Raw genomic sequence first — 288358 nt, 5'->3', positions numbered from 1 at the left:
TTTATGGCATAACAAACAACCTCAAAACTTGGTGGTTAAACAACCACTGTTTTATTATGCTCAAGGATTCTGTGCACCAGGAATTCAGAACGAGCACAGTGAAGATGGCCTTTCTCGGTCCACAGTGACTGGACCTTCAAGTCTGAGTGTGACATGACAGCTGGGAGTTGAAGGCTCACCCACTCACATGTCTGGCAGTTAATGTTGCCCGTCAGCTAGTACCTCATTCAGAACACCTGTGAATGGTATATCTGTGTGGCTCACTGGGCTTCCTTATAGTTTGCTGACTGAGTTCCAAGAGTGGGTATTCCAAAGAGATGCCGTATCACCTTTTATGATCTAGTCTCAGAAGTAACACAGTATCCCTTTCAAAATAGTCACAGACACACCTAGGTTCAAGAGGAGGAACACAGACTCCCACTTTTCTGATGGAAGGACTAACAAAGTTACATTGGAAGGAAAGCATATGGGATGGGAGATACTGTGTTACCCATCTTTAGAAAATGCAAGCTGGCACACTCGCCCTGTTCACTCTGTTTTAAATTGCAACCATTCTCTGCCCCCTGGCTCCTCCGCCTGGAAATTTTCTATCCCCCTCCCTTTTTTTTCCCCATTCCATTGGTATTAGTTTCCTATTGTTGCTGTAATAAATTACCCCGGATTTAGTGGCTTAAAACAACACAAGTTTATTCTCTTACAGTTCTGGAGGTCAGAAGTCTGAAGTCAGTTTCACAGAGCTGCAAATTAAGGTAGGCGGAGCTGCATTCCTTCTGGAAGCTCTAGGGAAGAATTTCTGCCCTAACCTTTCCCAGCTTCTACTGGCTGCCTGCATTCCTTGGCTTGTTGCCCCACATCACCTTGACCTCTGCTTCCATCACCACATCTCCTTCTCTCTGATTCTCCTGCTTCTTTCCTTTTTTTTTTTACATCTTTATTGGAGTATAATTGCTTTACAATGGTGTGTTAGTTTCTGCTTTATAACAAAGTGAATCAGTTATACATATACATATGTCCCCATATCTCTTCCCTCTTGCGTCTCCCTCCCTCCCACCCTCCCTATCCCACCCCTCCAGGCGGTCACAAAGCACCGAGCTGATCTCCCTGTGCTATGAGGCTGCTTCCCACTAGCTATCTATTTTACATTTGGTAGTATATATATGTCCATGCCTCTCTCTCACTTTGTCACAGCTCACCCTTCCCCCTCCCCACATCCTCAAGTCCATTCTCTAGTAGGTCTGTGTCTTTATTCCTGTCCTGCCCCTACTGCTTCTTTCTTATGAGGAAACCTGTGGTTACACTGGGCCCACTTGGATAATCCAGGATACTTTCCCACTTCAAGATCTTTAATTTAGTTATATCTGCAAAGTTTCTTTTGCCATATAAGGTAACTGTCCACAGGTTCCAGAGATAAGGATGTGGACATCTTTGGGGTCTATTGTTCGGCCTACCAGAACACTTATCACCATTTAACTCACTATATAGTCTATGTATTTATTTATGTACTGTTTACTAGAATATAGTCTTCATTGCATCAGAGAAAAGATTTTTCCATTTTGTTTTCTGCTGTATCCCATGAGACTAGAACAGTCCCTGGCACGTGTTAGGAACTCAGTATACATTTGTGAAATGAGTTATTTGCTTGTCAAATGGATGGTTCCCCAAATTTTATTGAGTGCTTACATTATGCCAGATAAAAAGCCTAAAGTGAAGCCTGTTGACACTTTTGTTTTCTGAGAGTTCTCAATACCTTGTGTCCATAAAGAAAGCCTCATGTATGGTTGATCAAGGTAAAAAGTCAGGGGTCTAGCACAAAACCACAATAAAATGATAATTTTTTCATTTCTTTCTGAACGTTATGCAAAAAAGTTATTGTCTCCACAACAAGCATGCAGCCTGAGTCTCTGTGATCGCCCCACTTCAGTCACTTGTCCTATATAAAAAGGGAAGACCTGGGGGGTAGAGGGAGATTCAGACCCTTGGTCTTAATTACCATTCACAGGGTTTGGGCCCTGCTATTCATTTAGCTTTTAATTGGACTATCTGTCCCACGGCCATGCTTAGAGTTTTGTTTCCATAACATTCCATGATATTTCTTCAGACAGTACACAAATAAAAAGGGTTTGTATTTTAACTTTGAATTTCCTGATTCTTTCTGGATCAAGCCAGATGTGTGGAAATGTCTGTGTTTGTGTGTGTATGTGTGTGTGTGTGTGTGTATTTAAACACTGATCCATATGCTTGCACGGATGTGAATTCTATGACCTTCTGTTCTTTCTTTTGCTTGATGACTTGTACACACAACCTCATAAGGCAAATCTCATAATTAAGTTGAATCTGGTTCAATCATGAATTTTTCAAAAGATTATAATCATCATGGTTTCCATGTCCGTTTAAGAAACAATGTAGTCACATATGTCCACAAAGGAACCTCATAGAATACTGCCCTTATCAATTTGGTTTCGGAACATGTGCCAAATTGGACTTATTTGTATTCATTTCAGATGTAATAACTTAGCCTGTTACTAAACATCACATAGAACACAGAATCTCAAAACAAAATAAAATAAAAAGAAACAGATACTCTTTTCTGTGGTAATTAGAGTTGGAGAACCTGGGAGCAAGGGAGTAAAGAGTAATTAAGAGCCTCAGTTTTCTCAGTTGTGAAACGGGAACACCTAAAGCTTCCTGAACAGCTTACCTCACCTCTATAAACTTGAATTCCTTATCTATAAAATCGAGATGATAATACTATCTACCTCACAGGGAGTGGGGAGGATGAAATTAATTTCAGCTGTAAAGTGCTTCTTTAAATGCCTGGTGGTTAGTAAACATTCAATAAATTTTAACCCGTTATTATTATCTACTCACAGCATTAGTAAAGTCTAGACATTTGATTTACGTTAACTAATTGGTAGCTATGACTTTTGCGAGCAGAAAGGACTCCTCTGGCTGAAAGCCTAAAGAACCACCTATATCGTGAGATTTCAGAAGCACTAAGAATGTTCTGCTCTTAGAAGGTTCTCTTCCTCCTTGAAATAAAGCCTGTTGTTTCTCCAATAAAGCATAATTTATCTGACTTAAATGTTAAAATGAAAATATTCCTAGGAGAAATATTACTTTAAGCATCATTAGCTATTTACACTTTAGAATGAGTGAGTTTTGTGTCTTATTCTGAGAAACTTCCCCAGAGGTAGAGAGAAACAACATGAGACAATTGGCAGCTGGGAAAACAACTTCACCTGCTCCACAATTACAAATAACTTATATGGACATCAAATTTAATGACGTACATAAGGTTTTAGTCTCAGCACATATCCCACGACTGCCTTGGAACACCCTAATTTGGTCATTAGACCTCAGAGATATTACAAATATAGACAAAAATCCTTTTTATTGAACTTGATTATGTAAGGAACGGCACCAAAAACGGAGGAGAGCTTAAACAAGCTTTATTTGGAAACGCTCCCGGGCGAGGTTCACTGGTCCGAGAGAAAGGGGCCAGAGAAGTCGCGCCCGGGTGTGGGCACGAACAAAATGTATAGGGGTGGACGCAGGGGAGGCGCTTGCTGTGTGAGGCAGCCCTTTTTTTGGTAAATCTCTCGGGTGTTGTGGCAACGTCAGGTGTCGGTTGCATCAGCCTCAGAGCCGTTGGTTCCGCCCCTCGGGGAGCGGGAAGACCGGGGCCGAGTGGGAAGTCCCGGGCCTGCAATGTCAGGTGTCGGTTGCATCAGCCACTTTGGCGGGGGTTCCGTCTGGCTCCCTGGGCCCTTCCCCGGACTGCTGGCCTTACAGATTAGACATCAAAATTATTTTGGAAATGTTAAACGCTTTTCGAAGGAGAGTTACCACTGTTTCTGGAGGGCATTTATTTGTTGTAAACTTCATGGTCAGGACTAAAACTTAGGAAAAACTATAGCTGCTGTCCCTCGTTCCTGTCTTCCCCCCTCTCCTGACCTTGTCAGGCGCTCCAGATCCACCATGTCCCCCACAAGGCACCCGAGCCAGGCCTCGGTCTGCCAATGGCTTTACTGGCAGAAGCAGAAACATGGCCTAGAAGCTGCATGGTACAGTTAGGTAGATTATCTATTGAGGAGGCAGTGAATATTTTCACTCAGCTGGTAAGGACTGAGGCTCTCATCACGGCTCTTTCACAAATGATCTAATCCTAGCAAATCGTTTCCATTCTTTTGGCCTTGGTTTCCCTATCAGTGAAGTGAGGATTGGATAAGATAATTTGTAACACAAATCCGCTAGTTCTAAGATTCTATGATTAGTCCTTGACAGTTTTGTGCTTAACTAAATGCCAGATGTCATTAGCTCCTAGGATTTCATGCCCAACTGAAATGCAAGCTCCTTTAAATCAGGCCACCAGTGCCCCCAAGCCCTTGGGACAACCTGTCTCGTTGCCTACACAGCAAAGAAGTTGGTCCCCAATGAGTCCATACTCTCCTTTTCTCCCCCAGGATCATCCAGGTAGACAACTCTGGAATCTCAAGCTTCATTTAAATAAGTTAGATAAATTTTCTGAGCATTAATTTCTTCTTTCACAAAATGAGAACTGTAATACCCATCTTATTGGGCTTGTGGTGAGAATTAGTTTATGTAATGTATATAAGCTACCTAACACAGTGCATGGCATCTATTGGGAACTGTCTCTTCCTTTCAACCTCACTGCCCTGTGCTTTTAAAATTCTGATTCTTCCTCCACATTACATGAAAGGAAATAATTTGGTGAGACTGAAACTCATTTATAGTGGATAATGGTTCCCCCAGGCTCCTGTGGGGGTCAGTCTTTTATCTCTGACTGTGGAAGGCTTTGACTATTCTAAAAAGGGTCCCAAGCATCTGGGGTGCAGGTGGGAATTAGGATTCACTTGCTAGTCTGAGACCTCTCTCTGATTCTGAGCTCAGACTTCCTCAAAATCAGCTACTGAGAGATCAGCCAGGATGGCGGAGTAGAAAGACCCTGAGCTCACCTCCCCTCAAGGGTACACCAAAATCACAACTATCTGCAGAAGAAGACCAGAACCTACCAGAAAAGATCTTCTACAACTAAAGACATAAAGAAAATCAGTTCCTAAGTCCACTTGAGTTTTTTCCTAGGAAGCCAGAGAGCTGAGTAAGCCAGAGTCGGAAGGAATAGCAAATCTCCACCAGTTCCACGTGCCAAAAACGACAACTGTCTGGGCTCCCTGGGGAAGCAGTGGCAACTGCTGGAGATTCTGGCCTGGGAACCGGTGGTGTGAAGGATGACGCGCTGGCACGGACGGTTGTTTGCATGGATTCCTCCACCCCCTCCAGCTGGCCACACAAGTTCGAGTGAGGAACAGGTGGAAAGAAGAGGATGAAGAGCCAGGAGCAGCTGGACTCTTGCACGGATCCCACAGAAGAGGCTGCTCCAAGATCTGGCCACATGGGCCCAATTCGGGGAACCTAGCCCCAGACCATTAGCATGGGACTCACGCCCCATTGCCTGTTGCCTTCAAAGCGCGGTCCAAACCCTTTTCAAGGTGTCCAGGGCCCTTCCCAGCATAGTAGCTGTCCAGCTTCATCTCCCACATCTTCCCCCACACCAGCTCCTCACTGCCTCCTGGGTGGCCTTCGTGTCTCCGTGCCCCCTCAGTCAGGGTGGGAGGCCCTTCTTTCCTTTTCTTTTTTTTTTTTAAATAAATTTATTTTATTCATTGATTTTTGGCTGCATGGGCTCTTCATTGCTGCACGTGGGCTTCAGTAGTTGTGGCATGTGGGCTCAGTAGCTTTGGCTCACAGGCTCTAGAGCGCAGGCTCAGTGGTTGTGGCGCATGGGCTTAGTTGCCCCGCAGCATGTGGGATCTTCCTGGACCAGGGCTCAAACCCCTGTCCCCTGCATTGGCAGGAAGATTCTTAACCACTGCACCACCAGGGAAATCCCCCTTCTTTCCTTTTCTATATTGAAAACCCTGACACCAAGTTCCCTCCTGGTCTTACCTTCTTTGCATAGGTCTTCCAACCTCTGCCCTGTGTCCCCACAGCATTCACACCTCCACTGTGACTCTTCACAGGTAGGTCGCAGCTGTCTCCTTACGTGGCTTGTTCTTCCATTAGGATGCGGCCTACTTGAGAACAATGACCTTGCTTGACTCACCCTTATCTCCAGCCCCAACCCTGTGCTGGCACAGGGCAGATGCTCAACAAATGTGTCTTAAATGGCTTTGGAGCCCCAGTTGCAAGAGAACTACAAAAAAAGAGACCACGGTTTTCCCACTGTGTGGTCCTGAATATGGCTACAGGGACCAAGTGACTCACAGCATCAAGAATTCAATCAGCACCAACACAGAGCAGAGTTTATGAGAAGATGAACCAAACAAAGATAAAAACTAGAAATTTGACTCATCTGTTTAAAAATTATACTCATTTTAATCACTTTCTCCCATACTGCAAGTAGTTTTTCTTTGCCTCTTCTGAAAATCCTCCTATTGTGATAGCAGAACCGTGTGCTCAGCTTCCAAGGAGCCTTATGGTGCCTTTCACCCCCTTCCTCCTTACCTCTCTAATCCTAGAGAAGCAGCTGAGAGAAAAAAAATTACTGATCATGCGCTGATGGATCTAGAACTCTGTCACAAAATGGACATCAGAGCAGCTAGCTGAGGGTAATTTTTCTTTAAGAAAAAAGCTCTGTAATATATGAAACATGCAATAGCATTTTCTAGATTCTCTATCCATTTCCTCCACCCAAGGAGGAATTCCAAATCTAATTATAGGCATTTATGGGAACTGCTTTCATTTATGCGTAATTACCATGTAGGACAATAACTATTATGTATACCACTATATGTGTCAGACTAACTTTGCTATAAGTTTTATTGGATTATCACATTAAGCTCTACAGAAGCACACTCAGAGCGGTTAAGCCAGTTTGTCCACTCTGCATGGCTGACCATATGTAGAAGATACTTATCTACCCACATCTTAGAAAAACTGGTCAGAGATTTGGTGAGAGTTGTTTCTGAGACCTCTTTTGCACTCTTCACAACTCCTAGCCATGTGCCGCATGACTGCCTTAGAAGATTTCATAAATATCTGTGAGAACAGTCTACTGACTGAGAGAATGTGGAACTTAGTAGAAAACACTGGGAGTGTGCAGAACACGCAGGGGCCAAGAAGTCTTTGGAAGACTCCCCAGGACTTCTAATCTGGCAGGAAGATCCAATGTATTTTTAAAGGGGTCTTTGGAATAATTATTTAAAGAGAAGTGTGACTTTTAATTTTTTGTTACCATTGGACCTTTCAGACACTGCTAAAATAACAACTCCGCCACTAGCACCTTAGGTCTTAAGTGGGAGTGAATTTCCTAATATGAGGAGAGGAGGGGCAGAGCAGGGCAATGGAAAAGGGCTGGAATGAGAGTCGGTCCCAGTTCTGTCACTAGCTGGGGATTTGGGGCACATTCCCTCTGGGCTCCCTGCTCTGTAAGATGCACTTGATTAGCCTTAAGCTGATTGTCTCCGGGGAGCACAAGAGCAGGGAAGGGGACCACGGCTGTGCATGTCATGGGATCGGCACTATGAAGGACTGGGTGATTAGCTGGTGCTGGCATTACCGTTCATGCATCGCCCACTCCACAGCTATGTGTGGAGCAGAGGTTTGCTGAGGGATGGAGAGATGGGACAGAGTCCTAAAAGCCACAAGGAAGATTCACTGATCTGAAAGGTACCCCACGTTTGCCAAGTTCTGTGTCACCTGTCCTGCCCCCACCCCGCCCCACCCCAAAACACACGCACACACACACACACACACACACACACACACACACACACACACAGCCCTTCCAGGCCTTTGGGGGCTTCTGTCTCAGAGATATCCCTTCTTGATTTGTGCTGTAAATTATTGTCCAGTCTGACATCAAAGAAAACCAAGGAAGGAGAACTTGTAAAATCACTCTGTTTGGATAGACTTGGAAGAGGGCATAGAAGCAATACAGTGTGGCTGATGGACTAACTGGATAGTCCTGAAATGGGAACTGACCCCACCCTCACCCCCCCACCCGCCAGTTACATGGAGGACGCATTCCTGAAGAGCATTGTGTTAACTGGAAACTAAGAACCAGAGGAACTAAATCTGTGGAAGCTGAGGAAGGATGGTGGCAACCACAGAGCACAAGCTCAGATCTCCCTTCCCAGGAGAACCTGCCCAAGGCCAGGAGCTGACTGATGGCCTCCAAGGATGTGCAGTGCCGGCTGCTCACTTCCTAGGCATCTCCCAGCCAGTGACCAATCAGGGCAGGGAGACCAGGTCTGGCTGTTACCGCCAATGCCAACACGAGAGGCAACCTTTGCTCTGGATGGAGCTCCCCACTGGATAAGCCCAAATTTCTCAGTGTTGCCCTGCTGCTAAGAATATTCCTGCCCAACCTCCCTCCACCCCCTGCCCCTGCATGGACATCAGACGTGCCTCGTGGTCTGAAGGCCCTCCCTGCCTGCTCTAGTTCCCTCTCCCCTGCACCTTCAACGCTTCTAATTCTGTTTTGATGTCTGCTTCCCAGAGGACCCAAACTGACAGCAGGTATATGCCCAAGAGAGGAGAAATTTATTGTGTCTTTAAAAGCTTATTTTGACTCAAAATACAGGTTCATAATATTTTACTCACAATTTAAAATCCAAAAATCTCTGAAAACGCCAAAACTTGATCTGACCTTCTCTGAGGCTATCTGTAGCCTGTAGTTACTCCACTTGAGTCATACATTTTATTACAGAACTATTAAGGTGCTTGGTTATGGGGTGCTGCCTCAGACTCTCCTGGGCATGTGATAAAATACACAGCATATGCTTCATAGTTCTTCTCTAAAATCTAAAAAAATCTGAATTATGAAAAATATCTGACTCCAAGAATCTTGAAAAAGAGGCTATAGACCTGTGCTCTACAAAAAGTAAAGTCTTCTTGAAGTAGCTGGTCTCTCAAAGAGGCTTTCATTAACCTTGCTTCCCAGTCTTGGAATTTTGTGTGAACATTCCAAGTCCTCTCGTCTTGAATCTGGGTGCTTTACCAATAGCATGGGGCTGTTCTGAGTCTAAGCCTGACAAAATCCTAGCAGCTTCCACTTTTGTATTTAAAAAAAACCTGATCCACCAAGAAATTTGGCGCCCTGATGAACAGACCGCATGGAGAAGCTAAGTGAAGGGGAGGAGTCCTGAGATCACTTGAGGAGGAGAGATCTGGCCATCGCAGTGTCCCATCTGCGTCCATCCTTCTGGCTCTCACCCCGGAGCCTCGAATGTTCCAGCTCCTGTCCGCTGATAGTGGCAGGAGAGACCCTAAGTGGGACCAGCAGGAGAACCATCTAGCTGAGCTCCAGTCAGCTCACAGACTTGTGAGAAACAGTAAGTCATTGTTGGTTCGAGTCCCTGATTTTTGTGGCAATTGTCACAAGGCAGAAGATGACATACGCTGTACTAAAAGCTTTGCTCACATATGAGTGAGAGGTCACAGAATGAGAAGGGACTGAGAAAAGCTAGAATGGCACCAAAGTTATGTTAACAAAAATTATTATTAACCAAAGCTAATGTCAACAGTTTCTACTAACTAAATGCCTAGCATCTGCCTGCTACTGTAATTATGTTACCCCAGAACAGTAGGCTTCATTACCTCCATTTTACAGAGAAGGAAACTGATGTGAAGAGGGGCTCTGCAATGCGTCAAAGGTTTTTCAGCTAGTATGTGGTAGAGCTAAGCTTCACACCCAGAAATTTCCTGCAAGACTGACCCTGGCCACCTCCTAGCTATTTTGGCCCCAGTGGAAATTAATCTCCTTAATGGTGGACACAGGTCATCTCTGCCATCCTGCGTCCAATCATCCTGGAACTGCACCCCCAAATTCCCTCTGCATGTGCTTTGGGTGGAGCTCTGCCCCATGATCTTGGCCTCAGCCCATTAGCACATCCCATTCCCCAGAGCGCTGTTCAGGCTGGAGCAGGGACAATGAAATTTACTGGGGAAAATACTCTCCCCTCTCCACACTGGACTTGATGGAATGCAACATGTCCACTATACCTGCTCTTCAGCCTCATCAAGGTCTCCACAGGCTTTTTACTCCCAAACCTATTGCACCCTTGCTATTTCCCTGAGCACAGCCTTAGCCCCTTGCCTTACACCCTCCCCCGACCTTCTCTTTTTTTTTTTGCGGTACGCGGGCCTCTCACTGTTGTGGCCTCTCCCGTTGCGGAGCACAGGCTCCGGACGCGCAGGCACAGCGGCCATGGCTCACGGGCCTAGCCGCTCCGCGGCATGTGGGATCTTCCCGGACCAGGGCACGAACCCGTGTCCCCTGCATCGGCAGGCGGACTCTCAACCACTGCGCCACCAAGGAAGCCCCCGACCTTCTCTGTTTGTCCAATTATTTTTCATCTTCAGGATTCAGTTCATGTCTCCTCCTGATCTGGCCTGACCTTGTCCCACCCCAACCCCTCACCCCAGGGCCTGAGTTTGTGCTTCTGTGGTCCCTGTACATACTCATGTTACATCACTGATCTTATCACAGTATCACCTCTGCTACCTGCCTGTCTTCCCCACTATTCTACAAATTCCTCAGGGCAGGCAGCACGCCCTAACCATCTTCATATCCTAATCACCTGGCATGATCCTCAGTTTGTAGATGGTAACATAAATTAGATGAATGGGTGAATGACTGCATGGCTATCACGACCTTCTTAGTGTAATTGTCCTGTGGCATTTAATCGCAGCAAATAACTGATGAAAACCTCAAGTTCTGCTTTTGGCTTTCCAGGGGCTCCAGGTTGTTGGGAGTTGGCATTGGTACATGTGAGAGTTGAAATATTGGTTATTTTGAGGGACTGGGAGATAATAAATAACACCTTCCAGTCAACTGAGAGCTAAGATTTAAGAACATTAAGAGTCAAATGTTAGTTTTATTACAATTAAAACCAATTGGAGAACATGCCTTTAATCTGGTGGCCAAGCTGGGCTTTCAAACACTCCCTCCCAAAGAGAGAGTTTGGGTCTGCAGAGCAAACCATTCAATGAGGATTGCTGCGTCCCTTCATGACAGAGAGAGAAGGACCCTTCAGTGTTTGCAGTGTTTTAGTAACTTCTATCCACACATTCGGGGAGCATGACCAATAGGTGTTAATTCCTTGCAAACTCACTCAATCACATAACTACCCCTCCTCTCATGTGGAAGAGTGAAAAGGGGCCCAGGGGAGAGACCAGGAGTATTACTTAGAGGAAGTAATACTTCCTCTGGAAACACAGAGACAGGGACAGGTGGAAGGACTTTATGTGGAAGGACATGCAGAGATCCAGAACTTTGGAGCCCAGGAAGCTGGTGGGATAGCCCTGGAGAAATATTGGGTTGGCCAAAAAGTGCGTTCGGGTTTTTGAAAAACCCGAACGAACTTTTTGGCCAACCCAATACAAAGGTGCAGGTTTCTTTGATAGTTGGAAGGAACAACCAGAATAGCCAGTGAAACTGCGATCATGAAGTGCCAATAGGAGCGCTTGAAAACACTGCTTAGGAATTTTAAAACCCTGCATTTTACTCACTCAAACAATAATATTTGTGACATGTAGAATAACAAGCCTCTTTGCTAACGTATCCAATGACATTTCTGAAACATGAACAATTACAGCGTTCTCTAGTTTACTTGGATATGTGGTAATTTCTCGGTTTTAATGGAAAATGCTGAAATGTTATATTACAATGTTCAGGCTAAAATAGATGAGGTTTTTTTTTACGTTGTTTAGAAAACTTGAGGGAAAAGTGCACCCCTGGCTCCCTTCCTATTATGGATTCAAAGGCACGTAGTTGACTGATTTTTCATATTTCAGGCTCAATTTTGTTCTTAGGTTATAAACGGGAGACAAAGTTGAGCTATATTTAAGTGGCTCTGGAGATCTGGATTTAAGTGTCCATGTGGCCAAGTCATCCAATCTCCTTCGAACTCAGTACCCTCACCCCCATCCGTAAAATGGGGATATTATCATGTCTACATGCCTGGGTTGAAATAAGAATTAAATGGGACAAAGTGCACAGAAATCTGCAGTTCCATGCCAGGCGTTGAACTAGGTGCTGATAAATGTTTTTAAAAGTAGTCAGCAGGTCATCCCATGATGAGTGTAATGTTACCACACCCCCGGCTGCCAGAGGACACTGGGGAAATTGGATTTTCATGCTGCTGAAATTTGCGCCCTTGTGCAGCTTGTCCCATAAACACAGAACAGCTGCTAGGGTTGGATTACAGAAACACCAAGGTTGACTCTTGGAAAGAATAGGGAAAAAAATAAAATATTTCAAAGGACTTTCTCTAGGTCCCATGCTAAGGGCATGGAGATGGGCATTGTAGGGGGACTCAGGCCATAGGAATGGGGGGAAGGGAAGGGAAGTCTCTTCCTGTAGTGTATATGTATTGATAGTTAGCAAGTAGCTTCACGATGTAAGAAGTCATTCATTCCAGCCCGAACACTCAGCATTTTCCATTCAATATTCAAGTATGCCTATTCAAGTATGGCAAGAGCTACAAGTATGATTTAGGCTGCCGGATCTGTGCTGCACAGACCAAGTGACAAGAACACCAGCTCAGAATAAAAGATGTGAAGGAATGGTCACTGCCCTTCTGAAAGTTTTCTGTAACCGTTTGTTTACAATTCAGTCTTTCCCCAGTTGGAATTTTGGACAACGAACAGAGAGAAAACTAGATCACGTGACAGAGGCACGTTTCCCTAGCAAGCTATTGTAATTCTTGTATCAAAGTGCAATCAACATGATGCAGGCAAGGTTTTATTTAAAGAAAGGATGCTGATATATACCTATCTTCAAATTGACACTCGAATTTTTAATTTCCTAATATGACTATGCAAAATGGGACTTGCAGAATTAACCTGGTCACGAATATTATTAAAACTATGTACAAGATTTTAAGCTCCTTGAGAGCAAGACATATTTTTTAACCATTACACCCTCCTTAACAACTATCTACAATGACCTAATAGAATCTCAATACATATTGAATTAATATAAGCAAATTAAATAGGGTTTTAAATATAATACTTCAGGATTTAAATATTAAATATATTTAACTTGCAAATATAATATTTTCCATATTTTTCTGCATCCAGTGAGAGAAAATGAGATGTGATAACACACGTGGCATTAGGAGCAGCTTAGTTCCCTTTTGAAGAAGTATAATTTTTAAACAGTAAATGCTGTCTTCCTATATGGCTGCTTCCTGAGAATGAGTCTGACACAACCAGTGTGGGTGGTTAACTGATTCAGGTCTCTGGAGTATTGTTCCGTGGGTTGTAGGAGTGCTCTGAATTTCACAATACTGCATCCAGCATCTCAGCCCTGCTCTTTATTGCCCATTCCCCTTGCCTTTCCCTAGCTTTCCTAAATATGGCAAGGATTTTACTATTGTGTAGATAAATGGTTTCTGATTAGAAAGGACAATGCAGCTCATAAAAGGTGATCAAAATATTACTTCAAATAAAACAGTTTTAGATGAAAAAAGAAAGCACCAATAACTTCTCCTCTTCACTTGCCTTCAAAAGTGTCAGAAAGAAAGACAGTTACTCTAACAGGAAAAATGCTCCATTCCGCCAATAGTACAGGGTTTACTGTCTAACGTCACAAAAGAGAATAATTATACTCTACCACCTTGTTTTTCTTCCAGATAGACTGGGACCAGAGCTACACAGCTCAGCTCAGGAAAACTCTGAAATGAAGGGTATGGGACGTGGGTCACCTGGGATCAGAACCGGGCTGAGATGTTTTACTAAAAAGTTATGTCTCCTTCTGTTTAATTTCCTCCCAGGATTTATGACGGCAGAGCCACTATAAAGTTTTATCTCCCGGGGCATTCTCTGAAACAGTCCAGGCACCAGTGTACAGAGAATTGCCTCTAGGTTTTGTTTGCCACAGCTTCAACTTGAACTCTCTGCTTTTGCTGTGGTTCACTGCTAGTGCCTCGCCCTTTTGTCACAATGACCCAAAGTCGGAGATTGATAGCCTGAACTTCACTGAGCCAACACAGTTTCCCAAGGAAATTTAACTAAAGAAAAATGAATACCTTCTTCTAAGCATGTGTCTCGGAAAGCCTCTGAATGATTTCTGTAAGACACAGACAATAGGAGAAAATCCAAGAAGCCAGTAGGAGACAAGTAGATGGGATCAACGCAGAACAGCTAAAATGAGACTGAGAACAATACGGTGCTTTGATTGATAAGGTGATTTAAAAATTAAAAGGGGGGAGTCTATCTGTGAGCTGAATGCCAGTTACCAGAGATTGATGGATGGCATGAGTTTTCCTTTCTTTGTGGCATTTTTCAGATAGAGATGTGTTTTCTTTTAAAGCAGATCTTTATAAGACAATCGCTTGACTAGAAGGAGGATGTGTGTGTGTGTGTGTGCACATGTGTGCATGCGTGCATGCAGCATTTTAGAGCAGGGCTCTATGCCTAGAATGCAAGACTGCTCCATAGCTCTGCAAACTGTCTGTACTTTCCATAGCTGTGCATAGAAACGTACTTTAAAAACATCCCTCCTGGATGAGCCTTCATTTCCAATTATGTCTATGCACCGTGTGGTAGCCGGCGTGATTAAGGAAAAAGTGATTGTGTGAACCTCCAAATCCATCTGTCAAGTCATTGGCATTGAAGAGCCTCGCTGAAAAATTAGCCTTCTCCTTCCCCCAGCTTGTGTTTTCCCATCCTCAAGACAATACAGGAAGCTCTTAGCTGGGAGAGAAGGGAACAAAGGGGCAAGGAATTCAATAAAATAGAGATTCTAGGCGAAATGAAATATTGTTTCCCCGTCTGTATTGCTTTCTTTCTCTCCAATCCGCCAGAGCATTAACCACTTGTCTGCTGTGTTATAAGGCAGGATTATTTCTAGGATTTGCCTGCAGAAAACTAAAGTCTCTGAAGCATCAGGGATGTCCAGAGTAACTAGTAGTCTGAACACAGGAGGCTAAACTGGACATAAAAATGACAACCAACTGTGAAAAAATACTCTTATTTCCTACTCCTTTGGAATTTTTCTAGTACATTTGCTTCTTTAACTGTAGGCTCAAAGACTTATTGGACTTTTATAGTCTCTGCACACATTTGAAGACTTACTAAAATTGCATACAAACTTTTATTTACTTGCACATGTGTGCGTTTTTCTGGGGAGAAGACCCATAGCAATCTTCGGTTTTTTTAAAGGACTCTGAATCTCAAGGTGAAATTCACCACAATAAGGTATTCGTTGTCCTGTTTATTTTCTCAATCATAGAGGGTACATTTCCCATCATTGGGGATTAAGAGTCAGGAGACAGATTCTATCTATGAAATACTTAAACCAAGAACAGACCACAAAGAAGCACAGGTAAACTAGACAACAGATGCTAAATTAGAAGATGAAAGACGATGAGGTGAAGGATATTAGATTTATAAGGACATTTTTCTCATTTCATTATTGCAATTCAGACTCAGCCCAAGCATTTAAAATGCACAGTGTGTGGATTTTTATTGTTTTTTAAGACTAATTTTTAAAGGAACTTTCTTTTTAACTTCTTATTTCAGTTGTTGAGAGGAAAAGATGTTGAGTATTTGGATTAATGAACTCATTTAAAATTTCCTCAGTTGATATTAGATTTAAAGAGAGTTAATTAAAATGGGGAAATTGCAGAGTAGCAAACTTGTTTCAGGTTAGGGGCTTTTGATGGAAAGAATTGTTAAGATAGCCTGCCGTGAGCAGGCTGGCTTACAATCAATGAAATTTTTAGTCTGTGTACATTCACCTTAACCTGAATATTTCCTAAAAGTTAAAAAAGTGTCAGGGTTCAGAGATGTATTTTAGAATGGAGTACTTTAGCTACAACAAATTGAAAAGCTATTTTAGGCAAGAGAGATACTCCCAATATTGGGGAAAAAAGGGGCGAATATCTCTCATCAAGAACTGAACGCTGACACTGATTACTCATTTATCAGAGTATGTAAAGTAACCTTAAAGAGACCAAAACATCCCTTCATGGTCAAAACAATCAACAAACTAAACAGACCGCAACTTCCTCAAACTGGTAATGGGTATCTGTGAAAACCAAAGCTAACCTCATACTTAATGTGAAAGACTAAAAGCTTCAATGTTGAAGGTCAGTAAGTTAACCAGAGAAGTCTATTGACTAGCCATCTGTGGTAGATTGGATCATTGTTCCAATTCTCCATTCCCTTGGATAATAATAATGTAAGATCAAACTATGTATAACTGACATTTTTGGTTTAGTGAAAAATGATCAAATATCAGCGTGATTTAACCTAATGCACCCTTACCTTCTGCCACGTCACTTTGCAGTGCTCAACCAATGAGGTGGTGTATTCTCCCTCAGCCTGTTGATGCTGGGCTTAGCCACATGACTCGCTTTGGATGGTGAATGTTTGTGAGCAGAAACTTGAAATGTGCATGTGTGGTTTGGCTTGTACACCAACTGTTCATCATGAGAAGAACAATCCCTGTGTTGTCACTAGTCCAAGGAGGATGAAATACATGTGGAGTCCACCACAGCCTAGAGCTGAGACCAACAGACTTGGTCTGCAGGCTGAAGCAGAGCCTCCCAGCCTAGAGCAACTGAACCCCAAGCCACCTGCAGACTCATGTGAGTGTAAGAATAATGATTTTTTTGAAGACCTCGAGGTTTTGAAGTTGTTTGTTACACAGCTGTAGCTGTAGCTACAGCTAACTAATATATCGCATAAACAATGAACAAATGAGAGCAACTCAAACAAAAGAGACATTGTATGTGCAGGCAATGTTCAAAGGAAATGGAGTCTTGTTAAACAGACTTCAACTGATGAGTTTCCTGGACCCTGAAAAGAGGAGCGACAGATGGGCAGAGTGCAGCGGGGGCAGCCGGCACCCGAAGCAGCCAACCACAGCTTGGAGACAGGCCTTGGATAGTTGATTGAGTATCACACTAGAGGGAAAAAAATGACAAATACCGATTTTTTTTTTTTTTTTTTACAAATACCGATTTTTAACACCTCTCAATTTTGACCAAGGTCTGCATTGCAGCATGACTTTAATCTGAATTCTCATAAATAGGGGAGAAAAAATCAAGAAAAGAAAGGTTGATTCCAAGCAAGGACATTATATTGTTTATGATTGTAACGTGCTGAGGAGCTAACACTTGGATTCTATATTGCTTTCCTTTACTCTGCGTTTTATGCTAATTATTTTTCACTTGTGGAGGTCCTAGAGTTGAGAACAGTTTGAGAAATGAAACCACAATTAACTGAAGTTGTTGGAAAATGTATAATCAAGGGCTCATGCATTTATTTATGTCAATTCCAAAGAAAATTGCTATTAAGTCTTACCAACTGTCATCCACTTGTCCTCTTTCATATCCTGGGTTAAGCTATTACAATAATATCCTCCAGTTTGCCTCATCATAACAGGGGCTGCTGTTTATTAAATGCTTATTACCATGTACCAGACTTCTAGGCACTTTTCAGATGTGGTGTCTAATTCTCACCAAACATTGAAAGACAAGGATTATTATCCCATTATAGAGGTGAGGTAGTAACTGTGGCTTATGAAGTTACTCACTTCACCAACAGTATCACACAGCTTATAAGAGGGAGAGCTGGAATTTGAATGCTGGTCTAACTCTAATTCTATTTATTGTTGAGTAAACATCAGTTTAAGCTGGAGGTTTAGTTGTTGAAATAAAAATGTTCTATCCATGGAGATTAAGCTACTGGTACAGAAGAAGAACCTTCTAATAAGCTGGTCTCAGTTATCTTATTTATCCGTCTGTTGAAATCTATCAAAAGTTAACGGAAGCGCCAGTTGGATCTAGATTTTATGTATCTTCCCTTGTCTGAACATTTCATTAATTTTTACTTCGCTTGTTTCCTGTGTCCTTATAACGTGTTCATCATGGACTTTTGGCTCAGGCCAGAATGGAGTTGTTTTTGAGGAAACAATAGTCCAAATCAGAATTCCAATCTTCACCAATATTTCTGAAAAATATAGTATGGGATATGAGCACAAAATCCTTAACAGTTTTTAAAAATCCTATATCTCCTGGCAGTCTCTTCCTCTCAACCCCAAAATTCCACTTGCATCTCTCTCTCTCTCTCTCTCTCTCTCTCTCTCTCTCTCTCTCTCTCTCTCTCTCTCTCCTCTCTCTCTCTCTTCTCCCTTCTTCCCTCCTGCCCCTCTCCTTCCAGCTTATCAGGCCTGGGCCCTGCCACTCCCTAGACAAGCTCTACCCCCTCCACATTCCTACAGTGCCCCCAGGCACTTGCTGGCGCGTTGCCTACCCAGCCCCATAGAGAACTTCGTGCCTCTTTTCTTTATAAGAGTGTTTTGGTCAAGAACCTCCTCTGAGGCTTTGGTGTATTCTAACCCTCCCTCTTTCCTCTCCTTTCACTCACTTCCTCCTCACAAAGGGCCAAAACCCGAACCGACCCAGAATGCTCTTCAGCAGGCAGGGGGTAGCTAAGTGAGCAATCCCAGAATATTCCATCTCTGGGAAATAGTCTGGGGAAGAAAAAATAAAAAGGCTGAGACCTTCCTAATCCCTCATCACATGGTGTGTTAGTTTCTAATTGCTGCTGTAACAAATACCACACACTTAGTGGTTTAAACCAGCAGTCCCCAACTTTTTGGCACCAGGGACCGGTTTCATGGAAGACAATTTTTCCACCGGGCGTGGGGGGCAGTGGTGGGGGATGGGTCAGGCAGTAATATGAGCGATGGGGAGCGATGGGGAGTGGCGGATTAAGCTTCGCTCTCTCAGGCCACCGCTCACCTCCTGCTGTGCGGCCCAGTTCCTAACAGGGAACACGGGGTGGGGACTCCTGGTTTAAACAACACAAATGTATTCTCTTACAGCTCTGTAGGTCAGAAGTCCAACAAGGGTTTTACTGAGTTAAAATCTAGGTGTCAGCAGGCTGACACCTCTTTCTGGAGGTTCTAGAGGAGAAACTATTTCCTTGTTTATTGGTGTAGGCAGAACTCAGCAACAGGGACTAAGAAATGGGGATTGAGATCCCTGTTTTCTTGCTGGCTGTCAGCTAATGGCCATTCCCTGCTTCAAGGGGCCTCCCACGTTACTTGGATCCTGGCAGCCATCTTCCATCTTCAAAGTCAGTAACTGGTAGTTCGAGTCCTTGTCATGCTCTGAATCCTTCCTTCTTCTTCCAACTCACCTCTCTATCTAACCCATCTGGGAAAGATTTTCTGTTTTTCTTTTTCATGTGATTAGATTGGATCTGCCCAGATAACCCAGGGTATTCTCTCCATCTCCAGGTCCATATCCTTAATCACATCTGTAAATTCCCCTTTGTCCTATAAGGTAAGATATACACAGGTTCCTGGGATTAGAGCATGGACATCTTTGGGAGGGCCATTATTCTACCTAATACACATGATAAGTGTTATTGTTATTTTATAGATGGAAAAGCTGAGGTCACAAGGTCATTGCACTGAACTGGATGTCCCACTATAATATGAGCTAAACCAAGGGTCGGGCTAACCTACGTCATTCACCTCTCAACCTAGACTGTACCCTCAGCCCATATATGATCCCTGTAGAAAAATCACAGGGCCACCTTTGAAGTCACATGATAACTACATTTTTTGACCTGTCTCCCAAATGTTTTTATTAAGCTGCATATTTTCATAATGTTTTCACCTGTAGCATAAGAAAAGATACAAGTTAGAAAATATATGTTTTTAGAAAAAAACAACTAAAATATAAGTGTATGTGGTCAAAAAAGAGAAAGCCCAGTTAATATTTTTATTAGGCCACCTTTCTATAAGATTTGGTAATTTTTTGCTGAAACTTCTCACAATGATTTTCCAAGAAAATCACATCCTTTCTAAACGTCCTGAGTTGGCTAGTTGAGGTAATTCAAAAGTCCCCAGTCCCCATCACAGCAGAACATTACATTTTGCTTTCTTTCCTGTACTGAAGATGAGACATTTTAATATATGCAGGCAAATGGAAGGCTTGTCAAGAGGAGGTGGGGTAGGGAATATTCGTGTTTGTTTTATTACTTTTCAGAGTAGCTACTGCTGATGCTTTATGCTCTCTAGGAAAATTAGAATCCCAGATCACATCAGGTAATTGCACCATGCAGAAACGAAGAAGGATACGGCACACGGAGGCTGCCAGAAGCAACTATGATGCAATTATCCATGATGAACAAGTCAAAAGGAAAAGCATAAAGCAAACTGGAACACCAGCGCTGAGCAAGATCTCGTCACACTTCAAAAGCTAATAAGGGGCTTCCCTGGTGGCGTAGTGGTTGAGAGTCCGCCTGCCGATGCAGGGGACACGGGTTCGTGCCCCGGTCCGGGAAGATCCCACATGCCGCAGTGTCTAGGCCCGTGAGCCATGGCCGCTGAGCCTGCGCGTCCGGAGCCTGTGCTCCGCAACGGGAGAGGCCACAGCAGTGAGAGGCCCGCGTACCGCAAAAAAAAAAAGCTAATAAGAAGGAAAGCGTGTGGGAGTGGGAGGTGTTGCTTGCAAATGAGACAAGAAGCTTTACCTGCTGTGGGAGGGTCTGCTGGGGTTCTCAAAGACCTTTATCAAAATAATGTGTTCGGCAGTAGAAACAAGTGTATCCCTTGTTGTGGGTTCACACGAGAGCGCTTTGGGCTGTGTTCTTTGTTGTGCATTTTTATGCCACCTGCCAGAACTTTCTATTTATGCTTTCTCCTTTTCTTCAGCAGAGAGCAAAGGAGTCATGATGGGCAGTTGATAAAAATGTGGGGCTGAATTTACATAGTCATTCAATGACTGTCATGCACCCTGATGCGTCTCTAATTTGAATAAAAGTCTGTTCTTTTAGTTTCATGTCATATACAATATCACTATGAGCTCATCTACATAGCCTATTATAATGCACACTTTTATACTACTATAGCCTTCACCTAATCAGTCCTCCACGAGCTAATCAGCTCAAATACTGTCACAAGTGGCATAATGCATGCAATTATCCTTAATTCAACTTATAAACATGGAGGTAAAAGATCAGATTTAACCAAACAGGCTTATCAGGAATTCATGAATTGATAATCATGATTAATGGGAAATCACAGTGCAAAACTTGTTTTAATTTACCTGTTCATGTAACTTGTGTTACAGAGAAATGTGAACTTTCATCTGGAGCAAACAAAGAATGGCTAGACTTTCAAATGAATTTTAACCCCAGGGTAAGAAACGTGCATTCACTATTTCAAGGATAATCTTAAATGACAGAAATCAGTGTGGCTAAGTCAGGATTATAGCTTTGAAAATATCCCGACCTTGACTCCCTGAAAGAGAAATAATTACTCAGAAATGGAATCTCTAGTTATCACCAATGAATGTTTGAAGGGGGGATTTACTTTGAATGGGATAAATTGAACTGTTTGTCTCCGTAGATCCTCAGATTTCTACAGAGCCAGGCTATTTTTTGTTTGTTTGTTTGTTTGTTTGTTTGTTTGTGGTACGCGGGCCTCTCACTGTTGTGGTCTCTCCCGTTGCGGAGCACAGGCTCCGGACACGCAGAGCCAGGCTATTTTTGACAAGTGGTCTTTGAAGATAACTGCTTTAGGGTTTGTATTCCCTTAAATATTGACCACTTACTTACTAGACTCAGAGGCTCAGTATACTGACCTATAATTCATTCATTTATTGAAATAATATTTATTGAGCAAATATTATATGGCAGAACCTATGCTAAGTATTAGGGATGAAAATGATGAATAAAAGAAGTCTCATCCTTGAGCAACTGTCAGTCCAGTGGGGAAGATAATACAAGGAACCTGAAATAACTGATATAAGAGGGTGAGATGTTGAGAAAAATGCTGTAGGTGTCTTATTTTGTTACTGTTTTGCTATGATGAGTTCACCAGGGAAGAGTAAAACATATGCTAGCACAGTGCCATTATTGTGTCTCTGAAAGGCTTGGATTTCCCTTCCAGAACTTCCACAGGGGCAGAAAACATCCTTTGTGTTCTTGGCAGGAACGAAAGGGGTGAAAACAGATGATGTCAGCGGTGGAAGAGTTGGGGCTGGTGTTCTGGGTTAGAGTGGGGGCCTGGCCCAAACCCAGGAGGGAGCTTCCTCAAAACTGAAAGAGGATAGTACTTGAGAGCTTCTCAAGAGAGGCAGAGATGCACCCTACTTATATGTAGGACCCAGGAGAGAGTGATGGACTGGATGGTGGGAGGCTATGGGATGTTTATGGAAACTGGAAATCTAAGTGCTATGACTAGGGCCTCTATCACTGAGTCTTCAGTCCCATGGAAAGGACCCCTGTGAGACAACATCTCTGAGCCTACCCCTCCCCCCCCGGCATGGCAGCAGCACACCCAGACAGCAGGGGACCCACACTGGGCAAGAAATGATGACAATGTTGACCCCATTCTCTGGGAACCACTCCAGCACAGAAATCCTATGCATTCCTGTGCACTTTGGGGAACTCTACAAACATGACTGAGATTGAGTTTCTTGCCTGGGGAATCTACTGTTAGGGAGCAAATTCATACCAGGTGTTGCAAACTAGATGCCTACAGGTACTGCAGGCATCACAAAGGAATCTAGTGATGAAGTGGGCTTGGTATGATTAAGGTAAACTGGAAACTCCCCACTTTTTAGAGTGACTGTTACCCAACTCGAACTAGTTATGACCATGTGGGAATGCTGGTATAGTGTGAGATCTTGATTTTTCCAATTTGTTTTCAAGAGAAGCTGAATTGTTATGTAAACCTCCTGAATTTTAAAGGTTGGCAACTAATTCAAGTTTTAAAATATTGTGTAGACCAAACAAAACGTATGATCTGCCATATTTGATCCATAAACTGGTAATTTGCAAACTCTGGGCTACAAGGAGGATTAAAAAAAATTAATTAAATTTAAAAGTGTAGAAAATTGTGGAGAGTTGGTAGAGAAGTTGGATTTTGAGATGGGAATAGGGGAATAGATGGGACTTCTGATAAGCTCTGAGATATCAGAGACAATTGAAAAGATGCAATACCAGAATTCTTACGTTTGTATATTCATTTCTCAGGCAATCAATGGTTTTTGAGTACCTCCTATATATCAGGCACTGGTTTAAAAATTGGTACAGATGTGAGGGGGAGAAATGGTCTAGTGGTTAGACTCTCGAAGGATTATAAAAGTACATGCCAGAAAAAATTCATAGGGTAAAGGAGTGTGTTCAAGGCGGAAGGAACAGCACCCAGGGAAACCCAGAAGTAAGCGTGAACAAGGCGTCTCTGCAGAGCCCAAGAAAGTCTATACACCTGGATGGCAGAGGCCAAGGGGAAATTGGAGAGAGGAGGCTAGAGGAACTGTAAGGGGCCAGAGCCTGGAGGGCCCCAAGCAGAGGCCCTTTAGAGGAATTTGAACTCATCCTAAAGTCAATGAAAAATTAATGAAGGATTTTAAGCAACTCCCATGATCAAGTTTGAATATTCAAAGATCTCAAGGTTAGAGTATAGGACACAGAAGGGAAGACCAAGTATGAGGCAGTGTTGTAATTCAGGTGAGTAGAAAGGCCAGGTAAGGCAGAAAGAAGTGAATTGAGAGAAGTGAACGGATTCAAGAGACATCTAGGAGATGGAAGGAAGATAAAAGGTAATCGATAAGTAAAGAATGAGGGAGATGGAGGATTTAAAGTTAACTTCCTCAAATTTCTGATATGGGCACTGGGTGAATGATGGTGCCATTCCCTGAGATAATAAATTCTGATCTGGAAAAAAAGAAAGAGATAAAGTGGATTTAGGAGAAAAGTTGATCTGTTCTGTTTTGGTGTGTTAAATTTATGGCATTAGAGACATCCAAGCATCCAAACAGAGACATCTGACAGGCAATTGGGTGTATGGGCTATGAACTTAAGAGGAGAGTTTGCACTAGTGTTGTAGCTTTGGGGGCCATCAGCATGCAGCTGGTACCTAAAACTAAAGGGGGAGGACATTATCCATTGAGTTTGAAGGAAGAGGATCAGACAGTCCAGAGAAGATCCCTTGGGACGAGAGATATTGAAGGAATGAGTAGAAAGGGAAACATTGTAAAGACATGTAAGAAGAAGCAGTCAGTGAAGTAGAAGAAGAATCAGATGATTGTAGCTAGAAGGCAAGAGGAGGGAATTTTTGAAAGAAGAGAGCAAAACAACTACTGAAAAATTTCCTGAAGATCTCACGACATGTAGGGCTTCGGGAATTTAGGCAAGAGAAGTTTCAGTGACGTGGAAGCCCAGAGATAAGGTACATCTTTATGGATAGTGGAACAGCAAAAGTTTGGTTATGAACAAGAAGGGTGTGGTTGCTTGGGTCTTGACTGAAGGGTAGTCAGAATTAAGAAAAGGGGTGTGTCTGTGTATGTGTAGTAAGAGACTTGAGCTTATCTAGATGTGGGTAGAAGAAACTCGTTGAGAAAGACATACTGAAAATATGGGGGAAAGAAGGGTGAGAGAGGGAGCGAGCCCTAGAAAGTGGTAGAGAGGGGCTGCAAAGCACACCGGAAGGAGAAGGGCATCTCTTCCAGTGTGAGTGAGGCCAGGGGGTCTGTAGATTTGGAGACAGAGGGGAATTTCATGCTCACATCTCTTTTCCTATGAAATGGGAACCAAGGTTATCAGTTGAGAGTGAATGAAGGAGACGGGGAGCTGGAGACTGGAAGGGACCGGTCAAGGTTTGATATAGTTCTTGTGGAAAATGAGGATGAGAGATAGAATTTCTGGGTGGTGTCAGGAGCCCCGTCGAGATTGGTGCCCATAACTGTGGTGACAGCAGTCTGCTGCACTGTGACGCTTTCTTTGGCAGAGGTTGGCAGCCCAGACTCCTGGCTATAGCGTCAGGAGTGGGGCAGCTAGGTTCCCCCAGTGTTGCCAGAGGTTTTGCCAGGGAAATACAGCAGAAGGAGACTGGGGCTGGGGGGTTGGGAATCTAAGAGAAAGAGTGATTGAAATGTTGGGGTCTGGAATCTAAGAGGTCACCATTAATAATATTATTATACTAACTTAAAAACTATTATTATTATTATTACCACTTATACAAGGCTTCCTATGTGCCAGGCAATGTTCTAAATACTTCACATAAATAACTCACAACAGCGGTATGAGGCCAGTGCTAGTATTTTCCCCATTTTACAGGTGAAGAAACTAAAGCACAGAAAAGTTAATTAACTTGCCTAAGGTCACACAGCTAATAACTGAAGAGTTAAGATTTGAACCCAGACAGTCTGGCTGTAGAATCCGTGATTGTAACTATATGCCATCTGTTTTCATCTGTCTCTCAGCATCTTTTTCTCTGACATCCGTGGACAGACATTCTTTTCTACTTAAAAGGAGAAACAAATGAGCCAGACTTGCTACGTTATGGTATATATACATTCAGACACAGCCTGGAAATAGGAAGCGGAGTTGGGAAGTTCTCAACTCCATTTTTCTTTATTCTAAAATACCTAGGTCAGACATAAGACTTGGTGTTCCATCCCAGAAGGACTGGGAAGCACACTTTTTTAAAAAAAACTACCACATATGACAATTGCAGCTTCACTCCACTCTTCCCACCATCGCCATTATCCCCACCCACATATGTGGGCCATGCTAGTTGGGTGTAGCATCTCTCAATCCCGTGAGTCTGCCAGATGGTGAGAAAGAATCAATGTCCCCTCATTTCCCTCCTCCTGCTTTCCTGACATCCTACATCCTGGGTGGAGATTTACTCCTTTGCATCCAGCTAAAGTGCACATACTCTGTGGAAGTCTAACTACCCAGTCATTTACATCTCATTGTGCAAGTTTTTTCTGAACTCAATTTTTAATAGAAAGACTTACAGTTGGAACTCAGCTGGTGGCGCAGTGGTTATGAATCCGCCTGCCTGGCTTCCCTGGTGGCACAGTGGTTAAGAATCCGCCTGCCAATGCAGGGGACACGGGTTCGCGCCCTGGTCCGGGAAGATCCCACATGCTGCGGAGCAACTAAGCCCGTATGCCACAACTATTGAAGCCCGCACACTCTAGGGCCCGTGCTCCACAACAAGAGAAGCCACTGCGATGAGAAGCCCGCGTACCACAATGAAGAGTAGTCCCTGCTTGCCACAACTAGAGAAAGCCCGCGCACAGCAATGAAGACCCAACACAGCCCAATAAATAAATATCCACCTGCCAATGCAGGGGACATGGGTTCCCTGGTCCAGGGAGATCCCATATGCTACAGAGCAGCATAAGTCTGTTTGCCACAACTACTGAGCAGCATAAGTCTGTGTGCCACACCTACTGAGCCTGAGTGCCACAATTATTGAAGCCCACGCGCCTAGAGTCCATGCTCCACAACAAGAGAAGCCATTGCAATGAGAAGCCTGCGTGCCTTAATGAAGAGTAGCCCCCGCTCACTGCAACTAGAGAAAGCCCCGTGCAGCAACGAAGACCCAATGCAACCAAAAAAAAAAAAAAAAAAATAGACTTACAGAAAACAAGGTCATAAAGGGGAAAGAAAAGAGGAGTGTGGAGTGGACAAAACACTGTGCATACATAAAATTTTATCTTCCAGCTGATGGTGACCATAAGGTTTGGTTATATTTACAAAACAGTTAGATTGAACTATTCAGAACAATACTAGGACTTCATCCAGACTGTGATTCACTCCTAAATTTGAAGATGTATTTTCAGTGTCTTTAAGATAATGGGATCTTGCTAGTTTTTATTTTTGTTTTAAGTACAGATATTGCATGTATAGCATTTTCATAAAGTGTGGTTTCTTTGAGATCTTTTAAAAGACTCCAGCTGTACAGAAATATCTCATTAGTGACAAAAAGAAAGCAAGTTTTTTCTGCTTTGTTTGATCTAACAATGAGGACTCATCACACACTGGTGCCTCCTGTGCTTACAATAGACTGTGTAAGTTAAGCATTTTGTTATCATTCTTTAAACTTTTCCCTCCTCCTAGCATTTGTCCAGGTGCTCAGATTTCCTTCCAAAGTCACAAAATACAATATGGGTTGAACATCTGGCTTATAAAAGTCCTTTGAAGGCAAAGCAGAATGCCTCTCTGGTCAAAGAAAAGCTATACTGGAGGACTCCTACAAGATATGGCTTGTGGGCTCATCTTGTTCATTGAAAACTGGAAAGTTATTGTCCTTCCTGGCTACTTAGCTACCTAGTATTGTAGTCAAAGGGATTCACAGACCAAATATTCACCTAGAGAAGAGAAGGCTCCAACATCCTCATGCCCCAAGCATGAAGTCCAGAGAGGAGTAGAAAGTATTTGATGCTGACTGTACAGCTGGGTTTCCCTGAAGTTGCTATTGATGCAGAAACCATTTAAAAGTTGAAAGTGCTTCATGGCAAAAGTATAAAGCTCAGGAAGCAAGAAGGGACATGTTGAAGCCTCTCATATGGAAGAATATTGAAAAAACTGTATTTGATCAACCCTCTATGACCTGTTGAACTTGAGGGTAAGATATAGTAAAAGACTTTGTTATTCACTTCACATGACACGTAGGGGCAATGAATTTTGCTCAGCGATGCATGTGCAGCCGGCATACAATCCCTTTGAGGGCAGGAATCTTGTCTATCTTGGCCAACACTGGGTCTCTTTTGCCTGGTATGATGCCTTGCACCAAATGGGCCCTAGATAATGTGTTGAATGCTTTAAAGACCGAATTACCTAGGCTAAACCATTCTATAAATTGCCTATGAAACGGTTGTCAAAAACACATATTTGAAGTATGTTATTACTAAGATTTGACCTCCAAACAGACGGCTTATTAAATGGATTTTGTTTTCTTCAGCTTTGTCCATGTTTTAATGGACACACCCAATTTATCTGACAGATCTTCTGTTCCAACAGGAAAGAAACAAAAAGATCTCTTCTCTTAGGTAAGGCCTTCCAGAAGGATGCATCGCCTCCAGGATTATTTAGTAAATCTCTACTCTGTTGGGTTCAAATCCTGGACATCCAATTTAGCCAGAAAAGAAAAACTATTGTCTCAATAATTAAAAGGGCAAAAAACTAAACCCAGGACCCTACTGACCAATAAACCTCTAAGTTGTGTGACAAACAGGTATCAAACAAGCACAGAGCCTGAGAGAAATCCAATAGCATCCACCTCCAGAACAAGCTGATGTGGGGGAGGACAATTATCAAGCGACCAGCACTTACCACTCCATTGTTTACTGCAATCAAGTCTACAAGCACCTCTAAGACACCCTGACACTTCCGCAGGGGCTCTTCCATAGCTTTTACTCTGCCCTTTGAAATTGTCCAAGGCACTGACATTCCCAGTTGTCTCTTACTTTAGCAACTTCACAAAGACACCACAAATCACAGATTTCTCCCTCCTTCCTTCCCTCCTTCCTTCCTTCCTTCCTCCTTTCCTTTCTGTTTATTTTGATGGTTCAAGGGTTAAAACTGTGCAAGAAGCAGAGGACAGAAGCAAAAAGAAATAGATAATTTGAGGAGAGTTTAAGAAAGGGGCTACTAACGGGAGTAGCAAAAGCACAAGGGATGGTGCCTCATTAGTACCCAGGCTAGCATCTTTGGGAGTCACCACGCCTAGGCCTGAAGAGGCAGGGGAGCAAAGGATGAGTGAGACAGGGTGGGCTGTGTGGAGAGGGCCTCCTGACAGGAGCTTAGACCTCCCATCAGTTTGTGGGACCCCACAAAGAGAGAACTAGGGAATCAATATCTCCTTCCGGTGCTTCCCATTGACCTCACCTGAATGGAAGCCAGAGGCAAAGGAAGCTGTTAATCTGTTCAAAGCAGGTCAGACTCCTGGGGCACAGAGCAGGGCAGAAAGGGATAGAGTGGATCTGGAGGGGTAAACAGAAGATAGCAGCATAGCACCACATCCCCAGCTCCCACATTTAATTTCTAGCTTAATGACATACTTATGATGTCTTTGAGCCCAATTTTTCCCTCCCTCAATTAGATTTCAAGGAAACTTTATGCTTCTATCTGCTGACTATATGGCCTATTTTGTTTTAATTTCATAGACTTTGATTGCCTACTTTCCAAATTCCATGATTATTTCAAAAGTCACAAACCAAAGTGATTATTTAGAAAACCGGTCTGGTACTTATTATCAGCAGAGAGTGATGGGTATTCAAATATTCAATATTAGGATTTTAAATATCTAGGGTTACATTAACACACAATACACACACACACACACACACACACACACACACTTTTCCTGGCACCTACACTAAAAGAGTAAAAACTAAAATCCCTCAGTCAGAAGCTAGACTAAAATGCTAGGTCTCTTAAAGTTAACCACATAATCAATTTTGTGCTAAAATTCATCTAGAGTAGCTTATATTCTTTATGGAACAGGGACTTGAATCTGGCTTGATACATGGAATTCAAACTTGGAAACCATAAAGAACATTTTACTTGCAAAGTTATTACGTTGGCCACCACTCTTTCTGCTCCAACACCATAACACGGGCAGAAATTCTTCTCCCCTCCACCCCATCTCCCCCTCATACGACCATAACAAAATTACCCCCACTTTGGGTCTCCTAGGAGAGCCATCAGTTGATGATATCCAGCCAGAGAATCATAAGAACTGGTTTTAAGCACAGAATAACTTCAGGTCACACACGGGTCGTTTTTCAAGCACGCATCGGTTTCGATGAGTGGATTTTCAATCAAAACACCACGTCCCTCAGGCTGACTCTTTTGGATACCGTATTTTCCAAGTGGAAAACCAATTGTGGTAGATCAAACCACCTGGCCAGGCGCACCTCTCCAGCACTCCACATCCAAAGCGGCCCACTGCCATGATTGAAGGCAGATGCCTGCGGATGCCTCCAGACGCCTCCGGACGCCTCCAGACGAGTGAACATAAATACACGGAGACACTTGAAGAGCAGACGTTTGACATTATCTCTTAATTTGTTCCACATATCTGTACTCAAACCAGAGTTTCTTGAAAGTAATTTAAGAACTATCTAGTCCACAATAATACCAGGAACGAGGAGTTGCTGGTTCTTTAACACAGATATACCTGCATCTGTGTCACTGCAAACTCCAGTTATGTTGTACTTAGAGTTAAATCTACTTTAGATATCTCCATGTTGGGTCAAGAATACTTTTACAATAATGATTCTAAATGTCTCTTATGATTATACTTTGTTGTTGTTAAATCCTATATGTTGTGTTAAATATTCCTTGACATCTACTCTTGCCCTATAAGTCATGCAGCAAACTTTGATCAAAAGCAATACAATTTTGACCTGCTAGTACACTGGCTTAATTCTCAAGGCATCTTTTTCTTTGTCTATTCATTTGATCCTTTCATTAGGTAATCAGATAATAAGCATTTCTAGGTCCCGCCATGTGCTGCACAATGTGATAAACAGAAAATGAACCTTGGGGAAGGTGCCTGACAGGAACCCTTTGGCCCAGAGAAGCAGCGAGGCTTGGAGACACCCCACACAGAGGGAACTGGAGAGATAAATACCTGACCTCACTCCCCTCCATCCCTCTACTTGACTTGAATCCCATTTTCTCCACTGATCAGTTATGTGGTCATGGGTAAATTTATTAGCCTCACTTAACCTTGAAGTTTTTTTTTCAAATTTGGGATGATGATAAAAACCTAATCCACTAGGCTGCTGTAATGACTAAACAAAAATGTAAATCCCTTAGGAAGTTACTTATAATACTTATTCGGTAAACAATAGCTCCCATCCCTCTTCCCATCCTTCTCCACTTCATTGAGCCAGTTAAAAGCAGTACTTACAGGGGCTTCCCTGGTGGCGCAGTGGTTGAGAGTCCGCCTGCTGATGCAGGGGACGCGGGTTCATGCCCCGGTCCGGGAAGATCCCACATGCCGCGGAGCGGCTGGGCCCGTGAGCCACGGCCACTGAGGCTTCGCGTCCGGAGCCTGTGCTCCGCAACAGGAGAGGCCACAACAGTGAGAGGCCTGCGTACCACAAAAGAACAGCAACAACAGCAGCACTTACAAACAAGCTGGGAATGACAGAATTTCATCCTTCAAAGGGATGCTAGAGGTCTCATCTCCTCTCTTCCAAACAGGACCACCCTCCATCATCCTATCTTTGCTTCTAATGTGCAGAACTCATTTTTAAAATGAAGCCACTCATTTGCCTTTATATAACTTTTATTGTTAAAGTTATTTCTCATTTGAGCAGAGGTCTATCTTTTGGAAACTTCTATCCATTGGCTATACACACAATGTCTAATTCTGCTATGGTATAGAAATCTTTCTGGGTTCATAGTGAGAAGATGTGGGCTTTAAGCCTCATTTGGACACTGGACAGCTTTGTGACCTTGACAAAATCAGTTTCCCTGAACCTCAATTGCTCTAGGAATTGGCGACAGTAACAAAAAGAGCTCCTTCCAAGGGTTCTGTTGGACACTCCCTGACAGCTCCATCATGCTCCACCTCGCTGGCCACCCTTCAACATTTCCCCACATGACAGCACCCTCACTTACTTCCTTTAGAAGTTTTTCATTTGAAAAATTTAAAGGACCAGGAATATGTTATAATATGAACTGATTGAAGCAAAATGTCCAAGAAGTAATAATAGTGAGCAAGGGCCTCCCGGACAATGGGCAGCATTGGAAAAAGTTGTGAATGTGAGAATAAGTACTCAGGACAAAGAGGAGATGGTCCAATATTACTAAGGAAATGCCCTACTGAGAGTGTGGCTGATGTAAGGAAGGTATTGGGGTCCAGCCAAGGAGTTTAAATGAGGTACAATAGAAAATAGGGAAGTCTTGAAGGGTTGGAAGCCAGAGAAGGAACATAATAAAAGTGTCATTTAAGAAGACAAATCTAGCCCAAGAGTGAAGTATGGATGGGAAATGTGAACGCTTAGCCTTAGAGATGTTAAATATAAATTGTGCAGTAATACACGTGCAAGCTGTTAAGAGCCTGCACTGGGATGGTCCTAAGTAGATAAACACACACCAGAGACAGTCTGAGAGAACGTTTGATAGGATGCGAGAACTTCCTAGATGGAGGAGAAAGCAAGAGGAAAGGTGAAAGTCAAATCCGAGAGTTCACATCCACACACCCGAGAGAATGTTGGGAGTTCGCCCACAGGCAGCGAAGTTGCAAGAGAAAGATTTGTGTGGAGTCCAGACCAGAGATACCAATTTAAGGGTCATCTATGCGCTGGTAATAGAGTGGAAGAGAATGCATGGTTGGTGGTGCTCTCAAGGAAACACAGACACGTGGGAGCAGATGGCTGAGTCTGGCTCCTCTGCTACCACCAACTTGGTTTATTTGTCATCTTTCAGTCATAGGACTTTTCCTGTAACTCCATCATTTTACTCATACAGTTTAGGAGTCTACATGCTATCATAGTTATTTATGTACATCTTGTCCTCCCTACCAGACTATAAGCTCTTTGAGAGCAGGGATCATGTCTAACTTTTCCTGGTATCCTCTAGTGTGTCTAGAAAAGTGCTTACACACAGTAGGTGCTAACTAACCTTTGGAATAAATGAATGAGCTAAGTATGACTGTGATCCAGGATCTTGAATTGGATACACGTTTGATGAGATCTTTTACTAAAAGTGCAAACCAGGCAAGACAGCATTGTAAGTTTGGATTGAAACCTGGCACCGCTACTCCAGGCATACAGCAAAGAGAGAAAAGAATATATTTAAAAGACATGGCTCAAACCAAAACCAAAAATTTTCTTGGATGAGAAATGAAACATCAATTCAAAACAGTGAGCCAGGAGCCACGATCCCCGTACACATGCAGCCAGAGGCAGCGGGGGCCTGGGGGGCGGGGAGGGGGGGGTGGTCAACCCCTCCCCTGTCATGGGACTAAAAGGGTCCCACACCAGGAAAGATGAGCCAGTGTTCCTTATATGTACTACAGCGTAACAAGCCACCCCAAAACTTAACGGTGTGAAGCAGCAACCATTTTATTCTGCTCATGGGTTCTATGCGTTGGGAATTCAGAAAGGGCAAAAGAGAGACAGCTCTTCCCTGCTCCACAGTATCTGGGGCCTCAGCTGGGCCAGCTCGTTCGACAGGGAGTGACTAGAACGGCTGGTGGCTGGAGCAGCTCGGAATCCATTTCCAAGGTGGCTTCCTGACTCACCTGTCTGGAGCCTGAGCTGGGATGACAGAAGAACAGGCTCAGCTGGGACTGTAAACCTCCCTAGAAAGTAGGGAAATGCAGAAAGAAATGAAAAAGATACACAAAATAACCAGTGCTAGTAAGAAGGTAGGAAAATAGGATATACCACTGGTTCACCAGTGTAAATTAGTCTAATCCCTTGGAATTTAAGAACATCTAGTGCAATTGAAAATTCACTATAAAGCAGAAACTAGCACACCATTGTAAAGCAATTATACTCCAATAAAGATGTTAAAAAGAAAATTCACATCCCTTGTAACTGAGCAATTCCATGTCTAAGTAAAATCTTGGAACTTTTCTTTCAGTTACAAGGATATTTATCATATTCGTTAGATATTGTAGCATAAGAAACAACCACAGCATTTCAGTGGCGTTCAGGAAGAAACATTTCTTGAGCTCGTGGATCTATAGGTTGGCCGGATGTTAGCTGAGCTAGGTGGCTCTATCTGTGTTAGCTGGGGTGGTACCCACCCATCCGGGGGTCAGCTGCTATAGGCTGGCCTCAGCCAGGAAGCCCAGCTCTGACCCACGTGGATCCGCCTCCTGGGCCTCGTGAGTAATTGAGGCATGTTATTCTCACGGTTACGGCAGAGACCCAAGAGCACCAACCCAGTCACATAGGTACCTCCCAAGCCTCTGGTCACTTGTGCCTGCTAACATTCCACTGGCCAGTGCAAGTCACATGACCAAACAGAAAAACACATCCTGGGGGAGTAACTGCAAAGTCACCTGACAAAGGATTCGGTTGCAGGGATCAGTGAAGAATTGGTCTATTAATGGGATCTATCACGTTCACTGCAAAAGTGTTTGTTACCAGACAAAAAGAACCTAAGTGTTCATCTAAAAGGGAATGGGTAAATAGATTGTGGTGTTTCCATCCATCAGAGGACTGTATAGTAATGAAAATGAATAAACCAGGGCTACCGGTATCAATGTGTAATAAACATCACAAATGAAATGTTGACTTACAAAAAGAAAATTGCACAACGAAATGTAGAGCATAAAACTATTTATGACACGTTTTCATATGCTCCAGACAATAGTACATGTTTTTTATAGATATGTACATATATAGTAAACATGTAAAACATGGATGAGAAAGATATACTTAAGCCTCAGGACAGTGATTTACCTCTGGAGAAAAAACAGACCAAATGGGACCACGCAGGGAGACAAAGTGGGCTTCAGCTGTATCTCTGATATTCTATTTTTAATATAAAAGATATGAAGCAAATGTGGGAAGATATTAACACCTGCTAAATCTGAATGCTGAATGAGATAGATGTTTCTCATATTAGTCTGGAGGTTTGGTGAGGAAAGGGTTACAAAGAGCCAAGCAAATAGTTTTGGGGCCCCTGGAATAGAAAGGATTGTCCGTTACAAAACACCAGGAGATTCCAGCCATCCACTCTCTCTGCCTGCCCCACTCCCTGTCAACATTTGGAAACTGCTCCAGATATGAATGCAAAGTAAATTAAACCAAAAATGATTACCAGGCATGAGCAAACTCCATTCATCTTATTCTGATCACTTGTGGGCTTTGATTTTAAATCCCAGACACACAAACTACTGCTTGTTTTTCTAACGTGTTTGGCTGCTTTATGAGTCAGCAAATCAAGTTACTAGGATGCAGAATCAAGGACAGAGAGGACGGAGCTTGGAGGGAGTTATTTCACTCACTTTTTTTTTTCTTTTTAAACTGTTATCAGAACATCTCAGAGTCTCTTTCCATTCCTAGGGAAATGAAAAGGACTGTTACGGAAAGAAAATGACACCCAAATTTTGTTAGCAAATATTAGGAAAATTTTCAACCCTGGCAAGGAAAAACTGCCGGATGGCCTGAAAGTACATGGTAGTGTCTATGTAGGGGATGGGAGCTAGGATCACTGCAAATGTCTTCACTTGAAACATGAATAAAGCAAGAGACAGAAAAAGAACATTGATTTTTAAGTAATCTAAGGTTTGATACCTTTTTCCCCCAGCAGAGTTAAATTTACTGTCATTTTATTTTCACTGTGATATGTCACTCAGAAGATGTTGCTTTGGAATTGAAACATACCTGCATCTGAAAAGCATATACAAATTGTACAAGTATAATGTAGCTTTTCTAGATGGGCTTGGCTATTGATCCATGGATGGCTGTATTCGTGTGTATTAACAGTAAGCAGATGACATGTCTTTGAAATAGCCACTTAGTTGAAGAAAATGGGATCGTTGGATGCAAGGCCACGATGGGGCTTGCCGGCATAGTTTCCAGAGGCACTCAGGCTGAAATGAATGTCCTTGCCAATCTGCAACATTACGTTCAACGTTAATCTGAATGGATTTTCTGTGGAATAATTTTAGAGTTATTACCTGTGATTTTGAAGTTGCTTGCTTACAGTTATGCCCCCATTTGAGGAGATGTCACAGAGCACCCCGTCACCCCAGCTTCCACTTCCCCAAGGCAAATGCTTGCAATAATTTCAGTTGATTCTCTGGGATTTTGTCCCCATATCTCTAAATACCATGCTTTTTTGGCCGCGTTGGGTCTTCATTGCTGTAGCTGGGCTTTCTCTAGTTCTGCTGAGCGGGGGGCTTCTCTTTGTTGCGGTGCACGGGCTTCTCATCGCGGTGGCTTCTCTTGTTGTGGAGCACGGGCTCTAGGCGCACGAGCTTCAGTAGTTGTGGCATGCAAGCTTCAGTAGTTGTGGCACGCAAGCTCAGTAGTTGTGGCACGCAGGCTCAGTAGTTGTGGTGCATGGGCTTAGTTGCTCCGCGGCACGTGGGATCTTCCCAGGCCAGGGCTCAAATCCACGTCCCCTTCATTGGCAGGCGGATTCTTAACCACTGCTCCACCAGGGAAGCCCTAAATACCATGCTTTTAAGGCTACTTTTTATTTTTGTTTTTAACATATCCTGTTGAGTTCTTACTATGGAAGATGAGAATTCGTTCTCTTACCCTCCCCTCCAGACCCTCCCTCGACACCACCCTCCCCATTGCTTGTCTTTCCAACGTAGTTACTTGATCACTGTGGCTAGATCAGTACCCTGTGTTTACATTATTTGGGCTATGTAAACATTTTTGCTAAGCCATATAGTATCAAAGATTACTCTTCCTTTCCTGAATAACTTTTACTTTTCCTAGATAACTGTCTTTTTTTTCTCCATTGACTTGACTTTCTTATCACTACATCAACCCTAAACTCCCCCTGAGGTGTGTGAACATCTCCATACTTCCAAACAATGAAATGCATGTCAATTTTTATCTTCTTAAAGACATTTCCCTTCACTTGCCCAGACTTCTACATCTGGTGAGCAGCTGTCATGCTGGGATGTCCCTTTATTATCATTTAGTGGAATCTCAGGAGCAAGCAAAGTAAGTGCGTGTGTCACATTTGCGATATTTACCCACATTTCCTGGCTTTGTTTCAGATCCTTTATCACGTGCCACAGGGCCTTCACACATGCTGTTTTCTCTTCCTCAAATCTCTTTTCTGTTTTCTCTTCTTATCCCTTAGATTTGAGTTTAAAAGTCACTTCTTCAGAGGCATTCCTTGATTCCCCACTGCATCATCCTCATTATACTTCTTCATAATAGTCACTACTTTTCCTGCACAGCACTTATCATAAGTGTCAGTGCAGTACAGTAATAACTTGAAATGTGTTTTCTTCCCTCCACAACTTATATATGACCTTTTCCCTAATCAGACACATCCACTTACTCAAGGGCAAGTAGAATATTTATAAAGGGAGTGACAAGAGCAAGAAACATTTAATGTTCAGTTTTTCGACTTCCAATAGAGGCTTGTGTGAATTAAAAGGGCAGGTTGTGAGGATGGGGGTGGAGAGCAGAGGTGATGCTGTCACCTGAGGAGAGATGCTGGGGACCAAGTAAAGAAAAAATATGGAGTCAGCATCAGGAGGTGACTAAGTACCATACTTGGCTAGCACCAGGGAGTCCTGGGAGGGAGCAGTAACATACAGACAGGGGTGGTACAACAAATATTTGACAATCGATGCTAATATTCACTAGTATATAAACTGATATATAAGTCAAAAATTAAGAACAAAAGATTCTCTTTTATTGCCTACATTATCTAAACTGGAGTATAAAACTATTTACCATGAAACCTAAGTTGTAGCAAAACCCGTTTGTTAAAACATTCTAACAATTCCCAAAGCATTTGTTGGGTTACAGCAAGTGATGGCCTGCATTTGTGTTTGCTGCAGCTGTCGCTATCTAAGGAAGATTCTCTGTGCTCCCCATGCCACCTCCCCTGGGCCCCTCTCTGATTTCAGCTGCAGCTGAGGTGTTTGCTTCCCATGCACACTGCCAGCATCCCAACACAAGAGCCTGCTCATCTCTTCCTTTGGTCTGCCTCAGAGCACTCCTTGAAGCCACAAGGGTTCACCCAGCCCTTGCCCTGGAAGTGCCCAGGAGTGAGCACCCCAGAGACAAACTCAGACAATGGTTAAACAGGTGTCAGTGGTAATCAGTGCTCCAGATGCCCATCCTTAGGGAAGACAACTCTGAGGTGTGTTCTATGTGGTTTCTCAAAGGGTCCCCCAGCAGGATCAGGTCTCAGTTGTCCAAAGTGAAAACCAGCACAATAACATCCCATTTGCTGGCTTCTCTTCCTTCCCCATCTCATTCTTCCCGCTCCTTCCTTCCTGCTTTCTGGGATCACCTTCCAAACAGCCTACCTGTACCCAAGTCCTTGTCATAGGCTCTGCTTTGGAGAGAAACCCAAACTAAGATGCTCTCTGAATTATATCCTGGAATGAGTCATGGTTTGACATTGGTAATTGCATCAAACTCTTTGAGTGACTTCCCCATTGCAGTGGTAAGCATTAGGTGACTAGAGAGCCTGTGAGGACCTGAGTGATAGTTTGTGCAGCTGCCCCCATCTCAGCTTAGCTGTGTCCATTGCTCTCCAGGCCTCTTTCCAGCCACTCTCATGCTACCAGAGGTAGACAAGCCAGATGGAGGGATAGGTAGGAGGAGGAGAGGAAGAGGGGAGCGGTTAGAAGATGCAACACACAGAGAAAGGAGAACAAATTGAATAGAAGAGATAAACGAAAAGAACACACAAATGGCAGTTAATTGACAAGTAGGCAAAAGCTTGCCACTCACACTACCCAGAGATGGGTAGGGCTTATGCTGGGGCTGGCTCTGCATGTCTGCCCTGGTGCATGAGAGAGTGGCATCCATAGAGGGAATAAGGGAATGGGCTGGTTCCTCTGCTCAGAGACCAGGTGCAGGGAAGAGGAGGTGACAGAGATGACTCACACTGTCACTTATTGGGGCACACAGTTTCCTGGCCATTAAATAGGGTTCTACGCAGACCTGTTCAGGGGTAGCTGCCCCCAACCAAAGGATATGATGCCAAAGAAAACAAAGGTTATGAAAACCACCAGAGGGCTTGCCCACACAAATTCCAGTCTGTGCAACCACCCCCAGAAGCCTCTTCAACCTCTACCTGAACCTGGACCCTGCTTTTCCCCTTGGGCAGAGTTAGGCATTCCTTTGGGGGCTTGCAGAATAGGTCCTCCTCAGCTCAGCTCTGCGGTGCTGCCTCCCCCATCGAGACTTTAGGAACTGGGCTTCCCTGGTGGCACAGTTGTTGAGAGTCCGCCTGCCGATGCAGGGGATATGGGTTCGTGCCCCGGTCTGGGAAGATCCCACATGCCGCGGAGCGGTTAGGCCCGTGAGCCATGGCCACTGAGCCTGCACGTCCGGAACCTGTGCTCCGCAACGGGAGGGACCACAACAGTTAGAGGCCCACATACCGCAAAAAAAAAAAGACTTTAGGAACTGGAATGAGGGATGTGTTCATTAACTAGATGGGGGGAATCCTTTCACAATATATGTGTATATCAAATCATCACAATGTACATTGTAAGTATCTTACAGTTTTGTATTTCAATTACACATCAATAAAGCTAACATAAAATCAGCAACAACAACTTTAGAAACCGGAGGCAACCTTTCAACACCTGAAATAAATAACCTAAAGTGCGTAGCAAGTTCCACTGATCTGCATTCTGAGTGCCAAACCCAGAAAAACAAGTCTCATTTCTACAGTGCATGGGATTTCAATGATTAAACCACACGTGCTGAGACGCATAGCATTTACTTAGTTTTACTGTATATTGCAATTACTCATATTATTTCCCAACTGGTATGAAAATATTTCCATATTTTAATAACTAGTGCAGTCAAACCAGTGAACCTACTGATGATCAGTCTCACCTGCAGACTTTTATCTCCATTCCAGGATAGGCCTGTGTAGCCCAGAGGATAAGCCAGAAGATCACCTGTCCATCCCTAAGGCTTTGTCAAGTCCCATCTAAATATCAACACGTGGAATTCACCCACCTCGCCCCTTCCAATGTCCCGTCAGAAATAAAGGTCAGTGCCTTGTTTCCGCTGCTGTGTAACAAGTCATCCCCAAACTTATGACTTAAAACAAATTTATTATTACCTCCAATGGTTCTCAGGGTTGATGGGTCTCAGCAGGATAGTTCTCATTTGGGGCCCTTCATGGGGTTGCAGTAGAATGTCAGCTGGGGCTGATCATCGAAGACTTGACTGGGTGGGACATCCAAAAGGGCTGCTTCACCCACATGTCTATTTCCTGGCTGGAGATGCCTGGATCACTGGAGGTTGTCCAGGCATTTCTCTCCCCACATGGCCTCTACACATGGCTAGCTCAGGCTTCCTACAGAATGATGGACTCAGGTCAATGGCTGGTTTATCTCAGAATGAGCCTTCCAAGAGACAAGGCGTAAGGCTTCTTTGGACCTAGTTTAGAAGCCACATGGTGTAACTTCTGCCATATCCTCCCGGTTACAGGCAAGTTACAGGTTAGCCAGGTTTAAGGTGAGAGGATGATACAAGACTCTGAATCCTGGGAAGCACAGTTCATTGAGGGACAACTTTTGGAGACTATGTACCATGGGCCTTGATATTCAAAGAGTGAATGGTAGTGAGAAAAAGTACCTGGGTAAGACCAGACATTAGCAAAACCTACCCACTTTGCTTAAATATATATTTACTTGTGTGATCAGGTGTTTGGTTAATTCTCTCCAGACCAGGGGTTGGCAAACTTTTTGTGTAATAGTAAATATTTTGCGCCAGATAGTAAATATTTTAGGCTTTGCAATCCAAGCAGTCTCTATTGAGTTCTGCCCTTCTAGAGTGAAAGCAACCTGAAACAATATTTAAATGAATGGGTATGACTGTCAAAATAAGACTTTATTTATGAACACTAAAATTAGAATTTCTTGTAATTTCCGTGTATCACAAATTACTGCACTTCTTTTGATTTTTTTTTTTTAACCCTTGAGAAATGCAAAAACCATTCTTAGCTTGCAAGCAGAACAGAAACGGGCAGCAGGCCAGATTTGGCCCATGGGCTATATTTCGCCAACCTTTGATCTAGACTAAGGCAGGGACCGTGTCTGCCTTAACCACCGTTATAAACCCTGCATTTAGTATGTCATAGCAGTGCTCAGTAAATATGTATTGAATGAATGGTTGATTTATAAACAAATTCAAAACCCCTGAAATAAGAATTTCTCCGAAAAGCCTTTAGTGTTCACCTCGACATCAATCTCCTCCGCTTAAAACCTAGGTCAAAAATTACATTTGAGGCTTTACTGACATTTTTCTGGAAATATAGCAGTATCAGTACACCCAAGTCTCATTTACCCATGCGAAATGTGTCCAGAGTCCCTGGAATAATTGGAGATTTCAATACTAAAGAGTGATGGAGGTTTATTGCCTTCTTAGCCTCCCAGAGCGACGCAAGAACAGGCTATGAATCAGTGGCATCATAACTCCTTGGCCACACTTTGCTATTTAAGTGCCGGCGATGTGACACTGTAGATCCTAGAATCACCAAGAGTTGTCCTGGAGGCTCTCGGTCACATCTTTTCATTTTCCAGCTATCCCACTGGACAACCCTGAATGGATGCCCTAACCACAGGACATGGTGCCAAACCAATGGTCTTCCCCTTTTGCATTCCAACCAGCTCTTCCTCCTGACTTCCTTGTTTCTATTAAGGACACCATCAGTCCTCAATCCCTGAGGCTCAAAACTTTGGAATTGCCTTTTTCCTCTCCCTCTCCCTCTGTTATCCCCTCTTCTCATTGCTGCAGGCCCAACTCTGATGCTATTAATTTTTTTAAATAAATTTATTTATTTTATTTTTATTTATTTTTGGCTGTGTTGGGTCTTCGTTGCTGTTCGCGGGCTTTCTCTAGTTGTGGCTCGCAGGCTCTAGGCACGTGGGCTTCAGTAGTTGTGGCACATGGGCTTAGTTGCTCTGCGGTATGTGGGATCTTCCCAGACCAGGGTTCGAACCCGTGTCCCCTGCGTTGCCAGAGTCATCCAAACAACCCTGAACTCTCAACCTCTGGACTCCTTTATATGAGAGAAAAATAAACTTCTATCTTGCTTAAGCCACAGTTATTTTGTTGTCTGTTCTTTTGCTTTGTTTTATCATTTGCAGGCACACCTAACCATGAGGATTACCAGGGGTTACCTCTTGTTCTCTCAGAACATGGCACTCCTGCCTCCAGGCCTCTCTGTTCCCAGTGTTCCCTCTGCTCATTGTACCCACCTGTTTTTGTTCCCATCGCCCTCTGCTACGCATATCTCTGCCTTTGCAGTCTACCCATGTCCAGGCCCATCTCCATCTCTAGGAGCACTTTTCTAAACCTCCAGTCATTAGATTCTCCCACTCCTTAGATTCCTCCAGCACTTTTTTTTTTTTTTTAAGAAGGATATTTATTTATTTTTGCTGTGTTGGGTCTTCCTTTCTGTGCGAGGGCTTTCTCTAGTTGTGGCAAGCGGGGGCCACTTTTCATCGTGGTGCGCGGGCGTCTCACTATCGCGGCCTCTCTTGTTGTGGAGCACAGGCTCCAGACGCTCAGGCTCAGTAGTTGTGGCTCATGGGCCTAGTTGTTCCGCGGCATATGGGATCCTCCCAGACCAGGGCTTGAACCCGTGTCCCCTGCATTAGCAGGCAGATTCTCAACCACTGCGCCACCAGGGAAGACCTCCTCCAGCACTTTTAATTCCCGTCTGCAGTGCCTTCCCTCACAGTGGTCATCTCTAAACTAATCTTACCCCAGCACCCTCCTCTTCTACGTGAGGGCAGATAGCCACATACGCAGACTAGGTGTTTGTCGAGACATATTTTGGGTGTTGCTCCAGCTCACAGAGACTCTCCCTCCTTTGAGAACTGCCACTGCCCCACACCCACTCCCATGGCCACCACCATCTTGTCTTACTCTGTGACTGCCCATGGCTCCTGCTGATGGACACCTTTCTCCTAGCTGACCTAGTCAGAGTCTCTCTTCTGAGAAATGAAAGTAGAATTCCAAGGCAGCATGTAACCTTGGGAGCTGTGGGCAGCCATATTTTACCACAAATCCTGGAGAAGTGGTAAATGTCAGTCTGCAGTATGATAAAAAGATGGATGAGAGACGGAGAGAGGTTGTGATGACCTTCCAGCTGCTTGGCCCAACACTTCCAGAGGTCAGGATGCTTTCTGGCACTTGAATTCTATGAGACACCTTTGATTTTTATAACTTGACCACTTTTAATTTAAGCTAATTCTAGCTAGATTGTGTTCCTTAAAATAAAAAGGTCAATATATATCTGTGGAATTTTATTTCACTGACCTGATAGATGGTCACAGATTGTTTAGTGACAAAGTGAGGGAGCTCTTCAGCTATAGCAATTTGATGGAACAATGACATGGGTTAAGAATTTCACACACTCATTTTCTTTCGCCCTTGTCCCAAATTGTGTCCTCTTTTGGCTTTCTGTGATATTTGTTGTCTGGGGCACTCACTTGACATTTAGCATTTTCTGCCATATTTGGTCAGTCTTCACGTATAAATCTAGCTCATAAACCGCAGTGGGGCATGGCTCTACCTTACTTATCCTCCTTCCCAAAAAGTTGAATGAATCCATTGGTACGTTAGCTTTTCTATATTTGCATTGGGAATAGCCTGAACTATCACAGACCAGGTTTTGTTGTACTAATTAGGTTAATACCATGATTGAGTTTATTTATAATTCAATGTAGTAGAAAACTGAAGTCCACAGATGGCAAATAAAGAGAGAAAATGTTATACTTTCTTTACCACCTAAAAATCCTGACCTGAGAAAGAAGGAAACACTAGAAGTGAGAATGTTGAAGAAAAATAAATTTCAATAACTGATTAACTTTAGGCCTTAATGTGAAATTCTCTCTCAAGTGTGCTGTGCAATGGAACACGTATTCTTCTGTTTTCTGTGTTCAGCAGACAGCTGGAAACCCACACAGGATGCCAAAACTATGTGACCTACATTTGCAGCTAGACGGCCTTTGCTAAAATGAAATCTAAGATTTAGAATCTTTTAGTTTCTATTTCTTTGGGAGTATTATGTGTCCTGGATAATGGGGTAACGGATGCATTCCTTTTTTTTTTTTTTTTTTTGCTTCCAGATTTTTAAAACCATGTTAATCTGTCTCTGCATTATTTAAAAACAAAACACAAAAACTCTCACAGCGGCTTTTTCAGGTACCAAATATTAATCTACTAAAACTTTAACCATATTTCTGCCTTTTGGGAATTAAGGTAAAATCTGAAATAAACCAAACTTTTGGCATTCTGATTCACATTGGCTTCTTGTTAGTGTGGACGAAATAAATAAAGCTAAATCATTAACATCACAGTCAGATTCATTTTCTGCTCATGCAAAAGGTTTGTGAGTACACTTTCAGAAGTTAAAAGCAAATGTTTTAAGGAATACACTACATTCCCATGGGATTCCCTAAATGAACCAACACAGATCTGGCAACTAACTCCTCAAAGTGGGCATAGAGTTCGTTTTGATAATTGTGGTCATGTTGGAGGTTGACAGAAGGTATTTTTCTCTGAGGCTTGGTCCTTGAGAGATTTCTCTTAAAAGTCAAGATCTGTTCTGAACCAAAGTGTTTACATCCTCTGACTCTCAATCCACAAATTGAACAAATTTAGCCTAAACCTGAAGTGACCACATAACCTTGCAGCCTTTGGTGTCAGCTCACTGTAAAATTTTTATTTTCTCAAAGTTTTAGATGAAATTAACAAGCCATTTCCACATTTCCATGGCTGTCACTTCTGTCTGGAATGTCTTTTCCACTCCTCTTTATTATTCCTTCCCTGCTCCCCCCATTCAACTGATCTGCTGAAATCTGTCTCAAAGGTCATTTATTTGGGAAGTCTTCACCAACCCACCCAAATTAATTATTCTCCCCTTAGCGACACCCACAGCTCTGCTTTCATGTCTGCAGCTCTTACAAATCATACTGGTAAATGATTCTGTTCCCTTTCCCAGTGGGCTGCCCCTCCCTAACCCCCTCTTCCAATATATGACCTCCTTTTGGGATGTGGTCCTATTTTACTCATCTTTGCATCCTTAGTACCCAGCCTAGTCTAACAGAGTTGCAGAATAAAAGTGAATTAGTTACTTTGCTACATCAATCATGCACTCTCTCTCCTATATCTCCCCTGGCTCTTTTTCCTATGCCTATAAACAGCATGTGTCTTTAAAAACAAACCGTAGTAAATTATTTTAACTCTTTGAATGAATAAGAATCCACGGGTCCACAGTGACATGAATGAATAAGAAATTTAAAAAATGGAGAAGGGAAAGTTCTTACTTAGACCATGAAGCCAGTTAATGAATGTAGAAGGAATGATGAATTTAGAAAATTAGCATCTTGCAACCAATATAACAATAATTGAGTCAGGAAATCACCAACGGATGCTATAGCTGGGGTAAAAAAATTGAAGAAAAATGAGACATTTACATAGTCTCAAAATGTCGCCCAGAAGATTCTTATTAATTACAAGAATTACAGGAGAAAAACAGTATGTTTACAGTGAAGAAATCTGGCAAATACCATCACATTGACCAAATGATTGAATTGGCCAAATGATTGAAAAGTACTAGGACCAATCAACAACATACACCTCCAGATACGACGCACTGAGAAAGACACGGCATCATTTCTACAGAATTCCTGCCATAAACGCATTACCAGGATATATGCAGGAGGAAACATAGACTGAGCCAGATCAAGAGACATCCTACAAAATAACTGGCCTATTCTCTCCCAAAATGCAAATTCTTCATGAAGTATGAAGAAAGACTGATGAACTATTCCAGATTAAAGGAGACTAAGAGACGTGACAACTCAATGCAACACATGAGCTGTGATTTTCTTTTGCAGTAGAGGACATTATTAGAACAATTGTCGAAATCTAAATAAGGTCTATAGGTTAGGCAATAATACTGCATCCACATTAATTTCCTGATTCTGATCATTGTGTTGTAGTCAGGTAAAAGGGTATCCTTGTTTTTTAGTAAATACACTGAAGAATGAGATGTAAAGTGGCACCATGTCTGTGATTCACTCCCAAGCAGTTCAATAAAAACTATAATGAGAGGGAGGAAGGGACAGAGAGAGAGCAAATGTGTAAAATGTGATAAAATATTAGCATTTAGGAAACATAGGTGAGGAGTATACAGGAATTGTTTGCACTATTGGAAATTCTCTGAAGTCTAAAATTCTGTCCAATATAAAGTTAACAACAACAAAAAAAAAGCAACAAACTAACAACCACAACAAGCCAACCAAACTTCGTTTCACTTCTGGTCCTCCAATCAAGGTTCTAGAAGGAGGTATCTGGCAGTGTCTGCACTTCTCATTGATTCTTGCCCGTGGCAATCCATTAACCTTATCCATTATCCAACTGAAATGACCTTGATTTACTCTCCAATGATCTCGGTGCTACCAAATCCAATAACATTTTTGTCCTCTTCCACTTTTCTTCTTCTCTGCAGCGTTTTATTCTCTACACTTTATTTCCAGAAGTTTAAGTCCTTGACCTTAAACACAGCTTATGATCTCTTCCTCACCTAACTTTGTAGCTTCCTTCCTACCATTCCCCACAAGGATTCTTCTTTATCATTATTTGAAGTGTAATATCATTTATGTGTGCCTCTTTTTGTATATTTTAGTTTTAGTTTACTCTCGTCTTCAATTAGCAAAATCAAACTCATCTACCAATTGTCAGTGCACATAACACCTCCTTCGAGAAGTCTTCTCTGAATGCCATGTTGAATTTTTTTTTCATGTTGAATTTTGATGGTACTTATACCCTGTGATTCCTCTCCATAACACTTTGCATCATGTAATATAGTTGTCAATTTACTTATCTTTCTCCCCACTGTAAAATCCTGAAGGACAGAGACCACAGCTCATTCATCTTAATAATCTCAATACCTAGTACAGTTCCTGACACAAAGTAAGCACTCAGTGTGCAGAGGATGAATAACTGATTGACAGAAGTGACATGCTGAATCTGAAAAGAGAATCTGGGTTTTTATTCCTAGACTTCAAAGAACAAAATTCATTCTAAATCAGAATGTAGTAGGAAGAAAGCATTAGTTGTGTGTGTGTGTTTTAAGTAGGCATGTTTTATAGTTATGGCTGTTTAGTACACTGAGACTGTAATGCCATTTGTGGAGCTACTGTCGGGCTCCTCTAATAACAGACCAAAATGGGAGAGTAAAAGCTTTCTAAACAGACTTTGCTTGATTTGCAGGCCTTCTCAAGCTTAATGCCAGATATATTTCTTTTTACACTCTAGTTTTCTAGAGTTTTCCATTTTGTAGAGAAAATGAAGTTTGGCAGAGGACATAAAATTTGTTCATTAATCTTATAGCAGTTTCAAAATGATGCTTAAATAGTGGCTTTATTCTTCCGATATAATATTTGGTCAAATTGTTGAAACAAAATGAAACTCTGGATGAGTTTCACAGAGAAACTACTTATTTTTGTCCCCCATAAGGATTCATCCCAGAGACCAGCATTCATAATATCTTCTCCCAAGTATAAAATAATTTTTAAAAATCCTAAAATATAGCTTAACTCTAAAACCATGAAGTCGAAGTAAAGATAACACTTTAAGCCCTTGATGGAGGTTATACCAGGTGATATCTTACAGAATAACAAATTTGATGTTCCCGTTCTTTTTTAACAGTAACAAAATCGTTACTTTTTTTTTTTTTTCTGGTTATGAGGAAAGGCACATTCAGAGCTAAAATCGGCCTGGAGCCTAGTTTCTTTGGGTTGGAGTTAGTATCCTTCTGTACTTTTGCTTCCTCAGTTACCTTAAGGAAAACATGGCTTCAGCCTAGTGTGGTTTTGTGTTGTGTGGATTTGGATAGGCATTCTGGATGAGCAATAAACTATAAAAGCACATAAAAATCTCGGCACACTGGGAGGGAAGAGAATTGCTAAGAATTCAAGGGTTTTTCTCAAAGAAGAGAAAAATTTAAACTCACACCCAAAATTTAAAGTCAAATGTCACTCTTGCGCAACACTCTACACATAGAGATTCAATATTTAGTGATGGTGTCGATTTAGAATACACACAGATTCCAAGCTTATAAAACTGGAAGTGTAATAGAGCCATCTTTCTTGCACCACAAGAGTACAAGAAGGAGAAAAGGTGACAACAGGACCAGTGTGGAAAATTAAGTATTTGAAAACTAACTTTAAAAGGAGAGTACAAAAAACATAGGAGAACACTTTGTGTCCTTGGAGTAGGCAAAATTTCTTAAACAGGACACAAAAATTGTGCTGAGCATAAAAGAAAGATGGATAAGTTAGACTTTATTAAAATATAGAACTTCTGTTTATAGAACAAGATAAAGAACTTCTGAAAATATCATTCACATAAAGAACTTGAATCTAGAACATTTAAAAAAACAAAGAAAAAACAACCTCCTACAAATCAAGAAGAAAGAAAACAGAAAACTCAGTATAAACACTGGTTATTGACTTCACAAAGATATCCAAATGGCCAATAGACATATGAAATGGTGTGCAACCTCACAAGTCATCAGGAATTAAAATTGTTAGTTCAACTTCAAAGATAAGTATTTCTGTGTTTGCTCATGTGTATAACTAAGCCTCTGAAGATGTGGTAGTAGATCCTTTTACTGTTTCTATTTTATTTCATTCTTAACTTCATAGAGAAGAATAAAATGGATTCCAAGGTACTAAGGCTCTATCCCGAGTAACAATGAATGAGTCTTGAGAACAGATCTAAGACGGTCATCAACGGACATGGATTTCACTGAGGAAATAGTCCTCTGGTCTCTCTTTCACATGCATTAGTTTCAAAATAACCATATCTCAATCACATCAAACATCTAGATGAATATACTGTCTCAAACCATTCTCTTTAAAGTGAAAAGCAAAAAAATAAACAAATAAAAGCAAATCTTTAAAGTCTAAAAAGACAAATGATTTATCCAAATTCCAATAACAAATAAGAAACTTTAGAATTTAATGATTCAATTATAATTTGATCTTTCGTTCAAATAAATAATCATTCCTTGAGCATCTACTACCTACCAGGCACCATGCCAAGGGTATAAACTTGTATGGCAGATGTGATATTTTCAAGTCACTCACTTGGATGAGAACAAATGCAATTTATTTTTGGCTAACTGGATTCAGCTTCTGTCTGTCTGATGGCATGTTCCTTAATTTAGTCATCTCCAGATAAAATCAGTTGTTTCAAGCTCTACTTCCAGATTTTCCCTTTCCCTGTTTTTCTTCTCCAGGTCATGAGGTTCTGATTTCTCATGAACTAACATAGCTGGTATAGTGGGAGGAGGAAGAAGGATCTGATTGGCAGCCACTCTCTACTCTGTGCTAGCATCTGCCAAGGTGACTAATCAATTGCTTGGTTTCTCAGGCATGGCCACACTTCCATCTGGCATTAATAAGACAAGTTCTGTCTTCAGTCCACACTCTTTTGGGTCCTCCTCATCTGGGTGTTACAAGCCTGTCAATCACTTGCATGATCCTCTTGGAGCAGAAGAACTTTCAGAAGCTCTCTTATGCCTTTGGAGGCAGTCTTAAGCCTCTCAGTGAGCACATACTATGATGAACATTTCTACTTTATTGGTACTACACTGTGGTAAATTGGATTATTTTTCCCAGTTGCTCTTTCCCACCCCTTGGGTGTGGTGGGGCCATGTTTGGTGACTTGGCCAGAGGAAGATCAGTGTTCAGAAGAAGAAATTCAGTGAAGTCCATGGTGGGGGTGGAAACCCCTTTATTAGTAAATCAAAACAATGCCCCAGTGAGTTGTCTCAGAGAACTGTATTAGGTACATGTATGTAAGGAACTCATTGGAATCCAAAGGAGAATGGTAAAATCTATCAGGAGAGAGGAGTAATTGAAAAGTTTCATGGAAAATATGATTCCAAAATAAAATTTAAAAGGTGAGCCTCAGTCCCCCGGTGATGAGTTAGGACAAAGACATTCTGGACAGAAGAAGAAATATGTGCAAAATCTGAGGGCTTTGTCCGAGATACATTCAATTTTGAAAGAAATGTATTAAAATCTCCTATTATAATTTTTATTGTTTTCATTGAATTCCCAATGGATTTTCCTTTATCTATTTTTTTAGGTTGTTTGGTGCATATGAGTTTATAAGTATTTTAAATTCTTCATAGATTGTGACTTTTATCATTGTATAATTTGCATCTTTGTCCTATTTAGCACTTTTTTTTTTTTTTTTGCGGTACGCGGGCCTCTCACTGTTGTGGCCTCTCCCGTTGCGGAGCACAGGCTCCGGACGCGCAGGCTCAGCGGCCATGGCTCACGGGCCCAGCCGCTCCACGGCATGTGGGATCTTCCCGGACCAGGGCAAGAACCCGCAACCCCTGCATCAGCAGGCGGACTCTCAACCACTGCGCCACCAGGGGAGCCCCTATTTAGCACTTTTAACCTTAAATTTCAGCTTGTCTGATATTAATATTATACTTGTACTTTCTTGCTTTCCTTTTTATCTTTTCTGTTTTTTTTCTTTTCTTTTGCAATTGCCTGGTATTTCTTCCCCTAGTCCTTTATTTTTATCCTTCATTGTAAGTGATTCTCTTGTAATTAGTACATCACTGAGTTTTGTTCTAGCCCTAATTTAATAGTCTGTCTTTTATGGGAGAATTAGGTTTATTGCCCATGTACTGTCATCACTAATGTAATTGATTTTATTTCTTCTATCTTATATTTATTTTATATTATCTCTTTTCCTTTTTCTCCTATATTTCTGATTTGATCAAATTGCTTTTCATTACATTTTTTCCCTGGTGAGTTCACAATATTTTTCTACACCATTTAACTCCTACTTCTTTTATCCTTTTCTCATCATTACTCACCTAATTCTTTTATTATTTGAAAACAAAATACGCTTTTCACCAACATGATACACTGTTTCCTCATTGATAAATTCTCTTTCCCTTCTGTTTCTCTTCTGCTTCAGTAGAATATGACTTTTAGAATATTTTTACTTCCCTCTTATGCCCTCCTATTCCCAGTTCCTAGGTTTTTATCAGACAACTTAGCACGTTAAATCTTGGACTGCATTTGAATTTCACCTGAAGTGTGTCATTGAAGAGTTTTAATCATGGGATTGAAATGGTCAAATTTGTATTTTTAAAAAAGCACTGTGGCTTCAGTGGAGAAGCTGAGATAAGAGAGAGATATATTTTATAGCTCACATTTTCAGATCATTCATATGCAGAGTATACACTCAATAATAAATGATGCAAGCATGAATGAGTTAAGTGCAAAAACATGGATATTGTTTCCAGTGGCAGGCATGTTTTTATATTTTGTGCTTTACAAATATTCTCTCATAAACTTCATAAAGAAGTGGTAGATAACCTAGAAGGAACTGGTAGAAATTCAGATGATGATGGGATCATGAACTGAGGAACTTAATTTTCTGACCCTTATCTTTAACTCTAGAACGCCATCAGCTTAGCTCTGGAGCAAAGAGAAATTAGAGTAGTCAGGGGGAAAAGCACTAGCCTAGAAGTCTAAGGATACCAAAGAGATTTAAATGAAATGTCTGATTTTATTTCTATTTCCTGCAATTTTTGCTTTGTTTTCATGGGATATGTGCATATATATCCTATGCTATATTTAAAGGAACCATGAGATATATTTTCTTCTTAAAAAGAGTCACAACGTCTCAAGATAATTCTAATTATCTCAAAGGATAGTAATGATAGTAATAGTATCTAGTGTGTATTGGGTGATTACCATACGCCCAACGTTGTTCTAAGTGCTTTATATGGATGTCGTCAAATTGCTCGAGGAGCCTCAAAACACAAGCATTTCAATTCAGGCTAAGTAAAAAATACACTGTGGGGCTTCCCTGGTGGCGCACTGGTTGAGAGTCCGCCTGCCGATGCGGGGGACGCGGGTTCGTGCCCTGGTCGGGGAGGATCCCACATGCCGCGGAGTGGCTGGGCCCGTGAGCCATGGCCGCTGAGCCTGCGCGTCCGGAGCCTGTGCTCCGCAACGGGAGAGGCCACAGCAGTGAGAGGCCCGTGTACCGCAAAAAAAAAAAAAAAAAAAAAAAAAAAAAAAAAAATACACTGTGCCTAATCTTTGTTGGAATTTAGCCTAATACAATGATGCAGAATATGGAAAATACTATTTACATTATTATGACATTGCTCAGAAAATGAAACAATAGGGAAATAAGTAAAATATGGCCTATCCACTTGATAAAATATTAGTTATACATGTTAAATGATCATACAACTCATCATACTTTTTTGTGATTCTCTCTTTAATGCCTAACTGCCCTTATACAATGGAACCAACCTATAATGTCTGTTTTCTCCCCTACCATATTCTTGGTGGCTGCACAGTGTCTTTACATGATTGGTGCTCAATTAAGGATTGTTAAATTATTAGATGAGCCATATAGGTATATGAAAAGTGCTTGTAACCCAAAAGGTAATAAAACCTAGGGAAAAGGTCACAATACTGAGTTTACAACTACATAAAATAGGCCTGGAGTAGGAAAAAGAGTAGGAATAGAATACTTAAGATGATAATGTCCCTGTAGGGGCGAAATTATGGAATTTACTTTCTCCTATTTGCACAATACTAAGATTGTAACAGGAATCTAAATTCAGCTTTTCTAGTGTATAAATTGAGGCTGAGAGCAATAGCTGTTAAGTGCTCACATATCCTCATGAAGGTTCCAAACCATGTGTGTATGACTTCTAGGCTCTTCTGCCTCAGTCTCAAAGGTAAGAGTGAGGAGAAGGTTAGTGAAGAAGTATTTTAGGAGAGATTTGTCAGAGGGCTGTGCTTTCCCCAGCCACCTTCAAAGGAGAAGGGGATTTAAGAATACCTCTCAGGGGGCTTGATGTGGGTCCATGAGGTTTGAAGGGCATAGACCCACACCCCCTTTTCACTTAAATTTCAGTCTGCAGTGAGGACTCTGAGCACAGAGGGCTACAGTAGAAGTAGTCTACACTTCCAGAGTGTGTCAAGGCAAATATTCCTGGTGCTTCACATGGAGAAGAGTGGCCATCACAACAGGTAGCCCAGTATGGTCTGTCCTGGGATGACCTCATCCCCGAACCTGTGAGACGTGTACTGCCAGAAGCAGAAACTGTGAGTCACTGCACTGCGCCCCTCCATGTAAGACACGGTGGTTCTGGAGGGTAAGCCATGGGCAACCAGGAAGGGTATAGTGGAAGGCTCTGAGAGAGGAAGGTCACCAAAGAACCCCAAGACAGAAAAACATCACTTAGACCTCTGCCACACAGAGCCAGATAACTCAGACCGAAAAGAGAAAAGAGGACCCCTGTGTCCTCCATTCCTCTGCAAGGATTCAGCCATGGATCAGGTGAAGATATTGGCAGCACAGGCAAAGCTTTAGATTGCATGAGACATGAGAGATTTTGATCTAGATGAAGCTGGACTTTTTAATACCTGAGAATAGCACTGTTTATTAACATGTGGAAGTGACTGGAAAAAATGACGATGTCTGCCTTATGTATCTTTCAGTGATGGAAAGAGGAGAGCAAGTAGAGCAGTTTTAGAATATTGTGGTGTAAGAAAATAAAGCTGTTTCACAAGGCCATTCCACAGACCCTACTCATTCATTAAATTGGCTCTACTGAGCGAAAGAGAAAACTATGCTTTATGCCTTTTAATTGTGTGTGCGTGCACGCACGTGTACATGTACATATATACCTTGTGCGGAGTTGTGTTTCCTACAGAAAAACACAAAAGTAAGTAACGGGCATCTTGATTTAAGGAAAAGAAGGAGGAAGGAGGTGTATGGTAAATTATGGTATAAAAGTGAAGGGAATAAAGAAAACATTCCGGTCGCCAAGTATTTATTTATCTTCCTGTGCTAGGACTCTGTTTGCCTCTCCAGATCTACTGTCTACTATCTCTTCCCCGTTCTGAGTCCCAGGAGGCTGACTTCTTGAACAGTTTCACTCGGCCCCTGGTCTTGGTAGATTCATCCAATTAGAGGCAATAATAGTAGGTCAATGGGCAGGAGGAGACAGATGCTGGAGTATTTATTTCCTGCCCCACACTCCCAAGCCTCTGCCAGTCCAAGGGTGTAGGCAGTGGTTGCATTCCCCTAGGTTCCTCCAGGCTCCTTCCTTTATGTCCTCAGCTTCTCTTAGATGGTTCCTTCTCAAGGACTCGGTTTGCACTCTGTTCCAGTAATAGCACGCCCTTTCCTCTTCAGGCTTAGGGAGGATGTGGATTCCTGCTAATTCCTGGGTGCCTCACCATCTCCTGTTGGAGTTTTTTACCCTGCCCACATCTCTGTAAAGAGAATTTTGTTAAAATCTATCCTTAAGCCTCTTGAGTGGACCTTCTTGTTCTTTCTGGGAATCTAAATAAAATAGTACCTGTCCTCAAGATCTCTTACTATTATTCAAGAGAAGAAACAAGATAATTTCCTTTAAAGAACTAACTTGAAATAAATGAACAAGTTTACTGATGTGCCTGACATGATAGTAGGCACTAGGGTGGAGGGAGGCATGAGCAGCAGAGGTCCCTGTTATTATAACAATGAGCTTGTAATCAGAAGACCTGGGTTTGGGTCTCAGCTCCAACATTTACTGACAAAGCAATTACCAAGGAAAAAGAATTCCTACCCTAATTGTTTCATATGATTGCTAGAGGAAGAAAAGAACATGTTATACATGAGAGTTCTTTGCACGTCAGGCATCAGCATCTTTTCAGAGCTTTATAAGGATATGACCACAGTTCATTGGCTTCCATTGTTCCCTAGCAGAGAGGGAAGCTAATTCTTAGTGGAGAGCACTCAAAATGTGGGTGAAATAATGGTCACGGGAAAATGTTCACATCACGGACATTTGTCTAGGAAGGGTCAGGAAGGGATTAAAAAGAGCAGGAGAAAGAAATGTGACTTGGATTTCCTGAGGCTCCAACCTTTAAGCAGACACTCCTACAACCTCACCCTGTAGAGACACTCACCCTCATTTCTAAAACCAACAGACTCTGCAGTAGCTCTGCCTTTGCCATCTTTCTTCCAGCATTTGAACGATTTCTTGCTTTTCCAGATTGCCCACCATTTCCAGACCTCATGTAAGCCACAAGATATAAAATTATCTGATGTAGATACCACGCATGTATGCATTTTGTGGACTGTAGGAAACCACTTAGACAGATGGTTCAGACAGAGAGACCTTCACAAGCATGCTGCCTGCTGGGGCTGTGCCACTGCCATTCACATGCTCTCCGCTCTCCTAAAGTTCCAAAGACACCGTCACCTGCCTCCTTCAACTATGAGGGATGGCAGAGACCAGATGAGGTGACGGTCTCTGAACATATTTATTATGAGAATTTTTAAAAATGTACATCATTTTAAACCACTCAGAAAATTTTAAATGCTTGTGGTTGAGAGGCTATTAATTTTCATCACGATAAACTCAATTGGTTTAATCGCATGCCTCAATATTTGAGGATCTTGGGGATTGATACATGCCAGCAAGGAGTGGACTTTTTTTTTTAGTAGATCTTTATTGGAGTATAACTGCGTCACAATACCGTGTTAGTTTCTGTTGCACAACAAAACAAATCAGCCATATGCATACACATGTCCCCATATCCCCTCCCTCTTGAGCCTCCCTCCCACCCTCCCTATCCCACCCCTCTAGGTCATCGCAAAGCACCGAGCCGATCTCCCTGTGCTATGCGGCTGCTTCCCACCAGCCAACTATTTTACATTTGGTAGTGTATATATGTTGATGCTACTCTCACTTTGCCCCAGCTTCGCCCTCCCACCCCATGTCATCAAGTCCATTCTCTACGTCTACCTCTTTTTTTTTTTTTTAGATTCCATATATATGCGTTAGCATATGGTATTTGTTTTTCTCTTTCTGACTTACTTCACTCTGTATGACAGACTCTAGGTCCATCCACCTCACTACAAAGAACTCAATTTCGTTTCTTTTTATGGCTGAGTAATATTCCATTGTCTATATGTGCCACATCTTATTTATCCATTCATCTGTCGATGGACATTTAGGTTGGTTCCATGTCCTGGCTATTGTAAATAGTGCTGCAATGGACATTGTGGTGCATGTCTCCTTTTGAATTATGGTTTTCTCAGGGTATATGTCCAGTAGTGGGATTATAGTTTTGATTTGCATTTCTCTAATAATTAGTGATGTTGAGCATCTTTTCATGTGCCTCCTGGCCATCTGTATGTCTTCCTTGCTGAAATGTCTATTTAGGTCTTCTACACATTTTTTAATTGGATTGTTTGCTTTTTTGATATTGAGCTCCATGAGCTGTTTGTATATTTTGGAGATTAATCCTTTGTCTGTTGTTTCATTTGCAAATATTTTCTCCCATTCTCAGTGTTGTCTTTTTGTCTCATTTATGGTTTCCTTTGCTGTGCAAAAGCTTTTAAGTTTAATTAAGTTCCATTTGTTTATTTTTGTTTTTATTTCTGTTACTCTAGGAGGTGGGTCAAAAAAGATCATTAATTTGCCCTTTAATTTTTAATCCATGTGGTTCTTAAGAAAGAAATTTAATATATTGATTTGAAATTTTGTTTCAATGAAAAATTAGCTCTCTCTGGGCTAAAATTAATCATCAGTGAATTTATTGAGTCCCAGCGAAGGACCGAAATTTCCGTTATATGGGTGGTGGTGTGTCATTAAGAAGCCTCCTGCAAAGTGGAAAAAGATGCTCTTGCAATGCAGGGTGAGTGAAATGCTTCTAGAATGGAATGAACTTTATTGAAGGGCTGCATTGAGCATGCATACTTAAATAATGAGGAAAATAAATAATAAGGCTATTTTGTAAAATAAGAGTGACTGAAAAAGACAGGTAAAATACCGCCACCACCCTTTTCTTTTCATTTGGTACTTCTTTCCCTTCTAAGATCTCTCTAACAGCTCCAATTTTTAGGTCATAAGTCAAACCCAATTAAACTTTAGAGAACGTATCCAAATTATATGCCATTTCTTTAAGTGAAATCGTTCATTTATTTAACAAACATGTATCCACCACCTTCAACATAGTATTCAATGAGGTATCACATAAGAAAAATTGGGAAAGTAATTTTTACAGGATTGACTCTTGTGTACTGGTTTGAATCAATGAGTGTGAGGTTGCTTCCTTTGTTAAAATACCCTGGCTTTAAAAAAAAAGTATCACTTGAAACTGAATCTTCTAAGACATTTGTTTACACCTCTTAAGAATATCAGATAATTTACCCCTCTCTTCTTTAACTTGGGCTGCATATGCTTAGATCTGTGTTTGTTATCTTTATTTATCAGGGACAGAATGTAATCTTTAGAATTATCTTCTGAGAGGGAGGGACACGAGAATCACCCTCCCCCAGCAAAGAAACTGATATTAGAAATAACAAATACTGAATCAAATCTGTCACTCCAATTCCTTCCTAAGATTAGTCATTGGATTCATTTTTCCCTTTTTTTTTTTCTGAGCATAATCCAATTACTAAATGGTTTAGAAAAAAAAATCCTAATGAAGTAAGAGGAAGTTAAAGGGGAAGGAAAATTAGACTTTGAAGTACAACCCCAAAGACTGATTTTATTTTTTCTGTTTCTTTGCAAGCATGATGTTTTTGCGTAATTTAATTGGCTCATTTCTCATTTTTTGTCATCTCTTTCTTGTTGCCTAGCCGAGGGGCAGAACACTGTGCTTTACATCATTGTTTTAGCCTCTATCAAAGGCCTTATTATGCACACCCCATCATAAGTAATATCAAAATCCATAATCCTTACCTTCAACTGAGTTAAATATAATTGGACTTAAAACAACCAATTATGTCCTCAATTTGGCTGGTGTGTAAGGTGCAGAATGTAATTTCCCTGGAGGCAGTGGCAACACCCTGACTCTATAAAGTACTTTTAAAAGAATTTTATCATTGTTCCTGTTCCCTGCCACGCCTGTCTCCCACTGCACCTCCCCAGGCACAGATTCCATTCATGATGTTACCCACTGGTCCCCAGAACACCCCACCTCCTCCCCTACAGTGCTTTTGTTCCTTTCTTCCTCTGTAGACAGAACGTCTTTCTGCCCTCCCTGTAATTCTCCAGCTGAAATCCCACTCATCCTTCCAAGCCCAGCTCAGCTGCTACAACCGTCTTAAAATCTCCCCCATCCCCAGAATTATTCCTCCCTCTTTTTTTGCTCCTATAACACAAAGCATCTCACATCAGGCCTGATTTTAGAGATGTTCGTGGTCTCTTCTGTTTCATTTTCTAAATTGTAAATTCTTGAAGGGCAGGAATTTAGAAATTTATGTTTAGATCTCTTTAGCCCCTCTCATGTTGCCTTTGGCCTGGAACGCATTCCACAATTGATTTTAGTGAACAATCAACCCGTCTGCATACTACATCCATCATGGTTCTCTTAAGTTCAGAATCCTTGCTGAATAGAATATGTTTTTCCTTCTCCCCTCAAAATTACTGATAAGACTTTTTTTTCCCTGCTCACGTTAATAGGAAAATATAAAGGCTGGTACAGAGGGAGAAGCTAATGTTGGCTTTTATTTCTTCCTGTAGCAAATGCATGTCTAGAAAACCATTTTCCTCTAATCATTGCAATGAACATGTAATGTACTCTGGTAAACACTGCTGTCTGATGTGAGCCTTTCCTGATTAGTCAACTCCAGCCGAGGTGTTCATTAAACTGTGCACCATGCTGGGAGCTGTATTTTGCATGTGCTATGACCAGGACGCTTTATCGGCACGTATAGGATGGTTTCAGAGTAGTGGTATTTTCCATCTCCTTAATTATTGAATGTGAAGGTAATTAACATATGTTTATTGGATTGGTAATTTCTTTTAATTCGGGATTCAAGTAGGAGTCTCTTAGAGGATGCCCAGCCCACGTGAACTCAGTCTCCAAAATGGAAACGTTGTAAACATCAAGGCATTAAATCAAAGAATGTGCCTCTCCCACCCTGATCTTTGGAAGAAACTATTAACGTGCACAGACTTGCATACACGCAGACACACCACACAAAATAACTGATTTTTAGAATGCTTTATCAGTTGAGCTAATCTAAAAACAGAGCAGAACATTTGGCTTTTACATGTATTGCACTGATCACCAAACTAGATTGCTCTAGAATGAAAGGCACATTTCCTTATGAACCAGTTTGAGAGATGTCCCAGTTATAAAACATTTGCAGTAAGCGCCAAGCTCCCAGCCACCATTTTCAGAGGCCTCAGACTCTCCTGTGGCAGTGGGCTGAGTTATCTCCAACTCTAGCTGTTAACTTTTCAGGTGAACTTCGGATCACACTCTCAAGAATGGATCCACTGACTCTTTTGGTTCTTCCCCAACAAGATGTGCCCCACGTGGAAGCCAGGTTGTGCTGCTCCCCACTCCTCAGAAGATGGTCTCTGGGTTGTGCTACAGTCACCCTGTGACACAGCAGAACACTGCAGACGTTTCCCTGCAAGCTTGAGACTCCACTGTGTCCAAAAATAACTAGACAGGCCAGGTTTGGATCTAGGAAACTTTTCAGCTCATAGACATATTTAATAATGGAAACACTGGTCTGAAATTTCCTACAGAGACCTCTGCTTTGGAAATGGTTTTATTTATACATAGTTACAAAAATACCATTTCTGAAATAGTTATGTGGGGCTGAGTATTGAATATTTTGGGGATTTCTGGAAAAGTTCTTTCAACTGGTAAAATCAAAAGCTCTTCTGTTTTTCCTCAACAGCTACCTCAGTAAGTGTAAACAAGGCTACAGGAAGCAAGTAAAACAGAGCCCATTCGTCTGCTTACGACTTGGCGCTTCATTGATACGAACTTTTCTTCCCCAGAAAATCCGGGTGCATTTTGTTCTGTTTTACACCATCCTGTATTTAAACATGCAAAAATAGTTGTGGATTTTTTAATTTCATTTAATGCTTAACAATGCTGTGTATATTGTCATTATGTGGCTTAAAACAAATTTTGTAATTCCAAAGGAGTTTTGAATTCCCTGGAAAATCGTGCAAAATTGTTTAAATGTCATTAAATCCAAAAACTACTCTTTTTAATCAGCAAAATGTGCACCACTCCACTTTTTGCTTTCTAACACGACTTTAATTGACTCAGCTCTCAGGTCTGCTGTCAATGCCCCTTGTTGGATGTAAAAAAAAAAAAAAGAGGCTTCTTCCTACTGCAAAGACAGGAGGTATTTGAGACCAAACCAGGGGAAGCAGTATGAGATCTTTATAACGTTCCAGGCTGGCGCTGGAAACAAACAAGACCCAGCCCTTTATGACCTCAGAGAAGAAAAGGATTTGGACTTTAAAATTGTGGCATTGAGGTGCTGGCTCCGCTACTCTTGGTACAAACCTTAAATTACTTAATTTCACAAAGTCTTTATTTTCTCATCTGTAAAATGGGGCAATTCATTCTTGCTTTCCTACTACCAGGATCGTTGACAGAATCAAGTGATGTATCTTATACATACAAGTGCTTTGTAAACTATGAAGGATCAAAGAAACAGAAAACATTACTTTAAAAAAAGACAAATGAAATGTTTTCAACTAAACCTACTATGATTTTCTTTAGATGATGGAATATATTATCTTTTATTTTCCTAATTATTTTTCTAATTGCTATTAAGAGGCTGTCTCATCAGAAGAAGGCTATTCTGTCTATCCTCTAACTTTCTGATGGCTAGACAGAGGAAACAAATCTGTGTCCAGAAAGTTTTGGTCAAAAGGGTTATGAAAACACAAAATGACTGAACACATATTCTATTAGGCCTTTGACAGACAGCATAAGGAAGATATACCAGTAATTCAGTACTTCCAGCCGCTGGATGTCTCTGGATTAGTGAGAGTAACATTCTCCTGACAAGCAGATGCTCAACATGTATAACGGCCCTCAAATCAATAGAATTTTATTCCTTGCTCATGTGAAGACTGAAACAGGTGTCCCTGAAAGGTAAGGGCTGTTCTCCAAGCAGTGTTTGAAGCACCAGGCTCCTTCCATCTTCTGGCTCCACCATCTTCATTCAACACAGCGTTCCCAAGGTTGATATGTTTGTGTTGAGCCAAAGCAGACAGGGAAGAAAAGCGTGAGAAAACTCACGGGCTCCTTCACCTTCAACCTGGAAGTGATGTATCATTCTGTTTACACTTCACTGGCAAGAACAAGTCGTGCGGTCTCACCTGGTTGGAACAGGAGCTAGGAATTATAGTCCCTGGGTGCAGAGCCACGACTTTGTGGTATGGAAGGGAGCATTAATTAGGGTTGACAATTTGTTTGCAATCCCTGCCACCCCATCACTTACACAACAAGCCTAAAGAATGTCAAGAATGTCAGAACTAGAGGGCACCCTGGAAGTTATCTCCCTCGGCATTTCTCAAACTTTTTTGACGGTGACATACAGAATAAAATAAATTTTACATCATAACCCAGTACACCACACGTGTGTGTGTATCTGAAACAAAAGTTACATAAAATAATACTTTTTCCTCCTATGCATGATGCAGATACTTTCTACTCTTTGATTTTAATGTTTTTTTATCACTACTTTTGACACATAACTTGATTTCTCAGCCTAATAGTGGATTGTGACCCACTAGATCTAGCTCATCACTTTAGAAATGACACACATGAAGTTCTGAGGAGTTAAGTGATATAGTGGAGGTCACAGGTAGTTGGCAGCCACTTTGTGCTACACTTGTGAGCACTAGTCATTAGCCCAGGGATTATTTTTTTAAAACAGTATACATTTACTGGTTTAAATTTTAGATACAAGTATCTTTGCTGGAAAATTTGAATGTATTTGAAGTAGACAAGTGCTTACCTTGTCTACTTATTGTTATTATTGACTAATATATTATTCAATATATTATTGAATTTTTGAATAATATATTATTCAAAGTTATTATTGAATAATTATATTGAATAATATATTATTCTCTAAATCTACATATTTTTAAAATTTGAAGATGCCTGCCTATAGAAATATCAGCTGTAGTTTATAAATATTTAGGTATTTTGAATCTTGAGTGAGTTGAAAAACAAGGATTCAATTTTGCTTTCTCTTTTATGCATCTGTCTTAATACTGAACTCAATTTTCTCTCAAAAATATTTAAATTCTAAAAACGTCTTGCCTCAGAAATTCTAAATTTACTTCTGAATCTCCACTCTTAAAAGAAAAAAAAACCTTTCTAAACACACAGGTATGCAAAACTTTAAAATGATATGTGTGCTTCTTTCTTGTTTCACAATGTTATTTTCTAATTATAGGGTCACTTGGAAAGTTGAACTAAAGAGTATCCTTTGGAGACAGATTAGGACTATCCTCATCAGACACACAGCCTCTTGATCTTGAAGGAAGAATGATCATTAAGAAGCAAAAACAATCTCTGAAATGAACACACCCTCTTTAAATTCTGTTGTATTTTTATTTTTCTTACATTCTGTGCAAGGCTTATGATGTTCTTATGATCTCTTGCCAACTCTTTTGATTAACAAGATTGTGTGGGGAAAAAATGCTTTTCTGAGCACACATCATACATTTTCCTCAAAGAATTGTACTGCACAGGGTAATTAATGTTATAAATAGCGAGTGTTTATTCCTATGAGGAAGCTGCTAGGTGTGGGATCCAGCTGGCTAGGTGAGTGTTTACTCAACTGAGAAATTCACACTGTAGGCACAATAGCATCGTAATGCTACATGGGTGGGATGGAAGGGGGAAACGAAAGGACTCTAGGAGAAGAGATTCCCATCACTTTCTCCAAGTTACCAGGAATTGGCTTATGATCCTGGAATTTGACATCATTTTCTGGTAGCATCAGTGTGGTATCAAGTGGATGTGTTCCAGTCCTGACTCTTCTCCTTACTATCTAGGTGACTTTGGGCAATTTGTTTAAGCTCTCCGAATCCTCCATTAATTCTGTAAACCAGGAGTACCTACGTTATAGGATTTTATGGAGATTAAATGAGATAATGCATGTAAAGTACTTGGGGAAACGTCTGGTATATGGAAAATGTACAGCGAATACTATTGTTAAGTTAAATTTTAGGACCCAAGAAGGAATTTAACAAATAACAAATAACTGTGAGGCTTTTTTTTAAATCACTCATGAGCAGATCCCTTTAGGTTAGAGAAGCATTATTATTCTTATAAAACTCCATATTTATTTAGAAAGGCCTCTATAGACTGAATTTGGCCCTCTCCAAAATTTAATGGAAAGACCGTTTACTGGCATCATGTGGCAAAATAATACAACAGATTAATAGATATTTAGAGAGGAAAAAGAGGCATCATCAGTGTGCTGTAGCAAGCTATAGATCATATTCCAGACTGTCATTCATTGAAAGGAGCCTGCCTGTTCTCTCTTGATCACTTGTCCACCCAGAATCCTTGACAAGGAATTCTTTGGGGATTTTGTAGATTTCAGCACGACATATTTCAACAAATTCACAACCCCTGGTTTGGTGATTTGATGCAGTTAACGGTAAATCTCCTTACATTGTTAGCAAATCCAGAGAACTAAATGACACTAAAGAAGTTTCACGTGATCTAGCTTATCTCTCAGGTCATCTTTCAAGGTTGAGAATTAAGACAATTATCTAGATAATCCACAAGTCACCTTGGTCTCCCGGAAGGAAATCAGGGCTTTTCTCGACATGATTTCCCTGTCGTCATCCGGCTGATGAAATCCAGGTTTTTTCCTGACTCCTAAGCTATTTAAATCTTAAAGACGTGGGAATTTCTGAACTTCAAAAATTATTTTCTATTTAAATGCATTACTTATTTTGAGAGAAGATTTCACCTGTATTAAAATGTGATCTTTTCTGCCTTGGGGGGAACTTTCTTTTTTACTCTAAGGACAAAATAATAGCGATCCTATATTTGTTGGTAACTTTCAATTCCTGCATTATATAGCATTGGATTGGCCCCATGAAAATACTTTTATTTCAAAGGCAATTTCACAGGAAATGCCAGCTTAACTCTTTGGCAATGACTCCACTACGGCTTTAACGGTTTTGTTCACTGCTGCATCCCAGCACCTAGAACTGTGCCCAGCACATACTTGGTACAAATAAATATTAGTTGAATATAATAATAATTCATTAAATCAATCTTAGACATATAATTATATCCCAAACCATAGTTTTAAAATAAAGTTTTTTATAAGGTCATATGGAATCAAAATAGAAATACTGATTATTACTCATTAAAATAAGACCATTGGAATACCTTTATTGAATGTCACGCATTTTTCAAGAGTCAGTAGTATATAATTGAACTGAAAAATCAGCCAAACTCTTTTACGAAAATAAATCTTTGATTCTTAAAGTTCAAAGTAAAAAGCATCAGACACTATAAATTCTTTTGATCAACTGAAACTATTCCTCTGCTCCAGGAACTGCTCCAGAGAACAGAATTTTCTTGTTTGCAATTTTCAGCTGGCAGATGAGAAACGCATGAAGCTTTATCCAAATGGAAAACTCAGTCATTCTTGGTAAAGTAGAGGGAAAGAAAAAAGAAAACCTTTCAGCTCTTAGAATTTGTCACTGGGAAGAATATTAGGTGATGCAACTTATTTCTTTGAGCAGGAAGAGGCACAGACCGACGGACTCCTAATTTTCACATTTAACTTCACTCTGATCACGATTATCCTTCCTCACCCTTCTCCCGGGTCTCCTACAGCGCAGAGCTACCCACACACACGCTCACATCTGGGGATTTTCGAGGGATTTCTTGATGAGATTGCAGGATTCTCTCCCACCTGTGACCTCAGCCAGACCTGTTCAGCCTAGGATTCATGGAGAGGTGAGGCAAAGGTAGCTTTTGTGACACTCCTTCTGGGTCAGTTTTCCCCTCACCCCCCTGCCTTCAAGTTACATGGGAAAGCGCATATTGCTGGTGATTGCAGAGGGCCTCCTGGGAGGAAAAGCAGTGTTTACACAATTATTACTGAGCTGGATTCCAAACTCTTTATTGTTTTAGTTGCCTGTTTTAAATCACACAGAGATGATTAGGAAGTACTTTGGAAAGCAACTGAAAAAGAAAAGTGACATGCACTATTGCAGTGGTTCCCAGACTCTGGGGTTTCATGGACCAGTAATATGTCAAAAATAAAGTTGGGAAACCAAGAGACAGTGGCCAACTTTTATTGCCCAAGTAAGACATTAAAACAATAATACAGTGTCTTATTATCCACAATCACTAGGTTTTCCTAAAAGGAGCAACACTAATAACAAAAAAGCAGGAAGAATGTAACCTTGGAATAAAGGACTATTCTTCCTAAGAAAGGATGGCTGGTAGCCTTAAACAACAAAGAGAGAGAGAGAGAGAGAGAGAGAGAGAGAGAGAGAGAGAGAGAGAGAGAACACTGTCAGGGACTCCCATGGTCATCGCAGATCTCCTCAGCCCCCTCTTTTTTGTTCTTTACCAACACCACCCCTTCTGTGCTTGGCTTCTGACCACATCTATCAGCAGCCTGCTTCAGAGGACTGCCCTTGGGCTTCTGGAGTTTCTTTGGGTTCATGTACAGAAAACCAGAAGTGCCTGGGCATGCCTGACTGCTGCTTGAGTGTGAAAGCCCAGATCCCTTCCTGAGAGGTGGACAACATCTGAGGGGTAATTTACATATGATCAGGCTGAGGCTGGGCTTGCCTCTGAAGCCATGGCCCTGCTTGGCTTCCCTCCCATCCCATCCTGCTTCCCCTGCTCCTTTCCCGCTTTCTCCTGGGAGCCATTCCTTAAAATTTCACTTGCATGTAAACCCTCAGGGTAGCTTCTGAGGAACTTGACACTTGGGTAAACATTTCTTCCCAGATCAGCGTCAGCATGTTCATGGCCTTTGAGGGAACCTCCAGAGACTAGACTTGGATGAGAGGAACTGGGTTCAAGTCCAAGCTTCACCACCAACCAGATGTTTGCTCTCGGCCAAGTCCCCCAACCCTCAGCTTTTCCAGTTTCCACTCGTGCTACATGATGGCTAGAGGGAGGATATGGAATGAGAGTGAAGTGGGACCAATTCCACAAACGCAAGTAAGGAAAAAATGTTTTTTTTATCGCCTAGAACTGATTCAGTCTCTCTTATAAGGCCCTGTCCCACTGTATAAGGAGGACGACATGAAATTCCAGCCTAGTCAACACTGTCTCATCCAATCATTTAAATATTTAGACTCTTTAGATAAATCAATCTTTATTAGGCAACTGCTATTCTTTCAGATGTCCTACTCCTGGTCCGGGAGAACAGAAGGAGGGTGTGTTACCGCCGAGTGGCAGTAGAAAGGAGGACCTCAGAGCTGGGCATCAAGGGCTCAGACCTGTCTGCCTGCTGCCTGGTCTCTTAGCCCTTGTCCACTGGCTGCGGGGCACCCGGCTGGCATTGGGTGTTGATCTAGAACTCAGGAATGGGCAGTGGCTGCCTTGGCTCAATCAGGGGATAACCCACTCCTCTGCTGTCTACACACCCCAAGTATCTCCCTGGCATTAAGACATCCTGAAGTTTGGCTGTGACTTCCATTTGATGGCCACCCTGGATGGCGCTCTGTATAGGTCACCATGTCCCTGCTGTGGTGACACCCTCTGGCAGGTTTCCCAGCCAAACTCTCAGTCCCCAGGTGCTCTGACAGACCATACAGACCATTCAGGTCTCTGCAACGCTGCTCAAAGGCAGAGCAATGCTAGTACAGTCTTCCTCTCTGCCCAGCCACACTGTGCCATCACTTTACAGTGAGTACAAGGTACGTGCTGCAAGGGGGTATCCTACTAGAGTCCCAAATAGGAACAGGGGTAAATATCCCCTTCTTTGGGCTTTCCCTGAACTTATCCAAAATGCCTCACGCTCTGGGATTTCTCTCTGAAAAGGAATGATCAGGACTCATGGTTGATGCTTCTTTTACTTCTGTCTTTCTCCTCCCCACAACCCCCTAAGGACCAGAAGGATGAGCTATTTTTTTCCTTCTTCCAGTTTAGCAGAGTTTAGCCCTATGTTCCATCAGGGGCCACCATGGGCAGTCACACAGAATATGGCCTGTGCAAGAATGAGACAACGAGTGGGATTCGAAATCCAGGCTGTCCTCTGCTCACCCAGCAGGAGCCCTGGCACTGGGCTGTATCTAGAGCAAGAAGGTCCTTTTTCTACTTTTCACAAAAGCACTGTAAGTGCTATCAGCAGCTCTGGTCAGAAACATCTTTACTGAAGGCATTACCCATCCCTTCCCTGGAGCTTACCATGGCTGTCAGAGGACACAATTTACGAGGGAGAAAAATGACATGCACGTTGCTTAATACTTTCAAATATGATCCGCATTCCAGATGCTGAAGCACTTTGCCATGAATCAACACTGCGCAAAGACTGGGAGATGCAGGGGGATGGACCCCTCAAGAAAGGAAACTGGCGTGAGCTTTAGGGAACAATGCAAAAAAGCAAGCAATTAGGCAGCAGCCATGCAGCATGGGCTTCTGTCCTGGGGGGCTTCAGGATGGACACAGGCCCATGAGATCAGAAGAGTCCAGGGAAGGCCAACACCCATGACTGGAACACTGGCAGGGGTGACCCTGCTGGTGTCTTAAACACAGCACAATCTGAGTTCTCTTTTCAGAAATCGTTATCAGTCTTGGACTTTTCTCTGTCATATCTATCTTTATTCAGTCCCTTAAAAAATGGAGACAGGGCTTCCCTGGTGGCGCAGTGGTTGAGAGTCCGCCTGCCGATGCAGGGGACACGGGTTCGTGCCCCGGTCCGGGAGGATCCCACGTGCCGCGGAGCGGCTGGGCCGTGAGCCATGGCCGCTGAGCTTGCGCGTCCGGAGCGTGTGCTCCGCAACGGGAGAGGCCACAACAGTGAGAGGCCCGCGTACCACAAAACAAAAACAAAAACAAAAACAAAATGGAGACAAACTCAGCTCCCTGAGGTGGCTGCTCTTCATAAACATATGTAGAACAGGAAGGTTGCTGGGCTTCTGTCATGAGGAAAGCAAACACTTCCACAGATGTCAAGCCTGATTTGTTTTTCCTGGTCCGAAAAAGAAACTCAGACCTGATTATTAAATTAAAACTTTAAGTGGAGAAAACAATGCCAAGCAACTGGGTGTTAAATCCCACCTCCTCAGTGTGACGCAGACCTGCCATTTAGTTTGTCCTTCCCCTACCCCCGCCCCGCCACCATCTCATAAGACACGGGATGTCTCTAGAAACCTTGTTTGGCCAATGTTCATAGTATGGACATCTGAGCTGTTATGGCCAGGTCTCTTCCTTTTTCATCTCAGGTATATTCCTTGGGCTGTCAAGGGTCATGCCTTTAAGCACCCCCTATATGCACGTATTGTTGCCTGAAGATAATTTGTGTCAGTCAGAGCAATCAGTTGACCAAGAGGTGAGTTCTTAATCTGCATAATGGTCCCCCAAAACCTCACAGACCGAGGAAACGTCAGGTCATGTATCTGAACAGGCTGCAAACTTAGGAGAGTCACAGAAATCTATGAATGACTTGTTCTTTAGTGTACTAAGGTCCATATCTACTTATTTCTATAAATAAATCTAGTTATAAATCTATGTAATGTATATAAATATTACGGATTGTTTCTAATGAGGCGAGAGAGAGAAGAGAGAATAAAGAATGTTTTGCTAATAAGGATGATAAAAATGTATATTTATGGCTCTTCTCAGAATATGTTTTTGGGTGCTTTTTCTTTTTCTGTATCTATCAGAATACACGCACTACGGAAAAATAATGCACTACATAAATTCTAGTTATGTTAGCATAAAAATGAAAAGTAATCACAGGAAATGATTACAGTATAAGTGTCCTTATAAATTCAATATTTTTCTTTGTAAAAGATGCAGTGTGTGATTTCTAGTGGAAAAAAAGAGATGTTTACTTTATATCTGAATATAGACTTTTGTTAGTATAGAAATGGAAAAACTATCCGGGATGCTTAATGTGAGTTAATAAAATTACAGTTACTCTGAACAACTCTCCCTACTGCTTTGAAGCACTCACCAACATTTAACAGAAATGCCAAGCCTGGTGGGCTATTAAATGAGAATAGTAATATTCATACTTGCCCCTGCCCATCCCACAGGGTTGTCCTGGGAGATAAAATGAGCCAGTAGTATGTACAACAGGGGTCCAACCCTGCACCAGCACAAAGGCTTTTCTTCATTCTATCACACAGCTTCTGGTTGTCAATGCCTGACACCATCTGTATATAGGAGGAGGGGTCCAAGTGTCTTGGATCATTGAAAAGGATGAGCAAACACACAAGAGAGTTTGGATGGAGCTTGGCAAAGTCTCAGAGATGTGCCAGCTTTCTTCTGATGGGCAACCCAGGGCTACTGTGCAGGCAACTATGGATAAAAGAAACATACCTCACACCTCAATGTTCAGAGCAGCATTATTTATAATAGCCAAGATATAGAAGCAACCTAAGTGTCCATCAAAAGATGAGTGGATGAAGAGGATGTGGGGACACACACACACACACACACACACACACACACACACACACAGTGGACTATTACTGAGCCATAAAAAAGAATGAAATTCTGCCATTTGCAGCAACATGTACCATGGAGGGTTATTGTACTTAGTGAAATAAGTCAAACAGAGAAACACAAATACTTTATGTTATTATTTACATGTGAAATCCAAAAAGTAAAACAAATGAGTGAATATAACAAAACAGAAACAAACTCACAAATATAGAGAACAAACTAGTGGTTACCAGTGGGGAGAGGGAAGGGGGAGGGGTAAGATAGTGGTAGGGGATTAGCAGATACAAACTACTATGTATAAAATAGATAAGCAACAAGGATATATTGTATAACAGGGAAATGTAGCCATTATTTTGTAATAACTTTAAATGGAGTATAATCTATCAAAATATTGAATCACTATGTTGTACACCTGAAACTAATATAACATTGTAAGTCAACTATACTTCAATTAAAGAAGAAAAAGAAAAAAAGAAACATACCCAGAATCTTGAAGCGACAGCTAATATGGCTCTTATCCCTGGCTAACGTGAAGTGCTACCTCTAAGTGTGACAATGGGAAAATAAAGATCAGTATTTTAAGATTTCATCTTGAAAAAGACTTACATTTTTGTCCTCTCAACTTCTTCTTCTCCCCTACTTTACAAATAGTCTTCTTTCTTGGCCAGCCCAGGTTCCAGGTTCTAAGAGTCAGAATGGGGTAAATGAACAGGAGAAAAATAGGACCAGAAATGTACGAGGAAGTGGGGAGGAGACCAGGGCCATGGGGGCTGAGACACAGACAGAGAAGAGAGCTGGTGAGAAGGTGAGGGGTAAGTTAAAAGAATGAGAATCTCCTCATTTCTTGGTGTTTGAGAAAACTGGAGAGGAAGAAAGACTCTCAGGAAGGTTTCTAAAGGTTGTGAACTAGATCATAAAGTAAAACCATTAAATAACTGGATGATAAAAGTTCTTTGAAAAACACAATTAAAGATGTGAATGGCTCTTTAATTACCTTTGGATGCTAGGCTGTGGGGTTTTCTGGATAATACACTAAGTAACATTGGGCCACGGGATGCTGTAGTTTTTATTAAGTCACTCTGGCCATAGTATTTTTTTTTTAATTTATTTTTGCCAGCGTTGGGTCTTCGTTGCTGTGCGCAGGCTTTCTCTCGTTGTGGTGAGGTGGGTGGCACCACTCTTCACTGCGGTGCGTGGGCTTCTCATTGCAGTGGCTTCTCTTTTTGCGGAGCACAGGCTCTAGGCGCGCGGGCTTCAGTAGTTGTGGCGCCCGGGGCTTAGTTGCTACGCGGCATGTGGGATCTTCCCGGACCAGGGCTTGAACCTGTGTTCCCTGCATTGGCAGGTGGATTCTCAACCACTGCGCCACCAGGGACGCCCCATAGTATCTTTTGATGGCATATATATTGTCTGAATGATAACATATCACTGACAAAACTCAAATGAGAAATCTAGTGAGATTTTAGTAATGAGACCTACCTCACGGGCCTCAAAAATTCTCGAAATGACAACTAGAAACTCTTTCAGATCTCCACAAAGATACAGAAAGCAAAAGATTCCGTTTTACATGAAAGTGAGTGTTTCTCAGGATGCAACATGGTTTAGTAGAAATTAACATGTGAGTCATGTGCCTTACCATCTATTTCCAGTTACAACCACAGATTTTTTTTGCTTTGGCGAAGTCATCCTCTCTGACTCTTTATAACACTCCCAAAGATGTAGTAAGAGAACAAATCAGATTATCATTTGTGTCTGTACCATTTGTGTCATACTGAACATTTCAACAAAATGAGCAATACTATCACAAGGCTGGTACGTTAGTCAGGGTTCTAGGCACCCCATGGCCCAGTCAAGATGACCCATAAAATTAACCACAGCTGGGTTTATAAAATTTTAAATAAAACGATGTTTTTATTCGAAAGAGTGTAGTATGAGATGTGTCTCTGCCTGTTTGCCTGACAACCAACCAGGAATTCATCTTCTGGGGCCAGGACATGCCCAACGTTGAGGGATTCGCCTCACAGCTGTTTTCCTTCTTTCGGCATCTCTTCTGAAGGGCGCACCTTCCCACCAGTTGAAGTGAATGGATGGCAAATGCAGAATCAGCAGCAGGCTGAGAGCAGGGTGGGTAGGGGGCACGGTAAGAGCCTTTAGGGGCTCAGTGGGATGTCCGAAGAGGCTTCTACCTGGGTGCCTCACTAGAGCACGTCCACAGAGACCACTTCTTCCCGCATGAAATGTCCCAGACCTCACACCTCCACACCAGAGGTTCAAGAGCTGGACAACCTTTGTTGGACACACAGCTAAGGGAACAATGAGGTTGTTCAAAGACAAAGCAAAAGGGAGCTCATGGCTGGGCTCACGGGTCAGCCCTAGAGAGCCGATTTCTCTGCTTTGCTTGGTCCTTCACAGCTCATTTCATTTTGTTTTGCAGTCAGAAATACATTGCAGTCTAAAGGCATACCTGAGCCGCACCCTCCCTCTTACATCAGGGTGCACCAACTCTTCCCAAGGCTTAATCAGGCAATGGTGTGCCTTGCATCCAGGTGAGGAATCCTTCCTGAATATGATTCTGGAGTAATAGCTTCTTTATAATAATGACTTACAAGTAACTCATTACCTTCTCACCAGCCAAAAATATGCACTTCTCTGGGGTATATCTACAGGACAGTAAGTAAATATGGAAGGAAAAAATTAACTGCTTTACATGGAAACGTGCATTAATTTCTCTTCATGCAAACCAATTAGACAAACTGATAGTTCTACCCTGATCCCCCAACAGGTAAGAGTTTTTGTTGGTTAATTCTCATAACAAGCAAGACTCTGGCGTACTAACTTGTTGCTCAGTCCTCCAGCTGGAACTAATTTCTTTTCTTTTTCCGTAGCATTCGTCTACACGTCTCTTCTGGGTTATGGGCCTTGTGGGATAATTACTGAAGGTAAACTCTTCAATCTCATCTCATCTTTATGCTTTGCACAGTGCTCAGCACCCTACTTTGCTTCTGTTAAGTTCTTTATAAATATAAACAATATAATGAGAATGTGTATTTGCCATGCAAAAGCCAACTAACACTTACTAAGCAGCTACTAAGTAACCAGCACTGTGCTATCCCTCTGAAAGGACATGATCTCCAACAAGGAGGGATTTATTTAAACGTTAGAGAAATGAGAGTTACTTATACTGGGGCAACCAGATATTTTGCATAGAGGCCATTAGTGAGCTACCTTCAGCTTCTGTTAGTATCTTCTCCAGCTTAGTGCAAAGACAAATACTAGAAATTGTTCAAAATAAGGGATACAATATTATGTAATACATGGTTTTTATAAATATCACTGCAGTGTATGGAGAAATATTGTTTTATGTATAGGCAAGTAAGATAGTAAATATAAGTTAACTAGCAAAATACTTCTGTTTTAGTAAAAAACATATCTATTGAGTATGAGGGCTTTAAGCTGATTTTAAAGTTCATATGTAAAAAAACAAGCTAGAATAGCAGGGGAAAATCTTTTAAAAAGGATCAATTGTAGGGTAGCTGTAGTTGAATCAGTTATTAAAATATGTTACCAGGCCTCTATAATTAAAATTGTGTGGTATTGGCATATGAAAAGAGGGAAAGACACATGGAAAGGAATAGAAAATGCAGAACTGGACTCAATTGCATATGAGATTATAATGTATGATAAACTTGACATCTTAAATCAGTGAGGGGAAAATGTATGTTTTAGTCAATGGTTAGGAATAATTGGAGAATTACAAGGAATAATGTAAAATTGGATCCATTCCTCATACCAAACACCAGGATAAATTTCAGATGGATAGGAGACTTAAATGTAGAAAAGTAAAGAGAGTTCCTGGCAGTCCAGTGGTTAGGACTCGGCACTTTCACTGCCATGGCCCAGGTTCAGTCCCTAGTCGAGGAACTAAGATCCCTGCAAGCCGTGCCACACAGCCAAAATAAATCAATTTTTTAAAATGGTAATTTTTTTTAAAAAAAGTAAATCCATATAATAACTAGAAGAAAACAACATGAGTGAATTTAAAATCTGGGAATGGGGAAAACTTTCTCAACTAGAACTCAAATACCCAAAGCAGTAGGGGAAAGATTGATGTATTTGACTATATAAAGCAAAAATAACTTTTAAATGGCAAAAATACACTATAAGCAAAGTATGAAGACAAATAACAAAGTTGGAAAAAAATTTGATATCACAAAGGGTTAATATCCCTACTACATTTGATGACATAAAGGAATCATTGTCAAATCTCTAGGGGGTTATGTTTTTGAAAAATAGTCTTTATTGTTTAGAGATACTTATTCAAATATTTATGGATAAATTATAGGCTGTCTTGGATTTGCTTCAGAATAATCAAGAGCAAGGAGGAGAGGATAGATGAAATTAGCCTGGCCATGAATTGAAAATTGTTGAAGTTGGATGAAAAAGTACATAAAGTCTTATTCTATCATGATCTCTCCTCTTGTAGACATTTCAAATTTTCCATACTTAAAAGATAAGATATTTTCCAAAAAATATTTATCTAAAGCACACAGTTAGCTACAAAAATCTCTTATCAGAGTCATGCTCGATTACATGTGTGTAAACATGTATAGAGTAAAAGAACAGGGTCTCGCACATTTGGCCTAATAAATCCTTGTCTATTGTATTTTTAAAACAAAGGTCATCACTTCCTTCACTATGGCTAACTAGATGCTCTGAGGGACTCTCTTGCTGCTAAATCCTCTTGAAGGCACACTGAGACATGACTGGCTTCACAAGAGACAGGGGATATGTTCAGAGATCTTTACCCCCCAAATCACCTGAGAGTAGAAGTAGCAGGAGCTGGGGCAGCTGGAAGGGACAGGGTTACTGAGGCTGGTTGGACAATAGCATGGCCCACTGCAGCAAGAGTAAAAGGAACTTGAGACTCCTTGTGCTAGCCAAGACCCCCAGGGAGGCTGAAGTGGTCCCCTGCACAGAGCCTGAGGCCACCAGCAGAAGCGAACCATATCTGGGGAGACACGGCCATGCCCATTTGTTTATATATTGCCTGTGGCTACTTTTTGCTGCAAGAGCAACTTTCAATAGTTACAACAGAGACCATTAAGCCCACAAAACCTTAAACATTTGTCATCTGGCCCTTCAAGAGAAAGTTTCCCAAGCTGCTTTAGATCCTTAAAAGTGACATCAATCTCTACTACCACTCCCAGAGAAGCAGTTTCAGAGGTCTTCACTTTGCCTTCCCCACAGGCAAAAGATCCAATATGGGAAGTATTGTAATTGCCATGCATAGGAATTCTAACTATACATTCCGAGACCAAAGAAATGACTATGGAGCAGGTGAGTCCATGAACCCAGGGGACCCGCTGTAAGTTGACTTTGGCTAGGGCTTCATTCATTACCTGGCCTTACTGTTCTCCACGCTAATAGGCCATGATGACACCTACCCAACAGTCCTAGGAATATTTAGGTACTGCCCTTTCCCAAATATACAGTTACCAGAGTAAATGGCCATAGGTCCCTGTGGGGAAGCTCTGGGCTAGTCATTACCACGTATATTCGCCATGGCATACTTGTTCTTCCTCCTGGGGACCTGGTCTTCTCTTCACTTTCTAGGTTCTAAGTTTGAAAACTGGTGCATGTACAGAAATTAAGCAAAAGATTATGACTTTTTACTGGGGCTACTACCCTTAGTCTTTTGTTCCTTTATCTTTGTTCTTTTTCTGACAGTAAAAACTGAGTAGTACCCTTGTCAGCTGCCCATCTATTTCGTGCCTAAGAATGCCATGTTCTATTACCCTTCTCTGTAAGTCTTTGTAGGGTAGTCTCCTTTGGCTGTCCCTCCAATCTAGCCAGTCATTACAATAATTGTGTCCACCTGGCTTTTTTTATGAGTGCCCTTCGTCAGCTACCAGGGAAGCCCTTCTGTTTTCATACCAAGCTTTTCGAATTACTTGTTCATCACTTACAGCGTTTCATCATTTTTTTCTAGGGCATCAACAGTAGCAATAGCCATCCAACCTCATTGCCCTTAAAGTTACCATTTCCCCACATACTTCTCAGCTGCCTGTTATGTCACACCAGCTAATGTTCTACACCCACCAGTACAGCATCCCAATTCACCTCTGGTGAGAATGTTAACAATGGCTCGCCACCTTGGGCCAGGTACTGTATTTATTCCTCCTACCTCAGTGATGGGGACCTCATTGCCAGTAAGTAGGGTATGATCCAGCTTCAAAATCTCATCTTATCACCCATTTTCTCCAACCACTCCTGGTACCACAGCTGTCTCAGATTGGGTTACCTTTGCAGGAGAAATGGGGGCTATATAGGAAAGGAACAAACAGATATATGGAAATTATAGCTAGTGTTCCTGTTCTTGGGTGGGTGGCAGATTTCTGTTGTTTATTGTATTATCTGGTAATTTACATATATTTACATACAAACTTTTGGGTATATCTAACAACATTTTTTAATGGTAAGAAGGCAAAAAATACATTGTTTATTAATTGTTTATATTGCATAACATGTCATGCTACCATAATTAGAAAATTATGAAAAAACATTACTGTATTTAAAATTTTTCTTTTAGGCTTCCAAACACTTTAAAACAGTATATGTGTTATTCTGTTGTTGTTCAAAGTATATACGGTCTGTTGGAATTAACTAAGAATAGTGATAGTTCATTATCTTTGTCACTTTTTAATGTAATTTTGGTAATTAATTTGAATAGAAAAATGACTCAACTTTTAATAATATAGTCTGCTTAGCTTTTAACTTATTAATGTTTTAAGTCTCCATTTTGAGGTACAGATAGAGATTGATATATCTCTATAAGAAGTCATGATCTTAACAGGATTCTGATATAACTCTCTATGTAATAAAGGATAGTTTCCTAGGCTAAGTTCTAATAAATTGTGCTGATCTTGCTTCACTAAGTTTCACCTATCTATAAACTTTGTTGCAATATTAATGTAATGATTCTCAATTCTTTCTTAAATATTGAAAAGATTTTGCATGGACCAAAGTTATCAACAAAAATCTTGGATGACTATCTTTTGGTTTTTAGGCAAGGGGGTAAATGATTATATCTATGTTTTGTAAAAATAACATTTCTGTTCCATGGATAATAAATGGGAAAGAAGAGTGTAGGGAAGGAAGGAGAGAAGCCATGGTGAACTCTTACCAAAGTCAAAGTGAAAAACAGTTGTGTCTAAATCAGACGGTGACAGTGATAATGGAACCAAGAAACCATTTGGATATATCCTGGGGAAGTACTTGGTGATCAATTTGATATAGAGATAAGGGACAGGACTAGTCAAAGGTGACTCAAGCTTCTAGTCAGGTGGACTGGGTGGAAATAGTGCCATCAGCACAGTTTGGTAATCAATGATGAATTGATAGGTTTGGCAAGGAAAAGATTAACTCGAGTTTTAGCCATATTGATTGTGAGAACTCTATCAGGCATAGAGGCAGAGCCAACAGGAATTATCAAGCAAGGACATTTGCCAAAGGAATGTAAGATTTTTTTAACCCTTTTAAAAACTTTTCACTGCCATTACCTGAGTTATGCCTTTCTTATTTCCCTAGAGGAAACCAGACAGATCTCTTAGACCTGTAGGAAGGAAGAATAGACAGCCATACAGATAGCCTGAGCTAGAAGCAGCCCTAGGCCAATCCTAGTACCATGTGCAGGTCTATGGAGGTCTAATATGGGACTGAATTTTTTCCATACTATTTTAGACTTTATTCTTAAAATCATAGTACAAAACACTTTCAAAATTATGAAAATCCCAAATTTTTATAAGTTTTTATCACATAGCTCATACTAAAAACAAATGATTATGTACTGAAAACCTCACAACCCATAATTTCCAGTTGGGCTGATACAGAAATAATCAACATATAACAACAGGCCTACCAGTTATCAATATACAACATCATACCAACCAGTCCTTTTATAAATGGAATGTATAAAGCATTAGCAGCAGGCCTACACTGGGCTTAGTTTACCTTTAAATAGATTAGTTTACCTTTAAATAGATTTGCATTGTTTACCTTTAAAAAGATTTGCATTGGGAGAAAGGTAAAACTTTCTCAAGTATAACAGTACTTAATTCAACACAAGTCATTAGTGGTGGGACGTTTCTCTGGAGAGACTTTTTATATTCCAATAACACATTTAAAAAAAAGTTTAATACTAAGCTATTTCTCTGAAATTTTCATATTCTAGTAAAGTTTTAAATGTGTCTTTGGGTTTAATAAAAATGTCACTGAATGGTGTTGCCTACTCAGAGCTGTTCTCACCTCTGGGGTTAGTTTTTTTCGTCGTCTACTCTCAGGTGATGGTGTTTCACTTTGATAGCTATCCTTGCAATTTTGTTATGATACCACCAGATGGCGATAAAAATAATATTGTGACCAAAGGTAGGGGCTGCACCCCAAGGATGCAAGATGGGCAGGAAATTAGTTGATTAAGGAACACATCCTCTCCATCAGTGATTTTAGATTTTGTAGTCACCACAACACAAATACATTGTTGTGGGCAAGTCTTAAGTGAATGAATTTTTTTTCTGGACCTTCAACTTTCTCATCCAACCTTTTACCACCCTAAGTACTTCTTCCATCTCCTGGCTCATCTATCAGTACCTGTTTCTGTTCCCTCAACAGCAACCACAATATCTGTCCATTTGTTAGGTACCAGATTTCTGAAATATTATTTCCATTATTCCACATATCAATCTGTGAGGTAGGTATGGTTGTTACCCTTTCACTGAGGATAATAATGAGGGGAAACTGAGGATCCAAGAGATTAAATAACTTGCCCAAGGTAGTCCAACTTACTGGAAATTTTATTAAAATTGGAAATTTTTTATTGAGGTATAATTGACATATCAGTTTCAGGTATATAACATAATTTGATTTGATATTTGTATATATTGCAAAATGATCACCCTAATAAATCTAATTAACATCCATCACCATACATACTTAGAAAAATTTTTTCTTGTGATGAAAACTTTTAAGATCTATTCTCTCAGCAACTTCAAATATGCAGTACAGTGTTATTAACTATAGTCTCCATGCTGTACATTACATTCTCAGGATTTATTTTACTTTATAACTGGAAATTTGTACGTTTTGACCCCCTTTATCCTTTTTGCCCACCTCCCCACTCCCTACGTCTAACAACAACCAGCCTGTTCTCAGAATATATCTATGAGCTCAGTGCCTTTTATATTTTTTATTTTGTTTTAGATTCCACATATAAGTGCAATCATACAGTATTTGTCTCTCTCTCTGTCTGACTTATTTCACTTAGCATAATGCCCTCAAGGTCCATCCATGTTGTCACAAATGACAGGATTTCATTCTTTTTACAGCTGAATATATTCCATTGTGTGTACATACCACATTTTCTTTATCCATTCATCCATCGATGGACATTTAGGTTGTTTCCATGTGTTGGTTATTGGAAATAATGCTACAATGAACATGGGGGGTGGGTGCAGATATCTCTTCAAACAAAATATCAAATTTTGTTTTCTTCAAATAAATATCAAAAAGTGTAATGCTGAGTCATAGGATAGTTCTATTTATAATGTTTTGAGAAACCTCTATACTCCAAGACATTGGAAATTTTAAAACCAGGTCTAACTCTAAAAATTCAGCTATTGCAATATGCTGACCTCATATGTTATCTGCTTAGGCTCTTCGAAGGTCTTCAGCAAAAGGGAATCTTTTTGAAAAAAATCAAATTTTTGATATGGAAGAGTTTGGGGGAACTAGAAGTTCTCAGAGGATGTAGGTTCTTTAGCTATTGGATCTATTAAACCCCCAGACAACATGTCTGCCTACTTGATTCAATTCAACAAACAGTGATCTGAGGCCTCTATGTGCTGGACACGGTGCTCATTGTTATGGGAGAAACAAAGATAAAATGAAACCAAGTTCTATCTCCCAAGAAACTCATATTTCTGTCCATCTTGGTCTATCAAACATCACTGGAGGGCTTCCCTGGTGGCGCAGTGGTTGAGAGTCCGCCAGCCGATGCAGGGGACACGGGTTCGTGCCCCGGTCCGGGAAGATCCCACATGCCGCGGAGCGGCTGGTCCCGTGAGCCATGGCCGCTGAGTCTGCGCGTTCGGAGCCTGTGCTCTGCAACGGGAGAAGCCACAGTAGTGACAGGTCCGCGTACTGCAAAAAAAAAGACATCACTGGATGACATGCTATCGTAACAGAGGAATTAGGTTTAATGAAAGTAGCAGCAACCTAAGGTTTATCTGTTTCTTGGACCCAAGAGTCCTGACTTTAAAAAGAAAAAAAAACTGTAATATCCTTAAACCCTGCAGTTAGTGGTGCTGCAGCCTTAAATCTCTGAGGGTAACGAGATGCAAAAGAGAGGGCCTGGTGCATATGCCCTGCTCTTCATTTGCTGTGCCCAGAAGAACACCTCTCTTGGTTATGAGTTCACCGTGTTTCCCAGGTCTCTTCCAAAAAGATGTGGAGCAATCCCTGCCACTCTCCTTCAGTATCTAGGATGTTACTGAAAGCAGCATCTTGGAATCCTAAGCAACCAAGGCAGCCTTCACCTCCCTATTAGCAATTTGAATGGTTTGCCCTCAGGTCTTGGGACTTGACCATTTTTCTTTGCTCTGACTCCCTGCAGATGCTGAGCAATGAATTGAGATCACTGATCTAAGGTTTCTACCTCCACAAAAAGAAATATTTTCTCATTCCTCTCTGTGTTGAATAAATAGACTTCCAACTATGAATAATCTGAAAATCAGCATTTTACAGGCCCTCACTGACCATTGTTAAATTGGTAAGTCATTAATCAATTTCAGTTACCTGGCAAGATGGGAGGATGAGGTCTGGAAATCATCGTCATGGCTGATAGGCAGTCTGTGGTGCCCTGGTCTGGAATTCAGCTACTGAAAACACATGCAAAAAGTAGCTGAGGTTTCAGCCTCACAAGCTCTGATAATTTACCGCTAAAAATAAACATGTGCTCAAGAGACAAATACTATGTCAACACTCCCAGAAAGATTTTTCAGCATCTGCATACAGAAGCTGCCATCCAATACCCAGGGATGCTGAGGGCACAGCACACAAAGAATGCTTTATCTTTGGGGGGAGCCAGCATCTGCTGAGGTTGAAGGAAAGGCAGGACAAAGAGTTGCTTCTCTTGTTCAGGCAGGGAAATGAAACGTGATTCATTGTTCTGTCTTAAGCAGTCGCACGTTTACTCTTCCATAACCGCGCTAAATATTGTAGTTTGCCTTTCATTAGAAACATGTCCATCCTCAGCATTGGTGTCAGGCTGCAAAATACTTCTTGGAAGCAGAGTCATCAACACATCTCATTCTCACTGAGTGTGCCATGTCCAGCATATTACCTGACACTTAGTGTGTGCTTAATAATTTGTATTTTTCCCCCCAGTTTTCCGTTAATACCGTCTACTTTATGTAAATACGATTTGTGAAAATCAGAACCTCATAGGCTGCTAAATTAGGACACGAATACTGTAAAAGCAAAGGACTCTTTACTGCAGGATGATTTTAAACTGAAAGTTGCCTCTTTCGGGGTGCATTTAAAATGCACAGTTCATATACAACTTTTCAGTGATACTTTGAGGACGTAAGAAACAGCGCACACATTTGTGTGGGCCATTTTGCTTCCATTTGGATTTGTGAAGGAAGGGCTAGAAGGAAGAACTGACCAAAAGAACAGCCGTTTCTTGAAATAGGAAGTTGAAAACTTAAAAAGCTTTTAACTTAAAATTAGGTTTGGGGATTATCTGAGGTCTTCAAATATTCATACAAATTGTATTCTTCATTATCACAGGTCATAGGAGAGAACGTGCAGTGCATAAGAATTTACTGCCCAGCGTTGTGACAGGAAAACCTCCAGAATCATCAATTCATAGATGTATGGGGTTTGAATATGAATTTTTGCCACAGGTCACACACTCATCGTGATGGGGAGTTCCTCTGGCTGAGCTGTGTGAGACACAAAGACCCCTGCCAACATGAGGAGGTCTGGGGAGTCCTATGTGGAAGGGAAAGGACTGTGTGCTACTTGATATCCTGCTTTCTTCACTTGTCTGGTAGTCTGGAAGCCTAAACTTGACCCTCAATGTAGATCAGCCTTCCTAGAATAGACTAGCCTCCCAGTTGAGCCAAGTTCCTTGCCAGCCCACCCCTGCCCTAGGCGGTGGTTATTCCCAACTGTACTACACATCATCATAGTGAAATCCTCACTCCAGACCTAGACTTGTGTCTCTATGGGTGTCTTTCTAAATTTAGCAGATGGTTTAGTTTCTTTTCTCTTGCTTTGAGTTTGTTTATGATTCTGTGAATTTATACTGTTACACATAACATTATTTAAGGAAGACTGAGGTTTTTCATGGTTCCTGACGACCTGAGGTCTGATTCTTTCTTTCAGCAGTTACTGAGTAACTAACATTTCTGACTACCAGCTAGCTCCTTCCCATTCTTGCTTCCCACATCAGAATTAATGAAAAACCATCACCTAATTCTAGTGTTCAGTAAGTCTCTCATGGGGACTAAATGTCAGAAGCCCAGAATTTCAGAAACAATCCTGACTAATTAAATCCATAGGCTTGAGCAAGTCCTGGAGTCGAGGACTCTTGTGATGGTTAATTTTATGTATCAACTTGGCTGGGCCACAATGTCCAGATAGGTGGTCAAATGTTACTCTGGATGCTTCTGTGAAAGTGCTTTTGCACTTTGTACTTGTGGACTTTGTACTTGTGGACTTGTGGACTTTGTATAAAGCAGATTGCCCTCTGTAGTGTAGGTGGGCCTCATCCAATCAGTTGAAGGCCTGAATAGAACAAAAAGACTTACTCCCTGGAGCAAAAAAAGAGCTCTGCAGCAGACAGACAGCCTTTAGACTTGAAATGCAGCATCAGCTCATATCTGGGTCTCCAGTCTGCTGGGACTTGCCAGCCTCTATACTCATGTCCTTAATCTCTCTCTCTCTCTCATCCTCTCTCTCTCTCTCTCATCCTCTCTCTCTCTCTCTCTCTCTCTTTTTAAGTTTATTGGTTCTGTTTCTCTGGAGAATACTGACTAATACAACGCTCTTTTTTTCCATTTTCCATTATGGAAAAGATTGAATCCATTCTACAGACATCATGGTGCTATGATGAGCTAAAGAAATAATATGTACAAAAGAGATTTGAAATAAATAAAGCACTGAACAAACACAGGATTTTTTTCAGTACACCTTGAACTCAAGAATTTATAGTAAATCAGCAATTTACTTAAAGATGAGCACCAGAAATTTCTTCTGCAAACAGCCCTTGCATGAATTTCTAACCTTGGATCAGGTCTCCACCAGTGGGCTCAGACAAGTCTGACCCAAGTGTGGCCTCAAGTGTCTCATAAAAAGTGGTGCTGTTTTGAGGTGAATGTCAAGGTTGTTCTCCCTGTGTCATTAACCCAGTTCTTAGTGGGAGGGTGGTCCTAACTTGTCTCTAACAGGTCCCCACTCGCTTTACCAGGGTACACAGAAGTTTGCCACATGACCTCTGATTTCATGTACACTTTACTCACTAAGACCAGACTGATGACACAGTGACCTCTTTGTTCATTCATTTTTTAAAAAAACCTATTCCTCCAACAAGGCTTTATAGAAAACCCATCATATGCCACACACTGAGCATCCAAAGATGATGAAGACAAGATCCCTGTCTAAAACAATGTCGGAGGGAGATGACCTGAGACATTCTCATATTCCTAAAATCAAGAAAATGGAAATGCCTTTATAGCTTCGTATTTTTTTTTTTTTTGATCAGGGTCACATAGAACCTCCTAATATTTTCACACCACAAGTAAACCACTTTTTCAACTTCAAGCTTAATATCTTTTATAAGGCAGTCACTTTTTCCTTATGCATGGAAACAATTGCTGTGTTTGTTATATGTTTGCTCCTTTTACCAGAGACATAACATAATCAGTGATGAGCAGAGGATTAGTGTAATTAATGGGTCAGCAGTTTCATCCATTTACCTGATAACAAGCCTTGGACCTGAAATCCAAGCTCATAATTCAAACAATGGAGCTGATGCCTCAAATCTACATATTGACATTTTTCTGTCCCATAGTTGACAAAGTATGTGTTAAACGCTTGCATGTCATGAGTAGACCACAAAATACATCTTAGTTCTCCTGCCCAACTTGGCTCTCTGGGTGCTGATGCCTTTCTGTCCTCTGGGATCCCACACCTTGCCTGGTCATTCTTCGTGGTGACCTTTGCCCTCACCCACCACCACTGGTCTCCATTTATAGGTCCCTCTTCCCACCCACCCTGCCTCCACCCCCAACTGAGAAGCTTTACAGATTTGCCAGATTCTGCCGGCTTGTTCCCTGTGCTAGTCCACAATGTTCCATTTTAATTCAATTTCAAGCCCTGACAAGAAGCTAGGCCAACTGTTTTATTATATTTGAAGTAAATAGTTGATTTTCCAGCAAATTCTTTGCTTTTTTCTACTGTATTAAAATCTTCAATATTATTTTCCTTTCCAGCTTAGCGAGCAACCTTTTTATTTCATCCTTTGATGTTAATATGACACAACACAGAAAAATACCCAATCATAATTGTTAGCTCAGTGAATTTTCAAAAAGTGAACATATCTGGTGTGTAGCCAGCACCCAGATTAAAAGATAAAACATTATCAGCACCTCAGAAGAAGTCCCCCTTGTATCCCGTTCCAGACTCTACCTCTCCCTAAAAGTAACCACTATCTTGGCTTGTCTGTTTTTTAAATTGTATGTAAACAGACTCAAATAATATTATAATGGCCATGGATATGTGCCACTCAGATCTCCCTTTAGGAGAGAACCTGCAGGGAGGAGTGCAGTAAGCCGAATTTACACCAAGACCATGCTTTCCCTAGGCTGCACCCAGCCAATGACTTAGCAGGGTGGGAGTACCAGAGCCAAGCTATTTCTGCTCAAAGCAGGACCCTCTCATGGTAAGCTGTGCTCTAGGGAGCCCTATCGGCCTGGCAGTCCTACAGTCTGAGTCTCTTCTTACCAATACTCCTTCCTTCTCCTCTCCTTTCACAGGTGTCACAGGTGTCATTGTACCATGACAGCTCACCCTGCCTATATTTCCACCCCCTCTTCCCTTTATTTCACACATTGTATCTCTTGGACTTTGATTCCATTTTGGCATCTGCTTCCTAGAGGACCTGAACGGACACGTTTTTGTGTCTGGCTTCTTTCACTTAACATTATATATGCTAATTCACCCATGAGCAATCTTTTTTAAAAAACCTAACTATATACCAACAAGGCTATTAAAATTATATATATACATATCGTATAACTCGCTGTAGTCTCTTTCTCATCTTTGTGATTGAATCTACTCTCCCAACTGCCAGCCTCCTTGAAACTCAGTCAAATCTCACTGAAGCTCTAACACAGCCTGAAGTGCATCTCTGATAAGAACAAGTCCCAGATCAGCTCACAGATTACTAACGACTCATTCATTCATATAACAAATATACATTAATACCTACACTGTGCTAGACACCAGGAGAGGTACTCCTTGACAGGTCAAATAAATTTCAAGTTCAGTAGCCTGGCAGTTGAGGGCCCTACAGTGTGGTTCCAGCCTTCTTTTCAGGTGTGTCTTCACATACCACACACTCACCCTCAAAGACATTATTTTCCACGTTCCAAGGATTCCTTAGGACTTCTCACTTGTACCAGTCTCAACCTCCAGGCGGGTATGGGCAGGACTGGAATCCCTCCCTGTTTGCAACACCAAAGGGAGAGCCAAGCTTTGACTTCAGCCCTCAGGCAGCACTTGTGATGCAGATAATATTGGAAAAAGGCCTTGGGAAAGAATGGGCAAAGCTCTGGGCTGAGAACAGAGAGAGCAGAGTTCAAGACCCTATGTTTCCTATTATTGCCTTTGTGATTTGAACTAGTCACTTAATCTTTCTGAGCCTCATTTGTATAATAAAGAGATCAAACTAGATTGATCTAAAATCCCTTATGGCCCTAGAGAAGACTCCAACCTAAATGATTAAAGAGAGAAGATGACGAGACAGTACTGGTACGTTAGACTGCATAATGAACCACAGCATTTACTGAATGGTTCACTTACTTTCATTTTGTCACTTACTTGGATATAATCTTCTGCGTTGCCTTGCCCCAAATACTTGGTAACCCTGATCTCCATCTGGTACCTATTCTGTGGGCATTTCAGGAACTTTCATTTCCTGTATTCAAGTCTGGAATCTTTGAGAGCCCTAATTTCACTTTGGAAGGGAGTAAAACTGGCCCAACATTTCTGAACTTAGAAAAGCTGAACATTCTATGATCCATTTGTGTCATAAACATGTTCACACACAAACACCCATAAAGTCCAATTTCATTAATATGTAACAGCTGTTCTGCGTAATAATAACCGATTTTTTTAACTTGTAGGTTTATGCAATTGAAACTTTATACCATTTTGTATGAGTCTAACATTTTTAATTGGAAGAAACAAATATTCATAATTCCAAGACTGCAAGATTAATCATTTTAATAATATTCTTTTGGTTAGAATTTCTGCCAATGATCTAAAAATAGTTAAAGAAGTTCTTTTACTTTTATTTTATTTTATTTTATTTTATTATTTTATTTATTTTATTTTATTTTACTTTTATTTTAAATAAAATATGAATTCCTTTTGACTTAATCATCTGTCATCTGAGACTCCTAGCTTCCCTCTGAATTGAATTCTGTGCATGGATTTGCAATGCCTGAAAATAGTAGTAGTTAAAAATGTGAGTATCAACAACATACACACAACTATGTTCAAGTTAAAATGCCTACCATTAATGCATGTGATTATGTAATATTTTAAGCACTTAATAGCACTTAAAAGGTTTTGTCTTCATATAGCTCTAATTTTCCCTTGAGTTTTAATTCCGTTTTCCAAGCATATTTACTTGCTCTTTTAAAAATGGCTAGAGAAAGCCAAGATAAATATGTGACCAGAAATTTAATAAGTTTCTTTAAGTTTGTTATACAACAGGGAAAGAAAGGAAACAAACATTTATTATGTGTATATATGCTAACTTTTATGCTAGGTACTTTCATACATTTTCTCTCTTTTAATTATAGATAAAAAGCTTAGAGTAAAACAAAGGAAAAGTAATGAACTTTGAGGATATAACAGAAGTCTGATGATTCTTCATGAATTCATGAAGATTTTTTTAATGCCTTATTCACTTATTTATTTATAATTAAAGTATAGTTGTACAATATTATGTTAGTTTCAGGTGTATAACATAATGATTTGACACTTAAACATATTACAAAATGATCACCATAAGTCTAGTAGCCATTGGTCACCATACAAAGTTATTACAGTATTATCGACTGTATTCCTCATGCTCTATACTACATCCCTGTGACCCATTCATTTTGTAACTGGAAGTTTGCACCTCTTAATCTTTCTCATCTATTTCTCCCCTCTCAAGTTCTCTCTGGCAAACACCAAATTACTCTCTTTACCTATAAGTCTGTTTCTGTTTTGTTTTGTTTGTGCATTTGTTTTGTTTTTTAGGTACCACATATAAGGGAAATCATATGGTATTTGTCTTTTTCTGACTCTTTTCACTTAACATAATACACTGTAGATCCATCCATGTTTTTGCAAATGACAAGATTTCATTCCTTTTTATGACTGAGTAATATTCCATTGTGTGTGTGTATACACACTATATATATATACACACACACACATTATATATATATATATATATATTATATATATCAGATCTTCTTTATCTGTTCCTCTGTCAATAGACACATTGCTTCCATATCTTGGTTATGATAAACAATATTTCAATGAACATAGGAATGCATAAATCTTTTCAAATTAGTGTTTTTGTTTTCTTTGAGTAATACCCAGAAGTGGAATTGCTAGACTGTATGGTGGTTCTACTTTTAATTTTTTGAGGAATCTCCATACTACTTTCCACAGTGGCTGCACCAATTTACATTCCCACCAACAGTGCACAAGGTTCCTTTTCTCCACATCCTTGCCAACACTTGTTATTTGTTGTCTTTTTTAAAAAATTAATTAATTAATTTATTTTTGTCTGTGTTGGATCTTTGTTGCGGTGTGCAGGCTTCTCATTGTGGTGGCTTCTCTTGTTGCGGAGCACGGGCTCTAGGCACGCGGACTTCAGTAGTTGTGGCACGTGGGCTCAGTACTTGTGGCTTGCAGGCTCTAGAGCACAGGCTTAGTAGTTGTGGTGCATGGGCTTAGTTGCTCTGCAGCATGTGGGATCTTCGCGGACCAGGGCTCGAACTCGTGTCCCCTGCATTGGCAGGCAGATTCTTAACCACTGTGCCACAAGGGAAACCCTGTTATCTTTTTGATAATAGCAATTCTGACAGGTGTTAGGTGATATCTCATTGTAGTTTTGATTTGCATTTCCTTGATGATTAGTGAAGTTGAGCATCTTCTCAAGTGTCTGTTAGCTATCTTTATGTCTTCTTTGGAAAAAATCTATTCAGGTCGTCTACCCACTTTCTAATTGGAATTGTTTGGTTTTTTGATTCTATTGAGTTCTATGAGTTCCTTACATATTTTACATTTTAACCCTGTATGGAATATATAATTTGCAAATATCTTTTCCCATTCAGTAGGCTACCTTTTCATTTTGTTGGATGGTTTCCTTCCCCTTGCAGAAGGTTTTCAATGCCTACATAAAGGTCAAGTTGAATGATGAGTATTTATTTGAACTCCCTAAAAACATTACCTCTAGTGTATAATTAAAATAAAACCTCCTCGGCTACCCTGGATAACTAAAAATGTGTTCAGCATTTTGACTCTATTTCTCCTATTCTGTCATGTTAATTCAATATTAAAATTACATTTTATTTAGTCCTCCCTTTGTTCAGCTTATTTTCTAGGAAATCTGAGAACAGATTTACATTAGGTGTGATATGTTCTTTGAGTGTTGCAAAAGTGGATTTCATTTCATTGATATCTAATAGACTCCATTGACATAAAGTAAGACATTTTTAGAGAACTATAAATCAAAACTACAATGAGGTATCACCTCACACTGGTCAGAATGGCCATTATCAAAAAATCTACAAACAATAAATGCTGGAGAGGGTGTGGAGAAAAGGGAACCCTCTTGCACTGTTGGTGGGAATGTAAATTGATACAGCCACTATGGAGAACACTATGGAGGTTCCTTAAAAAAACTAAAAATAGAACTACCATATGACCCAGCTATCCCACTACTGGGCATATACCCTGAGAAAACCGAAATTCAAAAATAGTCATGTACCAAAATGTTCATTGCACCTCTATTTACAATAGCCAGGACATGGAAGCAACCTAAGTGTCTGTCGACAGATGAATGGATAAAGAAGAGGTGGCACATATATACAATGGAATGTTACTCAGCCATAAAAAGCAACGAAATTGGGTCATTTGTAGAGATGTGGATGGACCTAGAGTCTGTCATACAGAATGAAGTAAGCCAGAAAGAGAAAAACAAATATCATATATTAATGCATATATGTGGAATCTAGAAAAATGGTACAGATGAACCTATTTGCAGGGCAGGAATAGAAACATAGATGCAGAGAATGGACATGTGCACACAGCATGGGGGGGAAGGGGAGAATGGGACGAATTGGGAGATTAGGTTTGACATAAATATACTACCATGTGTAAAATAGATATCTAGTGAGAACCTGTTGTGTAGTACAGGGAGCTCAGCTCTGTGCTCTGTGATTACCTAGATGCGTGGGATGGGAGGGTAGGAGGGGGGTCCAAGAGGGAGGAGATATAGGTATACATATAGCTGATTCACTTCATTATACAGCAGAAACTAACACAACATTGTAAAGCAATTATACTCCAATAAAAAAAAATTGATCATCAGAATTTGAAACTCAAAAAAATAAAATAAAATAAAATAATCTGTGTAACTGATGTTCCTAAAAAAAAATAGAAAACACAGATAAGCCAGGAGGAGAAAGCAAAAATCATCTGTTAACCTCTTGGCAAATATCTTTTTTCTATGATTAGATACATAGAGAATACTTTTGTTTTATTAATAAAATGTTCTCTTACTGTAAAAAAAAAAAAGTAATAGCACTTAAGTAGATCCATTTGTACCTTAAAATTGTACTGAAATTGACCAAGCATGTGACCATAAAATAGAAATTATTAGTGGGGTAAAAGCTATTTTATCCTGATTGGCAATGAATAGTTACCAAGATAAAAGACTTTTAAAAATCCTTCCTTGTAAGGAAAAAACAAAACAAACCCTACCCCTTCTAGGAGCAATTTGTGGAAGGTATAGTATAAGAAGGTATTCTTTAATTATCCATAAATAGAAAAACATGGATAAAAGATGAATAAATATTTTCAAATATTAAAATTTACAATAGCAATGTCAGTGGCTTTTTATTGATTGAAAGTTGGCATTATGAGAAATTGATGCATACCATTTAGTTTACTAAAGTGGAAATTTAATAAATGGGATTCAAGTGACTCAAAAGATTTATGTTATTAATAACTGTTATTGACATTTGGGAGGAAAGAACCATCACATTAGTTTCTCATTTGATTTCGCAAGAGCCCAGTAAGTTCTCTACCATCATCACCATTCCCTTTTTACAGTTGATACTGATGTTAGAGGCAGGCCAAGATAAGAGTGGCTGGTAACTGATTTTAAACTCCCTGTTGGCCCCATTTTCCAAGAGGTTTAATTGGGGGCATCAGATGGACACGATTATTTACTTTTGTTATATCTCACCTACATTCAACTCCTGTTAGCTTAACCAAACTCGAGAAATTTTGTGGATTATAGGCAAGTGCTTCTCAAACTTTAACCCATGTAAAAATCACCTAGAAAGCTTGCTAAAACACAGATTCTCAGGCCCAAACCCTAAGGATTCTGATTCAGTAGGTCTAGGTGAGACCTGAGAACCTACATTTTAACAGGTTCTCAGGTGACGCTCTTGCTGTCAGTCCATGGTCCACTATTTTTATTTTTTTTTGAAGTATAGTTGATTTACAATGTTGTGTTAGTTCCTGGTGTACAGCAAAGTGATTCAGTTATATATATATATATATATATATATACTTTTTCTTATTCTTTTCCATTATGGTTTATTATAGGATATTGAATATAGTTCCCTGTGCTATACAGTAGGACCTTGTTGTTTATCTATTTTATATATAGTAGTTTGTATCTACTAATCCCAAACTCCTAATTTATCCCCCCTGACTCCCTTTCCCCTTTGGTAACCATAAGTTTATTTTCTATGTCTGTGAGTCTGTTTCTGTTTCGTAAATAAGTTAATTTGTGTCATACTTTAGATTCCACATGTAAGTGATATCACTGTATTTGTCTTTCTCTTTCTGACTTACTTCACTTAGTATGACAATCTTTAGGTCCAGCCATGTTGCTGCAAATGGCATTATTTCGTTCTTTTTTATGACTGAATAGTATTCCATTGTATATATGTACCACATCTTCTTTATTCATTCATCTACTGATGGACATTTAGGTTGCTTCCTTATCTTGGCTATTGTAAATAGTGCTGCTATGAACATTGTGGTGCATGTATCTTTTTGAATTATAGTTTTCTCCAGATATATGCCCAGAAATGGGATTGCTGGATCATATGGCAACTCTACTCTTAGTTTTTGAAGGAATGGCCATACTGTTTTTCATAGAGGCTGTACCAATTTATGTTCTCACCAACAGTGCAGGAGGGTTCCTTTTTCCCATGGTCCACTCTTTGAGTTATAATGTTATATGCTACTGGTTTTATTTAATGTAGTGCCTAATAAAGGAATAGATTGCTAGAGCCATAAGGAGATATCCAACAGGTCAGCAATAATGGCTTTAATGCTAACAGGGCCATTTGGTGTGAGTGTGAGCTGAACAACTACCACTTCAGTTTGCTACCAGGTTTGACACCTGATACAAACCCACAACTCTGAGTATGAAAGCATCAGATGAGCAGGTTTTGCTGAACTCAAACTCATTGACTTGTCGAAACCATCCTCTCTTCCTCCTCCAAGCTTTCATTCCTTGGCCCATAAAGTCCACTGCTTTGAAGGTAATGGGAAGAGAGTGTCTGTCTTCATTTCACCTCAAGGAAGGAGGAGTGATGTATCTAACTGATGAATTTGGGGAAAGGAACAGAACTGTTCTTAGCTTAGTTCTTTCTGCTTTTGGTATGGTGAGTCAGCAGGAAAAACAAATTATCCTCTTCTGCCAGGAAGGGGCTTGCCTTCCATGGGGGAGAATCTTATACTTGCGTTGGGGAGCTGAGTAGGTAGTCTAGTTCAAAACCGTTTAGCTGCTGTTGCAAACCACATTCTCCCATTGGGGTCCCAAAACAAAAAAACAGATGGTGCACTCAAATGAGGATAATTTGAAGAGGGTATATTTACAAAAGGACAATGTACAAAGATGGGAGCAGAGTGTAGGAAAAGTGCAAGGGATCGTGCCAGCACAGAGCTCCCCAACGTGGGTGGCCATCCTCCAATCTGTTGAGGGGCTGAAGAGAACAATAAGACAAAATGTTGAATTTGCTCTCTGCATGAGCTGAACATTGGTCTTCTCTTGCCCTTGGTATTCCTGGTTCTCAGACCTTCAGAGCCAGACTGGAATCTACAACATTGGTTCTCCAGCCTCTCAGGCCTTAAAACGACACCGCTGGCTTTCCTGGTTCTCCAGCTTTGCAGACAGCAGATTGCGGGATTTCTCAGGCTCCATAGTCACATGAGCCCATATCTTATAATAAATCCCAGCCCCACCCCCATCTCTTGGTTTTGTCTCTTTAGAGAATTCCCACGGATACAAATATGCTAGGGGAGTCCCACTCACATTATCTTGCCATTTTGGCGCCGCCCATTTCAATGCGTGCTACTCAATGGCATCTAACTGCAAGCAATTGCAACTCTTTGTCTGATGGATTTCTCAGACCAATAGAGTCTACTTGACTTGCATACTGAGTCGCTGAAAGTGCAGACAGAGAGTGGGTTCTGCTTGAACCCCTCAGTCAATGACTGAAAGGAGTTGAAGGACAACTATCTCAGCCCCTTGCTCCTCAGGAATAATTCCAAGGCATCTTCTACACTATCTTCCAGAGTTCCCCAGTAGGATTGAGTCCTAGGTGTCCACGTTGGCAATATGCTTGATAGTACACTCTTTATTAGGCTCCTTGCCCTTCCTTGTCTCATTTCCCCATTGTCCTACCTGTACTTCTAAGGATTACCTCCCCAATAAACTATTTTACTCAAGTCTTTGCTTCAGGTCTGCTCTGGGTGCACCCAAACTATACCAGTAGTACATACAGGGTGAAAAGAATCAATAAATAATTGACTATGGGAGTCTAAGCATATTATTTAGAAACATAGAGGACAGCACCAGAAGAAAGAAGTGAAACAATTCAAAGTGATTGCTCTGGGGAGGGGTTTTGGGAAAAGGCTTGGGAAACAGGTGGGTAAGAAACAGCTGGTGTCTGTTAAAACTCTGTAATATTATTTGACTATTTGATACATGTACATGTATCTCTTTTATGAAGATAAAAGATAATATTAAAACATGCTTTTGATTTACTTTCTGAATGGAGCAGCAGGGGAGTAAAAGAAAAATAAAGAAATATAGGCTGATTAAGCTGGAGGAGGAAAGAAATTTCCTTGGGAAAAATGGGATCTTAGTAATCAGGCTAGAAAGATATGAAGAGAAAAATAATATACTAGAGGCCAGACAATCTATAAAGTATGGAAAGTCTAACCTGTTATAAATATAGGAGTATAAAACAGGGTGATGTTTTAGTCATGGCTAGCCCTTGAGAGGCTGATGGGGCCCAGAAGAAATGTGAAAGAGGAAGACTCAAGATTTCAGGGAGCAAACTAGAATGGCATTCCTTGAGAGAATTCAGATGCAAGAAGTACCGAACAGCATTCCCTTAAAGCTATAAATAGGATGCCCATAAAAGTGCAAACTGGGAAGTACCCCTTGGAGAATGAAATGGCTCTACCAAGTGGTAACAGAAAACTTGGACAACTTGGAGAGAAAATGTGTGAAAAATCAACATAGAATATACAAAACATTGTTAGGTACGTGAATTTCACAGTGATCCAGTTATCGTAGCATGAATCCAGAAACTGCCTGTTTTATGAGAGAACACATTCCAAAAATTCAAGAAGTAAGACATTCTGCTTCTAGAAATAGGTGAGTAAGCTCCTATGAGACCATAGATGATAATTATAAACTCCAGGAAAAATATAATAAATAACAATCTGAAGGTTAGAGAGTGAATAAAAGAAGATAGATTTTGGAAGGGAGAAGATGCTTGGAAGAAGAGAATGGCATACGGTGAATTTTCCATTGTTATGGCTTTCAGCCCAGGGATAGGCTGCAGTTGGCACCAGGCAGAGCAGCTAGAACTCTGATAGGAAACTCAGTTATTCTGCCCTAAAGAACCAGAAGACAGAGTGTAGAGAAATACAGCTGCAAGAAAATAAGAGAATTATCCCAGAAAGTGTTTAGATAGATGGAGTTAATAGTCTACACACATCTCTGCCAGACCCCTCAAGTCTAGATAACAATCAAAGAACTGAACTGAGATTTGAACTGCCACCTAAGGAATGGAGTTTGAACTTTGAGTCTGGCCAAGTCAATTGCCTGATAAACCAAACCCAGATGAGAAAAAGTGAAAAAGTCGACACTCTTCAGAAGAATTTATTACAATCTAGTCTCTACAATGTAATACAATGTCTAGGATACAGCCAAATACACCCAACATATAAAAACCAGGAAACTGTGACTCAGCCTCAAGAGAAACAACAATCAATACAGACCAAACCCAAAATGATTCAGAAATTAGAATTAGGAGACAAGAGTTTTAAAGCAGCGATTAAACTAGTTACAGATTGAAGAAGCTCAGCCAGGTCAAGCAAAATAAATATAAGGAAAACCATACCCAGATGAGAAAACCCACACCCAGCACATGATAATCAAACTGCGAAAAAGAAGAAAATAAAAGTCTCGAAAGCAGCCTGAGATAATCACCACATTTCATCTAGGTTATTGCTAACTTTGTATCTGAAACAATGCAGGACAGAATACAGTGGAGTGACATGTTTAAGGTGCTGAAAAAAAATGTATATCCAGTGGAAATATCCTTCAAGAATAAAGATGAAATCAAGACATTTTCAGATTTAAGAAAAGGAAGCTAAAACGATTCATCATCAGAAGTCCTGTACTACAAGAAATACAAAGGACGTTCTTCAGGCTGAAGGAAATGATACTAGATGGAAACTTGGATCCTCAGGAAGGAATAAAGAGCATTGGAAATAGCACAGAGCTGGGTAATTATAAAAGCCTCTTTTTTCTTCAACCTTTAAGAATTCATACAGTTTAGAGCAAAAGTTATAACACTGTCTTGTGGGACTTATACTATATGGAGATGCAATAAATAGGGCCATTATAGCATAAGGAAAAAGGGGGTAAATGCAACCTCTATGATTTCAAGGTTTCCTCATTTTACATAAAATAATAAAGAATAACCTAAGAGGGTCATAAAAAGTTAAGAATGATATTGTAATTGCTAGAGAAATTAGTTAAGACATTTAATGCAAAGAAGTATAGCCAAACAGCCAATAGATAGATTAAAATGGAATTCTAAAATATACGTGATTCATCCAAAAGAAGGCATAAAAGGAGAAATGGAGGAACAAATCAGCCACAAGAACAAACATAAAATGAATAACAAAGTGGTAGCATAAATCCAACTATATCAATTCAATGGAGAAATGAGTCTTTTCAATAAAAGACACTGGAATCTGCATTATCCATATGTGGAAAAAATTGACCCCTAGCTCACACTGTACACAATTATTAATTTGCAGTGGATCAGAGATGAAAATATATAAGCTAAAATCATAATGCTTTAGAAGAGAATCCAGGAAACTGGATCCATGATTTGGGGAGAGGCAACATTTTCTTAGGATGCAAAAGCAATCACTGCTTTGGAAAGATGATAAATTAGACTTCACCAAAAACAAGGACTTCTGCTCATTAGAAGACACTGTTAAGAAAAAGAATAGATAAGCCACAAACTAGGACAAAACTGAGATTTATTTAGCAGAGGACTATTTATAAGGGTGTAATAAGGATATAGAGGAACCAAGAGAGATAGTGCCAGACCAGAGCTGGTAACAACAGAGGGCAGGGGACAGTTACCAGAAACCACAAAAAGAGACTCATATAGAAAAGGTTGCCTTGAGAGGAGCTGTGATCTTCAGACTGCAGAGCAGTGGCCTTTGGTCGAGGGACACAGCCAGCCTAAGGCAATCCCATAGGATGGGAGCCAGGGGCATAAATAGCCTAATATTACTCTCCTCCATTCTCTCCCACCTTTCACGATGGCTCCTTCTTGACTGAACCCAATCAGGAGACAAGGACAGGAAAGCTGGTTGATAGAATCATAGGAGACACTGTCAGGACCCTGCCCACATCACCTTGGCATCTACATTCCCATGTGATTTTTGTCAAAATCATATTTCATCATTTTTATCATATGATTACATAGGAATTGCCAACAAGACCATTCCAGAAGTTCCTACACACACAGTCAGATCCCTGGCAACTCTCAGCTCCCTGGCTCCTTCAGCTCTCTCACAGTACCCATCACAAGTGTAGGGATTCCAGAAAGCACACTGTTTGGCACAGCCCACCCACGGTGCCTAACAAGACTCCCTCCTGAGAAAGCTTGGAGTGACTTTCACACCCACAGCCTACAGCTGAAGATTTCCTTACCCCTCCTCACCCTGCTTTTTAACCCTGCACCTGATTATCCACCAGGGTGGAGTGGGCCAAGCAGATATCTATGTTTGCCAGTGATGTTTGAGAGGGGTTCTGGAATTGTAACCAACTGACTGAACTCAAATATGAATGTGAAATAGAGTAGAAGAGAATCAGGTAACTGGTAGTATTTGGACCGGAAAGCAGCTAAATCACCAACATAGTAGAGCATCAGAATAAGGTTAGATACTAATTTCTGAGGAGATTTAAAAAATTAGATTTGGGCTTCCCTGGTGGCGCAGTGGTTGAGAGTCCTCCTGCCGATGCAGGGTACACGGGTTCGTGCCCCGGTCCGGGAAGATCCCACATGCCGCGGAGCGGCTGGGCCCGTGAGCCATGGCCGCTGAGCCTGCGTGTCCAGAGCCTGTGCTCCGCAATGGGAGAGGCCACAACAGTGAGGGGCCCGCATACCGCAAAAAAAAAAAAAAAAAAAAAAAAATTAGATTTGCTCAAGCTCATCTGTTTCTTGAACCAATTTTTAGTTTTTCAGGAGACCTGCTGAGGTGTTGTGCTTTATCCTCATAACCCTGAGGAAACCTGAGCAGATCTCAGTTCCTTGCAGCCTTAAGCTACGCCATTGTATCTTTCTTTCAGTTAAGTGACAGCCATAAAAGAAAAAGGAGACGTATTGCCTCATGCAGTGGAACAATCTTGAAGTAATCAAGTGAAGTTTGGTCCAGCAGCTCAATTATATCACCAAGAACTTTTCTCATTGAATATCCCTTCGGCCATCTACAGTGTTGGCTTCATTTCCAAGTTTGAGATAGAAGTTTTCCTCTCCTGGTGGCAGCAATTTCAGCCCTTACAATTTTACAATCCAGTGCTTGGAGGAATAGGGAAGAAACTTCTGGTAGTTTCCACACATGTCTTGAGATTCACTCTCACTGAACCAACTCGTGAAATAGTCCCATCTGTGAACCAATCTCAAGGGCCAGGAGCATTGAAAGAGCTAATTGGTCAATGTTCCACAGCTGAAGTTAGAGGTGGGCTCAGCTTTTATGGAACTTCACGACTTCCCAAAGATACTGGGGGCTATGAAGAATGGGATAGTGGAAAATGAATGCTTGGAAGTAACACAGTATCTACGTATGTCCACTACCTAGCCTAAATGGCTACCCAAATACATACCTCTTCTATTGGCTTATTGAGCCCTAGTATTCCAGCCTTAGAAAGTCCTTTGGTTAAGGCTTGGTCCTCTGCTAATGTGCAAGTATCCCTGTTACATAATACATTCAGACATAATGATCAATCATGGGCAGGTGTAGATTTGTGAAAGGGAGAGAGCACTCAAAAGCATGAGAGGCTTCAATACCTGAAAAGGAGAAGAAACTACCAGAAGGAGAAGTGAAGAAGAGACTTAGGATGCTAATGACAAATTGTGTCTCATTTTTAAAAGTGGATACTTTTTTAATGGTCAAAATTATTTCCCAGTACCCACAATAAGGTTCCTCGCAGCTGCACTGAGCAGGCAGTGTCATCTCCAGTCTGAGAACGGCTTTAGGAATTCACAGACCATTCTAGATACTTGAGTCATTTTTTATTAAACTCTGGTGGGCCATTCCAAAGAAGGAAGATGGGTTTGTCCCAGGACTTTTCTCTCTACTCAACTGAAATAAACGAGATCTGTAATCAGCCATCTTCTTCCTGCATCCTAATAAAATACACAGACATACACATACTGTTAAAAGTATTCCATTCTCTCCTGGGTCAAAATCCGTACAGAAAAGATGCTTCATGCAATAATCCTGGAGGCCCCCTAATGTGCCAGTTCAGAGTTATGAGCATTTTAATGAGGCATCAATAAGGTACATTTATCCCTAGTTCATGCCTACCCTGCTTCCCATTACTCTTCTCCCACCCTGAAAGGCCTAGGAACAATCTGGATCAAAGCAAGCTAATAGAACTCAAACTTGATAAGCTGATAAGCCAATAGGACACAAGACATAAATGTCGACTTATTCTTTTACTATAAAAATTTAAAAGTTTGTCCTACTGTATAGCACAGGGAACTCTATTCAATATCCTGTGATAAAACATAATGGAAAAGAATATGAAGAAGAGTGTATATATATATATATATATATATATATATATATATATATATATCTGAATCACTTTGCTGTACAGTAGAAATTAGCACCACATTGTAAATCAACTATACTTCAATAAAATAAATTTTTAAAAATTTAAAAGTTGAGATACCTTGAAAATAGAATAAGTAAAGAGTATGTTTTTAAAAACTAGGCAAACAGTTTGGGCTGTTGGCACATTATTATTATTTATTTTTTTATCTTTTGGTTGCATCAGGTCTTAGTTGCAGCTTGAGGGCTCCTTAGTTGTGGCTCGTGGGCTCCTTAGTCGTGGCATGCAAACTCCTAGTCTTGGCATGCATGTGGGATCTAGTTCCCTGGCCAGGGATCAAACTCCCGTCTCCCGCACTGGAAGGCAGATTTCCTAACCACTGCAACACCAGGGGAGTCCCTGGCACACTATTTTTGATTTAAAAATTTTAAAGTATAGGTTTCCACTGATTTACAATAAAGACAGACACCCTTATAGTTTGTTTAAATGTATATGTTTCAACAAATTAAATATCCACATGGAAAACAATGAACTTCAATTCATAGCTCCCACCATATACAAAAATTAACTCAAGATGGATCATAGACCTAATTATAAAATCTAAAATTTCTGGAAGAAAATATAGGATATTTTTGTGACTATTCTTTAGGTAAAGATTTCTTGAACGTGATACCAAAAGCACACTCCGTAAAAGAACAAAATGAACTTCACCAAAATTAAAAATTTCTGCTCTTCAAAAGACACAGTTAAAGGAATAAACAGACAAACCACGGGCTGGGAGAAAATATTTGCAAACCATATATATATGATAAAGAACTTATATTCACAATGTATAAAGAACTCACAATAACACATTTTTCAAATGGGCAAAAGAAGTGAACACTTTACCAAAGAAGATATACGGATGGCAAATAAGCTCATGAAAAGATACTCAACATCATCAGTCAATAGGAAAATGCAGATTAAGACCACGGTGAGATACCACTTCACATTTATCAGAATGGCTAAAATTAAAGCCACTGACCATACCAAATGTTACTGAGGATGTGGAAGAATTAGAACATCACAGACCGCTAGTGGGAAAGTAAAATAGTACAAAACATTAGGAAAAGTTTGGGAGTTTCTTATAAAGTCAAACGTATACCTACTATATAACATAGTTATTCCATTCTTATTTATTTACCCGAAGGAAATGAAAGGATATGCCACACGAAGACTTTCCCACAAATGATTCATAGCAGCTTTATTTGTAATAGCTAAAAATAGAAACAACACAAAGGTCCATCCACAGGTAATAAATAAACAAATGGTGATATACCAACATAACAGAATACTATTTAGCAATAAAAAGGGAGGAACTCTTGATACATGAGGCATAAGTACAATTAAAACAATTATGCTGAGCAAAATAAGCCAGGCCAAAAAAAGAGCATATAACGTATGAGATAATTTACGTAACATTATAGAAAACGGAAACTAGTATAGTGACAGAAATTGGATCACTGGTTGTCTGGCAGTGGGAAGGGGTAGGGAGGACAGAAGGAGGGTTCACAGAGGGGCACAAAGAAGAAAATTTTGGGGGTTATGCCTTTGTTCTGCATCTTGACTGTGGTGAAAGGTATACACATGTTAAAACATCAAACTGTACACTTTAAATATGTGCAATTTACTGTATATCAATTGTACCTCAGTAATATATTAAATAAATAAATGAAATTTAAATATACATTTGTTGAAAATATCCAGCCATATTGTCATTTGACAATATTTGCTGAACCTTCCATGCACTGAGGCTATAAAAATAGGCATGAGTTGTAACTCCTATACTCTAAAGGCTTTGGAAGTTGTTGGAGAGTTCTAATTTTGGACTTGTGGAATGGAGTTGTTTGTGGGACATAATTACATAGATTTAGGATCTAGAAGTCTAGAGCCAAGGACAGAGCTGTGAGCTGAAGATAAAGATACTGGAGTTATCATTCGTACAGAGCAAATGAAATTACTTACATGGAGGAGGTCATCTAGAAATAGAGTAGAGACTCAGGAGTGAAAATACTGAGGACAGAACACTGGGAGTACCAACATTTAAGAGGGAGGAGAAGGAAGATGCCCTAGTGTGAGACCGGAAAGAGACCATCCCAGAGCTTGAATGAGCTCAGAGTGATAACACAGGGGAGTAGAGTGTTTTCACAAGGAGGACAGTGTCAGATCACTCGAGGAGGCCAGGGAAGATAAGGGGTAGACACTGTCAACTGATTCTGGCACATAGGAAGTCTCTAGTGACCTTGGTGGAGAGAGACACTTCGTGTGTCATTGCAGAGAAGAAGCCAGACACCAGTGCTCTAATATTCTCACCTTGCAGTTTGGTTATTATAAAGGAGGCAGAAAAGAAGCAGTTGGACATTTGAATCGTCCCTTCTCAGGATGTTACAGCACACTGGAGCACTGAAAAGATGACGTCTGTGTGTCTAGACTTCTAGCTTTTATTTCTCTGCTTTTTCTTTTCCCCAGATAAACACAGTCATACTCCTAATTTTGATCAGAATTCATGGCAGTCGTCACTTCATTATTGTTTTTCCCCTTCACTCAAACCCCTAGGTCACTTACTTCTTTCTAGCTCCATCTCTCCACTTCATGCTGCTAGAAAAGGTGGTCCATGTCCATCGTTTCCACTTCCTCACACTCCCTCTGCTTGTCACCATCTTCAGGCATCCAGAAATTTGGTCCTGATATGTTGGGGGGGTGGGCAGGGAAAGGGTTGTACTGTCAGATCAGGGGTAGCCTAGAGAGTTTGGTCGCTAAGCTGTGAGAAGCTAAGTGTGGTTTGATTTTCCAGCCGAGAACTATACTGAAATGTCTGAGCTCTTCACAACCAATGCTCTTTACTCTTTAGTATAATGACCTACCTGTTCCCTTGCCCTGAGATGGCCCTTTTCTGCTAACAGCTGCAAGCACTTGATTGCTATCTGTAGACCATCTGTTCTGCTTGTGGCTTACTGGCTAAAGGGGATCCTTGGTGGAAGCCTTTCAGATTTGGATTTAAGTAGCTCTCTTTCAGAGAAGTTGACTTTGAGTAGGCTTGTTATTTTAGGTTTTATCTTATGTCCTAGTCTCAGTAACTGTACTTCCTCCTTCTTCCTCACCTTGTACTAGAATTTTTGGAACAAAATCCCCACTCTGCTTCCTATTCCTTAGTAGCTGGCTTATTAGCTGGCTGTATCAGACAAGAATTTCAATCGGTACGGAAACACATCTGGTCTGAGGTGAGCGGATCCTCACCCTACTTATACTGCAGCATCTTCCCCCCTTCTCCTCCTTGTCCAATCAGTCATCATCTCTGGGATATGCCCCTGCGTCCAAGCCTTTCATCCCCAGTTTGGTAACTAGATTGCTACCTTCCAGAATTTCTCCTCTTTGTGGCCTCCTTGGCTCAAAATCAGTTCTGGCTATAAGTCTTCAGTCTTGGACTTCATCTTAGAAAATCTGATTTCTTGACTTTCTCCTTCACCTGCCCTGTCAGACACTCATTCTCATTAGTAGCATCTCCCGGCTCCATTCTGAGACTACTCATAAACAAGTTAGTTTATCTCCAGGGATTCGATGGAGCAAGCTTATGCTGGCTTGATAGAGCCAGCTGTAAAATATAAATATATAGTAAGATAAAATAAACATAAATATATAATGTTGTCAAACTGTTGGTACCTTGAAATTGCCCGTGGTAGGAGTATTTGTAATATGGAAATCGGCAAATGCTACAACTGGGGCCTTTTCCCCTTCTTAAAGGTGGTTTACTAGCACACCAGTGCTTGTTTCTCCCCATAATTGCCCCTGCAGAATTGCGCACGCAGTGGACAGCTCTAATTCCAGATCCGCCAGATTTCAGTCTACCTTAGCCTCCAGCTGCAGAGAACCCTTTTATACCCACCTACATCCAGGGATTTGACATTTTGTTTCCTACTTTAAAACATTCACTTTTAACATTTAATAATGGAATATATATTTTGAAAATACCTTCGGGACTTTAACTAGACGTATCCAAAACTACTGACCACACTATTTGAGAATGCTAATGTAGTACATCTGTGTCTTCAGAATAGATTTAATCACATGAAGCAGTCATTCGTGGGGGGGAACCTACCTACTCTGATGTTTCAGTATAGGGAATTCATGTGTCAGTATCATAGATGACTCATCACAGAATATTAACTTCTGTGAACTTCAGAGTGGAAGAAAGAGGACCAGTTAATTATTATAGTTATTTCAGAAAGGCTGGTACAGACTGTGCGGTGATGAAACTGAATGAGCCAACCAAAACATCAAGTTGTTTGCCTTTGACAAGATTCTTCTAAGATCATGCTGTTAGTTCATATTGATCTGGAGTTCTGTTACATATTTCTTCCATTAATAGCAATGAAAAATAAATTATTACTTATCATTGCAGTATTGTAGTAAATAAAACCATTCAAAACACGGAAGGAAAACAATAATAAAAAGGATGTTGAAAGGCTGGGGACCATTAGACTATGAAGTTTTAAAGAGCATGCCAATTTTTTATTTTAAAAAAGCTAATATTTAGTTACTATAAACACAGAGAGGTTGCTAGTTTAGTGACTAGACACACAGGCTCTGGAGACAGACTGCCTGGATTTGTATTGGGGCTTTGTCACTTACTATATGATGTGGGGCAAGTTACTTAATATCTTTGTGCCTCAAGTTTCTCACCCGTAAAATGGAAAAAAAAGCACCTACCTCACGTGATCGTTGTGAAACCAAAATGAAATAGCACATAAGGTGCTTAGAATGGTGTCTGACATGTAATTAATTAATTACAATTAATTAATTAATATTTGCTCTGTGTTCATTATTTATGCTATTTCTGGAGTGCTTACAATGTGCCAGGAGCTGTACTACATGCTTCATATTCAATCTCCTATAACCCTCTGAGGTAAAAATTAAACCCATTTTATGAGTAAGGAAACAGACTCTCAACGAAATGATGTAACTTTTCCAAGGTCTCATGGCCAGTAAGTGAAAGAGCTTGGCTTGATGTATTTTAGGAGTTTTCATTTAAATGATAGAAAGATGTAAAACCACAGCTTGTATTGGAATCCAAGCCACCCGGATATTTAGTATTCTATTGGGAAACGCTTCCTTCATAGTCAACCAAACCCTTGCATGCTGTGGCATAAACTATGCTGGTTCTGTCTTCAGCAGAGACAGGAACGTTCATCAACATCCCTGTGCTTCCACTTGAAGACTGTTGCTAAGTTGCCCTTCTGACTTGGTTCTGTGTTCTCTTGGTTTTAAAAACACACAACTCCCATAGGCCTTCCTCATGAACTCTATTTATTAACCATAGAATAATCTCCACAGAAGTATTTCCATTTTCTCTAACTGTAATTTTTAACTTAGACTTTAAACCTGAAGTTCATTATTAATGTAAGTAGGGCACAGTATCCTTTGGCTGAACTTGCTTCACTCATGAAGTAGCTGCATGTAAGGACTCCCCCATTTTGGACTTCCTTATTCCACCATCCCATCTAGAAGCTTCTATCCACAATGTGCCACAATATACTTAATAAGGATTTTTAAATGTTTCAAGTTTTCATGCCACTTTGTTTCACAGGGCTGAGTCTAGATTCACTTATATTTAGTTGTGCAATCAGGAAGACGAATGGCAGTGTGGACCGGCACTCTTTACAAGATAGATGTTGTTATCCATTCAATCACCTTGTCTGGGTCAGGCACGGTGCTAGACACAGGAACAAAAGACACAGTCCCTGCTCACAGCTAGTGCTGAAGTCTCATCAGGGAGATAAATGCCCAATTACCTCATTATTACATTAGAGAAATGCACAGGTATCAACAGGAACCCAGGGAAAAGGGCAGGAAGACAGCATGGAATGCAGAGGTGCGGAGTCTGATAAAAAAATCCTGGGTAACTAGTCAGAGAGCCAGGCTCTGACCCCACTTTTACTATTAACTTCATTATTATGCCATCAGTTGTTGTTGAATTGTCCTTGCTTCCCTGCCCTGAAAAAATAAAAAAAAGAAAGAAAAAAGATATGTTGGGGTCCTAAGCCCCAGTAGCTCAGAATGTGATCTCATTTGGAGATAGGGTCTTTAATATGAGGTCAGTAGGGTAAGCCCTAATCCAATATGGTTGGTGTCCTTATAAAAAGGGGAAATTTGGACATAAAGACAGATGCATATGGAGGGAAGCCAATGTGAAGAGACACAGGGAGAAGTCAGCCATCTATAAGCCAAGGAGAAAGGCCTGGAACAGATCCTTCCCTCACAGCCCTCGGAGGAATCAACGCGGCTGACACCATGATTTCGGACTCTTAGCCTCTGGAGTGTGAGACAATAAATTCCTGCTGTAAGCCACCCACCTCGTCTGTGGTACTTTGTTATGGCAGTCCTAGCAAACTAATGCACCATTTCCTTGTTACCAGCATACCCCCATGTCTCAGGTTCCACGCCAGGCAAGGCCAGTCCCACATGTGTGAAGATCTGGGCAAAAGTGCTCAGAGTACAACCAACAAGAAAAATGCCTGAATCTGCCTGCCTTTGGCTCATTCCTATGCTGTGACCCAGAGGAATCGCGAGATTTCTTTAAATAGTGGGTTTGGGTTTACAACAAGTTTCCTTTGTCCTCTCTGGTGTGGTATCCAAAAGCGGCACCGGTGGGCTTTTGTTTATAAGGTAAGTAATATACAATAATGTGGGGAATTTTAGTGTACAAGCTATATCCAAGAGATAAAATAAAACTTTCTTTTAAGTAACACATCAACAAGGCATTACTTAAAATAAATGGTTAATAAACGTACAAGATGTTCCATCTCACTACTAATCAGACTTGTGACAAAACTACTCTTGGTCAACAGAAAATGCTAATACACATCAGAGAACGAATGAATGAAGGCATCCTGAATTAGTGACAGTGTGTACACCTATAACACACACCGGGGCCATTTGTCTTCCTGCTGGCACAACTAAGGTTGAATGAACCTCAAATTATCTTCCTAGAATACACAGTGACATGTAACCTTTAAAACCAAAAAAAAAAAAAAGAACCCCTTCTATTAGGTATATATTCATTTCAGCTCCTGAGAAGAGAAGATTTTTAAAAAAATCTGAAGAAGTGAAAAGATAACCTAATATTTAGCACCTGTATAGACTAAGAAAGTTCAGCCAAGGGACATCATTTGTTTTTTGTGTTTCCAACATGTTTTGCCCTCAGGCCGGCAAGGTTATCCTTTCTCTTCTCACCCCAAGTTTTCCTCTTTCCTGGAAAATTTCCAAGCAGAACCCCTGGTTCCAGATCATAGCCACTCAATCTGCTGCCATTGGAACGCCACGGGAGTGACTCATGCCTTTGGATTTGCCTCAGCAGGTCTTCAACAAGTCTTTGTTCCTCTGCCCATCCATCTCTCAACCTCTCGGCGTTGGCCAGGGTCCACAATGGGCTTTTCTTTCAGTCTCTCTTGACTTCTGTCCTTGTACCTTTTAAAGAAATTGTAATTATAAAAATTATATACAAAGGGAAAAAGAGAAGTGTACAAAGTTAAAAATGGAAAAGCCCTACCCCAGCGGCTACCAATGTCAACAGTGTGCCTATCCTTTAAGATACGTAGATTTCCACCCTCCTTGCCCTCTTTTTAGAGCACGTACTGTACATATTGTTCTGACTTGCTCTCATCACGCAAAAATATATCATGAACACAATTCCATGTCAACACATGCATAGCTCCCTGGTTTTCAACAGTTATTTACTATTCCACAGTGTACATACACTCCATTTTTTTTAACAATTCCTCTATTCATAAATGTTGAGGTGGAGTCTAACTTTTTTCCTCCTGCAAATAATACTATAATATTTGTATTATATGTATATAGACATACATGTAAATATATTTCTGCACACTTAGTATTTCTGTAGGAGAGACTACTTGTAGTGGAAATGCATGGTCAAAATATATATGCATTTTTAATATTTACAGATAATACAAATTGCTTTCCAGAAATGTTTATCAATTCATACTATAGTCAGTAGAGTATGAAAGTTGTTATGTTTTTATACACACTCACAAACACCTTATATTAAAACATTTCTTTGCTAATCTCATAAGTAAAAAATGCTGTCTTGTTCTTATTTACACTCTGATCATTGATGAGGTTGAATATGTTTCTATATGCTTATTGGCACATATTCCTTCTTTTGAAAAATTACCTCTTCATATCCTGTGTTCGTTTTCTTATTTTGCTGGTTCTCTTTTTTGTGTTGATTTCTAGAAGCTATTTGTTATTTTGCATATTAACTCTTTCCTATTGTGTATATATGTTGCGTATAGTTTCTCCCATTAGTTAATATTGTTTATGGTTCCTGTCACTGTATAGAAATGTTTGGGTAGTTTATTTGTTTTGTAGTCAAATCTGTTTAATCTTTTCTGTTATAGTTTCTGGGGGTTTTATCATGATATTTCTAACTAGTTTTATTAAGATAACCAATACTGTAAAAGAGTTTCCTACATTTTCTTTTAGTATTTTATAGTTTTCTTTGTTTAGATTATTAAGCCATTTGGAATTTTTTCTGGAATCTGGAATAAGATAGCATATTAGTTATGCTTAACTCATCAGAAGGCTGCTTTTTTCACTCAGATAACATTTCAATGTGTGTGTTCAGCAAGTAAATACCATAGAGTGACTCAGAGATTCAGGCTCCCTCCATCCTGTGTTTCTACCCTCCTCTAGGTAAGGAGTCAGCAAATTACCACCCCCAGGACACGTAGACCCACTGCCTGTTTTTGTAAATAAAGCGTTATTGGAACACAACCATGTCCATTTGTTTACAAAGTGCTTATGACTACTTTAAAACAGCAGATAGTTATGACAGAGACCTCATGATCCACAAAACCTAAAATATTCACCATATGGCCCTTTATAGAAAAAGTTTGCTGACTCCTACTCTGGAGTCTCAGAACCCTTCGTTTCCATATGGCAGATGGAGACTGAGAGATCATGCAGGAGGTTTTCCACGGTTGGGGCTGGAGGTGGAGCACAAAACTTTCATCTACATTACACTGGGCGCAGTTCAGTCACATGGCCTCACCTCACTACACAGGAGGTTGAGAAATGTGAATTAGTTGTGCACCAGGGAGAAAAGAGAAACAGAGTTGTGGAATTATTAGCCATTCTCTGCCACAGTATGCCCTGCAATTATTTGTTTCTTTTTCCCTCCCTACTTGTAATCAGAATAGGCTAGATTATACTGCAGAAACAAACAACCCCTAAATCTCAGTGGTTTAAAACAACAAGGTTTATTTCTCACTCATACTCCTGTCCAGGAAGGGAAGGTCAGCAGGGGTGGCATTGCTCTTTATCATCATGCACTGCAGTCCAACGGAGCAGCTACCACCAGGCACCTTGCTGATTGTAGTGCTACAGGGGAAAATAGAACACACACTAGCTGTTAACTTCTGCCCAGAGCTGATTTCATTGGCTGCAGCAAGTTGCAGAGCTACCCTGTACTTCAGTATGCTGGGGACACACAAACCTACCATATGCTTTGAAGAAAGCAGAGCTGGAATATTTGTAAACAGCTCTAATGAACACCACACTCACACACACAGAACACATTCAACTCCTCCCAAAGGGAGATCCCTCAGATTGTACCCAGTCCCTGCACCTAGTCAAAGTCAAGGATCTCTAGATGAAAGGCCTTCCAGTAGGTCTGGATAGCGGCCTGGAGCCCAGCGGTCAGTGGTCTGGAGCCTAGCAACTAAAAATCACTCTCTGTCTCCGTACTTACTCGGATGCCAAAATTCTGATAAAGACAATTGACCATGGCCTAAAACTGGCTTCTGGGATCTGAGCTGCTTCCATGAATGTGAACCCTGCTCTGAATGGCCATGGCTAGAGAATCAGGACAATCTAGGAGATGGAAAATAGGAAATATGGCATTTTGCTGAAATCTTTCAAGGAAAAGGTCAGCCTCATTGCAGGATATGCATTTTTCCCCCACGCTTACAATTATGCACATCAGATAAGGGGTGTAAGTGACAATATGGAGGAAAGCAGCAGACACAGATTAAAAATACCTATATGGAAATATTATAATATACAAACTAACATACTCTGTTCATCTCTCAGAAAATGTCTACTCTTTTTTTTTTTTTCTTTGGTACACGGGCCTCTCACTGTTGTGGCCTCTCCCGTTGCGGAGCACAGGCTCCGGACGCGCAGGCTCAGCGGCCATGGTTCACGGGCCCAGCCGCTCCGCGACATGTGGGATCCTCCGGGACCGGGGCACAAACCCGTGTCCCCTGCATCGGCAGGCGGACTCCCAACCACTGTGCCACCAGAGAAGCCCAGAAAATGTCTACTCTTAACGATTCTTGTTTGTTTGCTGAAAAAAAGACTTTCACTTTTCCATTTAGCTTAGAAAATAGTAAAATGAGATTCACAGATTATAATCATAGAGAATCATTTTGAAAAAGAGTCATGTTAGCATTATACAGATAACCTTCTGATCAAAATTTCAAATAACGTAATTTTTCAAATAAATTCTCAATATCTGGTGTCAGCACGAATACATATCTTTTTCATATTTTATTTCTTTGGATTTTTATATCTCCACGTAATTATAGGAATGTAATTCATATATTTTAAAAATCACTTATGCTTGACTCATCAAAATACTGCTTTGTTAGTTATATGATGTCCAAGAAATTTTCAAATGCTTATTGAATAAACCCTCTCTCCGAGAAAGTTTTCACTTTTTTTTTCCTAAGAGTAGATTAATTTGAACAGCAAAAGGTTTAAGTTTTATTTGAAACTCACTGTGTATAAACTTTTAAAAGTCTGATTTCTTTTGCTAGGTCCCTTAATAACCCTTGAAAGTTGTAATTATTTTCTTTAGTTACTTTAAAATTGTCTTTTCATGGACTAGGCGTCCACTCCATTCCCAGTAGAAAATTAGTTTTAGTCTAGTTTGTGGTACAGTGGCTACTACTATACACCCATTCTCCATTTATTTATTTTTCATCAAATTCAATGCTTTAATATTTTCACTCTCCATATACACACCAGTTATTCTTGTGGTTACTACCTACTTACTGGGAAACAGCCCTTAAAGGTAAAAGGCCATGTATGGGCTTCTGAAAACCCTTTCTTCCCTCTGGTCATATTCAGGTCTTGAAGGCTTTCTTCTTTCAGACTTTACTAAACAAATTAGATTTGGAGTCCTAGGAAGTAATGAAGTGGTAGAAGAAAGGAATGAAGACTGAGTTCAATGTTCTTTCCAAAGCCCTTCCTAGGAAAACAATAATTTATTACTCATTTTGGAATTCTAATTATGAGGAGAAACTCCCCAAAACTTAAGTGAATTATTTTGCCAGAGGACCTAAAAAGTGCATCAAATTCCAAGTCAAATTGTTACAAGTTACCCTTCCATCTTAATTCAATAAGCAATATGATGTTTATCCTTTATATTTACATGTAATATGGCTTCTAGAAGCAGATTTTCCTTTCTGTAGCATAGGGGGGCCAGATTGTATAGGTTCAAACCCTCCCTCTAACATTTCTCCTCTCCATGCCTCAGTTTCTTTATTAAAAAAGTTCAAAAATACTACCTACCTGATTGAACTGTTTGAAGGATTAAACAAGTTAATACTGGACTTCCCTGGTGGCGCAGTGGTTGGGAGTCCGCCTGCCGATGCAGGGGACACGGGTTCATGCCCCGGTCCGGGAAGATCCCACATGCCGCGGAGCGGCTGGGCCCGTGGGCCATGGCCACTGAGCCTGCGCGTCCGGAGCCTGTGTTCCGCAACGGGAGAGGCCACAGCGGTGAGAGGCCCGTGTACCGCAAAAAAAAAAAAAAAAAAAAAAAAAACAAGTTAATACTTATAAAGCACTTACAAATATTTTTAAATAAATTATATGATCCATACACCCATCCAGTGCAACAAGAACCGCCACCACAAGTCACAAAAGAAAATAGGTTCCTTGGCTTTCGGCTCCTTTATCCCTTATTAGGGCTGTGCTTTGTCCACAGGGGCACACTATGTTAGAACATTTGAACTTTACCAGAAAGGTGTTTGTATCTAATTTCAAATTATGAATTCCTAAACATCGGATCATATACCATTCTGCTGTACACTCAGGGGCCCCTTAGAGTTTGGAGCGCGAGAGACGTTAAGTAACTCCGGCCTGCGTATTTGCAAGGGGCTTTGACATCCAAGGAGCCGCTGAGAATCGGTTATTGGTATTGAGAAAAAAGGAGGTTAAGTCACCCTGAAAAAACAAAACAAAACAAAACTGGAGAGATGCCTGCATTTCACTCTACTGCCTCTGGAAGAGGTGTGTTATCTAAAGTGCTTCCATCATGAATAATGATTGAGAAACTGCCTTTACTCTCCCGACTACTGTACTCCCAGGCAGAAATCCATGGGCTGGTGCCCACGGTGTCTATCTGGAACTTCGTTATCACGCACGTTTAGAGCAACCCGTCCTCCAGCCTGAAAGGCAGCGAAAGGGAGGAGCCGGGATACTCCCGGTTAGCCGCGTTTCTAAGGTCAGACCCAACCAAACCCAGTACCGCGTCTGGTTCTTCAGGTCATTTCGGAATCGGCTACCTTTGTTTACATTTTGAGCTTGGCTCAGCACCAGAAAGCATCAGTGCTTTCTAAAAATAAAAGCATCTTGCATTTGTAGACGGTGCTGGGGGGAGCAAAGTTCATTCTCCTGGGTACGGGAGGATGTCTCTCCTGCAACACGTGCGGGGTGTGGCAAAACCTTTGAATAACAGTGGCGGTTTAAGTGAGGCGGGGGTTCGGGGAAAGGCGAGGAGGTTGGTGTGGGGCAGGCAAAGCGCGGAAGCTGTACGGGGATTCTTCTAGAAAGTGGGGTGGGAAAGGAGCTAGGGAGGGCGTGTGGAGGGAAGGGATCTGTGTCAGAACGTGCGTGTGAGCGGATACAAAACCCGAGAGAGGCGTGAGCAGCGCTGTGTGTGCGAGCGGGAGCGAGGGGCGCCGGCTCGGGGTGTGTGCGCCTGGGTGAGTGACACCGAGGGGCGGGCTGGCCGGCCGGCCGGCGGGCGGGGGCAGCCTACGAGGGGCGGGAGTGTCCCTGCGTGGAGCGGGCCGACCCGGAGTTGTGTCAGTGAAGGAATCTAGCCCGGGGGCCGAACCGGCTGCGCCCTCCGCCGCGAGCGCCGGCTGCGCGGGGCGAGCTCCGGACGGCGCGCGGCCCAGGCAGCGGCTCCTGCTCCGCCCGCCCTCCGCGCCGCAGGGGCCGCCACCGCCGCCGCGCCTCCACTGGCGACCGCGCCCCCGATCCCTGTTCCCCGGCCCGGGACGGAGCGGACGGCGCTTGGCACAGAGGTAAGCCCGGGATCCCCGGCCGCCGCCGCCGCCCGGGACCCCCTCCCCGCCAGCCCGCCGGGACGCGGGGCTCGGGCGGACGCGGCGGGGCCTGCGCGGCCGGGACGGTGACTGAGCCTGGGCCGCGCCATCCGCAGCCTGGGCCGCCCAGCCCCAGCCGCCTCCCGGGGCGCTGGGTGTGGCCCCCGCTCGGCGCCGAAGCGGGCTGGCCGAGCGGACCGGACGCGGAGGTCGCCGTCCTTCCTTTCTCGGGCCGGCACGGGCGAGCTAGCCGGCTGGCGGGAGGAGTCGCCGGGTGCGGCGCAATTCGCGCGCCCGGGGCGAGCGTGTGGCCGCCGCGCTCCGACGTGGACCCGCCCGCCCCGGATCTGAATCGGCCGCGGTCCCTCGCCTCCCCTCCCCCGCGCGAGAGTCCCCTTCCACCCGCCCGGCGGACGGAGACCCACCCCCTCCCGCTCCGAGCCGCCTCCGCCGGCAGCGTCTCGCCCTTGATCGCCGCCCGGCCCGGGGGCCGCGGGTCCGGGGAAACCCGCGCCCCTTGGGCGCCAGGCGGGAGTAGGATGCGGCGACCCCCGGTGCCAGCAAAGTCGCCGCAGTTGCCCGCGGCGTGACAGGAGTAGATGCCGAGCGACCCGGCCGCGGGACGAAGCGGTCGCGCTGCGGCGTCTGAGCGGGCGGACCCGGAGTCGGCCGACAGCGGCCCAAGCCCAAGACAGCGGTGGCTCCGGAGATGCGAGAGGGTCTTCCCGCTCTCTCTCCATGCTCGACTTTTCCGAGTCTTGGAAGATCGGCCTCGCTCTCTCCCACTCTGTTCGGCGGTTAATACTTACTGCAGACGTAGGAGGTGAAGGGCTGAGACTTTACCTGGACGGGGATGCGACTGAAACCTCCCATCTTCTCAACTGGAGGTTTCCACCTCTTGGGGGTTTGGTGTGTGTGTTTGTGAACTTCCTGAGCCTTCAATTCCCAGCAGTCCAGGTTTTAGCAGATGCCAAGGTTTTGGAGACCTGACATGTAAAGATTCTTTCTGTGCAGCATTTTCTTTTGAGTGTATTACAGAATCTGTAGGTTGAGAGCTAGTGAAAAACCTTGAACTTCAAACACAGTCTCTTTCTTTACATAAAATATTATGTGTAATATTTTTCACTTATTTACATTTAAAGAAATATTATATTGAAAACTTTTACCAATCGTCTTGCAAGTAAGAAAAAAAAAACGACTCTGAAATTTTAGAACCTATGCAGAGGAAGAAGCTTTATGCCAGTATTGAAAAGGGTAAGGTCGTGTAACCTTTATGACCGGTTTAGTTTGTCTTCAAGGAACGATTCATTGCCATTATGATTGATTTTGTTTTCTAGAGATAAAGCAGATGTGCAATATGGCAGGGAAAAGAAGGGACAGGAAGTCAGAAATTGCTTCATTCTGGAAAAGAAAGAAAAGAATATTCAAGTAACAAATACAGTGACTTTGAAAGATACTCTGAAAGTGAAGTCTGCAGTTGCCTTCTGGATAAAGTATTTGATTGGCCTTATCAAATTGTATCAACCAGAAAGCAGTGTGTTGTATGGGTGGGGGCAGTTTTTAATCAAGTAATTGTAGTGTTTTTTTTTTAATTGTAGTGTTTTTTAAAAAATCTGTGTATGAAAATATTTGTTGGAGCTCTAAGTGGGGAAAAATCAACTTTGGGAATGATTTTCTATTTGGACAAGGCAAATACTGCTGCAGTCTCTAATTAGAGTTTTGGATTAAACTCAAGCTTTGTTAAAATCTATTTTATGGGGCAGCAGAACAAAAAATATGTCCGATTCTTTGTGTGGCTTTAAACACACACACACACACACACACACACACACACACACACACACACACACACACACACACACACACACACACACACGACTAGCTCCAAAGGATAATTTGCATAAAAATACAATCACTTGAATGCAGGGAATATTTCAGAGGATAGTAAAAAAACCTCAACGTCTGGGGAAGGAGTATATTAATTGGAAATTTTCTTTCTTTCTTTAATCCTTGCCTCTGAAAATATTAAATAGTTTTTCTAGGAATCAACTTAGTTTAAAGTACTTGGACAAAATGATCAAGACTCCTTTTGTATTCGTTTTGTCTTAGGGAGCCCCATAATGAAAGCCTTCAATTGACTGTTTCTGTGCTTGCACTGATTTTCAAGTGGCCTTTGTGGGGATAGGTGTCTGTGGGCTTGTGAGGCTGCTTGGCCAACCGCTGTAATGATCAGGAAAAGAAAATGCTTAGGCCACACCATTTCAGTCTTTGATGCGCTGCCAATAGGAAGCGTCTCAAAGACCTGCTTTGCCGTGCAAATGGAAATACTTTCCCTCAGAAGTTAAGCTTTAGAAACGTTTCATTTTTGGTTCTAAGTTTTATCGGTTTCTCAGCCTCTGATCATAGAGTTGTGCTGTTGTCATCAGTGAACATTCATTTATGGCTTTTGTGTTGAAGGCACCTAGGTGGTCTTCATCCTGTTTACCTTTACACAGCTTTAATCAGTGTCTCATGAGGCAGGACGAGAACTTTTGGTTACAGTTTGATAAATGGAAGAAGTCGAGGTTGCTCACGGTAAGATCTAAGCTGCTACCACCTGTCTCGCCATATGATTAGAGTGGAGTGGGTTTTGGATTAGACAGATACTGCTTACTCACTGCTCCCTTGTGCTTCTTTCCCAGGCATCTTCTGTAGACCCTTTACTGTTATTTGACTGTGATAATTGAATCAGATGGCTGTTATAGTTTTTGTACACAGAACAGTTGCTTTCACAAGCATGACATAGGACATGAGGGCAGATACATAATATGGGCAGATTTAAGTGATGGAGTCTGTTTATTGATCTCTGAATGATCGTGCATAATTCAGCCAATCAATTCATTCCATCACTGTTCTGTCTTAGAGTGTAATCACACAATTGAAATGTGATTTTCACGATACAAACAGTTAAAAACCCAGTACACATAATTCTAGAAGAAAAACAAACCTTTCTTTTTTCTTCCATTTTCTTGAAGTAGTCTGCTATGAAGGTGTTATTTCCTTGACACATCAAAATGGCTAATTTGGAGTTGTGATGCTTGTTATGTAAATAGGCCATATGTTGAATTTCTATAGAAGTTTATTCGTTCAGTGTTGTGATAATGGATAGGATCCCCTAAGTACCATAGCTAAGAAAAATAGTCTGTGAGGATGCATTTCTCTCTACTATTTATATCCTTCCCATTATTTTTGTTTAACAGCTAGAGTTCTTATTTTCTAATAAAAATATTCTTAAATGTGATGGTGTTATTTACCCTTATACATACAAATCTTTCTCTCTAGTCCTGACACAAACTCTATTCTCATTTATGCACCTGTTTAATAGTTTTCATGGTTGATGTCCTGTTGTTAGGCCAACGGCTGCATGCCTATCAACTTTTTATATCCTCTGCTAAACCTCTTCCTTTCACACTGTAAAGACTTTTCTTTTCTTCATACTGTTAGCGTTCTCTTCATCACCCAGACTGGAGACCTAGGAACCACCCCTGACTCTTCTCTCTCTCGTTCATTCCAGTAGTAAAATCGGGCCCCAAGTCCTGTTATCTCTTCCTTTGTAAGAGTTTTTCCGAGCCAGCTCCCACATTTCCTTGGCATTCCTCACTCCCCACACCCCGATAGCCCAGGCCCTCGGCCATCCCCATTCTAGGATGATTGTAATCTGCTACATACCGTCTCTCTGTAATTGAGTTCTCCCCATGCTTCGCACTTCATCATATCAACCTTCCTAAAGCCTCTTCTCCTTAGAATTCTTATCCAAGGATTGTCTCACAGGAAGTCTGAGTTGAAGTCAGATTTGTCTGATTCCAAAGCTAGTGCTCTTTCCACTAGTTCAAATTCTTTTTATGCCCCTCCCCCCTCCCCTCCCCCCTCCCCTCCCCTCCCCTCCCCCTCCCCGCCCCTCCCCCTCCCCTCCCCCCACCTTTGGTCCAAGGTCTCAACCTGGTTTTATTATTTTTTTAAATTAATTTATTTATTTTTGGTTGTGTTGGGTCTTCTTTGCTGCGTGTGGGCTTTCTCTAGTTGCAGTGAGCGGGGGCTACTCTTCACTGCGGCGTGCAGGCTTCTCATTGTCGTGGCTTCTCTTGTTGCAGAGCATGGGCTCTAGGCGTGCAGGCTTCAGTAGTTGTGGCACGTGAGCTCAGTAGTTGTGGCTTGCGGCCTCTAGAGCGCAGGCTCAGTAGTTGTGGTGCACGGACTTAGTTGCTCTGCGGCATGTGGGATCTTCCTGGGACAGGGCTCAAACCCATGTCCCCTGCATTGGCAGGCGGATTCTTAACCACTGCGCCACCGGGGAAGCCCCTCAACCTGGTTTGGATATACCTCACTCTTGCCCAAATTTTACTTACCAACCTTATTTTCTACTTTTCTAACATGAACCTTCTATTCCTACTAATTGTATCTCACTGTCCTTCTAAGATGACTTTGTACCCTTTTGTTCATGCTCTCCCTTTTAGAATGTCTTTTCCTTTTTCCTCTGACCTAAGCACAATCTCCAAGTTAAGTCTGCTCGCCCTAATCATGTTACTCTCATTGGATTCTTCCTCTTCTGCCCTTTTGTCCACATCATTCTTTAGACCAGTAGATACTCTCTTATACTATTGTGTTCACAATTCTTGCTTTCCCAATGAGATTGCAAGTCCCTGGAGGGCACTGATGTACCTTGTATGCTATCTTTGAACCATCTACAAGCTTTGGGCATAGCAAGCCCTTGATAAGTAGACCTATAGAATCAATAAACTAGAAAGGTGAATTTTTTTTTTTTAAAGATGGGCTTTGATATTGCCTGTGTACTGCTCATCATCATGTCCTCAGAGCCTAGCTTGCAGCTTGACACCTAGTCATGACCTCAATAAATATTTGTTAACAGAGAAATTAATGTTGACATTGGATAAAAGGGACAAGCGTTTGAAGGAGGCATCTGTCAAGGAGTTTTTTCCCCATTTTTCTTCAGTGGTTCTAATGAGCCTCTCCATTCATCAGCTGTGAGGATTCTGAGGCCTTGGCATTTTCCAGAGTTGAGGTACTGATGGAGGCTGGCAATGTGAGTTAGAATTAAGGAGGCTGTCATTATTTTAAGGTGGAGTGATGAGTCCCATTAGTTAGCAAAAATGAAAGGATTGAGGCCTTATGCCAGTATTTTATACATAAAACAATTAGAGTTATCAGTTTTATAAACATTCAGCTAATCGGCTCCAAAATCCAAGACTGTATTGCAGAGCCACCCAACTTTTTCATTTAAAAGCTTCTTGTACATTAAAAAAATCATCTGGGGATCCATCTAGGGATGAAAAGTGAGGTAGGGAAAAATTGCCACGCCCATCATATAGTATTCAGGACAAAATGCAGTTCTTTCAACTTTTAATAAGACTCACTTTGTACAAGGCACTGTTTCTGCCGGGAAGGAGTTTATAGTCCAGCAGGAGAAATAACACATGTATCTCAGAAACAAAGGTCTAAGAGAGCTCAGAAGGGAAAATTTCCTTCAGATTGGAGGGCGGTGGGGACCTTCCTAGAGTGACAGTTATTTGAGCTGATTATTGAAAGGCTTTGGGTCAGATTTCAATAGCTATTATTGGGAATATAGAGATGAGGGAAGGGCAGCAGGGTTGGGAGGAACACAGGCCAGGCATTCCAGGGTGTTTTGACTCTAACATCGGTCCTCTAATATACTACCACTGCTTCAAAAGCTGAAATGCCACTAGGACTCTCCTGGGTACTGGTGGTCTGCAGTGTTCCGTAATGAAACTTAAAGGAGATACAGAGACCTGAAATAGGTACTTTGGTGCCAAGTGCTGAACTGACCATGACATAAAGCGCAAAATAAGTCTTGTAAGCCGTATAACTGGTGCGTTTCTGGGTAGCATCCAACTGGCTTAGAATGCTTGAAGAGGTCTCCTGCGGTATGGAAACACCACTGAAGATGGACACTTTCATAGTAATGTAAATAGGAAGAGGTCAGCACTGATTGTGGTCCCAAGTAGCCAGCCATCTGTGGGGCCCTGCCCAGTGATCCTAGCAGAGCTCAGGAAATGAGTAAACATACTGTTATAGTTCCCAGATTCTGATTCTGTATAACTACTCCATGGACTGTAAAACTAGGACCGATGGGTGTGAGTTTCAGGGAGACAGATTTGGGGTCAGTATAAGGAAGATGGTGGTCCTGTTATGGACTGTGCTAGTTCATGAGGTGGTAAGACCCCATGATTAAATGTATTTAAGCATGAGCTATACCATATACCAGGCAATGTCTCAATACATGCATCATCTCTGTTCTTCCTCAAAGCAGTGCTACTGCCCCCCCCCCCCCCCGCCATTTTACTGACGGGCAATACTGAAGCCTAGGAAGGTTGAGTAGTGAGTACATTGTAGAGCAGGTGTCAGCCCAGGCAGTTTGAGGGCAGCGACTGAATATGTACTGGATGAAGAAAGGATGCAAACGTCAGATGGCCGTTAGGAATTTTAGGGGCCCTTCCTAACGCTAGGATTGAGTCTTTAATTCTCCTTGGGGGATCAAGATGCTAATTGTTGCCAAGCACTAATTCATTAACAGCAGCACGCAATTCCTAGAAATTCAGAACAAAGTGAATACGATCATCGTCATCATCCTGATGGCCACCACTCAGTGATCATCTCATTTAAACCTAACAGCTATCTTGCAAGGTAGAGATTATGTATCCTTTTAAGGAGGGGACTCTAGGAAGTTACATAGCTTGATCAATCTGCAGAGTTGATCAGTTGCTTTTTTCTTACACCACCTTTTAAGGTAATTCGTGGTGATACGGGAAATATTTACCTATCAGTTCAGCACAGACACCGACCAATCAGAGAGGCCACCAGCTATATACCACGCTGTGGCCCTTCCCAGTGATGAACGTCCCCTGAGGTGATGTGGAGGCTAAGTCCACAGGGATGTGAAAGATTTGGTAATACACCAAGACCACACATCTGGAGCTCCAGAAAACTAGTGACTTTTATCTGATTTTATACATGATGTGTAGTACTATTAAAGAAAAAAAGCCTTCACCTGTAATTATATTTCACATATATTTCTAAATAAAGAAAAGTCGTTTTGCAATGGTCACGTTGTATCTTCCTTATAAATGGCAGGCCCTTCTTCCTCATTCCTTTTCTACCTTTTACTTTCCTCCAGTCAGAGGCTCACCTGTCTGGACAGGGATCTTGCTCCATTATCTCGCTTTCCTTCAGGGTCTCAACCAGCCCTCTCTCTCGTCACATAAGCATTCATAAGCCTTTCCGTTCTTTAATAACAAGAGAAGTCAAAAACAAAATCCCTGCGGCCCCTTCCCTGTTGGTCTGGTCACGTTGCATCTCCCTCCTGGGCTTAGAAGGCAGCTCCTTGAAGAACAGGTCCTCACACAACACCCACACCTCCCCAACCCTCTACAGCCCTGTCCTCTCATAATGGCCACCTCTGTCCTGCAGACCGCCAGCTTCCTTGTGCAGGAGTCTCTGGTGTTACTGATCACTACTCCTTGAAACCTTGCCCACCTGTTTTCTGAGTCATTCCTTTCCTGATGTCTTTCCTGTTGCCCAACTGCTCTGTATTAGACTTCTCTGCTGGTTCCTCTCCTCCTCTCAGACCTCGGTACCCTCTAGGGTTCCCCCTTCAACCCTCTGCTCACCTACTCTTTCCTTCTGCTACCACCTATATGCCATCGATTCCTAAATCTGCAACTCCGAACTCTTCTGACATCTGCTCCAGGTGTCTTAAACTCAGGGAGTTCAGAACCCTTACTTCTGCAGCCAGCATGTTCCTTCTGTGTTCTCTACCTCAATTAATGAAACCCACTTGACCAAGTTTAAAATCCGGGAGCTGTTCTAGGATCCTCACTCTTCCTCAGCCCGTACTTTTCATTGATGACTAAGCTGTGTAAAAACTGTCTTCTCAAACCCTTGAGTCTGTGCTCACCTCTCTAGGCCATTACCACCACGACTGCCTAGGTTCGGGCCCTCATCACTCTCTTGCGGGTTACTGCAGTAGCCTTGGAACTGGTCTCCCTGCCTTCTGCCTGGCCTGCTTGCAATCCCTTCCCCACACTGCCGCCTTTCTAAAAGGCAAATTTGATCATGGACCCTCTGCTGCTTAAAATCCTTCAGCAGAGTCACTGTTTCTCCAGGATAAAATCTAAGATCCCTAGCCTGGCACAAAAGCGCCTTTGTGATCTGGGCTCTCCCTTCGGGTGTGTATCAAAGTCTTCTCTAATGATCCAGGTCCCCACTGACTACCCCTCCCCACAGCATCCCTACTAAAGGAAATGAGTTGTTACAGGAGAGGAAGGAGAGGAGGGATGGGAACAGACAAGAGATTGAAGAACTATGCTGTCCAGTACCGTGGCCACTAGCTGCCTGTGGCTGCCGAGCACTTGAAATGCACCCGGTCCAAACTGAGGTGTGCTATGAGTGTGAAATACACCACGGGTTCAGACTTGGTACGCAAAAAGGAATGTAAAATAGCTCATGAACAAATTTTATTGACTACATGTTGAAACAGTAACATTTTGGATATAATGGGTTAAATAAAATATATTTTTGCAATTAACTTCATGTTTCTCTTTATGTTATTTTTTTTTAACATGGCTACTAGGAAATTTTAAACTACCTGTGTGGCTCGCATAATAGTCATATTGGACAGCATCGTTACAGAACATCTCCTTGTTCCCAGGAGATGCATCCTGTTATGAGCCAAGCCCAGGAGCTTTTTGAATGATTAAGTCAGCCCTACAGGTATAGAGAAGCAGCAGTTGCTCAGTTTCTTAAGGCCACAGGTATTAAAGTGCTTTAGATAAGATTCCGAATCAGAGAGACAGTTTGTGAAAACTGCAGCCAGGAGTCCTTCACGCAGTGTGCACGGGGCTAAAATCACGAGTCTGGCACATCTGTCTCGCCAGGCCCACCCAGTCACCATCAGGAGAGGGAAACGGGGATACTGTGTGCTAGAGGGAGGATTTGAGGTAGACAGGAGGAGCTAGGGCAGGGCAAGTGGAGTCCCGGGAAGCCCCTTGCTTGTGAGGTACAGACAAAACACCAAGAGCCACACCTAGGTCTCTGAGATTCCCCCATCCTGCCATGGACCCTTTCCCAGTGGGAGAAGTCCCAGGTCCTCCACTGTCTTGAGCCTCAATAATATGTACATGATAAAGCCATTGTGCATCAAACAAAATGATGTGCCCAACAACTAGTACTCCTCAGTTATGCCTTAAGATACCGAGGGCAGCAGTCTGTGGGTCATTTGGCCCAGAAGGCTTGAGGAAGGTATACAGACCTTCCTCAGGGTCCCAAGGACCCAGAAGATAATATGTCCTTAGAGATCTGCAGAGCTTTGTTTTCAAGTGGAAAAGCCAACCAGTGATGGGAAACCAGAGCTTACCAGGATGGAGCATGAGGGAGAAACCTGGAGGTGAGGGGAAGAAATCATGACTATCGCGGGAGAAATTCAGGAATCAGGTGCGGGTGAGTCTGATAGGCAGTGGGACTCAGCGCCTCTCTCCTGGTGGTTTGTGTGCTGTGTTCTGTTGAGCCCTTTGGTTCTGAGAAGAATGCCCCTGGGCAGTTACTTTGATTTGCTTTTACATGTTAGACATTAGTATAAGATTCTGGTAGGAGGAAAGGTTCTTAGGCTAAAAATAAAAGTTTGAAAGTCATACCTGTACAGAGACTGGCCTGAGAAAGTGGTGACCACCCTGGTGTGGTGATTGCTCCCCCAGTTGCAGGATCTGGGACCAGTTTGGGCGCTTGGCAGGAGCTACAACTCCTTTCCACCTGTACCCGAGTGACTCTCCATTGGGTTAACTATGCAGTCTGTCTGGCCTTACCTGGGAAGCCAGAACTGTCTCATTCTTGGGTACCACATTTTCACTTTGTGCCCCAGGTTCTCTCTCACATTTCCAAGTCCTGATTTGAGGTCTTGTGTAGGAATCTCAAATTGCCTTGGGTAAGGATCCCATCACATATCTCCAAGCCTTCTTAAGCCAGTAGTCTTGCCTCTGAGATACAAGCCCTAGAGTGAGTGCCTGCTGCTCCCTTTCAAGCTTCTATAACACCGGCCAGCAATGGGCAGGAAACTCAGCTAGTTTAATAGGTATTTGTGGAATTGAAGAGCTTGCCTGATACTGGCTCTTCCCTGATTCCAGACCCCTGACACCAAACACTGTTTGGCTGCCCCACTGGTTTCTGGGTCCCATTTGTACCACATGTGCAACTTGGGAGGGGAAGGGGAAGGCAAGTATAGGGCTGATTTTCCTAAATTATGGTACATCCACTTCTTTGTTCCCTGTGAGAAGGCTGGTCTTAAGTGTGGGCAAGAAAAGTGGCTGCCTTTATGGTGTGATTTCAGAATTCATTCTGCTCAAAAGGGCTTTTCAAATATCAACACCTTCTCTTTCCTGCTCTCTAATATGCAAAAGCCTGCGTGATAAAAACTCTATTCTCTTTCCTAAGACCAGTATGGTTTAGAAGAGAAGGAAAACAGATTTGATTTGATGGTTGAGAAGCCTGGTTTTGGCGCATGTAATTGGCTGGCTGTAATGAACTTGAGCCAGTTATTTAATCTTCCTGAACCTCAGTTTTCTCATTTATGGAGTGAAATTAATAATACCTACTTGCTTTGTTATGATTTTTTACGACTAAATAAAACAAGGTATAAGATGCCCAGCACCAGGGCCTAAAATGCAACGCTATGAAAGTGGTAACTTAAACTGGTCAGACATGTGCTCCCTAGACTGAATGATTTTATAGACCCTTCCCTGAGACTGATAAGAAGGAGGTAAGAAACCTGGGCCAGGAGGGTCAGAATTCAGCCATCCCTGGGTGAAAAAGGACAAGAGGCAGGTTGCCTTCACATTCTGCTTAAGGCCTGTCCTGCCTAATGGTTTGCATTTGTGAAAATATTCGTCTGGGATTATGAATGCAACATGAAGCCATGGAAAAAAAAAGGCATGTTTACATCCTCTGCCAGGGTAATATAAGAATAGACAAAGCAAGTTTTCGAGTCTCTGAATAGTCAGGTGCACTGCCATCAAAATAAATTTTTATTTCTATTCTTTGCTGATAAATTATAGATAAAGGAAGCCACTAAAATACCCTGAAAAGGAAGATTCATATACAAATTAGATACCAGGGACAGATTTCACACTTACTTTGTAGGAGCCATTCTTTCCTTAACTGTGGGTGTTTGGGAAGTTCTTTTATTGTAGCCTTTGTTGCTTACAAGAAGGGGGAAAAAGCTTTAGTATACTCAGGAGAGAATGGTTTTGATTGGAGGCAGTGTTGTTCTCAGTGAGGGCTCACTTTCCTATATTGTAGTGTTTGCTAATATATAACCGAGAAAACCCATAAGCGGCAGTAAGATAGTCTGATCTGACATACCGCCACTTATGATCGACCTGTTTTTATTACAGGAACGTGGGCAGCCCTATAATTTTTAAAGGGGAAAGTGGAAGATGTTATGCTGGCTACTGTGACTGCTAATGTCCTGATCTAGAAGGTCTTTGTCCTTTCTCATTCATTTCTCCTGTGAAGTCTGAATGGTGGGCTGGATTCAGTACATGCAGGGGGCTGCCAGTGACTTCCTGGGCTCTTGATGTAATCTTGATCGCCCCACTGCAATACCACAGCCTCAGTATAGTGTCATATTCAACCTGAGAATACTCAAGGAGAGAGTATAAACCTACTACCTCTAAAATTAAAAATAAAAGCATTAAAAATAGTATTTAGTGCTGGTTTGTGGCACTGGATATATAAACTCATTTATTGTTCTGGTAGCCCCAGAGCAAGAACTGTTGCAGTTGCAATGGGTGATATCATCTAAGGTTGTCATGACAACATTAATTTATCATTTCCAAACTTTGGTAGGATTTCACCTTCTGAATCTCCTGGATTGTCTTTAAGTTTATAGTTATTTCTCATTTATTAAGGCGAGGCATATTTAGCTATTGCTTACATAAATGCACTGAGTATCTTCGTGAATTTTACTGTTGTGAAATTAGAAGCATAGAAGGTGGGCACTGGAAAGAGATAGTGGATGCTGTGGCCTAACGGTCCCCCCAGAAGAAGGAATCCCTTCCACAGTATCCCAGTCAGCCAGCTGCCGTTCGAACCCTGCCAAGAATGAGGTGGTCACAGTTTTGTGACACTGAGGACTGCTGCCCACGGTAGCCTGCAGTGCTCCTAGATCCTGAGCCCCTTTAGATTTGGACCTTGTCTCATTTGTGGTTAGACCAATACTCATTATCACACATTATACTCATTATCATATCATATCATATCATATCATATCATATCATATCATATCATATACCAATACTCATTATCACACATTATCACATCATTAGCACATCAGTTACTGAAGTCTGCCTCCCTGTAGCTTCCCTGTTCATCTCCTATCGCCCTTTGGAGTGCCACAGAATAGTCGTGCACTTGAGTGTGGTAGGTCTTCAAATATTTGACCATCGCTATTGTATCTCCTGTTCGAAGTCTTCTCTTTTCAGGCTTACGTGGTTCCAGTGTTTTGGCTGAGATTCGCCATCCTGTTAACACTCTGGTCGCCCACCACTCTGCCTGTGCCATTTTAAAAGCGAGGCATCTTGAACTCAACACCCTGCTCCTGAGTTCTCTGAGTGGCGGAGGACACACGGCTGCCGCTAACTCCCCGTCCAAGGCACCTTCTTTTGCTGATCTGGTCAGATCCTGTGTTGGCCTCCATTTTAAATGAGGGGCAGCACGTTGTTAGTTTATATTCAAAGTCAAGTAAAACTTCCCAGTCTCTTTCTAGATAGCCCCTACAAAGCCAGCTCTCCCGTATTCTGTATCTGTGCAGTTAACCTTGGGAACACACGTAGAGGACTTTACCTTTATTCTTGTTACATTTTGTCCCATTTCGGCAGATCATTTTTCCTCTCCATCAAGACATTTTTGAATACTAATTTCTAAAAGTTCAATCTCTCAGTGGTACATTTTTCACTTATTTGTCAATTACACTTTTTGAGAAAGGTACTTCCTCTGTCATTGATAAAATGTGGACCAAGACAGAGAGAGCCCTGTATCTTTCTGCAAGAAACTTCTTGACATCCATACATGAATTGTGTTAGCTGTTTTTTGTTTCTTTGTTTGAACCAGTTTGATCATCTCGCACTCGTGTTTACTTTCTTGCCCCCAAGCTCTCTAAGAGGATACAGTTAGGAAAGACTTAGTCAGATGCCTCAGTGGCACTATCGTTATTGATCCACTTATTGCCAATCATAGAACTATATTACAAAATGAAACGAGATGAATTGGAGTAACTTTTAGATTGCATTCATTTTTCCTTAGAAAAGTTTACTAAAAAACATATGTAAATATTTTTAATTTATTAAAAAATAATTTTGTAAAGTAAATTCATACTTCACCTATAATTTCAATTCACGTGAAATTGTTTGGTTCAAAGGAATTGCTTTTTTGTATATCATTCAGTTCTCTTTATGGAATCATTGCTTTGGAAACTAATTGGTGGTGGGACAGGAAATCACTCCTTAGGTGTCACTCCAGCACATCATTATACTCACATCTCCTGGGACAGACAGTAATCAGGCTGAATCATGTCCAAATAGCATGCTGGAGTCTATGTAAATGGATCCATGACAGTTTCACTAACTGTGACCATGACAGAGGATGCACTGATGGCATCATGTCACTAATGGATGTGTTTTCTCTAAATGGAAAATCCTGTATTATTCAAAGAGGGGTTTTTTTCCTTCTCACACAAAGTCTTTGACTTTTATATTAATATCAAATGTCTGTCACTTATACATATGGTGTTTGTGTACTATGTTTTGTTTTACTTGTGTACAAAAGAGTCTTTTACACACTTTTTACCTTGGACTGGATGGAAAGAAAAAATAATTTGAAAGAATAGTAGCATGAGGAACTTAAATCTGTAATAAGTCAAGGAATAAACTCTTGCTTCTTAAAAATACTACTCTTTGGTAGTGCTTTAGATTTTCCAAAATACTCTCACAAGTTTTTTTTGAAAAACGTTTTTGCTGACTGTAAAAATAATTGCATACTCGTTGAATTTGGAAAAAGTACTGAAATGGATAAAAGAGAATTAAAAGTCAGCTAAAATTTCACCACCCAGAGATTGTCATTGTTAGTATCTGGTGTGTTTTCCTTCCAGACATGGATGTATGTGTAGTTGTGAGTATGTGCATACGTGTGTGTGTGTGTTTAAACTAGCTTCATGGTGGACCTAGGCAGTTTGTACTGAGCAATCAGTGTGACATAGTAGTTAAAAGTGCTTTAGAATCAGACACTTGGAGATTTCAGTCCTGGCTATGCTACTCATGTAGTGACTGTAAATTGCTTAAACTATCAAAACTTCAATTTCTACTTCTATAAAATAGGGATAATAATAGCATGTATCTAGTAGGTTTATTGTAAGAATTAATAAAATAATGAATGTAAAGTACATAGCATGGTGCATGCCTCATAGTAAATGCTCAGTAAATGTGAGCTATTATTGTTATTATACAGGTTTTCTTGTCTGTTTTCCTCACTTAAATTCTAGGGTAGTAATTTCTCTTGTCAAAAAATGTTATTTGAGAAATATTTGGAATGACTGCATACATTTCAATATGTGAATGTACCTTAATGTAATCATTTCCCTATGCTTAGACCATTTCCAGTTCTTTGCTGTCATAAAGAGCAGCACAGTTAACATCCTTTACATTTTTTGTGTGCATAGACAACAAAATGAATGACTAATGGCATTTTACAGAGAGGCAGAAAAAAATGATCAATTCTTTAGTATCTCCTTAATATGCCAGGTTATATGCTTGGTTTTTTAATCTCAAAATTCTCATTGAACTCTTCCACGACCCCGTTGAGGTACATCTGTTACCACTATTTTTGGATGAAAAAGCTCTGAGGGGAGACAAGTAGTTTGCCCAAGGTCACAGAGATAGTGGTGGTAGAGATGGTATTTGAAGCCGGCTGTCTGATTTCAAAGCTTAAGCGTTCCATTCTGGCAGGCAGTCCATGCCTATCTTTTTAAGGCTGGCGGCATGAATAGTTACCATTGTGCTTTTCACAAAATGTCACTTGGTGCCACATAAAAGATAGGACACTTGGCTGGAACTCTGGGCTTACTCAATATAGTACCTCGTGTGCGTATGTTCTTATATGTTTTGGAATCAAGCCTCATTAAAATAAGGTGCTAACTAAAGGAAATCAAACATTGGTATGATGATTTGATGAAAGCAAACCTCAGGGAAGAAAACATTTATTTAGTCAAAAGCACAAAAGTCATCTTTGTTTTAGTTGGATGGACTAGGCCAGAATTACTTATCTCGCTAGGAATCAGAGTATTTCACACAAATCAGTATAGGAATTAAACAGTAACAGCCAAAGTAAATTGATGCTGTCAAAAGGGGTTATAAGTTTCATTACTTGTATATTAGGGGTTGAAAGGAAAAATCTTTAGCCTTAGTTGTAAGATGCTACATCAGGAAAGAGCTGTAACAGTTGCTGTAGGTATAAGTATAGGTATAGGGGAGACATAACATTTACTGGGACAAACCCCCAAAGAATTATTTGGTGAACTGACAGGTTGTCTTTAAAAAGTCAGCCATTCGGAACATTTATCTTGGCAGCTCTCAAATCTGACTCACAGCGTGTAGTGTGGCAGTCAATTTTTGAAGGAAAAACGCATAATTAATATGAAAATCAAGGTATAAGGTATTGCCAGTCAGTACCCAACACACAGTTTCTTAGAACAAAGGAGCAATTGAAGTTGTCTTTTAATAGGGTAATCCTGGTTTGTCATTTTGTAGGTTTCAGTTCTTAGTAAAAATGAAAGAAAAACCCCCTAGTAGTAATATTTCATATCCAAGAGCTACTTTGTTGCAGAGCTCATACCCAACTCTTGTCTAGTCAAGAAAGTTATCTTTGGTTTTTGAGTTCTTGAATTTTCATAGCCCTTGAGCTTACACATTTGCCTTAGAAGTGTCCCAGCGTTCCTTCGGTCATTTTAGTTCTTACAAGGGAGGAACAGTGTCCGTCGTAGCCCAATGACTAAGAAGGTTTGTATCGACACAGCACGCCCACCAGCTTGGCCTGTGGAGAGCCTGTGCCCCATCGTGGTTTGCAGGTGGGAAGGGCCCAGCGAGTTCAGCTTGGGCTTGCTGCACAGCTAGTGAGTAAGTAGAACTGTGCACAAGACGGTGGGTGTGAATCTGTGGATGGGATCCGAGATGTGACTCCGTGCAGCGCGCGCTCCGTAGCTGTCTAACACTAGGCAAAGTGCTTTACTGTCTCTGAGCCTCAGCTCCCTCTGCTCTCACGCAGAGATAATGACTCCTGCACAAAGGTCATAGGGAGGATTAAATGCATTGAGCAAACCAGTGGGTGAACTCAAAAGTGCTTTCATGGTTAGCTCCCAAGTTATTAATTAATGGCCACAGGTCGTGCCTCCCAAGGAGAAGCCGATTTACCATTTAAAATATTTTCAAATGAATAATGGGAATATTTGTAAAATATATATTTGTAATATTTGTAAAATATATGTAAAAATACACCACTCCTGGGGCTAACCTCTCCAGACCCTCCTAACTCTTTGCTTATACTCTATCCAATGATAAAGGGACAGGCCCTTTCTCTGCCCAGGAAGCCCCCAGTGCCCAGCGAGCTTGGCATCTCTCAGAGCTTAACTACTCACTCCCGTGGCACATCCCTCGATGAGGGAAGGAAGCCCTTGGCATCAGTAGGTGGTTCCTTTGAACACAGAACAGACCTTTATAAAAATAGCCATTTAGGTCTATTATGTTGTTCCAAGATAGAAGCAAAACTTGTATATTTGATGCATTATTTTAGCTTTCAACTAAAAAAAGGCTCACAATAAAAGACTATCAGATAGAAAAGCATATTCCAACAGGGTTGCATTATAAACAATGATAGGAAACTCTTTGATTATTAAAGCAATCATTTTGCCAGAGGGGAGAATGAAAGAGAAGAAGTTAGGAATTTTGACACTGGACATCACGCATACTTTCCTGAAGTCTCCTGTGGTTTTCCCCCAGCCCCTGGTAACGTAGGCAAGGGCTCAGAAACTGCCTTTGAGTCAGGCTGCCAGAGTCAATCCTACTCCAGGGGCTGCGCTCATTCCCTTTCCCCTGGGGCTGCTGCCGGCTAACCTGCCTTCCCTTCCTTGCCTCCCAGGTGGTCGTGGTGGCCCTTTCTCTCTGTCCTTTAAAAGGACAGGATTTGTTCATTGGCCACCCCAGCCTGGGCTCACTGTAGGACCCTTATGAAGGTGCTTCAGGTACTTAATGACTGAAATGTCTCCGTGGCATTCCTCGGAGATCGGAGGGGTGTGGGTCAACCAAGTGCTGGATGTTTTATACAGACCCCCATGAACACTTAGCAGTAGGGAGCCAACAGAGGGCCCACGGAGCCCCGGACTCCTTGAGCCCGCTAGCTGGGAATGCTAACCCTGCTTGCTATACTCATCTTGAATCAATTTCTAAATTTTGTTTCTCCTTCTATGCAGGAAACTATTCTGAATTTCCCTTATTTGCTTTGGTACCGCATTTCATTCAGCTCATTTCTTCATCAGCTATGTTTTGAGCGTCTGCTCTGTACTAGGCAGTGAGAGGAACAAAAAGCAACCAAACGTTGAAAAGGAGAGAACAGTTCACACCTCAGGTAGAAAGCAAAACATGCCTCCAGGGTTGAGAGAGAGGGAGAGGTTAAGTATGTCATGATTTTTTTTTTTTTGAGCTGTACTTTCTACAATAAATTGTACTGCCTAAAAATCCATACCAGTATTCATTTATGTAGCAAATCCCATTGTAGTGAGAAGTCCTGTTATCTATGATTGGGACAGGCATCATTTAGAACACAATTTTAGGGCAGCAGAAGACTTTGGACCATCCCTTGGAGTGAGTTGAAATGGGATTTGACCTATATATCAAGCTTTTCCTTGATATTTTTCATTTCCATGTGTCAACAAATACTTGACTTGATACTAAAGCCAGTTAAATCAATATTTCTTGCTGTAGTCAGGTACAGCAACATATAACCAAGGGCAACATACCCCCACCAGCCGTATTCTGTTAGGTACATGTATTTTATCCTAAACCTACTTGACTGAACTACTTTCACATGAATAGGATGAAAATATCAACATAACTACCATTAAAAAAAAAGAAAAGCCAGAGAATCTCTGATCTAGTCCCTCGCCCTTCATTTAAGCAATCCCATAGTTTATTTTGCTCACTTTCATCATAAGGAATGACAATATGGAAAAGATCTTGATTGTGGTAGCTGTGGTTTCTTTCTCTTTTCTCTAAAGTGTTCACTGTAACCCATTCTCCCAACTCCCATCCCAACCAGAGGATTTCTGAACACAGCCGCAAAGTGGCAAATACCAGTAAGCCCAAGTCTCAGACTGTAGGAATCTAATCAATGTGATGAAAGGGAGAGTGAGGTGGAAGCCTCTTACTTACTCTTTTTCTGAACTTTTAATTGTTAGAAAATTTCTGAAAATTATGTAGTAAAAACTCAGTGTTTCCATAAACAAACGGCCTGAAGCATCAATTTATAAACACCAACAAATTTATTTACTGTTATTAGAAGAGCCTAACTTCTCTTGCCTGTGTACTATCAATGGAAGAGTGACTGTCATTTATTGGGCTCCTACTCTGTGCTAAGCATGTACAATATCTCACCTCTAACAGTCAAAATGATGCTTTAAGCACATATTATTATTTCCATTTCATGTTCAACTTCGGCTGCTGAGTAACTTATCTAAGGGCACCAAGCTAGAAAGGGTATAAGCAGGGATTTGAACCCAAGTTTGTCTGGTTCCAAAGCCTTTTCACTTTTACATCAGGAATCTTGAGAGTGTAAAAAGATTTTGTTTTCAAATTGTTAAAGTTACACGTGCTCATTATAGGAAGTTTGGAAAGCAGACAAAATTATAAAGAAGAAAAAAATCACTCAAATTCTTCACCCCGGGGATGATCACTACTAAAATTTTATTTTTCTTTCTAGGCTTAAGAAAGCTATAATTTATATATCCAAGAGGGTATTGTTCCTCAGAGCTGTCATCCTTGAAGTTTATTCATGTTCTCTAACAATGTTGCCATTGCTTAAAGCATTTGTGGAGCCAATTTAGGAACTAAATTCTCTGTAGACTCCCATGCACTGGGTACTTTGGTAGAGACATAGCAAAGAGGGTGTATCCATTACCTAAATACCTGTCAAAATAATACATTTTTATGTTCTACCTTTTTGTGCCTTCTAATGTTATATGCTGCAAATATTTGACCATCCTGTAAAGAATACCGTCATTGCTCTCTCTAAGAACCATAAACATCTTCTGCGACTTCAATTGTGGTAGGAGATGGAATTTACCAAAATGCTGCTTCCTCCCATGTCAAAGATTGATGGACATTTTGGGTTATGTTTAAAAGTCTTTATTAAAAATTAAATCAATAAATGTTTAATGTCTCATTTGACAACTCATGTTATTTGTTACATTGTCCACACAACAATGTTTGCCTTTTGTGGTACATAAAGAAAATCAAAGAACTGTTTTTGTCAGAGTTGGAAAAGCACATTTTAAAATCAATTTCTTTTTAATGGAAGTGTTATACTCACTGAATTATTTCCCTCCAAGGAGTTTCTGTGAAAGCAAATATATCTTAAGTGTGATGAACTGATCTTTAAATAAAGTCGGTAGCATCTTTTGTCGAAGTGTTTCGCAAAGAAGCAGGCACGCGTGCGCACTCACACACACATACATAAAAGATCGCTATCAAAATGGCCATTGGTATACTTTATCAAAGTGAAGAAAATCAAGTAATTAAGTGCCGGCTGAGTTCTCATCTCCTTGGTTTATTGCACACAACACTATTACTTTCAGAAAACAAACCTAACCCTCAGCTCAAGCATCTCCCTGGTTGTCTGGCTTGTGCCTTATTTTTCACAGACATTCTTATCTGCCCCATAAGGTTAGCATGCCACCCCCTTCCCAGATTGCTGGGCACCTGGGACACCGGGACCCTGGGTCCTAAGATTGGTGCAGAGTCCTTCGGGGCCACACCCAGAGCCCCGATGGGGGCCCACCGGGCACGCGCAGGTGTCCTAAGGGCTGCCCCCTTCCCTGGTCTTCCGATTGCCGAGATTTCCCGTGGTGAGACTTCATCGTGCTCTCAGAGCTCATTACAAAGTGTAGGCTTTGTCTTGTGTTTTAATCCTGGGCGCTATTCACAGTGCCTGGCATTGTGCTCAGTCAGTGTGTTAGAGAAATGAAGGGTTACAATATATTCTCGCAGAAATGGACTGTTCGGAGGAAAGGGAGTCTGATTACAAGAGAGTCAGAATAGAATGGTGGATTCGAATCTCAGGGCTTAAGGGCCTCTAGGTCAGTCCTCTCGCTTAAAGATGAAAACCGGAGAGGTCAGCTGACTTGGAAAAGGTCACCTAGAGAGATGGCGCCAAGCCAGGCACAGCATCCAGCATCCTGAGGTCCTGTCCTGTCCTTCCCAGTGCTCCCTCCTGTCCTCGTTCCCCGGTTGTTTCATGGAGGTTGAGCTGACTTTGCAGGATCAGTGACCAGAGCATTTGAAGCCCCACGCGGTGCTTAACAGAGCAACGGATGCAGAGGGGTTCTCAGGGAACGCTTGAAGAGATTGTTGACTTAGTGAGTGATTGCCTGGTTGACTTAGGAGCCCAGCACCTGTCTCTGTGCCTAAGTGGTTACTAGCTGAATGGTGAGTTCCCTGGGCTTGTGTGGATATTACAGGCTATGTTTTGGAAAGGAGATCATTACAGAAACAATAATGATAATAACAGTAACTAACATTTATTTGTGGTAAATTAGACAGCATATCCCTGTGGTTTAAAGTCTAGGCCCTGTGGTCAGATGGTCACAGAATCCCAGCTCCATCACTTGCCTTGTATATATATATATATATATATATATATATATATATATATATATATATATATATATATATATATGTATGTATATGTATATTTTTTAGATATTGGGGGTAGGAGTTTATTAATTAATTTATTTACTTTTGCTGTGTTGGGTCTTCGTTTCTGTGCGAGGGCTTTCTCTAGTTGTAGCAAGTGGGGGCCGCTCTTCATCGCCGTGCGCGGGCCTCTCACTATCGCGGCCTCTCTTATTGCGGAGCACAGGCTCCAGACGCGCAGGCTCAGTAGTTGTGGCTCACGGGCCTAGTTGCTCCGCGGCATGTGGGATCCTCCCAGACCAGGGCTCGAACCCGTGTCCCCTGCATTAGCAGGCAGATTCTCAACCACTGCGCCACCAGGGAAGCCCCTTGTATATTTTTATGAGACAGGTGCTTTCACCTTTTGGTGCCTCATTTTCTGTATCTGCAAAATGCCAGTGGTAATAGTGCCTACCTCAGAGTACGAAGAGTTAACCCATTGAGGCCCTAGAACAACGCCAAGCACCTTGTAAGAAAGTAATAAATGTTAGCTGTTGTTATTAAAATATCACCACTATGTGTGCCAAATTCATTGCACAAATTATATACTATCCAGTCTTCCCAACATCTCTGTGAGGAAGCTACTATTATTGATATTGTCCCCCATTTTACAGTTGAGTAAACTGAGGCTTTAAGTCACAGGTAAGACCCAATTCCTTGTCTGCCTGACTCCAGAGCCTGTGCTTGGGTGTGGGTGTGAGGGAGATGAGTGGTGTGGCTTTGAAATGTGAGATCTGACTTCCCAAATTTCTTTTTCTCCTAGAGCATTGCAGACTCTGACCACTGTCAGGAATATCTCCGTGGATTCCCAGGTAAGTAGAGCTGATCCCTCCCTTTTCTGTATCCTCCTGCTGCCCACATGGCTGGCTGCCCCTGCACCTGCAGCTGACTCCCACAGCTCTTGTCACAGTCTGTCAGCCTTTCAGCATTTTAGCACCACAGTGCTCCTGTCTAGGTGTACAGACCGAAGAGACAAGTCGCTCATGATGGGGTAGGGGATGGGGGTTGGAGGCAAGGAGCAGAGGACTGGAAGCAGTCCTCCCCCACCCACCTGTGCCCTCTCCACCTACATCACCTACATCGACGTTTCTATGGATTTCTGTAGTTTCATGCATGCGAAATACCTCAAAGTACCAGGGGAGAAAAGTCTTTATTTATAGAGATCGTTGTGTTGTAGAAAGGAATTATGGTTAAGAGTGGTGGGCTCTGGGGCCAGACTACTTGGCTTTCCCTCCTTGAAGGGATGACCATTTTTGCTGTTGTCGAAAAACTTGGTCCAGTGAATCTGGAAGTCTGGCTTGCAGTCGTCAGTGCTCACTCAGCGTTGAGTGGGGAGTGGAAGGACACAGACTTTTGAGCCAGACAGCCTGGCTTTGAATCTTGCTTCTGCTGCCTAGTAACTGTACGGTCTCTGCATGTCACCTGCCTCTCTGAGCCTCAGTTTCCTTCTCTTTAATATGGGGATGATTATACCCATCTTGCAGAGTTGTTGGGATATTTCTAGCTCATGTATGTAAAGTGGACTATATAAGATTGACCTTCAGTTAAATGGTAATTATTATTGTTATCAGTTATTGGTATTTGACTGGGTTCATCACAAGTATTTGTTGGAGGGGAAGCATGTTGTTATTTTTCGTTCCTCATACTTTACAAAAGTATTTTTATTTTTTTCCCCCCAGCAGTCTTGCTTGTTTAAAGTAATTTGCTTAACAAGCCATTTTTCACTGTGAAAAGATCACCTCTGGTCTAGATCCTGTCAAATGATTGTAAATTCCAAATTGAATTAGTCCAAAATAATGAGGTCTTATTGTACCTGGATGTTTCCATGAATGTTTAAACTTGATTCTTTTTACATAACCCTGAAACTTCAGTAGTAAGATGACTGTAACTTTTTGAAAAGAGCCATTAACGTTGGTTGTTTTCCATGAATGGAATAGAATACTTTACTTCCTCATATCTGAAATCTGAATCACCACGAAAACGTTTTCTTTATTGTTGTTCAGAGAGAATTATTATGGAAACTACTGGTTGATTCTTCCTCTCTGTCTCTGTCTCTGTCTCTCTGTCTCTGTCTCTCTCTCTCTCTCACACACACACACACACACACACACACACACACACACACACACAGCTTAGTTTTTCTTTCCATTAGGCAACTGAAGAGTTACTATGTAAATTCTGGCAGCCTTCTCCCCATCAGACAAGCAAGGGCACAATCAATTCCTGTTTTCTTGGAACGTACCAGATAATCAGAAGCTCTGATTATTCTGATGGAAGACAACAAACAGCTTGATGGAAAGACGTACCAACTGAAAACAATTCTGATCATATTTTTGTCAGGAGAATGAGATGCCTCCAGCTGTCTGTCACTCATTATATTAGAGGTAGAAAGCAGGAACGTTTTGGCCTGCGAAAGATTACGGCTGTCTCACGCTGGAACGCCGGTTTTACTGGCTGCTCATCCCCGAACAGTGACATTGGACGTCCATTCTGTAACTCATCTTGCCAGTCGGTCGTAGTCTCAAACCCATGTCACATGAGCACACTTAAGGAATTTTCTAATTATAGTTCAAAGTCTTTACTTTTATCTTTTTACGCTCATTCTGCAGACATCACTGATTGAAATGATTTCTCCCTCAGCATAATCCTATTGCCGGCAGTCACAAAAGAACAGGGAGATGGCAAATGAAACCCACAGTAACTGAAGAGGTGTCCGAATTCAATTAGGAAGCGACCTCTCCCATGCGGACGCATAAGCCATCTAAATGCATTTTAATTGTGAGCTGTGGTACTTATCTGGCCATGTTTATTTGGGATGCAAGTGCCAAAGCTGGATTTAGACCAGAACTCCAGATCTTCAAGCTCTAACGACTAATTTGGGTATCCATCGAATCCCTTAATTCATTTCTTAATTAGTTCTCCCAGAATTAGAGTTGCTTGGTTACAATCATTTCCACAAAAATTTCCAATAAAAACAAACATACATAGATTTTTTTCCCCCTTTGGTTCACACATTTGCCCTGGTCTTAAAGAACTATTCTTCTTGGTAATCAAAGTTATAACAACAATGACAACAACAAAACTAACATGTTGCCAGGCAGTAGAGTGTGAACTGAGGCACCAGGAACCGGTTTGATTCCCAACTCAACTACTTACAGCCATGGGACCTGGGTCAAGTTACTTTCCCTCTCTGGGCTTCAGTTTCCTTTTATAAAATGGGAAGGATAATAGTACATAGCTCATAGGGTTGTTTTAAGGATTAAAAAGGCATTGCGGGCTTCCCTGGTGGCGCAGTGGTTGAGAGTCCGCCTGCCGATGCAGGGGACATGGGTTCGTGCCCCGGTCCGGGAAGATCCCACATGCTGCGGAGCGGCTGGGCCCGTGAGCCATGGCCCCTGAGCCTGCACGCCCGGAGACTGTGCTCCGCAACGGGAGAGGCCGCAACAGTGAGAGGCCCACGTACCACACACACAAAAAAAACAGAATAAAAAAGGCATTGCATGTAAGAACTAATAGGCAGTCAGTGCCTGGCATTATCATAGATGCTAGTTATTATGTTTTTTGTCAATAAGACAGTGGGAGACGGAGGAGCAGATTTGCTGGTGCCACAATGTTGTCATCCAAGTATGTCCCATTTCTGTAGCCCATTTGGAGATCACTCATGATGGTCATGAAACATTGGAGACTCTGAGGTTGGAATTAATCTCTATTGTTTATATTTGTACTCCTCAGTTTAGCTCAGGATTAACATTTTTGACTTTCCATGCTTGATCAATGAGTGCTAACTTGAAACCTTTTGGTGCAAAATTGCTTTAAAATTTGAATGAACATTTTGTTCTCTCAGTAGACACAATATTGGCCCTCATTAAAAGGAAAAATGCAATTACAGTATGTAAAAAATATATATGTGGTGGGGAGAGGAGATTTGGGGGTATTGGCTTCAGTAAATTATTGGAAATTTTCAAACTATTTTTTAACAGAGTTAAATGCATTTAATGTCTTGGTTCAAATTTAGTCAGTGTGCAGGAGTGAAAGTCTAGGGAAAGATAAATCTAGTAATTTAATGAACTTTCCTCATGGCTACATAAGAGTTAGTTTATATTAAAATTGATTTCTAAGTGATTCACTGGAATTACCTTTCTTAGGTTTTTGTTTTGTTTTGTTTTAGAAACTAAGGTCCCATCCAGCACTTCCACTCTCATGCATGCACAGGTGTGCACTTGTCTGTGTAGTCTAGAGAAATGTACACTTGCGTACATCCAGAGATGTGTAAATTGTTCTTAGCAGCATTATTTGTATTCATCTCAAATTAGAAACACAGAATATCCATCAATAGTAGAATGGATGAATAAACGGTGGTGGAATCGTAAGGAATTATGATGCCTATAACTATATAGCGGAATATTATGCAGCAATGAAAAAAGAATAAATTAGTGCTACACACAAGAAGAGGGATACATCTTAAGACGTAATGTTAAAAGAAAGAAGATACTAAGTATACATAGCAATTTTATTTCATTTATGTAAAGTATGAAAACAGACAAAACTAAACTCTGTTGCTAAGGGTTACAGACATAAGTGGCCAGGAATTTATTACTGAAAGAATCAGGATAGTGGTTCCCTCTGAAAGGCATGCTGGGGGAGAGAGAGGAGTTGCGGGGCTCCTGCAAGTACTGACAATGTTCTGGTTTTTGACAGGGGCTGGCAGTTGCATGGGTAATACACAGTATATACATCAAACATTAATGTTTCATGTGCTTTTCTGGTTGTGGCTTAGAGTTCATAATTTTAAAAGTTTTTAAAAAGGCAAAATAAACTCTTTCCAACCCAGGTTGGTTTATCCTTGTCCTGCATAGTTTTAGGCCAAGAGATTCCTGTGATTATAAGTGGCTCTAGAAGTAAACTACTACCTCACTGCCTGGCAAAGTGGCCTCCAAAATAGGATATGTACCCACAGGGAGCTCTTGAGAAGATTCATTTGGTTGAGAAAGACAGTGATTAGAATTTTCACTTACATTCATTTTATTATCATGAAGCATTATGATAACAGATGGTGACTATATTGGCACTGGCATCATTCCTGGGTCCACGTGTCAAATGGTCGAGTATCACCTGGAGGGAGGGAGGTGAGGCCTCCTCTTCACAGTGGCTTCCCCTCTGGCTCATCTGCTTTGGTTATTTTGCGGAATATATCATGCCTGGTCAACTGTATTTACAAATTCTGTGTTTTAGTTTTAACAACCCTCACAGAGTCTTAAAAAGATTCTACAAAGAATTCCCATAAATTGAAGATAATTTTAATATTGCAAGCAACAAGAAAATGTCAAAGTTTAACATGAACTCTGTCGGCCCTGTTATGAGGTAATGACAGTGTTCATCTAATCCGATCTTGCAAGAAGCTGGCCACCAAAATTCTAAATTATCTGGAAGACGTACAGATTTATATCCACTGTGGTTAATTAGTCATGAATCTCGTCCTGGGTGTATTTGACTTGAGACATCATGGTTAGCAAAATAGTACATCAATTCTGTCATTCTATTCTATTTTTTAATATTTTATAATGTATATACAATAATACATGTATATGAATCGTAAACAAACAGCCAAACCTTTTTTTGTTCAAACATGTAAGATGAAAATACCTTGGACACCACTGCCCTGTAGTTCAAAGGCTACTCCCTGCTAATAGTTAAAATGTGTAGGAGAAGGTAAACTTACTATCCGCGTCAAAAAGAGGCACTTCTTGGTCTTAATGTTTTTATTGACAAATATCATCATAAGGCAATAGTTTATATTTTTTACTTTATTAAGACTTTCCCCAAGCCCTTGGTTTGGAGTTGGGTAGGAAAAAATGAAAAGATGTATATACTCAGAATAACTCTGTTTTTCTGTTTTGCTTATATTCCCTGTAAGATTCCTTTATGGTTACATATACACATACACACCGAGGTGTAGTGGGAAGGGTGCTTGACCAGCATTCAGGAGACCTGGTTCTAAGCCTAGTTCTGCCACTTGCCAGCAATCAGGCCACAGCACAGAGGCAGTACCCTCTCTGAGCTGTCCTTGCCTTTTCTCTCTCCTGAGGGGATAATAGCAACCCTTCCCTGGCCCTGACAGTGATCACATGTGAGAGCATCTGTAAAATGGAGTTTCCTACAAACAAAAGGAATTATGGTCCTGTCCCTTCTACTTCACCTTTAACAAAACGTAGCTTCTTATTAAAGTACTAACGTCCTTAACCTACAGGGCTCTTTTGATTGGAAGCTACAGAAACTGACTGGCTAGCTTAAACCAAAACAGAATTAGTTTTGAATTGTTTTATTGGCAGGATCCTGGGGCATCTATCGCATTGAAGGGATGGTAGAACCTTCAAAGTGCATGAAGGGCCACCACCAGGGAAGGCCTTGCAGACTCGACATAGGGCTTTGTGGTCTCTTCTCTAAGGCATTGCTGTCAGTGTGATGGAGTGCTGATGACGTCTACGTCCTGGGGTTCATAATTCAAAGTCTGAGGCTCCAAGAAGAGGGAACCTAATTTATCCAACTTAGGTCGATGACCGCCTTTTGACCAGTCAGCCTCAGGTGAGGGGGAAAGGTCACATAGGATAGACAAGGTTCCTGGGAGCTCTAGCCCTGCATGTCTGGGCCATCTCAGGAAATGAGGCATCCCTGTGAGCTTCTGCCTACCACTGGTATTAATGTTTCTATAGTTGCTAATGACTCAACTCTCTTTAAGGGGTTTGAATAAAAGGAATCAAAGAAACTTAAATACGGAAATATATATGAGCATTTTCTTCAATACATGTCAATGCACCTAACTGAGTCTGGGCTTCTCCTATTTTTCTTGAGGTGAACACTGAAGTTGAAATCACTTTCATTAGATGTTGAAAATTCTCTGTAGGTCCCAAGGGGTCCTTCTGCCCAGGCTGCTTCTCTAAGGTTTGACTCCACTTCTACCTTTAGCTAGTGCTTTACCTCTGGTCAGAAAGAAGGCATTAAATGAATTTTAGGATTCCTAATGCCGATGCAGTCTTCACTGACAGCCTGACTTGACCTAAAATTTTATGCCAATGTGGAAAGAAGGTAAGAGAGGTACACAGAGACTGTGTACCACAAGCAAGTCATCATACCACTAAAGGACCTTAATTTTTTTCTCTTGTGAACCTATTAAAGTATATTGGAATATATCACAGCCATTTCTAGACAGACGTATCCAGCTGTTCCTCACACCAGTGGGTATTTGATACATAGCATTTGTTCTACCAGGGCTCAAGCAGTTACTTATAATATTTTAATAACGGAAATGATGAAAATGTTTATATCCCTGAAAAATCGATGCATATCTTCCCAAACAAGTTAAGTATTGCTATCAAATATTGCCCTGGCAAGTCCTAAATAGAGTATTGTCCCCTTTGGAACATTCACTATATAGCTATACAGAGTGCAGAAATTCTTTGTTTTTAAAGCACATACACATAATGTAAGAACCAAATTTTATGTTGTTAACAGAGAGTGAAGTATCTTTATGTAAAAAGAAAAGTTCTTTCTACCACTGAAGAAAGAGAAGTGGTAACAACAATCATTATTTTACCCGGTCTCCATTTTCCCAAGTGCTGAGTTATAATGTAATCTGTGGTTTATACTTTTTAAACCAACTCTCAATAGATTACCAACCCAGTGCCTCACACTGGTTAGGTTATGAGGATGATTTATTATTTGTCAGATTATACGTGCTGACCCATGAAATGTTAAACTTGTATTGACAGCTGTTGTCCAAAGGTTTGCAGGTGTCCTGACTAATGCTTTGAAAGACCAGCATTAGCAATAAATCACAGCGTACATAATTTTTCGATAAAGCAGTGGAAAGGATTTTGCCTTCTAGGTCCTCTAAGCTTTGGTATTTGGAAGTTGCTGAAACGGGAAATTAAAGTAAAGGGGTAAAACATTCTCAGGCTTTAACTCTTGAATTTTGGGCCAGCCATAGGCAACAGCTAAAGCATCTTGGTAGCTTTGTTCTCCTAACCCTGAGATCTCTTGGCTCTGGGAACTAATGAAGTGCCGAGCATAGGCCTAACTGCATTCCTAGTTACTGAGACAAAAATCTCACAGGAATTTTCCTTTTTTTTCAAAGGAGTACCTTGCGCATTAACATTTTCTGGAATAGCAGAATTGTTTATAAGACTTCTGCAAAGCTTTCTGAAAAGAGAGCTTGAAGAGGGCTCTGGCAGCCAGTTAAGAGGCATGCAGTTGCTCACCTAGAGTGACAAAGAGTTAGGGAGAGGAACTCAACAAGTAGGAGAGATGTGGCTTTGTCCTCTAAGCTTGCTCTCTGCTAATGAGTTGATGTTCTCTTTTCTTCTTCTTTCTCTATGGTCTGCTCAAAGATTTAGCAAAATGGTGCATGACCTAGTCAGCTAGCCCCATGGTAGACCACCGGCTGACTGTAAGTTCTGTTCACTAGTATTTCCAGTGCTGTGACTACTGCTTGATACATAAGAAATGTTCCATTAGTATTTGTTGAATGAAGGAGTATATTCAGGTAGGTTTTTCTGTGATCTGTATATTGGTGATTTATATATTGGGCCAGATATACTCTGGGCCACATTACTTCTGATCAAGGAATCAGTATCCAAATTTAGTAGACTGGGACCTTCCAGTATGATGGAGAATAAGGGCTTGGAGAAACCCAAACTTGGAACAACCTGAATACTCAGCAATATTAAAGGAACTGATACAACCTTCCAGGAGGCTTAATTTACTCCAGAAGTTAGCATATCCAGTGAAAAGTTTTAGCTTATCACAGTTTTTCTTAATGTAAATAGGTTTGCAGAGTTCTTACCATACTGACAGTATCAGTTTCAACTTTATAGAATTTTGCTTTTAATACATCAGTTGGCACGCACCCAGTGCCAAGACCAAGGGTTAGCTCGCTGCTTCACTTCCTTCCTCCAAGCTGCAACTTCTCTCACAACGCCAGGCAGCTGTCTCCCAAATGTATGCTGTCAGTAATGTAGGAAACCAGATGACCCAAAGAGGGTAAATCAGCACAAATTTATCGTCAGAGCTGAGAGAAAGAACCTCAAAATGAATGCTCTGCTAACTGTGGGTCAGAAATGTTATCTCTGTATCTCAAGGACAGGACGTTTTTGTTTTCTTGGCTGTGTTGAGTCTTTGCTGCGCGCGGGCTTTCTCTAGCTGCAGCAAGCGGGGCTACTCTTCATTGTGGTGGCTTCTCTTGTTGCGGAACACGGGCTCTAGGCACACGGGCTTCAATAGTCGTGGCATGTGGGCTCAGTAGTTGTGGCTCGCAGGCTCTAGAGCGCAGGCTCAGTAGTTGTAGCACACGGGCTTAGTTGTTTCGTGGCATGTGGGATCTTCCTGGACCAGGTCTCAAACCCATGTCCCCTGCATTGGCAGGCGGAGTCTTAACCATTGCGCCACCATGGAAGTCCCTCAAGGATAGAACATTTAATATAGATTTGGGTACAAAGTACACATCACCCTCCAGGCATGCTCAACTGTGTCAACCAGAAAAATTTCTTTAGTGTTTATAATTTTCCCTTTTTCCTAAATTAAAAAATACTAACGTGAACTCTTGACTCTCAACAACACGTTATTATTGTATATAGGGCAAAGAGTAAATAAGACACTTGCCTAATGACAAAACAGTTCCTTTTAACTCAGCAAACTGGGAGTAATATTAGCGTGTTATCTTTTTTCCATGCTTCTTTGTGGAAATAGGCCACAATCATTTTTATTCCATCATTCTTCATTACCTTATAGCAGGCTTCCTGTTTATGCTATGAAGAGCTGTTTTTAAAGACCCTTGAGGGGTCTTTCACCTATAGTACCCCTTTAGAATATCTGAGGGTTTGGAAATATAGAAACTTCTCTTAATGAAATATGCTTAATGGTCTGTGCAGAGTATTGCAATATTTACACCTCGTTCAGGTCATGTAAATTATATTTAATTAGTCATTCTGGGAAAGTAGTAGATATTTTAGAATAGATTCAGTACCTAGAACCCACTGTTTGCCTATTATGTATAGTACTTCAGCTAAAATTCTATGAGGACTATTTATAGATTAAAAAAAGTGTTTGCAGTAGCATAAAGCCAATTCTTAGGGACTCATAATAATACAAAGAACATGTCATGTTGGGGCATGAAAAGCATCCACGTGGGACAGACTTTTATAAAACTTCTTTGTAAACTTTAAAGTGCTGTACACATGTAATCATTATTTTTACATTTGTGACATGCAGAACTTCTGGGCTGAATGACAGTTCATAACTTTGTGTTTTAATGCTGAATATGTTCCTGTTTCAAGTGAGATTTCCTTTTTCACATGTTACCCTTGTGTCAGAGACTCCCTGAGTTCCTTAATTGGATTCCTTCACACTGTACTTGACTTTTGAACCCTCCAGACCATGCTTGTGCCAGGAGAAGCACACTTCACATGTTGCTTTAGAAGGTGGTATGATTTCTAGGAAGGAACCTCAACCTGCATCACAACTGCAATCTATAGATGACGGCTAAGAGCCCCGCCGTGGTCATCTCCCAGTCCCTCCTGCGTACTGGAATAGGACTGAGAAATCACTCATTCCTGGCCTTATGTGGCCCCCCTTTATGGGCCTCTGACATGCCTACTTTTCCAGAACTTCTCTGCCATGACACTCTGCTGCTTTGGTATCTTCTGCAGACTGGTCCTTTTTTGGTAGTTATTCCAGCCGCCTGCGTTTTTTTCCTGCCATCACCGTGTCTTGGTCGGTCGCTCTGTTTCTCTCTGTCCTCCCAACACCACCTTCTCTGCGCTTCCGCCTCCTTTTTTGCCCCCGTGGCTGCAAGAAACTAGAAACAAGAAAATGTGTCCTGGTAGTATTCCTCTGCCCATTTCCCACTGCCCTCTCTCTTCCCTGGGTGAAATTGCTCTTTTCTCCAGCACTCCAGCGTTGCCAGCTGCATCTTTGTTCCCCTCTCTTGCCCGAGAGCTCGCGTGGAGTGGGCGCAGGGGTGGGGGGAGGACTGGCGGGGGGGGGGCACAGCCCCTTTCTCCGCGGCTCTAGAAGTGCCTCATTTGTCCGCACCCAGGACCAGGCCATGGGAAACAGACTCCCGGACAGTCACCATGGGCTATACAAATATTACTTCCATTTAGCTTGACCTTTCATTGTGCTCTAAAATGACTGAAAATACTTAAATGGTATGCAGTATGTTTCCGGAAACAAAAATAAATGGGGTTCTTTTAAGAAGCCACACTTGAACTTTTGCCCTTTCCTTCCTTTTTGAGTCATTGTATCCAGTTCAAGGTTTCCTTTTAGCATGTCTTTTTCTTTGGTGAGAAATTGCTAATTTCTGTACTGATAAAATTATGAATCATAGAAGCCACGTAAAGATAAGGATACCTCATCTGGCCTTAAAACACTTAGCTCTGGGAATTGAGTCTTGCGAACACTTCTTAAGTGCCGACTGTGTGGCAGGCACCCGCAGACAGACTGACTAGTTCTGTAACCGCGTTAATGTACTAATTCAACTAATCCTCACAGCGGCCTTGTGAGGCCGGTAGTATTGTTATTTGTCTGTGTTTTAGGATGTAGACACTGAGGCATAGTGAAAACAAGTTAGTTGCCCAAGTTCACACAGTTAGCATGGGCAGGGCCTGGACTTGAACCTCGGGGGTCTGCCTCAGTGCCCACGTTCTCAACTACTGAACTAGCTGCCTAAGTGCCTTGAGTGCATCACGTAACCCCTGGGAGCCTGATTCGTCATCTCTGAGGTGGTACTAGTAACACCTACCTTACTAAATTGTGGGGAGGATCAAATGAAATGATTATTTGAAAGGGCCCGGTGTAGATTGTGAAATGCTAAAACATCAGGGTTAATTTTGGGCTAACTGTCGATAAGATATTTTCTATTAGGTGGGTCTTATTGTTGAATCTGGCCCTTGCTCCTTGGATATACTGCTGGTTCAGATGAAACACTGCGTGTTTGTCTTGAGGGTTTTTTTGAAATTTCAGAAAACCCCAGGTTTCACAATGAAAATGATCCTTTTATTCCTAAATGGTAGCATCTGGGAGTATTTAGAGCATAGGCAAAACTCAGTGTAACACTTTTAACATGCCAAGTAAGTTCAATGACATTCGTTCCCTTTAACCCCTTTAACATTAATGTAGCACTTAACACCCCTCCCTTTTTTTCTAAATCACGCAAAATTTATTTTCTTCCAAGTCTTCTGTTTACTACATACTGAGTACTTGTCATGAAGGGTCCTTCAGTGTATAACATGGGGTCTGGGACCATGCTTTTCAACACCCAGCCCTGAAATAGGAGATATCAGGCAAGATTTAGGCCAATGGAAGAGAGGTGGAAATGGAGTCTAAAGATGAGGATTTAGAAAGACCACAGGTTGGGACTTCCCTGGTGGCACAGTGGTTAAGAATCCGCCTGCCAATGCAGGGGACACGGGTTTGAGCCCTGGTCCAGGAAGATCCCACATGCAACGGAGCAACGAAGCCCGTGCGCCACCACTACAGAGCCTGCGCTCTAGAGCCTGCGAGCCACAACTACTGAGCCTGCGTGCCACAACTACTGAAGCCTGCGCGCCTAGAGGCCATACTCTGCAACAAGAGAAGCCACCGCAATGAGAAGCCCGCGCACCACAACAAAGAGTAGCCCCCGCTCACCACAACTAGAGAAAGCCCACATGCAGCAATGAAGACCAACACAGCCAAAATAAATAAATAAATAAATTTATTTTTAAAAAATGGATCTCCATTTCCTTATTAAAAAAAAAAAAGAAAGACCACGGGCTGAAAAACCCCATGTTTCAAAATGTGGGACAGGACACCAGAGCCAGACCCCTGAGAGGTCTGATGGGTGGTGCTGGAATAGAGGGAGGACTTGGGAAGAAGCAGAAAGAGGAGACTCAGAAGGACGAGCCGAGCAGGAGATGGGTGTTTCCTGCAGCTGGTCCAGGGGAGATGGAAGCTTCCCTCTTCCCAGTGATGCCCGGCCTGGCTTTCCCTGCTCTCAGGCCCCTCTATGTGTTTTTGGGTCTCACAGTGTTCTCACAAGTCAAGATGCTGGAGCTCTGTGTATTTACAGTCCCTTGGGAGAAGTGAATCCCCAAAGGCCTGAATTTTTGTGATTTATTGGAGCTCTCATACATCCTAGAAATGGAGTTCTTCCTGGTTTCTTACGAGACTTGCATTTCATACCTAGGGCGTGCTGTTTGGAGGGTCTTCCAGGCAGGAGTCATGATCATAATGAGTTATTTTTTCCTCTTTTCTGGATAAGAACAATATCCTTGCCATTCAGTTTTCAAATATAGCAAGCAGTCACGGTAGAAGGATATCCTTATGTTAGGAAAGAAGTTGGCAGCCTCAGTGATGTGAAAATGTCCAATTTAGAAGATACTTTTAAAAAGAAAAGCTGCTTTAAGTCCTTTTTGGAACCAGGTAGAATAAAAATGAATAAATAAAAAATTTAAAGTACAATGTGCAGTCTGACAACACATTCTACTTCTTCTCTTTAGCCTTGTAGGTACTTGTCAATTTTGCCTGAACTTCAGGTGTTGTTTTTATCATTTCCTTAAAATGTCAAACTGCAAACCGGTTCTGCCATCTAATGGGGAGCATAAGTTGGATGATAGATTTTCTAGCTGATGCATGTAATCAGTGCACTACAAGAATGTTGCCAGGGACTAAACATCTAGAATCTCTTTAAGAATATTGGTAAGTGTGTAAAAAGAGTACTTACACAAGAGGGGGAAAAAGACATCAAATTCCAAAGAAAGAGTCAAAATGGAGTGTATAAGTCAGCCATGACTGGAAGTAGATAAAGAGAGAGCTTCTAGTAAAAACAATTATCTAATTGATTAAGGTGTTTGCAGTTAACACTCATCAGAATTATAGATAATAGCACATCTATTACACTTCACCAACCCCAGCCTATATGGTTTCTCTTCATGAAGTGCTGAACTGATCAGAGCACTTGATTTGCATGTAACTCAACTAAATTAAACTATTGACTCAATTGGTGGAGGCAATATGTATTTCTAAAAAACCTTTAAAAATGTGTTCACTGTTTTGTCACAGAAGTTTTATTTCTAGGAATTTATGCTAAGGAAATAATTAAAGATATGTGCAAAGGTTTTGGCCACAAAGGTGTTAACCACACCATTGCTCATAATAGGGTAAATAGGAAATTACTTACATGTACAACAATAACAGATTAGTTAAATATATTATGTTACAAATAGTGAAATACTGTTCAGCTACTATAGATGATATAGTTAAATATTGATAATGAAAAGATGTTCATCATATATTGTTAAGTGATAAGATCCCATTATTAAAAAAAACAAGTATGCACAGAATGATCACATTTTGGTAATATATGGATATATTCTTAGAAAATGACCTGGAAATATATTTAAGGATTTTTTTTTTTTTTACATCTTTATTGGAGTATAATTGCTTTACAATGGTGTGTTAGTTTCTGCTGTATAACAAAGTGAATCAGTTATACATATACATATGTCCCCATATCTCCTCCCTCTTGCATCTCCCTCCCTCCCACCCTCCCTATCCCACCCCTCCAGGCAGTCACAAAGCACTGAGCTGATCTCCCTGTGCTTTGCGGCTGCTTCCAACTAGCTATCTGCCTTACGTTTGGTAGTGTATATATGTCCATGCCACTCTCTCACTTTATCACAGCTTACCCTATTTAAGTGTTTTTAAAGTGGTTCTCTGGGTAGTAAGATCCATGAGCATTTCAAATGTTCTTCATTTTTGTGTGTCTTTAATTTCCGACTCTAAACATATACTGCTTTTCCTAATAAGAAAGAACCAACAAAGTTTATTTTTAATTGAAAAGAGGAAAATATGAGTCAAACCGTATGAAAATGATGGGTTCTAGACACCTCATGTGATGCTCTTCAGGAGAATATATTTGTAAACGTACTTCAGCTGAATATGCCATGATTTGAGAACAGTAACTGCTCTTTCCTACACCTGATTTAGCAGAGATTATAAGCTTTCTTCCTAATCTCTGCAAAACGAAGGAACTCAACCTATTAGACCATCTCTGGGGTTCCTTCCTACTCCCAAATGCTAGGTCTGAGAAACTGCTGAGTGGGGGACTTACTGCATTTCTCATAATTACAAGCTGCCGTATGATGGAAGTGTATTAATAAGAAGGATTCATCTTATTATTTGTAGTACATTCAAACCAACCCACTCTGAAAGATTTTTCGTGATTCTGTCTTCTGATGCTTTGGAGAGAGACCTTCACATGATCTAGTTTTTCCATCACTTGTTGATTACCCTAGTTTTGAATGTTTGGGGAGAGCTTAAGGTAAGGGTCACGTTGCAGGGGAATGTGTTTCAGGGGAACTTCAGCAGTAGGTGGGAAGCAGTTGAAGGAAAGAGTGACAGAGAATTAACCTCCACTATAAAATAAAAGTCCCGCCAGCTGTTAACCCTTACAGCCCCTCAGCCTCTTCCTTTGGTATCAAGGAAGGCCTCTATGTCCATACACCCTGGGCCAGGTTTAGCTCAGTGAGGCGAGATGTCATATATTTTTCTCATTAAGCACTCTTGGCAGATGTCATGGTATTACAATCAGTTCCTCCTACCTGTAAAAATACAATTTCAGAATGAGTTCACAGTCAACATAGAGGTAAATTACAGTGCACATCTGGCGGGTTGACTTCTTAATTCTGTAACTTCTGAATGGAAGTTGGTGGAAAGACTATTGTGCCACGAGTTAGGAAAGCAAACTGTATTTTGATCCTGGCTCTTCCGTGAATTAGTAGAACCTTAGAGTTTTTTTAGGTCCAAGTTTTTCTCCTCTGTAGAGTGAGAGGGTTGAATTCAGTGATTTTCAAGCTTCCTTCCAGTTCTGAAATTATATGAAAATGATTTACAGAGGCCATTTATTGTTGCCTGCATGACTCTAGACCAAAGGCAGGGTGTCTGTTAACAATCCAGCCTTGTGAGTCCTCAGTCTCTTATCTCCCTTGGTGCAATAAATGCTGTTTTCTTGTTTATCTTGCTTTTCTTGTGCCACACTACATAATTTCAGAGAGCATCTCATTTTGGCATGCCGTATATCCTCTAATGTATGATGTGTCTTTGTGACTAGTGAAAAAAAATTCTTAATAGCAGCTGCTTCTCTAGTTTTTAAAGCTATCGCCTGAGAACTAAATGTCAATTCAAAGATTCCCATACTTGTTATCATTTCTAACCTAACCTATAGAATTCTAAGGCAAAATTTGAAACAGAAAAATTCCTGCCTTAAGACAGTGAACTCATAAATATGTAGTATGATTTATCCCTATAATTTAAGAAGAAATTAGGATATTTAACATTTTTAGCAACATTTTTTTTTCAGTAACTACACTGAATATGCAAAATTGGGCCGCTGCACATGCCTGCTGATCCTGCACTTTTAATTGTAGATACCATATTTTAAGATTGAGTAATGATTTCAAATGAATCTACTATAAAAGGAGAATCAGGTTACCCTAATGAAAGATTTTATAAATCAAACACTTGTGTGTTTTTACTTTATCTCTAATTTGTAGACTCCTTTACATATATAGGATCTCTGTTTTCTATAGTGAGCACAGAAAACCCAACCGAAACAGGCCACAGAGGAGACTACCAGTTGCCCCTCCGATACCCTGTCTTTCCTTCTTCCTTAGTAGCACACCCTGGTTTTATTCAAGGGCATAGCGTGCCCAGCCAAAAGACTGCATTTCCACACCTCCCTTGCAGTTAGGGGTAGCCAGCGGAGAGATCGTTAGATGGGGCTTTCAGGAAACCTCTTTGGCGGGGGTTGACTGGGCTGTGATTCTTGACTCCTGCTTCCTCTGTGTTCTTTTGTGTACTCTCCTCTCTGAGCTCGTGTTCACAAGATGGCTGAGGTAGCTTTAGTTCCATCATCCTCTTCCATTCAAGCCTAGCAGAAAGAAAGTCCAGTTTCCTAATAGCCTTAAGCAAAGCCCTGGATTGGCTTCTCTTTGGCCCGAGTGACCATTTGGGGTTTTGTCGAACCCATAACTGAGACATATGGAATGATGTGCTGATGGGTTCATCCTGGGTCATATACCTCACTCCCCACCCTTTCTGGAGGTAGCAAAATGGAGCTTTCGTGGCCAGGAGAAGTGGGAGTGAGTAGATACTGGATGATGACCAAACCACAAATATCCACCCCACCAAATCTGCCAGTTTCTTCTCTGAGTTCTAGTCTCTAGTAACGAGGTAGATGATCATTTGGTTTGCAGAGTTACACTGAATAATGATTTGGTCTTTGGGTTCACTTATGGTAAGTGAAATTGAAGTCTCAAGGCCATACCATGAATCCAGATTAAATATCAAAATATATATCTTTTAGTTTTCCAGATTAACGTCTTGCAATAAGCCATATAACTTCCCTTTTTCATTACCACCCTATTTAATGGCCTTCTAAAAGGGTAGAATCAAAGTTTGCCAAAAAAATGTTTAGACCCCAGATAATGGTATTTTCCAACACAGCTTGTTGATGCAGCAGAGGACATTGTCTCTAAACATAAAGTTATATAACAAGTTAGAGCTAAATGAAATTTAAAATGACTTGTGACAAACCCTGAAAAAGTGGTACTTTAAAATAGTAAAGTCAGCAAGCTGCCTATTGTGTAAACCACAACACCAGTGCTCTGAGTTTAGGTGGAGGAGTTACTGGGCAATGACAAAAAATATCGTGGTCTGCTGTTTTGTATGAGTGAACATGTAGATGTGATTTGGAAGTGATTTACTGCATGATGGGACATGGTATGCCACAAGACAGATGACTATGGCCACAGTTCTGAAAATGTTGAGGTGGCTTTCAATTAGCTTTGGGCAAGGCTGCTTCTTGCAGGAGCCAGTATTGATTTTTCAGAATGCCTCCTAGCTTTTCAGCAGAAGGGCCAATCATGTCAATCCTTTGAAGCTACTGGAAACATCACTGGAGGCTGGATTGCAGAATGCTCTCTTGCAGTGTCCAGGGGACTGGCTACCTGGGCCGAAAATAGTAGGAACAAGAGTGTGGCCCCCGTAGTTTAGAGACCTCGGTTTGACACTGGCCCCTCCACGTGTACCAGTAGATGACTTAAGCTCTTGGAGCCTCGATTTCCTCATCTGTAAAATGGGGGTATTTGAGAATCTAGTGAGAAAAGACATGTAAAGCTTCTAGCCCAGTACCTCAGACCTGTCCTAAGTGTTCAATAAATGTTAACTATTTTTCTGTTTTCAGAGTTGCCCCTTGAAAAGAGGGAGGAGTGTTGAGTTTTTCACTCTTTTCTTTTCTCCTGAGTTTCACTAAGAAAAAAAGAAAAGTGTGAGAGTAAAGCAGTTGAGTTTGGGTTAGCTGCACCTGACAATGCTTTTACTTTGTTATATGGATAAATGGAGAGTGGATACGGGCATATCGTAAGTGCCTTAGAGTCCTGTCCTGTACTTTTGATGCAAGTTTGTTGAAAACAGCCTTTTTGGAAGGATGACGTCATTGCATCACATCCAGGAATGGCAACCACCTGCTGTGGGAGCTGCAAGGACCCCGAGAAGTCAGTGAAGCCTCGGGCTGCACGGCACCATGTCAGAGACCCCTGAGACTCTGTCATTTTGGATCTGCTGGGAAGAGTGAGCATCTCAGAATAAAAGGACCGTAGGACTGTTAACCCTTCATTTTACAATGAGGGAACTGCAGCCTGGAAAGGAAAAGTAAGTCAAAGGCTACATGAAGAGTCAGGGACACAGGCAGGATCTTAAACCCAAGGTTCCTGATGTCCAGGTCAAGGAAATGATGACAGTAGTCCCTAGACTTTCCTGGGTATCCTCAAAACCTCTCCTTCTGGTCTTCTGCTAATTGCTAGTCTCATCCAACCACTGAAGGACAGGAATTCATTTCTTTCAGCCAGTTCACTTTGTTAGAAGCCACCTTACTCCCTCCCCAAATGATCTTCCTATTGTGGCCACTTAATCTGCCACTAATGGAACCCACAACTCCTGCCTAGGGGTCTAAGAGTAGCCCCCATCCTCAGCTTTGAATGGGAGCAGGGCTGGAGGCGTCATGGTTACTATCCAGGCTTCCTCCTCAGCCCCTTGTTTTCAGCCCGGTGCCTCACACTGTCCTCTGTAATGTCTGGTCTCCAGCCTCTTAGCCTTCCTGGGGGTTCTTTGGGGCCCAACTTGCTGGCTTCTCCTTTGTATTCTTCTCACCTGCCTCTGCTGAGTCAGGTACCATTCCTCTGTTTGCTTTCTATCTTTCAGAATTGTGTCTCAGCCGTTTTTGTCTCCTCTCCCATTTGTTGTCCTTTGGGGCTTATACCTTGTTTATTTCTTTCTCTTTTTTTTTTAATTTTGATCAGAGGATATATTCTTTTTTTTTTTTTACATCTTTATTGGAGTATAATTGCTTTACAATGGTGTGTTAGTTTCTGCTTCATAACAAAGTGAATCAGTGATACATATGTTCCCATATCTCTTCCCTCTTGCGTCTCCCTCCCTCCCACCCTCCTCTTTCTCTCTTAATACAAGGTTTTAATGTGGACCCAAAGCCAAGTGGATAGTGACTGACCAGGACTGAGAGCAGTTAATTTTTTTTTTGGAGTGTTGAGGACTTTGGCCTTCAGCAATACAGAGAATGAGTTAAGGAAATCTCAGTTCTTGGGTGTAAGGAGTTATGCTCAGCAAAGAGTGTACCATATGTTCCTTCACTGCCGAAAACCTTCCGAAACACAAGTCTTATCAGGTTTTGTGTTATCACCAAAAGTTAATCTCCCAGCATGGTTCCCAATCACGTTTATGAAAGTGTTTTGAAAATGAAATGCGCCACTATGAAGTCAATGGCTGCAAGTCAATGAGAACTGCTGAGGGAGAGGCGTGTTTGTATATTTCTTCTGTAGCTGAACACTTGCTGGGAGGAAGCGCACAACATCTCTCGGTATTTGTGTTTTTAGATGCACCAACCAGCAATGGGAAGCTTTCCTCCGGCTGTGTACATACCTGCAATGCAGAGGAAGAAGTGTTTGTTAAGTGAATAAACTTAATGTATGGTAGACGATTTTGTGACTACAGCAACGTGTTTGCAATAAAAACAGTGAAGGCAAGACGCTTTTCAAGATCCTGAGAAAATTAAATGAATGGCACGTATTTTATTTTATCAGGGACAAAAATTTTCCATTAAAAAATAAATATATTAGCCTGTCCGTAACCTTTATCCAACACCTGATGTATTTTAGTTAGTATTCCATTATTCCTGGTGTTCTGACATGCATAATTGTTACCAAAGGGATTCTCTAATATTGTATTCAGAATCCATGGTGGATTTACATAGCCTTAAACTGAAGGAGGAGGCATGAAAAGTTTTGTATTCACTCCTCCCCACACCATCCCTGTAGTGAGGGATTATAAATTGAGTTTTATTTTGATACAAGACATTTCAGCCTTGTGAAAACATAGCTAACAAGAATGTAGACCTTCAGAATGGCCGTCATCAAAAAATCTACAAACAATAAATGCTGGAGGGGGTGTGGAGAAAAGGGAACCCTCTTGCACTGTTGGTGGGAATGTGAATTGATACAGCCACTATGGAGAACAGTATGGAGGTTCCTTAAAAAGCTAAAAATAGAACTACCATATGACCCAGCAATCCCACTACTGGGCATATACCCTGATAAAACCAGAAGTCAAAAAGACACATGCACCCCAATGTTCATTGCAGCACTGTTTACAATAGCCAGGACATGGAAGCAACCTAAGTGTCCATCGACAGATGAATGGATAAAGAAGATGTGGCACATATATACAATGGAATATTACTCAGCCATAAAAGAAACGAAATTGAGTTATTTGTAGTGAGGTGGATGGACCTAGAGTCTGTCATACAGAGTGAAGTTAAGTCAGAAAGAGAAAAACAAATACCGTATGCTAGCACATATATATGGAATCTAAAATAAAAAAAAAAAAGGTTCTGAAGAACCTAGGAGCAGGACAGGGATAAAGATGCAGATGTATAGAAGGGACTTGACGCGGGGAGGGGGAAGGGTAAGCTGGGACGAAGTGAGAGAGTGGCATGGACACATATACACTACCAAATGTCAAATAGATAGCTAGTGGGAAGCAGCCGCATGGCACAGGGAGATCAGCTCGGTGCTTTGTGACCACCTAGAGGGGTGGGATAGGGAGGGTGGGAGGGAGACGCAAGAGGGAGGAGATATGGGGATATATGTATATGTATAGCTGATTCACTTTGTTATACAGCAGAAACTAACACAACACTGTAAAGCAATTATACTCCAATAAAGATGTAAAAAAAAAAAAAGCAATAAACGGCTGTAAGAATTCAAAAAAAAGAAAAAGAATGTAGACCTTAGTGTAAAGTGGTCCTGTGGACTTTATTCAGGGAGTACTGGATTCTAGAAGTATCTGAGGAGTTTGGTTAGAAATCCCTGCCCTTTGACAGAGTTCTTTAAGAGGGGGGATCTAGCTCAGTATTGTTCAATTAATGGTTGCTTTCTATTGCCTTTTAACGGATTAAGAATGTTCATGTCTCTTCTCCAGTCTATTTGGCCACCTTTTTGGTTTGGGTCATTGCCCGTTTCAGTGTACATCTCAGCTTCATGTTTATGCGCTTGAAGGAAGAACCAGTGACGGATGCACTCCTGTGTCTGCACCTCTTGCCTAGATGACATTACAATGACTTATGGTCTACAACCCTAAGAGGTGCACGCTGCATCTGTATTCTCAGTTTGTTTTCTTGTGTGAGCAAAAACTCATGATTTAAAGATGATAGAGAAGGACATACATTTAAAGACGTAAAATAAGTTTTGCAAGCTCTGTATAAAGTACAGAACATTTTGGTTTTGATGCCACTGTATAACCAGTAGAAGTTTAGGAGAAATAAAGACAAACAAGCAATGTTTCCCTCTCTCTCTTAAACATCCTCCCAGATAACAGGTTTAACTAGTATTTTCCCCACTATATTGATCAGTTGCTCTGGCCTTGTGCAGATACAGCTACAGAACGCTCTTGTGAACCTGCTGCCTTTTTTTTTTAAAACCTTTAGCTTTAGAATAACTGGATTTAATGGCAGGGGGCCTCAGCCTCTGTTCCTGAAGGCTCTTTTCCTCCCACTCCCTTGGAGAGGGAAGCATGATTAATTTCTCCCCTTCCCTTTTGATTATAGGAAAAATCGGGTGCAGGGTAACTCAGCGCCAGCACACCTGAATTCAGGGGGCAGCTCCCTAGACAATTGCTCTCTTGTTCCCAAGTCTCCTGGGCCTGGGGAGCATTGAGGGCAAAAGGGTAATGAATTCATCTAGGTGGTGATAAGAGCTACATTCCAAGAGGATTAACAGCACAAAAACCCCTATTCTAGGAGGAAAAAAAAAAAAACACGGAAAAAGCGGGGGTTGGGGGGGAACACCCACATTGACACACAAACATAGCTGCACAGGGAGCTTTTTAGTGAATGCTCAAAGCCGCATTCCACTTTTAGCTGTCAAAACCCTGAGCTACACTGACAAGAGCATCTACATGTTGTACATGACAGGGACAGTCTTTAAAAGGCCGGGAGCATTCTTGTTCAAAGGAAGGGGCCTGTTTGGTCGTAGTCTTCACTTTGCCCTAAGAATTACGTCTGGCCCCCTATCAACTACCTCCTTGATCAAATCACAGAAACATTTTCAAAATACCTTGATTTCAGACTTTTCAACCTAGAGGAGCGGGGGCGGGGGCGGTGTGGAGGGGAGGGGGAGGAAATGTCCATGTAATTTGCTAACCACATCTGAGAACGGTTCTGCTAATGGAAATGTGGCCACGTAAACTTTCCTAAAACAGCACCAGCACTGCATTGAAATTTAGGATCTTGAGTGTGCAACTCAAGTGGAGGCCCCTATTCATATGTGTTTGGATGGATATATTTGGTGAGACATAAAGGCAGCATCATTTCTGTCTGCTCATCAAGGGCCAGAACCAGCCCACACACATCTGCCTAGCTTTTCCTCCCTGCCTGTTAGGAAAATAAACCTCTCAGTTTTCAAAAGAAGTCACTGCCCCTAAAGAGGAAAACCAGAGCCCATGGCTGTGGTCCCTGGATCTTCTTATCCTCTTCCAAGAGGCCTTCACCATCCCCCACCCCCAATAGCTGTCAGACCCTAAATTTTCAGACTTTAAATCTCAACACCCTTTGTCTTCCTGCATCCCTTCTTTCACAAAGAAATCTGACTTACTTTAGCTTATCCCTAAAAAAATAATTCCGAAGGTGTTTGCCACTCAGACACATTGTTCTTGAGAAATAAACAGGTAATCAGCTCTTATGGAAGCAGTGACTTTTACAAGTACCGTGCCAGAGTCTAAAACAGAAATGTACCACACTATTGTAGGAAATGACAGCTTTTACCTTTTCTTGGCCACGCTCTGGTTTTGTCTCCATTTGAGAACATTCCACAAATATCAAAATGGGCCTTTGGTAAAGACACCCCATCCACATTTTGCATGTCTGAATCCGTTGGAAATATACCCTCTTGATGTCATTCAGACTTAATGAAGTTAAACATTTGCCAAGTGAGTTTGTTTTTGAGAGGAGTCGCTTCAGGAAGGCATGTTGGAGCAGACCGAAGCTTAGCTGACCGTGAATAAGTGTTTGCCCACGTCTGTCATTTTATAAACACTGTGAATCATTAGCCCAGACCCCCTCTTTTATCCCAAAGAGGAAAAGATGCATTGGCCAACACCGTGCATTTTAGTGAAGGCTCTTTGTTCTCAGTAGAAACGGATACTGATGCCCCTCACCTTCGTGCAATGAGATGACTTCAGCTTTAGCTCGAGACGCTGGCAGTGGAGCTGTAGGGCTGGTGCAGTTAACCAGCCCCAGTTGAGTTGCATGTGGCCATCTCTTACCTGCTTCACTGTCGTGCCTCTGAGATCCTCACCAAAGTGGGAGGCTATTTAGTGCCAAGGATTCTTTTTTTTTTTTTTAACATCTTTGTTGGAGTATAATTGCTTTACATTGTTGTGTTAGTTGTTGCTGTATAACAAAGTGAATCAGCTATATATATATACGTATATCCCCATATCTCCTCCCTCTTGCGTCTCCCTCCCACCCTCCCTATCCCACCCCTCTAGGTGGTCACAGAGCACCGAGCTGATCTCCCTGTGCTATGCGGCTGCTTCCCACTAGCTATCTATTTTACATTTGGTAGTGTATATATGTCCATGCCACTCTCTCACTTCGTCCCAGCTTACCCTTCCCCCTCCCCACGTCCTCAAGTCCATTCTCTACGTCTGTGTCTTTATTCCTGTCCTGCCCCTAGGTTCTTCAGAACCCTTTTATTTTATTTTTTTTTAGATTCCATATATATGTGTTAGCATACGGTATTTGTTTTTCTCTTTTTGACTTACTTCACTCTGTATGACTGTCTCTAGGTCCATCCACTTCACTACAAATGACCCAATTTCGTTCCTTTTTATGGCTGAGTAATATTCCATTGTATATATGTGCCACATCTTCTTTATCCGTTCACCTGTCAGTGGACACTTAGGTTGCTTCCACGTCCTGGCTATTGTAAATAGTGCTGCAATGAACATTGTAGTGCCAAGGATTCTTGTTAATGTCCTTTCTTCCCATCTTGGGGGGTAGTTTGTAGAAAATACAAATAGCTTTTAACTGTCTGTACATGTATTTTAATGCACTTTCTGGTATACACAAGAAGATGCTTTTGTGTTTAAGAGAAAATAGCCGTAAGTTTGTTAGTTATTTACTGTGACTGAAGAAACCAGATTTCAGCAACAAAGGCAGCACCTTTGACGTCTTGCCAGGGTTGTGTTTTGTAGCTAAACATGACATTTAGGAAATGTCAGCCGTGAATGGCTTTTTAAAAAACTAGTAAAGTATGGTTGGATATACGTACAACCCCTGATTTACAAGAACTTGACAAACAAGTTTCCAGGAGACATAAAAGGCTGCCCCTCCTCCACCTCTCCCCTCTCAGGATCCCTTTCATTTCTCCTCTTTGCCTTGCCACTTCCTCCCTCCCGTCCCCTCAATGCCAGAGCCATTTCAGCACTGCCATGGAAACTGCCCGTGGAAAAGCTTGGCTACTCTGGAAAAACTGTCGTTTCTAACGTGGAAGAAGCAGCTGAACACAATGGGCACAGTTGGGCTTGACCCCAGAGACAACTCCTGGGCAGGACCAGGTGGACACCCCAATATTTTTTCTAACGTGGTAGGAGTCTTTTAAATACCATTTACTTTTATTCATTTGGACTTACAAGTATCCTTTTTAAAAAAAAAAAAAATGTCCAGATGTCTGTGAGAGAAACGAAGAAAACAACCTTTGTTCATTTGTATGTTTGTGTGAACTGGGTCAAGCTACAGTGACCACACACACAAACACACAGCTCTCACGTATGCTTAGTGCTTTGTATCTCACTGTTTACAAAGGGTTTCCCCACACGCATCTCTTCTTCACAGCTGCTTTGCAAATGGTGAGACTGGGACTTAGAGAGCTTGAAGTATTTGAGGTGCTGCAAGCAGGACTTTAGAAACTGCAAATTTAAATTCAGAATTGGGTTCTCCTTGCCTTCCGTATCCCATTGTGTGTGTATTTCTATACATGTCTGGGTCTTGTGTGTACACACACATGATCACATCTCTGCCTTTTTAAATAGTGAAGCAGACACATTTGCAGGTGATCAGCAAACAATTCAGAGAAGCTCAAACCATCTCTTACCTAGATATTCTGCTATTTTATAAGATCCTTATACCTGGAGGGTGAAAATTAGATGACGGGGTTTCATTTCATAAGCGTTAGAGATTGAAAGTACTGCGTGTACCTATAAAACACACTTAAAGCTGAGTGTTAAGATTTTACAACTTGACTTAGAACTATCTATGTAATGGTTGATTAAATAATAAGACTCATGAATTATATCTCTGTTTACAGGCCTAATTCCAACCCTGATAGTATATTTACATCTGTGGTTTTGAATTACTTATAGTAAGTCAGTCCACTCTTAGTAAATGGGTATTATTTGTAGCTACAAAGTATATTTGAATTCCACACCCTAGAGCCAGGTTCATTAGATATTTTCATGTGATAACCTTTCTGATCAGGGCCTAAGTAACACAATTCTGAGATTGAAAATAATAGACATGCATAAAAGTATGCTATACAGGTCAATTTATAGTAATAATAATGGTGGCTCTAAACAAATTATCTCACTAGCAGTGAACATACAATGGGAGCGTCATAAGAGATGAACTAATGTCACTTCCTGAGATAGAAAATTCTCACATTTTACATAAAGCCAGAAGTAAAAATGATTCCAAGAAAAAAGCATGTGTTAAGAATTCTAAGAGTTTAGCTTAGAAGGAGGGAAAAAAAATTGGTTTATCACAAACATTGCTATTTTTCCTCCCAAAGTATAGAAACAGTTTCCCTTCTCTGACTCCATGATGTCATGCTCTGAATAAGAAATGGTGACGGAAATGGAATTATACAAATGAAAGATAAACTTACCAATTAGATTTAATAGGAAATGAAAATCTGAAAACAAACTCGGTAAATATCTAATAAAACCTTAAGGATCATGGAATTATTATTTGCTAGAATCTTGTTCTTGATTAGAATTGTGTAAAGTTCTACCTGAATATTTCTTGAAAACTATAGTATATCATCTTCTAACATTCTTAACAGATGTTGTAAGTTTTTCCATTCACTTTTATTGTATGGCCAGGTTTTTGGGTTTTTTTGACCTATGTTGACCCTTGTAATCTGCCTCACTGGGATGGGTTACTACTATTCCTGATGGCGATTTCATTGGCAGAATCTGTAGAATTATGCTTTGGGCTCTGCCGCAGTCTTTAGCGCTGCTACTTAAGTGAGACCACTGAAAAATGAAGCCAGGCCTAGAGTGTATTGAAAAGACTCTTCGTATCTGAACAGGGCAGGAGTTTGCAGGCTGTGACTCCCTTACCCTCTCACTTTCTTTGGAGGCAGGGAGGCAGTTACAGACACCAGCAGTTTCTGCCTGAAAACCTGGCAAGGAGAAAAAGCAACTATGTAACTGATGTGAGTTATTTTATTAAATGCCTCTTTTCTTCATTTAAACAGGATTTGAAAAGCCAACCCAGACCAAATTACTTTTTCCATACTTTAATACACCCTGGATAAATTTTAAAGCACAGGTTGTATTTTATATAATAAGAAGAGGGAAACTTTATTCCTATTTCGCGTGAAATGACAAGTACGGTGACTTGGTTTAGATCCGTTTACCTTCAAGTAGACCATCATCACGTTAACCGTGAGCTAGCACTGGGTTTTAAAGTCTTCGTAGTTAATTTGAAGGCATCAATATATGTACAGCAGCAGTACCTGTCTCAAAGTGCACTGCAGACATCATCTTTGAGAAATGACAAGGATAATCAGTTTGGCTTCATAGCTGAAGGCACCTGAGCACACAGAGCCTGGGAGAGACTTGCTTAACCACTGAGACAAGGAAACTGCCCTCGTGTCAAGCAGCTAATGTTCTGTCACTTGCCAGACATTCCTGCTCAAGATTCATGTTCTGAAATGTTCATGAACCAACTAGACGCACAAACTATGTGGTCTGGATTAAATAATATCTGCCTGAAAGGAAAGAAGTGAAGTTAGCCAGAAGGCCAGATGGCAGCTGTATTTTCTGCAGAACTCTATTTGGAAAGTGAGCTTTATGTAATTTTTGGTCATTTCTTACCATCTTAGGAGACCACTTTCAGAATGAGTCATTGAGGGATAAAGCACACAGGTTTCGAAAAAATGAGCTGCACAGACATAGGCATGTCATATAACCTGTCCACAGAATTATAGCTATTTGGTGGAAATGCTTGGATTTCTTTCTCTTCCAGCATTGTTATGACCTACTCCTCTATCCTATCTTTTTTACTATTCAGCAGGCTAAATTACCCCAGAGCTAAACTCCGTAGCTTACAATACTGTGGAGTTCACATAAAGGAAAAATGGGGCTGAAAAGGTGATGGACTTATTACTAGTGTTGTCTTTGACTAGATTGTTCACCCAAGTGCAGAAAACCAGCAGTTCTCAACTGCATACACTCAAACGTGATGTTTCCTTTCTTTTTGAGGCAGAGTGCCATTTCTAAATTGCATCTTCCAGCAAACTAGGTACCTTGGACTCATGAAGATTTAGTTCATGTTCTGTGTTTAAGAATTTTACTTTGAGGTTGTAGGGTGAGCCCCAAGCTTTTAAATAGGAGCAAAAAACCATCAACTCACACTGGGATTATTTAGACCATAACAATTCAGGTTAGAGAAACATTTCAAGAAATCACTTAAGGTCGTTCATTTTCCAAATGGTGGGATCATCTCTAGGCATATTTGGTTTCTTCTCTTTCCTCCGTATCTCATTGGTTACCAATGCTTGATTCCTATTCCTTCTAATGGACTTTTAGTTTCATACTTTTTTTCCATTATTACCTTCGTTCCTCTAGTCAGACTCTCACGGTCTCTCATTCTAGACTCTTCAGAGCTGCTCAGACCAAATCCAAATTTTGTTCCATCGAATAGCATCCTAATTCCAGTGTAATCTTCATAAAACATTGAAACCATGATGATGTTCAAAATCATTCAATAGTATCATATTTTGTTCTACAGCACTTAGATCCAGATTATCTCTGCCTAGATTTCATGGTTCAGGATAACCTGCTACCTTCTGTCTTCTCTCTCTCATCTAATAACTGACTTTATTTCCTGCTACTCTACAATGTACTGGTGCGCAAGCCTCTATACCATTTCTGTGATGTCTCTTCTTGGAATAAGGTATTCCAAGATAAGTCTCACTTGGGATACCCCTCCCTTTCTCCTTCTAGCTTGATAAACACCCACTCACTATCTCCTCCCCATTCATTTTAACACATACTGACTGAGCACCTGCCATCAAATTGAAAATCATGGGCTTCCCTGGTGGCGCAGTGGTTGAGAGTCCACCTGCCGATGCAGGGGACAAGGGTTCGTGCCCCGGTCCGGGAAGATCCCACATGCCGCGGAGCGGCTAGGCCCCTGAGCCATGGCTGCTGAGCCTGCGCGTCCAGAGCCTGTGCTCCGCAACGGGAGGGGCCACGGCAGTGAGAGGCCCGCGTACCGCAAAAAAAAAAAAAAAAATTGAAAATCACTTTACAGTGAGTACATGGTGAGGAGTACAAGGCTGTGTGAAACAGGGTCACACTGGACTGCTCCAGACCTCCACATCCTTCTTTTCTGAACTTCTAAGTTCTAGAAGTCTAGACCAGAAGGCAACAGAGTGCAGTTCTCAAAATAACTCCATGGTGCAGGAAGAATCTCTTGGAACTTATATTTACATTTTTTCATATCTCTAAAAATGCCTATTTTAGAGCATTTTTATAAAGTATATTTAGTACAAAGATACATGTGTAACATTTACAAATAAATAATATACATATGTCGGGGTCCATTTTACTAATAGAGTGAATGATCAAAAAATATATAAAGCCTCAAATTCAGGACAATTTCATCGGGGTTTTAGGAGGTCAGCAAACTGGCCCACCCAGGTCCATTCATTCTCTCATTCAAAAATTGTTTACTCTTCCCCTACAGCGTGCCAGGCAGTTGGAGGAGAAATGAGGCAAGATCAAAATGTCAGCTTTATTTCTGAAAAAAGCTCACTGGCAAATGTGGCTTTAGATCAGGACCAGGATTGTTTGCTAATATTTCACCGCTGGGGTTAGCAGACAAGTCACAGGTAAAGTGGGTGGGCAATTACAGCTCCTTTTCTACCTCCCTCCTCCCCAGCCAGGGGCTGCACCTAAAGCTTCCTTCGTGACCAAGAGCAGGTGAGCAGGCCAGAGGCTTCTAACAGAGGAGAGGGGGAGGGATGGAGTGGGGTAGGCTCAGTTTATTCTTTCAAATATGCCTGTGAGATAGGCCACTCCTTCTTGGGGGAAGGAAAGGAGGTAGCAGGTGAAGAGAGGTCTCTCCTCATAAATATGCCACTGTTGCTTCAGCTTTTATAATCTCCTACTAAGTAAGATTTCCTGTTCTTTCAAATGTATCTGCCTAAAAAAGAGCACTCCTCTCTTTTACCAAAAGACCAAGCAAAACACATAAACCTGTTGACCAGATTTTGAATTGTGTACTTGAAGGCCTAAGATATGCCATTATGTGGCCCTGCCCCAGAGTTCATTACACAGAAAAGAGTGCTGTGTGTGTGTGTGTTTCTTTGAAAAGGATGGTCTGGCTGTCAATCTCATCTAGATACATCATGTAACTCCTTTCCGAGCTCCACTCGCCCATTCCCCACCATGCACAGCATGCCGCCCCGACCCAAGCTGTCCCTACTATTAAATTTTGCAGTCTGTGGCACATTGTGGAAGGGAAGACATAGGTCAAGGCATGTGGTCATGAGAAACAAAACAAAGAGAAACAAAAGCTTGTTGCTTCTCATTGCTTATAAGCAGAAAACAATATTGTGTCATTCTCGAGAGAGAGAGGAATGCATTGGAAGCATATCTGGTCCCTGGCTGAGGGACTTCGTTGAGGTCATTGAGTCCATCTGCTCTCCTTCTTGTCTGCCCTCATAGGGCAGAACTCTAACATGACATTCTAGAAGATTAAAATCTGTCCAGTTTTTAAACATCTACAGAGAAAGATTTCACAACTGCCCTCAATAACTAATTGAGATGATTAACCGTAGGCTCAAAGAACACCTTCCTCAAAACTTCAAGGCTTTCTTGCTTCAATTTAAAATGGTTTCCTTTTCATAGTGGAAGGGACAGTTTATCACCATCCTCTGTCTGATTCAGTGATATTCAGCTGACCACTAGGTTTATGACTGAATAAGCCAATCATAGACCTACTTTTGTTTACCTTGATTCATCTATGTGGTACCTCTCGGTATCCTTTCCAGTTTTCTGTATTTCACTTTAGTTGTGGAAACTAAATACAAGGATGGTATGATGGTTTCTGTGTGCTTCCATGTGTTTCTCCCAAGTCTTCAGCTTTAAAAACACAATGCTAATTCAGAACCAGCTCTTTACCTGTCCATTTGGATTTCTTTGTGGTATTAGGACATTTATACCTAAGTCTTCAGGCTATGGAAACCTTTTTAATTCAAAAATATGAATGCTGGAAATTTCAGAAAGGTCAGTTCAGGAAATTTTTTTTTTTTTTGCGGTACACGGGCCTCTCACTGTTGTGGCCTCTCCCGTTGCGGAGCACAGGCTCCGGCCGCGCAGGCTCAGTGGCCATGGCTCACGGGCCCAGCCGCTCCGCGGCATGTGGGATCTTCGCAGACCGGGGCACGAACCCGTGTCCCCTGCATCGGCAGGCGGACTCTCAACCACTGTGCCACCAGGGAAGCCCCAGGAAATCTTTTGACTAAATATTAGTTAGGGTTCCGACTTGGCTGCTGCGATAAACACCAAATGACAGTGACTTAAAAAACTTGAAAGTTGATTTCTCCTTTATGAACAATCTAAGTGTACAGGCCGATGTGGAGGCTCCACAGTGATGGGGACCAGTCTTACTATATTGTTATGCTGTCCTCCTGTCTTTATGGCTTCCATTTCAAGATCTTGTACACTTTAGCCAGCAAGAAGGGGACAAGAGGAAGTGGAAAGCACAGCCCTTCTTTTTAAGAGTACAGCCCAGAAGTTCTGTGTGTCCCTTCCATTCACATCCCATTGGCCAGAACGTAGCTACATGAACACACTGAGCTGCAAGGGAGGCTGGAAGTTGTCTCCTTGAGCTGGTTGGTCATGTTCCTAAGTAGGACTTAGAAGTTCTATTACTAGAGGAAGAACGAGAGAATGGATGTGGGAGACAACAGTTAGCTCTGCCTCTGGTTTGGTAGAGCTAGCCTAGAGAAAGGTGTTTTGACCATGATGTCAACTAGGGAACTTGTAAGCAATGTAGAAGATACCTAAGGATATAAAGAAGGAGAGAATCTTGCTCTGCAGTAGAAGCCCAAACTCTTGGCTAAGCCTGGTGTTGCAACCTTGGGGATATCAGGCCTGGGGTTAACAATAAGGCATACCTCTCCTGCTACTAGGAAAGAAATTGAAGCTAAATTCCAGAAATGTCTTTTACTACTGTATAACTGAATTAAAATAGATTATCTAGGTGAAGTTTCCAGACTAAATAGGTTCAATATAAAACCCAGATCACACATTGCTTCATTACTGTGATTTCAGGCTCCAAAAGCCATGCTGCCCTATCACCCCTCGATCCAAATCATCCTATTAGTCTAAGATAGTGCTACACTTCTCTGAAAGGAGCAGTAACATATATTTGAGCCCTGTCATGGTAAAAATAAAACTTGTTAAAATCCTAGTAAATGCAAATTTTAAGTTTAAAAAATTGTACTACTGCTACCACCCCATTGTAAGATCTGCATTATTTTAAGAATGTTCTAGGAAAATAATGGTGAAAAGACACTTTGCTGATTACAGTGCTATACATATTCCATCTGGGACTCGCATGTCATATTTGCTTACTTGATTAGCCAGGCGCTTTTTCCTGTTAGTGTCCACATTCATCTTTTTCAAATGTAACCCTGGTTTTCATCTCAACCTGACAAGACCAACCTGGATTTTGACAGTCACACGGATTTTTATCTATTTAAACTGCTAGAAGCAAAATCTGATTTTGTCCCTGGCTTTTGTTATTAAGAAAAGTAATAAAAACTGAGGCTGAATTAGATCAGGGACATTCATTATTTTTAACCAGGAACAAAAAAAGAAATATATGGCTCTACCTAAGTATTGGATTAATTTAAGTATACAGGGGATGTTAAAAATTGCATTTAAAATGTGTTTCTCAGCTGATCATGTATTCGGTATACAAATCTTAACATTTTCGTTGCTTATTGTAGAAATAATAATATAGTAATAATAAAAACTCTCATTTGTTGAGCGTTTAGTGTGTATCTTCCCTGTGCCAATTTCTGTGGTCAAAGCTTAAGCCTTGACTCGGTCCCACCCAAACTGCATGGCCGCTACACAGCAGAGGAAGGGATACTGGGGAGCTTTGGGTGGAAGATAAACAATAGGTTCTACTTCAGTATTATTATTCCTGTTTGTATAGATTGTGCATTCTCAACAGGGGCTGTATTTCCCTCATGAGGGTGAAAATTGCTTCTTGGGGCTTAAAAAAAATCAGATATTATGGCTGAAGTCGGAGTGTGAGGGAGATGTGACTATGGGATAGTCAGAGAGATGCTACCATGCTGGCTTTGAAGATGGAGGGAGGGGACATGAGCTCTGGAATGTGGAGAAACTACAGAATCTGGAAAAGGCAGGGAAACAGATCCTCCTCTGCAGCTACAGAACTGTAAGATAATAAATGTGTGTTGTTTGAAGCCACTGAGTTTGTGCTAATTTGTTCCAGCTGCAGTAGAAAACGAATACACTCAGTTTCCTCTCCTGTTCACTGAGAAGAATAGAATGATCTCTGTCACAGTTTGTTGTAAGCACTAAATAAAATAATTTGTGAGTGGTACTTAGCATAGGGAACCTAGTGATATATGCTGGCTTTGACAGTACTCAGACAGGCAAGGTTTGCACCCTCAGTGTACTTTCCCATGTTGAGGCTGCTGAGAGACTTCTTTCTCTGATTATTTCAGTGACAACAGTCAAGCCTCAAACGGGCCCTGTTATTTTAAGGAGGTTTTGTAGATTTCTCAGATTCATCATGTATTGATTTTATTTTATGTTTTTAACTTTTATTCAAGTATAGTTGATTTACAATGTTGTGATTTCTGCTGTACAGCAAAGTAACTCAGTTTTTTATATATATATATGTATATATTTGGTTGGCCAAAAAGTTCGTTCGGGTTTTCTGTACAATCTCACGGAAAAACCGAACAAACTTTTTGGCCAGCCCAATATATATTCTTTTTCATATTCCTTTCCATTTTGGTTTATCACAGGATATTGAATATAGTTCCCTGTGCTATACAGTAGGACCTTGTTGTTTACCATCCTATATACACTAGTTTGCATCTGCTAATCCCGAACTCCCAAACCTTCCTTCCTCCACCCCCCTTCCCCTCAGCAACTGTAATTCTGTACTCTATATCTGTGAGTCTGTTTCTGTTTCGTAGATAGGTTCATTTGTGTCATATTTTAGAGTCCACATGTAAGTGATATCATGTGGTATTTGTCTTTCTCTTTCTGACTTACTTCACTTAGTAGGATAACCTCTAGTTCTATCTGTGTTGCTGCAAATGGCATTATTTCATTCTTTTTCATGGCTGAATAATATTCCATTGTATATATGTACAGCATCTTCTTTATCCATTCATCTGTCAGTGGACATTTAGGTTGTTCCCAAGTCTTTGCTCTTGAAAATAGTGCTGCTGTGAACATAGGGGTGTGTTATCTGTTCAAATTATAGTTTTTTCTGGGTATATGCCCAGGAGTGGGATTGCTGGAGCATATGGCAACTCAATTTTTCGGTTTTTGAGGAATCTCCATATTGTTTTCCATAATGGCTGCACCAATTTACATTCCCACCAACAGTGTCAGAGGGTTCCCTTTTCTCCACACCCTCTCCAACATTTATTATTTGTAGAGTTTTTTTTTTGTTTTTTTTTTGCGGTACGCGGGCCTCTCACTGCTGTGGCCTCTCCCGTTGCGGAGCACAGGCTCCGGACGCGCAGGCTCAGCGGCCACAGCTCACGGGCCTAGCCGCTCCACGGCATGTGGGATCTTCCCGGACCGGGCGGGCCACGAACCCATGTCCCCTGCATCGGCAGGCGGACTCTCAACCACTGCGCCACCAGGGAAGCCCTATTTGTAGACTTTTTAATGATGGCCATTCTGACCGGTGTGAAATGGTATCTCGTTGCAGTTTTGATTTGCATTTCTCTAGTAATTAGCAGTGATGAGCATCCTTCTATGTGCCTATTGGCCATCTGTATGTCTTCTTTGGAGAAATGTCTATTTAGGTCTTCTGCCCATTTTTCAATTGGGTTGTTTGTTTTTTTGTTATTGAGTTGTATGAGCTGTTTGTGTATTTTGGAAATTAAGCCCTTGTCAGCCTCATAATTTTCAAATATTTTCTCCCAGTCCACAGGTTATTTTTTTGTTTTGTTTATGACTTCCTTTGCTGTACAGAAGCTTGTAAGTTTGATTAGGTCCCATTTGTGTATTTCTGCTTTTATTTCTATTGCCCTGGGAGACTGACCTAAGAAAACCATCATGTATTTCTTTTATATTTCAACTGTGGGATGTTTCTTTCAGTGCCTTCCAGGTACCGGCAACTCTTAGATCCTTCCCCTAAGCAATTCTCCCCCCATTCTCTTCCCCTCTTCTGCTCTGTCTGAAACCTTGGTGGAGTGTATGGAGAAGGAAATTTCCAGCAATAGCAGAGAGGAGAAAAGGGCCAGCTGCCAAGCACTCCAGTGAGGAAGGGGGAGCCCCAAGTGGGCTGCCATTCCAGAGAGGCAGTCCAAGTCAGACCCTGCCTGGGCTGAGAAGAATGAACTCAGATGCATTGTTTTCTTTTTTTAACTTAAGGACAGTGTGTGTGTGTGTGTGTGTGTTCATTCTTGTTTTTTTTAATGACAGAAAATTCTGCTGAAAATGAGAGTCTTCACAATGTAGCATTCACTGACTTGCTTCATTAAGTCAGTTGCGTTGAGCCTGGTGTAAATGAAGTGAAGGCCACAGGTTTTTCTCTCTTGGTTATTTTCACAGAGAACAGCTTTTGCGTTATCACAGGAAGAGAAACCAATGGAACGGTATTCCTACTACTTAAAGTGCTAAAACTGTGTGTGTTTACATATGTTGTCTTTTAATCCTCATAGCATCACTGTGAAATAGATATTATTACTCTCACTTCCCGCTGAGGAAGGGCGAGTATCCTCACAATATCACTATGAAATAGATAAATAGATATCATGACCCCCAATTCCAGCTGAGGCCCCAGGGGCTCAGGGAGGGTGACAGCTGTACTGGTTTGGCTGGGACAGCGATGTGACTGCTGTGTGGGGCTGCTGCGAGTGATTGCCTAGGCAGGACCTTTCCACTGAGGCCTTGTTTCAAAGCCCAGTTTTTAGTCTTGGAGGTCCATACATTGGACTTTTTTCTGTGAGCTCAGAGATGCTCAGACTCTATAGTGATATACTCAGGCTAACACAGTTTTTCTATGGACGATGGATCAAACAGAAAGCTTATGTCTTTATTATTAGGGCATTTGTTCTTTCTAAGGACCAGGACATCCTCTTCCCAAAATCAAGAGCTCACAGACTTCTCTTGCCCTTAATGCCAATCTGATCCCCTCAGTGCCCCCAAGTTCTTTCTGAAATATGCATCCGGCCATTTCACTCCCTTGCTGTAACCCTTCAGGGACTCCTTGCTCCCCTCAGGATAAAGTTGAGGCTCCATTACTTAAGTCACAGGCCTCTCTCTCTTTGGATTCATCTTTCCTCCCTTCACTCAGTGTTAAGGATACTGAACACCCCCGTCAGCCCTGAATCTTTTATGCACCTGGACTTTGGTGTATTTTGGTCCCTCTGCTGAGATCATGTCCTTCCCCTTTTTTTCCTCTTCACTGTACCCCATTCATCTGGCTAATTCAGGGGTCAGCTTAGCTCTAACATCCAACTGGAAGCTTCCCTTGATCCTCCTAATCTTGGTAATTTGCTCCCACCCTCTACCCCCAAGTTAAAGTGATCTAATAAAACCTTGTACTTCCTCTATAATAGCTTGTGTTGACTTGTGTCCTGTTTATTTGTCTGGTAACCCTCACCAGAATCTGAGTGACCACATCTACTCAGTTCTCTGAGGCCAGGGTCCATATTTCATTCACTATTACTCTTCTACCTACTACTTGGCACAAGCCTATGTATGCAGGAAGTGCTCAATAAAATTTTCTTGAATGGCCTATTGTTGAAGTCTTGGCCTTGCCACTTTCTAGTGTGCGTCCTTTGACAAGTTCTTTACATGCTTGGGGCCTCAGTTGCCTCATTTTTAAAAAGAGAAATTTCATTGAGATGATATGAAGTTCTTTCCAAACATGAACATATTGGGATTCTAATGCAACTCATTAGCCATCCAGAAAACACAAATCGACAGTCAGTCATATCTTGCAAATGATAAGTTGGGAGCATTGCCATGGAATTCATTTCTTTAACACGGATTGATTATTTCACTTCATCTACTTATATACATTAATGGTCAATAGATTCATACCTGTACTTGTGTTGATATTTACGTCCTTAACTCAAGGGTTTATTTTCTGCTGGATACTCTTCATTTATGCCGATAAGCACATCCCAAAGGAGCCTTTTAAGCCTGAGAAAATGATAAATTTTGTTTCTGTCTACTTTTTTGTTCTTATGTCCATCTGTTTTTACCTAGAGAGGGACTTAATGAAATCTTCTGCTGTACTAATAATTTCAATTGAAGGTAATTAAATAAACCATTATATGGGAGCAGCGGTATCAAATAAGAAAACAACTGCAAATTTTGCTGATTATTCGTGAACGTGAGTTCGTAATGGACATAATACCATATATTAACAGTGTGGAATATTTGATATGAAAATAAAAGGAAAAAAGAGAACATGCCAGCAGTAAGAGTACGAATGTGAAATATAAATCATTATAATAGCTCACACATGAGGTCTGCTAGGTTATCCCTGAAGAGGGAATCCACACCAAACTACAAGATTGCATCTGAGATTACAGATTTTGGAGGTTGCTTCCTTCTACATTCCTAACGTTTATTATCATATGTATCAGAATCTTACCATGTCTCAAGTACTTCTTGCTACTAAATTAAACATGCTTGGGTATTTCGTTAATATAGTACATGTAATAATGTGAAGTAGTAATTTACTAAGAGTTTCTGTAGATGCAATTAATTTTTCCTAAAATTTGCTCTGTTTCCTGGTAATTATGACTAATTCAAGACTTAAAAATAGACTGATTTTTTTTCAAAAATTACTTCTTAGCCTTACTACGAAGTCTTGCACAATTCAATATTATTGGAATGATATACCTGATGGGTTAAAACAGCAGTATCATCAGTATTCTAAGTAAACTCACTACAAATGGATTTTATTTTCTGTTTTTAACTGAAAGCTATCTTGCCCAATGCAGAATTTCTTTTATCTTTGGACAAAACTGTATTTGGCTTAGGTTATAGGCTAATTACCATTAGGGTTCTTTTCCTCTCTCTCCATTACTTTTTTTTTTTTTTGCGGTACGCGGGCCTCTCACTGCTGTGGCCTCTCCCGTTGCAGAGCACAGGCTCCGGACACGCAGGCTCAGCGGCCATGGCTCACGGGCCCAGCCGCTCCGCGGCACGTGGGATCCTCCCGGACTGGGGCACGAACCTGTGTACCCCGGATCGGCAGGCGGCCTCTCAACCACTATGCCACCAGGGAAGCCCTCCATTACTTTTATGTTTGTTGCTTATTTAGCAATCCATAATGATCTTTGACCTCCTGACTCAGCAAAGCCTGCTTCCAGGTCAGGTGGCCATGACCTTGTGTGGACAGAGCATGGTCTGTTAGCAGCACATCAAGAAAATACCAAAGACAAATGGATTTGTTGTTTCTCTACTGACAAGTTAACTCTGAGCTCAAATCATAACTGGTAAAAATGATTTAAAGACTCAAATATTTGGTACAGAAACCTTGATGAAAATCTATACTTTTCAAGAAAATAAGAGTATATCTTTATTTCATATGGAAGATAAATTGTGGTGGTTTATTTGGGACAGCTTTTGCATTTTATTATAGACTACTTAAATTACTTTGCAAAAAGTAGGTTAAAGAAATTAAGAAAGTAATGCTCATATTTACATGTGCTATTATTGGAAGTGAATTCCAATTTTTATGCTAAACATGGGGTATATGGATAAGTAACTTAAAGTTCAAATCCTGAAAGTTACTCATTATGTTGATAATCAACTGAATATTGTAAATTTGGCCATATTCTTTTTAAATGTTCATTATTTCCATGATTAAGGTCAGTGATTCTTAATGGTGGGTGGTAAGGGTCTATTTTATAAACAATGTAGTACTTCTCTCGTAGCTCTGATTTTTTAAATTACTATCCTTAATTTGGTATTTCCAATAGCATTATAGGAAAATAAGAAAGGTTTTCATTATCAAAAGATTGAGAAACCCATTTTAACTAATGTGCAGTTAAGAAAAGGTTGGTCCATGGCATAATATTTGACAGGCAAGAAACAGAAGGAAAATGAGTTGTTCTCATTGAGCAGAAATCCAGACATTCTTGGGGAGGCAGAAGGGTACATATCTAAAGACCCAAGAAAGGACACACACTTGGAGAAGTTAAAAGGAAGAAAGAAGGAATACAGTGCCCAGAAGAGTCCTTTGTACATAGTAAGCACTCAATAAGTAGTTTTGAGTGAATAAATGAACTTACACCACCCAACCATATGAAGCATTGATCGAATTTACTTCTGATATAGCATACAAAAGTGACACAAAGGTAGTTAGTAGGAGTGAGGAGAGACTTAAGCTCTTTGGGCATTGCCAGAAGTCTTGTTCATGTTTAAATGAAGACAAATCTCAGATACCAATTTACCTAACTGACATTTTCCTTTTTAGAAAGGTAAAGAAAATGAAGGAAACTTCTATTTAGGGATCAAATTTTAACCAAGAAGAGATTGCTTGGTGAAATAGAAGTGGAAGGAATGTGTATCCATTTATTCAACAAATATTTACTGGACGTCTGCTATGGGCCAAGCACTTGGAAGACTGTAGCCGTGATGTCATCTTAGCTTTTGTGATAACCAAGGAGCAGGTTCTGTACATACAGCAGACTTCAGGAGGGAAATTTCAAATAGTCAAAGAAGTAGATGTGATTCCATAGTCTGAGACCCTAAAAGAGGAGATGACAAAGGAGATGAGAAACCCAATCCTTAAGTTCAGATTAGGGCCCTTTCTATGTGTTCCTGAGACTCCTCAAAACTCTTCTCAAATCCAGTACCATGCTTGGTCATAATTCCCCTGTGCTCATCTCTATTTACTCTGAAGCTTTAAGCTTCAAGACAGCGGGTCTGCATCTATCATGTTTATCTTTGTATCCCAACCAATAGGACAGTCCCTGACACATACCTTATATATGCCCAATAAATTATGTATACATACACACCCACAATTCATTATATATATAATGAATTAAGCAATAAATAGTGATGAAATTCTGATAATATAATCATGAATATTTTTCCAAATTATCAAAGATAATGTATACACCCACACACATGTTCCAAGTCTAACAATTCACAATTTTTTGAACAATTCAAATTAAAGGTTTGAAAGTTCTAAATAATGAGGAAAAGAAATGGCTGTGGCTGCAAAGGGAATGCTCAAATTAACTCAAAATATAAAAGACCATTTCAAGAAGAACGCAAGGAGAGGCAAATAACTGAGAATACCAAAGAGAGAGATAATCTCATTAGAATAGTGTCAGGAAGTCTAAAGTCCAGAGTGAGCTGAAGTATGTAAAAAATTCTAAAAACAACAAAAGAGACTTAAAAAGCTGGTAAGGAAAAATTCTACAGAAAATGATGGTGGCAAAACAAGCCAGACATAGAAAACTGGAATGCTTGTGATGTTCAGTATTGTGTCCATTTTTGCTAATGACATAGTTATAATTTCTGTCAAGACTAGAATACTATTTTTATTGTAGACTTTTTGTTTTACTTTTGTAGAGAAAAGAACAACAAAGGGATAGGACCTCTGATGAGAAAAACAAAGCCTATTCATCTCTTCTTATTTTTGCCTTTTAATTGAGGATCATGATTTCCCACCTGGTAGGGTAGAACAAAATGTGAACAAGAGGGAATTGAGGCCCACAGCAGCATAACACTAGATCCTTAGCTGTTTGGCATGGATTGGGGTCTCCTGGCCCAGACTGTATCCACAGTCCTGAGAACACTCATGCCTGTGACTGTCCCACTCCAGCTAGCCACATTGGAGGCATTTCAGCGAATGGAAAAGTCCCCCAAAGCCTGGAGATTGACAAAAAGAGAAAATATAAAATCCCAGCAAAATTCTAAAATTTATTCTGAAACTTTTTGAGAACACTCAAAAGAGAAAGAGGTAATCATTAGGCACCAAAAGGAAGTCAAGCAGGACTAAATGATTTTCCTCTTCAGTAGAGTAACTAGAATGCAGGATGAAGGAAATGTGGTAGATTCAGTATGTATGAATTTCATCAAGGCAGTTTTCACAATATCTTATGATCCTATTAGAATTTAATGGAGAAATATGAACTTAATGACAGAATAGTCAAGTGGATTCACAGCTAGGTTTGCATAACCAAACCCAAGGAGTGCTAAAGAATGGGTCCATGTGATCGCAGGGGTGATGTATAGACATCTACTTCTGTTTTTCTCTAGATCTCTCTGTATCAGCGGTGTGAATGATGATTAATCTGATGGAGATAATACAAATAAGTGTCATCTTTTGAACTCTTAAGTGTCAAACACTTTTCTATTACTCTATGTGTATTTCATTTAATCCTTACAACAAGGAAGCTGCACAGCCTCTTAGATAGCCTCATCCACCAGCAAGAAGAACGACAGGTTTGCAGCCTGTGGAAGGAAAACCACAGTCACAGAAAGACAGACAAACTGAAAAGGCAGAGGACTTTGTACCAGATGAAGGAACAAGATAAAACCCCAGAAAAACAACTAAATGAAGTGGATATAGGCAACCTTCCAGAAAAAGAATTTAGAATAATGATAGTGAAGATGATCCAGGACCTCGGAAAAAGAATGGAGGCAAAGATCAAGAAGATGCAAGAAATGTTTAACAAAGACCTAGAAGAATTAAAGAACAAACACCTAGAAGAATTAAAGAACAAACAAACAGAGATGAACAATAACTGAAATGAAAAATACACTAGAAGGAAACAATAGCAGGATAACTGAGGCAGAAGAACGAATAAGTGACCTGGAAGACAGAATGGTGGAATTCACTGCCGCAGAACAGAATAAAGACAAAAGAATGAAAAGAAATGAAGATAGCCTAAGAGACCTCTGGGACAACATTAAATGCAACAACATTCGCATTATAGGGGTCCCAGAAGGAGAAGAGAAAGAGAAAGGACCCAAGAAAATATTTGAAGAGATTATAGTTGAAAACTTCCCTAACATGGGAAAGGAAATAGCCACCCAAGTCCAGGAAGCACAGAGAGTCCCAGGCAGGATAAACCCAAGGAGAAACAGGCCGAGACGCATAGTAATCAAATTGGCAAAAATTAAAGACAAAGAAAAATTATTGAAAGCAACAAGGGAAAAATGACAAATAATATACAAGGGAACTCCCATAAGGTTAACAGCTGATTTCTCAGCAGAAACTCTACAAGCCAGAAGGGAGTGGCACGACATACTTAAAGTGATGAAAGGGAAGAACCTACAACCAAGATTACTCTACCCAGCAAGGATCTCATTCAGATTCGATGGAGAAATCAAAAGCTTTACAGACAAGCAAAAGCTAAGAGAGTTCAGCACCACCAAACCAGCTCTACAACAAATGCTAAAGGAACTTCTCTAAGTGGGAAACACAAGAGAAGAAAAGGGCCTACAAAAACAAACCCAAAACAATTAAGAAAATGGTAATAGGAACATACATATGGATAATTACCTTAAACGTGAATGGATTAAATGCTCCAACCAAAAGACACAGGCTCACTGAATGGATACAAAACCAAGACCCATGTATATGCTGTCTACAGGAGACCCACTTCAGACCTAGGGACACATACAGACTGAAAGTGAGGGGATGGAAAAAGATATTCCATGCAAATGGAAGTCAAAAGAAAGCCAGAGTAGCAATACTCATATCAGATAAAATAGACTTTAAAATAAAGAATATTACAAGAGACAAGGAAGGACACTACATAATGATCAAGAGATCAATCCAAGAAGAAGATATAACAATTATAAATATATATGCACCCAACATAGGAGCACCTCAATACATAAGGAAACTGCTAACAGCTATAAAAGAGGAAATTGACAGTAACACAATAATAGTGGGGGACTTTAACACCTCACTTACACCAATGGACAGATCATCCAGACAGAAAATTAATAAGGAAACACAAGCTTTAAATGACAGATAGATTTAATTGATATTTATAGGACATTCCATCCAAAAAGAGCAGGTTACACTTTCTTCTCAAATGCTCACGGGACATTCTCCAGGATAGATAAAATCTTGGGTCACAAATCAAGCCTCAGTAAATTTAAGAAAATTGAAATCATATCAAGCATCTTTTCTGACCACAACTCTATGGGACTAGAAATCAATTACAGGGAAAAAAATGTAAAAAACACAAACACATGGAGGCTAAACAATACATTACTAAATAACCAAGAGATCACTGAAGAAATCAAAGAGGAAATCAAAAAATACCTAGAGACAAATGACAACAAAAACATGATGATCCAAAACCTATGGGATGAAGCAAAAGCAGTTCTAAGAGGAAAGTTTATAGCAATACATGCCTACCTCAAGAAACAAGAAAAATCTAAAATAAACAAGCTAACCTTACACCTCAAGGAACTAGAGAAAGGAGAAAAAACAAAACCCAAAGTTAGTAGAAGGAAAGAAATCATAAAGATCAGAGCAGAAATAAATGAAATAGAAACAAACAGTAGCAAAGATCAATAAAACTAAAAGGTGGATCTTTGAGAAGATAAACAAAATTGATAAACCTTTAGCTAGACTCATCAAGAAAAAGAGGGGGAGGAATCAAATCAATAATATTACAAATGAAAAAGGAGAAGTTACAATGGACACCGCAGAAATACAAAGCATCCTAAGAGACTACTACAAGCAACTCTATGCCAATAAATGGACAACCTGGAAGAAATGGACAAATTCTTAGAAAGGTATAACCTTCCAAGACTGAACCAGGAAGAAATAGAAAATATGAACAGACCAATCACAAGTAATGAAATTGAAACTGTGATTAAAAATCTTCCAACAAACAAAAGTCCAGGACCAGATGGCTTCACAGGTGAATTCTATCAAACATTTAGAGATGAGCTAACACACATCCGTCTCAAACTCTTCCAAAAAATTTCAGAGGAAAGAACTCTCCCAAACTCATTGTATGAGGCCACCATCACCCTAATATCAAAACCAGACAAAGACATGACAAAAAAAGAAAATTACAGACCAGTATCACTGACGAATATAGATGTGAAAATCCTCAACAAAATACTAGCAAACAGAATCCAACAACACATTAAAAGGATCGTACACCATGATCAAGTGGGATTGATCCCAGGGATGCAAGGATTCTTCAATATACGCAAATCAATCAATGTGATAAACCATATCAACAAATTGAAGAAGAAAAACCACATGATCATCTCAATAGATGCAGAAAAAACTTCTGACAAAATTCAACACTCATTTATGGTAAAAACTCTCCAGAAAGTGGGCATAGAGGGAACCTACCTCAACATAATAAAGGCCATATACGACAGACACACAGAGAACATCGTTCTCAATGGTGAAAAACTGAAAGCATCTCCTCTAAGATCAGGAACAGGACAAGGATGTGCACTCTCGCCACTATTATTCAACATAGTTTTGGAAGTCCTAGCCACGGCAATCAGAGAAGAAAAAGAAATAAAAGGAATACAAATTGGAAAAGGAGAAGTAAAACTGTCACTGTTTGCAGATGACATGATACTCTACATAGAGAATCCTAAATATGCCACCAGAAAACTACTAGGGCTAATTAATGAATTTGGTAAAGTTGCAGGATACAAAATCAATGCACAGAAATCTCTTGCATTCCTGTACACTAACAACGAAAGATCAGAAAGAGAAATTAAGGAAACAATCCCATTCACCACTGCAACAAAAAGAATAAAATACCTAGGAATAAACCTACCTAGGGAGACAGACCTCTATACAGAAAACTATAACACGCTGATGAAAGAAATCAAAGATGACACAAGCAGATGCAGAGATATACCATCCACCATTCTTGGATTGGAAGAATCAATATTGTGAAAATGACTATACTACCCAAAGTAATCTACAGATTCAGTCAATCTCTATCAAATTTCCAATGGCATTTTTTACAGAACTAGAACAAAAAAATCTTAAAATTTGTATGGAGACACAAAAGACCCCGAATAGCCAAAGCAATCTTGAGGGAAAAAAACAGAGCTCGAGGAATCAGACTTCCTGATTTCAGACTATACTATAAAGCTACAGTCATCAAGAAAATATGGTACTGGCACAAAAACAGAAATATAGATCAATGGAACAGGATAGGAAGCCCAGAGATAAACCCACACACCTATGGTCAACTAATCTATGACGAAGGAGGCAAGGATATACAATGGAGAAAAGACAGTGTCTTCAATAAGCGGTGCTGGGAAAACTGGACAGCTACATGTAAAAGAATGCAATTAGAACACTTCCTAACACCACACACAAAAATAAACTCAAAATGGATTAAAGACCTAAATGTAAGACCGGACACTATAAAACTCTTAAGAGGAAAACATAGGAAGAACACTCTTTGACATAAATCACAGCAAGGTCTTTTCTGATCCACCTCCTAGAGTAATGGAAATAAAAACAAAAACAAATGGGACCTAATCCTTACAACAATCCCTATGCAGTTGCTATATTTATCTCCACTTTATAAATGAGTAACACAGAGAGTTGAAGTAACTTCCTCAAGGTCACACTGTTCTTAGGTGGCAGAGCTGCCATTCAAGCCCAGACTGTTTAATTAGTGGCATAAGTTACATAAATGATATCCATTAAATTGTGGATGACCAAAGTGATATGTATAGCTAAAATTGTAAAGTTATAGATTTGGTATCCAAAAAAAGAAAAAAAAAACTCTAATAGACTGGAAAAATTAGCCAAATGAATAAAGATAAAATTAATTTGAGTCAAATATAAACTCATACACTTAAGTTCCAAATAACTCAACTGCAAAAGTAAAGATTGGGGAGATGGGACTTACTAATAGATCAAATGAGGAAGTCTTGGGAGTTTCATTTAATATAGGCTCATTATGACCGATGTACAGTGTGATTATCAACAAAATGCAATCTTAGAGCAAAATTTAAAAACATTGTTCTTCTTCCCATTCATAATTTTCTACCCCATTTGACTTTCTTTTTTAACCAAGTCAGCTTTACATTTTTTATTCTAATTCTAGGGAATACTAAGGTTTCTAATTTGGAATGAACCCACTAAATAATTTTCAGACGATTCCCTTTATTTTCATTGAACCAAAATAATGGCAGCAGACTAGTGGAATAAGCACAAGCTTGGGAGTCAGTCCCAGAGGTTGAGTCCCCTCCTTGCTGTTGACTGGCTCTGGGATCTTGGCCTTAACGTCCGTACGCCTAGTTCCCTCATCTAGAAAATGGCGATAATAATGCCTACCTTGCAGGAGCATCCTGAGGACTCAGGGAAATAGACATAAAGAGATAAAATCATCCAGCGTGGTGCCTGAGGGGGTTTCATTTGGTTCACTGTTGTAGCCCCATCATGTAGGCCAGTACCTGGCACAGAGGAGGTGCTCAGAGGTGTTTGCTAAGTGAATACTGAATGAATGAATGAATGGATGAGTGAATGAATGTGTTCAGTAGAGGATAGTTCTTACTAAAGTCATGGCAGTGTTTTCAGATGTGAGAAGTCTTTGTAAAGCAAGAGACTGATTATTCACAGGTTTGAAGAAGGGGAATGCTTTGTCATAGCAAAATTTACTTTTTCCCATCATGCAGCGTAGCTTCAGGATTTTTTGAAAGCTAAAGTAAAACTGTGACCATTAGGTCGTCTTTGTAGTGTTTCTTCAGTCCTTACACCATTCTTCCATGAGGTATCTAGAGAGGTCTCATTCTGCCTAGTCAGATATTGTTTGAAAGCTTGAAATGAAAAATGAAACCAAGTTAAGTCTGGCTGGTAGCCATTCAGAAATAGATTTTTTTTTTTAAAGTAGATTAATTTTCAAAGACATTTTTCCTCTTTAAGACTTCCTTGTTTTTAAAGAAGCATTTAGTAAAACAACAGGAACATCTTTTCAGTGTCTGGTTATCTCTTTTTCAAGACTGAGTTTGGTAAATTACATAGTATTAGCTGTTGGTCATCTTCCGGGTAAAAAATAAAACCAAATGAAGTCTTTAATGTAATTTATGAGTTTCTCTCCTAGAGCTAAATGAAACTCAGCTTCATAGCTTTTATTTGTTTTGGGGCCTTTAATATTAGTCAGATTAAAGCTTATGTTTTTATAAAACTATAAGGACAAAGAATTATGTTAAAATAGCTAAAAAAACAAAAAAAATATCTCCAGTGTTTGATTCTGCATGTCAAGAATAACAGAGAAAATAGGGTCTGATTTCAGAACCTTGTAACCAAAAATGACAGTGTGGTTATTTTGACAGTGGGATGGGGAGTTGGTGTGGGGTTCGGCAGAAACTCTCGCATTCTCTAAAAGGAAAACGAAAGAAGGATGTTAACTCTTTGCTGTATTATGAACAGGACGTGTATAATTGAAACCAAACCATTAACACCTTTTCACATACTGCCTTCTGATGTCATCTAATTACTTACTGCCTGCTAATCTTATCTCCCTCAGGAGCCGATCTTAAAATTACACTGCGTTGCAGTTAGCTAAACACATTGCACCTAGTCAAGGCACACAGTGGACTCCCAGTAAATATTTGTTGAATGACTTCTGTGCACTTACGCAGGTGGGTTTTCTTTCTGATCTCATGCATGACTTACTTGTTTCCACCAGAGAGGTTTCAGTTTTGCTCTTTCTCTTACCTGAAATGCCATTCTCATCATTGGCAATACTGCCTCAATGCAGTGCAAAAGAACACCTCCTCCTAGAAGCCTTCTCTGATTAACCCACCTGAATTAAAACCATCTCACCCATCGAGAAGCCCCTTTTATAAACATGGCTGTAGTCATTTCAGAATGATTTAAGATTCTTATTTCTCTTGGCTCTGACATCCCCCATGCCCCACAATATACACGCATCAAGAATAGGCATTGAGTCTTATTTCCCACAGGGACAACCCTGCACATGCAGTGTCCACCTATGGAAAGCACACTCAAAGGACGTGTTCTATAGCTAGGTAATGAAATTTTTAACATTAGTGTAAGAAACCAGACAACTCTGATTGCTTGTCTCTGTCGGTCTGCCAAGAATGGGTATAAATGGAGTCAAGGCTGTGAGAGATGGATCTTTTTCATCAGACAAGTGATCAAAACCTAATACATTTACACCTCAGAATTGCTTTAAAGGAGATTGGATGACTAACAGAAAGTCTTCCAAAGGGAAATAATATATGGTATTATATTTAATTGAGAGACCTGTACAATATTTGAACTACTGTACAAAAACTAGTTTCGATTCATTCAATCTTTAGAAAAATGATTTGGAAGAGATTAAACTACATATTGCTATGGCTTATAGACCATCATAAGCCTTTGGTACCTTCCAAACTTCCCCCAATGTGAGTTGAGCCATAGGTCAGGCTGGGACTCAGAGCAAGGTGTATGCTTTAAGGCAGGCCTTTGATTGCTGTAAACTAAAGGGATAAGCAGACAGGTCGTGAGAAGGTTTACAAAGAACCCATAGAGTGCATAAGTGTGTCAACAGCAATAAAAATCCCTATCTATAGGTGGAGTTACAGGGTATATATTGGTGAGGTTAGTGGTTAAATGTGTTTAGCATTGGGTTGGAAACCACTTTTTTCCCGTCATATTCCACAGAAAAGATAAATTTTTGGCCTATCTCTTTTAGACAGAGCATACGCTTTGGTGCAGGGGAACTAGAGGGCTAGCCTAGTGACCTGATTATCCCGAATACGAGGCTCTGAGTTAAGAAATAAAATAAGTAGGAGATGTTGGGGATGTTACCTGGTTAAAGACATGGGCTACGGGGGGTCCAATACAGGAAGATGTAGAGGGCTTCAGCACTCATGATTCGACCTTGACTCTGAGAATGACTGAAAAACTACTGGGTTGGAGATATGGGGGGAGGAGGAGAAGGAGTGGATTGGAGGGTGTGTAAAGCGATGTGGCTAGAGCAGCATTTGACAATGCTGGTTTTAATGGTGGCATTTAAAGTGATACTCCAGTACTAGATGTTGAAACCTGGGGAATAAATTATTGAAGACTCGGGCTTCCCTGGTGGCGCAGTGGTTGGGAGTCCGCCTGCCGATGCAGGAGACACGGGTTCGTGCCCTGGTCCGGGAAGATCCCACACGCCGCGGAGCGGCTGGGCCCGTGAGCCGTGGCCGCTGAGCCAGCGCGTCCGGAGCCTGTGCTCCGCAACGGGAGAGGCCAGAGAGGCCACAACAGTGAGAGGCCCGCGCACTGAAAAAAAATATATATATATTGAAGACTCACTGAAACCAAGAAAGGAAAAATAAAATGAGAGGACATTCACTCCTCTTTTCCCACATGTCTTTATTGAACATTTAAAAGGTCAAAGGCACTCTCCTAGGTACTTTGGAAAAGGGAAAGGGGAAATGGAATTGATCAGAGACAGGCTTTTTAAAAGGAAGAAATTCTTTTTGTGATTCATTAAATCTATTAATATCTCATATATTTGAAGCACTTTAAAAACAGTTATTAATTTCCCCAAAACAGCATATATTTCAGGTGACACATTTCTATTTTTTTATTATAGTTAGAAGTTGAAATAAAATTCACTAAGGCAGTGAATATGACCTCTAGAATTTTGACCATATCATAAAACGGTCAAAATGAGTTTTATTATCTGTGATTGCATTAGAATAAATTCAAGGGCATTAAAATCATGTTAATTCTCTCTTTTATCCATCTTGATACAATTACCTGAGATCAGCACATATGAAAGGAGATTTTGTAATTTTTAGGCTGTTCTGTTATTAGCTCTAAGACTTTATTTGAACTTTGTTCTTTCCATGTTATAACTGCTTATTGTCTTCTAAAGACAAGTACCTTAGCTGTGAACTTGGTCACTAGAGCACTGACCACATCTGGTAGCCACAAGACAGGAAACCGTGACCTGGCATGGGTTTCTGAGCCATTCTACAAGGAAGAGGTATTATAGTCTTGGATTCACTTTTGCCTGTGCTGAAACTTTAAGAACATGATAAACAAATGACCCTGTGGACACTGAGCCCTGGAAGTCTCTATCCCTCTCAGCAGTGCTGCAGTCAGGCCTCAGCCTTGGACTGCTACCCACACCTCTCTAGAATTGCCCTAGGCTTCCCTTAAGGTGGCAGTGTCCATGGTGAGGGAAAGGTGTATCCAGATGAGGGCAACTTGTGGTCAGAAGGTTGTGTTTCAAGGGCCAGTTCCATCACTGGCTAGATGCATGACCATAATTTCTTCCACCTTAGTTTCTCACCTGCAAAATGAGGATGGAGGGGAAAGCAACCACATAAGCTATGGAGGAATCGAATGAGATTATTTATTTTTATTTATTTCATAGCACACATTAATTGCTTTACAAATATGAACTCATTTCATCCAAATTACTATCCCATGAGGTAGTTACTATAATCATTCTCAGTTTACCTGTGAGGAAATGAAGATGTAGAAAGGTTGAATAACTTGCTCAAATCCCCAAACCAGTAAGAGGCAGAGTTGAGATTCAAACTTGGTAAATGGTAATTACTTATTTTCTATCATAAGGGGATAAGGAAGAATCTGAATAGCAGAAATGGGCAGTGTTTCCTGTTTGTGATCATTTGGGGGCCCAAGATCCTGTGTGGTGGTGACAGAGGCACAGTAATTAATGCAGATGTCTCTGCCACAGGGCTGGCTATAGGAGCTCCCGGGGTGACTGCCTGTGGCTGTTGAGCAAGATGGTGGGTGAGAGGCCTGACCCTAAAGAGAAATAGTGCCTTTCTAAGAACATGTTGAATTTACGAGTTAATTACGTGGGTCTCTCACTGTTGCGGCCCCTCCCGTTGCGGAGCACAGGCTCCGGACGCGCAGGCTCAGCGGCCATGGCTCACGGGCCCAGGCTACGCGGCACATGGGATCTTCCTGGACCGGGGCACGAACCCATGTCCCCTGCATCGGCAGGCGGACTCTCACCCGCTGCGCCACCAGGGAAGCCCACAAGTTAATTTTTTTAAAGTATCAAACCAGCAAACAAACATAGATAGGGCTAAGGTGCCTGTAGGTGGCGCAGGCCTGACAGGCCTTCTCCATTCTGCTGCCCAGTGGTTATCCCCACTCCCATGCTCCTCACACTAGCTTTTTCCCTGGTGAAATTCACCATGAAAACTTCATTCCTTTGGGTGAGGGCATGACCCCTAATAAACTGTATATACCCCTGGACACAGTAGTACCTTATTCATTTAGCATAAAATTGGCCAGCAGATGCCTCTGGTTAAGTCTAGAACCAGGAACAGGTTTTAGAATGGGGAGGGGAGAGAGAAAGGCTCAGGGTGCAGTGCTAGGAATGTTTGCTAATTGATTGATCTGCCTGTACTGCTGTCACTGGAAGATTAGAAGCCCTTAGCTGACGCCCATTCTCAGGAACTGACCTTTGGAACGATGGTGCGGTCCCAGCCCATACCGTCTCTTAGCCTCCGGGCAGTCTGTGTAAAGTTCGCAAGTTCAGTCTTACAGCTATGCGTTCCCCAAGAGGAGAAGAATGAAGAGCTGGGCATTCGCTACCAGAGGCCCGAAGGCAAAAGCACAGGACAGTTTTGCAAAAAGGAAACAAGTATTTTCGAAGTAGGTGAGTCTCTCCGAGCCTCAGGTGGCCTCAGCCACCCCCAGGATCCTGCTACCTACCCCAGTCTCTGACTCCACCTGCCTCACTGTTGAGATGACTTAAGCAAGTTGATAAAGGTGGCCAGTTCAGGGACAGGGCTTTTCTGTCTGTCGAGAAAAGGCAGTCAGGCCATGCACTGGAAGCCCTGATTTGGAACACCAGGGCACCTTACCAAGTGAGTCGCGGTGGATTTTGTTGGAAAGGCTTAGGAGCAGTAGTACTGGGTGGGGGGAGGAGGCGTGAGAGGGGCTGGCTGCCTGTAGTTCTCTTCTGCCTCAGTTCCCTAGCACTGCTCTCCCAGCAAACGCCAGTGCCCGTAAGTTAGAACATCACAGACCGTTTTGATTCAGCCAGTGCCGGTGACGGACGTTTCAAGGAAGTAGGAGGGACCTGACTTTCTCTGCTACTTTGAGAAAACCATTAAATGTTTACTAGGAGGGTTCTGACTTAATGAACAAGGAATATTGTGAGTTCCTTAGAACAGAGGTTTTTGAAACCAGAATATCCTCAGGAGAGACCGTGGCTTCCTTTACCAGGTGTTTATTCCATGACAGATGAGCGCGCTTGCCCAGAGTTGGCTGTGAACGTAGAGCTTTTGTTTGCCAGGTTTTGTCAGGATTTCTCTTTGCCAGGCCAGAGCTATAGTGCAGAACCACAGTGCATGTTTTCTTTGGAGATGAATATCAGTGTTTTCCTTCAAAATTTGCTGTAAAATCTTTTAAAAAAGTATACAGCCTCCACTTCCAGCCCACCCCCTCTAATGGCAAGCCCACCTGTAACCCTTTGGGGAGCCCGGTCTCTGGGGTGAGACTGGCCAGCTGGGCAGATCACAGCACCAGCATTGCTCTGCCCAGAGCCTTGAACCAGGTCAATTCTTAGTCTAATTTCCAGAGTCCACACGCTGATTTCCTTCCCCACCTCCTCTTTTCTGTGTTTTTGCTTGTATATCTGTCTTCATCAGAGGGTTTAAGCTCCTTTGGGGGCAGGAGCGCTGCAGTCAGGAGGTCCAAGTTCAGATCTCAGCTCAGGCACTTACTGGCAGTGTGACTCTATGCTGGCATTTCTTTTTCTATAAAATGAGGGCTGACATACTCCATAGGGTCTTTATGAGAATTAAATGAGTTCATACATGGAAGGTGCCGGGCATACAGCAAGAGTTGCATAAGTGGTATTTTGTAACCATTGCCAGCATTCCCCATAGAGCCCAGCACATTGTAGGTGTTTAGTAAATGTTTGTCACATACTAATAAAAAACATTGCCCTGTGTGTAGGAATTGCCATCGCTGGTTGAAGAGCTGGGGGAAAGGAAAAAAAGAAAGAGAAGGCGTGGTATTTCCTTTTCAACATTTGGGGAGTTGGTGTGAGGTAGTTTGGTGCTCAGGGGTGTAAAGGAGAACTGTGCTTAGTCTTTTGTCTAAACCCCTCTGGAGTTTGGGATTTGTTCTGCGGGCGGCAGTAGGGGATGGTGGGCAAGGCGGTGTGATCTGTGGGGAGAGAGCCTATTATGGCGTGCTTGGAGAGAGTGGAATTTATTCTTCCGAACCTTGTAACACTGCCCACTTCACCTTTCCCGAGGCATCTCTGAGGATAGGCCTGTTTTAAAGACTTGAGCTGACATCATCGCATCTTAAAAGAACTGAGCATAATTGAATTGCTGATACAAGTGGGTACTTGCATCGGGCCCGGGTCACCCACATCTCTATGGAAACACATGTTTGCTTGAAAGCCCAGCAATCAGAAGCAGAGCCTTTCAGGAGCCAGCATCGGGTCACTTTTAGAAAAAGGCATTTATTTATATTCTCGAGCTGTCAGAGACCTATGCAATGAAATAATTTCAAATTAAATAGAGAAATCAGGCCGCAGATGAATGCCTTAATAGAGCCTGCCGTGCGCCCTCCCCCTGTGCCCCCCCCCCCCCCCCCCCACTGTGCTCGCGGTGCCTGAGATCTGCACGTTTATTTTAGCTGTCCTTTGCTCTTTTCCGCCCGTTTGCATTCTGCTGCCTTGGGGAGGTGGTTTGGCACTTTATGCAAAAATGGTTAATCTTCATTCATACGCGTGTGCCGGTACTAAAATGGAAAATGCAAAGCCGGGCCTGCCGTAGAGCGTGCGTTGTGCTCTTCCCGGCGACTGTGTGTGCAGCATGTCCAAGGGCGCACAGTCCCGATGACTCTGCTTCCTACGCAAGCACTCGGGGCTGTTGAGTCAAGATATTCTCTCAGAAAGGTCTGAAGCTTGCATCAGCACATCTTGCCCTAGATGTGCTCAAGTGATATCCTAAGTGATTGGAAGCTTTTATCTGCCTCTGGAAGCAGGATTTTTCGAGTCAGTATTGACTGTTAATGACCTGTTTAAAGAAAACATTCAATTTTCTTTCTTCCCCCCACAAAGAACTTAGTAGGCAGTGACATTTCTAAACCAAAGGCTAACCCTGCTTTTCAAAAGGGGCAGAGACAGGGCTTTTAAATGTGAAATTTTTTTTTCCTGACATTTGCCCTTAAAATGCTTTTCAGTGAAGTTGTTCTAACAGTGGGTTTAGAACACTGAAGTGTCTTTGAATAAAAATGCAACCTTGAGATTTTTTTCCCCCCTTTAAATTAAACAAAAAAGTTTAGGTAAGAGTCTTTATATGAAATTCATATTTCAGTCACTATTCTCTGTTTCATTGTTTATGTGTCTTCATTCCCAATAATTAAGGCAACTTTCCTCCGAGGAGCGAGGCACTGCACATGAACCTTTATTAAACTGTGGGGATTAAACCACAGAAAAAAGAGCTAAAGTACTTAGATTATGAGAGACCTCAGTAATTACAAGACCAGGTAAGGAACAGCTAAGGTAGGAGTGAAAGGGAAGAGGACACAAAATGGAAGAGAGAGAAGATTAGGCAATGGAAGAGTTAAGCAACAGAAAACCTATATGATGCTATTGATACATTTAGGCAAAGTCCCAGTTTTATAGAGGGAGCACTGTTTCCTCTCCAGTTGGCATGTAAGTGCCCTTGACTGTGCTTAGGGGACTGGACAGTTAGTCCTTGACCAGTTTAAAGGTGATCTTTACAGAGAAATAGCCTAGTACATGGGAGACAGCACCCACGTCTTTTATTTTATTTTATTTTTAAGGTGAATTTTCAGCTTTCAGCTACCCTGGCTACTAAGGGCTTGCATCACCTCCAGGGCCCTTACAGACTTGAGTACCTGAGAGCTGGAAAGGACCACAGAGGTCCTGTGCTCTGAAGGCTAGAGAAGATGCCACCCCAAAATACGGCAGTGGTGGTTCAGGACATGGTACCCCAAATATGCCTCTTTTGCATATTGATTATTGTGAGGTGTGGGCACTTGAAAAACAGCAAATGCAGGAAGAGGCTTTCTCTGAACTCCCCTTTTCTGCTTAAAGACAGATCGTCCAAAAGGAGCTCAGTTGTCATAAATTCCCTCCCCGGGAGTTTCACCAGCCAGGGAGGATGTTGACTTTCATCGCAGGAGGGGAGGCTAGAGAATGGACACCACACTCAGCAGACTTTGTCACAAGCTACCATACCTCCATCTGTTCTTCTAAGGACCCATTCATCTTTCCTAAAAGTCATTTACCCTCCCCTCTGCTTTTCCTGTTAAGATGGTATTTAATCCTGAATTCTAGGCCACCTCGGGGGAGTTCTTCATTTTTCCCTGAGTATCTCCCATGTGTATGTGAGATATACATGTTAATAGACATTTGTTTGTTTTTCACGTATTCATCTTTTATTACAGGGGTCCCAGCTAAGAACTCAAAGGGTAGAGGGAAACTTATTTTTCTTCCCCTACAACTCCAATCTCTTTTTCTGCAACTGAATACCTGAGGCCCTCGTGCTATACTCTGACAATCTAGAACCTTTACTCTGATGTTCCGTCAGGGCAAATGGTGGCCCACATAAACAGATGTGCAGGCTTCCCCAAGCTCTCTGTCAAAATTTCCCTGTCCTGTTTCCCATTCTCTCAGAGCACCTCTCTCTGCTAAGGGCCAAATGATGGCAGTAGAGAATGAAATAAATTAATGTGTGAAATTGCACCTTCTTCCAGAGGTGGTGGTAATGCATAAGCTGAGTAAAAATGTAGACCTCTCTTAAGAAGTTTCCCCAGGTTAGGAGCTGGCTCTCTGGGAGACTGTGGGACGCTCTGTTTTGACGGAGAGGCTTTTTGCTGCTTCTCCAATCACATCGCATAACTGACTTCCTCCCCACAAGATCAGTCCCGATTCTTCCTCTCTGAGGCAGCCATGAGAAAATGTCTCAGGATCTATGTGATCACAACACTGTCTAGGCTGTACCAAAATCAAATACACAGGCACTTTAATTACTTTAGCTTAGAAAGATGGAGTAGTTAAACATTAGACCCTGAAATGTCCTGGAGCCTCTGGGCAACGTTGTAGGACCAGGAAAGCAGCTTGTTGGTCAAGGGCCCACTAAATGAAGCTTCTAACATTCTCATCTGAGGTAGAAGCCGCAGGAAAACAGCCATCTCTTTATAACAGGTACATTCCCTCCCATTCCTGTGAGAGTTTAGTGCTTTGCTCTGCAGTCTGTGTGCCCTGCGAATGTACAGAGCATACATCACATGCCTGACCGGCTGCAGAAGGCAGCACCCGGGACCGGTTTTATTCTCCTTGCAGAGTTCTTACTGCAATTCGTATACAATGAGCCCCGTGACTTGTTCATGATGCTTTTGAGGTGCTATCAGCCCAATGGCTCTGGGCTCCAGAGCTTCAGACTGCCTGGGGTTGAGTCCTGGCCCTGCCACTTACCGTGGGACCCGGGTTGGTTACTGAACCTCTGTGCCTCAGCTTTCACGTGTATGAAATGAAGATAATCACAGTTCCTACTTTATGGGGGGTATGAGGGTTAAATGGATAAATATGTGTCAAGCACTTAGCAGAGTGCCTGGCACAATCTAAGTGCTCCATATTATTATTATTATTAATATGTTGGTGAAAAGACCATTCCCTAACGAAACTAGCTCCCCACCCATTTATCCATCTAGGCATCTGGAGAATCTGTTTGTTGTGTGTGGTGATTGGGATCAAGGAAGTGGCCCATTCTTAATATTCCCAGGCCAGAGACTATAAAGCAGTGGTTCTCACAGTTTGGTTTGCGTGTGTCTGAATGCCCTGGAGGGCGGGTTAGAGCACTGACTGCTGTGCCCCGCTCCCAGAGCTTCCTGATCCACTCCTTCTGGAGAGGGGCAGAGAATTTACATTTCTAACAAGTTCCCAGATGCTGCTGTTGCTGCTTCTCTGGGAATCCCACTTTAAGAGCCACTGCTCTAGGACAGCAGTTTCCAGTAGGAGTACGATGTAAGCAACATAGGCCATTTAAAATTTTCTAGTAGTAACATTAAAAAAGTAAAAAGAAATGGGTGAAGTTAATTTTAATGTTATATTTTATTTAACTCAACATGTCAAATATTATCATTTCAACACACCACTGACATAAAAATCTACTGAGACAGTTTACATTCCTTTTCTGTAGCAAGCCTTTGAAATCCAGGATGTATTTTACGCTCCCAGGACATTCTGGTTCAGACCAGCCGCATTCAAATCTGACTTTGCAAGAAAATGACCCGAGGAAGTTTCTTTTTTCTGGCCTCCACCTCCCCCCCCATACCAACTGGCATTCTCTATTTTTATGTTTTTTTATAATGGGAAAACTTTGCATAAATGACCTTGAAAAAAATTGTGAAAATCATTATTTTAAATTTTTTCTTATGTATTTCCTCTGGCTCTCTAAATGCCATTCAAGAAAAGCGATATGACATCTGAGAACAGGAAAGTCAGTCTAAGAGCAGTAATAGGTTTCAGAGAAACAAAAGTGAAAGTTTATTAGTGTCTACATGGTGAAACAGGAGCGAAAACGGAGATTGGTAAGTCAGAAAGCAATTGGCATTTCAATATACTGTTTTAACTTTTTGTAGTTTTTATGATTGCATGAGAAATATAAACATATACATATCTTTTTTAAACTCCTAGTTTGGTAGTTGATCAGATTGTGGTATATATTAAACTTCTCTGAATTGTATTAATTAGAAATACTGAAACAAATGTATGTGCTGGAATTTGCACTATTCAGGTGTATTTTTCATAAAGAATATTTCTTTTTTACAAACTAATAGATTTTCTGACTAGCATTAATACCTATTAAGATCTTTGCATAAGTAAGTTCAGTTTGATGGTAACTATAGTTGTGGATTATTAATTTTACACTGGAGATGTGTATAGATGATATATTGGTGATAGATAAATGGTGAAATGCTTTTCTTTGGGATTGACATCTTTCCTAATAAGTTTCTGACTATGGAACATATATCTAAACTGAGGTGAGAGATCAATCTGAGATTTCCTAAATAAAATTTCAGTCAACAGTTTCCTTGATCTTTATTTTTCTCTAGGATATATGTAAAACTTAGATGATGTATATGTATATTTGTAATGTTATTACTGAAAGCTGAGATGTAATTATAGGGAAAACATTTCAAACAATACCTAAGCTATTAAAATGTTGCACCAATATCAGGACTTGTATTTCTGTCTGTCTTCATTTTCTATTGATTATTTATATGCATGGGACATGTATGTGTGGATTTGAATAGTTAGGCCCCAGTAATTGGTCTGTTCTAAGAACAATTGTAGTGATAATAGGAATTAGAAACAGGTTCTCCCCCAAGAAGTCAGAGATCGTTGTACCTTTCTTATGGACTTAAAAGCTCTCGAGATCAAGCTATGTTAGAGATAGACCATCAAGCATGGTGACCAAGCGTGATGGGAAGGAAATAGGAGGTCCGTTGGCCCCAAACATGTCAACTTACTCACAGCATCAAAGGCTTCTCGGGTTAACCCAGGGGGTCTGCAGCTTTGAGGGATGGAGTTTCAAGTTGCTGAACTCTGGGCCTGTCATTTAGGAGGAGGTGACAATATATTGTTTCTTAAAGGAAAAGTTCCTTAACTATTTTTTTTTTTTTTTTTAGTTCCTTAACTATTTAAGTTAAACAGTTGAGATTCAGATTAAGTGGATCTGGCTGTCCCGATATAGTTCATAGCAGAGAACAGAATCCCAGAAGAATAGGGGCACAGCACAGTTTCATTTTCCTAGGGGCGAGGGAACCAGAGGAAAGGTAATGGGCATGTGATGCCATGCCAGGGCGAGGTGTGCTTCTGAATATTCTGGAAGGGCTAGTGCCAATCTGAGGTGTGGACACTCAGGAAGGGCCTTTGACACTGAAGGTCAACCTTGTCCCCGTTGTTTGTCCTTATCAATAGAACCCAATGTAACTATCTAGCCACTTAAATTCTTAATTCTTAAGGCAAATCAGATTTATTTTCTATTTATATTGAAATCTTTCATTTAGTTTCCATAACTGGAGCTGTAGCTGATTTCCCAATCTCTCTGTTACATACTAGCCAATGGAAAGCCTTGATGTGCAAAGGCCATAGGAATCCAGCTGGAAGGAACTGCCTGTAGAGATAGCACACAGGGGGGAAAATAAAGAGTAAAATGGACAAAGAAGAGCTCCTTACAAATTATTTTTATCTTAGCTTCCCATCTGAGGAACCTGTAATAGCCCCATTCTACTCTCACAGCCAGCCTTTTCCTTCCACAATAAAAATAATATTGTAATCAATCTTACTGGCATCACAACCAAAGAAGAGTCTTCCTTGACTTAGACGCCGAAGCAATGAGAAAGGGAATTGCCAAGGAAATATATATATTCCTATGAATCTAGCTCACCATTCAGTACTGCCACTTACTCAGATCTCAGAAATTTTCTGTCCTCTGTGGAATTCCTCCCTGATTTCTCTATAGATTATAACACTCCAGCTTTAGAAAATGCTGCACACCCAAATCCTAGACATCAAAGCAAAACAAAAACAAAACGCTTTTTCTGTCAGATTTCACACATGTATAATGGCAGGAGTAGATGTGTCCGGAAGATATAGCTAATCCAGTCTAATGAGAGGAATTGTGGCTCAGATCCATCTTAACAAATTGCCCCAAGTGCTGCTGTCTCCTTTGAGCCTTCCTCACTCCATAGCTGCAGGCTGTGTCTCTTTTCTCTGTCTTCCCCATCCTCATTCTCTCACATACATACATACACTATCACATATAGAAAAATCTATGTATACGCAGTGTATGTATACATAATGCCAGAACTTCCATTTGAATAAGAAAATCAACCATTCAAATGTCTTCAGATATCATGCTTATAGACTATCTTGCAGGCATTGTGATGACTGGTCAAAGGTTTCACATCTATGGCTTGTAAACAAAAACACCTGATTATTTGTGCTTATACTTCACATACCATCTCTATTCACTGTTATGGATAATCAGAAAATAATCCTAATGTCTTTTACTAGTAACTCTCAGGGGCAAGAATAGTGAGAATGAAATTCAGACATTATTTGCCAGCTAGCATTATATACTTTCTCCCTTATGCCAAGGCAGAGGATATAGCATTTACCATTGGGAAGCGTTATTTAAATGGAAGGTGTATCCAGTGGGATGGGCACTCTTTGCAGAGTATATGGGAAGGAGCTGTCTTACTGGGGATTGAGTATGCAGCGTCTCCCCTGCCACCGTGCCCAAATGCATGTATCAGTGGCAATGTCATTTGGAAACTTGTAAAAATAAAATTTTACTGTTTCTAATATTTAATAATATAGTAGATAATAGTATATGGATTCCTATTTGAGTGGTAATAGAGTTAAGATTACATATTGCCAAGCTTTCATCCTAAATCAACAAAAGGTAATGGATCTGAATTTATGCTTTATTTAAGACCTAGGCTTAAAAGAAGTTTTGGTGGGGAGAAATCAGAGAATTTTTGCAAGTTATCCCTGAAATGTTATCAATTCTAGATACACTCTTTGTAGCCAAAGTCAAAAAGGATACAAGAAAGAGTTTCAGTGGTTCCTGATTGACAAAAAGCATTAAACATGCAAATAGGTAATATATTGATATCTCGGCCTGTCTAGCTGCTAACTTCTGAACCAATCTGTTTGCCCATTGTAAGTCAGTTATGCCCTATTTCAAAAAGAGATTGAAACTATTAAAGCCTTAAGATGTAGCTTCTATAATAATGGTAAAAGATTTAGACCGTATGAGAAGAAGAAAAACACCACAGCTTGATATTAAGAATACAGATCTTCTCATAGTGGGCAACTTTTCAAAGAAGATTGGACACCAAAGGCCGAAAACCTAAAGAATTTAGGAAAACAGAAGGGTTATGGGCAGTTTTAAGAGTACATTTGAGACTACAGATCATGAATTTATGGTCATTAAAAACATGATACAGGTATATATGTGTTGATCTGGAAGAATGTTCATATATTGATAAGTGAAAACGCAAGTTTAAAAACTATTATGTGTTTCTTATGTTTTAATCTGGAACCTTTCTCTTGTTTCTTCCTGGAGTGTTTTGGTGTAGTTACATACGTGCAGGAAATTCTCAATCAGTGTTTGCTATATTGACTAGAGACTAAAAAGAACATTGGAACAGTAAAGATTGTGATGACAATGCTTAGTTAAAATAGGTACACTTTTCCTCCTCTCACCGTTTTTGACCACCTTTCTTTTACATAATAAGAAACACAGTTTAGGTGCATACCCATCTGTGTTTGTCATTTTCCATGTTGGTACAGTATGAATAAAATATTTTACATTGTCGTCTGGAGTTATCATAACATGCTTTTAGAGCGTATCTAAGACAAGTGCTTAGCTTGAAAGTATTTTTATATTCTAAATTGGTATTTATGATTATGGCTGAATGAAATTGTTTACTATATTGGAAGAGAGCATAAAAATAACACATTGAGAAATCAATTTTAAAACTTTAAAGTTAATCATTTTTTTTTCCCCTTCTTGGTAGGGCTTATTCCACTAGAAGCAAGATGGCTGAACTCAATACTCATGTGAATGTCAAGGAAAAGGTAAGATATAGTTAAATATTGGCTTGCAGATACTCCAAACTGGATAATGTAGTCTCTAGCTAGTAAAAACTCAATTATAATGGAAGAAGGGAAAAATGGTTTGGGAGAATACATAGTAAGCTTGACACACGAGAAAACCATTCCACAGAATCATAAGTAGCATTTACTAAATGGGTGTTATGCATATTATATTCATTTTCTCATTTAGTCTTGACTATAATGCCATGTAGTTAATTTCATTTTACAGAGGATGGAATTGAGACACAGAGAAGGTAAGTACTTTGCCTGAGGTCACATAGCTAGGAAGCAACAGAGCTGGGATCTGAGCCCAGCAGTGCTATTCTACAGTTCATACTCTTAGCCACCATGCTGGGTTCCATCTAAGAGCGGGGGTATTATGCTACATCTCCAGAAACAGCCTCGTAGAGATATCCAAAGCATTCCCTAGTGGTCGTGCTGGGTAGCCTTTACAGTTTCTTTCAACACTGAGGGCTCATGACTCTGAAAATCCCCCCTCCTCATTATTCGTTGGAGGCTGAGTGCACTTCAGAGCCGTTCCAAGTCTTGTCCTCCTCTGTGAATTTTCTCCGCTTAGGGTCACAACCCCTCCCTTGCCATATATGCTCCCTTGCACTGTTAGCTCTTAAATGATCATACACTGTAGACCCCATGAGACCAGGGAGTTAAATTTGTCCAAGCCATTCATCTGGCACCAGGGGAGCTGAGGCCCTGGAAGGGGTTCGTCCATGGTCACACAGCAAAGTGAGAGAGCCTCACCTGGAACTCACTCCAGCCTTCCACAGGGCCACCTCCCACCTCCATTAGGCTAACTACTTGGGGGCCATAGGTTGTCTTTCATCTCTTTGTATCCCCACAGTGCCTAAAACCCTGAGTGAAGGATGAGAGAAGTAACATTACTGGAATCCTCAGTAATTTTTCTTTCCTTTAGCCAAGATGTAGCAGACTCCTGTTTTGTCCCAAACACTGTCTGGATGCTGACGATGTGGCACTGAACATGTAGATGAGGTTCCTGCTCCCATGGAGCTTGTTTTCTAAGGCAGGGAAACAGAAAGTAAACACAAGAACATATAAATGAACACGATCATTTCATATAGTGATGTCTACGATGAGGAAAATACAGCAGGGCGGCACGGGCAGGTGGCTACTTTAGATGGGGTTGATTGGGGCAGCCCTCTCAGAGGAGGTGATATTTGAGCTGAGATAGAGAAAACAGGAAAGAAACACCATGCAGTGATCCAAGGACAGAGCATTCCAGGTAGATAAGCAAAAGCAGGTGCCTGAGGAAGACTGAAGTTCATCGTGTTTGAAGAGCTAGTGGTTGAGTGGCCAGTGTGGCCAGAGTGTGGTAGGCAGAGGGATGGTGATGGGAGATGAGGGCAGAGAGTACGCCGGGAACCGGAATTGGTAGAATACTGACTCTTCACCTGTCTCCTCAACCTCCACAGCATCCAGGGGTGGAAGCCAGGGTTTCACAAACTTGGATGAAAACAAACATGAATTTTCATCTTTACTCGTATCTAAATGAAATTTAGCATTTCCTTCAATCATGAATCTAGGCAAGGGAGAAAAACAACCCACAGGAGTAGCAGGAATACCTGTGACTTTCACAACTAGAAATCACAGGTGTCTTCATATCAAATTACATTTGTTGCAGATATCCTGAAGAGCTGTTTGTTCATCACTACTTCAAAATTACTGTAATTACAGAACCTGCCGCTATGTTGTGTTATTTGATATTGACAGAGAAGCACGTACATTACTGTAGCATAAAATTTTTTATTAATATTTTAATGTTATTTCAATATGAGTGGTTTCCTCTGTAATCGTGTATGTTTTATTTAAACATTATTCTGAGAGGGACCCCCGAGGCTTCACCAGACTGCCAAAGGGGGTCTGTGCCCCAGAAGGTTTAGAAGCTGAGACAGAAACATGTAGGGTTTTATTCAAAGGGCAAAAGTAGCCGTTGAAAGGAATTAAGCAGGAACATGACTTATGGTATATTTTTAAAACCTCCCCCAGCTTTGCCAGCTGCTGTACTACTTATTTTATAGATCTTCATATTAAATAACTTTTCTGTTTGATGAGGACACAGAAGCTTGAGATAAAGTGGTTTGGTCAAAGTCAGAGTCTCAGGGAATATGAAAGAGCAAGGATTCAAACTCAGCTCTGTCTGGTTCTAAAGCTCATGCTCTTTCCACTGTATTACTGCTTCCCAGAGTTTTCCACTAAAATAACCCCAGGGCACAGAAGAACAAACTTGCTACTTTGGGACATGGTCAAAACCAACTTCCACATATAATTTCTTTGGAGTCTTCTGTGTGATCTTAAAAATGGATGCAATTTTTTTATCCATTGTATTCCGTAATATATTCCATATATTATGTTAATACAGAACTGTTTTCACTTATCGACCATTGAGCAAACAGTGGCAGAAGTCTGGGCCCTTTTACATTGTGGCTTCGTGTTCTCTGTGACTCACAGTCATACACTCGGGTGAGACTGTGTGTTCCCAGTTTGAGAAGCTGGGTCCGGCACCACAGTGCTGACCAAATATTGGCCCCTTTCCAAATATCTGTTGATGGATGGGTTGAACAGCTCCTAAAGTTGGGTTATGGGAAGGAAAAGCACTTTAAAGAATCAGTCATAGTAATTGATTCCCTGCAAAACATGGCCAGTGGACAGACCAATATGGTAGGCTCAAGCAGATAGAGTGTCTTATTCAAAACAGAGGTGGCCTCGAGCCAAAATGGGGAAGGAGGCTGATCCGTGATCTCACAGACCACAGAGGTTCAGTGTGAATGCTCCGTGCATGGGCTCAGGCGCCACATTCATCCACTTGTCATGACCAGTGTCACGTACACGTACGAAGAGTAACAGGAGATGGTGTTTTTGCCATTGCACTTCAGTAACTTATCAAAATGTTGGCATCGTTTTGAAAGAGGGTGATGTTTAAGTTGTAAATATTATCCATCTGCATGACAATGGAAGTAAAGCTCCTCTAACTCAGTTAGTAAATTCCATCTTCCCGTATCAAAAGGTTAATAGATTTCTCAGCTCAATAAAATAAATCATAATAAACAACGGAAAATTCTGATCATTTGTAATTTTACATTGATTTATTTTCGTACTTTTATTTCCTTTAGTGATTAGCTTTTATGGCCTTTTTATGATTAGTTTGTTTCCCAATCTGTCACACAGCAATGACATTTTAGTTCTGAAAATTAAGAATAATAACTGTTATGTCTTAAGTTATAAATTATAAGCTTTTAGAGATGTGAGAACAGATCCGTATGGTGTTTTTATACACTAGCTAGTCAAGCACTGTGGGGAATTAAATACTCAGTAAAAGTCTTGCAGTGAATTGAGTTCATCAGTTATCTCTAGTGGGTCCACTGTTGGATGAATTGGAAAGGAAGAGGTGCTTGGGTGAGAGAATCATTTCTGTCCTCATGCAGCTTAACTTAAGGTCTCTCATATCCAAGACAACTGAAATTTACAGTTGACACTCTTTGTGACTCTTTTAAAGTATCTCTATATTATTGGACTATAACTGAAAGGATTTAAATTGGAAATATCCTTGAAGTCAAAGTTTGATCTCCTTAGGAGTGTGACATCCATCCTCTGTGTGAGCTGACCCTGTTTACATTTCCACCTTTATCAGTAGCCACTTCTCTACTCTCCCTTCAACACAGCCATCCTGACCATGAATGTTGCTGCCTTCAGGCCTTTGCAAAGGTAGTTTCCTCTCTCTGGGACATCCTCCACGGGGACCGACCCTCACTCACCTCCCTTTGAGGAAGCCTTTCAGATGGCTCCTTTCTCTGCCCTCCTGCCCCTCCTGAATTATTGGCCCTTCCTCTGTTCTCCTTTGTGCTTCAGTGAGGCTCTCTGCCTTCTGCCTCCATACCATGATGGTTAGTGGTCTGTCTCCCCAAGGGAGATTGTGTGCTCCTTGGGGGCAGGCACTGGGCCTTTCTCATCTTCGTACTCTTGGGTTTGACACATAGTTGACCCCAGGTCGAGTTAGATAAATGAATGGATAACGAATGAATGAACACGCCTGCTTGAATCGTTACATTCTTTAGGGACAGATTTCCCATTCACGATATTTTGCAAAACCTCAAGCCTTCTTGAAAACTGAAATGTAGGTTAATGGAAGTGTCATCTCATTTTAGTACTCTCTTTGCTATTAAATAAAGCAAGTTTTAAATTGCTTCTAAAAACAAGCTTAGGTTACTTAGGTTGACTACCTGTGGTTCTGCAGAAAAGCAGCGTCTTTATGAGATGGTTATCAAATACTGGTGGTCTCAGGTAGGTTTTGCCAATAACAGATGAGGTCCTTTGGTGAGTAACCAGTCATATCCCACTGTACCCCCTCCAAAAAAAAAAGAAAAAAATCTCCATATCTCATTTTATTAAGGAAAGATACCAGAACAAAATCTTCAGGCTAATCAGGGATCCTATATTTAGGGCCAATTCAATTTCTACAGCTCTTTTCTAAGTAACGGATTTTTTTTAAAGAGATTTAACACTAGAACCTCGTAGATGATTTGAGGATAGGGCTCAGTACTGACTATTACATTATTCTCATGTGAAGCACTAGGGTACCAACCTAAATTGATTTATAAAGTTTCAGATGTAATTCTCAACTGAGTAAGAAAGGATTATTGGAACTGTCATGCACGAAATAACATTTTCAGTCAGATATTTTCATGCATTATTGTAAATCAGTTTAAATAGAATACAATTCAGCAGTACAATTTGGTGACGGAAAGCCAAGGGGATCCTTGTTTGTAAAACGGGATTACAAATGGAGTTACAAAATAATATTTGCTGAATGTCTAGTTATGGTCTGATAATTAATTCCAACAAAAAGCGATCCTTAAGCCACTGTAGGACACCAAGTATGCTTGGGAAGTGATCTCCAGCAAGGTAAAGTCATGGAAGGAGATTGGAGTTTGGAGACAGCAGCAGAGATAAGTAGCTCCCTGATTACTAGCTGAGCAGCCTAGAGCAAGTCACTTAACTTCTCTGGGCCTCAGTTTTCTAATCTGTAGATTGGACATGAAAACAAAACCTACCTGACAAAATCATCAAATACAGTAATAAAAGTAGAGCTGCTTTATGAGCTCTTAATCCTATAAACTATAAAGGATCTGGGGGAGCTCATCTGTGTATTTTACAATTGAAAAATGGAAAAGGAGCCTTAGTTAATGTTTTTTTAGTAACTAAAGATATAAATTCACATAGAACTGAGATTAGAAAGAAAACACAATTAAAAACCCGCAAGAGAGAGAGAACATAAAACTGGACTTGACTTTTTAAAACTTTTATAGCTATTGCTGAGCCTCACAAAAAATAAGTGAGATTAGAAAATATGATGATATGGAAATGGGGAATCACTTAGTCTATAATATCCTCCCTGCAATGTGCCACTTATTATGAATAGCTTTTTTTTTTTTTTTTTGCGGTACGCGGGCCTGTCACTGTTGTGGCCTCTCCCGTTGCGGAGCACAGGCTCTGGACGCGCAGGCTCAGCGACCATGGCTCACGGGCCCAGCCGCTCCACGGCATGTGGGATCTTCCCGGACCGGGGCACGAACCCGCGTCCCCTGCATCGGCAGGCGGACTGTCAACCACTGCGCCACCAGGGAAGCCCTATGAATAGCTTTTTGAGCTGTTAAAGTTATGGAGGTAAATTGGGTTGTAAACAATATTCATATAGACTCATTAAAATGGAGGAGGAAGACTAGACAAGGGGAGAGGAACCTTTCGTCCACCGTGGGAACAGGGAGGGGCCATCTCAACATTTGTGCAGGTGACTGACATAGACTCTGTGTCCTGGAGTCTGTCCTCAACAGGTGGACAGATGTCCCATTTTATTTTATTTTTTCCTGTAACTGTCTTGATTTATGTTTTATAAAGTACTGAAATATGGTTCAAGTCTTTATGTGGGGGAGTATTGTCAGAAAAACCCAAGAGTTTGATTAAAGAGATTTTTACCAGGATCAGAGAAAGTACAAAAGAAACCCATCATCAAGCATCTTTAAAATATTAACTCCATTTAATAGTGAACTCATTTTATGGGCTGTGGGACAAGTTTTAATGATATGCAGTTGTTTTTAAAGACCAAACCATGCAAGCTTTGGAGCGAATCTTAATTTCATGATCTTGTACGAGTGTTTAGGTCAGTTTAGCCCAGTCCTTGGATTCCAACAGCAAAAACACAAACCACACACACAGCTTTTAGGTTTCACCATGAATAGGTTCTTGTCATCATTTTCTCATAGGAAAGGGTCATTAAATTTCCCTTTCAAAGAACGGAGAAACATTGACAATAGTTATTGCCTAACGCTTATGTACAGAACTGCTGTTATTGTTGCTTGGCAACTAGAAGAGATCTGACAAGGAGTCTAAAGGAACTGAATGAATAAATGGAAATGTCAGCATCAGTTTCTGCAGATAAGAAGAAATTTACTATTGTAGGATTAGCATCACATTGTTTTTTTCCCCAAGCTACACAATTGGAATTCACAGTGTTTCTGTTCTGCTTCTCCTGCCCTCCCGCCCCCGCTGCTTCCAGCCTTTCATCATAGACCCTTTTGCACTCTGGCTGAGAGTTACATACGAGGTAGAGGGTTAACGCTAAACAATACAAGAGCATGTCAAAATTAAAACCTCTGGTGACAGGAAAAAAGTTACCTCTGTTGGCAATCCCTTGGAATTTATGTGTACTTTACCAATATTCTAGTTATTTTTCACAATGATCCTTCATATTAAATTATCCAGTTTTTACAATTTTTTTAAAAAAATGATAAAGCTGCAATGGTTTCTTCTCTTCTGACCTTGAGCATTAAAAATCTATCCAGATGGGGCTTCCCTGGTGGCACAGTGGTTGAGAGTCTGCCTGCCGATGCAGGGGATACGGGTTCGTGCCCCGGTCCAGGAAGATCCCACATGCCGCAAAGCTGGCTGGGCCTGCGTGTCTGGAGCCTGTGCTCCGCAACGGGAGAGGCCACAACAGTGAGAGGCCCACGTACAGCAAAAAAAAAAAAAAAAAAAAAAAAATCTATCCAGATGGATTAGATAGGTAGTTAGGTAGATTGATTGAGTCACCACTTAACAGTATTGTATTATTATTGTATTATTATTATTATTATTGTATTATTATTGTATTATTATTATTATGTTAAAACAACTTTTTCTCTGTGATTTATCCACAACTTGATTACAAGTTCCTTATAAGCACAAATGGGTTTTCAATTTATTTGTGTACTCAATAGCTCCTATAATAGTAATATCATAGAATTTATGCCCCCAAAATACTTGTTAATCAATATTTAGTCAAATAACTGAGCCAAGATTCTATAATGGTGATTCTCAGCCAGGAGGAAGAAAGGAGAAGAAAGTGGAGCATGCCTCCCTGTGTTGGGATGAGCATTAGAATGTCAGTAGGGAAAAGATGGGAGTAATTAGAAAAAGCATATTTGTGTTCTTTTGAGTCTCCAAGAGCAGAGGCCAAGGTGGGATTAGATGATTAAGAGGTGCCTTGGAAAAAAAGAGGTGCCTTGGGGGTGGAGGCAGGTGCTTGTAAAAGAGAAAGGGGAGGAAGGATGTGCGGGCAGGGAGAGTCTGCAGACTGCCAAGCATGCAGGTCTGCCGTAGCTGAAAGAAGGAGAAGGGAAAAAAAATTGGGTGAGAAGAGTCTCCCTGGGCAGTGCAGTTCTAAGAAGGTTTGTGCAGGTCGATGGGGAGCCTTCATTCCCCAGCTGGGGAGCTCCCATATCCCTCAGAAATGAGCTTTCACTAGCACCCCCTACCTGAACCATTGACTGGGTGCATCCTCGGTGGAGTGAGGCTTGGGTGGACCCAGAGGGACGGTAGCTAGGCTGTCCAGTCAACGCTGTTTCCCACAGAGGGAGATTTCTGTGCCACCACAATATTTGAGAGTATAACAAAATTTTATGTTTAAAAAGGAAATTGAAATATCTATTTTGGAATTCAATCATATAAGAGAAAGCATGAGATTTTAAAATTTTTTAATAAAAATTTCAAGAACCTCTGTTAATTAGTAAATTAAAATACAAACTCTAGAATTTCCCTTCCCTTAGCAAGGTGAGCCATACTGCCACTAGTATAGGGAGTCGTCTTAACTTCTAGGGCAAAGGATAATTTAGGAGTCTTATTTTCTATCAGAAGTATACGCTCTAACCACATTTAAGGAAACAAAGGGACATTAATTTTACTGAAAAACTGTGTGTCCTTTGGTACATTGTGGAACCTCACGGGGCTTCAGTTTCCTTATCCGCCAAATGCGGGGTCTCCTTTATGTAGAGGATCTCCAGAATCCTTTCCAGCTCTAATATTGGATGAATCCATGGTCTTTTCCACCTCACAGGCCCCATAAAAGACTGAAAACGGGAACTGTATCATGGATCAGAGAACCTGGGGGCAGCCTTAGTCCTGATACAAATCGCTGCCTCAATTTGAATGTGGTACACAACCTGTCCAGGAACTGAGGTTCCTCGTTTAAAAAAAAAAAAAAAGCGTCTTCCCTGGTGGCGCAGTGGTTGAGAGTCCACCTGTCAATGCAGGGGACACGGGTTCGTGCCCTGGTCCGGGAAGATCCCACATGCCGCGGAGCGGCTGGGCCCATGAGCCATGGCCGCTGAGCCTGGGCGTCCGGAGCCTGTGCTCCGCAACGGGAGAGGCCACAACAGTGAGAGGCCCGCGTACCGCAAAAAAAAAAAAAAAAAAAAAAAATTTGATTAAACTATTTATAAGGTACATTTATGGCTCACTGGTATGTCATTTCTGATGCCTCCCTGTCTACAGACCCTTCAGAACTCTGCTGCTCAGTTCTTGAAGATAACTATCAACAAAACTGTACTGAAATGTTGATTGAGGAGCAATGATATACTTTAAAGTTAACCTTTTTCTTTTTTAAATTGTGGTAAGAGTGTTTAACAGGAGATTATTCTCTTTAAGTGTTCACTGTGGTGTTGTTAACTCTAGCACAGTATTGCCCAGCAGATGTCTAGAACTTAATTAAACTGCATAACTGAAACTTTATACCATTGAACAACAACTCCCCATTTCCTTTTCCCCCAGCCCCTGACAATCACTGTTCTTACTCTCTGCTTCTGTGAGTTTGACTATGTTAGATACCTCATATAAGTGGAATCATGCAGTATTTGTCCTGTGTCTGGCTTATCTCACTTAGCATAATGTCCTCAAGGTTTATCTGTGTTGTTGCATGTAAGAGGATTTCCTTCTTTTTAAGGCTGAATAGTATTCCATTGTGTGTATATACCACATTTTCTTTACCTACTCATCCATGGACATTTGTTCATGCTTGGTTGATGTTTTTATTGGGTCAAATTGTAATTGTAGCTATTCAACTAAGGCTGAATCCACAAACTAGTTTTAACCCTTTTTACTGCCTTTAGAGAAAAAGCAAACAAGCTCATAAAATCATTGGGAAAACAAGATCTGGTCAAACAGATCATAATGTTTACTGATGTAAAGTCACCATGCTTTTTTAAATTGGTCAGACCTGTTAAAATAAAAAAATGATATGTGGGTGAACAACAACACTTGCCCTAAGGAGAGAGCATGTTCCTGGTTTCCATGGTGGTGAGATGGCCTCCTTCCTTCATGCCACAGTGAAGAAATACCCAAGATTGGTATAATTTAGAGATTAACCAAACTCCTTTGTTCAGGTATTGACTAAGAGGTAACTAACTCCCTTATTTGGTATTGATTAAAGGGTAATAGTGACTTGTACTTTCATGGTACTCTTTATCTGAAGAGTTCTGTGACTGAGCAGGGGGAAAAAACCCACAGGGAGAGTAGATGTCAATAATTAGCTTCCCCCCTCAAGTTCCAAAGTAAGTGAGGAAATATTTTTACTGAATATTCTAAGTTAGAAGCAGAAGATAAACTAAAAATATCTTACTATTCTGATTAAAATACCAAAACCAAAATGCCTTGTAAAAATAAAATTCCCTTTTTCTTTTTGTCTTCACTAATAAATCCAAATATGGATTTCATCAGAGAAAATAGCTCAACAGAACATTTACCTAAGTCCTAATACTGTGTGGGTATAAAAGGCTGGCTGAAAATAGACTTCCAATGGACTCAGAGGCTCACCCTACCTAAATTATGTGCAGGTCTAACTGGTAGTTCTGGGAAAATATGAAGAAGAATAAAGCACAGTTATGGAGAACGTGCAGGTATACACTGAATACATGCTAGTAGCTAAGTGACTGAAATGTGTATTAAGTCCATTGCTTGTCTTAATATAGATTAGAAGGGCAGCTGCTACTAATAGCAACCATTTGAGATAAACATTAAACCTACATGTGCCAGATTAAAGATGAGAATTCTGATATGAAAAATGTGTCATGGACTAAATTAAAACATTTAAGACACTTTATCTGATTTTAATTTTACTATTTCTTGACATAGGAGAAGCATTCATTTAAGTATCAGATACTCAACAAGTCAATTTATCAGGCTTATTTCTAGGAATTAGAGAAGTTATATAACTTCTTTAAGCTATCAGTTTTCATTTAGTATTGTAACTGTTACCTTAATTTGCTTTTTTTTCTGCCCTCAAATGCTCAGTGACTTGAGAAAGTATGGCCTGTGAATTGATGGAAAGAAGTCTGGGTTGTTGTTGCTTTAACCCTTTGAGCCAGATTGTATTCTTCAATGGCTATAAAATATCTCCCCCATTAAGAGGTGGGGTCTGAGCCCCTCCCCTTAACATTGGGTAGGCTTTTGGAACTGGTTGACCAGGATAGTGGAAGGAAGTGACTCTCTGTGGCTTTCACAGTGGGTGATTGAGCTTCTTCCTCACTAGTTGGGACACTTGTGTTGGAACTCTGGGCAGCCATGTAAACAATCTGACTGTTCTCAGGCCACCATGCTTTGAGGAAGCCTAGACTTAGCCCATAAGGACCACGTGGAGAAGACCTGAGAATAGTACATGAAGAGAGAGATGGCCAGCCGGACCTCAGCTGCACCTCCCCCACTATACCAGCTGCTCTCTCTGCCTGCATGAAAGACCCCAAGGTAGACCCACTCAGCCGAACTCCTCTTGAACTTCTGACCCACAGAAACGTTGAAAAATTACAATTGATTGTTGTTTTAAGCCACAGAGTTTTGGGGTGACTTGTTATGCAGCACTAAATGACTGGAATACCCTCTCAAAAATTAAAACTGTTCAAACTAGAACTGATATTTTTAAAATGACGATGTTGCCTAAATAGTACAGAGGCGTGGATGTTTGCATGCAGGTAAATTAGTAAATAGGTGAGCAGTTATACCTGAAAAGAGGTCTGTCCTAGTTGCCACCTTCTTTTCTCTTCTTTCCACACTACCCCTTGGCTTCCAAGCCTCCCCTTGTATCTCTCACTCGCGGTTTTCAATTCAGAGTGGACATAAGAACCACTAGGAAAACTTTAAAAAATAGTGAATGTCCAGGCCCATATTTAATTGTTTGAGGTGGGACCCGGATGTAGGTACATTTTAAAACTCACCAGGTGATTTCCAGTTTGCAGCCAGGGCTGAGAACCACTGTTAGATGCTGACAGTGCCCAGATCTGTATCCCTGGCTCAGTTCTTCCTTGGAGCTGCAGATTCACAGATTCGACTGTTCTCTAGATGTCTGGACGTGGATGCCCCCTAGCCCCCTCAAGCAGAAGGTTCCATTTTCACCACTACTTCTTTTCTCAGGAAATGACAGCGCTATCTACAAAAATGCTCAAGCCAGACACCCAGGAGTCATCCAGATTCCTTCACCTTCCGTCTTCCTCATTCCTCGCGACACAAATCAGTCACTTCCCCCCAAGTAATTTTTTTTTTTTTTTTTTTTGCGGTACGCGAGCCTCTCACTGTTGTGGCCCCTCCCGTTGCGGAGCACAGGCTCCGGATGCGCAGGCTCAGCGGCCATGGCGCGCAGGCTCAGCGGCCATGGCTCACGGGCCCAGCCGCTCCGCGGCATGTGGGATCTTCCCGGACCGGGGCACGAACCCGTGTCCCCTGCATCGGCAGGCGGACTCTCAACCACTGCGCCACCAGGGAAGCCCCCCCCCCCCAAGTAATTTGTGAGTCCTTCTCTCCACTGCTCCATCTTGGTCTACTTTCTCTCCCCTCGATACTGTATTAGAATCCTAACTGGCATCCATTTGCTCTCCTCCAACTCATCCACATAGAAACCACAGTGACCTTCTTAAATACGCAAATATCACACTCCTCCTCTGAGTAGGTCCCTCCAGTGGCTGCCTTTAGGATAAGGCACAGAATCATAAGATGGCTCGCAGAGCCTTGCACACTTTGCCTCATGCCTCTTTGATAGAGCTTCATCTGAAATCCCATTCCTTCTAACATTTAATGCTCCAGCAGTCCTGGGTCTTCATTCCTTTGAACGTGCTTCCAGTCACTCGGTCCTGTCCTTGAGTAGATGCTGTTTACTCTTCCTGGAATAATTCATCTCCTCTCCCCTTTCCCTCTCCTGGCTTGGCCTTATTACCCTTCATTCTCAGTGTAAACAAACTTCAGATGGAGCTTCCCTGATTCTCTGGGTTAGGATAGGTCCCCCTGTTACAGGTGCCCAGCTCACCTTTACCTCCCCTTCTGTAACACTTATCAAACATCTGCCTTCTTAGACTATAAGCTCCAAAGCAGGTCAGGGAATGTATCTGTCACTGCTACACTCCAGCGTCTAGCATAGTCTGGTCATTGTGACTGACTGACTGAATGAATAAACAAGTGAATGTGGATTAAGAGCAGTATCAACTCTGAGGGAAGTTCTTGTGGTGAGACTGTGGCCTCTGTACTTGGCTCTGGCCCATCTAAATTCAGATCAACAATTCGGATAAGATACAGATGATGGCAACTAATGTTTTAAATGATATAAAATTGGAAGGAATGGCTAATGCATTCCCTGTTTTTGATGGCAGAAAGCAAGGTTCTAAAAGCTAACAGCTGACTGGAGTGATGGGTCAGAACTTACAGACTGAAATTTAATAAAGGTGAATGCAATATCCTACCCGTTGCGTTCTAGTCACTATACAAGTATAGGATGGGGGACGCTTGTCACAGAAACAATCCAGGGTGTGTTACTAACATAGTAAGCTCTGTTTGAACCTGTAATTGATGAGGGCCCCGAAAGTGCTAATGCCACCTTAGATTCCTTTAATGGGTAAGTAGGGCCCCACCAAGACAGGTGCCGGTCCCACAATCCTCTGCTCTGATCCAGCCACCTCTGGAACAAGGTCCTTCATTTATAGGACCACATTTCACCAGGATGCACTCAGAGGAGCTCGACCAGGGTGGTGAAAGCTTGGGAAGCACAGCTTACGCAAAACAGAAGAGCATAACCGCTCCGTAGGAGATGGAATTCTGAGGAACACATTCGTTCCTTGAAAAAAAAAAAATGAAGGGCTGGTCTTTAGGAAAAAGATTACACCAGAAGGCAGAACCAGGACCAAGGACTGGCAACATCTAACATCCCCTCTCTGGCCACATTCTTATCATTGACCCCTCTTATCCTCTCGTTCTGTTGAGCATCTGCTCTGTGTTCGCAACAGGATCTCTCGTCCCTTGGTCTCTCCCTAGTCTCCCAATTCGTCATCCCCCTTCATTGCCCACAGATGCCTTGATCATCTACCTTATGATTCTCAGCCACCGTATCCCCGAGTCCTAGGATCTACCACTAGGTTTCTTAGAGTTCATAACCTTGGGTCCTTCCTTTTGTCTGCTTCTACCTCTGGCCTGTTGAGGAAAGCCACACCAGTTGGCTCCATGACAAATCCGTGCGACCATCCGGCATTAGTGGCCCTTCAGTCCAGCTCGGCCCTCTTTCATTCATCCAGGCCGTTTCCTATCACATTCCCATAAGGCAGCTCTAAACCTTTCTCCACATTTTAGCCCTAAGGCAAACTCTAAAACTCTCAGAGGAAATACCTTCCTTCAGTTGTCCTCCTAAGGATCTCAAATTTCTTCTCTATCTTCACTCTTCCTTTCTCTCCTTTCTTCCTTCCTCAGAATTCTGAGGAAGAGAAAGAATCCGCCTTCCCTTCCAAAGCTTGCTTTTCCACATGGATTTTGATACCATTTTCTTTCATTTCCTCTGGGACTTTGTTTCATAATTTATCTCCCGTCTTTCCTCTCTTCAAATTCTGTCTCACTGCCGGCTCCATTCTCCCGTCACTCAACACACTCAGGCACTCTGTGGAGATGAATTGTGTGGTGATTGTTTTAAGATGGATTGGAGAGAGCAGAAACCAAGCCAGAGAGTCCAATTAGAAGGCTTTTTCCAGAGTCCAGGCAAAAGGCAAAGGAAACCTGTCCAGGGTAGTGAAAGAAAAAATAGAGAACAGGTGAGACTCAGAGAGGATTTTTGTTGTCAGAATGACCTTGAGTTAGTTGTTATTTATGACGTTGCCTTATTTTCCTATGGTTTTGTCAGCTCCTTGGGGGCAAATACTGTGTCAGATTCATCTCACAGATTCATCTCACTTTCTCTCATGAAATCTGGCTTGGAATGAATGGTTAGAATTCCCTCAAAATGTGTGTGTCAGGGGGAGTGCGGGAGAGGGAGAGCCGCACTCTGGAAGGTATATTTTTTTAAAAAGAGGATAGTTGTTGAGACAGGGAAAGATGGCTCCATATTAGGAGGAAGAAAAAAGTAGACTTTGTTCCTCAATGTGTGGTCTGTTGTAGTATTTTCCCATTGCTGTAACAAATGGGGTTTGCTATTACAAATTGCCACAAACGTAGTGGCTTAAAATACCACAAATTTACTATCTTACAGCTATGGAGATCAGAAGTCTGAATGGGTCTCATTGGGCTAAAACCAAGGTGTCAGCAGGGCTACATTCCTTTCTGGAGGCTCTAGGGGAGAATTCATTTTCTTGTCTTTTCCAGCTTCTAGAAGCTGCCTGCATTTCTTGGCTCGTGGCCCCCTTTCATCTTCAAACCCAGCAATGGCTGGTCAGGTCTTTCTCACAGTGAGTCAGTCGGACATTCTCTTCTTCCTCCTTCTACTTATAAGGACCCTCATGATTATATTGGGTCCACTGAGATAATCCAGATAATCTCCCCTTCTCAAGGTGATTTGATTAACAACCTTAATTCTATCTGCAGCCTTAATTTGCCAGTAGCCTAACATATTCACAGGTTCCTGGGGATTAGGGGGTGGTTGCCTTTGGGGGCTATTATTCTGTCACCACATCCTTGGACAGTCAGCATCTCCATCACCTGGTAACTTATTAGAAATGCACTCTCGGGCTCCACCCCAAGCCTCTGAATCAGAATCTGCATTCTAATCAGATCCCCAGGTGAATATACTTTAAAGTTTGTGGAGCCACCACTTGACTATCTGTAAGATTCTCTCAACTTTAAACTTCCCACAATTCTGTGAAAACTGCACTTTTTTCCACCTTCAAATCTTCATTATTCCTTCTAATCCTGGTTTCCTGCCAAAAAAAAAAGTTAATTTTGATTTATGTGCCTGGTGTTAATTCCCCAGAAGCCAGCCAAGTAGAACATGACAACACTTCTTGCATATTTTTTACTGGTAGAAAGAAAGTAGATGTTAGAAAAGGCAATTAAATTATAGAATTATCCATGATGCAAAGGTACTGGTCTGCAAAGAATATTTTCTTCCCTAAGAAGATTCATAGGCGAACTGCCTTCATTAGAGTGTAGATAATATTAGTGGCCCAGCAAGTGAAGCGAAACGTACACAGATGAGCTGTTTTTAAGGCATCTCTGAACTGCTCAGCATTTGAGAAATGTGACCAAAGCTGATTATAAAATTCCTTTCAGAGCTGCAGGAACGGCAACCCATAAATAACTCTGGTTCTCACTGGTGCAAAAAGGAGGTTGCAGGCTGTTTGACTGCTGTCCTTCTTGTAGGGGATAAGATTAAGCTCACCTCCAAGATTACAAGGTCCTCAAGGCTGGGACCAGCAGTGCCTGGGACCTAGGAGGCGCTTCATACATTTTTGGACTTGAATACTTTTTACTACCAAATAATATATTAAGCTGAATTACAGAGATGCACTGGGAAAAAAAACTGGATAAATAAAAGTAATATTTCAATGATCATCTTACTAGACTCCCTACTTCCTTTTGTTCATTCATCTATCTGAACATTTATGAATCATCTACTCAATGCCACCCATTGTTCTAGGCCCTCTGGATATACAGCTATGATCCCTGCCGTTTACAAGCTCACATTCCAGTGGAGCAAATAGTCATATAAGTAAATAATTAGGGCAACATGAGTGCTAGATGAGGTCTGTGAACAAGGCTCATGGGCCTCTCTTCTCTGAAATGTCATTCCCATTCTATCCAGATTTATCTTTAAAATCGCCCATTTCTCCCCTTTGCCAGTTGGATTAGTAATCTGGCTTTATTACTTTTATTTTCAGCCCTAGTTACTAATGTTGCCTCTAGGCACTCGCTACTTGTTCTAGAAAATGAAACCTCTCCGACTAGTGCAAGTGAAAAAGAGGTTACTCTAAAGATCTGGTAGGGACTCATGGGACTGCAGGACAAGTTAAAGAAGCAGGAAAGCAGGAAGTAAGGCAGCTCCAAATGGCCCCTCTTCATCTCCATTCTGGCTTCTCTCCCTTTGTGTGGAATAGTCCAGATGCCAAGGCAGAGAATCTGATTGGCCCACTTTGTCTTTTCAGACCTGACTGCTGCGATCATTGTCACTATACTCTGCTTCCTTCATATCGCTCACTTAGCACGAGTTGCAGTTGTATATTTTTTTAATTTGTGTATTTCACATCTGTTTTCCTCTCTAGGTTTAGTAGTGACTGTGTCTGTTTTATTACTGCTGTCTCCGGCCACTAGTGCAGTGCCTGACCGTAGTAGGCATTTAGTAAATAAATAAATGAAAGAATGAGACTTGGGCAGGAGGTGGGGGTGGGGTGGGGGGAGTCTGGGAGCACATGCTGTTAACCACCCTAGTGACGGGCTTCCTTGTGGTGCCACTCAACTTGCAGGAGAGAAAGAGATTGAGAAGAGCCTTGGGTCCACTGACTACTCAGCAAGGCTGAAGGGGAAGGTTCTAAAGAAGGGAAGTATATGGGAGAATCTCCCCCAAATAAGTCTTGGCCAACTCTAGACACACATTCTTTCCATTTCAAAGACACACCAACCTTTATACCTAGAGAGACCCTTCTCCTTCATGGCCCAATGTAAATGCTCCCACCCTTTCCTTTTAAAAATTTATTGAGCAGCTAATATATGCCAAATTCTATATCAGACACTTTACATGCATCATCTCTTTTCAGTTTTACTGAGACTCTAGCAGGTCATATCCTCATTTTACAGCTACAGAACCAAGTTTCAGCAATTTAAGCAGCTCATCCAAGGTCATAGAACTAGCATATAGCAGAGCCAAGATTAGAAAATAGGTCTGTTTAATTCCAAAGCTTCTTCTGCGACGTTTGGCTGTTTCCTCTATATTCTCCCCTCCTTGGGCAAACTTCACTGCTCCCTTCTCTGTGATACTACAGCCTTTTCCATAGAGGCAGCACAGCGTTTTACGTGCTTTCAGGTACGGACAGTTCTGGAACCACTGCTACACTGTCCGTCTTAGGGCAGGGACTGTAGCTGGCTCCCTTTTGTGTCCTCAGTGCCTGTTACCTTGTGGAGGCTCAACCAATACCTGTCTGCTGGGCTGAGCTTTGGAAGGATAGGCAGTTACTATGCTATTTTGTATTTTTAAAACTCCACAAATACCATGAGTATCTTATTATACAGAAGTCTCATAAATATTCTTCCCATCTCTGTTATTGAAAGTTAAAGAACATATGTCTATTCTCCATAACCATATAATGTTTAGGTCATATCACAGTCTACAGAGACTCACCTGCCTGTTATTGTGGATGGTAAATACAGAGTGATGGGATGGTCCAAACACTGGCAGAATATTCCTTTGACTCAAAAGAGCAGCCTGAATAAGGACCTACTGTATAGCACAGGAAACTCTACTCAATACTCTGTAATGTATATGGGGAAAGAATCTAAAAAAGAGTGGATATATGTATAACGGATTCACTTTGCTGTACACCTGAAACTAACACAACGTTATCAACTCAACTATACTCCAGTGGAAAGAAAATGGTTTTAGAGGGTAGAGAGTGAAGGAGAGCTTTATAGCTTATTTATATACAATTAGCAAAACCCCACTGGAGCACAATTTCACATATGAATTAATGGAAAAGTAATAAAAATATTAGCATGACTTGTCAAAAAAAACAGAGCAGCCTGGTATAGGTGCAAATTGGCATTCCCTCATTCAACAGATAGTTATTAAATACCTACTATGTGCACATTGTTAGTCACTCGGGGTGCACTTGGTGACAATGCAAAGATGGCTGAGAGGAAGGTTTTGCCCGCATGTTGCTTACCGTTTAGAAGACACACCTTACCCAGACACTTAGGCTGTGACGTAGAAGATGCTAAGGTTAGGAGGCACCCACTGATAAGGTCTGTGAGAACCGAAAAGAGACAGAGATGACTTACAGCAGGGATGGTTGAGATGGACTTCACGGAACACATGGCATCTCAGCTGGAGTGTAAGATTTGGGCAAGGGCACACGTCTCAGGTCAAGGGCAAAGTTCACACAGAGGTAGGGGGCCAACACTGGGCTTGTGCTTATCTATAAAGGGCAGAGCAAGAGGGGCACTTGGAAAAGCAAGTGAGTGCCCTGTTGTTGATGGCCTTGAATCCAGATTGTAGACATTTAACTTTACTCTTAAGGAAGGTGGGGAAATAGTCATGATTATACTCGAAGAAGAGTAGTCTGGCAACAGCCTTGGGGTGAATTTGCAGGGGAGAGACCAGAAGCAGAGGGAGCTGTTATTTTCTGTTTATTTGATAATACTGGGTCTTTACTGATCACACAGCTGTGTAGGTGGCTTGAAAACTTCTGTCAGAACCATTTTTTTGAAACTCACACATAGTCTAAGTGACTCATCAGTAAACCAAGAAGAATTTCTAAGGAGTCATCGTAGAGAGGCTCAAGAAATGTGCAGTGTGAATGAGGAAATCTAACAGCTCTTAAACCAGACAAGTCAGGTCCAGGGGAGGTAGGTTAACGTGGGAAGCTGAAATCAAACGGTGAAAGTCACACTGCCTTGCTGCTTACTGCAGTCAAAATGACAGCAGGGCGGGCCTGAGGCAGAATGGGGCAAAACCTGCCAAGCCAGATAGAAAGCCCCAGAGAGAGGAGAGAAAGGGAGATTAGAATGCTGACGTTAAATCAAAATAATTTTTTAAATGTTTATTTTTTATTGACATGTAGTTGATGTACAGTATAAGTTACAGGTATAAAATACAGTGAGTCACAGTTTTTAAAGGTTATACTGCATTTCGAATTACTGAAAAATATTGGCTGTATTCCCCACGTTGTACAGTATATCCTTGTAGCTTATTTTATACGTAATGGCTTGTACCTCTTAATCCCCTACTCTTATCTTGCCCTTCCCCTCTTGCCTCTTCCCACTGGTAACCACTAGTTTGTTCTCTATATCTGTGTCCACTTCTTTTTTGTTATATTCACTAATTTGTTGTATTTTTTAGATTCCACATATAAGTGACATCATATAGTATTTGTCTTTCTCTGTCTGACGTATTTCACTTGGCATTGTACCCTCCAAGTCCATGGATGTTGCTACAAATGGCAAAATCACATTCTTTTTTATGACTCAGTAGTATCCCATTATATATATGTGTATGTGTATATATATATATATATCACATCTTCTTTATCCATTCATCTGCTGATGGACACTTAGGTTATATCCATATCTTGGCAATTGTAAATGCTGCTATGAACATTGGGGCACATGTTATCTTTTCGAATTAGTGTTTTTGTTTTTTTCGGATATATACCCATGAGTGGAATTACTGGGTCATATTATAGTTCTGTTTTTAGTTTTTTGAGAAACCTCCATACTGTTTTCCATAGTGGCTGCACTAATATACATTCTCATCAACAGTGTACGAGTGTTCCCCTTTCTCCACATCCTTGCCAACATTTGTTATTTGTGTTCTTTTTGATGATAGCCATTCTGACAGGTGTGAGGTGATAGCTCATTGTGGTTTTGACTTGCATTTCCCTGATGATTAGGGTTGTTAAGCATCTCTTCATGTGCCTGTTGGCCATCTGCATTTCCTCTTTGGAAAAATGTCTATTCAGTTCTTCTGACCATTTTTTAATCAGGTTGTTTGTTTTTCTCTGGGGTTGTGTAAGCTGTTTATATATGTTGAATATTAACCCTTATTGGTCATATCATTTGCAAATATTTTCTCCCATTCAGTAGGTTGTCTTCATTTTATCAATGGTTTCCTTTGCTGTGCAAAAGCTTTTAAAATCAAAACAACTTTTGATGTGCAAAAGGAAGATTTCTCAATAGCAAATTGAATTTGCCAAACTAGATTTAAATTAGTAAAAGCAAAACAGAGGAATGTGATTTGGGAAAGGTAAAGCAGTTGCTAAATGAACCACTAACTAGTGGGCCATACTGTCACCTGACATCCTGCGCCGCTGCCTGGTTGACCCCCCTGGAACGCACTATTTATGGCATGAGAACCCTTGAGGGATGCACTCACGTGCAGCTGCAAACGGTGACCTTCGGGGTGAAGCTGCAGCAACAGACTCACCAGCTTGGGCTGTGGCAGTGAAGTAAAGGCCATGTGTCTGAAGCATCGCCGCCAAAGACAGCCTCTGCAAAACAGCCACTGCAGGCGTGAATTTTATGAGTTCTCCACATGCAAACTACCATTAGTCACGCATTGATTGATCCATTGCTCCAGGAGCTTCATTTCCAAATGCAAAGGCAGCTTTTCAGCACAACCTCACTATAACACTGCCTTTGTCATCCACTCCTTATATTTTAAACCTCCTTCATAAGGAGGTTTTTTTTAGATTTAAATGCTTAGACCCCTTATGACTGCTGCATCTTGGATAGTGACACTGTGAGGTTCTTGTATTTTTTTTTTTTTTTTTTTTGCGGTACATGGACCTCTCACTGTTGTGGCCTCTCCTGTTGCGGAGCACAGGCTCCGGACGCACAGGCTCATGGCTCACGGGCCCAGCCGCTCCGCGGCATGTGGGATCTTCCCGGACCGGGGCACGAACCTGTGTCCCCTGCATCGGCAGGCAGCCTCTCAACCACTGCGCCACCAGGGAAGCCCAGGTTCCTGTATTTTTATGCGTGCATATGAGTGCCTGGATTTCTCCATCTTTCTCAAACACATTTTCATAGAAAAATAAATGTAGTGAATTTATAAATAAGAAGGTGGAGAAACAATACTACTCTCTTCACATTAGGCAAGTACTGTGATTAAAGCAGAAACTTGGCCCAGAAATCCACTAGAATTCAACATTACTATGGAATATCTAAGAATAGGCAGAAATTATTTTTTTCCTTTTTTTTCTCTTTTCTTTAAAACTCGACATTCCTGTTTTAATTGTGTCTTCCTCCAGGAGTTGTATGCAATATTCATAGTTATATTTGATATCAGAACTCAGTTACTGACAATATTCTAAGGATATGTTCAGTGCTAGGATATATAAAGTGACAAGGATAGATGTTTTCTATATCCTACCGTGGTTGATTTTTTTTTTTCTTTTAAAGAGGGACACGCAAAAGTAGTATAAACATCTAAAGAAGAAGTATCTCTATAAGCTCAGGTTTATATTATATTTTGCCTTAACGTAATAAAATAAATTATGTTTTGCAGAGGAGAGACTGGAAACAGGGCAAACAACTATTTTATGTTTATTCCATACTTCTAGGTCTTTACTGATCACACAACTATGTAGGTGGATCGAAAACTTTGTGTTTTTTTTTATTGACATATAGTTGATTTACAACATTATATTAGTTTCAGGTATACAGCATAGTGTTCAGTATTTTTACGTATTATACTCCATTCAATGTTATTACAAGATAATGGCTATAATTCCCTGTGCTGTTCAATATGTCCTTGTTGCTTATCTATTTTTTTCATAGTAGTTTGTATCTCTTAATTCCATGCCCCAGTCTTGCCCCTCCCTGCTTCCCTCTCTCCACCAGTAACCACTATTTTGTTTTCTATATCTGTGAGTCCATTTCTGTTTTGCTATATACATTCATTTGTTTTATTTTTTTAGATTTCACATATAAGTGATATCATATGTGTTCTCTGTCTGACTTGTTTCACTAAGCATAATATGCTCTAGGTTCATCCATGTTGCTACAAATTATTATTTAGAAGGGCATGACTGATGTGGTAATAATGATGGTAATTATTATCAAGAAATTTTATATAATACTAACCAATTATAGTGGCTTGAAATGCTAGAATTTTATTTAAAAGAACTACATTAGAAGGACAACACGTAATGTTTATACATAACTCCAGTGCACTGGTGCCTGCTAGGCCAATTGTATTTAGTTTTGGACATGCACTGTTAATGATTCTCCCGGGTCAATGCAGGTGTTTTTGTTCTTGTTTTTCTCCCCATCTTGGCTTCTCTTTAAAAAAAGAAATAAATGGGGAGATTTGGGTCAAAGGGTATAAACTTTCAGTTACAAGATTAATAAGTTCTGGGGATCTAATTCACAGTATGGTGATTGTATACTGAATCATATACTTGAGAGTAGATCTTAAATGTTCTCACCACAAAAAAGAAGTGGTAATTATCTAATGGGATGGAGGTATTAGCTAATGCTATGGTGGTAATCATTTTGCAGTACATAACTGTATCAAATCAACATACTGTACACCTTAACTTACACATAACTTAAATATAGTGATATATAAATATACATTTATCTACATATAAAATGTGTATATGACAAGGATAAATTAGAGAGAGAGAGAGAGAGAAAAGAGAGAGAGCTATCTTTCTAACATGATGAATGAATAAGAAAGGACAACACAAAAGGATGGTTATGGGATGCTCACAAGACCTAAGTCTTTTGCAGAGCCTTGTAGGCTGCATGATCTGGTCCCTGCCCGCCTCTGGCCTCATCTTTGTATTTTGGAAGCCTCAGCCTCTGCCTCCCTCTATACTCCCTCACCTGTGCCTTCCTCCTCATTCATGCTGTTCCCTCTGCCTAAGATGCCTTTCCTCTTAACCTCCCACCCATCTCTTCTCCCCTGTCCTTCAGATTTCAGCATACCTATATAAAGTCGTCTCCCTGCCCTATGATTTATAGCCTTTATCACAATGTATAAGTATGTATTTGTGTGATCATTTGAGCAATATGTGCATCCCCCTCTAGTCTATAATTTACAGGAAGTTTGGTGCCTTGTCACACAATAGACATTCAAAAATTATTCGCTGAAAGGATTTTTAAAGAGAGCAAGTGAAAAAGTGAGAAAGAACTTAGGTTTGAAGAAGTTAATAATATTTTTTAAAATAGAAGCTAGAAAAACTAAGAACCGTAAAGTAGAGAAAAAAATCAAAGGACTCTTGTCACATATATACAACTCTGTGTGTGTGTGTGTGTGTGTGTGTAATTAGAGTCCTTGAAAATCCCTACATATGTAGCATTTCTGAATGTCAAGATTCAAAGCCAGCTTTCTATAATGTCAGAACCTCTCCAAGTTATAAACCCATATCTTGTGCTGTTTTCTCATTATAATCTAAATACTCTTACATGTACATCGAAATGGAGTAGGCTGTCTATTTTCTAACATAATTAGGAAATAGGCTATGCTGCTTAATTGAGTGTTCTGGGCAACAGAATCACATTACACGTTATCATACACATATAATCCACATTCCATGAATCTGATTACAGTAAACTGCATGTAACTCTAAAACTCAATCTAACCAGGTAAGGATTGTGCAGTGCTTTTGTGGCCATCATTGTGGATGCTACGCACCTTGGCACCAGGTAGTACTCTCATACTTGTCAGTAGTGGCTGCAGTAATCCCCTTGATAGAAAGCTGGGGGAGCCAGGGTTTGCTGAAGTGGATAGAGCGTCCTGTAGTAATTGCAAGTTCTGTGAAATAAAGGTCCATTAATTCTATTAGGCAAAAAGAAAGAACATGTGCAAAATGTGATTAAGAAATACCTATAGGTCATTAAAAATTGAATATCAGCTTAACCTGTTGAAGTCCTTAGCTCTCATACATGTATTTACTTTTACTGTTTTAAATGTTTGATTTTCAGAAGTGTGTTGGGGAACGTTTTCCGTATTATGGCTAAGATTGCTATTTCAAAAATACAATGCCCCACATTCTATATCTCTATAAAAATTAATGGAGTTTCACACCACGCTTCTGTGAACCTCACTATGACTGTCTCCACTGTGCAGATCAGAGAAGCTGAGGCATGAGGCTATTTCTGTAAATTTTCCAAAGAGCTGCCCTGAGCCCACGGAGAAGAGAGCCTGAGACAGAAAACTATCTGTGTACTCACTGAAAAGTACTCACTGAAAGTACACCTTGGAGTCTTGGGGCTGGGTTGGTGGGGGGAGTAGGTTGCAAAACCAGAGTTGGCTTTTCCCACGTGCTACTCCAGTCCTAACAAGGACGTCTCTGTAGAAATGTGTATTCAGGTAAAGAGGCTATCAGGGTGGTCACCAGGATTCATTTGTAGTGGTCTGAAGTGCCTTGAGTATGCTTGATGGCAAGAAGGTAGATTAGTTGGCTTTTCAAGGCCTTTCTAACAGATATCATTCTATCCAGTGAGAGACTAATATGGTTGAAAAATATTCAAAACGTTTGCCTTTCTTTTTCTTTTCCTCTCCTTTGCAGATCTATGCGGTTCGATCAGTTGTTCCCAACAAAAGCAATAATGAAATAGTTCTGGTGCTACAGCAGTTTGATTTTAATGTAGATAAAGCAGTGCAGGCCTTCGTGGATGGTGAGTATACACGTCCCCTGAACCCGAAGACGTTAGAACTAGATATTCCATATATTCTGTATTTTTTTCCTTGAATGCATTGAATACCAATTATTCACTAATACTTTAATTTTCATTAAAATATGCTAGGTTTTAAAGACACATCTACATATTAAGAGCAGAATTTGGAAGTTCTTTTTTCCTCATTGGGGAAAAAAAAAGACAGACTGTAGATAGTTTGCAAAGGACACATATTGTAATGCTACTAATTCCGTTGTCAACCAGTCTGTCCAATTTGTTACTAAACACGTCCTTTATCTGATGGCGCCCTTGTTAATGGAGGATAATGTACTTTACTCCTGATCTGGGAAGCCTTCTCAACTCTTCAGCCAGCATAGTTCTACTTGGCCTTACGACTGGAATCCTTGAACTTGATGCTTATGTAGCCTAGAGGACTGGTTTAGTCTTTAATATCCTTAGTTTATGATTTTGAGATTACCTACTTAGTCAGAATATCAGTTCATCTTATCTACCTCTAGAACTTTTTGCTGTCTAAAAAAAAATTGTTTTTTTGGACAGCCCATTGCCAGTGACGGTATAGAATCTAAAGTCTCAGGAATGTATTTATTCTAGAAATGGATAACCTACTGCTTTAGGTTTCCTATAAATTATGGGAAAGTCTTCTCTCCTACTCAAATTAAAGTTCCATTTATGAACAGAGATCTCATACCTGTCCTTAGTTGTCGTATGTCTTCTGTCCCAGCATTAGTTTCTGTTTTGTCAGTACGGACTAACTAAACATAATCTGACCGAAAGGTCAGGGAAGACCTATCAGCACATTCCTCGGGTTTATCCTAGTTACGCTTTATTTGTTAAGGACAGTTTGATTTACTTACTTTCCTAGGAGTAGAATAATCTTCCTAAGTTTCTACATATAGTACAATTGCATTTCAGGCAAGGTCTTGGAACCAGGCAACACACTCACATTCTGATATCTGCAGTCAGGGTTTAGGGTCCTAATTGAATTAAAAATGATTATCATTCAAAATAGACCTGCAAGCAGACCCATGGTGCATAACTTTTCTGACTGTTTTTCCTGCTTCGTGTACAAGAATCTTTACTCACCAGATACAAATACAGAGTATGTAATTATTACTCCACCTTTGCAGCATTTAGTGCAATTCATCTCAAGAAAAAATTGGGGGAAACATGCGTATCCTGGCTCAGATAAACTCTTTTCAGGTTTCACTTGCCAACATCACTCACATGGAAAAAAGCTTTAGGAAAGGAAAAAGGTTATTATCCCCATACCTCCCCAGCCTCAGTTGGATTGAGGCCCCGACGTTCTCCATCATGAAAGTTTTTATTACAGAATGACCCCTGATGAGATGCACAGATACTCAGTAACTGATGGACTGTCATCAAATCCGATCATATTTAAATAGAGCACCATGCTTGTCCTTCTTGACATTTTCACCTTGTCGGTATTGAGGTCTCATTTTTAAAGACTCATCGATTGCTGAGAAACCTCATATCATTTTGGATGGGGAGCAGTCAGAAAACTTGTTTAAAAATCACTGAAAATCAGAAATAATTGTTAAGAATCATTTACGAAGCACACTAAAAGCACTCTTTCTGAGCGGCTTAAAGAACTCCAAGCAGTTTCAGTATAATTAAAGTTTAATGACAACAATTTCAAAATTGTCTGTAAACATAGTTATTTCTTCTTCAGAATTACCCTCTAAAAGCTTGTTGTCCAAATTGCAAATAGAATTTATGTCAAAATATGCAAATTAGATGTATAATTGAATATTGCAGTTGAAAGCAGTAAGCAACTCACCTCCTCCCTCTGATTAAAAAGAACAGTATTGAACATTTTTTAAAATTTAATTTTATCTGGAAAACTGAAGTTGAGCTATAAGTAAGAACTACCCTAATGATTATTAACCACTGGTGTGACTTACGAAGTAACCTAGTGAAAGTGACTTCCTAAAGTTCTTCAAAAGGAAAATACTGTGAAACATTAATTCTCTGGGCAAATTAGAAAAAGACCAGCCCAGTTAATAAAAAGACTGAATTATAGCTTACTTTTAAGTGCAGTCTTATTATTTCAAGTACATGTAACGCAAAAGGCCTAAGAGGGGCATTGAATTGGAAACTGTGAATGGATAGGAATAATTAGCCTTTCTGAACATTAGTCCAAACACTATGGCCTTCTGGTTATCAAACAGTAACAGTAGACTCAATAATTGGGACCGTAGTAATTTGAAATTTGTTATAACGACCCGCCTGAAGTTTATCTTTGTTTAGCCAACACACTCATTGTAGAGAACTATTAGTATAATGAGACTGTATGAGAATGCTTAAAATTGTTAAAAGGATACATGTAAGAGCTACTCTTTTAGAAGCACCTATTTAAATGAGAACAACTGGTCTACTCATTACCAATAACTTATTGTTGAGATTACCCCCAGCACAGTTGGAATGAGTGAAGAATTTACTAAGACTACATGAAGATAGTGTAGCTGACCAGTGGTTAAGCATTTCTTTTAAAATGTTTTCTAATTTAATCAAGTTAGGCTTTTCCTCTGCATCTGAGCAATGCCACGTATGCATGTGAATGGCATTGACAGAACCTAGGACTCAACTTATTTGATGAGCTTCTTTTGTTTCAAAGCGGAACCTTGCAAAGACTGCATCCCATCCCTATTCACAGTGATGAGAGCAAAGCTAACATCAGATCGTCTGTCCTTATCACCCTGCAGGTTGTGAACATAATGAGTAGAGGCAGAAAATGAGCAGGAATAGCCAAACAAAAAGTTAGGATTCACAGGGTTAATAATATTCAAAATCTCATGTTTAGCCCGGAAGATTAGAGGTATTTTGATTCATATATCAAACAGAACAATTTTAATTCTACCTATGGCAATGAAGCTATCAGAAAATTCTCGATCTATTTCATTTTCTCTAAGACAACATAATGATAAAACAAAGTAAGCTTCATGTAGTGGGGCTTAATACTTTGATAAAACCAAGATCATGCAGTGAATTTAATGAAAATCTGGAAATAAAAAATGAAACTGGCATTTTTATTAAGGTAGGATGTATCAAAACAAATGAAAAAGCCGGAAAAAAAATCGCTACCAAGATGGAAAGACAGAGATGAATTTTGTGTGGTGCTTTATTATGTGAATGCATAATATATATGCATTCACATATATGCATAAGAATGTTGCATAAGAATGTTGAAAATTCTTTGTCTTTGTCTAGGCAGTGCAATTCAAGTTCTAAAAGAATGGAATATGACAGGAAAAAAGAAGGTAAGATTGATATTGATTGTAAATTAGCAGCTTCCATCAGAATCTTCATGGTTGTTATCATTTTAACAAGGCTGCCAATTTTGTGCTTCTTTCATATATGTTAATATGTACACCCAGGAAGCTTCCAGATTCACGACTCTCTTAAATTACCGGCCACCCTCCCTATTAATGCCCTTGTTTTCTGTTCAAGTGTTTTTAACCACCAGGTGTGCTTTTGAAATCCCAGAGTTTTCTTTTTAAGTATTAAGGCGAGCCCAACCGGAGAATTCAAAGGATTCTAGACGTTAACTTGCCTGAACGTATCCTGTAGCACAAAGGAAAAAATTAAGGAGTGTTTTAAAGATACTTGAAAAGCCCTAAATATATTTTCACAGAACAGAGGGGAGATTTTACTCTGCCCCTCTCACGTTATTTTGCTTTCTTGTCTAGTCACACAGTCTCGACTTACGGGCACACGTGCGGTGTGCAGCGCACACACTGGCCTCTGTCTCCAGAACGTGCCTTTCTGGTCTTGTGAGTGACCATGGAGCACTGGAGCCCTCACTAGCTCCAGTGAGGTGCAGCTTCCTTCTTTATTTTTTTATTTTTTTTTTGCAGTATGCGGGCCTGTCACTGCTGTGGCCTCTCCCGCCGCTGAGCACAGGCTCCAGACGCACAGGCTCAGCGGCCATGGCTCACAGGCCCAGCCGCTCCGCGGCATGTGGGATCTTCCCGGACCGGGGCACAAACCCGTGTCCCCTGCATTGGCAGGCGGACTCTCAACCACTGCGCCACCAGGGAAGCCCGCAGCTTCCTTCTTTTTCTTGGCCTGTAACCTGTTTCATGACTTTCACAAAAAGTCTGCTTCTCTTTTCAAAGTAACTTCCCCACCCATTCCCACTATTCCCAGAGAAGCCTTGTGTTTTGGGAATCCCAAGATATACCCTTCCCACTGAGGGAAGATCACAGGCCTGTGGCACAGGTTTTAAACAAACACAAGAAAGCAGTATTGCTTTCATAAAATCCCGAGATTACTGAAATTACTAGAATGATCCGTTCCTCCTTTTTCTCCTCCTAGCTTCATGGAGAATAGGAAGAATTATGAAAAATTTTTAAATCTTTGTATGCCACCGTCTTTGACAATCTCTGCTTATCTTTAATCATAGCTTCCCAGGCTTCTATGTGAGATGAAGACAATTTGCAGGTGATTGAAAGGCAGTATTTATACTTACCTGGAGGAATTTCAGATGTGTGGTTTGGGTATGAAATTTCTCTGATGTGAAAAACAGAGCAGACGGCAGCTGCAGACCCAACTCATTACTAAGCCTCCCTCTTAGAGGTTCAGTGGGAAAACTGTCTCCCCAGCCCAGGAGACGCAGGGCTTGTGTGGGAATAAGTGCCCCTGGGCCTTCCTTCACCCAGTCAGTGCATTTCTCTCCCCTGGAGGAGCCCTTACTCAGGGGCATGATTGTGGTTTCAAAGGAAACGAAGGAGAGTGGAGTGGAGAATCAAGAGAAAACTGTTTCTTTTTATTTAATTAATTAATTAATTTATTATTTATTTTGCGGTACATGGGCCTCTCACTGTTGTGGCCTCTCCCATTGCGGAGCACAGGCTCCGGACACGCAGGCTCAGTGGCCATGGCTCACGGGCCCAGCCGCTCCGTGGCACGTGGGATCTTCCCGGACCGGGGCACGAACCTGTGTCCCCTGCATCGCAGGCGGACTCTCAACCACTGTGCCACCAGGGAAGCCCTTCTTTTTATTTTTTTTTCCAAATGTGTTGAAGAACAAAGCCGGGCTGATGTTCAGCTGGTGGGACACTGATGCAACAGGCGGGACAGGGTCTGCCCTGATGGGCCCCGTGTCTGTTCTCATTGGCTGAGGCTTGCAACAAGGTCTAAAAGTTTTCAATTATCTAGAATGCAGGGTCGCGTTATTTTGAACTAAATGTAACTGAAGTCTTGTAATGCCGTTCAGGTAGCAGCCGAGAGATCCAGATACAGGTGCACAGTGCGAATCCAGGTGGACCCACATGGGTTCGGCGTTCCTTTGTAGCAGTTGTCCACTCCAGCTTAAGTATTCATGGGGATGATTCCCGGACAGTGACAGCAATCCAGGGATCTCCTGGTTGGCTGGTGCCTTTTCCTAGATCCAACCTGGACTTTGGGGATCTGACTCTACTTCCTCCTTTCAGAGGGACTTCCCTGCCTCTTTTGTACCAGGCCTCCCCCTGCCTCTCCTCCCCCCCAGAGGATCAGAACCTTAGTGTCCTCCCTGATCCCCCCCGCCCACCCCCACCCCACCCCCACCCCCCCACCCCCGTCCATCATCTCTTTAAGAAATGAGACCTCTTCTCCAATACCACAATAGCTGAATTCAGGTTCTTCCAGGGCAGTTATCACAAGACTCTACTGCATGGCCATTCAGATATGTAGCAAGTCAATGTGCTCAAATAATGTGTCAGCTATTGAAGCCATTTCCTGCTGCTTTTTTCCTTTTAAAGAAAACTTTTTGTTTACTATGCTTACGAGGTAAAAGTTTATACAGCTCATTGTAGGAAAGAAGACATTTACATTAACTTGGGTGGTTAATAAAGACATAGGCCTTTTCACCCATTCTATTAGAAGAGCCAGAAAACAAAAAAAGGGTAACATATCTTATTTTGGTCTCTGGGGTTCACCTTCTATTTCAAGGATGTGAGCTTCTCATTTGTTTCTCATTCTAGAACAATAAGAGAAAAAGAAGCAAGTCCAAGCAGCATCAAGGCAACAAAGATGCTAAAGACAAGGCAGAGAGGCCCGAAGCAGGGCCTGTGCAGCCACCGCCGCCAGAGATACAGAATGGCCACGTCAACGGCTGTGAGAAGGACAGCTCATCCACTGATTCTGCCAGTGAAAAACCAGCCCTTGCCCCCCGTGAGAAAAAGATCTCAATACTCGAGGAACCTTCAAAGGCACTCCGTGGGGTCACAGGTCAGTTATCCTTAAGTAAAGTTGCTTAGGCAGACATAGAAGAAAAGGATGCCAAGGGACCCACTGGGACAGTCATTGCTACTGTTGAAGTTGTTGGAAGGGAAAGATTGTTCTTTTATGGTGTCCACAGATTCAAGCGGTCTTCTCGCAGGATGGTGGAGGCGGGGAGGAAGGTGACAAGGCTAGAGAAGAAGTGTGCAATCTAGCCCTGCACTAAGTCAGAGGGTTTTTTTAACTAAAAAATATAGTTCTAGTCTGTATTGGGATCATCAGGAAAAAGGAAATTCCAGTTTAAAGAAATTTTTCACTTTTGCTGGGATAAGGGAGGGATAATTGGTGACCAAAGGAAATGTTATTAAAGGGTAGGCCAAGTTATTTTAACTCCTGGTATTTTGTATTATGTGATAGAATATATATCCCAGGGTGTTAGAATCTGGAATGTTAATTACTTGTGCTATAGCTATACATTCATTACTCGACAAAAGGCTACTTAATCAACTGTATGACCTTGGGGGCATCATTTCATCTCTAGTGTCCCATTTCTTTTCTGCAACATAAGGCAGCTGTACAGGAATCTACTGGATCAGTGGTCTTCAATACCGTCTGACCCGATGCTCCATTTTTATATCAAATACTAAAATAAAATTCATAGATAATATACTCTACCTAGAAACAAAATGTCAATAATATAAAAACATAAGAAGTTCAAGAACAACTAAAACAGAAGGCCTAATAAAATGGCCAGATGTTCACACCCAATTATAATGAACCACTTTGCACTTAAAAGAAGGGAGACAGTACTCAACTGGGTAACGTGAACACTGTTTATTTATATGTGATATGTGAAGTAAGAACTGAATAAGTATATTTTTATGTAGACATGGGATCACTGTGAATGCAGCTGCTACAAATACAGACTGACAAGTGCTGATTGTCAACTCAAATAATGTGACTGCCCATGTGATTGGCCACGGGATTTTCCAAATGGTGAAAAGCTCTTGGTAAAGTTCTGAACACCAAAGAGTCCAATTTTCTCTTAATTTCCACAGTAGTCGAACCCTAGAAATCCAAGTAAACCTTGGAAGTCCATAGGAAAACTGTACAAAAAATACTTGGGTTTACATGTCATGTGTCTAGGAGGATGTGAGAAAGTTCAGGTTACAGGGCAGTTCTTCGTTGTGTGGGATTCCTGTGATTGTGAGTCATTTAGCATCCTGCCCCCAACACCCACCCATACGCAATCATTTAGATAAATTTTAAAAGTGCCCTGTTTTTCAAAATGCCTCCTAAGATAAACCAAGGATGAATAAGACAGGGGCCCTACCTGAGAAGAGTTTAGTCTAGCAGAAAAGACAAGTGCAAACAGAAAATCACATAGTAACCAGTGTTGAATCAGGGATACCATGAGGAAGCATTAAATAACACACTAGGAAGTTTTTTAATTGCTCACAAAGCTCTAATTTTCTTCCATAAACACATTACCTAACAACACTATTAATAGTGCTATAATTCAGATAATCCTTACTACACAAGGATTTCTTAAAAACAAACAACGAAAATCACCTACTTCTATTTAGAATCTGGATTTTCCAGTAATCTTTTCATTCAGCTTTTCCTCAGCCTACAATTTTGAGAATGTTTTGATTTATAGTCAGGGCAGGAGAAAGAAATTAAATAATCGAGTGGCACATTCCCAACTTTGCTTGTGATTTGCCTTCACACCAATTATTTCAAAAGCTAATTACTCAAGTTGCTGTTGTGATATCAATCATACACTAAAAGCGCAGCACATATAGTTGTTCATTTACTTATAATTTATACCTTCTTCCTAAAGCAATTTCAGTAACTCTATCAAGTATATGACATTAGAGCAAATGCAGTAGTGAATCGCTTCACTTCACGGTGGATAGCTACCTTGAAAGTTAAGTACCCATCCGACGAGTTCTCTGTACCAGGGGGCTTTTGTGAACCCTGTCATGAAACTTTTGGCGAAGAATACTTTATTGCACGAAGAGCCATCCCAATAGCCCTTTGGTTTTATAAGCTTAGCATGAAGGCATTGAGGTATGTCAGTATTATTTGTTAGTAATTAATAATACAAATCTATCACTCATGTAAATTTTTCTGTTAAAGAATAAAATGATGATAATGGAAGGTTATTAGATGTTTTTGCAAAAGGAAGGGAATCCTCCTGGTTGACCATTCATCAGTAGCTCACTTATTGTGATCATAAATTTTAAAATGAGTTTATAACTAGTTAAGTTTTCCTTCCCAAAGATGATGAAAGTTCATCGGGAAGTTGATGCCAAAACTGTCAAATGACTCTGAAATGCTTATTCAGTCTATCAGAAATCCTGAGACCTCTGCTAGATAGTTCACAGATGAGTGTTGGGTCTTGGGCATTCCACACCCCATTTTGAGTAGACCTTTGGAACTGAAAAGGATGGGAACGATTCCTTACTCCCCTCACTTTATAGCTGAGGAAACCAAGGCCCTTGGGTCGAGAAACTGAGAAGACCCACACCCGGGGGTAACTCTCTTTGGTTAGCAAAAGCCTGACTCAAATCGATGCAATTTTATGCACATGTTAGAGAGTTATTGCTAAAACCACAGGCTCCCTTACTCCTAAAAGATGTATAATTGAAAAATTAGGAAAAAGTAATCATAACAAAGCTAGATAATGGTATTCTGTACTTGAGTGAGTTCGAAGTATGAGCGTAAAAGAAATCTCCAGTCTGCTAGTGGTGGAGCATTTATCAAGCTTTCCAATAATGAAACTGCCTCAGGAAAGCCTGTTCTGAATGCCCAGCTGGGCAGCAGGCTGTGAACATGTGGAATGCATGTTTCATCTTTTTATAACACCTTGACATTCAAGATCTCTCTTTTTAAAAGTTTTAAAAGGATCATTTTCTGGTAGGAGAAAAGTTAACTTTAAGATATATGCAGGTGGTTCCAGGGTGTTAGTGTGACTTCCCACATGAAACATAACCACCCAAAGCATCATCATTTCAGGCTGTAAATATAGTACTGTCGAGTGGGACAACACTGCATGTCAGCATATAGCTTTGAAGTTGGGGAGTTTGATTTAAACTTAGTACAAAATTACTTTTTTAAGCCTTGGAGTAGTTTTTTCTGTATTTCAGAATTTTTAATAACAGCTCAAATTAGATCTTTTACATAATCCGATCAAGATCATCTGCGTCCAAGTACAAACTCAGACAAGGAGTAGATCAAGATTTAGTTTTACCAAATGTAATGCCAAGGATCACTTTTATTTCTAAGGCTCCATCTAAATGACTAAAGCACATTATACCCTTAGGGTTCAGTTATCTTAAATGTTGCTCCTGCACTACTTTTCTTAGGGCTCAGATTGCTGAAATGTATAGGCGCTTATCGCCGTAGGGGCCAGAACAGGAATTCAGATTCCTGTGTTGTCTTTCTCCCTCTGGACACAATTCCCATCCAATAGGAAAGGAGCAGGATTATGGGCCACCAACTGGCTCCATTGAGATAAACTTGGGGGCGGGGCTTTCCTTGTCTTCAGCTTCTCTTCCCAGCAGGCTTCCTTTATATCCTCTCATCTTGTCAAGCATCCTGGGAAGTCAGCTCTTCTGTTACCTGTTACTTGTCTCGAACAGAAGGCCCCATGCGGTGTTCACTGACCTCCACAAACCAGACTTCGCAGTCTGCCCTGTATTGGAGGACAGGAGCAGCTCCATCGTTTTACCTTTGCAGTGCAGATTCTGTGTTTGGCATGCCTCTGGCACAGAACTGCTTTCTCATTCTCTAGGTGAACTGAACCAAATGTGAGAGAAAGGGTCCTGTTGTTTTAGAATGTTGGCTGCTTGTCCTTCATTTGTGCTTCTTATTAAAAAGCAACAACAACAACAGACTGTTTTACAATATTTTTATGGTGTGAGGTTCCCTATAGGATTTCCAGGCAGATTTTTTAATGCTGTTGTTGGCCCTAGCTACAAGATTATTTCCCCTGCTTTTCTAAACCCTATATTGGACCAGAGGATTAGAAAAGATCAACAAGAAGAAAGCAGCTTGCCGAGAACTTTAATAGAAAAGCCAAACGTGTATATTCCAGGATCTCAGCCGTGCCAGCTCTCAGATGGAAGCAACATAATATCATAGCTAAGAACCAGGGCTTTAGCATTAAACATGTTTGGATTCAAATATTGGCCTTGTCACTTACTAGGTGAGTGACCCTGGACAAGCTAACCGCTCTGTGTGTTTATCTTCACTTGCAAAATATTCTACTTTACAAGATTGTGGTGAGCGGTAAATGAGATACATGAAGTGATCAGCACAGCATCTGGCACAAAGTAAACCCTCAAATCATTTCTTTATCCATCCAGGAAATGTTTTAAGCATCTAACATGCGCCAGGAATTCTTCTAGAAGAAGTAAACAAAATTAAAAAGGTTTTGCCCTCTTGGAGAGATGCACAGTAAAGCAGAATACAGCTGAATGATTATAGATTATAGTAAATGTTGTGAAGCCAGCAAGTAGGAGAGAGACTGGGGCAGGAAGGGAAGTGTGGGTAGCAACCGCGGATAAGGCCATACGTGACATGAGTGGATGAAGAGGAGATGTGGATGCTGAGACATTGAGGCTGAGGATGCCCCTGTTCACATTCTGTCACATCAAGCTATCTTGGTCTGAACAGCCAATGTTTTATTTAAACTTTAATTAAGGATTATTTTAGGTGAAGCCCTTGTAGAGTTATAACCATTGGTTTTTAATTAAAGATATAGTACTTTATTCGTATATATAGCTGACATTAAGTACTGTCATGTGAACAGGCGTTTTAAAGCTTATATTTTAGAGCACATTTATCATTATTCTCACTCTATTATTTTGGCATCAGATCCTTGGTGTTAACTCTTGTTTGTAGTTGTGCGTTGTTCAGTCTCAACATCTGCTTCCAGCAGCACTGTGTCTGAACTGTTCAGGTAGTATTAGGGGTGGCCTTACATTGTGTTTTCAGTGGCTTAGGCCTCTGCTTCCTTTCTGTGTGTGTGATAAAGCAGAAAGAGATGGAGACAGACATAGGATGTATCGACGTGAGGACACAGGATATGAAAACCCCTCGGGTGTTTTTCTGTTACCTGGGTACAGCGAAATCCAGAGCCCTCTCCCTTCTCTTTCTCATTTGAAAACTACTTTTGCTACATCCTTACAGCAAAACCACAAACCTACTCATCTCTGAATAGCTGATACCTTCGTAACTTCCCACTCAGACCTTGTTACGGCAGTTTTCAGTTAAAAATAGACTTAATTAAATGGAATGCACTCCTTGCGAAGAATAAAAGGCCTTCCCTTTTTTTTCTTAATTTTGAACAAAGATCTAAATGGTTCTATCAAAATGCTATGAGAATTAAGCCTGTTTTTCAGAGAAATAAGTCTGCAAAACAAATCAAGTTAACATGCCTACCTTGTGTCATTGACAGCTTATTAATCTAGCGACTTTGTTATCTATTATCTTTTAATGTAAATAAACCTGTAAAAGTATTAATGACGTATGAGACCTTGTAAAGACAATGTAAATTAAACTAAAAGATTGGCTTCCAATTAGAAAGTTTCCAGCTTTTATGCCCTCTGAGCTGATCAAGTCTTATAGAACATGAATGAAATAATAAAGTCTATCTGTATTCGATAAAGAAGTTACGAAAAGGCAGAACTGACTGACATTATGTCTTCTGAATAAACCTGTTTTGGTCTCTGTTCCAAAGTTATTGGTTCCTCTGAATTTCTGTTAATTAGCCTGTCATGTAGAGATAGAAGAATGATGAAAAATGCAAATTAAGGTGCACAATAATTGTAATGTGAAGACTTTTCTTGGGGCTTCATCACTGGACCGTTATTCTGTGACATCTTAAAAGAGTTGTCTTTACTCACGGTCTCCATTCCTTCACCTCTCTCTCACTTATCAACCTATCCTATGGCTTACAGCCCCATTAGTCCAAGGAAATTGCTCCCACCAAGTTTACCTCTAAGTCTTCTCTTACTGGCTGTTAATTGTTGAGTCTCATCAAGGCTGGGTTAGTTCCAAATCCTTTCTCATATAGAGCTATACTCTTTTTGTAGATCATTTCAGCCATACCCTAGCCTTAATTATGTACACTGGCTCACAAACTCATCATCCCAGTCGAGGCTACTCTCTGAACTCAGACTCTTACTTGACATTTTCACTTTGAGATTTCAAAGCACTTTAACAACATGCTCATAACAAACTCCTGATCTCCCTTCCCAGCCTTAGCTTTCTTTTATTGTTCCTGATCTTAGTGTACTGTCCATCCATTCTGCAAGCCAGAAATCCAGGCATCAGTCATGACATCTTCCTCATCACCAAGTTCTGTTGATTCTCCGTTTCAAATATTCCTGGAATCCATCCATTTCTCACTGTCTCTACCTCTACCTTCCCATCAAAACCATCCTTTCTTGCCTCTGCTGCTCTAAGTGTCCACTCATTCATCTCCTGGCATTCACTCTGTTCCCCTCTAAATCATTCTCTATCCTGTAATCTTTTCAGATGACACATATTTGAACTCTTAAGATAAAGGCCAAAAGTCTTACCCTCGCCTGCAAGCCCAGCATATTCTGGCCCCTGTGTCCCGTTCCTGCCTCAATGCACAGCATGTCCATTCTTGTTCTCTGCTTCAGCCGTACTGGTGTCCTCTTAGTCCCACGTACTGGCCGTGTATAACAGTCAGGTTCAAGTCAGGAGAGAGAAGCCACACCAGTTATTTGGATGGGAGGAATGTAATAGGAAGAACTGCTAACTAAAACTGTAGGAGGTGGCTAACTACTAAAAGGGGTAAGTAAGGAGTCTCAGGGGTCTAGACGTGTCAAGAGAGCAGTTACTATCTCCAGGAAGACTGGACAATAAAGGAACTAGGACTGGGAGAGTCCCCCAGTCTAAAACTGAGACTGACCTCATCAAACAAGGTGTGTGGCTACCCAGAGGAACATGCATGCCGCCTCGCGGTGGCAAGAAATCTTGGCATAGGGCCTGGCCCAAGCTGTTCTGTAGAAGAAGCCCACCATTGCCATAGGGTGTAGATAGACTGGAACTGCTCAAAGCCACTATCAGGGCTGGGGAGCCAGAGAACGTGGCATGAGAGTGCAGCTGGAGCTCCTCTGCATGGCTGCTGGCTCCTGTGGTGAATAATAATAATAATGAAGGACCAGAACCTAGACAGGAAGTGTATTTCTGTCTTCATCGCCTTGTGCGACCCCTTTGTTGCCCTCTACCGACAAAGCTAACGTTCTGCCAGTTGGCAAAACAGAATTGTTTACAGCGTCCAGCTCCAGTATCACAAAGTAGGGCAAAGAAGAGTGGATTTGGAGTTGAGAGACAATAACTTGATAACTGCCTCAAATACTGTCTTTGCCTGGAATGCCCTCTTCATCTGATTAGTTTTTCATGTAATTTCAGGTGGGCTTAGTTGTTACTTCCATGGAGAATTCATTCTTGATATCCCTAAGTCAAATACTCCAATTGAGGATTTCATATACTGTGTACTTTTCTTTCATAACACTTAACACAGCTGTAATTCTACATTTGTTTGTGTGGTGGTTTGATTTATGTCTTCCTATGAGACTGCAAGTTCTATAAAGATGGGAACCACAAATGTCTTTTACCACTGTTGTGTTTTTGGCGTCTAGAACAATAACTGCACATGATAGAAACTCAAACAAGCCTTTTTCCTGGTTGTTTTGAATTATTAATGATAAAATATGTGGATAAGTGTAGGTTAATTAAAAAGTTTAAGTTTCTGTGCTGCTTTTTAAAGATAATTATGGATTTTGTATTTCTGGTTTTTAAAAGGCATTTATATTAATTGGAGAGATATGAAAAATGCAGTAAGGTTTAAGGGGAAAAATATCCTACCTCTCAGAAAAAAACACCGTAAAATTTAATTTCAGAATGTTTTAAATGCACAGATGTATAGGGGTTGTTTTTACAAATATTACGTAGCGGGTGAACTTTTATATTCTGCTTTTTACTTAACATGACATTACAAACATTACCTCATCATTGTATGTTCTTTAAAAACATGACCTTAATGGCTGCAATTTGCCATGTTTATTTTAATTATTCCCAAACTGTTGTCCATGTGCATTGTTTCCATTTGTTTGCTATTATAAGCAATGCTATAGCAAACATTTCTTGTATATAAATCTTTATGAACAATCATGATTATTTCCTTGGCATATTTTCTTAGAAGTGGAATTATTGGGCTCAAAGGGTATGGATATTTTTTAAGTGCTTAATATATTGCTGTCCAGAAAGATTGCACTAATCTCATTGTTTTTATTTGTAAAACCGATTAGTAGAAAGATGGAACATTTTTGAGACGTTTAATTTCCATTTACATTTTTTCTTTTGTGAGTACTTAAGAACACTAAGATCAATGATTAAAGAACTACCAATTACTTTATTATTGGTTATTATAAAACACTATTGAATTCACTTAAGTATTGATACTTTTAAGAGAGTGGTAATGCTTTAAGTAACACAGATATTAGCAATTTTAGGCATTATTTTATAACAACAAAATTATTTTTTGTTTATCGGTTTTTTCTAGATAGAACTACTTTACAATACTAAGTTAATTGTCATCAAATGATGTGATTTACTGAAATTACATTTGTATAGGAGACTATGAAATCATCTAAACTCAATGGGTTAAAATAATTGTTTTAGAACTACTCTGTATTTAAGACATCCTTTAAATTTAGATTTGAATTCTGCGTATACTTCCTTCAGTCTACTTTTAAGTACATGAGGCTTTCACTAAAAAGTAAAAGCTAAAGAGAAAAAGGAGTTTTCAGAAACTTTCAAATCTGAACACATACATGGCTGTACATATATTATGAAAATCTTTGAATCTAAGTTCACATATTTCTCCCAAAAGGAAGATTTGTTTTCTCTGGTGCTGTTAACAAAAAACAACCACCACAGTTCATGTTTTGCTCTGTAAAATAAATTAAGTCAAGGACAAGTCCAATATGTAAGTTGATACAGAGATTTAGTAACTGGAAAATTGATAGTTCTCAGTATTGGCAAGAGTTAAGTGTGAGAACAATTGCATGCATTACAGCTGAATGTCAGTGGGTCCAAGTGACTGGAAAATAATTTGGCAAAGCATATCAAGAATTTTTTAAGAAAAAGAAAGGCATAAATTTATATCTTCTTCATCATAAACGCCACTGAATTATAGTAAAGGATTTTTAAATATAGAAATCCACAATAATGAAGAAAAGGGAAAAGAGGGCCTCAATTTCTAGAGGAAGGAAAGTAGGTGGAAGAGGATTGACTGATGAAGCAGAGTATGGGAAACTGCAGCATAGAATTCAGAGGGAGAGAGCTTTGGGAGGGAGGAGGCTGACTGCCTGTCAGAAAATGGGGAAACTCTGCATTTGGAGTCAGCAGTTACCAAAAAAAGGTGAAGAGAGGAGAATTTTAGGAGAGATAAAAAGAATAAAATGGAAATCCTAGAACTAAAAAGTACAATAACTGAATTTTTTTGAAAGTCATCAGATGCCTTTGGCAGCAGTTTGGACAATAAAGACTAAAGGATCAGTGAACTTGAAGACAGGTCAGAAGAAATCATCCAAACTGAAGAACAGGGACCAGTGGTTAAGACTCCACGCTTCCACTGCATGGGGCATGGGTTCGATCCCTGGTCGGGGAACTAAGATTGATTAATTAAAAACAAAAATAAACAAACTGAAGAACAGAGAAAAATATTAAAAGAAAAAACAAAACAGCAACAAAAAGCAGAGCCTCGGTGACTTAAGGGGCAGTATCAAGCAGTCTCACAGATATGCAATAGGAATCTCAGAAGAGAAAAAGAAGAGAATGGAGGGAGGGCGCTTATGAAGAAACAATGGCCACAGTTTTTACAAACTCAGCATAAAACAACCACCCACATATCCAAAAAGCTCAGCAAAATCCAAGCAGAGTAAATGATAGAAAATCACACCAAAGCATATCATAGTCAAACTGCTGAAAGTCAAAAGTGAAGACAAAAATCTTAAAAGCAGCCAGGGGAAAAAAACACACATTGCAAATAGGAAACAACAAAAAGATAAAGGTTGACTTCTCATCAGAAACAATATGGGCCAGAAAGCTCTAGAATGAAATCTGTAATGTAATGGGAATAACTGCCAATACGGAATTTTATATCTAGTGAAAATATCCTTCAGAAAGGACGGTAAAGCTAAGATAATTTCAGATAAACAAAAGCTGAAAGAATTCATCACCAGCAGACTTGCACTACAAAACAAGCTGAAAGATATTCTTTAGGCTGAAAGTAAATGATACCAGATTGAAATTTGGATCTGCTGGAAGAAATGAAAACTACTGAAAATGGTAACTATATAGATAAAAAGAAAAGGGTTTTTTTCTCTTATATTTTTAAAAAAACAATTGACTGTGTAAAGCAAAAACAATAACAATGTATTGTGAGGTTTACAACAAATGTAGAGGTAAAATATATGACTATAAATATACAATTGACAGGAGTGGGTAAGTGGAATTATACTATTGTATGGTTGTTACCTTATACATGAGGCAGTATAATATTGATTCAAAGGACACTGTAATAAATTAATGACACATACTGTAATCCTTGGAACAGTCTCTAAAGACAAAGAATGAAGAGGTATCACAAAAAAAGATAAAACTATTACTTGAAAACAAATTCACCTAAAAGAAGTCAGGAAAAAGATCAAAGAGATAAAGAGTAGACACAACTCAAAATGGTAAACATAACCCAATAATATCAAAAATTACATTAAATGGAGATGGACTAAAAATTCGAATTAAAAAGCAGAGATTGACAGCCTGGATAAAATAGCAAGACCCAACTATATGCTGATTACAAGAGATGCACTTTACATAGAAAGAGAGACAGGCCTAAAGTTAAAGGAGAAAGGAAAAGATATACTATCCAAAAGGTAAGCATAATAAAGTTGGTGAGGCTATATTAACACCAAAGAAGATTTCAATACAAGCAATATTACCAGATATAATTAGGATCTTTTCATAATAATAAATTGATCAATTCCTTAAGAAGACATGACAACCCTAACTTTACATGCACCTAACAACAAAGCTTCCAGACCCATGAAGCAGCAATTGATAGAACTAAAGAAAGAGACAAATCCACAATAGTTATGGGTTTTATCACCATTTTCTTAGCAACTGATAGAGCAAGTATATTAAAAATCAGTAACAGTGTAAAAGATTTGAACAATATTATCAACCAACTTGACCTAATTGACATTTGTAGTACACTGCACCCAACAACTTCAAGAGCACATGGCATTTTCACCAAAATAGACCAATCACTGGACCATAAAATAAGTTTCAAAACAAAAGTTAAGTTTTGAAATCTTTAGAGTATGCTCTTTGACCAAAAATAGAAGTAAATTAACAATTAATAGCAATAAGATATCTAGAAAATTTCCAAAAATTCAGAAGTTAATCAGCCTTCTAAATAATTCATTGGTCAGGAATTCCCTGGCAGTCCATTGCTTAGGACTCCTGCTTTCATTGCTGAGGGCCCAGGTTCAATCCCTGGTCAGGGAACTAAGATCCCGCAAGCTACATGGTGCGGCCAAAATAAATAAATAAAAATAAATAAATAATCCATTGGTCAAAGAAAAAAATTCACAAGAGATACTAGAAAATATTTTGAACTACATCATAATGAAAATACAATAACCCAATTACCAATATCGGTAATGAAATTGACCCTGACCCCTCGTTCATTTAAAGACTAACAACAAACAGGATATTATAAGCAACTTTATGCCAAAAGGTGAAATGGACAAATTTCTTAAAAAATACGAATTACTAAAATGTACGTAAGAAATAGAACATTTGAATAGCCCGAAACCTATCAAAGCAATTGGTAATTAAAATTCCAGGCCCAGATTGCTTCACCAGTGAACTCTTAAAAACATTTTAGAAAGAAATAATAGCAATCTTAAACATATTTTTATATTCTGAAATAGTTTAGAAATAGAAGGAAGGGAGCACTTTTCAACTCTTTTAATGAGACCAGCATAACCTTATCAAAACCTGACAAAAATCATTACAAGAAAAATTTAGGAACCATATTGCTCATGAGTAAAAGAGCAAAATCCTCAACAAAATATTAGCAAACTGAAGGAAGCAATATTTAAACCCAAGATAATACACCATGACCAGGGTACTTTTTTCCAGGAATGCAACATTAATTTAGCATTTAAAAACCAATCAGTGTAATTTACTGCATTAACAAAATCAAAGAAAACAACAGCATGATCATCTCAAATCACTTGACAAAATAAAAACTACCAGAATATAAGAGAATTTACCGATAAACATATGAAAAATATACTATACAGCTAATATAATACTTGATAATAAAATATTGAACGTAGTTTTCCTAAGATCAGGAACAATGCAAGGATGATTATTCTACATTGTACTAGGATTCCTAACTAGTCCAATAAGACAAGGAAACATTGGAAAGGAAGAAATTAAACTTCATTTACAGATGTCATTATTGCCCATGTAGAAAATTTTAAGAAAGCTACAAAACAAAACAAAACAAAAAACTAATAAGGAAAGTAGCAAGGTGTTTTAGGTACAAGCTTAAATATATAAAAAGTTAATTTGTGTTTTTGTATTCTAGCAACCAGCAGTTGGGAAATGAAATTTTAAAAAAATTATATACAGTGACATTTTGCATGTCATCTAAAATACCTAGGAATAAATTTAACTAAAGATGCACAAGACACTAAAAACTATAAAACAATGCTGAGACAAATTAAAGAAAACCTAAAAAAATGGGAAGATATATCATGTTCAGTGATCAAAAGATGCAAGATTGTTAAGAAACCAGTTATCTCTAAATTGATTTATAGATTCAAGGCAAACCAGTCAAAATCTCATCAGACTTTTTTTGTAGAAATACACATATTGAAATGCAAAGGGCCTAAGATCTTGAAACAGTCTTGAAAAAGAAGAGCAAAGTTGGAGGACATTCATTACCTGATATTAAGACTCATTATATAGTAATTAGTAAATAAGGTAGTGTGGTATCGGGGTGAGGAGAAACAGTTAGATCAGTGGAATAGAATAGAGTTCAGAAATAGAATACCATATATACAGTCAATTGATTTTCAACAAAGGTGCCAGGACAGTACAGTGGGGAAAGGTCAACTCAGATTTATCATGCTGGAGTCTTATATTACTTTTTCAATTTTATATACTAGTCGTTAAGGGCAGAGAGACTATGTCCCATTTAACTCCTGTGAATTAGCCAAGGCAAGCGCATAGTGAGTGGGCACAGGTCTGTTGGGTTAAATTGAATCAGAAACCAGAACCATACTCAAGAAGTTATGTAGATATTGGGATCTGATAAGTATTTTTTTTTTCTGATAAGTATTTTTAATAAAAGGAAGGCTTAGGTAATAGATTCAGAAACACATAAGCTTCTAGGAGCAATTTTTTAAATACATGGACAAGGATTAAATTAAAATGTATATAATTTTTATTGAAATCTGGGCAGATTGGGTGTTTCCAGAGAGAACTTTTCTTTCCAAGATGTAGCTACTTTGGTTCAAGTATTTGATGACTGTAGGATAAAGACACAACCAGAGACTCACATCAAATTAGGCTCCCTGTAATTGGAAAGGCCCCAGGCAAGCACAGTACCAAAGTAATGCTGATTCAATCATTCATGCATCCATTCAGTATTCATAATGTACTCACAAGGCACCAAGCATGTAATGATGAACAAGATAATACATCACTGTCTCTACTTTTCTCATGTAGAAATTGCAGAGGATATTTTAAGGTTGCACTAAAATCAATACTCTCTTAGTCTAGAGAGACCAACAATCTTGTGCTTCTTTTGGTATATATTAGTGCTTTTCAATAGAAATGTAATGTGAGCTATAGATGTAATTTAAAATTTTCTAGTAGACACATTAAAAAAGTAAAAAGAAGCTGGTGAATCAAATTGAGTAATATATCTTATCTAACAACATACCCAAAATCATTTTGACATGTGATCAATATTTTTTTAATTATCAAAGGAATATATATATATATATATATATATATTTTAAAGAAGATGTTGGGGGTAGGAGTTTATTAATTAATTTATTTATTTTTGCTGTGTTGGGTTTTCGTTTCTGTGCGAGGGCTTTCTCTAGTTGTGGCAAGCGGGGGCCACTCTTCATCGCGGTGCGCCGGCCTCTCACTATCGCGGCCTCTCGTTGCGGAGCACAGGCTCCAGATGCGCAGGCTCAGTAATTGTGGCTCATGGGCCTAGTTGCTCCGTGGCATGTGGGATCCTCCCAGACCAGGGCTCGAACCCGTGTCCCCTGCATTAGCAGGCAGATTCTCAACCACTGCGCCAGCAGGGAAGCCCCAAAGGAATATTTTTAACTCTTCTTTTTTTGTATTGAGTCCTCAAATTTCAGTGTGTAATTTACACTTACAGCCAACTTGATTCAGACGAGCCATATTTCGAGTGTTCAATAGCCACATGTGGCTAATGGCTACCTTAATGGACAGTGATATGAAACAACTCCAAGTCAACTATAGTCTATTGGAGTTTACAAGTGGATTCCAGAAAGGTAGAAAACTGATGGTACTTCTAGCCCATAATGTTAGAGGAAAATCACTGTATCCAGGAAAGAACTCTTGTTATTCTGTTGCTAGAAATATCTGGATTTGTGGTCAGGATGAACCTACTTCTATTATGGTTCTATAACTCTCCACCAGTTTTCATCTGAAAGAGTCCTAGAGTTTTACTTATTTGGAGACAGATCTGTACAGCCAGTGTGCAAACATATCCAAGTAGTCTTTGAGAATTCAGATCTTTCCAGCATTCAATGACCTCACTAATGAGACAGCTTTTCAGGACCTAAAAAGATACTACTACTCAAATTTCCCAATAAATAGTTTTTGGTTGGATGATGAGCCAATAGCCCACATATCAGTTCTGTGATACACAAACAAAAATTTTCAGCTCTAGGTTAATGAGCCCAAGCTCATTTGCATGCTTGTCCTCCTTTAAAATGCTTTTGCATTCAACAGAGTAATATTTTCCTCTGTTCTAAGGTCTTTATTTCCACTAGGCTATAATAGAAATCCCCTTATTTTCAAGAATAACAGTAATTTACTATACTATGTACAATGAGTTGTATTTTAGATTCTCAATTTATAAAATTTCATCAGGCCTGAATCTCAGCTATGATTTAGAGAGGGAGTGAGGTGGAACCAGCCTATACTTAATTACTTTTAACAAAACATTTATAGATTCATCAACAAATTAGTTTTTCGAGACTTCCCTGATGGTCCAGTGGTTAAGACTGCACACTTCCACTGCAGGGGGCCGCGGCTTCAATCCCTGGTCAGGGAACTAAGATCCCACATGCCATGGGGCACAGCCCCTCCCCCCCCCAAAAAATTAGTTTTTCATCTTTCACAGTAGAGTTTCTTCTGGTGGGTGGTACTACCTAGGTACCACCCATCTCCACCCCAACAGAAATACCTAGGAAGTTGAATCCTGGATCTACTTCTGAATCGAAATCTCTGGAGGTGGTGCTGGGGAATTTGCATTTGCAGTAAGTACTAGGGGAAAAACTCATGCACACTAAAGTTTGACAACTACTGCTCTACAGGGAAGTTCCAAACTTTATTATAACTAAAGATAAAATTGTATACTACCATTTAAATCTGTTTTATTACTGGAGGAAATGATGTTTTCAGTACTTATTTACTTTGTTCACCACCTGGGCTGAACATTTCATTGGATGCTGTAATTTCCCTTTAAGTAACTTTTAAAGGGCACTCAGTATTCAGCCCATAAAAACGTATCCTGTGCCTTTTTAATATATAGGTAGTAAATGATGGATTCAACTAAAGTCAAATTTACCCATCAAAAATGGGCAAATGTCTAAAATCAAATTGACGAGGACCAGATCTTATTCTTTTGTACTTTCCAAGTGTAGTCTCTGTAACGTTTGTGACAGTGTCAGGAAAGGTATTCTTTGTTTCTTGTTTTTTTCCTATGAAATCATTTTAAGAGTACTTTAATTCAGTCACAATTCTACAGATAGCCATTGACCTAGACACAAGTACTGGAGCTTCAAAAACGAATATGATTTTAGCACCTGCCTTCAAGTGCGTCATAGCCTCTGCAAGGAAGGGACAGACATGGAAACCTTGTGTTAGAGTATAATGCACTAAGTTTTTACAAGGCACCACGGAGTAGAGAGAAGTGAGGCAGGGTGACTATTTGAAAGGGGGCTGGGTGTCACAGAGATGATGTTGTGCTCTGTTTGGGTATAAGCTGCAGTTGGCCAGAGAAGTGCAGTCATTCCTACAGGGTCATCCAGACATCGGGAAGATCAGAATGTGCCAAACCTGCTCTCTTTCCACTACACCCAGCTTTCTCTAAGAACCTGACCTGCAAAAGCATGCCGGCTTCCCCTTTTCTCACACCCAAAGCGCTCTCTGGTTGTGAGTAAGATGTTAATGGTGATACATTTCCTTTTCAGGCCACTAAGGTGCCATTTAATTCACTCCAGCAATAACTAAATAGGGACCTACCTTTAAAAGACGCTGAAAGCAATGCACTGCTTAATTTACTGCCACATCTGTTAAAGCTCCAGAGAGAATCTGACTCCCTAGATTTTAAATATAGTTGAGTTACTGTGATGATGTTTCCTGATTTAATCCTTCTATAAATTAGATGAAATGATCATAGAACCTGTTGTCACTACATTCTTGCCCTATCTCCAGTCACTCTTCTGCCTTCATTAATTCTGAATAAAATACCACAAGACATTGATGGAGCACTTGGAGGTGGGAGGGCTATGTTTTTGTAGCCTCAATACGAAATCATACTTAAAGACGCCTAAGCCTTTACTGAATGGGGGAAAACAAACTGTTCACCTCATGTAAGGCTCCTAATGGCCTTCCTGGGTGGTTATGGGTGAGGAAACTAAGGCTCAGAGATAAGTGGCTCGCCTGGGGTCACTCTGCAAGTAATTACTGGAGCCAAAACACCCACCCAGGTCTTGTAACTCCAAGTACAAGGTTCTTTCCAGTATACCCTTTCATCTCCCGGGGCATCTATTAAAACAGTTTCTTGACTGTTTGCAGTGAAAGGCACTATTGCCAACATGTAAACAAAAACAAAAATCGCGGCATCCCCCGTCACTTTATCATCAGTGTTTTTAGTTTATCACTTCACAGTCATTATTTGGTGTTTTCTTACAGAAGGCAACAGACCACTGCAACAGAAACTATCCTTAGATGGGAACCCCAAACCTATACATGGAACACCAGAGGGGTCAGATGGCCTACACTGGTCAGCTGAGCAGCCTTGTAACCCAAGCAAGCCTAAGGCAAAAACTTCTCCTGTTAAGTCCAATGCCCCTGCAGCTCATCTTGAAATAAAGCCAGATGAGTTGGCAAAGAAAAGAGGTAAAGTGATTTCTTTTGCACAAATGATTCAACATACTTTGTACATACAGAGGAGTACCCGAATGACAGAACTTTCCAAAAGATGCTGCTTAGTGAAGAGAGATACACATGAAATTGCATTTCTTTCTGTGAGCCACATAGGTTGAAAGCCAGATGTGATTCCTTCATTGTTAATTAAAGGTCTGGAATGTTTAAGTGGAATTATATCGCCTTTTTCTGCCCCTCTGTGGCCGTTCTTCTCTTTGTAGGCATGGATAAATTTGCACCACAAACACTTTCTCCCCTTACATCCTATAAAGCAAATGTTGATGCAGGAGCTCTTTTAGCAATGTGAAGGCTGAATGTTTCCCCAATATGTGAGCTTGTAAGTGCTGAACTTGCACTGAATCAAGATGAGTTTAGAGGCTGCTGTGTCTTCTTCTGATGTGACCTTCCTCACGTAAATTCAGTTCTGTGTTAGGACTTGCAGACGATATACACTGAAAGAGAGTTTTATATTTGACACATTATATTTTTATCACTTTTTGAGCTTTGATATACTTTACACATAACTGGTATTAAAAATGAAAGGGGCTAAGTCACTTCCTTTCTGATTGCCAGAAGATTAAATAATACTCTTCTCATTCAGCCTCAGTTGCATCTGATTTCCTTGGCTTGGGTTTGATTATACCTTCTCACTTTTCTTGAGAGAGATTTCTTTCTTCTAAGAAACATGCCCTTGTTGGGATAAGTACAATTTGCCTGTTTGCTCTGCACTGTCTGTAAACCCTAGTGACAGTTTCAGGAAATCAGGCAAGATTGGCACCCACAGAGCTGCTTTAAGTGCTGCTGCTATAATTACAGGCCTGGCTCAGGACTGATGGGGCCAGAGCCAGCGTACCTGGCAGCGATGCTCTGTCCTCTCTCTAGCCCATTTGTACCTCTCCCAACCTCTCTGTCATTTTCCTCTTCCAAAAGCCCTGCTGGCTTTAAACTACGCAGAGTGGTGTCTATCGAGAGAGCCAGCAGCACAAATGGTCTTTAGATGTATCAGATTCTAAGAAACTACAGTTTGCAATAGAACATAATGATCAGAGCCTCTTTCCAAAGGGCAGAGGAGACACACGTGCCCCAAATGGCCCATCCAGAGAGCCCACTGGTGAGATCCCAGCTGTCCCAGGGGCCACACAACCACCCAGTCTGGGTTGTAAACATCCTCTTAAAGGAACTTTTTTTTTCCATTGAAAAACAAAAGACAAATCTCTCTCTTTTTATTGGAAGGGGGTGAGTTAGTTGCTTTTGTTGTTGTTGTTTAGCTCCAAAATAAAAAAAGAAAGTGCTCACTTTAACATGCTTTCTCTCGACATTAATTTTAGGCCCAAATATTGAGAAATCGGTGAAGGATTTGCAACGCTGCACCGTGTCTCTAACTAGATATCGCGTCATGATCAAGGAGGAAGTGGATAGTTCAGTGAAGAAGATCAAAGCTGCCTTTGCTGAGTTACACAACTGGTGAGTAATTTGACTTAGAAACTATAAGTTTATGGCACTTCAGCTATTGCTATAGGTAAAGACATCAGATGGAAAATGTTGTTTATTTAATCCATGAACATCACAGAGCAACACTTCAGCAGATTTTCTTAAGCCCTGCAGACAGATGCCTATATCTTGGGAATAAAAAAGAAGAGAAAATGTTGGAATAAAGAGAAACCTGATAGACATAGTTCATTGGAGTTTGAAGCTGGCCCAAAAGTATGTGAATGATGTAGAACACAACCTCAACAAAGAACAAAACATCAAAAATGATATTTTTGACAAACCTTTGGAAGGTTAACATCATGAATGCTACTCAGAAGAAAATACTTTCCAGCCTGATATCATCATAAAATAAGAAAAACTCCCTTAACAAAACTGAGAAACGTCTTACGTAAGCTTAGTGATAGAACCCCATTCTTGGGTATCTTTAAGACTGGAATTAAGAAATGGTACACCAGGGCTTCCCTGGTGGCGCAGCGGTTGGGAGTGCGCCTGCCGATGCAGGGGACACGGGTTCGTGCCCCGGTCCGGGAGGATCCCACATGTCGAGGAGCGGCTGGGCCCGTGAGCCATGGCTGCTGAGCCTGCGCGTCTGGAGCCTGTGCTCTGCAGCGGGAGAGGCCACAGCAGTGAGAGGCCCGTGTACCGCAGGAAAAAAAAAAAAAAAAAAAAAAAAAAGAAATGGTACACCAGTGTGGTTTGGGTCCTGCCCTGTCCTGCTCTGCAACAGATTTTGATGGAAGACATTTCTTTCAGCCCTGTGCTTTTGCTCATGTCCACAACTAGAATGAAATACCTCTTAGTAAAAAGGTTAAGTTATTATCAGCAGAAAAATGTTACCAGTGTATCCATCAGGACGCTTTCACTTTCAAGTGACAGAAACTCAAATCACACTAGTTAATGAGAAAAGAGGACTTATTGACTGATGTACATGAAAATTCCAGGAGATTCCTTTAGGCAAATTTGGTTCTAAGCCCAATATGTTATCAGGATTCAATTTTTCTGTCTCTGCCTCCTTTCCTCTTTCAGTGTCTCCCACAATCTCCTGGTTCTGCTTATTCTTGGCTTCATTCTTAGGTACTGTCTCCATGTAGCAGCCAAGATGACACGCTGGCAGCTCCAAGCTTACATAATCTTTAGCCCCTGTGATCTGAGAGAGGCCTTCGTTTCCAGTAGTTCCAACAAAAAGTCCAAAAGGCCTAATTCCCATTGGCTGGGTTGGGTCATGTATCTGTCAATAAACCAGTCCCAGTGACTAGAGGGACAGAGTTTTCCCACTAGCCAGGCCGGAGTCATGTGCCTACCACAGAGTTAGTGGTGGGGGGGAGCCCCACCTGAACTCCATGAACTGAGACTTGAAGAGCCATGGTTCCCGGGAGGAAACATGGTGTTAAAGATGAAAATATAGAACAAAGAAAACACATGTGTCCACAATGCCCAGGCTCACATAACATGTTCCCTATATTGGCGTCCTGTGATTCTAGAATTTGATCACATCTTCCACATATTCTTCCCATTCTAAGTCCTTTCCTTGACACTGATGTGCTTTTTTGCTAATTGTAGAGTTGCATAAAACTAAGGATTACGCCGAGCGCTAACCTAATCTAAAATTCTTGAACTTTAAACCATCTGCTACATATAATGTGAGATTCCAAGAGTGCATAGACACCAGGGACTTGAAAGAAAGCCTGTCCTTCATTTATTCAGTGAGGAATCATTTACCCTCCACCCCGTCACACCATCTCAACCTTCGTGGAACACTTCTCTGTTTGATCAGACTATAACCTCACTAATTGTTCAAAGCAAACTCCGAGAATACGTTTGAAAGTACTCGGAGAAGGTAAAGATGCTATACAGATAAAAGGTGTTATTATCATCATCATCATCATTGGTTTTCAAATTTTACAGTTATATGACTTTTACAATTTATCCTTAAGCTACCCTAATCTATAAAAGCACACTCGACGTCCAGGCCTGTTCTCGAGAGCCAGAGTCAGCCCACTTCACCTGGAAAGGGCCAGCTAGTAAAAATCTTGAGCTTTACGGGTGGTGAGGGCTGAGTGCACCTACTCAGGCCTGCTGTGGTGGCGTGGAAGCAGCCAGAGGCCACGCGGAGAGGCCGTGGGCCGTCTCTGGCTCGTGGGGGTCGTAGTTTGCCAGCCTCTGTCTGGAGGCATTAGTGAGCTGCTCACAGAAGACCACTCTGTCTTGTCCTTTTGTGTGGCGTTTTAGAATAAACTCTTCCTCTGAGGCCTCTCTATGATACCTTCCAACTGAGTGACTCACGCACTAATTGACAAAGTGTAGCAATGACCTCAAATTACCTCTCTCCTCCAGCTGCTCTGAAGACTTTTATTTTTTATTTTATTTTATTTCCTTAGTAAAATGAACATCACATGGCTCACGAGACATCTTGAGATTTAGAACAGATTCTTTGAGTGCTTTACTCCTCAAGAGCTGGAAGTGTGAGGCCAGGAAGGTCAGCACCCAGGGAAGTTGTGTATCTTGTCTCTGCTTGTAATTCGTTTTGTGTTTTAAACTGATGGGAAGGATCACTTCTGACTGAGCCCTGCCAAGCAATACGGCTGTTTAAAAGTCACCTACCTGACAGAATGGAACTTTTCCTCCAAACTGAAGAAGAAAAAATTTAGATCAACTATTTTCTATTGCTGCAAAATGAGAAAACACCACCACTTGTTTTCTGACCTAACCCTTCGTTAAAATGATCCCAAAATAATTACATAAATGCTAACTTAAAAATAAAACTATTTTTTATCAACCATTTACATGCATTTATGCCAGAGGGAAAAACTTTGCCTCTGTTCCAATTAAGCCTGCAGTCCAGGCAACAGCGTGATGTGCTTGAATTAAGCCCCTCTCTGATTTTCTGAGGAGCAAAGGATGGATTTTAGGGATTGTGCTGCTCTTGAGAAATAGGGGTCACGGAATCGAAGGAGGCAGCTTAAATGCTTAAAAAATGAAGCTTTCCTAGTGGTGGTGAAATCACAAACTCTAGGCACTAGAGAGAATTTTGAATACAGCCCTATTCATTTAATAGAATGGAAACCTCGGGGTAACATCGTAAAGTATATCCAGATTTGGAGGATGTGGAGTCCTCTGGAGATTTCCAGAAAGAGTGCTGTTCTGAGGCAGATGTTGGCTCATCTGGTGCACAGGCGACAGGGAGGTGGCATACATCCCCCTGCAGGTTCTGCCCCCTTTCCTCGGGGCCACCCCATTCTCTCACCTAAGCACTCAATAGGCAGTGCGTGTAGTTTAGAAATATAGACACCCTTGGTAAAAAAATTCTCCACATTCACTTTGCTACCAAAGCACCAACTTCAGGAGGTGAATCCTGCGTGACTAAATTCCCCCCAGATCCCACTGGAATTCACGGGAATGATGATTGTGTGAGGTTGGGAGAAAGCCCTTGTTTGCATATGCTCAGTACTGAGTGAGCGGATATCTGAGTGAAATGAAGGAAATTCTTGTCCTTCCCAATCTGGCTGTGAAGAATATTTTGCTCAATATGTTACTGAAGAAAACCATTAAGTAGCTAAATTATAATATCAGAGTTGGCACTTAACCAAGACACAGTTACACAGGGCCAAATGACCATTACATGACTCCTTCTCATTTTTCCAGAAAGAACTGGGGATTTAAGAGGGGAACAAAGATGACACAATGCCCTCACAGTATGTCTTCACAGAAAATAAATTTTGCAACATGAGCGTCTATGTGAAAAGTCAACATCAGGAACTAACATGAAACAGCTGGTTTCTTTCCTATATGATTGGCCCCTACCACAACTGGAAAATATTCATCCTTTCGAATCATAGCTGCCAGGTTTAATTGCTTTGTGTGCAAACTAGTCTAGCTTCTCACCACAAATCTGTGTGTGTGCATGGCCAAGTTGATGTTGACGGCTTTAAATGAGCAATAAAACATTAAATTCAAAAAACATTGAGGAAGGAGAGTAATACTTGATAGTTTTTCCATATGCTGGCGGAGAAAGGATTCCAGAATAGAGCTGTAAAAATTGTTAGGTGCTATTGTCAATTTAACATCTAATTAAAAGCACTCCTAAAGAAAACAGAAGATGGTAACAAGCCAGAGGGTTACGGTGTGTGCTGAGGTAATGGGGGCTGGAGGGGATAATATTTTTAGGCTGCTTTGCTTTCAAAAAGGAAAGGGACATCGGTCAAAGCATGCCTTCTGTAAAAAAGGGGCCAAAAGTCTTCCCGGACCCGGTCGGTGTTTATTTTCTCTTGAAGCAGTGCCAGGAAATTGGAAGTGGGTCAGGAGTCTCCCAGCTCCCCGACCCGAAGCCCTCCCCCACCTCCCCTTTCTCTGCCGACTCACCCTCCATCTTGGAGTTTCCTCCCTTCCAGCAAAGGCAGGTGAGCCTCCTACTGCCTCCTACAGGCTAGGGGCTCCTCACCATGACCCCACTCACTACTCCATAGGACCTTGTAGCAGACTCCCTGTATCCTTTTCCTTTCCTTCCTTTTAACGACTGAAACTCATTTTCGTGTAACTGGTAACCTCATCCTTTTGATGACCATGTGTCATCCGTCCCAAAGTGACAGATTTGCATGTTAACCAAAGTTGACAGTCTGTTGAGACTCTCTACCAGCCAAAAGAATTACTCTAAAAGTGAGAACTGCAGGCTGAAGAAATAGCAATTTTGAGATAAGTATATCTTCTACTGCATCCCTCAAATCCCACTCCAGAGGAGGGCTCTTTATCTGCTACTGAAGCCCTGTTGGTATCCAAGCAGAATCACACACAGACCACCAGATATCATTGCTGTGACATTTTAAATATTGTGTCTTTTTCTGGAATATCAACTCGAGAAGGCCTCCCGGAGAAGAAATTGCCAGTGGGGTTCTTGCATTTCAGAACAAGCGAAGCAGCAGTCTGTCCCATATTCCCACTTTACTGCTCCTCGGGTACCCAAATAATATCAAATTCTAGGAGCATGCAGCCTTCGAACTACTTCAGTTTGAGTCCAAATAAGAGCATTTTTCTTCACTTTTGCAGATTTATCACATAGCAGGACTCTTTCTTTGTTGGTTGTTTCCTCCCTCCCCCCAAAATTCCCTAAACTTTTAGCTGCTTTTTTTTTTAATACCTGGCTTTCCATACAATGCTAAAAGCCTGGTTTTTCTGTGCTCTTTGGGTTTTTTGTTTGTTCTCTTTATGAGTAACTGAACATTGACTGAAAGATGATGTCTGTAAATTAATATGTACTTCTCTCCATACCAAAGTGTATGTGTCTGCACTGTAATTACACACGCTCAGAGCTCTGTGGTCATCCTTTGCCTCGGTACCACCCGGAGAGATGCTGATTTCACTGGGCATAAGTGAACCCAGAAAGAGGGGGTTCTTTTGTTTTTAAAGAACCCCAGGCGATTCTCTTGTGCATCTGCGGTTGAAAACCATGGACTGAGAATCCTGCAGAGGAGGTGATATGTCTGGGGCTAGAGCAGTGTTTGCAACCAGATGAATTTGCCCCCCGGGAGACAGTTGGCACGTCTGGACATATTTTGGGTTATCACAGCTGTGGAGAGGTAGTACTACTGGCATATAGTGGGCAGAGGCCAGGATGGCGCTCCTTATCCTTGTATGCACGGGACAGCATCCCCCGCTCCACCACCCACCCCAACAAAGAATGATCTGGTCCAAGGTATAGGTAAGGCTGAGAAAGCCTGGGTGAGAGGAAAGGGAGAGGAAGACTGCACAGCCCTTCTGCGTGGTCTGCTGTAGCTCATGAGCGAAGGATGGAGAGTCCTCCCTTTGCAACACACCTGAGTGCCTCTCTGCCCCTCCCCCAGCCGCCCTCCTACCCACCACTGCAGACCCGAGGGGGGAGATTTCCTTTACCTGCCCAGATCAGGTGCGTACCCCAGAACACAGCCATAGTGTCTTCTCTTTTCACATCAGTGCAGTCGCGAGATATTTTTCCCATACTTCCTGAAACATAAACCTTCTAGCTACACATTTTAAAGGTCAAATTACATTTTTGTTTCCTTAAGACAAGCAAAAACAATTACACTGCAGTGTAGAAAATTGAGGTCTTTGCTTCTTTGTCTATTTTTCATTATGGAATTCAAGTCAGTCCGTAGGAGAAAATGGAAAAATTAAGAACTGACGGCTGTGGCTAGTGATAGACCATCACTTCCATTCACCATTCTGTCTCTACCTGAGTCTTTTTTCTCGCTTTGCAATAAAACCAAATATCACAGTGGAGACTGGGATTAGGATGAAGATCTGAGGCATGTGAAGATAAATACAGTAGGGAATTGTTCCATTAAGTGTCTCTTTGGGGGGTTATTATTTTCCTCGGGCTTTAGTCAAGCAGCAATATTACTTGGTGTTCCTGGCTATACATGGTATATATCCACCTACTCTGATACCAGTGACATCTTCAGGTGCACCTGCCCTTGTGCTATTTAAATTGAATGACAACAGAAGGTTTTTGTTTGTTTTTGTTTCGGCTGTACTGTGCCACTTGCAGGATCTTAGTTCCCCGACCAGAGATAGAACCCGGGCCCCCTGCAGTGGAAGTGTGGAGTCCTAACCACTGGACCACCAGGGAATTCCCAACAGAAGGTCTTTTTGCAATCTTATGGTGCAGTAGTGGTTGGGCAAATACTTGTTGACCATTGAATTACCCTCTCATAATTAGGAGAATATTGAAATTATGACAGTCTGTCTACTCTGATAGGTAAGTACCGGGAAAATATGCATTAGGTGAAACAGGTCCTAGAATCAGATCTGTGTCACAGAATAGGTGCTGTGAAAACAAGCAAACGGGGTTTTTGAGCTCAGTCACGTGTAGGGTGTGGGTGTAAGCATGAGTGATGAGTTGAGCCTCCTTTGTAAAACAACATGGCTGAAACAGTAAGCATTGTGAGCATGCCCACGAGATCGAGTGTCTGGAGCAGTGTGTTGGCCGGTAATAAAGTGATGCTTTTCTCTGTGCCATTCAGCAAGGGATGTTACCACCAGTAGGGGAGCTGACGTTAGGAACCTCTGCAGCCACGTAGTATTGTCATGTGATAACTTCACCAGAACTTCGGTTCCCTATTACAGGAACAACAACGTGTTAAAGGATTGCGAGATTCTGCCAGCTCCTTAGCCTATACACGAGACACAAGCAAAATCAAGAGTTTAACATTACACTTTTTTATGGTTTTTAAAAGAAATTTAATGCAAGGTCTCTACGTCCTTCTGCTCTGGAAAGGAATACATACTTCCCATTGATCAAAACCTATTGCAAACAAAACTTTCTGACTAATCTCTTTTCTTCTCAACAGATGGTTTTTCTAAGTGCCCACCTGCTAGTGACTTGTACTGTATAGTAGAAATTAAACAAACCCATTCCTTCTCCCAACACCCAATATTGAGATTATGCCAAGCATATTAAAAAACACACATTACTGAGATGAACATACACCTGCAAAGGATATCAAGAGACAATAATAGAAGAGGCCAGTAAATATATTTATGCCTCAAGAGAGCCATATGTATGGATTTTTGTCCCTGTCCCAGCCGACAAACTGCCCCAAATGGCTCTTTTTCCTTACTCTGCACCAGTCCAATGAACAGAAATCAGCTCCAGGAGCCATTCTGAAATCATGAAAAGGGTAAATACCTTATGCCAGGGAGGAACTCAAGGTCCCTGTGACTTTGGGTCTATGGCAAGTCCCCATGGTACAGGGCCTTTCAAATCTTGCCTTGTTTGTGACTCTGTGTCGTTCTAAATAGGGGTAGCTCGCTCTTTGGAGGTGAAAGCTTCTCTTTTCCTATTCTCTTTCCTCCCCGAAGTTTTTCTCTGTATTAGATGTTTCCCCAGGGTCACTGCAAGGACCTAGTGAATCAGTCAACATGAAGGAAGAGCAGGCTGATAAATACAGAAAGTACAGAACTGGCCTTTTCAGTTTGGTGTAGTCCCCAGGAAACTAGCATAAATAGTGCCTTGTATTAATAGCTTTTCTGAGCTCCATGTGTGATTACCTCTATACGTCATGTCAGTGGTACACTTAGCGTTGGGAGACAGCTTTCCTTCACTGTAGGCTTCTTGCAGAGTAATAAACCCACAAGAAGAGCTGGAGGATAAGAAGCTGATTCTGATTTCAGCTTGAAATCGGAAAAGATTTCTGAATCTTTTCAGCAAATGAAGGCGACCCGTCAAACCAGCTTTGTGACATGCTCCTGAATAGGAATTGTTAGTTTTCATCATAGAACAGAAATATAAAAAGAATTAACCAAATTGTTCTAGCTACACAGTCCCAGAAGGAAAGTATGTATCATTTGTGTGTGTGTTTTGAATTTACAGTATAATCCATTTTCACTGAGAAAATAAGACAAATTTGTTCCTATATATTAGTAGGAATATAAACACATTATAATTTGAAAAGTGGAATATCCTAGATCACAATTTCAGAATGGATCTTGGAGCTTATCTCTATCTATTAGACTAGGACAGAGTGAGATTCGGTAGTCTCTTAGGGTGAGACCAAGAACAAATTTTGGACCATTTGTCAGCTAGGACAGCAACAAATCATACAAAAAACTGCACCTGAAGCCAATATAATAGAATAGCCAATTCCATATATGTATGTTACATAATCCTTCCAGTGACCATGACCTTTGATTCTTAGTAGGCCATATTCGAACAAAAGTGACATTTTCCAAGGTTTATTAACAACATAATTAGGAGGCGTGGGGTGTAGATTTAGACAGAATAGGGTTTAAATCTCATCTCCACGTATTCCAGCTCTGAATATGGTTGAGCTTCTTAACTTCTACTCAGCTACAAAACAGGTGTACTGCTGTCACTTTCTAGGGCTTTTGTGAAGATTCATGGACAAGATATGCACTTCTCAGATTATTCTAGAAAATCTCTTGCCTGGCCCATGATAGAAGTTCAGTCTAGGCTGGTTCTCTTCTCTTCCAGATAAGCATTTAGTAAATGTCTTTCCCTCTCTACCAAGACACTGGGAGGAAGTTAATCTGTTCCACCTTTCTGTTTATTTAGTTATACAGTAGATGCCAGCTGTAAGATATGGATATTTCATCACAGCTTTTTACTGTTTACTGCCTGGTGAAGAGAGAAGTAAGGCAAAGGGACCCCTGATTCTGAATGGCCACAGTTGTCACCACATCAGCCCTCTTTCCCCTTTCCCGTCTTGCCATGCCTTCTCTCTACCTTCCTTTCCCCTCTCTCCATTCATCCACCCAATAGAGCCCAGGGGCTAGTGGGTGAAGACAGAAACAAGTGTGTAATGCACGATGGCAAATACTGCAATGGAGCTAGGAGTGGAGGAGGGGAAATCAACACTGGCTGGCTGGTTAGGGAAGGGTCCACCGCAGAGGTGACATTTGAGCTGGTCTTTGAAGGGAGACTAGGGATTTGTCAGCCTGAGACAGGAGAAAGGATTCCATGCAGAAGAAACAACACAAGGAACCAGAAATAAGAGAGACCACAGCGTGCTCTAGGAGGAGTGCGTTCCCTGGGTCTCACTCCATCAATAAATAAATTTTGAGCACATCCCTCTCAAACCAGAAAATTTATTTACAAATCATATATGTGTGCTGTGGTTAATCTGTATACTAAAGATTAGGAAAGTCTACTTTTTAGAATAAAAAGTAAGTACATGGGACTTCCCTGGTGGTCCAGTGATTAAGACTCTGCACTCCCAATGCAGGGGGCACAGGTTCGATCCCTGGTCAGGGAACTAAGATCCCCCATGCCGCATGGCACAGCCAAAAGAAAAAATAAGTAAGTACATACAGTTTACTGTTTTCTTTGTTGCCTCCATTTGGGAAGCCACTGGCTAGGTCAGGTCCTAAAGAGGAGGGGTAGCAAGTGAGCCTAGAGATGCTGGCTGACGAGAGCCTTTCGGCCCAAACCAGGAAGTCCACATTCTCTCCCCTCCCCTCTTCACGGGAGAGCTAAGGAATTCAGGAGACCCCAGGAGGCCAGAGCAGTGGAGGCTGAGCCTGGCTGCCTTGGGTTGGAAGCGGGCCGGCATTTCTATGACTTTCTGTGCCACATCAGTCTCCTCTAGTTTCTGTTCCTGAGTTCTTCGGGTTCAGTCACCATGTTGGCTTCTGCATAGATGCCCCACGTCACCTAGAATTGGAGGGAAAGGCGACAGTGTTCAGAGTGGTTGGCTCTATGTTGGGTATGAAGCAAAGAGAGATTTTGCCTTGTTTTATTTTGAAATTTGTTTTATTTTATCCTGCTTTCTACATTTCCCAGTTTTTTTTTAATGAGCATGTAAAATGAAGTAAATGGAGAAGAATGTTACTTCCTTCATTGGGACCCTTGTGCTATAGGACAGTCAACACCCACAGATGGAAGTTTGCTTTCTTTTCCGCATATGTAGTTTGGTTGTTTTTTATTTTTTTAAAAAGGAGATGGTGGTAAGTCATATCACTTTTATAGCTATAGAAACTGAAATACAGGTAAGTTACTTTCCCTGAAGAGTGATCTCCATGGAGAGAAACAAAACTAAAAAGTAATCAGCAAAGATAAGAAATTAGAGGTATACAAGGAATACAGATTTTTCAGGTGAACATGTGATGTTGTGGGATTTGTAGAATTTGCAGGATTTTGTAACTCTGATGTCATTTTTTAAATTCCAAGAAGAAAAAGGAATCCCTGTCTGTGTTTGTTTGTTTTTTCAATTAACTGTGTCATCTGTGAGGAACTCCAGGATTTTACAAGTGTTGGGAGTTAGTCCTTATGCTACATTTGTTCGTGTCTCATTCCAGAAACACACCTCGGACAGTGTGATGACATATTCATTAACTGTAATTTAAATCATTGTTGAATTCCAATATAAAATATGCAGACTAAGAGATATTAACATTAACAAGTTATATTACCTCTGATTAAAGAAATAGAAAGAAAATGGGCTCAACCTGATTGGCCAATTGAGTGCACCTGCCACATTCACTGGCAGAGGGGTGTAACTCTGCTGTATATGTTAACAGTGATTCATGCTTAGAGACACTCTTTGACCCTGAGAGTCATGATTACTAGGCAGCTTCAAAGAGTTGTGTCCCAACCCCAGCTGACAGGCTGTAGTAGACATGTATATTGGGTTTTATATGTTTATCACATAATGCTATGGAATTCAAGAAATCTTTAGATCAATTTGTCAATCACTGCTGCATTCAGAAAAAGAATTCCAATTATAAGAAGAATGCAGGTTGTTGTGAAACCGAAATGCAAAAGTGTACAGAGTAGAAGGTAATGGACCCAGGAATCCCAATAAAAAAAATAAATGAGCATAGCCAGCTACTTGATAATGAGCCTGAGGTAAATTGGCAAGTGGAGTTGTGTAGGAGAGATATTTCTGGGGTAGACTTGGGAGGACTTGATCACGTGGGAAGTGAAGGAAGGGGAGTCGTGAAAACTGGTGAGTGGTAAGAGCAGTAACCAGCAGACAGGTGTAGGAGTGGGGACAGGATGGACGTGCAGGGGAGGAAGAATATTTTCCCTCTGCCCTTCCGGGTTCTTGGCTGAGACCCTGTAATAAAAGACAGGTTAACCAGAGAGAAGCAAACAGAAGTTTATTAACATGTACGCCTCATGTACACATGGGAGAGACCCAGGGAAAAATGAAGAACTCCCCAAGGTGGCCTGGAATTCAGCATTAAATACCATCTTCATAGGGAAAAGGGGAGAGGGGCTGTAGGCCTCAGAGGGGAGAGTGAATGACTTTTAGGAAAGATGAATGGGTCCTTAGAAGAACAGGTGGAGGTATGGTAGCTTGTGACAAAGTCTGCCGAGTGTGGTGTCCATTCTCTAGCCTCCCCTCCTGCGATGAAAGTCAACATCCTCCCTGGCTGGTGAAACTCCCGGGGAGGGAATTTATGACAACTGAGCTCCTTTTGGACGATCTGTCTTTAAGCAGAAAAGGGGAGTTTGGAGAAAGCCTGTCCCTGCGTTTGCCGTTTTTCACGTGCCCACAGCTCACAATGAGCCATATTTGGGGTGGCATATTCTGCTAGTCCTCAGGGAGCAGAACAGAGAAAGGAGGAACGGGGAATTGACAGCCATGCAAGAGCAGGGGCACCATTTGTAGGCACCTGTCGTGTTAGGGCTGCCTGTCCTTCTGACCCTAAGAATAGAGAACCATACACAGTCTTGATGTCTTTGTGCCTGTCATGCCAGGGACACCTTTGTTGACAGCAACAATAGTTGAGAAATGGGTGGGCCGAAACCCCATTGGACTAGAAATGGTACCCATGGTAACAGCAGAGTACACCCCAAGTATATAAAGGGAGTTTTTCTGCCCTCCGCCTGGTGGGCACAGTCCTCTCAGCCAGGGCAAGGGACGTAGAGGCCTAAACTCCTGGGCAGTATGGGTGGCCTCTTCCATCAGTACCAGCTCCCAGCTCAGGATCCACAGAGCGGCCCCTGGGTGCTACTAGGCTGCCAGGCGCTCAGTTGGCATTCCTCCCGTGGGCACAGTTCTTACTCCTGGTGCAGCAGGTAAGGAGCAGAGCCCGCAGTGGGGGGAAATGTTTGTACATTACCCTCTCTCTTTAGTGAAAGAAACAGAAATTCTTGAAACAGGAAGTCTGGCTTTACGGCTTATCACTCAGTCGCATGCTTTAAACTGTTTGTTACGGGCCAGGAGGGCTGAAACATCCCCTTAGCGTTCGGTAGGATCCTTCCTCCCCGGCACCCTCCACAGTGTCTTCCTCTCTAACGGGCCGGCGGTCTGGAGGCTCTGCGCCACAATCACCCTGCCGGCCAGCGCGGGGCTCTGTCTGCTTCCTGAGGCTCTCCACCTGCTTTGTTCTGCTTGGCAAGCGAGGAGTTAAGGAAGCTCCGCACCGAAGCCCTTCGTCCACCAGAAGGTCCTGAAGCAAAATTGTCTGGGATCAGATAGTCGCAGGCCCTTTCTCTCACGATGGCCTCCCTGAGGCCAGCCCAGGAAGATGAAATGCAGCCCAGTTTTAACTCTCTAACATCTGACTCTGGCTGCTGTGGCAGGTTGATCTCGTTCAACTCCTGCTGAAATCCTACTTTCATTCCTCAGTATCCGCCAGAAGCGTCAGTTCTCCAGCTTCTCACCCACTGACAGTCCTGTGGCCGCTGCCCATCACGGCGTCTTTATTTATGAAGCGCACCAGACTTGACGTAGCTCCTTCGAGCTGCCAGATGAAGCCGTTTTGTCTCTCAGTGTCTTGTCTCCACATTTAAAGGAGAGTCTTTCACAGAGCAGAAAATGATCAATCTATTCCTGCTCAAGTGCCTTTCTGATTCTTTTTACTATTGTTATGATTAGGCCTCTATAGAAGGGAATCAAGACAGTGGAAACATTTTTATAAAATGACACTTTATCTCTGTGATTAACAATATAATAAACCATAAAAGCTCTGCCATGGTCATCTGCCTCTCCTGACACCTTATTGCTTTAATAATAAAAGCTTTTTTATGGCAAGAGAATAAAATTTTACTATCCAGGCAGTTTAGATAAAATGAGAAGATGTGTTTTTGGAAGGATAAAGGGCACATCTGAAACATGTGAGGTCAGCCTGGGTTTTATGGGAGCTCAGTTTATGTAGAACACGTCTGATGTGTCTTCAGTCTGGTGCCCTCCTGAGGACTTTATCCAGCCATTTAGAGAACTTTCAGTGGTCAGCAAAAAGCCGATTAAAGAGTTCTGTGTTTCTATCAAGTACGGAGGATCACCGTGGAAAAGCAAAAATGCCCCAAACCTGAATTGCAGATGATTCGTGGGGGAAAGTACAAACTTCAGTAATTTATTACCATCCCAATTTACAAACAGAATCATTAACTATGTGTCTTGATTCTGAGCCAAACCCTGTGTGGTTTAGTGAATATCGTTGTACTTTTATTCATAAGCTTATGTCTCAAATGATTAGATTCTGTCAGTGACAAAAGTTATATAAATTTTTGCATAAAGATGATTTATATGCAAGCACTACAGTTTACCAATTAAGGGGTTTCATTATTGTTATGCCATAGAAAAATAAATATGCTATCTTCCCTTCCGTTCATCACTGTCAAGCAGTTTTTGCCGAGCAGCCCACCGTAGTCGAAGAGCATAACGTTGAATAGAAGTTTTCTAAAACTCCATCAGAGCTTCTCTGAAGAAGGGATGATTAAGCAGAGACCTGAAGGAAGCCTCAAAGTGAAGGAGATGAAGAAAGGCAGGGCTGGGGAGGAGAGCTGTCCTCTAGCAGTGGGAAGGGCATGTGCCAAGGCCCTGTGGTGAGGGGGAATTAGAGCTCATACCTCCTGGGGTGTTGGGAAACTTCGGTGAGATCATTCCAGTGGGGCACCGGTGCTCTCCCTGATGGCCTCGCACAGGAAGCACTCAGGTGTTCGTTACAAGCAGCTCTCATTTTGAGGCTGTCTACACAGTGGTATCTCGAAAGCCTGCATGTGACCTTTCTGCTTCTCCAGTAGGAATGGGGACAGTGACACTGCCTGTGGTTTTTCTGTGAGTCGTCTCCTCCCTCTGTGCCATTCCTCCCTCCTGCCCTCCGTATCTGCTAACTCCCTACTGGGTTTTGCCCAGCACCCTCCTCTTTTATCCAGCCTGCAGAGTTGTTCTGTATCAGGCAGCACTTCGGTGCGTATCTCTGTCCTGGGGTCTCTAAGAAGATTCAGTGGGACTTGTAAATGGCACTGATGAAGTTACTCAGGAAGCTGGGTGTGGCCCCCAGCACTGCGGGCATTTAGAAGGTGTGAGACACAGGGAATTCCCTGGCGGACCAGTGGTTAGGACTGCGCTCTCACTGCTGAGGACACAGGTTCGATCCTTGTTCAGGGAACTAAGATCTCGCAAGCCCCGCGGTGCGGCCCAAAAAGGTGTTAGGCGCGGCCTTTCCTCTTGGACCTTCCTTTGGTCTGGCTCTCAGCTTGCTGTGATGCTGGGTCCTCACTGTCTGACAGCCTGCCAGAGGACCGGCTGGCCTCCGCTACTTCATCCTCTTCATCTTCCACATCCTCTTCTCTTAATATTCCCTCCCACAAGCCTGCTGCCTTGAAAGGAAAAAAAAAAATCCAGTGAAACTCTGAGGTGCACCTTATTGAGACTCTCATGGGAGGTCCTGGGGCACTGCCTCGAGCTAGCACCTTGATGCTGGTTTGCATCCAGTTCATGGGTCCTGAGCAGGGTCCTGACTCAGCAGAGATCCCTTGGATTGCTTTTATGCATGAGTTTTGAAAGCAATCACACATAGCAGTGCTTGAATTACTAAGATGCTTGAGGACAGTCTTTTGCCGAAATACCCAGAGGAATGGAAGCATGGTTTGATGCCAGCTTCAGAGGCTTTTCACATCCTCCAGTGGGCATTAAGCAGATTAACAGTTGATTGTGTAGAGCCTTCATCCCTCCTGTTGCTAGCCCAGGAGGCCTAAACTAACCATTGTGTGAATATCCACAATGTTTAATGTGTTAGACCTGGGGGTACGGATTGCACCCCAAATGTCCATCTTGTAAACTCTCTGGGCACATAATTATATCAACAAGTTTAATCAACAAAAATGCACTATAATCTTATAGCTGGTAAAGAAATGAGCAAAGGCCCCTTCCTACACCATCCTTCTCATCCAACACACACAGAGGCTGCAGGGTCCGTGGCCCTGTTTGGGGACTGAGGGCGTGGGGACCACATGAGGCTGTCTTGGCACTCTCACTGCGGTCTACCCTCTCCTGCCCCCTGAAGTCTAAAGGTACCGCATCTTGTATCACGTGCATGTATTTGCTTTGGTTGTGCACCTTGCATGCTCTCAAATCCTGGAGACTAATTACAGCCTTCTGGTTGTTGGAGGGGGGGGAAATCCTAACTTCCTCCTCCTGCCATCATCATTTTCTTCCCTCTCCACCTGTTTTGCGCCATTTCCCCAGCAAGTTCGGCAGGTCCTTTCACCCTCTTCCTCTCAGCTCACCCCAAAGAATGGAGGCTCCACAAGGATGGCAGGAATCTTTTTTTTTTTTTTAATCCACAGCTGTATTCCCAGCTCCACCCTCGCCTGGCACGTGGCAGGCACTCAACCAATATTTGTCCAGTGGATGAATGTTTTGTCAGTCTCTCCAGAGACTGGAGTCTTCTAGTGCTCTTTGTGACATATTCTGTACCGTCACCCCACACGTGTGCAAGCCGGCTTCACTCCATTGATTAAGAGAATGGAGCAAGTCTCACCTTACCCGTAGCCCATAAGTCAGTGGAGTCCCAGCCCCTTGGACTCCCGTTTCATGTCCGCCAGAAGTCAAAAGACCTCTCTAAGATTTGTGCCGGTTCAGGGATGCGGGTGAGGCCCAACATTCTTAATGCTCACTCTACCTTCAGGCTGTTGCTCTTCCCATTTCTCAGCCCTGCACTGACCCAGACGTGAAACCCAGCCACTTCCTGTGTGTGTGTGTGTGTGTGTGTGTGTGTGTGTGCGCGCGCGCACCCACACATATTCAGACCATTCACACCAAGCGTGGTGAAGGTCTGGACATCCCAAGCAAGGCTCACATCACACGCCTTACAGTGGATATCGCACAGTAGCGTATGTGGTCCTCCCGCTTCTGCAAGCTCCTTTGCTTACCCCACTACTGGTGATTTCTCCCAGCCTCTTCACCCTACACAGCTCCCAGCGTTCTCGCTGACTCTCTCTCTTTTCACCTCCTTTTCTTTAGGGAATAAACATTCAAAACATTTTCTCAGGTAGAATAGCTTAGCCATGTTGTTATAATTTGGGCTCCTGACTCCAAATCTCTAGGTTCTCCACCTTATCTCCCTACCAGCTTATCCATTAGCCTTGTTTTTCTAAACTAACATAGAACTGCCCTCTCCAATCGCTTGTGGCTACATTTGTGAACTTGACAGGAAAGCTAAGTATACCTCATAATCACAGGAGCACAAGCCTATTGACTTAACTCAGCATTTCGTACAATTAACGAATATATGCTGGTTTATGAATAGATGATCTCTGGAAAGAAACACAAGAAGCTGGTGACAGTGGAGACCTCCAGGGAGGGGGACTGAGTAAACTGGGACAGAGTTTGGATAAAGACTTCCTTCTCGCCGTACACCTTTCTGTATCGTGTATTTCCTGTGTTTAAAACACACTGACATCATATGTGTTTAATGTCAATAAATAAGGTACAATTCTCTTGATACGCTAGTTACACCAAAGTGGTTATAGCCAGTGACCTAAAACCACATGCGTCATGGGGAGAGCTGATGTCTATGCCTGATGGATTAGGCTTCGAGCCCAGTTCTGGAGAGTTTGCCGTTCCTTGTCCACGTCAGCTCTTTCCATTAGGATTTCCTGGTTGGAAAGAGCCAAGCTCTTCAACACACAGTCCTTACTGTCCACGTGTTTAGGTTACATCATTTGGATGAGGAGACCCAAACTCCTAGAGATACATCCCAGGAGCCGCTTCGTACCTTGACAAATACTACAAAATATTTCCTCTTAAGGGGAAATAGATTTTCAACACACTTTAAATTTTAAGAATACATCTGATGGAGAAAAAAATGTACATCTGTTGGAACAATCTGAGTAGTAATAAATAAGGATGTTTTAAGGATAATAATTGCAGTGTATTGAAGCACATTAAATGTGAGTTCACAATTAAACTATACAAACAAGCAAAAAAAAATCTCATTGGTTACTTTCGGAGGAACCAACTATCGTTTTGAAAACTGATAAATAAAAAGAGAGAACCAAACATTTACCCTGCCTATGCAAACTGTACTTCATGATAACCAAATAGTTGATCAAGGAAAATTTCTCTTTATGGAAGTTTTCAGTAAATAAACCAAGGAGTGAGAGAATTTGAATATCCTCATTTCTCAAATCCTCTTGATCTAGGCAGTGATCACCAATAACTGCTAATATCATAAAAAATAGAGATGTTCTTTGTATTTCCTGTACATTTATTTGGAGATGTATAAAGTTGAGTACCTTCAGGTTTAATTTTTTTTCAGGAGCAGTATTTATAAGTGTGTCCTGTCATGTGTCTGCTGATGGAAGTACATAACATAATTTCTCCTGAAATAAAAAACAAATCTGAATTTAATCAAATTTCTGTATCTCATAACGAATTTATAGAAAATATAAAGGAATGGGTTACATAATACCATGGCCGTGGAGTCAGCAAAATTCAGACCTTGGACAACTCTATAAAGGGAGGAAAAAGAAGAAAGAGAGATGGGAGGGAATGTATAGATTAAAACAGATTTAAGAGACAGTCAACAAATTGTCACGAACAGACCTTATTTAGATCCGGGTTCAAACAAACTGTTTAAAAAAATTGTATGGGGCAATTAGGAAATTTTGAATATTGAGTAGATATCTGATAACATTAAATTATTGTTCATGTTTTTAGGTATTATAGTAATACTATGGTTATATTCCCCAAAAGTCCTTATCTTTGAGATACCTATATTGAAATATTATGGTTGAAGTGAAAATTTTTAAAATCTGGCATCTGTGCTTATTTACACATAAAAATCTATGAAAGGATACATAAGGGATTTGTGATGATGTGTTGATACTGCAAGGGGAGCGAAGAGTCAGGATGGGAGAGAAATGAACTTTTGGACAGAAAATTATTACTTTTGCAGGTAATACCTTTTCAAAGGACTAACCAAAAATATATTAAATATAATGGAAAAAAGTTAATTTAACCTTGAAAGGCTTATCTGGGGGAATGAGAAGGCATAGACTCATTATAGAGCATGTGGATGGATTGACCCAGAACCATATTTCTCAAAGTGGGTCCTAGGACCCTCTGCATCAGCATTGGGCCCACCTCTCTCCCTCCCAGCCCAAATCTGGGAGAGTGAAGCAGAGACATTTGAGAATTACAGGCCTTGATAACCTGAGTGCCACCTTTTAAATACTTATTATATTGTTTTGGAACTTCAGAAATTCATAGGGCAAAAATACTCCCAAATTGAAATTCAAAGCAGTGCAATTCTGAAAGTCTGAAAAGGCTTTTTTTTTTAGATTTGCTGACAATGATTTAATCAGCAGATGTCACTATGTAACACTGGGAGCATCCCTTCCATGTTGCCTCATTTTTGGAAAGGCAGAGTCTGCTGCTGGCAATGTAACATAGAAATATTTATGGTAATCTTGTATTTTGTTTAATGAAAATAATTTTTCTTTTACTTCCAGTGCTTATTAAAAGTTTATCTTTGATTAAGCATTCTTTGCTTTTGTTTTTGTTTCTTTCCCCCAGCATCATTGACAAAGAAGTTTCATTAATGGCAGAAATGGATAAAGTTAAAGAAGAAGCCAGTAAGTAGACACATGGTTGTTTGATTAGGAGCCTCCCAATCAGAAGTAGTCCATAGGTCAGATTGCCAATGATACAGATTCTGAGTGGGGTCCAAAAGGATGGAGTAGTAGCACCCACTGAGCGGAGGGCAGAATAGGCATGCAGCAAAGAATAGGTGCCAGTTGAGTTTATTTAAAGTCCAGGGAGACTTTTGTGCCTACAGAGGACTACTTATAGTTAATTGGGTTTAAAATGACATTGAATGCAGTATTAAATCTTAAAACATAATTTTTTATGCCTTCGCACCCTACAAATCTTGCTATACTACTTATACAATCCTTTTCACTTGTTCTTTCAACTAACTCAAGTTTACCAAATTAAGTTCCCCTAAAAAGTGTGTTCTATTTGAAAGTTACTTCAATTTCCCTTAACATTTTGAATTACATTTGTAAATTTAATATATCTTATTTTTTTCAAACCCTTCGGATACCTGACAAGGCGAACTCACAAACCTAACCAGCAAAGTATTCCAAGCTCTTAAGCAACTCTTATAAGATTAATAATTCAAACTTAGAGATGTACTAAATGAAGTTCTCTTAAAACGCTCCAATTCTGTTTACAAACTCAGCCAAATTCGCTAACACCTGCCAACTTAACACCTCAGAAGAAAATCAGTTACGTGTTTGAAATCACAAGCGAGATTGTGTAATATACAGAATACTCTATATTTAAATAATGAACACACGCAGGCAATCTTGATCACTGCAAAACTTTTTCTGAATTTAACACAAAATATTAGTACTCTGGGTTTGATTTATCTTACTATTTTTATACCTATTTCTAAGCCTTTCCACTGCTGTAAAGTTAACCCAACAGCCATTAGGGTGGATTTGCCATCTCAAATAGGCTGAGGTTCATGGGTTGGAAATTTCAACTGAGACAAGATTGCTCAGTCAGATTCAACGCAAGTGTACATGCTGACCCCTCTTTTATTTTTAAATTCATTTGCTATGTTAATGGGAGCCCTAAGACCATTTTTTTTTCTTTTTTTTCCCCTAAGACCATATTTTTCGGCTGGGATTTAGTTTTGCAATCCGTATCTCCTAGGCATTTTAAATTCTTCATCCTTACCCAAATATTATCTCATAAATTGGATACATGGCAGTCTGCACCCCCAGCCAGGTTTCAGTTAAATTCCTTTACTTTTGACTTCAGTGCTTTCCTTTTAACAGTGAAGGATCAGACCAGATCCTTCATTCTTTTAATATTTTTCTTGCCTGGCCCTTGGCCATAAATTCAGTAGTTATTTTATGGAAAATAGCTATCATTATTTTTGTTAGACAATTTTTCCAAATAATTTTAAACAACATTTTAGAATCTAAAATACAGCAGGTTTTATTAAATAAAACTAAATGTGATCCAGGGTTAAGCTGTGGAATATATAGATAGTTACACAATTCCTTTGACTGTGAAATTATTTTATTTTATCGACATTTGTTGATTTCTTCAGTAGCAGTAGATTACCCCATGACTTGGGATCTTCCCTGTTTCTCAGGTACAGCTTATTTTCCCTTTTCAGTTTCATATCCTAACGATAAAAATGGAACAGCCAACACAAACACAAATGTTTCTCTAGCACCAAATAGAAAGTTACCAGCACATCACTTTCTCAGAGTTTAACAGAGGGCCTGAGATTTCAAGTGCTCATTCTTCCTTCTTGGGACAGTAGTATTCAGTCCCAAGACCTGTGGAATTTGGGCATCTCTGGAGAGCATCCCCATTTTTAAAACTCAATCAGTAAACATTGACTGTGTGCTTCCTTGTGTGCTAAGCACTGGCAGAGAGAGGGACAAACGAGCAAACAGATGAATCTGGGACCTGCACTCATGGAGCTTTCAGGCTAGCTGAAACGGCTAGCTTGATTGACAGGGTTCCCCTAACTTCAGGAATCGGTCCTGGTTTAGAACTGCCCAGCGCCCTGGGGAAACCAATTTGCTTACCTTGGAGGTGAACAGAAATGAAATCAAATCCAGGTTCCACCTATTTACTGGCTGTGTGACATTGAACTATTTTGTGAATTTCTAAAGTCAGGCTCCTAATCAGAAAATAGGGCATAAGAAGAGTGTCTATATCAAATAGTTACTAGCACAGTGCCTGACACGGTGTGTATAAAAAGAGAAAAGCTCATCTTAGTAGAGAGGTTAGTCCAACCCCTCAGAAAACAGAGGTCAGGGGGGTTATGCAGCCTCTCTCAGGTGACACACCTATGTCAACCGTAAGTCTTCTCCATCGATAGAAAGAACCATTGAATTTCTCCCCACAAAGTGCTGAACTGTCTTTGCAACCACCATTTTGAGCTTCCTTATCTATGGTCTCAAGAGTATTTTCCACGTTTTCCATTTCCTGCACATGATATAAACCATATTTCCCCAATTATAACATAAGCTCCTATATCCCTCATGGCACCTAACACAAAGCTGAGAAGACTGTGGGTACTTCATTGTATTTCTTAAAAGAATTATTGTAATTAATTCAGTATCTACAGGCTGTGGGATCCAATATTAGTGAACGTGAACGTAATTGCAACAAGAGGGATGTATATTCTAGATAAATATATCTCACTTTAGTAATAGTATTTGTGGGCTGCCCTGGTGGTGCAGTGGTTAAGAATCCACCTGCCAATGCAGGGGGACATGGGTTTGAGCCCTGGTCTGGGAAGATCCCACATGCCGCGGAGCAACTAAGTCTGTGTGCCATAACTACTGAGCCTGCGCTCTAGAGCCTGGGAGCCACAACTACTGAGCCTGTGTGCCACAACTACTGAGCCGGCGCTCTAGAGCCCATGCACCACAACTACTGAGCCCACGTGCCACAACTACTGAAGCCCACGCACCTAGAGCCCGTGCTCCTCAACGAGAGAAGCCACCACGATGAGAAGCCTGCGCACTGCAAGGAAGAGTAGCCCCCGCTCGTTGCAACTAGAGAAGGCCTGCGTGCAGCAACGAAGACCCAGTGCAGCCAAAAATAAAATAAATAAAATATATAAATTTATTTTTTTAAATTAAAAAGAATAATAGTATTTGTAGTTAGGGTTTTTTAGGGTACTATTCTAAACAATTCACATTGGTTATTTCATTCAGTTCCACAATAACCCTGTGAGGGGTATATGATTATTACATTTTACAGATGAAGAAAGGATGCTGTCGTGCTATGATCTCAAACTTTGCCTGCCCAGGGAATTGGAGGCCTAGACAGGTGTGTTCTCAGAGTGTCAAATTTACTAGAGATGGGAAGAAAACATTACTTTATATTAACAGGAACATAGATCTATTATGAAGTAAAATGCAAAATTCACAAGAATTTTTAAGGAATTAAAAGGATTTCAAAGAACCTTTGTGCTTGAAGAGCTACTTGGGCCCCAGATTCTGGCCCCCCATCCCCCAGGATTTCAAGTATACCCTCTGCTAAGACATATTATTCGAGAAGCCCTAAAATTTTCCATGGTTCAAGTAATAAGAGCAAGCTTCTAATGTGTTCCAGAAACTTGAAGGAAATTATAAATCCTACTGAGCGAATGGATTTCAGCATACCAGATACTACATAAATAATACTAATCGAGTGTTGAATGCAGTGAAAATCTAAAGCCATATGGGACTGTCTCCCTCTACAAATTTCCAAAAGGATGGTGCTTTCAAAACATACTTACTATTCTATTTGAAATTATAGGATCAATGAATTTTAGGAACTGATCTGTTTCGGTTTTGCTTTCTGTTTCTGTGATTGATGTTTTTGAGGTGAAAATGTTGGCTTCCCCCCAGAGAATATTGGCTTTTGATCTCAAGTTTTAGGACTTTTTCATAATGAAAGTCTTTGAAATGTTAATGAGACTATATGTAAAACTCATCCCAACACTTGCTGATGCAAAGTGTTCATTCCCATGCACATTTGCATGAGTGTAAACTCAGAATTTATTGGTGATCTTGCACCTGCATTTCTATTTTAGGGCCCATTTATATCTATTTCTACAAAATCTTTTGTTTGGTATGAATGCTCAAATTCTACTTAATCAAAAAGAACAATTACCCCTAATTGTCACCAGTCCCACAAATGATCTGTTAAGAAAAGTCAGATCTGTTTATCCATGTAGTCACTCAGGGTCTGTTGACCCCTTTACTAGCTGCTCATCAAAGCTGAGCCCTCAGCATTCTTATTTATCTTACTTTGCAAGAGGAAAGTACCTCATTTCATCTTCCTACTCAAGAATCATTTTCTCATTCTCCAGACTTTAGTCCCATCCATATGTTGAATTATAATGGGAAATAAATAATCAGTCAAAGGTATGAGTCCTAGATATTCTCAAGTGGCCCCTGTAGAAAAGGAACTTCTGCCTTTCTTTGCATATTCCTTTTAAGAAGTAATGCATTGATCCATTCGTTGGAATCGTTCATTCAGCAAACATATTGGGCACTCACTGTGTACCAGGCCCTAGGTATCCCAGGCACAAAGAACTAAATGTGCAGTTTTTGCCAGGACTAGAGATGCCTGCTGTAGCCAGAAGAGCAACCAGAAATCCAGCTTTTGAATGGAATCACTTAACTTTCAAGTGTGGGTGATTTATTTGTAAAAGTAATGTGTGGACCAAACAAAATATATGTACCCTGTCACTGAAAGTGATAGCTGGCTACCTTTTTGTGACCTCTGGTCTGACTGGGTGACCTGGGACATCACTCAGTAATACATTTTCTACGTTCAGATGAAAATTCCTTTCGCTCCCATCATCAGGACAAGTTTTTCACTAGCTTCTCTGTACTCTGAAATGCCACCAGGCACAATTCAGTCTGCCTAGCTACCTGGAATTGTACATGGGAGGCAGGGGGCGTCCCGGTAAATAATTAAAGCGTGATTAGAGCAGTTTGGCAGATGGTTAGGCTTTATGAGTTATAGATTAGTTATTTTATTGACATCTCAACATTGGTATCAGCATAAAAAGATATTTCTCATCCTGTCTGAGGAATGGCTTCTGGTTTGCAGGAAATCTTAACTCTTGACTGACTCTGAACTTCTTTTGGGGCTTCTGAAGCAACTATTTTTGACATTTATAAATTAAGAACCCTTAAAGTCAGAAGGCACCTTGTTTGGGCATTGGGCTGTGAATCTGGTCTAATAAAGCAGTTGACCCTTGTCCAGCCAAGAATGGAATGTGAATTCCACGTGCACATCGTATTAGTTAGGTGGACTTTTCTTTTGTTATAACTCAAAATCTTTGTCCAAAAGAAATGAAGGCAATTCATATGTGACTGGAATGAGAGAACTACAAATCTTATCTATTATAAAATCAAACTTCTGGTTTAAATCTCACCCAGTGTATTCGTATTCATTGCCTTTGAGCTCCATGGTCTTTTGGGAAACACACACACACACAATTAACCTGTGGGCTCCTACATCTACTTGAACCTTGAGTGGTTCATCTTGACAGGTGTGTGAAATGTGATGCCAAGAATCCCCTTGTGACTTCGCTGCATGTGCAGATGCTAGAGTGCACATGAATTCAGCTTAAGCAAGCTTTGACTCACCCTTGAAATTTTTCCATTGTGGACACTTATAACAAAAACTCTGGTCTGCAACTTCTCTCTGGTTGCAAAATGGAAACATATCTGCAGAGTAGCAAAAGCAGAGGCATTTTTTAGCTCACAAAAAGCTAATAAAGGAAAACTTTTATGTCATCTTTCAATAACACAGCTAGTTGCCCTAAATGAATATGTGTTAAAGTTCAGAGGGTCTGATGTTGTTAGAATTTGATAGTACAGCACATACAGAATAATGGTTTTTGCTGAGTGGACTCACTGTCTTTGCATTAGCATTCAGATAGGATTTTAATGGTTTTTTTTTTCTTCTTGGAGATAGTTGTTCTGAGTAATGCACAAATCTAAAAGTCCAAACTAAGTAAGTGAGATCAGATGCCAGTGGGGAAAATGAAGAAGATTGTGGGTGTACAGTGAATCAGAAAGGACCGTGTTTGGTTTGGGGCTTGGTGGATAAAGACATAAGGAAATGAGTGGTTGGTGATGAGCATCAAGGGCCAGCTCAGCTTAGTGACCAACTCAGAAAACAGCCATGGCCCAACAAAGCGATCCATCTGTGGAGAGAGAACTGATCCAAGAAATTAGGTCATTTAATATGTTTACATCTTTGGCCTTAATGTATTATTCCTTCTTATCTGGCAGTGGAAATCCTGACTGCTCGTCAAAAGAAAGCAGAAGAACTAAAGAGACTTACTGATCTAGCCAGTCAGATGGCAGAGATGCAGCTGGCCGAACTCAGGGCAGAAATTAAGGTCAGTTCTAAAATATCACAGCCTGAACCCTGAGCCAGAGTTCTGATCCCCATTACGTCTGTTCTGCATCCATAGAGTGCTGTTCTCTGAGGATCTAACATCAGACACCCAGCTGTGTTTCACAGGGTTGAAATCGAGAATACAGAAGGGTTAAAGAAACACCTAGTCACTATATTTAAGTAGACTATGTGTTGAAGGGCTATATCATTACAGAGGAGAGGTACAAGCTATTCTTTTAGCCAGTGGAACTGACCCAAATAAAATGTATTGAACCATAAATTATAGCTGGGAAGGGGAACATTATTTTCACCATATGTAATTTATGCATATGTATATAAACACACACACATGTGAACACACACTAAGTATGAACTTAGTGTAACAGTAAGGATTCTAAAGAATGAACAGTGTGTGGAGACTTCTTTCCTATATCCTTTTCTAGCTTACTTGCCCTTTTATTGAGAATACCACCCACAAATATGTATTTAGTGGATTTCTTTAGCTGCACGCAACAGAAGCTGACCCTGGCTAACCTCAAGAACGAGTAGAATTGGAAAGGACATGAGGGTAGCTCACCAAAGCAGAGTGTGCTCTGAAGACTCCAGGTTATAACTGGGCAGAAATGTTGGCAGCAGTAATTACCAGACACTCTTCAGGGCACCATCAGAGTGAGTGACCTCCAGATGTCATCACCCCTTGGGCCACCCCACTGGATTCAAATCCCAAACAGAGAGATTCTGATTGGCCTCCACTTGGGTCACATCCACCATTTGGCCAAGAGAGGTCTTGATTGAAAGACCCACCAACGCTGTGAATCTTGGAAACCGCATTGGGGTACAGTTACCAGAAGGAGAAATTGTTAGCAGAAAGGCAAAAACAAGTATCTACAACAAAATAGGAAGTTACAGTTTATAAATTTTCCCTTATCCTCATTTTCCCCAATACAGTAAACATACACACATGCACACGCACTCCAGCTTCTGACCGACTTCTAGGGAACTAGTGTACTTTGAAGTCATATTTGTTGCTAGCTTTATAAGTAGGATTGTCTGCTCATCCCAGCATAACCACTGGTTGGGTATGGTAGAAAGTGGCAAGTGAGTTTGGTCCCCTCCATCCTGGTTAGGCATAAAAGAGAGCCCCATGGGGATGAGGATTTCCCCTGAAGGTTCTGAGAAGTTCTGTAGGTCTTTCCCTTCTCACCTGCTCTCCTGGTCTTTGTTTCCTCCAACCCAGTCAATTGCAGTGGCCTCCTGACTAGTCTTTCTGCATCCACTGTCTCCCTCCAGCCTGGTCATTCACCCTGAGACCAGAGTTATTAGAGCAGGTCTGGTCTCCCCCACTATGGTCTCCTCTTCCCTTCAAAATAAAATCCACCACTGGACTCCAGTATATATTTATTATGGCCACTGCTAATTAGTTTCAGTAGAACAAAACCCTTCGTCTTGTGGACACAGATGCACTTCTAATGTCACAGATGTTCCCTGGTCCCAAAGGAGATTAGAATGGGGAATGGGGCTGGTTGGCAGAACCCATCTTGATACCCAGAAAAACATCCTGGAAAGCCAAACAAACAAACACACACTTGTTTTGATAAATATGAAGTTGCCAGCTTCCTGGTCAACTGAAATCCACTCGTTTCCAAGTTTCACTTCTACCCATCAAAATCCCACTCATCGTAAAATGGTTGATAGCACAGGCTTTGGAGTGCAACAGTCCTGCTCTTGCAACCTTGGATAAATTACATATTTTCTTAGATTCTTAGAACCTCGATTCCCCCTTTGTAAATTACAGTTAGTACTGACTTCATAATAATGTGATCAGCTGAAAATGAGATTATATGTTAAGAATCTGGCCCATGTCTGGTAAGTGTTCAATATTTTTTTTAATGTTCCAGCTAAAATGCTTCCTCTTACATAACTCTTTACCCATTCCCCTCAGTAGGAAATAATTTCTTCCTCTTTCATATTCCTAAAGCACCTACTACATTCTACGTTATATTGTATCTTGTGGTATCTGTCTCTCTTGCCATGTGGTAAACTCCCTGGTAGATCACAGAGGGACTGACTTATAGTTATTTCTCTATTGCTCACTCTGTCATCTACACATAGATCTTAATTTTAAATGAACTGAAAAGTAATCTCTTTCCCACTTCCTTTAACAGCACTTGAAATTCTACCATTCAAGATAATGGTTTCTAGTTATCGATACTGAAGGCTTTTTGGACTTCCTGGTACCCTATTAAAATGGAGACGGACGTCTAGGAAGGATGACATGCTTTCTCATGAGGAGTGATACCTTAGGAGGCCATTGGCCAGATTAGGAAGACTGCCAGAAGGCAATCCCGTAATTTACAATAGGACAGGAAGTGCTAGAAGGAGGGCGTGGGGTGCTAAAAGGTTTAAGTAGATGAGTCCAGACACACATTTTGCCTGTACAGACAGGACCCACACGTGTTTCCCAGAAGAAGAAGGTGACCGTGCTCCAGGCAGGCCAAAACCAAGCCTGCTTTAACAGAGCCTCCCAGTGACAGAGCTGGCATGCTTCCCCACCTGGGGATGCTTTCACGTCATCAGTGGTGGCGGGAGAGCAGAGAATGGATCAGCAGCATGCCCCAGTCGTTTCTGCAATCATGGGTCTCCTGTCTCTTCCCTACAGCACTTTGTCAGCGAGCGTAAATATGACGAAGAGCTTGGGAAAGCTGCCCGGTTCTCCTGTGACATTGAACAGCTAAAGGCCCAAATCATGCTCTGTGGAGAAAGTGAGTTTTGCATACTTTCTAAATAATTCTGTGTGCATAAGCCTGGTGCTATTTGGAGTTGGTATCAGAAATGTCAGGTGTGCGGTCCCCCAGGGGGCTAAAGTGAGGTCTAAAGAGATTTAATGATCTAAGGTCATGACACAAGTCGCTAAAAATGTCAAGATCCGAACTTCGAGTCTTCAAATGCCACTGCCCCATCAGTAAATCCCCAGGATTTATTAAGCGGAACAGAACAGGTCAACTAGTTTATATCTTTCGCAAACTTTTCTTAAGCACTGCCAGATCAACTGCCTCTCTGATTTCAAACTGCCTGGTTCTATAGAGACCTGTTACAGGGAGAGGGAGTCTCCCTAACGAGTCTGAGAACAATGGGCTACTGTCGTGAAGGGCCCAGCTGTCGTGTGTGTGTGTGTGTGTGTGTGTGTGTGTGTGTGTGTGTGTGTGTGTGTGTGTGTGTGTGTGTGTGTGTGTGTGTGTCACACACGCTGCTCAGCAGTGCCTGACTGAGTCTCTCCCTTAATTAGAGCAGTTAACATGCAACAAAATTGCCTGATCCTTTTTCCCCTGCTCCAGCCCACCCACCAGGGGAGGTGGGAATGAGCACCAAAGTGGCTTCAAGGACGCCACAAGGAGGAAGGAACAACTGGTGAAGGACATGGAATATCTACAGCCTCGTAGTGAGCTGAAAAATTGAGATTTGGCTTCACTTTTTTTTTTCAAAGTGGAAATTGCGTGTTTTTCTGAGTATAAAAAATATAAGCTTGATCTAAAAATTACAAACTATATAAAATAGAACATGACATTACTTTTGTGGCCCCATCACACTTTTTATGTACATATATCTACTGTGTAAATTATACAGTATACTTAATTATACTACATCATTTACTATACTATACAATATACATATATAGTAAGAGAATTTGCTTTTATCATTTCACAATATATGGCTGACATTTTTCCATGTCAATGTATTTAACCCGTAATTTATTTAAATATAATTGGCATAATCAGTCCCTTGATTGTGGACATTTAGGTTGCTTCCAGTTTTTCACCATTAAAATAACACTGCTGTGAGCATCCTTGCTCACATATCTTCGGCAATTATCTGAATTTTTGACTGCATTTCTTTTAAATTATTTTTTTCTATACACTCCCTCCCTTATGAATCTACCCCACTTGCCATTCTCCATCCCCAGATTTTGCCTCACCTCTAAAAAACCAGACTCTGATTCACAGTTGGAAATGTAACTGCCTATCCTAGTTGCCACTCCAGGCTGATAATGGGCAAGACCCTGATGCCAAGTGACTCTGCCACCATCTGAGGAGGGGAGGGCGGTGTAGTGCCACCTGCTCTCCTCCAGAGCCCTCCAGTGCCATCTAGTGGGAGGAACCATCCCTTCCCGAATCCCAGGTGTCCACATTGGAAGCCAGCCTCCCTTGTTGGAGACAGCAGTCCTTGAAAGCCCCTTTTCTTCTCAGTTTTGTTGAGAGCACATGGAAAGCCCACAGCTACTGAACCGCAAATAGTAATGACCCCTGTGAAAGTGAATCTAGTTAGCAAAGAGCCACTAAAATCCCCTCGTCATGATTGGACAGTACCCGACGTGCCATCACACCTTACCTGTAAAATGAAAGGACTAGAGATTCATCCCTGTCCTTTCCATTTCTAATGTCCTGTGATCCCTATTCACACTCCAAATCCTCAGGAAGAATGCTAGGATTAAGTCTGATCCAACACAGGTAGCAGAGAAAATTGCTTTTAAAAACTGGTGACAATTTTTTAAGATTCAGAGGTCTTGCTGTCCAGACGGGCAGTCAAATGCTGGTGAACTATGAGAGGAAAGTCATGATTATGTCCTTAAGTTGATTCCCTCCAGCCCTGATTCAGCATAATCGCACAGAAACATCCCATCAAAAACCACCCCTTTCAAAACCAGTGGGAAGGGTGATAATAAAAATTGAACAGACCTGTCCGAGCCCTGCCGGGGATCTGTCTCATTAGCCTGCGTGGACTTTAGCATTGGAATTGTTGCAGATTTGCAGTGGGGCTGTAGAAAATGGAGTTGATAAAAGGCCAGATAATGTAACTCTAATGGAATATAGAAGATGCTTTGGGGCATCTTTTGGGCCGGCAGGCATGGCCGTAAGGTCAGGGGATATATACCACCCCAGGGTGACAAAATTCCTGACACCTGGCATCACCCCATTCTGAAGCTCTCAAAATATTGTGGCTCTGACCAGCCAAGTGTCCGTGTACCTCTAGGTTTTTCTGCATCTCTGCAACACCAACGGGTCTAGGGATATGACAAGAACAGCAAGAACAGGTTTGGTAATGGGGAACCCAAGAGGCAGAGTACCTTTGTGGACAGGGCTGAGAGGGCACTTCGGGGTTTCATTATCCCTCTTCCCTTGGTGGTTTTTGACCTAAGGCATAATATTAAAGGTGCTCAGATCTGTCTCATTTCCTACAAATGTCTCCCAACCTGAATGATTATGCTATTCAGTGATTCTCACAGAAGACATTTGGTGGTCTCCAAGCACCTAGGTGCTTTTTCAAACGATATCTTTCCAAAAGAAAAACAAAAACAAAAACTTAATGTTTTTATGAAGCTCCTGCCAATTTCTCCATCTCCTAATGGGTTACCGAGGCACAGCCCCTAACACCAAGTGCTTTCTTGTTGCAGTTACACATCCAAAGAACAACTATTCCTCAAGAACTCCCTGCAGCTCCCTGCTGCCACTGCTCAACGCTCACGCGACCACCTCTGGGAAACAGAGTAACTTCACCAGAAAATCATCCAATCACAACAAGCCCTCCGAGGGTAAAGCAGCAAACCCCAAACTGGCGAGCAACCTTCCCAGCACCGCTGACAGCTCTCACCAGGCTGTGCCGGCTAATAAGCAGGTAAACTGCTCCAGGGAGGCCACCTTGCCCTGCTTCCAGGAGTCCCGCAGACCCTAGTGCATTTCCTGGGCAAGAAACCACTCGTTTGCAAAGAAAACAGCCACCACTGGTCACACCCAGGCTCCGCCCACCCCCAGCAGCAGCCCGACCTCCAGAGCCTCCTTCTGCCAGTTCGGCCTCCCAGAACTCCCCCGGTCCCATCCGGTCCCCATTTCATAGGCGCTGTCCCCTGTGGAGGAAGTGGTCTTCACACACTTGACAGCATCAGCAAAGAGTCCACCTAAATGAGACGGTGCTTCTCATGCCTTGAGTGCCACCCAGGTCCTCGTAACTGGCCCACATGTGGAAGGGACTCACACAGACATGGGAACAAGATTCAGAACCTGGCCACTGACACCATTAGTGAGAAGAAATCTGACATGTTTTTTATGATCCTTTAACTCCCATTTATGTCTAGTTTTTCTGTAAGAGGCCAAAGTTAGTTCACACTGCACTTTCTTCTCTTGGGCTTTCAGTAAAGAGAATACATTTCAAAATGACATTATTAATTCTTATCTACTATGACCCTTAAAAATAGAAGCATCCAAAAGGACAGTCTTCTCTCCTTCTGCTTCTCCACTATATCCTTGAGAAGTGATTTCCTCCTTATCATTAGAGAATGACCAAGAAATGGGTTTTGATGATTCAGAAGCTGGGAATGCTATAAAGACATTTTTCCTGAGCTCTCAGAAAGAGAGCTTGAATAAAGAGACTTTTTTTTTTTACGCATTCCAAAATGCTGGTTTTCTAACAAGTGCCCTGTTGGATTTTGTGGTCTTGGTCTTTTAGAATTCTCATTAGTGACTGTGACAGGCATTTCTCTGGCCCCAGATATCTTCATGAACTTTAAAATAGCACTTGGACAAGGAGTATTTCATATAGTCATAGATTCAAGATCATAACCAGATCTGTTTCACTTGTCTAAATACAGCTTCATAGCTTTTTTTCTTTGCTTATTATTGTTTTTTTTTTTTTTTTGTGGTATGCGGGCCTCTCACTGCCGTGGCCTCTCCCGTTGCCGAGCACAGGCTCCAGACGCGCACGCCCAGCAGCCATGGCTCACGGGCCCAGCCGCTCCGCGGCATGTGGGATCTTCCCAGACTGGGGCACGAACCCGTGTCCCCTGCATCAGCAGGCGGACTCTCAACCACTGCGCCACCAGGGAAGCCCCGCTGCTCTTTTAAGCTCGAGGATTCTATCAGCTTGACCTCATTTGCATGTTGTCACATTCTTCTGGGGTGTAAAAAAGCTTACCTGTGACTTAGAGATTTGGTTTCCCTGATGTCTACTGATGTCATCTGACGTTTGTTGGCATCTAATACCTCTTTTTTTTTTTTTTTTGGTAGAATGGGTCTTCTAGCCAAAGACGAAGATTTAATCCGCAGTATCACAACAACAGGCTAAATGGGTCTGCGAAGCCCCAGGGCAGTGGTAACGAAGCTGATCCGATGGGGAAGGGCAACAACCGCCATGAACACAGAAGACAACCACACAACGGCTTCCGTCCCAAAAACAAAGGCAGCACCAAAAACCAAGAGGCCTCTTTGGGAACCAAGACCCCCGAGGCTGCAGCCCATCCAGAAAAGCCCCGACGAAGGCAGCACGCTGCAGACAACTCAGAGGCCAGGCCTTTCCGGGGAAACGTCTCCAGGGTTTCACAGTGCAATCTCTGCCCCACGAGAATAGAAGTTTCCACAGATGCCGCGGTTCTCTCCGTCCCAGCTGTGACGTTGGTGGCCTGAGCTAGGAGAGAAAAAAAAAGCCGTTTTCATTCAGTTTCTGTTCCCTGCCCGAGGTGCTGACCCAATTCGCTGCCAAAAGAGAGTCAATCCGAATATACAAACCCTGTACGGCTGTGTCATCCTCTCTTAATCATTTTTTCTAATTCTAATAATCAGCTCTAGCTTGCTTCATAACTTTCATGGCTTTGCTTGATATGTTGGCGCTTTTTCTCATCAAGACTTTGCAGCATTTTAGCCAGGCAGTATTTACTCATTTGTTAGGAAAATCAAGTTGTGGCTAAAGATCAGAGGCTCAGTAGCAACCTATGTTGTAGCAGTGATGTCAGTCCATTGATCGTCTTTAGAGAGTTAATGTTGAAAACAAAATTCTTATTGATCAGACAAACTTGATCTGCTGAAGACACGTGCGCTTTTCTAGAGTTTAACATCTGGTGTTTTTCTGAAAAATATATATATACATATATTGCTTTATTTGAAACAAATTAAAATATGCTGCATTTGACACCTGGCTTGTTTTTTTTCTTTTTAATTTATGCCCACTTTATCATCCAGTGTACTAGGTAGTACTTTCAAGAAAACTTTAGAGACTAGAAGTTTTGTGGCACAGAGCTCTGAACAATACTGTTTCTCTCGGGACAGGTAACCTTTTGGAAAAAAACAATGCCTGACAATGGCCAGTACGTTACACGCATATAGATGGATGTGCACCCCGATCATCTTAGACACAACACGGTAGTTTGGAAACCTTGGTTGCAAGTAATATAAACCTTAGCCTCGTTGAAACAATAAAGAAAAGGTATTGGTTTAGTGGCTGCAAAGCCCAGTATCAAAGTATGCCTTGGGTCCAAATGGATCAGGACTCTAGCCCCTTTCTCCTGGTTATCTCAGCTCTCCCTTCCTCCTTGGGCTGACATTGTATTCAGAATGGTGGCAAATAGCTGCCTCACTCCTAAGAGTCATGTCCACCCCTACACTTTCCAGAAGAAAAGAGAAGCTCTCCAGGTAGCGTCCACATGGAGCAAGTGTCTTTCTCAAAAGTCCCAGCGGAAAAAAAAAAAAAGACTCTCACAATGTGTGATGTACCAATTGGGGGATTCAAATGCTATTCCGTTTGGGGCTTCCCTGGTGGCGCAGTGGTTGAGAGTCCGCCTGCTGATGCAGGGGACACGGGTTCGTGCCCCGGTCCGGGAGGATCCCACATGCTGCGGATTGGCTGGGCCCGTGAGCCATGGCCGCTGAGCCTGCGCGTTTGGAGCCTGTGCTCAGCAACGGGAGAGGCCACAACAGTGAGAGGCCCGCGTACCGCAAAAAAAAAAAAAAAGTCCCAGCGAGGGTCTTGCATATCATTGGCCCAGACTACTAGTAGGCTTGTCCCTCAACCAATCAGCAAATGACATGCTAATTAGCATAGACTAATCAGAGCCCACCCCCAAGCTGGGTTGTGGCCGGCTGCCCAGAAGCACAGGGGCTGTGTGCAGCAGGGCTCCTGTTACCTGAGGAAGGGAGAGGGGATACCGGGGGCCCACATCCCAAGAAGCCCCAAGTCCCCTGTCTTGGAGGGCAAGGCAGCTCAGTTTGGCCACTGCTTGCATCGAAATTCCATGTGTCCTACAGATGTGTTGGCCTCTTTCAAGTTCAAATGCTTATTTTCAACTCAAAGTTAACATTTTTTCTGGCAGCCCAGGTTCAGTGGCTCTCTTCCACAGAGCAGCCCCGAGCACCTGAGCCTGCACACCACGCAAGCATCCGTTTCTTCTTTTGCCAAGTGCAGGGAGGATGTTTGCTCTCTCTGGAGAGAAACTTCTGAGGTCTCTGGGTGTACCCAGAGATTTAATAGGAATTTTATATTATTTTATTTTTGAATTTATTTTATTTTTTTTATACAGCAGGTTCTTATTAGTTATCTATTTTATACACATCAGTGTATATCTGTCAATCCCAATCTCCCAATTCATCACACCACCACCACCCCCGCCGCTTTCCCCCCTTGGTGTCCATACATTTGTTCTCTACTTCTGTGTCTCTATTTCTGCCCTGCAAACCAGTTCATCTGTACCATTTTTCTAGGTTTAATAGGAATTTTAAATGTTAAGTCACATTCCAGGAAGGAAGGAAGGTTTGTTCGTTCAAATAAGAAAGATAAATGTTCAGGACTGCAATCTCCATTTATTCCATCTGAGGCCCTGGATTTATATTTTATAAGACAGGAGGACTTTGCACAAATTTTGTGTGCCAAGATTTGGCTCACCACAGAAAAATGTCAGTTCAAAAACAGCTTTAAAGATGAGTCAAATGATTATTGCAACAGGAAAATGACGGGTTTGCCAGGTCAGGAGCACACCTGCCTTTGTCAGGGTGGACCCTCCACCCTCAACCTTGACGTACCCATCATGCTGTTCTTAGGGTTAAGAAAGCTCAGCCACATTCCTAAGCACGTAGCAAACGCTCCGGGTCACTGAAAAGAAACAAAAAAGAACGCTAAGAAATATTCAGACCTGTTTATGATTTTTTCCTAGATTTTTGCCTTTCTTGTAGACCCTGGGCATGTAAGCATTCACCAGTGTGCATCTTTGAAATGGTAATTTCAATATTTTAGTCCCAGTGTCAGTCCACTGAAATACTATATTACATATCTTCATCTGTTCCGGTGGAATCATTGGTGTGATCCTAGAAATCTGGGTTGAATTCTGCCATTCTTTTAAGATATTTTAAACTTCTTCAAAAAAAAAAATCCACGGGCTATGGGCACTCTAATCTCTCTACTTAATGCACAGTAGCCAGAAGAATAGATTCTTTTCTCTTAAACACTTCTCTAGTAGAGATTAAACCATTTTGATACCTGTGAAGATTGAATAACTTCAAAACTCACCTACATTGTACCACCAAGACTCCATCCGTTAAAGGCAAAACCTCCCTGTTGGGTTCCCAATTACATTCCAAATTTACATTTCGTTTGAGAATCTCTACATACGCCAGCTCTGTGCCGTTGACCCTATTCTAGGGGTGCTGAGTACAGCAAGGCTCAGGTTAAACACAAGTTGGTGCAAAATTCACCCTCAATAAAGGCTATACAAGAGTTTGTGGGGAAGAAATTAGCCCATACTATATCCAATTTAGAGCTCAGTTCAATTCTGCTGGCATCAGAAAACGAGATTTTAATTTAACATTCTTAGGGAAGCAACATCAAATGAGGTTAATGATGTAAGTTAGCAGAGGAAAGCGACATGCAGATTTTTACTGAAGTAAGAGATTTGGGAATTCTGACTCTGAAAGCCTCAATCTCGATTTAACCATGAGAAGAGGGAATCCGGCCTGGACAGTTCTTTTCCTAGGGCAAGGTGGGGGTGGGGTGAGGTGAGGGGCGGGGAGAAGGGGGAACAACGGAGACAGCTAGGGAGATGCCTGAATTCAATAGTACCTTTGACTAAGCTTCCTCCTTCCCTCCATCCCTCCCTTTTGATGCTGTATCCTACGCTGTCCGTTTAGAGTGCCCTCTTGTGTCTGGAGACGGGAACATTTTCATTTCTCAGCAGACATTCTGGTGGCAGCATCCATAAAATATGTAATGGCACCTTTCTTTTAACCACACTTGCTTCAGAGCCTATACCTGGAATTCAGGCACAGGTGGGCTAGGGTTCCAGATTGCCCCCAGGTGCCAAAAAAATGAAGCAAAGGAGAAAGAAACAGTCACTCCCAAATTTCCTAAACAAACCATAAAATAGCAAAAGATAATAAATAATAATTATTCAACTGATTAATACATTGCTCTCGAATTTTCCTGAAAGTACTGAGCCATCTTAACTGATCTAATTTTGTGAGAAAAAATATGAAGAGTTGCTAGGTCCCAGGATTTCCCTTGTTAGCTCAAGGATTTGAGGCACAATTTTAATACTATTCATTGTAAACTGTTAAAAGGATTTTTTTTTTCATCCTTTTCCCAACAAACCTTTATAACGCCTAAAGAAGTTTTCCCTCTGTTCTTTGTTTCCAAGAACCAAGTCCCCAAGCCTTGGAGGCAGATCAGCCCAAACCAGAGTTTAATCTCATTACAGCAGCCCCTCAGGCAAAGGAACTCCCATCTGTACCCAGTCATGCTATCTGAGAAACACACAAGTTTCTCACAAATTGTTTTTGGTGATTGATTTTCAGAAGTCCCCTTGTTTGTGAACTCTACAGCTCAGAAGAGTTTTCAGTGCTACCACTAAGTTCAAGTTTCACAAGAGAAATTACTGCACACAGTTTTTAGAGAATATATAAATTCAATGGCAAATTTATTTGCTTGAGAGAGTATGTAGATTCTGGCAAAAAAAAAAAAAAAGTATTTCAGAACCATGACTACAACCAGGACCAAAGACTCTCTACAGAAAATAAGTGTAAAAAAGCACTTCCTGGAGCGGTCCCACCCCCTGCGCCCAGAACGGAGCCCGCATTTCCGCAGAGCTGGAATTTCTGGCTTGGGGACTCTTCCCTCTGCCGTCACTGAACTGCCCCGGAGCTCTGGAGGGGCCTCAGCAGCCGAAGCCACGACAACCCTGGGGACCGTGGGCCAGGAAAACAGCAGAAGCAAGAACTACAATCCTGCAGCCTGTGGAACAAAAACCACATTCACAGAAAGATAGACAAGATGAAAAGGCAGAGGGCTATGTACGAGATGAAGGAACAGGATAAAATCCCAGAAAAACAACTAAATGAAGTGGAGATAGGCAACCTTCCAGAAAAAGAATTCAGAATAATGATAGTGAAGATGATCCAGGACCTCGGAAAAAGGATGGAGGCAAAGATCGAGAAGATGTAAGAAATGTTTAACAAAGACCTAGAAGAATTAAAGAACAAACAAACAGAGATGAAAAATACAATAACTGAAATGAAAACTACACTAGAAGGAATCAATAGCAGAATAACTGAGGCAGAAGAACGGATAAGTGACCTGGAAGACAGAATGGTGGAATTCACTGCCACGGAACAGAATAAAGAAAAAAGAATGAAAAGAAAGGAAGACAGCCTAAGAGACCTCTGGGACAACATTAAACACAACAACATTCGCATTATAGGGGTCCCAGAAGGAGAAGAGAGAGAGAAAGGACCCGAGAAAATATTTGAAGAGACTATAGTCGAAAACTTCCCTAACATGGGAAAGGAAGTAGCCACCCAAGTCCAGGAAGTGCAGAGAGTCCCATACAGGATAAACTCAAGGAGAAACACGCCGAGACACATAGTAATCAAATTGGCAAAAATTAAAGACAAAGGAAAATTATTGAAAGCAGCCAGGGAAAAGGACAAATAACATACAAGGGAACTCCCATAAGGTTAACAGCTGATTTCTCAGCAGAAACTCTACAAGCCAGAAGGGAGTGGAATGATATAATTAAAGTGATGAAAGGGAAGAACCTACAACCAAGATTACTCTACCCAGCAAGGATCTCATTCAGATTCTATGGAGATATCAAAATCTTTACAGACAAGCAAAAGCTAAGAGAATTCAGCACCACCAAACCAGCTCTACAACAAATGCTAAAGGACCTTCTCTAAGTGGGAAACACAAGAGAAGAAAAGGGCCTACAAAAACAAACCCAAAACAATTAAGAAAATGGTAATAGGAACATATATATGGATAATTACCTTAAACGTGAATGGATTAAATGCTCCAACCAAAAGACACAGGCTCACTGAATGGATACAAAACCAAGACCCATATATATGCTGTCTACAAGAGACCCACTTCATACCTAGGGACAAATACAGACTGAAAGTGAGGGGATGGAGAAAGATATTCGATGCAAATGGAAATCAAAAGAAAGCTGGAGTAGCAATACTCATATCAGATAAAATAGACTTTAAAATAAAGAATGTTACAAGAGACAAGGAAGGACACTACATAATGATCAAGAGATCAATCCAAGAAGAAGATATAACAATTATAAATATATATGCACCCAACATAAGAGCACCTCAATACATAAGGAAACTGCTAACAGCTATAAAAGAGGAAATTGACAGTAACACAATAATAGTGGGGGACTTTAACACCTCACTTACACCAATGGACAGATCATCCAGACAGAAAGTTAATAAGGAAACACAAGCTTTAAATGACAGATAGATTTAATTGATATTTATAGGACATTCCATCCAAAAAGAGCAGGTTACACTTTCTTCTCAAGTGCTCACGGGACATTCTCCAGGATAGATAAAATCTTGGGTCACAAATCAAGCCTCAGTAAATTTAAGAAAATTGAAATCATATCAAGCATCTTTTCTGACCACAACTCTATGGGAATAGAAATCAATTACAGGGAAAAAAATGTAAAAAACACAAACACATGGAGCCTAACAATACGTTACTAAATAACCAAGAGATCACTGAAAAAATCAAAGAGGAAATCAAAAACTACCTAGAGAAAAATGACAATGAAAACACGATGATCTAAAACCTATGGGATGCAGCAAAAGCCGTTCTAAGAGGGAAGTTTACAGCAATACAAGCCTACCTCAAGAAACAACAAAAATCTCAAATAAACAATCTAACCTTATACCTAAAGGAACTAGAGAAAGAAGAACAAACAAAACCCAAAGTTAGTAGAAGGAAAGAAATCATAAAGATCAGAGCAGAAATAAATGAAATAGAAACAAAGAAAACAATAGCAAAGATCAATAAAACTAAAAGATTGTTCTTTGAGAAGATAAACAAAATTGATAAACCTTTAGCCAGACTCATCAAGAAAAAGAGGGAGAGGACTCAAATCAATAAAATTAGAAATGAAAAAGGAGAAGTTACAACAGACACTGCAGAAATACAGAGCATCCTAAGAGACTACTACAAGCAACTCTATGCCAATAAAATGGACAACCTGGAAGAAATGGACAAATTCTTAGAAAGGTATAACCTTCCAAGACTGAACCAGGAAGAAATAGAAAATACGAACACACCAATCACAAGTAATGAAATTGAAACTGTGATTAAAAATCTTCCAACAAACAAAAGTCCAGAAACAGATGGCTTCACAGGTGAATTCTATCAAACATTTAGAGAAGAGCTAACACCCATCCTTCTCAAACTCTTCCAAAAAATTGCAGAGGAAGGAACACTCCCAAACTCATTCTATGAGGCCACCATCACCCTGATACCAAAACCAGACAAAGATACGACAAAAAACAAAAATTAAAGACCAATAACACTGATGAATATAGATGCAAAAATCCTGAACAAAATACTAGCAAACAGAATCCAACAACACATTAAAAGGATCATACACCATGATCAAGTGGGATTGATCCCAGGGATGCAAGGATTCTTCAATATATGCAAATCAATCAATGTGATAAACCATATTAACAAACTGAAGAATAAAAACCATATGATCATCTCAATAGATGCAGAAAAAGCTTTTGACAAAATCCAACACCCATTTATGATAAAAACTCTCCAGAAAGTGGGCATAGAGGGAACCTACCTCAACATAATAAAGGCCATATATGACAGACCCACAACAAACATCATTCTCAATGGTGAAAAACTGAAAGCATCTCCTCTAAGATCGGGAACAAGACAAGGATGTCCACTCTCACCACTATTATTCAACATAGTTTTGGAAGTCCTAGCCATGGCAATCAGAGAAGAAAAAGAAATAAAAGGAATACAAATTGGAAAAGAAGAAGTAAAATTGTCACTGTTTGCAGATGACATGATACTATACATAGAGAATCCTAAAGATGTCACCAGAAAACTACTAGAGCTAATCAATGAATTTGGTAAATTTGCAGGATATGAAATTAATGCACAGAAATCTCTTGCATTCCTATACACTAATGACGAAAAATCTGAAAGAGAAATTAAGGAAACACTCCCATTTACCACTAAAACAATAAGAATAAAATACCTAGGAATAAACCTACCTAGGGAGACAAAAGACCTGTATGCAGAAAACTATAAGACACTGATGAAAGAAATTAATGATGATACCAACAGTTGGAGACATATACCATGTTCTTGGATTGGAAGAATAAATATTGTAAAAATGACTATACTACCCAAAGCAATCTACAGATTCAGGGCAATCCCTATCAAATTACCAATGGCATTTTTTACAGAACTAGAACAAAAAATCTTAAAATTTGTATGGAGACACAAAAGACCCCGAATAGCCAAAGCAGTCTTGAGGGAAAAAAACGGAGGTGGAGGAATCAGACTCCCTGACTTCAGACTATACTACAAAGCTACAGTCATCAAGACAATATGGTACTGGCACAAAACCAGAAATATAGATCAATGGAACAGGATAGAAAGCCCATAGATAAACCCACACTCCTATGGTCAACTCATCTATGACAAAGGAGGCAAGGACATACAATGGAGAAAAGACAGTGTCTTCAATAAGTGGTGCTGGGAAAACTGGACAGCTACATGTAAAAGAATGAAATTAGAACACCCCCTAACACCATACACAAAAATAAGCTCAAAATGGATGAGAGACCTAAATGTAAGACCAGACACTATAAAACTCTTAGAGGAAAACATAGGAAGAACTCTCTTTGACATAAATCACAGCAAGATCTTTGTTGATTCACCTCCTAGAGTAATGGAAATAAAAACAAAAATAAACAAATGGGACCTAATGAAACTTAAAAGCTTTTGCACAGCAAAGGAAACTACAAACAAGATGAAAAGACAACCGTCAGAATGGGAGAAAGTATTTGCAAACGAATCAACGGACAAAGGATTGTCCGTTGTCTCCAAAATATATAAACAGCTCATGCAACTCAATATTAAAAAAGCAAACAACCCAATCCAAAAATGGCAGAAGACCTAAATAGACATTTCTCCAGAGAAGACACACAGTTGGCCAAGAAGCACATGAAAAGCTGCTCAACATCACTAATTATTAGAGAAATGCAAATCAAAACTACAATGAGGTATCACCTCACACCAGTTAGAATGGGCATCAACAGAAAATCTACAGACAACAAATGCTGAAGAGTGTGTGAAGAAAAGGGAACCCTCTTGCACTGTTGGTGGGAATGTAAATTGATACAGGCACTATGGAGAACAGTATGGAGGTTCCTTAAAAAACTAAAAATAGAATTACCATATGATCCAGCAGTCCCACTACTGAGTATATACCCAGGGAAAACCATAATTCAAAAAGACACATGCACCTCAATGTTCATTGCAGCACTATTTACAATAGCCAGGTCATGGAAGCAACCTAAGTGTCCACTGACAGATGAATGGATAAAGAAGATGTGGTACATACATACAATGCAATATTACTCAGCTATAAAAAGGAATGAAATTGGGTCATTTGTTGAGACGTGGATGGATCTAGAGACTGTCATACAGAGTGAAGTAAGTCAGAAAGAGAAAAACAAATATCATATACTAACGCATATATGGGGAACCTAGAAAAATGGTACAGATGAACCGGTTTGCAGGGCAGAAATTGAGACACAGATGTAGAGAAGAAACATATGGACACCAAGGGGGGAAAGTGGTGGGGGAGGGTGGTGGTGGTGTGATGAATTGGGAGATTGGGATTGACATATATACACTAATATGTATAAAATAGGTAACTAATAAGAAACTGCTGTATAAAAAAAAAGAATTTGTTTTGCCAATAAAAAAAATAAATTCTTTTTCAGCTTCAAAAAACAAAAAAGCACTTCCTGTCAAAAACAGAAAACTATTCTATTTTTTTAACTTAAGTTTGAGTTAGATTTACTTATTCCCAGCCTTTTGAGAGAACACACACTTTTTGTAAATTATTGTCATCAAGCTGTCCAATAATGTCATTACCCCTCTGCTAATGCCTGAGACACAGCAGGTACTCAGTAAATACAAGGAAGAGAGAGCAGCTATGAAAGAATGACCCCTAGTATTTCTCTCATACTCCTAGAAAATTCTGGACTCTAAGTGGCTCGTGCAAAATAATCCAGTACATCAATTCTAGAGAAGGTGGGAAGAGAGCAGCAGCAAAAGTTCTGACCCTGGTGCAGACTGCCTGGATTCACATTGGGCCTCACCACCTGCTGGCTGTGTAAACACGTTTCTAAACATCTCAATACCTCCATTTCTCCATGGGTAATTGAGACAAATAACCATACCTACCTGGAAGGATTGTTACAAGGATTGAATAAATTAATCTTTGCAAAGCACTTGGAGTAATGCCTGGTACTTTGTAGGGAGACAGCAACCACAGAGTAATGTGACTGGAGACACTTTATAAATTTATATGGGGAAGCTTTATATAGAGAGAAATGCATGTATATACGAAGTAATTATTAGTAAGGGGATTAGCTACTAAAGAAAACAGGAATAGCAGGTACTGGGATGGCTATTACTAGAGCTTGAGGCAGAGGAAAGAACAAGTTTGGGAGAACTCCCTGCCCCACCCACCCCTGCCCCCAAGGCTGAGACTCTGACCTTGTGAGGGAGGGTGACCCTGTGGCCCCAGTAGAGGCCAAGAAGCCCCCTGAAGTACTGGCAAGGGAGAAGCCCCGCCCCCCAGGGCACTGGAGAACCGAGGAGCTTTCCCTGGAGGAGCTGGCCGACTCACCAGGGGGCCACCTGCAGGGGTGCCACGGAACCCACTGGGAATCCTGCTGGGGCGCCAGCAAAACTTGCCAGGAAGCTTCCTGCAGGAGTGTTGTTGAATTATCTGGGGAGCCAGCCAGGAGACCCACGGGACAGGAAGCTGCTGCTGCTGAAACTTGGACCCGTTGGGGTTCCCATATCCCAGCCAAGCACCCGTTGCAGGAGCAAGAACACAGGGACACTCATGGAACCAGGAAAAAGCCCCCTCCTGCTGCAGTGTCCCTCCAGTGACAAAGCCAGCTGGCTAAAGGGAAGTGCTTAGGGGGTCCAGCTCCAGGATCACAGCAGGGCAGTGAAGAGTAG

The 288358-nt window shown here is 41.1% G+C and overlaps 1 protein-coding gene across 5 annotated transcripts; it reads left to right on the top strand.

The window, feature by feature from the left end:
• Window positions 1-110918: 110918 nt before the first annotated feature.
• Window positions 110919-277963, top strand: SPATS2L (spermatogenesis associated serine rich 2 like). Of its 5 annotated transcripts, none has more exons than XM_082658591.1 (13): window positions 110919-111016; window positions 133181-133229; window positions 194126-194186; window positions 219005-219113; window positions 222363-222412; window positions 225119-225365; window positions 242676-242882; window positions 244238-244373; window positions 263645-263703; window positions 269908-270017; window positions 272676-272778; window positions 275466-275686; window positions 277072-277963. In XM_082658591.1, the coding sequence occupies exons 3-13, from the start codon at window positions 194148-194150 to the stop codon at window positions 277465-277467; spliced, it is 1677 nt and encodes a 558-aa protein (XP_082514717.1). In that variant the 5' UTR covers window positions 110919-111016; window positions 133181-133229; window positions 194126-194147; the 3' UTR covers window positions 277468-277963. The 5 variants fall into 5 exon arrangements, with proteins under 5 accessions (XP_082514717.1, XP_082514714.1, XP_082514718.1 ...); XM_082658588.1 differs by lacking the exon at window positions 110919-111016 and adding an exon at window positions 111157-111343; XM_082658592.1 differs by lacking the exons at window positions 110919-111016; window positions 242676-242882 and adding an exon at window positions 111157-111343.
• Window positions 277964-288358: the final 10395 nt, after the last annotated feature.

The sequence above is a fragment of the Grampus griseus genome (genome assembly GCF_964374135.1).
Source record: "Grampus griseus genome assembly, chromosome: 7".
NCBI lineage: Eukaryota > Metazoa > Chordata > Mammalia > Artiodactyla > Delphinidae > Grampus > Grampus griseus.
This window is presented reverse-complemented; position numbering and strand designations above follow the sequence as displayed.

Bases quoted from the DNA above. Each gene is read 5' to 3' on its own strand.
- SPATS2L (XM_082658591.1), top strand. From the start codon at position 194,148: ATGGCTGAACTCAATACTCATGTGAATGTCAAGGAAAAG. The intron at 194,187-219,004 runs GTAAGATATAGT...TCTCCTTTGCAG, and splicing joins ATGTGAATGTCAAGGAAAAG to ATCTATGCGGTTCGATCAGT. The intron at 222,413-225,118 runs GTAAGATTGATA...TTCTCATTCTAG, and splicing joins ATATGACAGGAAAAAAGAAG to AACAATAAGAGAAAAAGAAG.